This window comes from Serinus canaria, chromosome 22 (genome assembly GCF_022539315.1).
Source record: "Serinus canaria isolate serCan28SL12 chromosome 22, serCan2020, whole genome shotgun sequence".
Taxonomy (NCBI): domain Eukaryota; kingdom Metazoa; phylum Chordata; class Aves; order Passeriformes; family Fringillidae; genus Serinus; species Serinus canaria.
In genome coordinates this window covers 1,724,767-1,959,642 of record NC_066335.1, presented here as the reverse complement: position 1 = coordinate 1,959,642, position 234,876 = coordinate 1,724,767, and the positions used below count along the sequence as shown (strand labels likewise).

Here is a 234,876-nt window from a genome sequence, read left to right as displayed (position 1 = left end):
AATCTTATTCCCCTGCTAGACATCTGCCAGAATGCAGTCCTGCCTGGGGTGTCAGCCTCACGTGGAGTTTTACGACACTCTGAATACCAATTATTTCAGGTCTTCCTGCAGCAATCTCTGCCCCAAAGGATGCAATGAGGGAACTGGAGCTAAGCTGAGACCACATCTGGGTGATTGCTACAGGTCTGGTTTTATCATAAGCTTTTTGGTCAGTGTGCCACTTGGTCCCTACTGCTCTGGCTTGGAGTGGCACACTCTGCAATCCCTTCACCCAAGGCCAGATGCCTGGGACCAGATCTTGGAAAAAAATTGGCAAGGTCAGGGCTGCAGCCAGCAGCTCAAGTTTCTGACTGATTTGCAGTGCTTGGGGAAGCTCCCAGAGCTGCAGCCACACCCCTCATCAAAGGTGGGATGCTGGGATGTGCAGGGTTTGGAGCAACCTGCTGACCAGCTGGGGAAGGCATGAGGATGAGGGAGGAGAAGAGGATGGAGAGCTGCAGGAAGGCAGAATTCCCTGGTTGGGAAATCTGTCTTCCCTGCAGCTCTCTGAGCAGCCTGGGCTCCTCTATGATCCTCACCTGGAGCCAAACACCAGCAGCACCCGGGGAAAGGCAGGAAAACAAAGGGGGAGGTGGGAAATGAACGTGGCCCAAGGCTGAGCTCGCTGACCGAGCTGTGGCCAGGATGATGCAACCAGGGTCAATTAAGCTGCTACCACACAGCCTCACAGGGCACATTAAGTGCCAATTTTCTGCACTGCTGAAGAGGTAAAGAATGAAAATGAGAGCCAACAGGAAGTTCCAGCTGGAGAGAAAGAGCCCCTTGGGAGATGGGAGCTGAAGGCTAGACTGGGGCCAGCCATGAGACGAGCAGGCAAGTGCCACTGCTACAGCAGCCTCTGAGGCTGCAGCAGCTGGGAATGCTCTCCTGCCCCAAACCCTGGCCAGAACACGGGCTCTGGGGTGCCAGTACACGGGGCTGGCAGCACGCAGAGCCAAGCCTGGCTCCCGTGGGTGCTGGGACAGGTGGGACACAGCAGCCACCCCAGCAGGGTGGATCCTCTGCCTCCTGCTGGAGGCATCGAGAGAGAAAAAGAGAGAAAGAGACGGATGGGAAGGGCGAGCAGACAGGGAGCACCCGGCAAGGCTGCAGTAATTGGGGCTCCAGAGCTGCCACTCCCCACCCTGCTTGTCCATGGAAGGTGCAGCAGGGTCCTTTCCACTCACTGCCCTGCTTTTTGGGAGTGAAGAGGGCAGGTTCATTGCTCTGCACGGATGCCGTGGGTCCTGGGGGTTTGGGAAGGGAATTCCGGGCAGGACACTGCGGGAACAGACGGCACAATTGCTTTGCGAGGGGAAGTTTCCCATCTGAGCGGAGTTTTCTCCTCTCTTTGGGAAGCAACACCCCTGCTGACGCTTCCCGAGGACGAAATGGCTGCGCGGAGCCCGTGGCTTATTCCCGCTCCTGGCGCTCCCTCTGCAGGAGCGGGCGGCTGCTGGGGGTCGGGAGGGGCCGGGGGTCGCTGCCAGCCCCCGCTCGCAGCCCGCACCAGGCTGGCACCTCTGGCACGAACCCTTCGGGGTAAGGCCGGGGGGATTCAGCGGAATGGCTTGAGCCGATTTCCGTGTGCGTGTCGCGGGCTAAGCCCTGCCCGGAGGGATGCTCGGGGACCAGGCTGAACTTTGGGGTTAGGCAAACTGGGGGGTGTTGGGGAAAGGGGGCGGGGAGGGGGCCTGCCCCAAGGGGGAGCGGGAGCTGAATGGGGACGAGAAGCTGCGGAGATGCTCACCAGAGCAGTACCTCAGAGCCCCTCGCTGGGGTGGGGCTCAGAACAAAACCTTGGGACCCTCACAGCTCCTCTGCTCCAAAATATGTCCCCAGACAAACCTCCTGCTGTCCCCACGGCCCCAGGGCTGCTCCCCTGTGCTTCGGGCGCTGCTCCGCTGCTCTGGGGAGCTTCGTGGCTCCGTCTGTCCCTTCCATGTCCCGCAGGCACCCCTGGGCTCCAACCCGCGGGCACATCCACTGCCCCCAGATCTCCTTCCCCATCCTTGCACAGCTCCGAACAGCTCCCCATCACCTCTCCGTGCAGCCCCAGCTCCCGCTCCCTCTGTAAGCGGAGAGGTTCCCACCCTCTCATGGGCTAGGCTGCCAAATTCCAGCCGAGAGTGCATTTTTACGGCATGACACCAGTGGGGCCCCGGCATGAGCTCCAGGCGTTCACTCGCCAGGCGCCGGTACCGGCGGAGCTGCGGCCGGTGCGCGGCTCTCCCAGCGCCGTGCGCGCCCCCGCTTCCCTCGCTCTGCCCGTGCGAGCGCTCGCCAAATATTACAAAACGTCCTCCTTCCTTCCCCCCCGGCTACAGGGCGCAGAGACACCCTCCGCCCGGCCCTCCCCACCCCGTCCATCCCCTTCCTTCCTCCCCGCTCCTTCCCAGACAGCTGCTAGGCGAGCGGCTGGCCAAGGAGCCCCGGACAGGTAGCAGAGAGTGCCAGAGCTTGGGACAAGTCTGCAGCTGCAAAGGTAGGAAGGAGAAGAGAGCTGAGGGCTGGGACGCTCACCCAGAGCTTGCCTGCCCAGGCTGGAGGGAGGAGGAGAGCAGGGACCGAGTTGCAGAGCTGTCCCAGGCTCCACCAGCTCCGTGCCATGGCAAACTCTGGGAGAAACCTTGGACAGCACAAGCTCCTCTCGCTCTGCCCTGCCGGGAGCCGCTGTCACGGCGCTTTCCCGGGCAGAGCGGGGGCACCGGCACCTGCCGGGCCGTGTGGCCACGCCGGGCTCTCCTCCAGAGCCTCCGGAGCTGGCCGGGATGCGATCCGCCGCCAAGCCGCTGTTGTGGCTCTGTTTGGGTTGCTAAGGAGGCGCTGCCGGAGCCAGACGGGATGATGTGTGCGATGTGTGCTGGCACGCTGCTCACGCCGCCTGCCCTCCCTCGGCACCCTCGAGAGATGCCACCAGAGCTCCGGGCCAGGGGAGAGAGGGAGAGGGCTCAGGCACAGCGCTCCCGCCCCCAGGCGCTGTGCTGCTGCTCTGCCGGGCACAGCTCGGGTGCCCAGGTATGCCCAGGTGCACCTCGGAGCCCGGTGCTGCCAGCCCCAGGCGGGTTTGGAGCTGGTGGTGTTCAGATGGAAGGCTCCGAGAAGGCATTTAAACAGCAGCCATGTGACAGACTGGGCTCTCAGTCCCAGACCCTGGAAACCTCTGCAGACCTCTGCCCCGGGCAGCAGAAGGGCTTGGCTGCCTCTTTCCCAGGCACATGGAAATTTCCATGGAATTAGCACGAGGATAATGATTACCAGCTGCCCCTGGCGGACCACAGCCGTCCTGCTGGCCAGCTCCAGTGCTCCTCGGGGTACAGGAGCCCCACCTGAGCTGAGTTCTGCTGCCAAAGAGTAGGACCTCACAGCTGGGGCACATCTGGCTGCTCTGTGTGACTGGCAGCCAGCCCTGTGGGCACCTGCAGTGGCAGCTCTCTGGGCAGGGTGCTGTGGCACTGCCTGCTGGTGGCTGTTTAAGGTCCTGTGACACTTGGCCCAGCTGGGAAGCAAAGCCTCTCCTGCAGCTCTGCTCACCTCCCAGGTGGGACTGGGGGCTGCTCTGGGACTCCTGGGGGGTTTGAGCAGCACCTGGCACTGCTCTAAGGCCGAGGCTGTGGCTCAAAGGTGGTGACACTGATCCTCCTGCTGTCCTGAGGGGCTGGGAAAAGCTGAAACAGGTTTTTAACTGCTAGTTTGTCAGGTTGAGGGAACTCTGGGGAGCGTGGTGTAGGACGTCACCATGCCCCCTCAGGGTTCTTGGATTTGGAAACTGGTTTTCTCTGCTGGTGTGCTACATAATTGTCACTTAATTTTGGTGCCTTCCCCCTCCTGAGTTTCCCTCCAGGGCCTGCCCGGAAAGCCAGCAGTTTCCCAGCAATCCCAGTGTGTTTACTCCTCACAGGGTGGGACCCTGCCAAGGAGGGTGGGGACTGTGGCCGAAATTGCCGAGCCTGGAGCCACAGTGTCACATGTCCCCACTGCGTGTCTCCGGCTTGCTTGGCATCCGTGGGCCCTGCCCGGATTTTTTAATGCTGGTTTCTAATGTGTGTGTGCTGGAGCCTTGGCTCCTGGTCAGATTCACCCCTCCAGTTTAGATCTCTGCTCCGACAGGATGCACTTTTACAGAAATGCTGAATTCCTGCCGCTGGGGAGCGATCCTCAGCCCAGCAAAGCCTCGTGGAAGCATTTTTTCATTTCTGGGATTCATCTCTGCATGCAGCATGCCAGCCTGGAGTGCAGGCAGGGCCTGGCAGCTCTGTCCAACAGATGCAGGTGTGTGTGTGTGTCCCAGCCTGGCCCAGCCTGGCAGGGCAGCGTTTCCAAAGGCACCGCTCAGAAACGGCTGGAGGAAATTCCTTTGAAACCAAAGGCACAGCAATGGAAGGGCCAAGCTGGATTTGGAGCAGACCTGTCCCTGGGCCACGCTCAGAGCCATTTCCTGATGGGTTTTCCTTCACCCACGTGGTGCTGCTGCAGTGCCAGGAGGCTGCAGCATCCCAGGACAGGGTGGCACCAGTGGTACAGGTGCCACCAGTGGTGCAGGCAGGTGCCAGCAGTGCCCAGGCTGCTCGGTGGGGTGCAGGGTGTGCCTGCAGCGCTGCCAGGGATTAACTGGCCTCATGCAGCTGGCAGGGCCCCACGCCACGTCCCACATGGCTGTCACCTGACTCAGCCCTGGTGGCCAACCTGGTGACCGGCAGCAGCCTCCGAGCTCTCCCCCGGCTCGCCGACAGCACAGGTAACAGTGGCTCCTACCGGGGGCACCTCAGGGCTCTGGGGGGGTCGGGCTGTTGTGGGAGCCCCCCTGCACGCAGAGGGGTCCCCGTGGGTGGGCATGGCTGAGGGCACGCTGGGCACCGTCATAGGCAGGAGAGCAGTTGAGCCTGGCAGGGCATTTTTTCATCCAAGCAAAGTTTGGTTGGCTTTTTTTCTGTTTTTGTTTTTATTCTTATTTAGAAAAGTGAGAGCTTTCAAGGGCATTGACACTTTTCTTGCCAAGAAACACTGCAGCTCCAGCCAGAACACCCTGACTGACAGGGGGAAAAAAAGAGATTAATATTCCAGTTTTCAGTTTCTCAAAAGTAAAAAGGCTCAAATGTCAGAAATGGATGCATTCTCAGGCACTTTAATTAAAAGTACTCCAACCAGGACGTTTCCTTAGCAGGGTCACCTCTGAGCTTTTAAAGTGTGACCTTAAATCTTCCTCCCATGGAGGGGTCTGGCTGCCCCTGGCATCGGGACTGGCTCTTTGGCTTCCCTGCCAGGAGATTTGGGAAGAGTCCTCAGGGGAGAAATTACACCAGCACTTTGTCAGAGCTTCTGGACTGAGATCAGGTGCCCTGGATGAGGGGCTCAGACTCCAGTTTCTTGTTGAATGTGCAGCATGAGAGGCTGTGCTGGGGCTGCTGAGAGCGGGTAAATGAGCAGGTGAGAATTTCTTCATGGAAAGAGTCGTCCAGCCCTGGCACAGGCTGGGGTGAAGTCACCATTTTTGAAAGGATTTAACAGACCTGTGGATGTGACACCTGGGGACAGGGGGCAGGGGCAGCCTCAGCAGTGCTGGGTTGATGCTGGGATTTTTCGAGGGTTTTTTCCAACCCAAGCGATTCCGTGCATCTTACGAGCCTAAATGAGAGATTTGGGACTCTGGGGGCTCTTCAAAGTGCAGTTTATTGTATACAAAATGCAGTTTATTGTATACAGAATGCAGTTTATTGTATAGAAAATGCAGTTTATTCCATCCAAGAGGTCCCAGCAGCCCAGGGTCGTGGGTGGCAGAGCTGTGCCCACAGCTGTCAGCTCCAGCTGCAGGCAGGCCTGGACACCCTTTGGGTTTGGTTACAGTGCATTATTTACTTTTCTTCGCTGAGCATCTTCATGCAGCAGAACCAATCTATCCCTGAACTATTATCTACAGCCTATCATAGCTCCTGTAGTTACCATACTCATGTCACTGCTCTCCAATCACTAAAGTCAGTGCATTACAGTTGAAGCCAGAAGTTGTTTCTCAGTTTTCTTGCAGTGGAAAACTCTGAGACCTTTTTCCTACTTGCCACATTTGCTGCCTTGTTTGCCTGTGCTCTCTTCCTGCTTGGTACAAACATCTTCTTCTTTGGGGTGGGTTTATCTTTGCTCTGAGCCATAAAACCCCTTCTAACCAACACACCCTTTGCTCCTTGGTCAGCCACTCAGACTGGCTCAGCAATTCTTTTCTTCTCTGTCAAAACTTGCTTCCACCTCTATTCCTTCATCAGACTCTACATTCAAAAATCTTTCTGCCAAGCTCACACATCTGTGAGACTTTCTGGTCAAACTTTCATCCTTCCCAACACATCTCTTATTCCCACAGTCACTGCCCCATGCTGTCACTATAGGACACAAAACAACACGACATGAACTTGCTGCTTTTTCTAAAGTAAAAAAGTGACTTTTATTTTTCTGACTCCAACATTTATAGATTTCTGAAAGTGACAGTGGATTGGAGGGTGACAGTGCCACCTCTCCAATGACACGAAACAAACCAACAGTCCATCAAATTTCTCTTCTATAAAAGAAAACAAACCAATAAGTTATTTACATAAAACGTGTTGGAAAATTCGTTACAAAAACATAAACATCAGAAGGCTTAGAAAAATCTTAAAAAATCAGGGTAACACCGTGCCAACCCCACATCCACCTGGCTCCTGCTGGGGAGGGTTTGGGGCTTCGGTGTCTTCTAGGGAAGGCAGAAAAAGTTTCTCTTGGAATGGAGAAAACCCCTCCCTCTGAATTATTAGAATAGCGAAATCAAGGGGCTCTCAGGCAAAGATATGGGAATAGGAATAACATTCCTTTACTAGTATGTAGAGTAAAGCAAACAAACAACAACTCACCGCCGGTGCGAGCCCCCCCCAAGCCCGGCCGAGCCCCTGCCCTCCCTCTTCTCTCCCTCTCTCCTCTCTCCCTCTCTCTCTCTCCCTCCCTCCTCTCTCCCTCCCTCCCGCGGGGGAGGGACGCGCCGGGACCGGCGGAGAGGCGGCAGCGAGCCCGGCCATGGGGGCGGCGCAGAGCCGGGACCCCCGGACCCCCCGGGACCCCCGGGCCCCACCGCGCCGGTGAGTGGGGGGGAAGGGGCGGCTGGCCATCCGGGGGGGTCCCGTTCCCCCCTTGCCACGCGTGGCACCGGTCCGGGCTCGCTGCGGTGGAGCGGAGAAGCGGAGAGTAAGGTTTAATTCGCGGGGAGAAAGTTCCTTTCCCCTCTGTCCCTCCCCTTCTCCCCCAGCACATTTCGCTCCTGATCCCCCATCCCTGGGGTCAGCTCAGCCCAGGAGGGAGGCTGGGCTGCCTCGGGACCCCCGGGTGGGAGCTGGTGGGGGTCTGTGGGCTGGGGAGAGCTGGAGCTGTTCCCCACCAGGGAGCACTGGGAACTGAAGGGGCGACACTGGCTGGGATCAAAAGGAAAAGTGGAAACATCTTATCTGTGAATCAACCAGAACATTGCTTAGAACAGACGTGTTTTCTTTAAGCGGGGACCCTGCGAGGCTGTGTGTTTGCAAACAGTGAGCTCAGACAAGGGAAACAAGCGCGTTCTGCCCTTGTCACTGCTCGCTCCTGCCTTTATTTCCTGCAGTATGTCCTACCTGGACATTAGAGGTGTTTTCAGGTGGAAAAGCCATCCCAGTGTTCCCTGAGTGGCTGGAGCTGCTCCTTTCTGCCTCGTTGGACTCAGCTGTTTCTCCTTCCCACCTGTTTGCTCCACCTTGAGCAAACTTTGTTTTGTTCCTCCTGCCCTTTACCATCTTCCTGGTCCCCTCCCTGTCCTGGCTGTTGTCCTCACTCTTTGCTGTCCCCGTTCCTGCTGGTCTCCCAGGTTATGGGTTAGGGTGCTGCCTGCATTTCCCAAAATGACTGATTCTGGAGTAAACTCAGGGATCCAAGGCCTGACAAACACCTGATAAAAGCATTCCTGCCACATAGCACAGATATTTTTAGCAAAGAGAGCAAAGGAGCTGAAGGGGGAGTCAATAAGCTGCATGATGAAGGCAGCTGCTTGTGTTCATCCAGCATCAGTGTGGAAATGGGGCTGGAGCCTGCTCCTTTTGAAATGAGCTCGCACCCACACGAGTGCATCAGCAAGATTAAGCTGTGCTTGGCATTTTTAAAATGCAGGAATAGCAGAGCATTCATTATCCCATCGGTCCTTTTCAGTGCAGCCACAAATGTCTGTATTTATCCATTTGCTGGCAGTCTGCTGGGGAAAGGCAGCTGGAGCCCGGGGCTGGCTGCTGGTGTCCAGGCTCGTGTGTGACAGTTGTGTCCTTTATTTCTATTTCTGTAGCGTTCTTTTGATGGAATGTGTAGCGATGGGAACTGTCACATCCCAGGCTGGGGAGGGTCCCGGGGGAGCTGAGCTGCTCGGCAGAGCTGTCCCACTCTGGGCATGGCTTTGGAGCTCGGGGGCGCTGCCACAGCGGGTGACACCTGGCTCCCTGTGTCCCACCGCGGGTCCCGCTGTGCCACCCGGGCTCCCTCTGTCCCACCCCGGTACCCGCTGTGCCACCCGGGCTCCCTCTGTCCCACCCCGGTACCCGCTGTGCCACCCGGGCTCCCTCTGTCCCACCGCGGGTCCCGCTGTGCCACCCGAGCTCCCTCTGTCCCACCGCGGGTCCCGCTGTGCTCTCGGGCAGATGGCAGAGCCCGAGATGGGAGCAGCTTGGTTTTGTCCGCCTTGAATTCCAGGGCATTGGGTGTCTGTCGTTCTGCTCGGTCCGGGCTGTGCCCAGAGGTGTCCAGGCTGGGATTCTGCCGAGGTCAGGAGAAGCAAAAGGAGCGCTGCCCTCCGGGCCCGGAGAGCTCGGCAGCGCTCGAAACCCATCCTGGGGAGCCCTCTAGCGAGAGCAGAGCCCGCCGGGCTCCCGGGCTGCCGGTGTGCCCGGGGCGTGCTCCGGAGGGCTGGCACACCTGGGGCTACGTCGGGATGCTCCGGGATGCTCCCGCACCTGGGAGACACCCGGGATGCTCCAGGTGCTGCCGCACGCAGGAGATGCTGATCTCTGCTCGATAGAATAGGTTGGAATAAAATGCAGCCACAGAAAAATGCTCCTGAAACGCCTCGGACCTCCTCTGCTGCCGGAGATAAGTGCTCTGTGGATAAGGTGCTCATTACAAGCTGTGGGGAGATTTACACAGCAGTGAAATATGGATTTGTGTTTTTTGCCTGTGCTGATCTCTGGGTTGTCGCCACCTTCCCCTGCTGTCCTTGTGTCCCATCCTGGCGTTGCCTGCAGGGGGCCGGGCCCTGGTCCTGGTGCTCCCCTGCAGAGGAGCAGAGAAATGAAACCCCACAAAAGATCTGTTTCTGAGCTAGAAATGTCAGCGCTGGCTGCTGTGCCGTGCCCAGAAAAGCTTCAAAGCCAGAAATAGGTGTTCTCCTGCCTAATGAAAGGGCTGAGCAGGGAAATTCCAGGTGCACGCCTTCCTCTGGCCTGGGGCACTGCAGCTCCAAGCCAGGTGTGGCTTTGTGGTACCTGTTCCTCAGCGTTATTCCCTGTGCCCTTCCTGGGAACCGAGGTGTGGGGACACTGAGAGGAATTGTGCGCACTGTGTTTTTGCTGCCAGACTGCCAGCAGGAAGTTCATCCCCAGCGTGAAGGGAAGGTCCATCTGGATGAGGGCTGTTATCCCTGGATGCAGCTGGCTTCCTGCAAGGATAAACATGAAAAGCTGAGCAAGGTTTTGCTTCTTTTTGCAGCTTCTGTGATGACAGGGCTCTTCTAGTTCCAAAATATTTGGGGCTCCTCCTGTCCTCTGTGCAGCAGGGGCCGCTGGAGTTCCCCTCCTGGAAAGTGCAGGCAGTGTGAGAACCGTGGGTGGGGTTTTAGGCAGTTCAGCCCAGCCTCTCTGCCAGAGATGTCCGTGGGCTGCACATCCCTGTCCCTGAGCCCTGCGTGTGTGCAGGGCTGGGCACGGTGACAGCAGTGAGGGAGGTGGCAGCGGTGCCAAGGACAGCCCGTCCAGCTGCTGCCTGTGTGGGCTGCATCTCTCTGCCAGCTTGGAAACTGCTGGCAGGTGTTTTTAAGCAGGTCAGCATCCTCCCTGCTCTGCAGAAATGTGTTTGCTGATTGTGCCAAGCAGCGTTTGGCAAGCAGAGCCTCCGGGGTGACTGACAAAGTCAGGTTATCTCCTTGGTGGTGATTTGCAGCCAGTGCTGCTGCCAGGCTGGGTCAGGTGCCAAGCTGGAAAATGCCACTCGAGGCATTTCCTTAATTGCTCCCCGGGAACAGCAGGTGGAAGCAGGCTCTGCCCCTGCACTGCTCTGGGATCTTCCTGCCCCAGGGCTCTGCAGTCCTGCTGATCCTGTTCCTGCCGGCTCCTTCCTGGGGTGCTGGGTGGGATTGGGCTTCCTGGCTGGATGCAGTGTGTGTGCACTGCCTGCACAAGGACAGCTCCTGACGCTTTCCTGCTCTGCTGTGCCCCAGTTCCCTCATCCAGCAGGTCACACACAGCTCCTTCCCTCTGCAGCAGAAGTGGCTCGTCCCTGCTGCTGCTGCTGTGCCAGTGCTGCTGCTGCTCCCGCTGCACTCGGCTTTCTCCATCCCCTGTGAGGTCCCTGCAGAGCTTCTCATGGGCTCCTTGGGTTCAGGGAGGTGGGAAGGGGAAGCAGAGGCAGGAGCAGGATGAGGTCAGGCTGCAGCGTGTTGCTGCAGCGTGGCTCACGCTGAGGATCTGATGTAAAATTCATCTGCAGAAATCAGCTCTGCTGCTTTAGAGCAGGGAAGTGGGCTGAGCTCTGCTCACGGCAGCCATGGGCAACAGGATGTGGAGCTTCTGCTTTTGCTTCAGACTTGTGGTTTTTTGCTTCAGACTCATGTTTTTTGGCTAAGCTTCATTAAGAGTCACGTAGTCCCCTCTTGCTCGTGGTGTCCTCTACAGCAGCAGGGCAGTGTGCAGGGTCCCTTGTCCCCCTGGGGATGTGGGGGCCAACGTGGTGCAGGGGCTGAGGGGTTCCCTGGGGCCCACGTGCCTCTCCTGCCACTGACCTGTGCTGGGAACTGGCAGCACCTCAGCTTTGAGTCACCCAGAGAAGTCTTTGGGGAAGCTTAGGAGTGTTGTGGAAAGGGGTAAGAGATTTTCTTTTCAAGAGGATGGGGAGTGAAAGCACACAGGAATGACACATATACCTAATAAGGACACCAAGAGAGGGAAGCCTGGAGAAAGGATCCCTGCAGGGAGGTTATTTGAGATGCTCAACAGTGAGAACTGAGCCCTTTGAAGCTTCCACAGAGGCTGGTGTTGGAGGCAGCCAGACCAGATGGACAGGTCTGCTCTGGCCCAGGGGCCTCTCTGTCCATGCAGAGGCATTCCCAACCCCCAGAGATGCCTGATGACTCACGGGGAAGCCGTGGGCTCAGCCTGCCATGGGAGCTCTTGGTGTGGTCAGCGAGGGCCAGCAGCGTTCTCTGCAGTGGGCCAGGCTTGTTTCACAGCAGGACAGTTGTCTGCCACTCCCAAGGGACCAGGGTAAACCAGTCAGGGCTCCAGGGAGCTGCCAAATGTCACTGCCTGTGACAGATCTGCTGCAGAGCCGTGGACATTGCTCCCAGTGCTGCAGCACGGTGTCAGAAATGTTATCCTCCTCTCTCTAGCAAGCGTGTGGGAGGTGATGAATTTGGGAGTGGGAGCCCTCGTAAGGGGAAAAAGTTCCTGAGGGAAGTTCCCGAGGGAGGCCAGCAAGGTTGATTTCTGTGGGAACTGCTGGCTGTTATTTTTAAACAACAATAGTTTAATAAATAAATAAATAAACTTGCTGCCACGGAAGGATATAGCATCAGCCAGGGCTTTTGGGGCCTGCATTTCCTTGGAAAGTGGAAAGGACAGGTGTTTCCCTCCCCTCTGCCCCTGCCCGCTGTGTTTGGCTCCTCAGCTCTGGGAAGCCCCCTTCCTTGGGGGAACCGAGTCTTCCTGGGGGGAGTGAGGATTCCTGGGCGCTGCCCGCCCCCCAGGGCACTTCCCCACCCTCGTGGGGTCTTCTCGGGCACGTCCAGAGCGGAAAGAATCCGTGTCAGCACAGGTGCAACCAAATCGATGTGGGATAAACCGCCGGGGATCTGGTTTCACAGTTCCCTGCCCTCTCACGCGAGGGCTCCCTGTGGCGGGGGGGAAGGCAGGGCGTGCCCAGGGGTGACAGCGACGTGCCCCGGCCCCGCCTTTGGGTAGAAATTAGAGAATTTAGGAGCTCGCATAGGAGGGAAAAGCAGCGGCTGTCACCCTTAGCCGGGAGGGGCGGCGAGCCGGGGATCCCCGCGTCCATCCCCGCGTCCATCCCCGCGTCCATCCCCGCGGCGGGGGCTCCGGGAGGCGGCGGGGGGGCGCGGGGTCGGCCCCTCCCCGGGGCGGGCGCTCCCCGCCGCCAGTGGCGCGGTGCGGGGGCGGGCGGCCCGAGCGGAGCGGGGCGCGATGGGGGCGGCGGCGCGGCCGCAGTGAGCGCGGCGGGGAACGGAGCGGAGCGGGCACGGAGCGGGGCCGATGGCGTTCAGCGCCTGGCAGATCCTCTCGCCGGTGCAGTGGGCCCGCTGGACCTGGTCGGCGGTGCGGGGCGGGGGCAGCCCCGAGGAGGGGGACGGCGGGGTCGGTGCTGCCGAGGAGGATGATGATGATGATGAGGAGGAGCAGGACCCGCCGGCGGGGGGCTCGGCCCTCGGCTTCAGGCAAGTCACTCGCGGCCCCTTCCCTTCCCTGCCCGCCCTCCCATGCGGGGCTGCGGGCGCGTCCTCCCCGGCCCTGTCCCCATCCGCCCCTCGCTCGCTGCCTGGCTGCCGGGGATCCCGCACGGCTCCGGGGGCTGGGGGGCCGGAGGATGCCGGAGCAGCCGGGCTCGCTCCCCGCGGCCGTGGGGGGGTGATGCTGCTGGGGGCTGCGTGTCCTTGGAGGCCCGTGCTGTGTGCTCAGCCCTGGAAGGACCTGGCAGGAAGCCTCCCCTAGGGCTGGGGTGCACAGGGCGCTGCTGACGATGATATTTCACCTGCTCTCCCTTTTCCGTTTGCTAGCGTGTCCCGCTGGACAGGAGCGAGTGGCCGCCCCGGATGCCCGCGGCCAGCCTGGGGCCTGGCTGGACGTGTAGGCGCTGTGGAGGATGTCAGAGGTAGCCTTGAAAGCAGTAATTCCTCACTCTTTTCCCCCCCTTCGGCAGCTCGGACTCCACTGATAATTTTGAGACCCCTGAAGCAGAAACACCAGCCTGCTCGCCACTCAAGGAGTTCTGCGAGCCCCCGGGATCGCCAGAGTCTGAGGCCAGGAGCCCAGGTAAAGAGCCAGCTCTAAAGAGTGCACCTTCTGCTCTTGGTGCTCTGATCCGGGGGCAGAAAGGCAGGGTGGGGTCAAGGAGTAGAATTCTCTGACTTTGAGTAATGCCTGGCACACTTTTGGTGGTTAATGTCCTGGACAGTTCAAATGCCAGGGTTGGGCTGGACGCCCCACAAAGAGCTTTGATGGGCTGACTGGGAGGAGTCCGAGGGTGCTGTTGAATTACTTTATCAGTTAAACGTTCTCTGGCACTTCCTCTGCAGCCTGGGGGCTGCCCTGACTGCTGCTGGCTGGTGGGACCTTACTCATGTGTCACTCACCCCTGGCTCCTGCACAGGAGTGGCAGGATGCCAGGTCTGTGTCCCCCAGGCTGGTCAGTGGTAGGGATTTCATTGCACAGGCCATTTCTCCTTGGAGTTAGGTGCCAGGTGTCCTCACTCAGTAGCTGCTGTTAAAGATGCAAGGGCTCAATGCTGCCAAACCCCCTTTTTTGAGAAATTGCAGGGGATATGCTCTAACTGTGTGGGGTTTCCTTTGCTGCTGGGTCCTGAGCTGCTTTGCAGGTTTATCCCTGTGTCCCACACTGCTGCTGCTCTCCTGAGTGTGGCTCCCCATTAGCCCATGGCCTTCTGAGGAGCAGCTCCCCAGTGTCTCCATTCCCTCCTCTTCAGGGTTTGTGCTGGTGCCCGTGGCTGATCTTGGTGTTTATCTCTGGTTTTGTGCTGCTGGGAGGAAGCTTTGAAGCTCTGGCACTGCTGCAAGAGCCCACGGGGGGATTATCAGGGCAGGGCAGGGTGGCTGGGCAGTGCCAGGGTGTTTGTGAGCCCTGGGGTGCTCTGCAGGAGCCTCTCCAAGGCACAGGGCACTTTGTGGTGGCTCAGGCAGTCCTGGACAGGCCATCCTCAGCATTCCCTGCCCTCTCAGTGCTGCAGACCCTGCTATGTGATGTGCAACCTTGTGCTTTCCTTCACTGCTCGCAGCAGCGGCTGGGAACTTTTTGTGGGGCTGGTTTCAGAGCACGTGGGCTTGCTCCAGACCTTGGGTCCTTCTGTGCAGAAGCCCAGGCACTGGATGCTGTGGCTCTCCATCTCCTGTGGTATTGTTCTGCTTTAGGGTGGTCCTGGGTGCTCATCCATCCCCGTGGAAAACTCATGTTTGTCTGCTGTGATGGAGGGAGTGCTCTGTTCGTGCTTCCAATAATCACAGCTCTTGGAATAATCCTTTTAAGAAGGGTTTGGGCATCTTTACTTTGGGGATAATGCCTGGGAAGGTGGGGGGAGAGATAAAGGCTTTCCTAGCAGGTAGGAGGATCATTTCTGGCACAGCTTAGGGAAGCACATTGCTGCAGACTCCAGGGTGTCACTGTTCCCCTGTGTGCCTGTGCCCCTTGTCCTGGGATGAGCAGCTCCTGCTCAACAGTGAGGGAGTATCTGCTCCTGCACACAAAGCTCCCAGTGTTCTGGAGACGGGGGCATGATCTCCAGCAAAAGCTGTTTTTCTGTGCTGGCTGGCAGAGAGTGGCATGTTGGGGCCAGCAGAGCAAACTGGTGCCACCACACTTGGCTCCAGCCCTTCCCTGCCCCTGTCTCTGGCTGTGTCTGCTCAGTTTGTCTGGAATGGTGGAGAGAAAGGATTGCCTGGCTGTGGGTGGGTTTGCAGGGTGCAGAGGCACCCTGGGCTGTCACACCACCAGTGCCATCCCTGTGTTAAGGCTTCATCTTTGCATTCTGCTGCTGCACAGCAGCCTGAGCCCTTGGGTCTGGCTGCAGCTGGGTTGCAGCAGTGGCAGGGAGGCAATCCCTGAAATGGCTGCTTGGCAGCACCAGGAGCTGCTCCCTGCTGGCCCTGCTGGGCTGTGTGGGGGCAGTGCCAGGGCTGCACCTGGGGACAGGCACTGCACCCCTGGCCTTGAGGGACACCCTGTCTGCTGTGTAGTTGCAGTCTCACCCTGCCTTGGGAATAAATAGAGTGAGGGATGACACAAGCTGTGACTCCAGGGCTGGCTGCTCCATGCACAGCCAAGAGGTGACCTGGTGTGTTAAACCCTGTCCTTGGGGACAAAAATTCAGCCCAGGAGGGGGCTGCAGGGAGGGTTTGTGCCCACTCAGGATCACTTAGTTTCTTCTTCTGGGATGGTGGGATTAATTCTATCCCATTCTTGCTCGAGTTATCTCCAGTCATCTGCCAGCAGATATTTTGCACAAGGAAATGAGCAGAAGCAGCAGGTCTAGAGCCATCAGTGCTGGGAGCTGCCCTGATGCAGGGCACGTGTTTTCCGCTGCGTTAGCAGCATCCTCCCTCTGATGCTAATTCTTAACAGAATGGATTTAAAAATAGATCAACGGCTGGTAAACACCAACGGAAAGCTGTGCTTGGTGTAGGGCTGAGCTGGGTGTGTGGGGCAGATATCCTGTGCTGAGACAGGGAAGTGTGTGACTCACAGCTGAGTGCAGGCTCGGAGAGTGGAGGGGCTGTTCTGGCACAGGGATCGCTGCCTGTGGGATGGAAAGGGCTCTGAGCCTTTGCCTGGCAGCCCTGCCAAGTGCTCCTGGTTGCTTTGAGGGATGGCACGTTGGAAAGCTGTTTAAGTCGGTGTTTGTGTTTAATTTCAGCCCGAGGAAGATGAGCAGAGCAATTACAGTGCAGAGGCACAACGTGTCTGTCACTGCGGTGCCAGACTGCCCTGCCTGCTTTTCTTTAGAAAGTAAAAAATCTCTGTTTTCACTTTGTAGCATCCCCTGCAGGTACTCAGCTGGGTGGAGAGCAGGTTTGTAGCCTGAGCACAGCCAGGACAGCGGGTGTGGGTGAGATCCAGCGTGCCCTGGGCTGTGTTTGGGACAGAGCCTGGGGTCACTGTGTGCCATGCTCTGACAGTGCCCATGCTGGGACTGTCCCCTGTCCTCCTGCCAGAGGTGGGACAGGATTGTGTTTGGGTTTTCCTTAGACAAAGGAAGGAAACATGAATCTGACTCCATGTTTTTAGAAGGCTAATTTACTATTTTGTGATACTATATTAAAGAATTATTATACTAAACTATTATTAAAGAATATTATACTAAAGAATACAGAAAGGATACTTACAGAAGGCTAAAAAGATAATAATGAAAACTCGTGACTCTCGACAGAGCTTGGCACAGATTGGCCATTCAGTCAAAAGACTCACACTAGACATTTAATGAAAAAATTACTTGCTGGTAAACAATCTCTAAACACATTCTAAAGGAGTAAAACACAGGAGAAGCAAATCAGATAATTATTGTTTTCTTTTCTTTTTTTTTTTTTTTTTTTCTGTGGCTTCTTAGCTTCCCAGGAGAAAAATCCTGAGCAAAGGGGTTTTTCCAAAAAATGTGAATGCCACAGGATGGGCCACCTCAGGGTCACCTCTCTGGGATGTGCAGTGAGGCATCAGCTGGGATGCTCTGGAAAGGGCAGAGCTGTGTGTGGTCCATGGCTGCCAGCCTGCCTTCTCCTGGGCTGCTCAGCACAGATTTGGCCCAGAAGGAGGATTTGAGCAGTGAGAGGGCTGGGGGACAGCTGCAGGAGTGGGGGACAAGCTGGTTTCCCTGGCAGGAGCCACGAGCCCAGGGAGTACGTGCGGAGCCAGCAGGGCTGCTCACAACGTGACTGCCTGGGGCTGGGGCTGGGGGAGCACTCAGGAGGAGCAGGGAGAGCTGCAGGCAGAGTGCTGGGCTTGGGGAGGGCTCCCTGGGGAGAGCCAGGGCTGCACTGAGGTATTGTCAGGGCTGGGCAGCTGTGGGGGTTCGGGCAGAGAGCCCCCAAGGAAGGGGCTTCAGCTTTCTGCATCCTGTGTCATTGTTCCTGCAGGAACACGCTGCTGTTGGAGGCAGAAGAAATGTAGAGGGGGAGGAACTAGGGGAAACCACCCCTGAGCTTGCAGGAGGGACGTTTCTGCTGCAAAAGATTTCCAAAAGCAGCACCTGAGCCTGCGCCTCCTGCCTCCCAGTCTAGCCCAGTTCCTCAGCTCTCACCCTGGCTACGGGAGGGGCTGAGCAGCTGAGCACTCCTGGGTGCAGAAAATGAGGGAATCACAAAGCTGGAGAAGCTGGCTGGGTGCTTCTTCTGCTTTTTGTGGGAAAACCATTCTGAGCTGTGGCCACACACTCCTTTGCTCGCCAGCCTGGAGACACCACGGCATGGAGAGGCAGTTTGTGTGCTTGGCTGCTTGTTATTCAAGGAGTAATTACTCATTGCTTGGGTTAGAAACCAGGATGGGCTCATGTCTGTGAGAACAGCAGCTGCCAAACCTTCTGCTGGGAAGGCAGAATGCACTTAAATAGTCCTTTTGCCCTGACTTTGAAGTCTGTTCTTCTATTCAGGGCTGTCTCAGGAAGGCTTCAAACAGCTGAGCAGCACGGCAAGTGTAATAAAGTTTTCTTTGGGGTCTGTTAAGGAGGTTAGCCTGGTTCCTAATGATGGGAAGGCCTGCCAGGCGCTGCCTCAGACTGTTTCCTGGCTGCACTCCAAGTACTCATCCACTGGATTTGTGTTTACTGATGCATTTTCTGGGGCATCAAGGCAATGTCTACTTGGAGGGAGCTTTTTTTTTGCAGTCAGAGGAAGCATTTTTGCAGTCTCAGGGAGGACACAGACCCTCATGATTCATTTTCATGGCTTTTAGCATCAAGGGGATCAATTATGCTAACCACGAGCCATCAACTGACTCAGGATTGTTGGCTCCATGTCCTGCATCAGTCCTGGGACCAGATATTTGCCTGATTCCCTGTTCCTCTGCCAGCCTCACTCTGTTACCAGCACACATGAGCTGGTTGCAAATGCCTGGTGAGAGGAAAAAGCTCTCCTGGGTGCTCAGGGATGGGGGTTTGTGGGAGCAGGTGGTTGGTGTCCCCCTGCCAAACAGGGGGGATGCTGGAGGTGACTCCCCTGTGCAGCTGTCCCCTCTGTTCCAGGGCAGGGACAGGCAGATTTTCGTGGTACAAGCTCTTCATCAGCCAGGCTGCTCTTCCCAGCCAGGTTTTCAAACCAGTTTGGTCCTTGGGAGGAGAACATTGGTTCTGTTCTGCCCTTGGAGGACCTGGCTGTGTGTCCCCAGAGAGGTGCCTGTGAGGGCTGCAGGTCCCACGTGCTCCCTGATGGGTGCTGGGCATCCCATCCTGTCTCACCTTCTCCAGCAGTCTGTGCAGTTGTGCCTGCTTGAGGTGCAGGACAAACAGCTGCTGTTTGTCCTCTTGTGCCTTGGCACACCACAAGCCTGGCTCTGGGTGCTTGGTGGGTGCAGCTTTCAGGGTGCCCCAGTAGATAAAAGATCTTCTCCATCCCTTGATGTCAAAGAAAAGATTAAACAGTAAAAGGATTGAGGGGAAAGGATTGGAGTAATGGTGATTAAGTCATGGATCAGGATTTGTCATTAGGAGATGCTGGCAGCAGTGTGGAGAGCCTGGTGTGACTACAGCAGGGTTTCTGCAGGTAGTGAGGAGCTTGTGTGGGGCAGCTTCTCCAGGCAGGAGTGTCCAGCCCTGCAGCCCCAGATCCCTCCTGCAGCCAGATCCTGCTCCTTCACTGAGCACACCTTCCCATTTTCACACTTTGTGCTGTTGCCTTGTGCTGTGCATCCCTGAGCCCTTCTCACTGATTTTTAACTCTGCCCATGTCGTGTGGCAGGAGGGAAGCTGAGCTCTGAGTCAGTGGATCCCCCATAAAATCTGACCCTGGAGCAGCTGTGAGGAGGGAGCAGAAAGCCCTCTGGAGGGAAGTGCACTGCAGGTCAGGGTTTAACCATCTCCTTTTATCTTTCCAGAGCCAGGTGGCCATGGTGACCTGCTGGTAGGGGAAGCCCACTGGGACAGCTCGCCTGGGAAGCACCCCAAAGATGAGGCTCAAGCAGAGATTGGAGCCCCTAAAGCCAGTTTGGATGCTAAAGGGGAAACTGAGCCTGACAAGTCACCCCTGATGCAGCCCTTGGCCGGGCTGGGCTGCCAGGCTGACCCTGGGCACTCTGCTGTGGAGCCTGTGCCCCATGTGGGCACAGCCCCCTGGGAGCGGGCCATGCCAGGAGAGGACACTGGCACAGGGCTGGTGGAGCTGAGGGCTGATGCCCTGGGCCAGGAGCAGCTCGGGAAAGGGAAAACACCTTCCCTGGGGAGGAAAACAGATGAAGCCACAGAAGACACCCAGCTTGACCCCGAGCAGCACGACAGGAGTGTGAGCCCCTTTGTGGCAGGGGCCTGCCAGCTGCAGAGCTGTGCCCCAGCAGCCCCACAACGCCTCCCCCATCCCACTGAGCTGGGAGGGGACCCTGCTCTGGAGGCCCCAGGGCAGCTCCTGAAACCTGGGGCTGATTCTACAGAGGCCAGGGAGAGTGTGGAGGCCAAGCCAGCTTCACCCAGGAGGGGCAGCAGGATCCCAGCCAGCAAGCTGACACCGAAGAGACACAGAGAGTCCCCCAAGAGAGCAGCTGAGGATGCAGAGAGGGGTCCCACAGAGCCACCCCGGGGCTCCTCCCAGCTGGGTCCCACAGGCTGGGACAGCTCCAGCCTCAACTCTCTCAGTGGCAGCTCAGCGCTGCAAAATTCACCAGTTCTCCCCAAGGGCTCTTACCAGTTTGACCCCAATAACTTTGACTCCATGGATCCTTTCAAGCCCACCAAGACGCTTGCCAGCAGCGACGCTGACTCTTGCTCCACTGCAGACAACAGCCTCAATGAAATCCTGGAATCTCAGACTCTGGAGATGCAGGACGATGCCCTGAAAGGCAGAGACTCCCCCAAGAAGCCCAAGTCACGCCTGATAACGTGAGTGCCAGTGTGTCAGAGCTGGGGCTGCAGCCCCCCCGTGCTCCCCCTGGGCAGGCAGAGCTGCACTGGTGGTGGTGATGGTGGTGGCCGTGCTCCTGCCCTGGTGGTGCTCCTGCCCTGGTGCCTCCTGAGCCAGCCCCAGATCCTGCTGTGCACCTCAGGCTCTGCTGGTGGCTCAGTTTTATCCTCCTGTGCCTGTCAGTGCCCCTGTGGGAGCACAGGGACAGATGTTCTGGAGCAGGGCCAGTGTCCTGAGTGCCAAGGGAAGGCTGGATTGGGACCTGCTTGCAGGATCACCTCTTTGGAAGCCCCTTGGGGGTCCAGCTGGTGGCTCAGGGCGTAGATGTGGTGTCAGAGGAAACCTGCAGGGGAGGCTGGAGCTGAGGTGTGTGCTGGACTTGTGCAGCGATGTGCAGGAGCTGGTGGATGCAGGTGTGGTTGGTCAAATGCAGCTGAGACATTTTGTGAGCTGCCACCAAGTTTCTGTTTTATGTCAGAGAAAGAGAACAGGTTGGACAGGCAGTCTCTCACTCTTCTGAGGATTCTCCAGTGAGAAAATTAAATAGTGGATTTTAATAGTGAAAGAGAAAACCTCACAGGCAAAAATCAGGCTGTGTTGGATGGTTTTGTCCAGGAAATCCTTACAGAGAGCAGATAAAAAATTTGCAAGAGGTGGTGTTCCCGTGTGTGGCCTGTGGGTGAGCAGAGCCTGTGGGGAGGGGAAGCAGCACGGAATTCTCTTCTGTCTCTCAGAAGCAGCAGGGAATTCTTTGCTCTCTCTCTACCACCTTGGAGCAGCACAGGCAGCAGGGCATTGCCCTGGCAGTGAGGTTTGTGTTTGGATCTCACCCCACAGCAGGGCATTGCCCTGGCAGTGAGGTTTGTGTTTGGATCTCACCCCACAGCGGGGCATTGCCCTGGCAGTGAGGTTTGTGTTTGGATCTCACCCCACAGCAGGGCATTGCCCTGGCAGTGAGGTTTCTGTGTGGATCTCACCCTGCTGCTGTGGGCAGCACAGGCAGAATCAGTGTCCTCTGTGTGTGTGTGCCCAGACTGAGCCAGGCAGCTCACTGTGCTTCTCAGAGCAGAGTTAACATCCAGGTCTTTTCACACACTCTTCTTCAGGTCTTTTCACACACTCTTCTTCTCTCCATCTGTCTGTCTCTCTCCCTGTCCGTGCTTTGGTGCATCAGGACTACTGAGCAAGTGAAATTTCTCTGTTTTCTGTTGTAAGTACTCTCTCCTGTATTCCTTTTCTTTTCCTTTGCTGTTTTTGTCCTCTCTCTGGGTGCGTGCTGCCCCACTGTCTCCATGGCATGCCGGCTCCTTCTGCCCTTTGACTTGTGCTCTCTGCTGTCTGGTTTGTGTGGTGGGGTGCCCAGGCTGGCCTGACCTGGTGAGTGCCTGGCAGTGAGGGAGAAGAGCTGAGCTGAGCTGAGCTGCACTGGAGGCACACGCCTGTGCTTGTCCTTGCAGCATGCCGCCTTGCAGCGTCTTCTGATGGTGGACAAGTGCTCAAAGCCTTCAGCTCATGGAGGGGCAGCAGGTTTTTGTGCAATCCAGAGCTGTTTTCTGTTTTCTGTGCTGGGGGGGAGCTCAAAGCAGCTGCCAGGTGATGGGATAACCCTGGCACAGGAGAGGGTGCAGAAAAGAGGAGGGTGAGGATGTGATAAGTTTGTCTTGCTCGTGGCAGGGTGTGAGGGAGAAAACCAGTGCAGAGCAATTCTTCAGTGTGAGCCAGGTGTGCATGGACAGCTCTGTGTGCCCCACGTCCCTCCTCGTGCTCTGCAGCGCTTGTGTGGGGTGGGCTGGGGGGGCTGGACACTGCCAGAGGCTGGGGGCAGCTCCAGGAACCTGGGAGCAGCTCCCTGCAGTCCTGCTCGAGCCTTTGCCTGTGGCTGGAGGCTGGGATCCCTCCCCAGGTCCCCGCAGTGGCTGTCACACGAGCTGTTCCAGCTCAGCAAGCGTCTCCTGGGGGGTCAGACATGGCCACGAGGCTGGGAGGTCCCCGAGTGAGGAGTGTGAGGGGGTGAGATGCAGGAGAAGAGCTCGTGCTGTCCCACCCATGTTCCCACTGGGGCTGTGCCTGCACTGGGCTGACACCCGGTGCGTGGGGATGCGGCTGTGCCTGCAGCCTGCACAGATGGCCTCTGGATGGGTGTCTTCAGGAACATGGGATGAAGTTCCAGGGACAGCCTCCTCCCTGAAGGGTGAGAAGACCACCTGCAAGACCTCCTTGGGCTAAAGTTCCCACCCGAGGGGCTCCTCTCCTCAGGGCAGCGTTTGCGCCGGGCGGAGCGTTTGTTTGAGGCACAGCACCCTGCCCTGGCCCTGCTGGCCTGACTCACCTGGGAGATGTGGATGCTGTGGAGAAGTCCCAGACAAACTTCCAGCTGCAGGGAGAGGGCATGAGACAGCCTGGACATGGTTCTTTCTGCAGAAAGTCGACTTGCACCAAACCCTGGGGTGCCATGGCTCTGGACAAGCAGGGCGAGGGAGATCCTTCTGTGCCAGCTGCTTGGCAGTGCCTCTCTTGCCATCAGCCTCTTGGGGTCCTTGCTCTGCTCCTTACCTTCCTCAGGAATAAACACCTCACAGACAAACCCAACTTCTGTGTAGTCGTGTCTTTTGTTTGCCTGTTCCTTCTGTTCCTCCCAGAAGTTGCTCTGCCTCGGTGTTCACTGGTGAGTGGGGTGCTGGCACGTGGTGGGTGCAACGCTGGTGCTGGGACTGCCTCCCCCTGCTTGGGCTGTCTGGCACGCACCCCACATCCCCCTCCCTGCCCCTGAACCCCCCTCAGCTGCTGCTCCTCTCTCCTGCAGGAGCGGCTGCAAGGTGAAGCAGCACGAGGCGCAGCCCCTGGTCCTGGACATCAGTGCTCAGGTAGGGGGGGTGTCACCCCAGAGCTGCAGGCTGGGCACAGGGTGCTGGGCACAAGGTGCTGGGTAGGGCTGGGCTGGCTGAGCTTCAGGCTGGCATCTTCCCTGTGGGTAGTTCCTGATGGGAAGGGAGGGAGGAGCAGCTCACCTGTGGGTTTGAAGCCTTCCATGCTTTCCGTGCAGTATCAGCTGCTCCTCTGGTGGGCTGATCCCTGCAGATCTTGCCTAACTGCATGTTTTGGCCCTGCAGGATGAAGGAGTGTTGATCTCAGAAATCCCAGACCTTACAAACCGGGATGGACGTGCCACTGATGAGGAGAAGTTGGCCTCCACCACCTCCACGCAGAAACCAGCGGGGCTGGAGAAGAAGGCCGAGGCAGAAGATGACCTGGAGTACTTTGAGTGCTCCAACGTGCCTGTGTCTGCAGGGAAGCACAGACCAGAGGCAGGTGAGGAACGCCCTGCTTGCCTTCAGCTCTGGGAATGTGCTGTGACTGCCCCCAGGGAGCCTCTGGCAAGGAATTGGTGCTGCAGCCTCATCAGAGTTTATTTACACTGACAGGGCTAAAAGCTGCTGCAGGTTCTCATGGAATTCCCATTGCTTTCCTGCATTTTCCAGCATGGAAAACGATGCTCCAGGCTGTGTTTATTTAGACTTTGGGTACAGGGCACTCTCCCCACAATGCTGCAGTGGGATGTGGCTCAGGCACGAGGTTCCCTCCCCGTGGTGCTCCCTGGCAGTGCCCCCCTGCCCCCAGTGCTCTCTGCTGAGCAGAGCAATGTCCATTCTGAGCATCCTGCCCTGACTCCTGGGCTGCAGGGTCCCTGCTCAGAGCCTGTGCCTGCAGCAGAGCTGGCCCAGGGCTGTGGTTGATGGAGATCTCAATAATGCCCACGCAGACCCAATTATTGCTCCTGGTGGAATTCTGCTGTCAGTTTCCCACGTAATTAGCCTCTCTGACCAAGCCATTACAAAATAATTAAAAGCTAGGCAACATGACATTTAATCAATAGCCAAGTCCTAGGTGCAAGCAGGAGAAATCTCCACGGGGGGGTTGCAGCCTCCCCTTTGCAGGAACCCATTAATCATTTCTCCTGATGGCTGTGCTGGGCTGCCAGCTCTGTGGAGAATGGTCCTTTGTCCTCAGGGGAGGAAAATCTGACAGTCAGGGGAGAGGCTGGAGGGTTTATTTATTGCTGCTGCTCTCAGAGGGCCAGGCAGGTGCAGGGGCTCGGTGCTCTCTGCAGGGATGGGGTGGGAGCTGTGGGTGCAGCTGCTGGCACTGGGATAAATGGAGGGAAGCATGGGAAGTGTGCAGTGTCCCATTGCCTCCTTCCTCTCCGAGCTGAGCTCTCTGAACACGCTGTTCTCTGCCTGGGTAGCACGTGAATCGTGTCTGCAGTTGTGTGAGTGAGTGTGGCCCATAAATTACCCCTCAGGCTACTTGAGGCAGCACCTGCCTGCAGGTCAGGGTGTCCTGTGAGGCAGGGTGTCCCCAGTCAGGGTGTCCCCTAGGTCAGGGTGTCCCTCCTGTGAGGCAGAGTGTCCCCTAGGTCAGGGTGTCCCTCCTGTGAGGCAGAGTGTCCCCTAGGTCAGGGTGTCCCTCCTGTGAGGCAGAGTGTCCCCTAGGTCAGGGTGTCCCTCCTGTGAGGCAGAGTGTCCCCTAAGTCAGGGTGTCCCACGCCTTGCAGGTGAGGGAGATGATTTTTATCTCCTCTGCTGTTAAGAGCAGCAGGGGCCATGTGGCAGCTCCTTTGGAGGGTGTTGGGACTGGCTGGCATGGGCTGGTGCTGGTGCCAGCACCTGGGACTGAGCCTTGTCCCCAATTTGTCCCAGTGGCTGCAACAGGGGACAATGGGAGTACAACCACCCCAAGCCTTGTAGAGGCACCCAGAATGGCACCAGGAGGGCACCAGGATCTCTGTGTGAGCATCTCCTCTTTCAGAGCTCTCCTGGAGCACCAGGGATGAGGGGTGCTGGTGCTCTGGGCTGGTCTGAGCAGCTGCTCTGTCCCTGCACCAAGCTGAAGTGCAGAACATCCTGAGCCTTCTCCTTCCCTTCAGCCCTGGGGACATGGGCACAGGCTGAACTGCCACCACGTGGTGGTCCCAGCCTGGGGACATGGGCACAGGCTGAACTGCCACCACGTGGTGGTCCCAGCCCTGGGGACATGGGCACAGGCTGAACTGCCACCACAAGGTGATCCCAACCCTGGGGACATGGGTACAGGCTGAACTGCCACCACATGGTGATCCCAACCCTGGGGACATGGGCACAGGCTGAACTGCCACCACAAGGTGATCCCAACCCTGGGGACATGGGTACAGGCTGAACTGCCACCACATGGTGATCCCAACCCTGGGGACATGGGCACAGGCTGAACTGCCACCACATGGTGGTCCCAGCCTGGGGACATGGGTACAGGCTGAACTGCCACCACATGGTGGTCCCAACCCTGGGAACATGGGCACAGGCTGAACTGCCACCACATGGTGGTCCCAGCCTGGGGACATGGGTACAGGCTGAACTGCCACCACATGGTGATCCCAGCCCAGGGGACATGGGTACAGGCTGAACTGCCACCACATGGTGGTCCCAGCCTGGGAACATGGGCACAGGCTGAACTGCCACCAGAGGGGAGTGTTGGTTCCCACTCCAGGAGTGCTGGAAGGCTGGCAGGGTGCACGTTGTGGCACCTGGGGACAGGGTTTAATGGTGACCTGGGCACTGCTGGGGGGTCTTTGAGAGCTTTTCCAACCAAAATGATTCCAGCAAGGGCAGGAGCTGGGGGCAAAGGCGCCTTTGGGAGGGGAAGCTCAGGGGATGGGGAGGCTCAGAGGGACCCTCTCTGTCTCAGAAAATCTGTGTGTGCCCAGGGTGCTGTTTCCAAATCAACTAAAGGTTGTGTTTCATTGTCCTTAGGTTTTGAAAAGGAGGTTTGCAAGCAGATGGAAAAGGGAGGGCCTGGCATCTTCCCTGTGAGTGCCTCTCGCTTTCTCCTTTCTGAAATGAGTTTCTTTGGGAGGTAAAATTCTTGAGGAGCCCACGCAGGGACTTGATAAAAATAGCAGAGATTTCCCAGCAGGCCTGGAGGAGCCTGGCAGAGACAGATCCTCCTGGGTGGGCGCGGGGAGGGGGAGGTGGGGAGGGGGCAGGGAGGGAAGGGACAGACAGGAGCAGTGCTGGGGACAGGCAGGGAGGTGAGGGGACAGACAGGAGCAGTGCTGGGGACAGGTAGGGAGGGAAGGGACAGACAGGAGCAGTGCTGGGGACAGGCAGGGAGGGAAGGGACAGACAGGAGCAGTGCTAGGGACGGGCAGGGAGCAGTGCTGGGGACAGGAGCAGTGCTAGGGACAGGCAGGGAGCAGTGCTGGGGACAGGGGGGAGCAGTGCTGGGGACAGGCAGGGAGGGAGGGGACAGACAGGGAGCAGTGCTGGGGACAGGAGGGAGGGAGGGGACGGGGGGAGCAGTGTTGGGGACAGGAGCAGTGCTGGGGACAGAGGGGAGCAGTGCTGGGGACAGGCAGGGAGCAGTGCTGGGGACAGGGAGGGAGGGAGGGGACGGGGGGAGCAGTGCTGGGGACAGGGGGGAGCAGTGCTGGGGACAGGAGCAGTGCAGAGCCAGGGCTGCCCTGGAGGGTGGCTGAAGGACAGGGAGGGCACAGGAGACCCTGGGGAGGGGATGAGCTGCCAGCACGGGCTGTGTCTCACATGGAGTGTCCAGGGCTGGCTCTGGTGGCCCCTTGGTGCTGGTCCCTTCTGGGAGGGACCCTCAGGGCCCTGCCCTCTGACAGCAGAGGTGGGGAGAGCACAGAAGCCCTGCTCTGCAGCCACACTGCCCCTGGCAGCCCAGCTGCTGAACCACTGTGCTGGGACAGCCCTGACACGGCCTGAGGAGCCCCAAGGGACACCCTGTGCCAGCCCCTGGCCAAAGCTGCTTGAGTTGACAAGTAGATGACAATGAGATTAGCAACATCAGCAAAAGCAGCCCCTGTCAGACAGATTTAACTGTGCTGAGCCCCACAAGGACGTGGGCAAAGTGAGCTTTCATTTGGTGCCCAGGAGGGCCTGGGCAGGCTGCTGTCACCCCAGAGGTACCTGCAGAAGCTCAGGTGTGCACCTGCTCTTGGGAGATACTGTGGGAGGCTGAACCTCCTCAGTGATGGGGTGCCTGACCCCAAACCTGCCCCAGGGGTGGCTCCCACCTCTGCCATGGGCACAGCAGAGCTGTGGAGGGCTCGGGGAGCTCGAGCTGAGCAGCTGAAGCACCAGGGGGAGGAGAAGGGAGGGGAGAAGTGCTCCAGTGCTCTGGTTTCCAACCCGTGAGGAGCAGGCTGCCTCCTTCCTCCCAGCACTTCTCTATTTCTGGCAGCTCCTTCTCAGGGAGAGGCTGCACGGCTGTCACTGGTCTGGGTGGTGAAAGGAGGGGCAGTGCCAGCACCTGGGCTGAGCCTTGTCCCCAGTTTGTCCCTGTGGCTGCAGCACTGGTGCACAGGAGGGCACAGGAGTGGGGCTTTGGGAAAGGCAGGCAGGGGACAATGGGGGTACAAGGCCTTGTAGAGACACCCAGAATGGCACCAGGAGGGCACCAGGATCTCTGTGTGAGCATCTCCTCTTTCAGAGCTCTCCTGGAGCACCAGGGATGAGTGGGGCTGTCCCTTGGACCCCTGCTCTGCTGAGGGGTGAACTCTGCTTCCCCCACAGCTTCCTCAGGCGTTTGGGTGAGCAGCAAAGCCCAGGAAATGTCCCTGCAGCTGCCAGCAGCAATGTGAGCACGTCAGCTGCAGAGACTGGGAGGGGCTGGAGACAGACCCAGACCCTTGCAGAGCAGCCTTCCAGTGGCTCACAGCCAGCAGAGACCCTCCAGGCTGGGGGGATTTTTAAACCAGCCATGGGATAGGGGAGGTTGGATGTGCTTGGGGCTGGGTCTCCTCCTGCTGGAAGGGATCTCCCTTAGTGGGTCTCCCTTTTGGGATGTTGCCTCCCTGGAGCAGCTCGTGGCTCCTCTTGCCTGCTCCTGGCAGGGGAAGGTCCTGGCACCTCACAGCAGCTCTGCCAGGGGTCAGGTGCAGGCTCTGGGCTCTCTGTGGGCAGAAAGGGAAATGCAGAACCCCCCAACATCCCAGCTGGGTCATTCCCCCAGGACAATCCCGGCCTGTGCTCCATGGACAAGTGCCCCAGCGTGAGCAGGAGTGAGAGTCCCCTGGCTGGCATCTGCCTCAGCGAGTCCGAGAAGGCAGCTGTGCTCACACTCATCAGAGAGGAGGTAACAGCCCTGTCCCTGTCCCCTGGGGCTGCCCCTGGAGTCCCTGTCCCCTGGGCTGTCCCTCAGAGGTGACAGCCCTGTCCCTGTCCCTGGGATGCTCCTTGGAGGTGACAGCCCTGTCTTTGTCCCCTGGGGCTGCCCCTCATGTCCCTGTCCCCTGGACTGCCCCTCTCTCATCAGACAGGTAACAGCCCTGTCCCTGGGATGCTCCTTAGAGGTGACAGCCCTGTCCCTGTCCCCCGGGGCTGTCTCTCAGAGGTAACAGTCCTGTCCCTGGGATGCTCCTTGGAGGTGACAGCCCTGTCCCCTGGGGCTGCCCCTCGCTGGACCTCCCCCCAGGGCAGCAGGGGCAGCTCTGCCCTGCCCAGGAGGGGGGATCTGATCCCCTGTGTGGGACAGAGAAGGAAAAGAGAGCCCAGAGCCCCTCAGAGCCCATCCCAAGGGTTCTGTGTCTGCTGCCTCCCAGATAATCACCAAGGAGATCGAGGCCAACGAGTGGAAGAAGAAATACGAGGAGAGCCGGCAGGAGGTGCTGGAGATGAGGTGGGAGCTGTCCCTGGGCAGGAGGAGGCTGAGGGGGCATCAGGGGTGGCACAGGGCAGCCTCCCCAGGCTTGGCAGAGACTTCTTAGTGCTGGTGCTGTGTCAGTGTGTCACTGTCACATTTTCTGGAAAAATCCCTTGGCCGGGATTTCTTCTCCTGGGAAGCTGAGAGAGGAATGAAAACAATAATTATCTGATTGCTTCTCTTGTGGTTTGCTGCTTTGAAATGTGGTTGGAGATTGTTTACCAACAGGTGAATGTGTGATTGGTTCCATGTGAATTGTTTTTAATTAATGACCAATCACCATTGGAGGAGTCAGTCACAAGTTTTTCATTATCATTCCTGTTAAGCCTTCTGATGTATCCTTTCTCTTTCTTTAGTATAGTTTTAATTTAGCAATATAATATAATATATTACAATACAATACATAATTAATATAATATAATATAATATAATTAATGTAATTAATATATTATAATATAGCCTTCTGAGACCATGGAGTCAGATTCTCAATTCCTCCTTCACGTCAGTGTTCTCTTGCTGCTGGTGCTGTGTCCTGCTCCTTCTTTTGCTGCAGAAATAAAATAGAAATAAATAGAAATAAAAACAGAAATAAAATTAAAAAGAAGTAAAACCCCATGAGCTGTGCCAGGCCCAGTGGCAGAGGAGGGGTTTGGTCTGAAGCAGCACTGATGGGTGGTGCAGCCCCAACATCTGTGCTCCTATGGGGGTGCAGTGGTGGCAGGGCCAGCAGGGCCTCTCCTGGGTCAGATTGCTGCCAGCACAGCTGGAGGTGCATGGCCCCAAAATCAGTGGCCTCTCACCTGTTTGTTTTTTCTTTTCCTTGTAGGAAAATTGTGGCTGAGTATGAGAAGACCATTGCCCAGATGATAGGTGAGGTGCTGTCACCTGGCCAGGTGTGCAGGGCAGGGAGCTGGCTGTCACAGCTGTCCCCTCTCAATCACTGTGTCCTTGTTTGTTCTCCATCCCAGAGGATGAGCAGAGGACAAACATGACATCTCAGAAGAACCTGCAGCAGCTCACAATGGAAAAGGACCAGGCTCTGGCAGACCTGAACTCGGTGGAGAGGTCCCTGTCGGATCTGTTCAGGAGATATGAAAACCTGAAGGGCGTCCTGGAAGGATTTAAGAAGGTCCTTACCTTGCTTTGTCCTTTCTCCCTGCAGCTCTGGTCCCTGGGCAGTCACACTCCATGTTTCCATGCTGCTGAGTGGAAAGCAGAAGTTGGGTTTTTTTAAACCCTTTTTTGGTGCCCTCAGAACAGTATCTATCACCCTGTCAGAGCCCAGTGCCAATGCAGATGGATGTACTTTCTTTTCCAGAATGAAGAAGCCCTGAAGAAATGTGCTCAAGATTATCTAACCCGTGTCAAGCAGGAGGAGCAGCGGTATCAGGCCCTGAAAGTCCACGCAGAGGAAAAATTAGACAAGTAAGGTCATGCATGAGATTGCTGGGTGCTTCAAGACCTTGTAGGGAAGAGGCTTCATTTGCTTTCCAGAGGCTGGAAGGCAGGAGCTGAATGATGTGAAAAGCTGCATTTTACAGCCTCAGGCTCAAGTGTCTCTAAGCAAGGCAGAGCCAATCACTGAATGCACTCTCTGATCTCTGCTTATTTATTTTTTAATGCAGAACCTGAGGTTCATGGTCTATTTCTGGCCACTCAACCAAGTTCCCATCTTTCAGAGTGCTCGTTTGTGGTACACAAGGGGGCTGTGCAGCCCTGGGGCTCAGCTGATGAGCAGGAGCTCAGCAGCACGTGTAACCCCGAGTGAGGTGGGGGGTGAGGGGGTTTAGCTTGGCCCTGAAAGAGCAGAGTTTCATACAGGAGCTGAATTAACCCAGTTTCACCCAGGTTCCACGGGGCAAACCCCCTCTGTTGTACCCAGGGGAGCAGAGCCAGGCTCTGCAGTGGCTGCACAGCCTCAGGCTGTGCTGTGATGTCACTCTTGTGGAGAATGACACAGGAGCAGGTGGGAGGCAGGATTGTAAAAAGAGCCAAGAAGGTTTTATTTAAGAGAATCACACGGTTTTTAGAATGACACAGGAACAGGCAGGAGGCAGGGTTGTAGAAAGAGCCAAGAAGGTTTTATTCAGGAGAGCCATGTGGTTTTTATAGAGTGGATAGATTCTATTTGTTTGGCTAACAAAGTTCTTTCTAACTAACAAAAACACCTTCCTCACACACCATCCTTGTGAGAAGAACAGAAAGACCAAGTAGAAAAAACACCACCTGCAGATTGTGTATACTTAACAAGTTATCACATGCTTACAACTCCCCAAAAATTCTCACAAGCCACTGTGAGAAATGCTTGGCTGTTTCTCTCTCTCTGTGCCACAACATTCACACCGTGGTGTATTGGAATTTACCAATATTGTGGTTGGGAGGTGCCTGAGCTTGTCTGGCCCTTGGTACTGAACCAAAGTCTTCACCCCACAGACACTTTTGGCCATGGCTGGGTGGTGTTTCACCCCAGGGACACTTTTGGCCATGGCTGGGTGGTGTTTCACCCCAGGGACACTTTTGGCCATGGCTGGGTGGTGTTTCACCCCAGGGACACTTTTGGCCATGGCTGGGTGGTGTTTCACCCCAGGGACACTTTTGGCCATGACTGGGTGGTGTTTCACCCCAGGGACACTTTTGGCCATGGCTGGGTGGTGTTTCACCCAGGGACACTTTTGGCCATGGCTGGGTGGTTTTCCCCGGGACACTTTGGCTGGGGGCTGCAGTTGGGCACGTGGGGACAAGTCCAGGCCTGCAGGAGCTCTGGGGGTGCTGGGATGGAGCTTCCTCCCGTGCAGGGGCCGCTCCTCAGGTTTCCCTCTGTGGAGAAGCTTTAGGGCCATGGGGAAGGGAAGGAGTCGGTTCTGCTGGAGGGTTTGGATCCAGAGCTTTGTTCTGGCCCACAGCCTCTGAACCCAGCCCCAGCTCCAGCAGAACTCCTGAGCCCGTGGGTGCTGCTCCTTTTAACCCCGGGGAGAGGGCAGGGAAGGGGCAGGGAGCCACCAGCCAGGGACAGGAGGGGAGGTCTCAAGGGACAGAGGACACCTGGATGGCCCAGTGCCCCCGGGGGCAGAGGGCATCCTTTGGATCTGCCAATTCCCTTCTGGAATGCCAGGACTGACAGACAGTGCTGGGAGGGGTCAGGGATGGGAAGGGAGAGGTGACTGACACGCCTGGGAGGGAATTATCAGGGAGGGACCCGAGGTCCTGAGGTAAACCCTGAAATCACAAGGCAGCAGTGGTGCTCCTGCCTGCCCCCTGAGCTGGCCCCTGGCCCCCTCTGTCCCCAGAGCCAACGAGGAGATCGCCCAGGTGCGCACCAAGGCCAAGGCAGAGAGCGCGGCGCTGCACGCGGGGCTGCGCAAGGAGCAGATGAAGGTGGAGTCCCTGGAGAGAACCCTGCAGCAGAAGGTAACACACCTGCCCCTGCCTCTCTGCAGCCCTGCCAGCAGTTCCTGTTGCTGCCTTGAGCATCCTGTTGATGCCAGAAGTGTCCTTGAGATTTTTGGTCCAGAAGCTCTTTGGTTTTTGGGAATTTATTTTTGGTTTATTTTCTGTTTTGTGGGGTTGGTTTGGATTTTTTTGGGGGGGCAGAATGGGCATTGCTGGCTTATGTGTGCCTGTTTGCAGCAGTGTGGGCTGGGGCTGGAGATCTCTGCAGCACCAAGGTCTGACTGGGATGAGGAGGGGTGAGCACAGGGCTCCACACAGTGCCTGGATGCACAGAGGAGCTGCTGCAGGGGGGCACATAGAGGAGCTGGCTGCCCTTTCCCATGCATGTTGATGCCAGATGAGCCCTGGTGTTATTGCCCAGCTGTGCCACCACAGAGCTCCCCAAGATCTGCTTTTCTTCCAGAACCAGGAGATTGAGGAGCTGACCAAGATCTGCGACGAGCTGATAGCGAAGCTGGGAAAGTCAGACTGAGCCTCAGCCCCCCTCGCCCAGCACTCTGCACTTGGCTGCTTTTCTCGTGACGTTGAGCACCTTGCCTTAGCCCGGAGTCCCTGCAGGAAAGCTCACCTGTCCAGCTGCCCCTTGGCTGCCAGACCTGTGGCTCCTGAGCAGGGCTGCTCCCCCCACTGTCCCTGTCTGCTGCCCACAGCTCCGGGCTGGGATCCCTGCAGTCAGCCTGGGAATCCTGTGCTCAGCCTGGGCCTGTGTGTCCCTCCCAGGGCCTGCTGCCCTGTCCCTCTGCACCAGTGCCACCTCTCAGGTGGGAGGTGACACCCTGGGCTCTGTCCCTCTTGGTTGGGCTGGGTCTAGTCGTGTCCCCACTGCACTCTCTGTCACTGATTGTCCTCACATGCTCAGTAGAACAGGTCCAGCCACTGGTGGGTCCTGCCCTGGGGACGTGGGTGATGGCAGGGGGGGACCTGCTGGCTCTTGCACTGGGGAAGGGCACCTGGCACGGGGATGGCTGGTCTCTGGTTTGTGGGTGAAGCACAGCACAGCCTCTCCCTGTCCCTGGCTGTGCCAGCCTCAGAGGAAGGGAGCTGACATCTCTGCATTCGTGCACCTTATGAGCATTTATGGGCACTTGGGCTCTCTGCTCACTCCTTCCAGCCAGGCACGACACAAGGCACGACTTGTTCCCCCCAGAGCACTGAACAGTCCCATTCCTGCAGTACCTTCAGTCCTCTCCAGGAGAGTCTGGGTCAGGGGAGGCAGGAGGTTTCTGCACCAAGAGGTGTTTGAGAAGCAGGGGAGATGCTGGTTCTGGTGAGCTGGGACTGCCCATCCATCCTCCCCTGGCCATCCTGCCTGTGGTCCTGCAGGGCTGGGTGACCTCATGTCAGCCAGGGCCATGTCTGTGACTCCCTGTGCCATGGTGAGATCAGGGCTCCCTTTCAGAGGCTGCAGGAGGAAGGGGAGGTGAACCCTGATGTGCCTCGTGGGTGCTGCAGTAGCTGCAGTGGTGAAGGATTCTCTGCCTTGAATGGATAGGTGTGAAATAAGGGAAATATTTGCAGTTTGGACTGTTTCCTGCCCAGCGTGTTGAACACTTTCACAAACCTTTTTGCTGCTACCTTTTTGTAACAGAATTGAGCTCTTTTCCTTCTATTTTCTAATTCCCGTGTCGAGCGTGCAGAGCAAACACCCCTTTAAGCCAGAGCCATACACTTGATTATATTTTATTAGTTATATAATATATAGAGAGTTTATTCTACCCTTAAGCAAAGGTGTCAGCAGCCTGCCCCAGCACTCAGCTTCCCAGCCTGTTCTCCATGCCCCCAGTTATCCCAGTGACAGACTGGTCACAGAAGCCAGTGGCTGACACCACTCAAAGCAGTGCACCTGTTGCTTGTGCTGGATATTCACCCTTTGCACAGTTGACAGAAAAGAAAAACCCTTTTTTCCCTTTTCTTTTTAACCCCTTTGACCTCCCCACATGTCCCCTCCTGGGCTGGTGAAAAAGCTTCAATTCTATGATCCACAAGGACTATTTCTGTTCCCCTTTGGGAGTCTGTGCAGGTAAAGCAAACCCCTGAGACCCTGAGATTTCTGGGCCAGTTGGCTTTTTCTCTTGAGGAAGCAGAGTGTGCAGCATTGCATAACCCCTCTGAGCTGGTGACAGGCTGCTCCAGGGCTGCTTTCTGGTTGGGGCCCTGGGGCTCTGCCCTGCTCTGCCCTGCCCTGCCTGCAGCAGCACCCACGGTGTGGTGTGAGGCTGCTGGAGCCCAGCTGGGGACTGTGGCAGCCCTCAGCCTTGTGCTTTGCTCAGGGCTGGGATTCTCCTGTGCTGTCCTGGCTCAAGGTGAGGTCAGTCTCTCCTTGGGGTGTGGCTCTGGCCCTTGGAGCTGATGGATCATTGCAGAAGTTCAGATTTCACCCCTTCCCCAGAGCCCTGACCTGCACACAGCAGTCCCTGTGGGCTGTCTGCAAAGCAGGGCTGCACTGTGGTGCCCCACAGAACACAGCCCTCCACCCCTCCTGTCCCCAGTGCCACCCGGTCCTGCTGTGCCACCTCCCCTCCCCTGGTGCTGCCACGCTCCTGTGCCCGTCCTGTGCACCCCAGCCTGGGCAAAGAAGATTCCTAAGGAATGATTTATTAACTATAATATGGTTATAGTTCCAGATGTAGATAAATAAGTGCATAATGGCCATGGTGATGTACAACAGAAGGTGTGTTTGCCAGCGGGCAGGGTGGCTGCCCCTCGAGGTGATGGGGGTGGTGTCCCTGTGGCTGGCACAGGGAATGGCAGGTCCCTGTGTGTGGTGTCACAGCTGGGTGTGTGTTTGTCCTCTGTTCCCTGCAGTAGACTTTAAATGCCCTTTTGGCAGCAGCAGGCCCTGCCCCTGCTGCTGTGTTGCTGTTTGCAGTGTGTGTTTGCCAGCAGATCTGTCTGTAACCAAGTGCCAACCAGTAACCCCCAACTACTGATCTCCTCCCTGTCCCTCCAGTGTGGCCTCCCCCAGGCAGGAACTTCCTCTGCATTGGCTCCTACCCCTCTGCTTCCAGCCATGTGTGTAACTGCCATTGCCATTGGTTTTTCTATGTATGATAATTTCCCTTTTATATGTCAGGTAAATATTTGTAAGAGTTATACTCACACAAATGAAATTATTATAATGATTACTAATATATTTTTTTCCATGTTTCATTGCCTGAGTAAAAACTGTGTTTATCACTCTTGAAAGTTTTCTTGGTGTTTGTGAGGTGGGTGAAGAGTTTTGGGAGGAGTTGGCTTTACCAGTATGGGCTGTGTTCTGCCTTGTCTTTATTAATGTGGTTTACATGTTATTATTTGGTTTCAAATAAGTACAGTTACCATCTGTTCCTGAAATCTGTGTTTCTGAACTCTGAAATTCAGACCTGGGATGACTTTTCTGGTCCTGTGGCTCCCAGCACACTGTGATGGTGCTGTGCCATGGCAGTGAGCTGGTGCAGCAGGAAGAGCTGAGGCAGCAGCAGGATGCCAGGCAGGAGAATCCTTGCCCTAATCCCTGCACTGACCCTGACAACCCTCTGTGGCCTTGGCTAAATCCTGCTGGAGGCTGGGGGGTGCAGGAATGGTTCCACTGGGCTCCCAGCCCTGTTCAGTTTTTCTCTTGCACTTCTCCTTTGGTGGGTTGGAAAATCTGGAGGGGTTTTGCCCAATTTGCCCAACTTGGCTGCTCATGACAAGGAAGGGGCTGTTCTCTGATGGAGCAGCTGGGCTTGATCCAAGACCTTTGAAAGCCACCACAAGGTCCTGTGTGCAGAGCTGGTTTCCAAAGCAGGACATGGAGCAGAGCCCAGCCCATCCATGGCACCAGTGTGGTGCCATCACCCAGCCCATGTCCTTGGGGAGCTGTGTCCTGTCCCCCCAGCTAAGATGGCATTAGCCCAGCCCCGATGCTCTCACCCAAGCAGATTAGCTGTAAGAGCTTAAGACAAAACAGCAGCTCCACACCCCACACTGCACACTGCTGAGGATGCCTGCCATGAAGACCCTGCTGGCCCTGGCCCTGGTCACGTCCCTGGCTGGAGGAAGTAAGTGTCCCTTGGCTCTGGGCAGCACAAGGTGGGGGAAATCCCTGTAGCTGCTCCTGTGCTTGCTGCTGCCCTGTCCCTGTCCCCTGCCTCGGGCTGGCACGTGCCCACTGTGCCCCTGCCCCGTGCTGTTCCCACCCCTGCAGGAAAATGATGTTTTGGGGGGGAGGGAGGGTGGCTTTCTCCTCTGAGTGGCACCAAGAGAAGCCCCCTGTGCCACTGGCACAGAGCCTGGGCATGCTGTGTCCAGCAGGGACCACAGAGCCTCTGATGGAGGCTCCTGAGCCAAAACCCCTCAGCTTCTCTTGGCTGGAGCTGTGTTTGCCTGCTAAAACTTGGTTCCTCCAAGGCATAATCACAAAAAGCCGTGGTAAAAGAGGGGGTGGCTGCACTGCTCAGAGCAATGCCATGGAATTGGGGCAGCTCTGGGCTGTTTCAGGGTCTTTGGAGCAAGGCAAGATGAACACTGTTGTGTTGTGAGGTCCCCAGGACGAGGTGAGAGATGAGAATTTGACTCCATGTTCTCAGAAGGCTGATTTATTATTTTATGATATATTATATTAATTATATCATATTATATCATATGAAATTATATGAAATAATAAGAAATTATATGATATTATATTCTATGAAATTATATACTAAAACCATACTAAAGAAAGAGAAAGGATACATGAGAAGGCTAGAAAAAAATGATAATAAAAACCCGTGACAGACTCAGAGAGTTTAACACAGCTGGACTGGAATTGGTCATTAAATTAAAACAACTCACAGGGAACCAATCAAACCTGTTGGTAAGCAACCGCCAGACCACATTCCAAACAATCAGATAATTATTTACATTTCTTTTCTGAGGCTTCTTATCTTCTCAGGAGAAAAATTCTGGGCAAAGATTTTTCAAAAAATATCACAGTGACAGAACACGAGTGTACTTTTAGCTCAGGGTAGGTGAGAGGCTGTGAGGGGCAGCAAAGGAGACACAACACAACCCAGCAGCAGAGGCCGGGTCATTGTGGGCTAATGGAAGGTGCTCACTGGCCTCCGACCCCATGAAATCCCAATTTTGCCCATTCAATTCAGGCAGTTTTGACCCCACCGTTCACGGGTTTTCTCCCCGAGATGGAAGGGGAAGCTCTGGCCCCGCTGCCACGAGAGGGCTCTGCTCTGTCAGCAAGGCAGAGCCGAGTTCCTCCTCCAGCCCCATCCAATCCAGGATTCGTCATTTCGGGCACGAGCAGGATCTTCAGGTCCGGGTTTTTCTGAGGTGTGTGCATGCTTTGAGGGGTCACACAGCCCTGGCACCACTGTCGGCTCTGGTGCACAGCAGAGAGGGGCTGGCTGCTGTCTGACCTGCCTGTGGGGCTCCTTAAAGGGCGATCTGGAGATGGTTTGTCCCTCCTGCATCTGCCTGTCACCCTGCTTGTCCCCAGGCAGACCCTCGGGCTGAGCTTCCTGAGTACAGGGGAGAATGTGGGAGCTGCTCCCGCAGGTTGGATGGATTCTCCCTTCTCTCGCCCCCAAAATACTCATTAAAATGAAATCTGGCACAAGAAGACAAAGGTCCAGGATGGTTTTTAAATATTATGCCTACCTATTTTTACTGTAAAAGGAATTCCAGGACTCTCAGGGAGACTTTGCAGGGCAAGGACTCGGCAGAGCTCACCTGCCAGGTTTAGCTCCCTTCATTTTGAGTCACGCTTGGAGGAGTTTTGCATTAATTTTGTGGACAGGTGATGCCCCATCCTGCATCCTGCTGCATGCCATGGTAGCTCCTGCTCATGGCTCGACTCTGTCTGGTGCCAACCCTCACCTGTGACCCCCCCCCAGGTCCTTGGGCTGGGTGTCACCAGTGTTTGACTGTCGGGGCACTGGGGGCTCTGGGACGGTGCATTGCTGTCACTCTCACTCCTTCTCCTCATCTTCACCCAGGCAAAGCTCTGAAATGCCACAAATGTGTGGCATCCAACGAGAACGACTGCAACCAGCAGGGATCCCACAGCTGCCCCCAGTACGCCGATGCCTGCTCCACCATCACTGCACCCAGTGAGCGCCTTGGCTGGGGGGCCTGGGGGCTCCAGAGGGAAAGGGGGGAGGACCAGAGGGTCTTGGAGGGGACCAGAGGGGCTGAGGAGCAGAGGGCGAGGAGAATCAGGGGGACCTGAGGCGGAGCAGGAGGTGGCTTCTACTTGTGGGGAGGAGAGAGATGCTTTAATTCCGTCCAGGTGCCGCACTGAGAGGTTCTTCCTCTTGTGCCCGTGAAACCCGCGGATCCCGGCAGTGCCTGACCCTCTGTCGCCTTGCCTTTCCTTGCAGACAGCATCATTAAATCCTGCTCCTACAAGTCCTTCTGTGACCAGGCGCGCCGCGGCGGCTCCGGCGGGGCCACCGTGCGCTGCTGCTTCAGCGACGACTGCAACGGGCCGGCTCGGGGCTCCCGCAACGGCGGGGGGACCACCCTGCCACCCCCGGCCGGCCTGCTGGCCACGGTGCTGGCCGGGACACTGCTGCTGGGCTGGCTCTGAGCGGCCAGCCCGGCTGCTCGCTGCTCTAGCCTAGGGACGGGCGGGGATGCTCCGTGGGAGGGCTCCCAGCGCCGCCAGTCCAATAAACGCTGCCGCTGAGAACCGCGTCCGCAGCCTCTCCTTGCCAGGGAAGCCAAACCCGAGAGAGAAAGCAGCGAATGGAACCGGTTTGGCTTCTGGTGCCACCCCGGAGGGATTTGCTAGGCAGGGATTCCCTCCCTGCTGGTCCAACAGAGACGCTTTTGGGGCTGCTTTCTGCAGGGGAGAGAGACACGGGGGAGATGTGAGGCTGCTCTGTGGTCTGGGGCTGCAGGTGGTCCCACAGCTCAAAGCTCTGCTAGAAAGACCCCCAGGAGTGGTCGGTGAGGTTTCCTTTCGTGAGGGAGAATGGTAAAAATGAGTGAATGGAGTGAGGGGAACAGAAAGGGGAATGATGAAGGGAGTGAAGGATGGCTGGGACTGAGAATTGGACTGCAAGAACTGTAATGCAGGGTGAGCAGCAAACAGCAGCTGTCTGCTGGAGTCTGCTCCAGTCAGCACACGAGGAAAAGGGGAACAGGTATTGAAACTGAAAAGAGCAAGTTTGAATAGAAGAAAAGAAGTAATTCAGCACGTGTGGATCCAGCCGTGGAACTCACAGCTGGAGGATGCTGCTGGAGCAGAGACCTCGGTGAGTGCTGGAGGGTGAGGGGGTCAGAAGTCCTGCAGAACATGGACATAGTCTTGTGAAGGTCAACACATGCCTAGAGGGTCGCTGCCGCTGGAGGGGAGCATCTGGAAAGCAGATTATTCCCTGTCTGCTGTGGATCCTGCTCCTTCCCCGAAGGGTGTTCTGCACAGGGCTCTGGCTGCTGGTGGAATCTCCAAAGGTCCTGTGGCAAAAATGTGCCCTGCCCCGGGCCTCCCTCGTGCCCCCTCATCTGCCGATGGGGTGTCTCAGTGAGTGCCAGGGGCTTGCACCCCCCACAGGTTACAGCAGAAATACGCATTGGAAAGTCTGGGAGGGCTGCCAGGCTCTCGGAACGAAGGGAGAGCAGCGCTCTGAGTCGCTGCCGTGTGACCGAGCCCGAAACCCAGCGCTGCCCCGGGCACCGGAGGGTCACAAGGGCTGCGAGAGGAGCCTCGGTGTGAAAATTCTCCGTGGAACAGTTTAGTCTTTGCAAAGGGAAGGATGGGGAGAGAGGGAGGGCTCGGGACCTCCAGGATGCCGGGAGCAGGCAGGCAGCAGTGGGAAGGAGCGGACTGGCGGGGCTGCGGGTGTCCGTGAGAGAGATCCCTGCGCGCCCTCGGCGGCGGCAGCACCAGGATCGGTTTCACCCGCGCCGGGAGAAAGTGCATCGGGGCCAGATGGAGTTTCGGAGAGAAACTGGGGCTTCCCCGGGGCGGTACGGGGGAGGCAGAGGGTGTTTCCTGCTTCCAAATCCACCCTGAGCTCACTCCAGCAGCAGCTTCCCCAAGAGATGCTCCAGCAGGAATCGCGAACTGGGCGCTCATCTCTGTCAGTGCCAGCCTCAAGGACCGGAGCGAGAGGTTTTGTGCCGGGTCTGGGGGGATTCACCGGGAAGGCCCCGAGCCCGGGGGACACAGAGGACCCGCAACAGGCTGGCACTGGGAGCGCACCGGGCTGCCCCTACCCCTCCTGCCGGCTGAGCCCCCGGGGCCGCGGCAGGTGCGCGGGAGGGAGACGGACGAACGGCGATGGGACGGAAAGACGGACACCGACCCCCCGCCCCGCGGAGCCGCCCCGCACTCACATCCGGGGCCGGGTTTGCTAATGACAGACGTAATTAACCCGGAAAGAAGCGACGGCGGAGCCAGGGGCACACCCCCTCCACCGCCTGGCCGTCCGTCCTCCTCGCAGCGCTGCCCGGCGTGCGCAGCGCCCCCAGCCCCGGCCCCGCCGCCCCCCGCCCGCCCGGGGCGCGCAGCCCAGGGACGCCGCGGGGTAAGTGCCACCGGGGGACACGCGTGGCCGCCGAGCCGCCTCGAGAGACCCCGCGGGCCGGGCCGGAGCCCTCGCTCCCCCTGCTCCCGAGCCTCCGCGCCTCCCGGGCTGGAGGCGTCCGTGCCCCGCGGCTCCGGTGGGGAGGCGGCCCCAGGGCTGGTCCCCCTGTCCCTGGCGGAGACTCCGCTTCCTGCAGCTGGATCATCCGTGCCGGGGCTGGAGTGGAGCCCTCCCGGTGCGAGCGGCTTCTGCTGGACGGCTCGATGGGGGCAGGGGAGCGGGAGGCAGCGAGGGGGGCTCTGCCCCGGGGGAGCTCCGGTTACGCTGCAGGCACCGTCCCCGCCCAAAGTCTGTGGGCTTGGAGGCAAGCGTGTGGCGGGGATCAGGGGTTTGGGGCTGGTCTGTGTGTTCTCCTACTCTTTGTGGCCGATGAAGAGCTGTATCCAGCCTCCTCCCGACAGGCTGATAGTTTCATTAAAGCAAAGATCTGCAATTAGTAGGAGCGAGTTGCTGGGCGCTGCCTACCCCGTCTGTCTCGTGGGTCGGGACAGACGTCGCAGCGTGGGCTCCGGGAGCTCCTCTGCAACCGCAGGTGAGAGGAAGTGCTGCTGCAGCCGCTGCGGGGCACCGGGCAGGTCCCAGCCCTCTTGGAACGGAGGGAGGCTCATCCCGCACCCCAGGCAGCACCAGCACAGCTCGGGCGGACAGGTGGGAGAGAGGAGGAGGAGGAGGAGGACGCTGTGGCTGCCTACAGGTGCGATGGGAGCTGTGGAGGGAGGTGCCGAGGCGATGCCTCCCGGCAGCATAGTTGTGATGCTCCAAGTGCCGGGTCTCCCATCGCCTCGGGTTTTTCTGTTGCAGCGCTCCCGGGTTGCTCCTGTGGCTGTTGCTGTGCCGGGACAGAGCAGGGCACAGGCAGCCGTGACGGTGCAGGGCATCCTGCGGTGCTTCCTGGAAAGTCTGGCTGGGTGGCTGCACACGAGGCCTCTGAGCCACCCGTGGGTGCTGCATGGACAGTGCCCTGCACCTCCTGCCTCTCCCTGGGGAGCACTTCCCTTTGGCTCAGGCAGGCAAGGGGGTGCTTGTGCTGTAAATCTTCTGTAGCCCAATTGCCTGCCATGTCATTCACTGAGTCAGGAAAGGGGTGTCTTTTTTTTTGGTGGGATGCTGTGATTGAAAAAGCTGGCAAGTCAGTTGGTTCAGAGGTAGGAAAGAGTCCTGGAAATCTCTGATAGGCTTTTTCTGGCCCTCCTGGATTTCCTGAGCAGGGTGCCCCACATTAGCAGAGATGGAGTTGCTACTTTTATCATTTTCATATGGAAAAGTGCAGTTCTTGGTGGCTCCAAAGAGAGACCATTTGTGGTCTGTGGGCAGTGGGATGTGAGGGGACAGGAGCCTGGCTTGGTGCAGAGTGTGGGGCAATCCCAATCTCCTCTGCCCACAGGTTTGGGCATCTCCAAGTGCAGCCTGAGGTCAGTGTGCACAGAAGGGATGAGCTGGTTTGTGCTCTCCCAGATGAGCCCATTCTAATGAAGGATGGTGGTGGGGGGACATGGAGACCCCCAGATGTGTTCCATGGGGCTGGGGGCTCATCTCTGCTCATTCTGCTCCTTCCTTATCCATCTCCTAAGCAGGAATCTCTAGATCTTTGTTGTCAGCAGAAGGAAGGGTGCATGAGGTTTGGTCTGAACGTGTTGGTATGGTTGAAGGTACCTGGGGATTGGCTTTCCATGTGTTTCCCCACCACAAAAATAACCCCACAAAAAAAGCAGTGAAGTGCCCACAGAAACCCTTGTGCTGGGGCACTGTTGTTGGTCTAAAACAATCTCTCCTCCTGCAGCAGCATGGTCCCCATGGGCCAGGATACCCATCTCTGAAATGTTGGTGGTAGCAGCAGGTTGACTTGTTTTCTGCCTCCTCTACCTTTGCAGCTGCACCCCAGCTCTTGCACAACCCTCACCTCCCTGGGCCCCACTCCACTGCAGCTCAAAAATAGTATTTCCTCCTTTTCTGCATGAGTTCTTTTATTTGTGTAGCTCTGCTTCTGGCACCTGCGTGATCACCACTCTCCTGCCAGACAAACCACACTGGGTTCACTCACATCCTTTGGGTAACGGCTGCTCTCATCCCTGCCCTCCACCCTGTGCCGTGGGGAGAGGGCTCTGCCTGGGCAGGGGGACACATCCTGCCCCCCTGGGCCCCTTGGTGCTGGTTCTGCTCCCCACTCAGGGCTGGAAGTGATGATGGTGTTCCCACAGCAGCCCAGGGGCCTTGAAGGATCCCTCCTGGGTGGGGGGCAGTGCTGGGGAGGGTCCATGCCCGTGGCAGAGCTGGGGACACAGCGTGGCCCTGCTGGGATGGGTCATTGTTTTCCCTGCTGACTCGACATCCTGGCTGCATGGATTTTCTGCTGGAGTTGCAGATTGTTCCCTGTTTCCTGGGAGTGTGCTCAGGCTCTCTCCAGCACGCTGCTTTGGGACTGTTGTTCACCACGGTTGTCAGGGATCTGGTGTCTCCTGGCAGATCCTTTGTGGCTGCTCTGTCCTCGCTCATGAGGTTTGGTGGCTCTGGGGGCTGAGAGTGGTGGGTTGGATGTTGTCCCTCCCATCTCCCTCCAGAGAGCTCGGCTGTGCTGGCATCCCGGAACACCTGGGACAGGTTGGGTGCCACAGATGTGGGGGCAGCTCCCTGGGGAGCAGAGCACCCACCTCGCCCTGCCTGCCCCCTCTCATCACAGGGTGATGCCAGAAGGAGCCCGGCATGCCGTACCTGGACCGACAGAACCGTATCTGCGGCTTCCTGGACATCGAGGAAAATGAGACCTGTGGCAAGTTTCTGCGGAGGTATTTCATCCTGGACACCCAGGCCAACCACCTCCTGTGGTACATGGACAATCCTCAGGTGGGCACGTGTGCCAGGCATGTCCGTAAAGCTGGCAGTGAGTCTGTGGGCACATCCCACCTCTCTGGAGCAGGCATCTCCTCCGGGTCTCCCCAGGCCCCTGCCTGCTGTGTGTGTGTCTCTTATGAGCAGGCTCCAGCCCTTCTGTGACCTCTGTGGTTTCCAGGACTGTCCCAAGGAGCACAGCAGGGCTGGTCCCACTGCTGAGGGGTCTGGGCTGAAGCAAGTGCAGGACAGGGAAGTGGCTGAGGATGGCAGCTGCTGCCTGAGCCCAAGGGCACAAACGACAGGCTGGATTGCCCCTGCCACCTTCTCCCTGTCATTTACCTCCCACTGCTCCTCCTGTGTGTTGCAGAACCTGGCCATTGGAGCAGGTGCTGTCGGATCTCTGCAGCTGACCTATATCTCCAAGGTAATGTTGGGGTGGGGCAGAGGGAAGGTGAGTGCTCCCTGTTTTCCCCTTATCCCTGTGGCATTCCCAGGAGAGGCGATGGCTTGCCCTGGAAGCACCCAAGACCAGCTGCTGGTCCTGCCTGAGCTCGTGACCCTGGGATGAAGCCTGAGAGGGGCTGTGGGAAGCAGGGAGGGACCCACAGCACAAAGATCCTGGTGCTGGCACCGTGGAGTGGCACGGGACAGGGTGCAAGGCTGGGCTGCAGGAGGAAGAGGAACTGCTCTGCTGTGAGGAAGGACACAGGGCGGCCAGGACTGAGTGGGGACAGGAGCGTGGTGCCGGTGTGAGCTGGGCACAGAGCTGGCAATTGGCTGAGCAGTGCTTCAGCAGCTTTCCCCTGTGCTCAGAGGGCAGTGCCCTGAAGGATGAGACCTTCTGGAAAGTCACTTGTGTGTCTCAGGGGTGTTATCCAGTCTCCTCGGGAAGGCAGGAGCAGTGCAGTAAGGCAGAGCTGTGGCTGTGTGTGGAGAGTGGAGCTGCCACCATCCTCCTCCTGCAAGTGGCCCCTCAGCTGTTGGGGGGGGGAGTGGGGGGCTGGTGGCTGCTTTATCCTGGAGCTGGATATAGCCTTGGACAGATCTTCCTGTTCCTGCTGAATCATGATTTATAAATTAAGCGCAGATGAAGCAATGCTGGGAGGCTGAGCCTTCCCCATTTTGGAAAGAGCCTCACAAATTACATAGGTTTTAGTTTAAATGAAAATTGCTGCAGGACAGCATTTGGTCACAAACTGCGGGGTTGGGTTCTGTCAGTGGCTGGAACTACCAACAGTAAATACACCAGAAAAATGGGGGTTTGCTTGAGAAAACATATTTAAAGCATTATGGACTGGCTTTGAAGAAGGAGGACTGTCAGAATAAATACTCCACGAATGTTGTTTGTGGAGCCTCAAGGAATATTATTCTTATATAAATGATTCCTACTCTTCAGGGAAAAACCACCACTATTTTCCCTCAATTCTCTTAATTGCTGATGAGAGTGACTGTGTTAATCCAGGGGAATGGATGTTTTCAGGTCCTTTGAAAGCTTTCTGTCCTCTGCTGTGCAGCTCAGCCAGTGCCTGAGGGAATGCAGGGGATGAAAGTCCTGGCTCAGTGCTGACCTTCCCCTGGGACCCAGCACCCTGTGCTGCATGTGCTCTGACACGGGCCAGCTCCCTTCAGCTGGCACAGCTGTGCTGTAGCTCCAGCTGCCTTCATATCTGTGGGGTCCTGCTCAGGGGTCCTGGCTGGGCTGGCAGAGCCCAGGCAGGGAGCAGGGTGGGTGGGTGGAAACTTCCAGCTCTTCTGTCCACCATTGGCATGTGCTGTTATCTCTACTATCCCTGATTTGCCCTGTCACAGGTCAGCATTGCCACCCCGAAACAGAAGCCTAAAACTCCGTTCTGCTTTGGTGAGTGAGTGGGATCTTGGTGGGCTCAGTGGGGGGACAGCCTCCCACAGGAAGCTGCAGTGGGGGTGCCTGCCCCATGAATCCTGAATCCTTCTCTCCTTGTCCTTCCTCCTCTGGCAGTTATCAACGCTCTCTCCCAGCGCTATTTCTTGCAAGCCAGTGACCAAAAGGACCTGCAGGACTGGGTGGAGGCACTGAACAGGGCCAGTAAGATCACGGTAGGTTACTTCATGCTGTTCTCAGTTGTTCCCTCCACCATCCCCAGGGATCCTTATGGTTGAGGTTTATTTGTGTCTCTTCCTTTGCCCTCCCAGCCCAGCTGTGGGGGACAGCAGCTGTGCCCCAGGAAGGGCCAGTGGGAGCCATCCACATCCCCTCCTGCTCCAGGCCCTCCTCCTCCCGTTGCTCCTGCAAGCTGGGATCTGGCCTCACTGTGGCTGTCAAAGGGTGGCTTTATTGTGCTTCAGTAACTTATTTATTCAGTTTTATTCTCCCTGGAATGCCAGCTCTTGTGATGAGGCAGCGAATCACTGTGGGCCATGGCAAGGCAGGCTGTGCCTGCATCCAGAGGGGTTCATCTGCCATCTCCTGTGCTGTGCTGCTGTGCTCACGGGGCCGTGAGCTGATGGGCACTGACCCGCTGCCTGCTGCTCCTGGCAGCACAGAATGCACCCTGCTCCTTCCTGGGCACCACGAGGGCCTGGGCTGGGAGCTCCAGGGTGGCTTCTGCCTGCATGGGGGTCCCTGGGAAAGGGCTGGGGGGCTTCTGCTGACCTGCAGTGAGCAGTAGGGCCAATGCATAATGTGAGCAGAGTTTTATTAGGTCATGCACCGATGCGTGTTGTTTATGGTGTGTGAGCTAAATGTAAGGAAAAGTGATGTAAGCAGTTTGATTGGGGCCTATCCATGGGTTTTTTCTTTAAAATGCCTGGAGTGCCATGGTGTAGTCTCTGTGGGAAACTTGTCTGCAAGATCAGATCTAGCTTGTATTTTCTTTCTTTCTCTGCAAATACATTAAGTGTGACAGCCTTTGCACCTGCAGCTGCCACGCTGCTCTGGCTCTTGCCTTCTCCTTCTGGGCCCAGCTAATCTTGGCTACAGACTCCATCTCCAGAGCTGGCCAGAGCTGTAGCCAGAGCATGCCTGGGCTCTGTGTCTGGGTGTACTGTCAGCAGGGTCACTGCCTCTGGGGCAGGGGGATTCTGCCAGGCTGGCAGAGCTGGGGTGACAGGAGAGTAATGAGATGCACCTTCTGCTTCTGCAAGAAGCCCTGGTGCTTTCCATGGCCTGATTTCGGCCAGCCCTTCCCCACTCTGGCTGCGTCCCAGCTGGCCAACCGGCTCATCCAGCCCTTGGGGAGGAGCTGTCCCGGGCTGCCTGGGAAAGCCAGGGCTCCTTGGATGTGCTGCTGCTGCCACCCTGCCCTGCTCCGGGGGCAGGCAGTGGGGGGTGGCATTAGGGCAGCTGAAGCAGGGCTTGGAAACTTGGAAACTGCCTTTTCTGCCCAGAGCTAGGGGCCAAGGGAAGGAGCTGGGAGGAGAGAGGGGAGGATGGCAGTGCTGGGAGCTGTGTTGCTGCAGCCCAGCCTCTGCCCAGGGGAGTGGGGCCGCTCACGGGGGGCACAGCCAGCTCTGGGGTCACAGCAGTGCCCGTCTCAGCCTCATTAGCCAGCCCCAGCTCCTCATTAAGCCTGGCTGTAAATGGAGCGGGGACAATTAGAGGAGCAAGTGTCCCACAAACTCACTGAGCTGCAGAGGCGAATCACAGGCGCCTGTGAAGGGATGTTTAATCACTGAGCTCCTCTCATCTCTGCTCTGGGTGTCTCCTGCTGCCCAGGGGGTTCCACACCCTCCCTAACTGGGGTGCTTCACCAGGAGCTGTTTTCTAAAGGGATGTGGCTGCATTAGACAGAGATGGGGGTGCCCAATGCAGGTCACCCTGTGCCCCTCATCCCTTCCTTTCTGCCACAGGTGCCAAAGGGTGGTGGTGTCCCACCGGCTACGGAAATCACGAAGCCTCCAGTGGTGCCCCAGGCCCAGGAGAGAAAGCCCCAGGTGGCCTACAAAACTGAGATTGTTGGGGGGGTGGTGGTCCACACACCCATCTCCATCAACCAGGTGAGCTGGTTTGCACTTTCATTTCTAGAAGCAGTGTGCCTGCCAGCCCTTTCCTCTGCAGGTACAAGTGGCTGCTCTGAGCACCCTGAACACTTCTGCTTTTTCTCACTCTGAAGTGTGATGAGATGAGGGGGTGTGAGGAGGAGAAGGTCATGAATCTGCTCGGCTTCCTGGGCATCACCATCCACCCACATGTCTTGGGTGCAAATTCCCTTTAGGTACCCAGAGCAGAGGAGCCCTCTGTCTGGTGCCCCCACCACAGCAGCCACAGGGACTGTCCCAGAGCTGCTGGGCACCTCTTGCTGTGGCTCTGCCTCCCCTTCTCTGACACGCAGCTGGGTGTGCACGTGGCCATCAGCATCTCCCGTGTTTGGGCATTTGTCCAGCTCTGGGTCTCACTTCAGCTCTTATCAATGGCAACACTAAAAATAGAGTAGAGAATTAGATCATTGCAGCAGTTTCTGCTGGCAGATGCTTTTAACACTGCCCTGGCCACAGGGTTTGGCAGGATGCAGAGGTGTACGGAGGGTTGTGGGGTGCTGAGGGGTTTTTTGGAGGTGGTGCATCAGCTGCCAGAATATTTCCGTGCTCTTGCTGCTTGCCCCGTGTGAAATGGCCATTCCCCTGCTGCAGCTTCCTGGGCGTGTCCGTGGTTTCCTGGCTGTGCCCCAGCCGGTGCTGCTCCAGGACTGCAGAGGGGAGTCCCATGGGAGCATCATCCCAGCCCCGGGGCATGTGGCACTCCCGGCTGCAGGAGTGTCCTCACCTCTGCTCTGGACACCACCTGTGCAGTGCCCACAGAGCTGGCACAGCCCTGGGCCCAGGGTGGGGGTGGCATCCCCATCCTGGTGCTGCAGCTGTGCTGCACTGCTCTCCAGAGGGGCTGGGCAGACAAAAAGCTGCTGGTGTGTCCTGGGAACACGGAAGCAGCTGTGGAAGGTGCTGGGTGGGCAGGTTCACCCAAACCACAGTCCCCTGCTGTAGGGCCATATAAGGCTGGCAGTGGCCAGGGCCACCCCGCTGCCATGGCAATGTTCAAACCTCAGCCGAGGGAGGAAGGGCTCCGAGGGATGGGGAAGAAGCTGAGTGCAGAAGATGTTTCATCTCAGCCATCCTCTGCGCTGCTGGGGGGAAGGGAGGGCACTGCTGGGATGGGTCTGGCCTTTGGGGTGCACTGGGATGTGCTCAGGGGAGCCAGGGCTGGGTGCTGGGCATATGGTCATGACCACAGCCCCTTTGTGCTCACAGCACTGAGCACTGCACTTGGGAGGGACAGCTTGGGGCCAGAGGAGGCACAGCTTCCCTTCCTGAACTCCAAACACCCAAATGTCTTTGGGAGAACTTGGCTCTGAAAATGAGAATCAGAGACTTAATGGATTTTCTGAGCAACTTATTCCCATGGTATATTGCCTTCTCTAAAGCATTCCTTCCCAACTTGTGTTTGTCTGGTGGTTCTTGTTCTCCTCATACCTTCAGTGGTGCAGTTGAGTCACCTCTTCATGCAGGATGAGCCAGGCAGGTGGGCTCTGTTAACTCCCCTGCTGCAGGGGGTTATCTTCAGCCCTCAAATTGCTTCTCTGCAGCCCTTCTGATTCCTTGTTTTTAACACATGGTTGGAAAACGGGAATAGCACCAGGGCAGCCGCCAGGGAGCTGCACACAATGAGAGAACATCACTCTGGGCTCTGGCTCATTCCCTGCCCGTGTCCAGCACTGCCACGAGCCCTTGGCTCACACACTTTGCTCGGGGCTTGTGTCAGGTGGCTTCTCCCTGCAGCTGGCTGTCCAGAGCTACCTCCCTGCTGATGTGGCTGTGTTCTCTCCCTACAGGACGGGGAGGGCAGCGAGGTGGGCACACATCCTCTGCTGCGGCGCTCGCAGAGCTACATCCCCCCCTCGGCCACCAAGCCCCCCGCCGGGCCAGCCCCGCTCAAGAGCGGCTTCTGTGTCAAGCAGGGCAACGTGGTGAGTGCCAGGCAGGGCCAGGGCTGCTCTGGCTGCAGGACCTTCACAGAGAGTGGCAGGGCTGAGCACTGAATCTCCTGCTCTTTTCCAGAGGAAGAGCTGGAAGCGGCGGTACTTTGTCCTGGATGAGTTTTCCATCAGTTACTACAAGTGTGAGCAGGTGAGCAGCTCCCCTGGGACCCTGAGCAGGGCTCTGGCACCTCCTCCTCCTCTGGGGGGGGCACATGCCAGCCCCAGGGCCAGCCAAGCCCAGCACTGTCTCCTCTCACCTCTGCAGGACAAGGAGCCTTTGCGTTCGATTCTCTTGAAAGATGTTTGCAAGACCCACGAGTGCCTGGTCAAGTCTGGGTAATGCTTCCACCCTTGTTTCCCTGCCCTGGCCCCAGGCTGGCTCAGGCCAGAGCAGCCAGAGGGAGCTTGGGCTGCTCCAGCTGCTCCTGTGTGGTATTTTCAGGGTCCCCTGTTTGAGGAGGAAGGAAATGAATCTGACTCCATGTTCTTAGAAGGCTAATTTATTATTTTATGATATTATTTTGTATTATATTAAAGAATGCTATACTAAAACTATACTAAAGAATAGAGAAAGGATTACAGAAGGCTTAAAAAGATGCTAATGAAAAACTCGTGACTCCTTCCAGAGTCCTGACCCAGCCTGACCATGATTGGTCATTAAGTCAAAACAATTCGCATTTTGGATAAACAATCTCCAACCACATTGCAAAGCAGCAAAACACAGGAGAAGAAAATGAGATAATACTGTTTTCCTTTTTCTCTGAGGCTTCTCAGCTTCCCAGGGGAGTAATGCTGGCAAAGGGATTTTTCAGAAAATGTGACAGTGACACTTGTGGGAAGCAGTTCTTGAGGTGTTTGCCTTAAACTAGCCCAGGCGGCTGCAGCGTCTCAGGAACAAGTTATTGCAGCTAACACTGATAAAATCAAAGTAATGTAAAGGCTTGCAATGAAAAATCACCTAAGAAAACAATCTTCTTCAGCTAAAGTAAAAATATTGTGTATTAATATATCTCTGAAGTGTTTAGTCCTAATAAGTAATAGCAAGCTGATATTTAAAATGAGCTGGGAATGCAGTGGATTATGGTGAGAAAGGGCAGGGGTTTGTTGGGTGATGGTAGAGCTGGGGGTTTCTGGCTGAAGTTCTCTGGGGATCTGGACTCTTCTCAAAATCCCAATGAGATCCAAGGTTTGCCTTCAATATTTTCCTCCCTGGCTCACTCCAGATCTGAAGATGAATACAGGGTTTCTTCTGTCCACAATGGCTGCTGGGGTGTGACTGTCTCTTCCTCACTGTTTCTAGTGACCTCCTGATGCGAGACAACCTTTTTGAAATCATAACGAGCTCCAGGACCTTTTACATCCAGGTGAGCAGCTGAGGCCAGGATCATTTTTGGGGCAGAAAATTCAGCTCTCAAGAAACGGGCTGTTCCCCACAGCCCTTCACCAGTGAACATGAGCAGATGGGGCTGTAACACACAAGTGTGAGGGAGAACTGTGGGGATTCCCTTTTCCCTTGGATTGTTTATAATCGGGGCTGTTTGTGGGAGCAGGAGAAGGCAGAGCTGAGCCTTGGCAATGCCAGGACAGCTGAGCCTCACTGGGGCTGCTGTGTTTGCAGGCAGACAGCCCGGAGGAGATGCACAGCTGGATCCGCGCAATCACAGGCGCAGTGCAGGCCCTGAAAACCCGTCCCAGGGTAGGTGACAGACTTTCTGTTTCACATTTAGCATCAAAGATTATGCTGACATCCAAGGTATTGATTTAGCGGATTATCTAACCTGTTCCTGCAGGAGATGTCCTTTGTGAGATCCACCTCCGTGGCCAGGCCCGGCGGCTCCTCGGGCCCCTCACAGCCGCGGCCTTCGGCGGAGGAGCGGCGAGCCTCGTGCAGGGCGCCCTCCACGAGCTCCTGGCAGCCCTGGACGCCGGTGCCACAGGCCGAGGGGCAGCGGTCAGCGATGCCAGCCCCGCTCAGGGACTCGGTGTTCGTGCCGGCACTGACGGAGCGCCAGGCCGGGCCCGCGCCTGGCACACGCCTGCGGCACCGCTCCGAGCCGCAGCCCCTCAAGGAGAAGCCGTTCGCCTTCGACCTGGATGATGAAAGCATCCGGACCTCCGACGTCTAAACGGGCACCCAGCCTCCCTGGGGTCCCTGTGGGGCGGTTTGGGGCATGCAAAGTGGTCCCTTCCCTCCAGCACAGCCCTTCCCTGCGACGCAGGATCTGTCTGCACCCACGTCCTGGTGCCCTGCTCTGCAGGGTGCGGGGTCCCTGGCTGCTCCTGCCCAGGCCTGGCCCCGGTGGTTCCATGTCTTGGAAGGTGCTTTTGGGCACTGCTGGCGCTCACTGTGCAGGGCAGGAGATGCTGGGGACCTGTATGAGGGGACATCTTCTGCAGTTGCATTGTTTCCCCCACAAACCAGGTCTGGAGGAAGTGGCAGGAGGTCTTGAAGGCATGATGGGGAGTGTGGCCTTTCTTGTGTTTGTAAAATGTTTCTTTCCCCTTTTCTGCTGCTCGGATTCCCCAGGGCAGAGCTGGGAGCCACCAGCTTGCAGCTGCCCACACAGGGGACTCACTGCAGCTTCCCCTTACTGATTCCCTCAGAGGCCGGATCTTCCCACTGCCCACACAAGGGTTTATCAGCAATCTGCTGGCTTTTAATTATGGCTTTTTATACCTGTGGCTCCTGTTGAACTCCAGCCTGGGCAGGTGCTCATCCCCTCTAAAGGCTCTTGGTACTTCCTGAGCATGAGACAGGGCAGGCAACCGGAGCTACAGTGGCTCCCAGGTGGGAGCATCCTCAGGTGTGATGTTGGTTTTGCACTACTCACACCTGGGCACAGGTAGCTGTGCCAGATGGTGAAGGGCTTTTAGTACAAAGCAGTGAAAACCAGCCCTGATGGAGCTGGGGAGACTTGTCCGGCCAACTCCCCCACTGCCTGCCCGAGATGGAAAGCAGCAGCAGTTTCTAGAGCAATGTGAATTGTCATTTCCATAACCAAATGAGCTCCTGTAGGTGTGATAAATAGTGTGTAGAAAGTCCAGGTGTTCCCTCGGCAGAGATTGTCTGATACCTTCACCCTGCAAGTGTGTGCAATCCCTGCGTGCCGAGCGAGAACTCAGCTCTCCTTTCACTTCCCTGGCTGTGACACATCCTTTGCTCTGCAAGCTCAGCCCAATGTGTTCCCCGGGAGCAGAACATCTGGTTTGTCCCAGCCCTTTTGGAGCCTCCAGCTGTTTGACAGCTGTGCCTGAGCCTTGATTAGCCTGACTGACCTTAATGTGATGCCATTGTACCTTCCTGCCTCAGTCTCCGTGGGGCTGCTGCGGGATGGAGACAGCACAGGTACCTCTGTGCCACTGGGGGAGGCAGGAATAGGGTCCCTCAAGTTCAGGGGGAAGAGAGTCCCAAAGAAGATTGTGTGCTGAAGAACACAGACACCAAGAAAATAAGTGGGAATCGATGCAAACGGTACAGGGGCGAGTGTTAATATTATTTAATTGTAGCTACCTAGATCCTGCTGTTCCTTTTTCTGCTCCTTTTTGCTTTATTTGCACTAGAGTTTGAAACTTTCATTTTTTTAGGCTGACTTGCTGTTTGGCTCCTAACACTGTTTCAAGAATGTTTTGGCAAGCCCATCCATCAGAGAGTTGCAGCATTCTGATCTCAGTTTTGGAGAGCAGGGAATGCAGAGGGATAATGGTTCTTTTGTGTAAAGCTTTGGAACCACAGACTCCTGAGTATTCCTGGTGCTTGATAATTGCACAGTTTCCTCAGGCCTGGGAAGGTAAAGCAGAGGCTTGTTGCACAATTAAGGTAATTATCCAGGAGCAGAAACTACCAGTGGCTCCAGCACTATTGCAACATTCTTCTTGCTGGTTCCCGCCCTCCCGCATCCCCAGGACAGCAGAGAGGCTGAAGGTGAGGTTCAAACAAGTGTGGAGCTCTGCTGGGCTCCCACAACCCAGGTGGTGTTGGGAGGGAGGGATTTCCCTCCTGTTCCAGAGGGCTGGGTGGCTGCAGCCAGACCTCGATGGAGCTTTGTGGTTATTTTAAAGCAAACTGGTTTCCCCTCAGCTCTGCGTTTGCTCTTGGCATCCCCCCGGAGCTGCTCCCTCCTGAATCCTGTGCTGTGGGGCTTTGTGGGGGTGCTGCAGATTCGGGGTGCCTTGTGGGGGGCAGAGCAGTGGGAGAGAGGAGTTTGCTATTCACACGTGGTTCCAGATGTTTCTGGGATTCCAAGTGCTCTTAGGGCTGGGGCAGTGCTCCCTGCCTCCCACCCCTCGCCTGTACATGCTGCAATGCCCTTTCTCCCCTGTGTTTTTAAATAAAGAAGGAAATCCCAGTTACTTTCCCAAGCTGTCCATTTGCACTGTTTTGGGTAAGGGCTGCTGTGGGGGTTGGATGCAGTCCCCAGCAGGGTGGGGGGACAGTGAAGCAGCTGGGCAGAGCCCAGGAGCACTGGTGGCACTGGATGCTCACGGTGCTGCTGCCCTGCACAAGGGAGGGAACAGTGCATGGTGAGGGCAGGGACATCACAACTCCTTCTGGACCAAGGCTCCAGATGTTCCTTGGGGAGGAGGAAAGCTGCTGGACCAAGGTCCTGCCATGAGCTGGCAGTGGGGGGCTGGAGGCATGGGAGCTGTTAATGATAGTGGGCTTTTGCATGGGATTGGTTTTTGGTTTTCTTTCTGGGTCACTGCAGAACATTTTCCCCTCCATGGACTTTCCAGCCCTGTTGTTCTGCTGAGGAATGGCATTTTCAGGACAAAGCTGCCCCCTGCCCTGCCCCAGTTGAAGCTGTCAAACTGGGAGCATGTGTTTGCTGTTTTATCTCAAATAAGACTGGACATTTGCATACACAGATTTTGTGTCTGGCTTTGGCTGGGACTTGCTGCAGCTTCCTTTTCCCATTTTATTCAGCTTGGTAAGTTTTTAACCTGCAGCTGGTGGAGCTTCCTCTTTCGGGTGTGAGGTTCTTGCACCCTTTGGGGGCTGTAGGTGCCCTGTGCTGGGGCTGGAGCCAGAGGGGTGCCTGGCACACACTTAGGAGCTGCCCCATGGCACCTCTAGCCCTTTCCCAGCTCCCTGACTGCTCCCAGGTGTCAGGTGGTCCATGACCCCATGGCCTTCATCTCTGTGTGGCTGTGATCTACTAATCCCCAAAGTCCGTGGAATCAGCTTCTTCCAGATTTTATTGTTTGTTTGACCCCCTGTGTTTGCAAGCTCTGATTTCTGAAGCTGTCACTATTTACAGTGGGAAGCCAGATTATTTTAAACAAGCAAAATATATCCTGAACAACTTTGTGTCCAAGGTTGGTACAGAGTCATTTTCAAGAGTAACTGCTGTGCACCCTGAGTTACAGTTCTCTAAGTCCACGTTGTGCCAGGCTGGTGCTGGGAGCGGGCAGAGGCACCCAGGGGCTGCAGGGGGGGCAGCCCTGCCCCTCCTCAGTACACCGTGCACCAGTTGCTGCCATCACTGGGCATCAGCCCTCCGGTGATGAGCAGAATCAGATCCACAAACCACCAGATGCCCAGGCCCCCCAGGGTCAGCAGCTTCCCCACGGCGGTGCCGGTGTGGCCCAGGCAGAACCGATCCACTCCGAAGCAGCCCAGGAAGAAGGAGTAGAGCAGAGTGGTGATGAAGTAGTGTCCCGTGTACCTGCGAGAGAAGATGCGGCGGGGTCAGCGAGCGTCAGCGCTCCCCGCCGGACCAGCCGAGCTCCCGAGGGGGCTCGGTCCGGTGGCTGCGGGGGACAGGGACTCTCCTACTTGACGCAGGGCCGGCTGCCCCGCAGGAAGCTCCGCGGCTCGGCGCACTCGATGCCGTCCAGCGCCCGGCACTGCACCCGCGTGTGATCCACCTCGCCGTGGGCCTGGCCGCCGAACTGCGGCGGGGGCAGCGCTCAGCGCTCACCGGGGCTCGGGGGCCGCCGGCACCGGGGCCGCCCCCGCCCCGCCCTCACCTTCACGCAGCCGTGGCCCAGCTCCTGCTGGGCCGTGGCGTTCCCGCCGTGGTCCACCGGCTCCTCGCACTCCACGAACTCATCGGGGCTGCGGGGAAGGAGCGGCTGGTGAGGGCGGCCGGGAGGCCGCGTTCCCCCCCGCCCCGGCCCGGCGCTCACAGGTAGGTGCAGAGGACGAGCGGCGCCCGCGGATCGCTGTAAGCCCAGGCGGCGGCGGGCGGCCCCGGCGGCAGCTCCCGGGACTCGGTGTCGTTGCCCGGGAGGCCGCGGCCGTGCAGCAGCAGCAGGTTCCCGAGCAGGAGCACGGCCTGCCCGCACAGCAGCGCGTACCCCACGGGCGGCGCCATGGCGGCACCGCCGCCCCGCTCGGCCTCGGGCAGCACCGCCCGCAGCCAATGGGCGCCTGCCGCCGCACCGCCCGGCCGCCCGCAGCCAATGGGCGCCCGCCATCTCCCGCCCGCAGCCAATGGGCGCCCGCCGCTCTCAGCCGGTCAGAGTGAAGCGGAAAAAGCTACGGAAGCAGCCGCGAAGGGCGTGGCAGAGGGAGTGCGCGCCAGACGAGGAGCTGATTGGCTGTCGAGGGGGGCTGGCGGCCAATGGGCGAAGGTGAGGGGCGGGGCACTGTTGCGGCGCGTGTCGCCGGCCGCCGCGCGCGGCGCTCGGGACCGAATCCCGGGGCCGAACCGGCACAAACGGGGCCCGGCCAGGGCCCAACCGGGACTCGGGGACCCCGGGACCACTCCCTCGGGGGGCGCCCGCCGCGATCACCCGAAGAGCGGACACCCTTAGCACCGGAGAAGGGCTCTCAGGGGTCTGTGTTGCCGGTAACGGGCAGCGCGGCGGCTCAGCTACTGATTCCGTCCGAGCTGGCCGTTGTGCTGCGCGGCTCTCCCCAGTGCCACCCCGCCCTGTGGGAATGGGAGGCAGCCAGGTTCGGGTGCATTTGTACTCTTTTCCCCAGTAAATTGACTCCGCTTTGCCATTACTTGCTCCTAATATGATGGGTTTGTCAGGTGTTTGTTCCTGGTTTTTCTGGAGGATGATGCAGAACTCCGAAGTTGCCCTGGCGGGTTGTCCACGGGCCATTGGTGGAGCAGGGCAGTATGCCTGGTGCTTGTAGAGGAGGGCAAAGCCCGTGATGCCTTCTCATTCTGGGGAGTTTCTCGTGCTCACCTGTACCTGTGGTATTGCCCAGCCAGGAGCTGACATGGTGTGTTCTCATGTGCTTCCAACACATTATGAAAAGGTTATTTCCCTAGAGGGTTGGCAGGGCACTGAACAGGCTCCCGAGGGAAGGGTCACAGCCCCGAGGCTGCCAGAGCTCCTGAAGGGTTTGGACAACGCTCCCAAGGATGCACAGGGTGGGATTGCTGGGGTGTCTGTGCAGGGCCAGGAGTCGAACTTGACGATCGCTGTGGGCCCTTTCCAGCTCAGGATATTCCACGGTTCTGTGTTTCCAGTGTTCAGCGCAGCTTTTTGGCAGGAAAGGCCAGCAGAGCCGCGGTGGCCGCAGTCTGCGCTGACACCACCAGCTCCCTTTGCGGGCTGGACCCCGGCGCTTTTGGCTGCGGCTCTTCCCCGTCCGGGCCGTGCCGGGACTGTGCCGATGCCCAGGTCCGTGCAGGGTCCCGGGGCCGTGCCCATGCGGGGCTGATGCCCAGGTCTGTGCTGGGTTCCGGGGCGGTGCCAGGCCGTTCCGAGCCGTGGGGAGGGCGGTCGGTCGGGCCCGGGGCGGGCAGGCGGGCACACGGCTCCGCCCCGGGGCGGCGCAGCGCAGGCCCCGGCCCGGCTCCATAAGGCCGCGGGGCCGCCGGCCGGACCCAGCGCCCCACGGGAGGGGCGATGTGGGCAGGGGTTGTCATGGCCTGGGCCTGGAGCTGCCTCTGTCGCCTCCTCCTCTTCCTCATCTTCCTCCTGCCGCCGCCGGCCGCGCCCGGGCAGCCCGCGGGTGAGTGCGCGGGGCCGGGCCGGGCCTGCCGCCCGCACCCCGCTCGGCCCCATTCTCTTTCCCGGACAGCGCCGTGCCCCCTTCTCCGTCCCCTCCGGAGGATCGGGTCCCCCTTGTCACCCCTCCCCGGGGCAGCCGCTTTCCCTCCCCTGCCCTCCAAGGGGTTCGGTGGGGCAGAGCCCCCCAGAGCTCGGCCAGAGCGGGGGTGCTGCCCGCTGGCCCCGTGTGCCCCGCGGCGGTGCCCGGGGGTGGCCGCTGCCTCCGGGCGGGGTTGTGGGTGCCAGCACCACCTGTGCCCTGCCCAGCATCGCCGGTGCCAGCGCGCTTCTGATCGGAGATGCTGCGGAGGGCCTAGCGGGACAGCGGGGCTCTGGTGCCGGGCCCATGGAGCTCCAGACGGGGAGCTGATCACGGCAGTGGCCTCCGGTCCCGGCACAGCTGCCCGAGCTCGCAGGTGCCCCGCGGCTCTTTGCTCCTCCATCCCCCCGTGCGCTCCCGAGAGCTCCGTCCGGCTCTTGCAGCCCAGCAAAGCCCCAGGAATGCGGGGCTGCCCGGTCGGTTCGGGTGGCCTTGGCCATCCAGGAGCTCGGGTATGGGGCAGAGCCACGCAGGCTGCTGTCCCCAGGGAGGGAGGGAGGGCAGGACTCAGTGCCATCCTTCTGCGTGGCTCTTAAGGACTTGGTCCCGCGCTCTCCTTAGGGACTGGTTATGAATTGAGATGATTCTGTTGATGGGCTCTTATGGTGCTGATTCAAGGCTGTACATACATGACAGGCAGAAATGTCTCCTCTGTCGTTTTTTCTTCCTCCCGAAGGGACACCGTGTAAAACTTTTGTGTTTGCTATTAATGCATGTTTTTATAGTCGGGTCTTCCCAACTGAGGAATATACAACTTGATACTGATTCTTCGTGCTGAGGACGGTTCTTATGTGGTGTGTGCCTCTCCCTGAGGGATTCTGTGCTGGAATCTCTTCCTCTCACTTGCTGCGTTACTGCTGGAGGGTGTGTGTGAGCTGCGAGAGGTGAAAGTCAGTTTGAGAGGTGGTACATCACATTGCGAGCTGCCTGACTGGAGGCCCAGAGGTGATGTCTGGAATTATGCATCTCTGAGATGTCAGGTGCTTGTGCTTCCACTGGGGTGCTTGGTGTTTTAGGAAGAAGATTTTTGTTCCTATCTGTAGGAAAGAAACACTGGTGCCAGTTCCTGATAGTGGATGGTAGTGTTCCTCTTTGCCTTTGGAACTCTCTGTCCCAGCTATTAATGCCCAACCTTCCACAAAATATAATGAACCTTCCTTGCCTGAGTGTGAGCATGAAGGAGAGGGTAGAAACCTCTAGCTCTTGGGTTATAATGTAAGGGCTGTTGACACACATAGGGATGTAAGGCAGAAGTGGAGTGTTACCCAAAACTATTATCTGAAAATTCCTGAATGACCATAATCACATGGTGGTGTGTAGCCTTAAGGGGTTTGTGTGTATGGCTTTTCCTCTCCTCTTGGTGTCCACAGAAGCCTTCAGGATTTGACTATATGGATTCAAAAAAATTCACAGGCAGAGACTGCTTTGTGCTGCTCCATTTCTTCCTTGATACTTGGTGTCATACACACACGCCAGGATGTTCCAGCCAGGCTTGACCACAATTCTTGAAGTGTCTAAATGCTTGGGTTTAAATTTCTGGGGAGATAGGCTGTTTGGTTAAGATAATTCTTTTGTTCAGATCACAGAAAACACAGCATTACCTCACCCATATTGCAACAAATCTGGGACAATCATTCAGCAAAGAGTGGGTTTCTGGTTATTTCCTCCATGTGAAAAGGAAAGAGAGGAAAGACATTTCAGTGTAGCTAATGTTGCCTCTTGTAATGCCTCGCTTTTGGAAAAACAGAGTGAGGATCATGACTTTAGAGTTTCTGCATGTCTTGATCATTATTATTTCACAAGCTAAATATAAAAAAAAAAAGGTAAGAATGTGCATTTCATAGTTCCCTTTGGTGGCCAGATGTAAAGCCAGTGATGTCTCCAAAGAGAAGCTTCCCACGGAGTCAGCTGAGAAAGCAGAGCTGGTGTTCACAGCTGGTAAGATGGGGAGGAAGTGAGTGGGCTCAGCGTGCTCAGCCCCTGTCCGTGGGCACGCTGTGGTGGGTGGAAGGGAGTGACTCAGGGCCAGTGACCCCAGGAGGGTTCATTTTGCTGCTGATAGCTTAGCTTTACCCTGCCTCTCCTTGGGAGAGGGCTCCGAGGTGCAGAGCATGTTGTGACAGTACCAGTGGACACGTGTGACAGTCCCTTTTGTAGAACAAGGGGAGCTGTTGTCTTGCAGACAAGTTAGGCTTTAGGAAGGGCAGAAGGAATGGGGAGAGTCTAGACAGGAAACACTTACAGCATAGGTCTGGATTTCAGCAAGGGGTGTAAGAATTTTCTAGGAAATATTTCTGTGGAAGAGCTCCGTAACCTGATCAACATCCAACATCCCCAGTGAAATACCAAAAGAAACATCATGAACTGCTCTGGCCAGGTTTAATGTTATACAAATATTCCAGGTGAGCAATACATACAGAGGAATTTGCTTCTCTTGCCATGATAATTGCTCATCTCTTCCTGCACCAGCACAGCAGGAGACCCAGCAGGTCTGAAGACTGAGAGCAGGGGAGGGAGAGGTGGAAAGAAAAGTCCGAAGGAGTGGTGCCTGTGGAAGAACAGCTGTCCAGATGTTCCCAGGTGTTTTGAAGAGGAAGCACCACTGAGGTTGTATTTTAGTGTTTGAGGTTTGGGAGGAGCTGAAACTGCTGGCTCCACAGAAAACATTCCTACCTTTAGAAGAAGACTTGTTATCTTAGTGTTTTTTATAAACCTCTAAACATTTTAAAGTAGACTTGGATAATATTTGCATAGTGAAAGTGAAGGAGGTTTTTGCTTGCAGTAGTCCAAAAAATAAATCCTACTTCAGCTGTGACCTTAGTGCAAAAGTCAAGTGCACCAAAAAAAATGCTTTTCCTGGTGTGCCATTGCCTGGAGAAATGTACCAGCAGTGGTTCTGGTTGTTTTGAAGGACATATGTAAGTAAGCCAGGTCATGGAAGTTTCTCCTCAGACACTGCTTGGCAAACTCCTGTATGATTCTGAAAATAGGATCTGGAGAATGCAGATTGAGCTGGCAGCTGGTACCTCCCAGTCAGATGGGATTCAGGTTCCATGAAGGCTGGGATAGCAATCCCAGTGATCTGAGCACGAGAGAAGAATCTGTCAGGGATAAGTGGCTTTGAAAGGATGGTGCAAAGGGTTCTGCTGAGGTGGAAATCATTTCTGTACATGTATGAGAGGGTGAAAAATAGGGAGTGGGAGCATGTTGGCAGGAAAGGAAATGAGTGTCAGAGTGGGTTAAATGACAAGTGAATCAGATGTGTGCTGTCTGTTTTGAAGGGGAGTTTAACCTGTGGAGATCCATAAACACACACAACATGTGTGCCTTGGTATGTGTGAGGTCTCACTGGGCTGGTGTGTCCTGTTTTGGGGATTTTTGGGATAGGTTTATCTGACTGGAGAGTGGAGCCAGAACAGCCTGATGTGAACAGGCAGAGGTGTAAGGAGATACTGAATGTTGATGCTCCTTAGTTGCAGGAAGGGAGAGGCAAGGATGACAGCAGGAAATCTAAAGATGTGGAGCTTGAGGGAAGGGGGTGAATGGCTGCCCTGCTCTGGAGCTCAGAGGTGCAGCTTGAAGCACAAGGAGCTGAATGCTCACTGGAGATGCTCCATGTGGAACTGTCCTGGTGGGTTGGATGGCTGGGTAATGCCTTTGGCACTTCTGGTGAGCAATCCCCTGCCAAAGTGTGGAAGCTGACCTCAGCTATTAATTGTAATCAATTGTTGATAACCACAGTTAACTGAATGAGTTTTGGTATTAGCAGCTGACCTGCTCACACGCTGATGAGGTGTTTTTATCAAATTAGTTTGTTTTGTGGTGTAACAGGCCACAGTCTGAACTTTCCTCTGTTTAATTTTTTTTCTTCCGTTGAAGAGTGTATCTTTGACCTTCCTTGGGAAGGAGTCACAGCTCAGGAAGGAGTCACAGCTCAGGAAGGATGGTAATTGAGGGGAAGTGTGGGTGAGGAGGTGGATGTAGCTGTGTGCTCTGATTCTGTAACTGAGCCAATGGGCATGCCAAGGTCTAGCAGTCTGACCTTTGCTGAATGCAGATCTTACCTGGCAGGCACCCCCAGAACACCTGAACACCCCCAGAGGTTCCCTCAGTGTCTGGAGAGTCGTTATGGCTGTGATGTGTTCCTGTGGTTTTCAAGCTCCCACATGTAGTGGAGCATGCATGGAATTCCTCTGGTGGATTTGGGGTGGGGAGGGGAAGATGAATCACATCTTCCTAGTTGTCTCCAGTGCTTGGTAATTAATGGCAGCCTTTAATGAGATGAGATAACTATGGTCATGGATGCAGTTGTGTTCTTCTGATCAGAAATAAAATCTCAGCACGGAAATGGGTCATCAGCATGTCCTGTCCTCAGCAGTGACGTGGTGCAGCTCCAGCAGCTGCCAGAAAGCACCTGATGATTAGAAGTCCTGTGACTTGCTGAAAAATTGATCCCAAATTCTATCTGGCCTTTGTAGAAGGAAATGTGGCAGCGGGGTTGGATTTCTGCTCGGCTGCACTTGTCCCTTGGGTTGGATTTTTGTTGAACTGCTCTGTGCTCTCTCTGATGGGCTCTGTGCCCTCTCTGAGGGTTACTGGTGATGTGTGAAATGCTGCCCAGGGCACTTGGCATGGCAACAGCTGCTCTGGGAAGTGAGGGGCAGTGCCAGGGACATACCTCTGGAGACTCCCACCCCTACCACCTCCCAAACTGGGGTGGTGAAGGATGGGAAGGAGGGCAGAAAGTGGGGAGAGAACTCTCAGAGCATTCAGAGACTTGAAAGTTGGCCTCTTTTAGTGCTGTTGCTCTAAGAGGATCCTCTTGGAGTTGTACTCTTCCCAGAAATCCCTCCCAGTTGTGCTTCATATGATGATTCACTCACTTGTTGTCTGCGTCCAAGCTGCTCTTGGGCAAACGTGTCTGTTCCAGGCACTGCCAAGGCTGCCTGTGCCCTGCTCTTTGTGGAAGCTGTGCCTGGACAGCCTGCAGAGCCTGGCCCGAGGGTCCCAGCCCTCTGCTGAGGGTGGGGAGGGCACTGGGGAGGGGACAAGGGCAGAGCAGCCCCCTGCAGGAGCTCGGGGCTGGCTGGAGTGTGTGCTGGGAAATGACAAATGGACAGAAGTGATTGCTGCAGTCTGTGCTTTTGGTGGTTCATTCCAGGGAAGGAAGCAGCCCTTCCCTCCCTTGTTTTCAGGCCAGGGAGGTACTGACACTGTGTTCTGTACCAGTCAGGGGCTGTTTTCAGGAATTTTATCTCTGCTTTTTTAATAGCAGACAAATACTTTTGTACTATTGTAGTCTGTCTAATACTTTTAATGTAGTATTAGTTTAATACTTTTAATACTTTTTAATACTTTTAATGTCTACTTTTTTTTGAGTATTGTAGTATGTCTACTTTAATAGTAGACAAATACCTTTTGTCTACAAACACAAGCAATGAAAGTTCTGCTGCAGTGTGTGCCCTGTGTGAGAAGCAGTGGGGCTGTGCCTGTGCTCTGGTGACAGAAATGCTGTGTGGCAGAGCAGGACAGCACAGTGCATCTGAGGCCTCCTGCATGGCCATGTGAGCTGTGACAGGAGGGAAGCTGGCGGTGATCTGATGGCTTGTTCTTCAGGGATAGTGGTGGGGAGTATGGGAATCCATAAATCAGAAAGTTTTGGGAAAGCTGCAGAAGGCCTCAGAGACAGCAGAATTGTGATTAGAGCTGAGCAGGAGCCATGAGATTGGTCAGCAGAGAAATTATGTAAAATGTAGAAAAGCAAGGACAAACAGAACAATGGTCTGTGTATTAATGCTTGTCTAGAATAACTCCCTGAGCTGCAGAAAAGTTCATCTAGAGAGATATCAGGGAGTTCTAAGGTTAATACTGGAGCTCTGTGCATTGTGTTTGAGGTTCACAAGCAGGTGTTGGATTTGAAATGAGCAAAAATTGTTTTAACCAAAGGTACCTGTGCTTACAGTGGTTGGATGGAACCAGTGTCAGTATAGAATATATACCATACAGATATAAATACTGTCAGTGTGCTTCTGCTTGGTGTGATTGGTCAAAAAACTTTTAAAGTGAGTTGTAACATTGAGTTCTTTGGCTGCTGCCTGGGATGTGAGCTGCTGGCACCTTCCCATTGCCATAGCCATGGAATGAGAGTGATGCTGGACAATCAAACAGCTCAAGGCACGTTCCCAGCAGTCCTGTCCCACTGGTGATTTGTACACAGCCCCTGGCTGGCAGTAGGAAGAGTGTGCAAGGGACTGGCTTTTCCCTTGGGATGCCTTTTTGAGTGCTCCCCGAGGTGATGATGATTTGTGTCAGCTTGCCAGGGATGGGAAGAGGAGGGGAAGGTATCTGAAGGAGCCTGAATACCACTGCAGCCTGGTGCTTTTTGGGCAACCCCTGGCATTTCAAGCCTCCCCATTTTCCCAAGGATGCAGCAGGCCTCTCATGGAGGCTTTGAGCTCACAGTGCTGTCCTGCAACTTAGAGAAGCCAAAGGCCCTTTGGACATGGAGTGTGAGTTTTGGTGTGTTCAGAGGGGCTGGTTTGAACTGGATGCAGCATCTCAGTCCCACTTGAGAGATTTTGGAGGGTCTTGGACACCAAACACTCGCTCACCTGCCCCAGAGGTGGTGATGATTTCTGGAGACACTGAGGATGACTGTTCCCTTCCCCCTGCCCTTGTTGGGGAGCTCAGACTCCTCTGATGAGCTCATTGATTCCCTTGCCATGAGCCAGGAAAACTGTTTCTCTGGATGCTGCCTGATCTGGCTTGGCCAACCTCCTGCTTCCTGGGTGAGTGGCTGTGAGCCAGGCACCAGCAGATGCCACCACTGATGGGAAAAGTAATTTGCATGCACAGTTTATTGTTGTTTACATAGTTAATATCAAACAGCTTGCAAAAACCGATAAAGGGAGCTTGGACTGTGGACTTGTTCAGTTCGGGGGATCTGTCTGATGTTGCATATACAAATAAAATATAAAAGGATCTGTGACAGCTTCTTTGTTGTAGGGATTTGTCTCACCTCAGTTGTTTTGATGAGGCCCTTGAGAGCTCTCTAAAAGCACAATAAATAGTAGCAGCAGCCTCAGGGCAGGAGTTTGGCTGTGCTGTGCAGGGCCAGGGTGTGAGGCTGAGCTGTGCCATGGGCAGAGCAGGAGCTGCTGGAGCTCCTTGAGAGAGGCTGCACGGGGCAGTTGTGCAGCTTTGCATCACAGGACACTTGGTTTGACACTGGGTATCCCTTGCTGTGCTTAAGACCTGCCTTAAGAGCTGATTCTGCTGATGAAGAGTGGTGGTGCTGCTAAGACAGTATTTGGAATGTGAAGATTTCAATTTGAATTCTCTGGAAATTTTGGTGTCTCCTCTGCTGTTTGTGTGTTGTTTTCTCTGGCCCCTTGCAAGGCAATCCAAGTGTGCCTTGCTCTGTGCTCTTCTGTGTGTGCACTTTTCCTGAAGTAGTGTTTTCTTCCTTGTGTTTCATCCTCTTGGTTGCTTTGTTCCTTCAGCCAGTGTTTGTGTTCTGCTCTCCAGGTTTCCAGGAGATTTCCCTGCTCACTTCCTATGAAGTTGTAACTCCACAGAGATTGGGAAGAGAACGACGAGAGGCTTCCAACAGCTCCTCCATACAGGTACTGGGCACTCTGAGACACAGCTTCAGTTTAGTGTCTGCTTCCAAATAAATCTATCCAAAACTGACCTGAAATGCCTGTGGGATGCTGCTGGATGCACCTGGCAGCAGGGAAATGTCTGTCCTTGCAGAGAGCATCACCTCTGGCACTGCTGGCAGCTGAGGGACAGGAGTACCTCCCTCCCCCAGAGCTCATGAGTTGCTGCAGTGGATTTTTGGTCTGGGTGTAAAACTTGCATCATGTTCAGTAAAAAAAACTGTGTTGTCCTTTTCTGACTCTGACTTGGAACTTTTCTGTGGAAGTTTTAGAAGGACAGTATAAGAAAACCACATTTCTATTTTGAAACAATTTCCTTCATGGGATTTTTCCCCAGTCACACAGGAAGAGATGCTAAGCTCTTGAGGCAGGGATAATTATAAAATAAATTTCAGGCTCGTCCACTGTTGTTGGTTTCAAAGACTTTTTCATTCATTAACATGGTTAAAATGCACCTTTCTTTATATTCAGGACAAAGTGTCGTATGCTATTGAGATTGAGGGAAAAGAATACACCATTCATCTAGAAAAGAACAAGTAAGTGATGAATTTCTTTAAATTATTAAATTACCCAAACTGTTGTGTCCAGATGAGAAGCTGGCAGGTGGCGCATGAGTTTTGAATCCTGGGGGAAGTGCAGGTAGATCCCAGCTCTGCACAATGGGAAGAGATTGAGTCCCAGTGTCCTGGCCATCAGCCAGAGATGTTTTTTGATTCCTGCAGCCCTGGGGAACCCCCTTCAGAGCAGGAAGCTGCAGATTACTCCGAGGAGACCCAGGGAATCTACAACTCTTTCTATTCACAGCTAAAAATAAACAAGCTGAACTGTATTTCAAGTAAATATTTTCACTTTTGTCTGGATCTTGTTTATTGTTTTAGTTTTGTGGTTTTTCCTGTCTCAGTAGCACAAGGACAGTAATAAATGAGGAAACTGACTCTCTCCAAGGTCTGAATACTGACACCTCACAGCTGATACAGACTCTGTCTCTCTGGGGTTTAAGAGCCACCTGCAGCACCAGCACATGGTCATTACCAGGCCACTGCTGGCCAAACTGCCCAGTGATAGAGACACAACTGTGCAAGCCCTTGGGGAGCTCCAGCTGCCCCTTGCCAAGGCCCTGACCCTCAGAAATGTGGGAATTCAGCTGCACCACATCAATGGAATTACCAGGATGGTGCAGCAGTCTTAATCGTGGGAGACTTTCCAATGCACTTCCTCCTCAAACTGGGGAGGAAAAGGAACATGCAGCAGACTGAGGGCTAGAATTTATTTTTTTTTCTGCTTGGAAACAGGCTTTTAGCACAATTTAATGGGTTTTGCTGCTTGTTCTACTCTCTGAGGTGAGGTGGTTTGTTTGATTTCATTAGCAGTTCTACCATTCTGGTCTCTTGAATTTTGCTGTGAAAATATACTATTTCCTTGTTAATTTTAGAGCATTTTCCTTTTTAGTGTTTCCTTCTTTAATTTCAATTTACATATTTGTCACACTTTTGATTAGGGTCATCTTACTGCTCTGTTCCAATGTCACAATCATTCCATGAAATTCCTCTTGTGTTCCTTGTCCCCTGTCATTGCAGAGAACTGCTGCCCAAAGATTTCACAGTTTATACCTATGACAAGGAGGGAAAGTTGCAATTGGAATATCCAGATGTCCAGGTAGGACTTCCTTCTCTTCATACCCTCACTGAGGGGGACTGGAACAGAGCATCTGTGGGATGAAGGAGTTGGGATTACAAAAGGATGGTTGGATTTTCTGCTGAGTCCCCTTCAGTACCCACTGCCCTCTCTCTTCCTGGAGAGAGTCCTTAATTTTGGATGAGGCTCTAACCCTGTGAAATACCTGATTTTCTGCTGTGGAGGTGGTTGCTGTCTCATTAGAAGCAGCTCCTCTCTACAAGGCAGTGCTGCTCTCAGCTGTTGGTGTCTCATTATTGGGGTGCTGCTGTCCTTGTCCCACAGCCCAGTGCAGGGCTGGTGGCTCTGGGTGCTCTGGGGGCTGAACAGGCAGCACAGTGAGCTCCCAGATGGGTCCCTGAGGCACTGTGAGCTGGCCCATCCAAAAAAAGAACTCCTCAGGTGGGCTGCTCTGTGAGTCCTGCCAGGTGGGAGCTGCTGGAAGGGATGCACAAGTCTGAAGGACCTTTGGGAGGGATGGGATCTGTGCAGTGTTGGAGTTATTCCACAGAAAGAATTTGCTGCCTGACATGTTGTCTTTGGAAATGTAGAATTGAAAGCAGGTTGTGTGATACAAAATGCAAGAGAGATTTCCTGATGGCTTCACTCTCAGGGATCAGTGTTGTTCCTTTGAAAGGGAAGTGTTAGTCAGATTCATGATTCACAGGGTCTTGTTCTTGAAAATAAAGCACCTGAGTCAAATGACTGTTTGCTTCCTTGTTAAAAGGGATTGGTTAGAGGAAAAATGCTCTTTCAGCATGAGGTCACAGAAGTCACACTGGCCCTGAAGAGTTAGCACAAGCTCTCTGTGCTTTCTGCATTCCTTGCTGAGCACCAGGGGACAGAACCTGTACTATAGACCCCCATATCAGTGCCTAAAGATGAGACAGAAAATGGAGTGTATTTGCCCATGCTGCCCCTTGTCTGCTTTCCAGAATTTGTATGTCCAGAGTGTGTCAGGGCTGCACTGTGCAGCACAGCTCTGGCTGGGGGGCACAGCAGGTGCTGTCCCTCCTGCTACTGAGAGGTGCCAGACAAGCCAGAACTTTCTGCCAGAAGACTGAAGAGTAATTTGGCCCAAATCAGGAGGGAGGGGCTGGCCTGGAAATATTTGAGGCAGGGTGGAGGACAGAACAGGAGAGGGATAGCCTAGGTCAAGTTAAGAAATCCAGCTGTGATAAATTTAACTTACATTTAATGCAAGTTGTGTTGTTGAGTTGTGATCACTGCTGGTCAGTGGCAGCTCAGAGGTTGCCCTGGCTGTGCAGGGATGCCTGAAACATGTGTGTAATGCCACCCTTGTTTTCCTGCCAGGATCACTGCCACTATCAGGGCTTCATGGAGGGGACCCTGGATTCCCTGGTGGCTGTCAGCACCTGCTCAGGGCTCAGGTAGCACAACTCCTCCTTTGTGTCCCTGCTGTCACATGGTGGCTGCTGAAGCCAAACCCCAGATCTGCTGCTTTTCACTGTGCCTCAGCCAGCCAGGGAGTCACTGGCTGCACTGGGCTGCCTTGGTGCTGGTGTCCTTTTATTCAAGGAGTTCACAGATATTTGAAGGACAATTAAATAAGTTATTAATGCAGATTGCTACCAGAATGCAGTAAATTAGTTTTGATGCATATTTGGCTTATTTTTGAACTTGCACAGATAGTTATGACAGCTGTACCTATTGCAGAAGTGGAATGTTGAACACTAGTCTCCAAATTTCACAAAATTGGCCCTAAACCTTTTGCACCTCAAGTTTGATGGAATTGTTTTCTACTTTGGCCTAATTGCTATTTATTGTGGGCCATTGATTTTTTTGCAGGGCCATGTCAGGCACCAGAGTGGCAATAGTGTATTTGAACTAAAGCATTTCTGCTTAAGACCTGGGATGTAATTCCTGGGTATTGCAGAGCCTTACAGAGGTGTTTAATGTCCTGCATTTGTAAAGCCCTGCTCAGTGAAAGGCCTTTGGAAATGTAGAATTGTGAAGTGAGGGGAAGTGTGCTTCGTCACAAGAGCTGAGGTATAGGCAGGCTTTGGTTATCCAGTAAAATAAAATTCTGGGTAACTGTCCTCTGTACTCAGTGCCAGATTTCTTACACACTGCCTTATTTTAGGGGTTTGGTGACAGTAGGGAATGTCACTTATGGGATTGAGCCCATGGATCCCTCCTCTGGCTCTAAACACATTCTCTATCGACTGGACAATGTAAAGAAAGAGCCCACAGAGTGTGGAGTAACCACTGAAGGCCAGGAAGGGGAACATGAACATGCAGAGGGAGAGCTCCATCCCAGTATGACCCAGCTGCTGCGGGTAAGTCCTCCCCAGTCCCACACAAGGGGTTTTGTGAGTTCATTTAAGAGTGTGGAAGCAGCTTATCAGATTTCCTGGGACTTAGTGCATACCTAAAGGTTTATGATTTGGGGGGTTTGCACTAAGGGACAACTCAGTTTCTTCCCCAAAGCAGCCACAGTCTCCTCCTGCTTCTGCACTTGGCAGGGAGGGTGGAGCAGCTGATTAGAATATTTATGGGCTTTTTTGGGGGACTTCTAAGGGCAGGAGCATGACCCTCATGGAGAGGCTTGTTAACAAAGTACTGCATCAGGAGCCAGGAGAATATTGTCATGTTTATTCCCCCCTCCTCACCATCACAGCAGTTTGGTGTGAAGTCCCCCTTGTCCTTCAAGGACTGTCTGTACAGGAACAAGATGGAAGAAATGTTGTGTTTCACATCAAAGTCATTGGTATTTGCTGGTAGAATCTTTCTGCCCCTTTAGCAAAGTGTGTGGTGAGTTTCCAAAGCAATCTGTGCAGAGGTGCCTTGCTTTTGAAACAAGGGGAGTCTTTGTGCAGCTGAGTTTTAGTGTAAAACACAGAGACTCTCATTGCATTGGATTCCACTGCTTGGGTTTGGCACCGTGTGCTTTGGGTGTGTCTCAAACCACTGGTGGTATAAAGTGAAATATGACAATGTCATGAGGGTTTTTTTTTTTTTGTTTACACTTGAATTAATAAATCTGAAGTTGTCTAAAACATTTTCTTTTCCCCCCAGAGAAAGAGGGCAGTCCTGCACCAGACAAGATATGTGGAGCTGTTCATAGTTGTGGATAAAGAAAAGGTGTGGCTTTCCTTTTTCTTTCTCCTCAGGAGAGGGCCTGGAAAGCCCTCAGATTTCATTACTCCCAAATGGATTGTTGAAAAACACTTGACAATTTACCCAAGTTGTGCAAATATGCTACCCTGGAAGTGGATAAATACGTGCAATGCAATCTTCTCAGAAGAGAAGTCAGCCATCAGACAGGGACAGGTTCTGTAATGTAAGGAAAGCACTGGGTAAAAACTGCCTTTGCTGTTGTCTTTGGGATACTGAGCTGCTGAGCAGTACCAGTGAAGATGTTGCTGAATTGGTTTGCATCTTCTTGGAGATTTGGAGCCAGGCAAAACTGTTCTGTTCCTTTTTCTGACTGTTGTCTCTTCTCTTCATGAAGCTAAGTTTCTTTGTCTTGCAGTTTGAAGATTTTGGGAAGAGTGAAACAGAAGTAAGAGAGCATATGGTGCAGCTGGCAAACTTCCTTGACAGTGTGAGTAGGAGGGGTGCTGTGTGCTGCAGCCCTGCTGCCTTTTGGAAATGTCTACCCTGGGGTCTGTTCTGCTACCACTTTGGGGAATGCATCCCCATGGAAGCTTTTCCATCTCTAAATTCATCTGCACTTATCCACCTTGAGAATTTGTTTAGGAAATTCTTCCAACCTGTGCTACATCCAGGGAGTGACAGGACAGATTGTTGCAATTATTGCAATTCTTGTGTCTGTGTAAAGGTTAGAGAAAAAGCATGTCTGCAACTCCACTATTTCACATGATATTTGTCAGAATTGAGACTTTTTATTTCTGTTTGGTGTTGTCTTGCAATGGAGCCAGTGTGGCATTTAAGCATTGATCCTGTAGCTAATGAAGGTCTGAATCACAGGGAAAATGCATTTGGTGGTTCCAGGTGTGTACTAGCTGTGGAAAAAAACTCAAACCCACACAGAAAAGATGGATGCTTGCAATGAGATCTATAACACCAGTGTCACTGTTATATCTTCTGAAAGATCTCTTTGCCCAGGATTTTCTCCTGGAAAGCTGAGAAGCCTCAGAGAAAAAGTAAAACAATATTATCTCATTTACTTCTCCTGTGTTTTGCTGGTTTGGAATGTGGTTGGAGATTGTTTATCCAACAAGTGATTGTTTGATTGGTTTAATGTGAATTGTTTTAATGGCCAGTCCTGGTCAAGCTGTGTTGAGGCTCTGGAAAGAGTCACAAGTCTTCATTATTATCTTTTGAGCCTTCTGTCTGTATCCTTTCTGCATTCTTTAGTATAGCATTCTTTAATATAAATCATAAAATAATAAATTAGCCTTCTAAAACATGGAGTCAGATTCATCATTCCTCCTGCCAGGGGGCACCCCACAGCTACAAGACACCAGGCCACTTGTTTTTGTCTGAAGCTATAAATGACTGTTTCTCCTGTTTTTCTCCCCAGATGTACGTTATGCTGAACATCCGCATCGTGCTGGTTGGGCTGGAGATCTGGAAGCACGAGAACATCATCAGCACTGATGGGGGGGCTGGGGATGTGCTGGCCAATTTTGTGCAGTGGAGAGAGAAGAACCTTGTCCTGAGGAGGAGGCACGACAGTGCCCAGTTTGTCCTGTGAGTGCCAGCTCCTTCCCTCTGCTCCCAGTGACAGGAACGGGGGATTTGTGTTCCCAAACAGGCTGTGGGGCTGCTGGGGGATAAAACCAGCACTGGGAGAGAAGAGGAACCATGGGAAGGATTCCACTGATTGGGGAATGGAAAAAGAGATTTGCTTTTAGAAATAAACTTTAGGTTTGCTGAGAAATGAAATTGGACATTGAGAGATGGAAGAAACAATGAGGAAGAAAAACCCCTAAATTCCATAAGAATTAAAAATTAAAAGGGAGGGTTATGCATCAGAGGGGAATCTTTGGGATCAGGTGTTCTGGGAAGTCTGAACCTCTCAAGTGCCTCAGAAATGGGGAAAGAGAGAAGGGAAATGTGGCTGGAAATTGGGATAAAAAGGGAGGCTGCATCCTCCAAACCTTGGAGAGACCCCAGGGGATGCCCCATGGCCTCTGCCTGGGTTGGAATAAAGCCAAAGGGCTCCTCTGTCTCCTGTTTGGGCACAAACCTCTGCTGTTTGGGGGTTCATTTTCCTAACACCAGGAAGTTCATTCTGTCCCTGCCTGCTCAGCCCAGCTGTGTAGCAGGCACAGGGCCTGCAATGCCTCCATGGCATTCAGCTGCCTAAGATAGGAAATGCCAAGTCATGATGAGTGAACCTATGAAGCCTCTGTTCTGCCTTCAGACCCTTGCTTATCTCTCTGTAAGTCTATAAGTCACTTTCCCCTCACCATTGGACAGTTTCCAAAACTCCTGTACCTTATAAAAACCCCTACTTTTGCCCAGCTCTGCAGAAGAGCTGTCCCTGAGAGCCTTCCCAGAAATTACCAATAAAGACATCTCTGTGGACCCTCACACAGCCTTCTCCTCTCTCTCCCAGCTCTGCCAAAAGCACTTAGCAAGCTAAAGAGTTGAAATCACTAATGAGCTGCTAATCACTAAGAGCTGAACTGCTTGCTAAGTCTGGAGCCTGCCTGAGGGGCCAGGACAGGTCGTGCTTAATTGGACTTCTCTGTCTTGGGCACCAACGAGGAGACCCCAAAAACACCAGAATCACCTCACAGCTGTACTGCCTGTGCTCCTTATATGCAGAGGGATGATGTGAAAGAAGCTGACTTTCTCTCTAAACACTTGTTTTAGATGAAGAGAGCAAAGGAATCTTGAGCAGACAGCAAAAGCTTAACTGGTGCCATTTGTGCTTGCTGTCAGCAGCAGTGCTCCCCTTGTCAGCCTGGGAAAGCTGGAGCAGCAGGATTTGTGCCCCACAGGCAGGAGTGGTGTGCTGCTGTGGACTCTGTGTGTCTGTGCAGACAGATGATGGCCTTTCCTTTCTCTTCATGACTGCAGGAAGAAGGGTTTTGGTGGCACAGCTGGAATGGCCTATGTGGGAACAGTGTGCTCCAAGAGCCATGCAGGAGGCATTAACGTGGTGAGATTTCTTCAGTGATCTCTGAATGTGATTGAGGTCGGAGTTTACACCTGAAAGTCTCCCTGGAAGCACAGTGACTTTCATAACAAAGCTGAAGTGGCTTAGTGGGGCTCTTATGTTTGTCCCCAACAATTTCTGACACTTCCAGGGTATCTGGGTCACAACTTCTCTGTAGTCTTCTGCTCAGCTTCTCCTCTGCTCAGTGTGCAGTGCTCATGCAAAAGGATTTCTCTGTGTTGTTTTAAGCATCTCTGCCTTGAAAGTTTGTGGGAGCTATGGGTGTTGTCAAATCTGTGCTGTCTGACTGCAGCTGTGACCTCCCTGAGCAGTGCTGGTCCACTGCATGTTTTATATGGAACTGCAGAGCCTTAAAGAACCAAGCTGCTGGTCTCAGATAACTCACAATCCCAGAAATCTGCCTCCTTTGTTTGGACCAGTGACAGAAGTGCTGGAATTTGCACATTTCAGGAGAATTGGGCTGGCGTGGAGAGTTCTAGTTTTTGTGTTAATGCTGCAGCTGCTGTGGAAAGTGGAGGTTGTTGGGTAGTGTCCCAGAGAGGTTTCTCTGAGGGCTCTTACTGCTGAGCAAATTCCATGTACTTGGTTGGGAATCTGGCACTGTTGGTCTGAGAGTCCTGATAATGTCGAGCCAGAATGGCAAAAGGGTCTCGTTGGCACAGAAGCAAACATTGACTTTGTCAGGATAAGCTCTGTGCTGACTGCCTTCTGTGTCACTCCTATGCAGTTTGGAAGGATCAGTATCCAGATGTTTGCCTCCATCATGGCTCACGAGCTCGGCCACAACCTGGGGATGAACCACGATGATGAACGAGTCTGTCACTGTGGGGCAAGCAGCTGCATCATGAGCTCTGGAGCATCGTAAGTAACTGACCAAGGGAAGGCAAACAAAGCTCAAAGTGCCCCATCCCTGTGCTTTGTTTTTCTGGATTACTTTCACCTTCAAATTCCCCTTGCAAAGAGTCCTGTTGTGCTTGTAATGAGGGATGCAAATGTCCCCCTGTTCTGCAAACACTGGGGGTGCTGGCTTGGCTTAGTGTAAAACTCAGCTCATTTTCTCCATTGCAGGGGATCCAGGAACTTCAGCAGCTGCAGTGCAGAAGACTTTGAGAAGCTGACACTCAACAAAGGTGGGAGCTGCCTGCTCAATGTCCCAAAGCCTGATGAGACCTACAGTGTCCCTTACTGTGGGAACAAGCTGGTGGATGCTGGGGAGGAGTGTGACTGTGGCTCACCAAAGGTTTGTGGCTGTGTGTATAACTTATCCCAGAGGTGCCAGGGCAGCCTTCTGTCCCCGCTCAGAGGGGACTGTTTGTGACAGAGGGGGAGATTTTGTGACACTCACAGCCCTTGTGTCCTCAGGAATGTGAGAGAGATCCGTGCTGCGAGCCAGGAACTTGCAGGCTCCGATCTGGTGCTGCATGTGCTTATGGTGACTGCTGCAAGAACTGCCAGGTAGGAGACTGGGCTGGTGGTGGGAAGGTGAGAAAAGGAGAGCATTGGCTTGGTCAGTGCATCTGTGAGAGGGAGTTGTCCTGTGTTATAGATGGATAATGAGGTGATTGGCTCTCACAATTAAAAGATAACTATTGTGTGAATATCAATAAAAGCTTTGGTGATGCACAGTTATGTTATTGTAGTTTAGATGTCCTCTGTTCTCCCCACAGTTCCCCTTCCCCTCTGTGTTGTTGCCATCACAGCCTGGGCTGTCCAGGACAGGTACAAAGAGGCTGCACAGGTGTCCCTTACCTGGGGCAGGTGGGAATGGCAAAGCTCAGGGGGTGCTCAGGGGGTGGGCATGGCAACACCTGAGCTCCAATCCAGTGACAGAGCAGTCTGCACTGATAAATGGCAGAGAAGAGCTGAGTGACAGACTTTGGGAAGGGCCAGGGCTGGCTGATGCAGCCCCAGGGGTATAAAAGCCTGAGCATCCCTCTTGAGGATGAACCAGCCCCGTGGTGTGCACGAGGGGCAGCTCCCAGCCCTGCAGCTCTTTCCTCATGTAGCCCTTTGCTGTATTTTTGTCAAGGTTTAATAAACCTTTTTAAATTTTCAAATGAGCAGTTGTTTCTCACACCTGCCCCACAAGGAGACACAGATCAGAGTTCAGATCAGTCTCTGCTTTGGGGTGCAGCCCCACTCTCTGCTGTGAGGTTCCTCTTTTCTGACACAGTTTTCCCTCCCCTTTCTGCTCAGCTCCTCCCTGGAGGCACAGAGTGTCGTGCCAGTACCAACGAGTGTGACCTCCCAGAGTACTGCAATGGCACCTCCCAGTTCTGCCAGCCAGACTTCACTGTGCAGAACGGGCACCCCTGCCACAACCAGGAGGCTTACTGCTACAACGGCGTGTGCCAGTACTACGATGCTCAGTGCCAGGACATCTTTGGCTTCCGTAAGGAAGGGTTACAGTCTTTCTAAGAGATGTAACTAAAGAATGCATCAAGTATGGGTCTCCTCCAGCCAGGTCTCACAAGCTCTTGGAGGTCTATTTCTCACCCAAGATAGCTCAGCTACCTCAGAAGGCATCAAATCAGCAGGATGGCTTCTGTGGCAGTGTTGGAAACAAAAAGGTTTTGATAAAAGGCAGAGAAAAACCGAGCCAGGTGCGAGGTCCTACTGCCCCTGGTAAAACACCTCAGAAAAGCAATCAGTTTCTTTGTTCTCTCCTTTTTCTGGTAAATTGCCCAGCAAAACTTTTTGGCTCTTATCTAATTAGCTATCCTTAAGTTTGAAGTGAAGTCCCCTAAGTCTTATGAGATGCCTTTTCACCTCATTGAAGAGAAAAACTTCTAGGCTTATTTCCTTTTTAAAAAACCAGAAGACAGTTTTGTCACTCCATCAACAGGGGGCACATTCCTATAAATACACTAAGTTTATTTAAAATCCATTTATTTGCTTGTCACTAACAGAGACCAGCTGGCTTTGGCAGAGTATTTGGAGCAGTGGTAGTAATGGCTTAGCATCATGGTCATGCATTCTTCCTGTGTTACACTTAAGTTTTGAGCTTGGGATCCAAGTCATAATTTTGTTGCACTTATCATTTCTGGTACAGTGGGGTTTCTGCTCTATAGGTCTGTAAAGAAATATCAAATCCTAGAATTGACTCACATTGAGTAACTGTTTTTCTCTGTTTTTAAACTTGGAACCTTGTAATTCTGACATGGTGACCTCTTTAGTGTTTTGACCAAGTTCCTAAGCTTGCTGCTGCATTGGTGTAGCAGAGTAGTTGCCCTGGGTACAGGAGATCTGTGGGAGATGTTTCTGTGCCTGGGTAACGTGGCTCCTCTCTCTGGGGTTGTTGTTTGCAGAAGCCAAAGCAGCCCTCAACATTTGCTTTGCTGAAGTGAATTCCAAGGGGGACAGATTTGGCAACTGTGGTTTCCATGGCCATGACTACAAGAAATGTTCCAGCATGTGAGTTGAGCCCAGTGCATTGGGAAGCTCTGAAATGCATGGTTGGGAGTCTGTGTTTGGGTGCTGTGCTGCCAGTTTGGGATGTTGTAGGGGGTGCACACTGGAGGGATGCAGGGCTGTGCTGAGGACAGCATGTTCCACATCTCCTGACAAGGATTGTGCATTCCCTAAATGTTCACATATGGGAAGATGAGAAGCAAATCATCGTGTTTTCCTTAACGTAGAGATTCCAACAGCTTACAGAAAGAAGGGATAAACTACTCTTGCAGCACTGGAATGAAGCCCAGTTCAGTTTTATTTGTCAAGTTGCCTCAATTTTGTTTTCAAGTAGCATCTTCCAGTAGAAAGGAAAGATGGTATCAAGCACATGGTAGTCTGGTTCTCAGAATAAATTCAAGTGTCACTACAGTGTTCCTGTGTTGCTGTTGTAGGAATGCCATGTGTGGGAAGCTGCAGTGTGAAAATGTGAAAGCCATGCCTGTGTTTGGAATCAAGCCTGCTGTTATCCAAACTCCCATCAGAGGCACCAGCACCACGTGCTGGGGGGTGGATTTCCAGCTGGGCTCTGATGTCCCAGACCCAGGAATGGTGAATGAAGGCACCAAGTGTGGTAATGGAAAGGTAATAAAATTTTGGTTTAAATGATATCTCAATGTAATAATTTAGGGTATTCATGGGAATACCCTAATTATTTCAGCTGCACTGTTTCATAAATAGTTATGACCATTATTTTTGGATGCCTGTAGTTAATGTGAAACTAAATGAGTCCACTGCTTCTCCCCACTGCCCAGTACTGCACTGCATGTGCATCAAACCTTTAATGAGCCTTTCATTTGTAGGTGAAGTGAAAGAAATTGAGTTCATTGAGAGCCAGAAACTTTGCTCTGTCAATGAGCAGGAAGAGCCAGGCCCACACCAATGCCTCGAAGACAACTTTCAATTAAAATCCAACTAAACTAAAGAGTGCAGAAGCTTAGCCCTAGCAGAGGAATGTGCATTCCACATGTCCTTACTGGGCACAATTTAATTGCTGTTCCTTTACATTCAGACTCGAGACAAAAGGCTCCAGTGCCAGCTCAGCCCCATGCTGAGAGGCCTTTTGTGGAACAGAGTTTCTGCAGAGTTTGGAATTATCAGTGAGAGTGTGTGAGGCTTTGTGGCAGCAAGCACAGCGTGGCTGTGGGCTAGGGGCAGGGATCTGGGCAGGCAAGGGGGCACTGAAATGCCATCATCCCTCATCTGTGTGCATCTCTGCTCCCCAGATCTGCAGGCACTTCCAGTGTGTCAGTGCCTCTGTCCTGAACTACGACTGTGACGTGGAGAAGCAGTGCCACGGGCATGGGGTAAGCAGGGAAGAGAGGCAGCAGTTTTCAAATGGTGATCAGTAACTTTATTTTTCTGTTTTGTCAAACTGTAAAACTCTCTAAAATGCCTCTAGGCAAGAGAACCTGTAGCAGTGTCAAAAAAAATCTTAGACACAACTCTCTGCCAGGCAAGAATTCCCAATTCCAGTATTGCTAATGAAATTTGACTCTGCATCTCACAAAGAAAAAAAACAAACAAGTAAAAGCCATGGTGTGTAAGCTGTTGGGATAGCTAATCCTTGGAAGCTCTTCCTGAAGAGTGCTGTGTGTGCTCAGTCATGTGAAATCTTGGGATGCCTGGCCAAGGACTGTTTGGAATTGGCTGTGGAGTAACTGGGTGAAAGTCTCCAGGCTGAGCAGTACGAAGCACAGAACAGGTCGTGGCTGCTGCAAGCAGATTGAAATGCACAGAAATGGAGGTGACTGAGTGTTTGTGCTTTGGAATGCAGGTGTGCAACAACAACAGGAACTGCCACTGTGAAGCAGGCTGGGCCCCCCCTTTCTGTGACTCCAAAGGCTACGGGGGCAGCGTGGACAGTGGCCCTCCATACAATGGCAAGTGGCTGTGAGAGCTGGGCTGGGGCTGGGTGCTCCAGGGCAGCCCCACGTGTTGGTGAACTTTGGTGCATGGCTCTGCATGCACCAGACACCTCTGGGTTTCACTGGCAAAGAATTCTGGCAGAGGTTTTGTGCTCAAGGTGTTGCACTTCTGTGCTGGGATGCTGGGGTAGAGATCTGTAAGGATCTGAGCTGGTTTAGTTCAGGTGATTTCTGCCACCTCAGAACAAAGATCCTCTTGGACTTCTCTGTATCCAGGCTTGGAAGGGAAGCTCCAGTGAAAGGAAGCATGATTCCTGCACTAGAGAAAGCAAACTGACAGAGCTGGAAGCTTGCTTTGCTCACTGAGGGTTTGAAGGTGAAATAGGAAGCCAGAGCCAAGCTGTAATCTGGAGAAAACTTGCTGTGTCCATGTGGAGTATATAAAGATGGGATTGGTGTAACTTCTGTGGGCTGCAAGAATGATCTTGAAGACTGTTTTTCATAAGCTGGTGTGGGTTTGGGAAGGCTAGGGACTCTGATGCAGTAACAGGCTGGAGAAGTACACTGGAGCTCAGGCAGATCCCTCAAATCATCAGACAGAAAAAGGGAAAGGTTGTTTTAGTACAGCCTGCAGGGGAGAAATTGCTGCATATAAAAATGTCAAAATTAAGAACCCAAGTTCTTTGTCTAAGCAAACAGTGGCTGGAGAAGAGGTAGATTTAACACCAGACCAAAAGGCAGAAGCTCTGTTTTCCTCTCTCATAAAATCTTTAGTAATGAAACATTACAGTCATGAAAAATGAGGATTGATCTCCTAATTTAATGTGCTACTGCAGCCCAGGGTGTCAGCTCTAAAAGATAAACAGAAAGGATCTATTTGGGCATCTATCTTATTGGATTCTTTGGGGTTTTTTCTATGAAAAATGGAAAAGAAGTTACAGAATCATTCCTACCTCATAATCTCTGCTGTAAGGTTTATTTCTTCTGCATGGTTTTGTGCCCTCAGACAAAGACACCTCTCTGCGCAATGGGCTGCTGGTGTTCTTCTTCCTGGTGCTCCCCCTGCTCGTGGCTGCTGCTCTGGCCTTTGCCAAGAGGGACAGGCTGAAGAGGAGCTGCAGGAGGCTGATGTCCCGCTGCCACTTGTGAGTGCCTCCTCCTTTCTGCCTCTCCTCTGCCCTGGAACAGGGCAAAATCCATGGATGTTTGTTTACACCAGCCATGCCAAAGTGTGGAGGTATATCCCAGTCCCAGGATGTCAGGGGAAGGCCCCTGTATCCAATGGCACATGCAATTTGCCTCTGGCAATGACAGAAAAGATAAATCCAGCCCAAATCAAGAGAGCAGAGAGTTTTCTCTTTGCTGTTATGTTTGTTCTTGTGCATTGGTGATAGGGGTTTATGTTTTTGGGTCCCATCTTTTTATAGAGGGGCAAAGGGAAGCTGCCAGAGTCTTGAACAGAAAAAGGGTTGTTGTTGTTTATTAGATTTGTGGTAAATATTATCTTTCTCACACTTGATATGTTCTAAGATAGTATAAATCCAGCTCAGGTTCACAGTACCTGGGTTCACAGCCTGCACAGTGCTTGTGTCTGGGTCATGTGCTCACACAGCCCATATCCATTGGATTTCAGGTCCCTTCAGTCACCTCCTCCTCGACCAGACACTGAGCCCAGGGACTACCAGCAGAGAGGCTTCTCCCGTGGCCTGCCTTATCCTCCGAGAGCTGTGCCCATGGTAGGAATCAGCTACCTTCCCTTACTCTATTTGTTACTCTCAAGTAAAGAGATGAAGGCAGTTGCTCCAACTTTTGCCCTAATAAAAGCCTTAAGGTTACTTCTTCACTTCTGAAAATTATGTTTCTCCTCAATAAAAAGCAGAGAGAATATTTGTTTCCTAAGGGTTTTGTGGGGGGCTCCTCAGTTTCCCAGTTTAAGTGTTGTCCCAGGCTGTGCTGGGTCTACCTGCTCTGCTGCTCCCTTTTCCTCACGGCAGATACCCAGCCCACTCTCATTGTCAGAGCAGTTGTCCTCTGAAAGCCACAGCCAGCCAGAGCGCACTCCCGGAGCAAACCAAGTGCTGTTGTGATCAGCATTGCTGTGTTTTTCAAAATCCAGCAGTTTCCAGACTGCAGATTCTTCTTCCTGCTGAGTCTCTCAGAGGAGAGAGCACCTCTGACATTGCCAGGCTGCTTTGCAAGCGTTCTTGAGCATCACTTATTTAGCAACGCAAATATTTTGATTCCCTGACGTAAATATTTTGATTCCCTATGTGCAATTCCTTTGTGTTTTCTTTGTAGGATATGCATCCCAACTCCTTTCCTGTCCCAGCTTACCCAGTTAACCAGCACCCCCAGCAGGCTTTCCACCAGCCCTACTACTCCCCACCGCAGTACCCGGTGCAGCAGCCGCCAAGGGTGCCCAGCAGGTCAGTGCAGTTGCTGCAAGTCCCCCTGGCTGGGGCACTGATGGCATTTCTTGTCCTGGCCGTCACTCCTGGGAGCCCTGGGGTGTTCTATCATGTGTTGTGTGTGAGTGGGGCTGACTTTTCACTGGGAGAAGTTTCTCCTTCACTTCACCCTGGGAAGGCAGCGTATTCATCGTGGCTGTCACGGCTGTGTGGTGATGAACGAGGCTCAGAGCGCTGCTGTGAGGGCAGATTAGCCCAGCAGGTGGATGAAAGGCCTGTTAAAATAGTCAGTTTAAAAGCAACTTACTCACAAATCTGTCATTGTGCTGATTTGTGAATGCTATGGCCAAGTGCAAAACCATTTCTCTTAACTTTCAGTACAAAGTTTTCCTGTATGTTTCATCTCACTTTTGAATTGTGCTTGTGAGATGCAGTGCTGTGCTGTGCCACACACAGACCCAGCAAGTGCCAGTGGCTGAGTGGGAGCATCCTAATGTAGCTCATGTTGGGGGGGGGGGGGCTCTTGGGCTGGGGGGTGTTCAGAGAATGTTGGAGAAAAGGTTGAGTGTCACCACGTTTCTCTTCACAGAGAAAAGCAAGGCACAATTCTTCCCAAGAATATTTTTATCTCATTTGCTGTGCCTGTGTTTGTGCCAAAGCAGAATGCAATATGGAGAGTGTTTACCCAAAGTGATGGAGTTTTGGTTCCTTGGCCTACCAGGGCCAAGTGTGTCTGTGTGTGTGTGTGTGTCAGGACTGTGGGCTGACAGTCATGAGATGCTGTGCAGTTGAGTGCTTGGCAGATTCAGTTTAGATGTAATGTAATATAGTGTAATACAGTACAGAATAATATAATAGAGTAATTAATTAGCCTTCTGATAAGATGGAGTTAGATGCATCATTCTCTCCCCTTGTCAGGGGTTCCCTGTGAATACTAAAGGTGAGTTTTAACAGATGGGGGTTCCCAGAGGATTTCAGGCCAATCTGAGTGTGGCATGTTTGGACTGAGTCTCGGTGTGCTGGCCGGGCTGGGGCAGTGGCGGGGCAGGGTGGGGTGTGAGGGCTGTGCCACTGACTGCTCCTCCTGTGTCCCCTGCAGGCCCCCACCCCCACAGCAGAAGGTTGTACCTCAGGGAGCGCCGCCAGCCCAGCAGAAATGTTTACCTCAGGGACAGTACTTCCCTTCTCGACCGGCACCTTTGCCTCCCAAGTAGCTTTGCCGTGGCTGAAATTGCAGTTCCCCTTCTGGCATCCCGTGGCAGCCTCCCTCTGCAGCCTGGGACAGGGCAAACGAGAGATCCCAAGCAGGAATGTAGAACTTTACACTCAATAAATACCTCGACCAAAGCTCCAGGGACTGAAACAGCCAGCCCGTCCCTCGCTCTGTCCAAGCTTTGCCACTGCAGCCAGGCTGGCAGCAGGAGTGCAGCAGCCTGCAGGGAAATAGTCCTGAAATCCAGCACGTGGGTTTGGGTTTCCCCATTTCTGCCACGAGCCCTGGTAAGGAAATTGTCTGATTTGGTGTTGTCTCTCTGACTGTGCAGTGAGGAATTGGAGTAACCCGTTTGCAAAGCAAGGAGATCTGTCAGTTAATTTAGTTACTCTGCATGGACTGGAAAGTGTTTCCCATGTACACCTTAATGGCATAAATGGAATGAGGTCTCAGAGGACTTTTCAGGAAGAGAGATATATTTTAAACATGTTTATGCATGTATATATGTTTATAGATGCATAATAATGCACTTAAATTCTTAACTCCATGCTGACTGACACTAAGCTGTGCTATAGGAGCACTGAGTTTAATGCTTTTTTAATTAGAGAGTGGCTAAACGAGACTCCTGTACTAATTCCCACTAATCATGGATGGGCAGTGAAGATAAAGGTACGAGAAGACACGGCCATATTCTGGTTTTAAAAAATGGGCTGCTGCTAGGTTTTAATTCAGGTCTAAAGACAGCAGCAGTCCCTGCAGAACACTGGGAAGTGGGAAGTGTCTCTGCCTGGACCACCAGAGCTTCTCTGAGCACTTTAAAAGGGAGCCTGGTGGCTGATGCACCCCGTGTTTTAACAGGCAAGCCCTTGCAGTGTCAGTCAGGATGTTTCTGGGCTACTGTGTGTCAGACCAGGCTGCCCTCTGCTCCTGCACCATGGGCCAGACTGGATTTTGGAACTCCTCCTGAGCAGAGGTGCTCAGCATCCACTGTGCTAGGAGAGGGAGCTGTAGATCCTGATCCTGTGGTGCTGTGGGTAGAAGCTGGATGTCGTGGTCACAAATGGAAATCTATTGCACAACTTGCTAAAAGTGAGGTTCTGTTGCACAAACTTGCTAAAAGTGAGATAAGTGCTGAAGAGCCTGCTGGGCTGTTTTGCTCTGTGCTTGCCACAAGCACAGCTCAATCTGTAAAATCCCCCAATATTGCCAAAAAATAATCTTTTTCTCTGTATATACATACATAAATATATATATAGTGTGTGCAGTAATAAAATACTTGAACTCCTGTGGTTTCCCATAAACTTAGATTAAGATTTATAACACCATTAAAATCTGTAAACTGTCACCTAGAATTTCACCAACTGTACTGGTGGGGGTCTCCTTTTTGTTCCAAGATAATCAATTACTTCCTAATTGTGTTGCTGTGTCCTGCTCTGCCTGAGCGGGCTGTCTGTTTGTCTGTCACAGTGAGCTCTGCAGCTGGATGCAGCCCATCTCCAGCCCTGGTCAGAGGGTGGGGAAAGAGGAGGGGATCCAGGGAATGAAGTCATCCAGAGAGATGTACTTAACTGTGTGTGTGAACTAAACTATGCTGAACATGGTGCCTTCACTAGACAAAGAGTTCTTGTACTCCGGCGTGCCCGTTGGAATAGCCACAGGTGCAGGGACGTGTGGTGTGAGGAGCAATCCCAGGGACAGGAAATGGCTCCAGTTTTTGGTGGTGAATGCTGAAGATGACTACTGACTTTCTTTTGTAAAGTGTAGGGATACCTGTCCCGGGCAGCTGGGAGCCGTGTCCCCCTCTGCAGCCGGCCCCGCGCTGCTCTCTGGCCCAAGGGCTGTTCCCAACCCCTTTGTACAGCCCCAACAAGCAATAAAGAAGCCAGTTTTGTACAAATCTCTGCCTCAGCCTCTGCTTTAAGGGGTGGAGGGGCTGTTACTGGTGGGGCTGTTAGCTGTGGGGCAGTTACTGGTGGGTTGTGGGGCCGTTACTGGGGAGCAGTTACCGGCTGGCCATGGGGCCACTCTGTGCAATGCCACCGCTGCTGCTCCTGCTGCTCCTGGAGCTGCTGCAGCAGGCTGGGCAGGGCCCCCCCGAGCCCCCTGCCCGCCAGCACTGGGCTCAGCCATGGGGGTCTCTGTCCCCTGTGGGTGGGCAGGTTTGGTCCCAGATCACAATCCCGCAGCAGCTGGGGGCCAGCACAAAAGGAGTGGAGGGGCTGAAGCAGGCACGGTGCTGGGGGGGCTCGGGGAGGCTGGGGGAAGGGAGGGTGCAGCTGAAGAGGAGGGCTGGGGGAGTACAGATGTGGTGGCAGCTGGAACAATGGCACCACAGCAGAGCTGCCAGCACTGTGATGGCTGCACCCACGCTGTGCTCCCCCTCTGCTGTTCACAGCAGGCCTTGGATTGTGCTATTCCCAACTGCCTGTTCCCATTTTTCCCCTTCTCTGCTTTTCTGTGTGCACAAGGAGGCAGTGTCCTACACCTTGAAGATTGAGGGGAGGCCTTACACCATCCACCTGCAGCAGCAGTGAGTTGGCCCTGGCACTGCCCTGGCTGACAGTGGCTGCCCTGCTCCCTGGTGGCTGCAGGACCTGCAAGAAGCTTGAGAAGCTCTGGGTGATGAATGCTGCTGTAAGTACCTCACTTTGTGCCTCTTTTTTGCAGTGCCTTTTTATCTGATGATTTCCACACTTATGTGTCCAGTGAGCAGGGATCTTTGCACTCTGATTCTGCCCACACTGAGGTAACCTGGCCTTGCTTTGGCTTTGTTTGTCTCTGCCCAAGGCAGCTGCTCCAGCTGTCTGGATGGTGGGTAAGGGGATGTCCTGCCCAGCCATGGAAGGGCTCCCTGTCCTCTGTCATGTCACAGGGAGGCTGCCACTACTGGGGCTACATCGATGGCTTCCCCAGCTCAGCAGTGACCCTCAACACCTGCTCGGGGCTCAGGTAAAACATCAGCCCTGCCCCTGTGCTGCCCTCCCTGGCAGCCTGGCCTGCAGAACAAACAGCTGTGCCAGTGCCCAGGAGCAAGTGGGCAGTGCTGGCGCCCTGGCAGGGGTTTGCTGCAGTTTGAGAACGTGAGCTACGGGATCCAGCCCCTGGACTACTCCCCTGCCTTCCAGCACGTCCTGTACAGAGTGGGTGAGGAGCAGATGGCAGCAGCCCCCCCTGCCCACAGCCCCCCCAAGGCAGGGCAGGGTGGGCTGGCAGCCATGGACATGCTGGACGAGGCCCCCAGGGATGACAAGGTGAGTGGTGCCTGTTCTCACAGTGCTGCTGCTGTCCCTGTCCTGTGAGGAGGGACCTGATTGAGCTGGAAGCTTTGGCCAGACACTTGGACACAAGCTTTGAAGAAGCACAGCCAGCAGCAGCAGTGAGGCAACCAGAGAATGCAGGATCTGTACTTTGAAGCCCATTTTCTCTTTTAGCCCCTCTCGGCCGCTTTACAATCTCCCAAATTCCTCACAGTATACGTGCTTTTGGACAAGGCTTTGGTAAGTCCATGCCAGCCACTTCTTCCTTTTCTTTGCCTGACTTCTGTGAGCATGGAAATGGTAACATTTCCCAGCTTTTATGTGGATTTGTTTTCTGTTTTGAAAAGTTACATGTGCTGTGGATTTTGTAGGAAATAAGGAATGTGAATTTGTAGCTCATGTCTCCATGGCTCGGTGTTGGGAATCATTTCAGTTCCAACACTGACATGCTTCACCCTGGTAAGCACCTTGTCTGCCCTTGTGTTGTTTTTCAGTACACCTATATGGGATCAGACCCGAATGCTGCAACACAGAACATAATCCAGGCCTTCAATTTAATCAACAATGTGAGTTCTTAAGTCTGGTTTGTACTGCAGTGAGATGGGGGAGGAGGGGGATGTTGATGTTAGCAGTGGCCACCTCTTTTCTAGCTGCTTTTAGGTTTAGGAGGATGTTATGTAAAAAATTCCATGTCTCCTGAGAAGGTTTTTCCTCTGGACATGTCAGTCTGCCACAAAGGAACACCTTTCCAGGTGTGATGGCCATGTCACATGCAGATGTACAGATAAACAGGCAGTTTGCCTCAGGGCAGCCAAACCCTGCATTTTGAGGACTCCTGGGTTGCTTCCCTCTCTGGGCAGCAGATCCCTGATCTCACTGATCCAATTACCAGCTTACTCTCAGGTGCTTGTAACCAACTTCCAATCCTGTTCTTTACTTCACTGGTGATCTTATGCTTCACTTGTGTCATGAGAAGTTATTCCCAAAACCCCTAACACATGAAGTTATTGGACTTTGGCTCAGGCCTCTTGCTGTGTCTCTTTATTCTTTAGGTGTGTTCATTTTTTTTGGCTGCAGATGTCATTGAGGCACTGACAGCAGCAATTTACTTTTCCCCTGTGTTTACTGTGTGACTCTGCATGAAGGGAAGGTGTGAGAGCAGATGTTTCCTCTCTTATACTTTCAGATGTTTAAACCCCTTAATGTCACCATTGTGCTGTCCTCCCTGGAGCTGTGGGCAGAGGGGGATAAAATATCAACAGCAGGGGACACAGAGGACCTTCTACAGCGATTTTTACAGTGGAAACAGTTGTCTCTGGAGCCACAGGCACACAACATTGCTTCTCTCTTAGGGTAAGATAAAGGTTCATTAGTGTTAAAGGTTATGTGGTAGCAATCAGTCAAACCAATGTAAGTTGAAACTTTGACAACAAATGCTTTTTTAAAAAAATCCATATTTCCTAAATCCTTAATATTCTTAAAGTATTTCTTCCAAGCCATTCCTCCTAGCGATGCAGCAGCTGCAATGCTGCTGTCCATCCCTTGCCACCCCCCCAGTCTCTGCCAGCACCAGGCACCAGACCCTGCCCCAGCTCCCCTGGGGACAGCAAACAGTCAGGGCCACCAAGGGGACTTGGGCTGTACAGAGCCAGCATCCCCCACTGACCACAGCCAGAGGGGGTCCCTGGAACCAGCAGTGACCCCACCTCTGTTCCAGGTACAGGCACCAAGGAGCTCTCATGGGTGCAGCAGCTCCAGGAAAGGCATGTCAGAGAGATGCTGCTGCCACGGTGGCCCTGGTATGGTCCCCCCTGTCCTCTGCCTGTCCCTCAGCAGCCCACATGGCTGTGAACTCAGCCTGGGCAGCAGGAGCAGGGGTGCATGGAGCACGTGGGAGGATCTGTGTGCAGAGCAGGGATCTCTGCAAGGAATGCTCAGCTCTGGCAGCTCCCCTCTCTCCTCCCTCCAGTTCCACGGGAACGTGACCCTGGAGTCCTTCTCTGTGCTCCTGGCACAGGTGCTGGGCCACAGCCTGGGCATGAACCCTGACAGCCCCCGAGGCTGCAGCTGCCCCGGGCGAGTCTGCACCATGAGCCCTGAGGCCCTGTGAGTCTGCCCGAGGGGCTGGGGCATGCCAGGGGAGGGACAGGGGAGGCTGCACGGTGTCCCCTTGTCAGAAGTGTCCTCCACCACTGTCATTCCACTGCAAGAATGGAATCACTCAGGCTGGAAAAGGCCTCCAGGTCCATGGAGTCCAACCTTTGACCAATCACCACCTTGTCAACTGGACCAGAGCGCTGAGTGCTGTGTCAGTCATTTCTTGAACACCTCCAGGGGTGGGGACTCCACCACCTCCCTGGGCAGCAATTCCAGTGCCTGAATACCAGTTATTTCAGTTATTTCAATACCATTGTTTCAGTGAAGAAATACCTGCCTTTATTCCTCTAAGAAGAAAAAAAGAATTCATTAAATAGCAATTTAGTGCTTAATTTGACAAAAGAGACCTTTGCTCCCTAAAATGAAGGTACTTCAGGATGTTTTTCAATCTCTGTTAATGATGAGCTGTAGATCAGGTGATTTAATAGACCCCAGGGGCTGTTGTACCCTGTGCCAGTGTCTGGGCCAGCCCTTGACTTGCACAGAGCTTCGGAGAGAGAGAGGGGCGGTGAATGTGTAACTTATAACCTGATCATTGCTTTATTTTAGACATTTCAGCGGGTCAAAAGCCTTCAGTAACTGCAGCATCAGGGACTTTGAGAGCTTCCTGAAGCAGGGCAGAGGCGAGTGCCTTTTCAGCAGCCCCCGGCTGAGCCGCCTGCCCCGGCAGAGCAGCGCCGTCTGCGGCAACCGCGTGGTGGAGCCGGGCGAGCAGTGCGACTGCGGCACAGCCCAGGTGGGCACAGAGAGCCCAGGTGGGCACAGAGAGCCCAGGTGGGCACAGCCCTGCCTTGTGCTCCCAGTGCCTGTGGAGTCACCAGCCCTTGGGATCAGGAGCCCCAGTGCAGTGGGGTATTGCCAGCTGGGGGCTGTGTACAAATCACCAGTGGGACAGGACTGCTGGGAACGTGCCTTGAGCTGTTTGATTGTCCAGCATCACTCTCATTCCATGGTTATGGCAATGGGAAGGTGCCAGCAGCTCACATCCCAGGCAGCAGCCAAAGAACTCAATGTTACAACTCACTTTAAAAGGTTTTTGACCAATCACACCAAGCAGAAGCACACTGACAGTATTTATATCTGTATAGTATATATTCTATATTGACAGTGGTTCCATCCAACCACTGTGAGCACAGGTACCTTTGGTTAAAACAATTTTTGCTTATTTCAAATCCAACATCTGCTTGTGAGCCTCAAACACAATGCACAGAGCTCCAGTATTAAGCTTAGAACTCCCTAATATCTCTCTAGATGAACTTTTCTGCAGCTTAGGGGAGATAGTCTAGATAAGCCTTAATACACAGACCATTGTTCTATTTGTCCTTACTTTTCTACTTCTTACATAATTTTTCTGCTAACTTATTTTATGGCTCCTGCTTAGCTCTAATCCCAGTTCTGCTGTCTCTGAGGCCTTTTGCAGCTTTCCCAAAACCCTCTGATTTTATGGATTCCCACATGGGGAGCAGCCCAGGGCATATCACCCAAGTAATATGGGGAGAGGAGGAGGAGAAGCTTGGGGGTACAAAAAAATAAAATAACGTGGGTTTGCCATGTGTCCACAGGAATGCCAGAAGGACAGATGTTGCACTCCAACATGTACACTGAGGCCAAGAGCAAGATGTGCCTCTGGATTATGTTGTAGAAATTGCCAGGTAAGGCACATTTTTATAATTATGACAAAATAAAGATTTATTTTTGGCCAAATGGTATGTTCCCATGCTGGGGGAGGGAGCCAAACTTCCTGATGTGCAGTGGGAAAGGTTCCTGAGGTTGGAACTTTCCGGCTCAGCTCTTGGGAACCCCTGGGGGGAATATTACCTGGAGATTGTCCCAGGCAGTGTCACACATGTGTCACACCTGAGGGGACAGGGACACACTCCTCAGGGGGAGGCACCCTGAGGCAATGGGCAGAGGGGGCTGTGTGGGCTCAGGCTGGTGGGTGAAGGGGGCTGCAGAGCTCCTCCTGCCCAGACTGGCAGACATGGGGGGGCTGCAGAGCTCCTCCTGCCCAGGCTGGCAGACATGGGGGGGCTGCAGAGCTCCTCCTGCCCAGGCTGGCAGACATGGGGGGGCTGCAGAGCTCCTCCTGCCCAGGCTGGCAGACATGGGGGGGCTGCAGAGCTCCTCCTGCTCAGGCTGGCGGGTGAGGGAGGCTGCAGAGCTCCTCCTGCTCCCCAGTTCAAGTGGAGGAACACGCTGTGCCGCCCGATCGCCGATGCCCAGTGTGACCTGCCCGAGTTCTGCAGCGGCTCCTCCGCCTCCTGCCCACCCGACCTGTACGTGCAGGATGGGCAGGAGTGCGGCCGTGGCACCGGCTACTGCTACCAGGGACGCTGCCAGTCCCCAGACCTGCAGTGCAAGAGGCTCTATGGGCAAGGTAACAGGCTGTGCTGGTGGCACTGGCACTGCTCAGGGGCAGGGGTGGCCACAGCATCAAGTACCTGTGCTCTTCAATGCACTGAGTTTCCTGAAAACGGTCAATAATTCACTTTGTTAGAGGAAAGTCTCCTGCAATATACATTCTAGGAGACACATATTTATCTTATCCATGAATAAGATAATAATATCCATATCTTATGCATATGGAATGCATATTGCTGGGGTTTGGTCAGATGAATAATCCTCTAGAATCAACATTTCTGGAGACGAATATTCAGGCTAGGATTTTGGTGCTGTATCGCTGTAATCTCATCAGAGGGAATTTCCTGGAACCCTCCTTTGATATGGCAGGATTTTCATTCAGTGAGATTACTGTAGCCTCAGCATGAATTTCCACATATCATCTACTCCAGAAACAAACATTCTTGCTGAACCTGCAGACTCAAAGAACGCTCCCACGATGTGTTACGAGGAGATCAACGGGCAGCGGGACAGGTTTGGGCACTGCGGCTTCCAGTCTAGACACAAGTACCGGCGCTGTGTTTGGAGGTATGCTGGCCAGGGGGCACTGCCTCTGCCAAAATCCATGTTTCCCTGGGGTTGGACACTCCAGAGAAGTGGCAACACTCCAGTTTATGGTGAGGTTTGTGAAGCAATTATACCTCTGTGTGTTCTCCTCAGTACGATGTCTCTCCTTGTGTCACAGATCCTCCCTTGGACATCCCAGTCCTGCTGATGTTTTCTCAGCAGACTGTGCTGTTTAATGTCCCAGTGCTCATCAGGCAGTATCTGTGTGTCATATTTTCTAAAAAATCCCTTCGCCAGGATTTCTTCTCCTGGGAAGATGAGAAGCTCCAGAGAAAAAACAATATTATCTCATTTGCTTCTCCCTGTTTTGCTGCTTTGGAATGTGGCTGGAGATTGTTTACCAACAGGTGCATGTTTGATTGGTTCCATGTGAATTTTTTTTATTTAATGACCAATCACCAGCAGCTGAGGAGTCAGTCACGAGTTTTTCATTATCATTTTTGTTAAGCCTTCTGTCTGTATCCTTTCTGTATTCTTTAGTATAGTTTTAGTATAGCATTCTTTAATGCTATACTAAATAAATCATAAATTAATATCATACAATAATAAATTAATTAACAAATTGATAAATTATTAAAATAATAAACTAATACTATCATAACATAATAAATTAGCCTTCTAAGAACATGGAGTCAGATTCACTCATCTCTCACCTCGTCCTGGGGACCCCTGCAAATACCACAAATGGTGCCCTGAAGAACAGACCCACATGTCTGTGTTTGATACACATCCTGTGCAAATTGGCTTTCCAGGGATCTCAGGTGTGGGAAGTTAATCTGCACGTACCCATCCCACAAGCCCTTCTTAGCACCTGCCACTGCCGTGATGTATGCCCGGGTGAGACATCATATCTGTGTGACTCTGAACTACCTGAACGTGTCCATATGGCTGGATCCCCTTCTGGTTGCTCCAGGGACAAAGTGTGGCTCTGGAAGGGTAAGGAAATAGTCTGTAATCATGTGGAATGACAAATAGAAACTGTAAATATTAACAAGATCATGGAAACACTTGTTCCTTGATATTTAAAAACACTAAAAACTTGCAAACATTGCATTTAAGGTTCGGTGGGGTGTGAGCACTAAAATGACCTGGCCTCAGGGCAGAACTGTGGCTTGTCTTTTTCTTTTTCTTTTCTTTTCAAATAGTGTGTTTTCATTTCCCTTTGGGCCATAGCCTGATGTGCTGAGCGCTGTGTGGGTGAGGCAGTGCTGGGCTGGAGCTGCCATGGTTTTTCCCAGGTGTGTATGAACAACACATGCCACCCACTCTCGGTGCTGCGACAGACCTGTGACAGCAAAACAAAGTGCCACGACCACGGCGTGAGTCCCAGGGGTGCTGGGCAGGGGGGGCAGGCTGTACGAGTCCCCTGCACACCTGTACCCCTCCCTGGCCCTGCAGGTGTGCAACAACCTGGGCAACTGCCACTGCAACTTCGGCTGGCAGCCCCCCGACTGCCAGTGGAGGGGGTCACGCCGGGGGGGCATCAGGGGCAGCGGCCTGCAGCTGGCAGAGGGAGGTGAGTGGGGCAGCATGGGGAGGGCTGGGAGGGGCTGTGCCCGGCTGGGCTGGACAGGCTGGGCTGACAGTGCCTGTGCCCAGCTGGTAGTGCCTGTGCAGGGCTAGCAGTGCCTGTGCCTGTGCAGCGCTGGCAGTGCCAGAGCCGTGCAGGGCTGGCAGTGCCTGTGCCCGGCTGGGCTAGCAGTGCCTGTGCCTGGCTGGCAGTGCCTATGCAGGGCTGGAAGTGCCTGTGCCCAGCAGGGCTGGAAGTGCCTTGCAGGGCTGGCAGTGCCCGTGCCCATCCTGGCTGTCTCCCTCCAGGCCTGCAGCGAGTACTGGAGGATGGTGAGATGGCCTGGCTGGTGCTGGGCTCCAGCCTCGTCCTGCTGTTCCTCACGGCGGCCCTGGGGTTCGGCCTGTGGCGGCAGCAGGTGCCCGGCCAGCGCCATGGGGAGCAGGCGCCGGGCACCGAGGGGTGAGTGGGGTCCCACGGCTGCGGGGGCCTGGGGGAGGCAGGGTGTGAGAGGGGTGAGGGCATCCCTGCAGAGGGGAGGGGATAAGGTGAGTCCCATGGGGGCATAAGGACACTGCCTAGGGCTGAGGTGACCCTTGGACAAGGTGACCTCAGGCTGAGGCACCCCCTGAGACAAGTCAGGGCCAAGGCCCCACTGCAGATCCCCCACAGCAGCAGCCGGGACATGGGCAGGGAGCTGGAGCCAGACCTGGAGCGAAATCTGGAGCCAGGCCTGGAGGTAAAACGAGAACCAGACCTGGAGCTACATCAGGAGCCAGATGTGAAGATAAGTGGGGAGCCAGGCCTGGAGCTACATCAGGAGCCAGACCTGAAGGTAAAACGGGAGCTAGGCCTGGAGCTACATCGGGAGCCAGGCCTGGTGGTAAAACGGGAGCCAGGCCTGGTGGTAAAATGGGAGCCAGGCCTGGAGGTAAAACAGGAGCCAGGCCTGGAGATAAATCTGGAGCCAGACCTGGAGTTAAAATGGGAGCCAGACCTGGAGCTGAATCTGGAGCCAGACCTGGAGATGAATCTGGAGCCAGACCTGGAGCTACATCAGGAGCCAGACCCAGAGCTGGCCCCGGAGCTGCAGACAGACGTACAGCTTGATCCAGAGCTGGAGCTGAAGACAGACATGGACCCACCAGCAGAGCCAGCACTGGGGCAGCACCACGAGCACTAATTAAAGGTGTTGGACAAAGCTGCTGTCATGGCCAGTGCCCCGTGGTTTTATGCTTCCATAGTTTGTTTTTTGTCAGAGTTAACCCTGCTCTTAGGGCCTAGGGGCCACAGCTGCTGAGATTGTCCTCTTTTCTCTGTGGGCACACAGTGGTCGTTGGGATTTACCCATCTGTGAGGGCTGTGAAGCTGCCTGATGCTGGGGGCTGTTCAGCAGGGCTGACTCTGGTGCTGTGGCTGCCTCTGAAGATGGAGGAATCCGGGCGTGTCCGGCCTTTCTTCTTCTTGGCCTCCATGTTCTGCTGTGATGGTGGCACTTTTAGATTGGTTTAAGGTAGAAACTCACTAACATAGGTGATAGGTATTGGGAAGTTATGGTAAATAAAGTACAGGTAGTTTTTAGTATAAAAAGTTAACACCACCTCAAGGTTTGCCTCAACCTGACCTGCCACACAGACCACAGCAGGTCAGAGAAAGAATGACAGAGATAAGAAATAATAAAGAACCTTGAGAACGAGAACAGAGGAATCCTGACTCCTTCTTCGACTGCTGGGCTGGGAAAAGGAGACTTGTACATATCTCAGAGTCCCTGTGACCAGCAGAGATTCTGAGAACCTCCCACCCCATGGGAGCCTGGCAGCCCTTTGCGGCATTCCTGGGAGGAGTCAGCTTCCCCAGAGACAGGTGGCCCAAGGCTTTCCCATCCATGGGAACAGAGTTTAATGTTTGCTTCAGACAAAGCCTTATCAGCAACCTTTAGCCGTGTTTGCTCAGACCCTCTGGCCATTGGGCAGCCAGGCCTGATCTCCCAGGCCAAGGTGCTGGCTCAGCACATTCTGCCAGCGGGGTGGCCAGGCCAGAGCAGTCCTGGCAGCCAGGTCCAGCCATGGAGGGCAGCGCTGACATGGAGGAGCCCCCGCTGCTGCCTCTGGCACTGAGCAGGTTTCACATCTCTGAGGAGTTTGGCTTCCTGCTTCCCGATCCTCTGGTAGGAGCTGGCTGTGCCTCCCCATCCTTGTGCCACAGCAGGCAGACAGGGAAATAGAGGGGTTGGTGAGCAGCTTTCTGGTGGGGGAGCTTTGATTTAGCATTTTGCTGTAGGACTTTACAAAGAACTATGAGGAAGGCAGGTGCTATTCTGGCACAGGCAGTTTGGTAGGACAAACCCCTACCCTTTAAAATGATGAAAGCAGCTGCAGCAAGCAGCACAGAGGAGAGGTGGAGGAGCTCTGACTGGCCTTGGCTCTACAGGATTTTGGGGAGCACAAGAAGGGCAGATGTCCTGTGCCCAAAGTGGGGCTATTTATCACTGGCCTGGCTCCATAGTGGGAGTGGGTGGGGACAGACAGATCATGTTCACCATCCATTCATTTGTGACCACACAGGCTCACCTTACAGGAGGGGGAACCAGACACAAGCCATCAGCAGTGGTGTGTGGGGCTGGGTGGGTGCTGGGAGCCTGGGCATGTTCACAGCCCTCCCTCTGCCTCTCTCCACCAAGACAGAGCTGCCAGCACCCTACAGCCCCTGGATGGACATTGCCCGTGAGCTGCCCCAGCTGATCACCAGCCATCAGCTCCGCTCACGCGTGCACCAGGTATGGCCTTCTCCTTCCTGCCCTCAGAGCTCTCTGAAGCCTTGGTCTGACACAAGAGCAGTGTCTGTAAAACCTGCCAAAGCAGCCCAGATATGTGCTGAGCCAGGACTGACACCAGGTGACAGCAAAGTCTTAACTTTGGCACAGAAATAGCTCCTGCAGCAGATCCAAGTGCTCAGCAGGCAGCAAGGGCTGGAGCAGGGCCCCTCTAGGTGTCACAAGAGCCATGTCTCATCCCAGCCGTGCTCCCTGATGTCAGCTCCCAGTCAGGTTCGACCCTTTTGGGATCAGTTGCCCCATGGGCATCCCAGCACCAGGAGGAGGGACTGCTTTTTGAGGAAAACCCCTGGATTACTGTCCCTGCTCACAAAACAGTAACAATGCAGCAGGAGCAAATCCTGCAGAGTGGGTGGGAAGGGAGGCAGGGGAGAAGCACCAGGAGGGTTCCCCCCAGCTGGCAGCGCAGCCCCTCCACCCCAGGGGCCTTGGCATTGCTGGCTCAGCTCCCTCAGCTCCTTGCTCCCAAGGGTTTCCCTGGCAGATGCCGCAGCTGAGCCCCCAGCAGCTCCGAGGACGTGAGGAGCTGCACTTGGCACACCTGGTGCTCAGCTTCATCACCATGGGCTACGTCTGGCAGGAGGGCGAGGAGGGCACCGTGCAGGTAAAGGCAAGGTAAAGCAGGTTCTCCTGCTCCTTGGGTTCTGGGAGCTGGTGCTGCTCCCTTAGCACTTGCCCCTTGGGGACAAATCCCCCTTCCTGTGGCTGCAGCAGGAGCATGCCCCACCTGCCTGGCTGCTGCCTGCAGCCAGACACCTTCCTGCAGCCTGACCACATCCCCACCTTCCCCTGTGCTTTGTGACACGCAGGTACTGCCCCGAAACCTCGCTGTCCCCTTCTGGGAGGTCTCCCAGGCCCTGGGCCTCCCACCCATCCTCAGCCATGCAGACTTTGTGTTGGCCAACTGGAGGAGGAAGGACCCCAATGGGTAAACAGCAAATGCCAGCGGGCTGAGGGCGGTTCTTCCTGGGGCTGGGCAGCAGTGATCAGCAGGTGTTGGGGACAGACTGTTCCCAAACTGCTCCTGCTCTGCCAAAGCCCCTTGAATCCCACCTTTGCTGGGCTCAGCCCCATGGGTGTGGACACAGGAACTCTCTGGGGCTGTGGGTGTCTCTGGGAGCAGCCTCCTCCTCTATTCCCTGCAGGGCATGGGACCATTTCAGCTCCATCAAAAAGTCATTCCTCTGCTGGGTATTAAATCTACTTTCCACAGCAGACAAGTCTCAGAGCAATGGAAAACACCTTCTGTACCCAGCACAGATCCCAAGGTCCCCCCAAACCCTCCCTGCCCTGATTCTGCCCAGATTTGCTCTTTGCACACTTGAGTCACACGCTGAAGTCACCGAGCTCCTTCCATGCCCAGAGGGAGGAAAAGAGGGAAAGTGGATGAAGAGCTCTCCTGTGCAGAGCCAAGAACAATTGTTACTAGAAAAATTTATAATCTCTCTCCTTTTCTTGTGCATTTGTTGGCCATAACTGCAATGCCTTCAGGCCTCTGGAAATTGAGTAAGTAGTTACTGCTCATTTATTTTCTAACGGTGTTGGTTATTGTTTGGATTGGCTCAGCTCTGTAGCACTGCTTGGGCTGAGCCTCTCTTGATGTGTGTTGTACTTGTCACACAAGTGCCACTGTGACAACAGCAAAGGGAGTGCAGCAAAGCTGCTGGCTGCACAGAACCACTGGTCATGGGGAGGGCATGGGGAGGATGGCAGGACCCCTAAGGCAGAGCAGTCCTGCTCTACTGTCACTGTCACATTTTCTGGAAAAATCCCTTTGCCAGGATTTCTTCTCCTGGGAAGCTGAGAAGCCTCAGAGAAAGATGAAAACAATAATTATCTGATTGTTTCTCCTGTGTTTTGCTGCTTTGGAATGTGGTTTGGAGAGTGTTTATCCAACAGGTGCATGTTTGATTGGTTTAATGTGAATTGTTTTTGCTTAATGACCAATCATGGCCAAGCTGTGTCAGGACTCTGGACAGTCATGAGTTTTTAATTAGTATCTTGTTAAGCCTTCTGAAAGTATCCTTCTATATTCTTTAGTATAGTTTTAGTATAGCATTCTTTTATATAATATAATATAGATGATATAAGAATAAATTAGCTTTCTAAGAACATGGAGTCAGATTCTCACTTCCTCCTTTGTCCTGGGGACCCTGCAAATACCACACTCCCCTTTCACTCTGTGCCAGCTCCTCTAATAAGAGGCTCTGGAGTCTGGGATGGTTTTGTTCCAAGGGTCCCAAAGTGTGTAAGGAAATCCTGAGCCACCACCCCCCAATCCCTGTTCTTGGCCCTTTTGTGCAGGAACTTGGACACGATCATCACACTGCCTGGGGGAGAGAGCCTGCGGGGCTTCATCCTTGTCACCCTGCTTGTTGAGAAGGCAGCTGTTCCTGGCATCAAGGTGGGTACCACCCGTGTCAGGGCTCTTTGCTTACCTGCACTCTAAGTGCCTGAGGTGCACCCACAAGGTGTTCCTGCCCCCTGAACCCGGGCTGGGGAAGGGGCAGAGCTGCCATGGGTGGCAGCAAATGTCCAGAGCCACTGTCCACAGACATCCTCCCGCTTTGTGACCTGGTGCTGTCCCTCCTCCTCCCACAGGCAACCACCCAGGCCCTTGGTGCCACCCTGCAGGGGGATGAGGAGTCCCTGCACAGAGCCCTGGAGGAGCTGGCAGGGGCCATCGAGGCCATGAGGGAGGCACTGAGGAGGATGCACGGTGAGAGCAGCTGGTGCCTAGGCATGCTGCAGCTCATGACACCCTCTGCTGCAGCTGCCCATCACCTCTGATCTGATCTGATCTGATCTGATCTGACTGACTTCCTCCTAGACTATGTGGATCCAGAAATATTCTACTCTGTGATCCGGATCTTTCTCTCTGGGTGAGTGGGGCCTGTTTCCCTTCAGAGCTACTGTGCTGGCAGCTCCCAGGGCTGGGGGGAGCTGGAGATGTGCAGGGAAGGGGCAGCCTAGGTGGGATAGGGAGTTCCCCAGGGCAGGGTGGGGACCAGCATTGTGTCTGGCAGTGATGCTCCCTAGAGCATTGTGATCCTGGCCCTCAGCAGTTCCTAGGCACTGGATCAGCTGGGAATGGACTGTGGCCAAGGGCTGGGGTCTGCCTCCCTCCAGCTTCTCTCCATCCCTCGCTTTAGCTCAGCCCTGACAGCCCCAACAGCCAGAATTGTGCACAAACGAATCTTTCCTGCTCTTGTTGAACAGTTTTGACAGAAGAGGAATTTCTCTTTCCTTCCACACTGTATACACAAAGCTGCAAAGCTGAGCAGAGGCTCTTCCCACTGCGTGTTAAGCAAACATCTGTAACAATCCTCTTGCTGCTGCTCTGTTACAATTCTGTCAGTTCAAAAAATGAAAATCCCCCCCCCCAAATACTGAAAATGCTCTTTGGGCAAGGCAGAACCACAGCCCAGGAGCCCAGCACGGTGCCTTCACCATCCCCCAGCACCCCTGGGGGCTGCAGCATCTGCAGACACTAGGTCCCAGGCTTCTCAGGGGGATTCTATTTTTATTTCTCTCCATGGTATCTCAGCATTCCCAAGTAAAAGACTCCGTGCATCGTGATTAAGTTTCTCTCATTTTTTATCCAAGCTGACCTTGTCTCGATGGTCATCAGCTTGGGAAAACATGCCTTTTAAATTCCCTTCTGCTTCTAACAACTTCCCACTAGTAGAGGTTACTATAAATACAATCCTGGGAGAACTAAAAATATTCTGGTATTTGATAATGAATCTATTTTCTCGGCAGTTTGTGTAAAATCTGTTCCTGTAGCCCAACAGGCACTGCAGCCAGCACCCAAAGCCTCATAGAATGGTGCATTCTGCTAAAGGCCAACAGATATTTTTGTGCCAGGCACTTTACCTCCCTGAAATCCTACCTCCTGTCTCCATTTGGGTGTGAGCACTTCTCCAGCACAAGGGGGGCTGACAGGGTCTGAGTTCAGGGTGTGTGTGGGAGGCACCAGCAGTGCTGGCTCCCCACCTGCCCAGGACCAGCAGCTTCAGAAGGAGAAAATCCCATCCTTGTCTTATCTGTAGAGATAGATAGAGGCAGGCTGGCCTGGCCTCTATTTTTCTTCCAAATGCCTTTAAAAAAGACATCACCTTCAGTAACAAGAACAAAGGAAAATCTAGAGTTCAGGGGCTCAAAGGAGTGTTTGGGTGACAACCTGCTTCTTCAAATGACCACTGACATTCAAGGAGATGTAAAGTGCCACTGTTGCCCAGGGAAGTGCCCCCTCCCCTCTCTGCTTGCAGAAACCTTCCTGAGCTGGAGCAGGAGGTGCAGCCAGGCAGGGCAGTGTGTCCCAGCACCATGCCACAGGGTGTGGAGATCCCAGAGAATGCTCTTCTGGCAAAGAAAAATTAAGGATTTCTCCTTACCCCCCTGGCCTCGTTGTGTGCTGTGGCAGACAATCTGATTTGGCACAGAATCTGATTTCCAAGTTTATCTCCTGTTTGAGGAAGGCGGACATGGTTGTGTTCTGGAGGAGATCTATGGGCTGGGCTGGGCTGGGGAAGTTTTGCTCAATCTTGCCAGCCCAAGGTCCCTTCACACAGGGCCCTGAAAAAAATTAAGGATTTCTCCTTAGCCCCATGGTCTCATTGTGTGCTTTGGCACGGAATCTGATTTGGCACAGAATCTGATTTGGCACAGAATCTGATTTCCAAGTTTATCTCCTGTTTGAGGAAGGCTGACCATGGCTGTGTTGGAGGAGGAGATCCACGGGCTGGGCTGGGGAAGTTTTGCTCAATCTTGCCAGCCCAAGGTCCCTTCTCACAGGGCCCAGAAAAAAATTAAGGATTTCTCCTTAGCCCCAAGGTCTCATTGTGTGCTTTGGCACAGAATCTGATTTGGCACAGAATCTGATTTCCAAGTTTATCTCCTGTTTGAGGAAGGCTGACATTGCTGTGTTGGAGGAGGAGATCCATGGGCTGGGCTGGGTTTGGGCTCAATCTTGCCAGCCCAAGGTCCCTTCTCACAGGCCCCTGTCCCCAGCCCCTGGCTGCTGCCTGACTGCCGTGTCTCCTGCCCAGCTGGAAGGACAACCCTGCCATGGCCCATGGGCTGATCTACGAGGGGGTGTCCCCGGAGCCGCTGGCGTTCTCGGGGGGCAGCGCGGCGCAGAGCACGGTGCTGCACGCCTTCGATGAGCTCCTGGGCATCTGCCACCGCCAGGACTGCGGTGAGCCACCAGCTTTCCTGTCCAATCTGCAGACAACCACAATGAGAGGAGAGATGAGTGAATCTGACTCCATGTTCTTAGAAGGCTAATTTGTTATTTTATGATATTATATTATATTATGTCACTGACATATTTTATGAAAAATCAAAAATCGATTCATTAGAATCTCTTCTCCTGAGAAGCTGGGAAGTTTCAGCTTCTCCATGTTTTGCTGCTTTGGAATGGGATCTGGAGAATTGTTTACCCAGCATATGAAATTATTTTTACTTGATGACCAATGACAGCCACCTGTGTCGAGGCTGTGAGCAGTTACAAAATTTTATTATCATTCAATTCCTTTCATTGTAACCTTCTGATGAAATCCTTTCTTCTTTTCTTTTAGTATAGTTTTAATATATAATTTTCTTTTAATATAATATATATAATAAAATAATAAATCAGCCTTCTGAAACATGAAGTCAAGATGCTCATCTCTTCTCTCATCCTGGGACCCCTGCAAACACCACCACAATATTGTATTAAAGAATGCTATAGTATAACTCTATTAAAGAATAGAGAAAGGATACAGACAGAAGGCTTACCAAGAATGATAATGAGAACTCATGACTCCTTCCAGAGTCCTGACACAGCTGGATGGTGACTGGTCATTAAATAAAAACAATAGATGTGAAACCAATCAAACAACCACCTGTTGGATAAACAATCTCCAGCCACATTCCAAAGCAGCCAAACACAGGAGAAGCAAATGAGATAATATTGTCTTTTCTCTGAGGCTTCTCATCTTCCCAGGAAAAGAAATCCTGGTGAAGGGATTGTTCAGAAAATATGATGGTGACACTTTTCCTTCTCCAAAGCAGATGAGAGACTGGGGAAGAGATAAGCCAGAGTGATTCCCGTGAGTGTGCCAGCTCTGGCAGGCAGGAGGACATGTGCCCATCTCATCCTGGCTGGCACCAGGCTCTGCCCAGTCCAGGGAGGAAGGTTATAAATGTGCCTCTGGCAGGTGTTTCCTCACCATGACAAATTCACAAAAGCATGCATTTGGCTTCTTGTATGTCAGCTTTTTGCTGAGGTTCTCTATGGGCCCAGAGATGAGGGAGCAGAGCATGCAGGCATCCTGCCAGTGAGAGGCCATTCATGAAGCTCCACTTTAGTCCAGCCCATAACAGAAATATTTACCAGAAATTAGCAAAAAAAAAAAAAAAAAAAAAAAGAAAAAAGAAAACCAGAAGGCTGGGAGCAGGCTAAACCCTGCCTTTTAGGGTTAGCACCAGCCCTACTGGAGCGCTGACCTAATATGGGTTTTCTTTGTCACTTCATTGGAGGCAGGGCAGAGGAGGCTGTGCAGGCTGTCAGGGTCCCTCAAACAACAGCTTCTCTCCTAGAGCCTCGGGGCCTTTAATCAGCTTACCCACAACTTATTCCTGCCTTTTCTGGTGTCTCACAGCCGCCTTCCTGCGCAGGATGAGGGAGTACATGCCGCCACCACACCGAGCCTTCGTGGAGCAGATCCGCAGCGCGGTGTCCCCGCGGCACCTGGTGCTCTCCTCGGGGGACTCGCGGCTCCGCGCCGCCTTCAACCGCTGCGTGTCGGCGCTGGCAGAATTCAGGTCCTACCACATCACCATCGTCACCAAGTACATCGCCGTGGCGGCCGCCAAAGCCAAGGCCAGGCGGGCAGAGCCGAGCGCCAGGGCCGGCCCCGCTGCGGGAAAGCCGCCCTCGGCTCTGGAGGATAAAGGAACCGGCGGCTCGCACATCTTCAGCTTCTTGAAGAGCATCAGGGACACCACCAGGGAGGGGATGATAAGTGCCTGACTGTGGTGGGATTTGTGGGTGTGATGAGAATCTTGACTCCATGTTTTCATGGTATATATTATATTAAAAATGCTATACTAAAACTATACTAAAGAAAGAGAAAGGAGACATCAGAAGGCTAGCAAAGAATGGTAATAAAATCTTGTGACATACTCAGAGCCTTGACATAGCTGGACCATGATTGAGCATCAAGTAAAAACAATCTACATGAGACCAATCAAAGATGCACCTGTTGGAAAATCATTTCTAGACCAAATTCCACAGCCATCAGATAGTTCTTGTTTACATTTCATTTCTGAGGCCTTCCAGCTTCTCAGGAGAAAATCCTAGAGAAAGGTATTTTTCAGAAAATATGTCAGTGACACGTGACCCACACTGAGAGCTGTCCAAAGTGGGCTCAGGAGGCCAAGGGGCTCTGTCTGCAACAAGCCAAGATGCAAAACTTGCCATCAGCAGCACCTTCCCACCTGTGCAGGTCTGGGACACAAGGGACACGCTCAGGGCTGGTGACAGAGAGCAGTGCTGCTGCTGCTGCTGCGAGCTCAGCATCCTCCCCTGTTGGAATTCAGGACATCCCTCTGGCTGTCCCCTGCCAGGGGGCTCAGAGATCCTGTGGTTTTGATTATGACCCATGGAGAAAATTACCAACCTGATATGAAGACCTGCAAGCCACGACAGTTTAAGTAGAATGACAGTGAATTTATCACAGGGTGAAAAATAGATTTTTGGGGTTTTTAGAATGGGGGCTCAGATGGAGGAATCTGGGTGTGTCCAGCCTTTCTCCTTCTTCTTCTTGGCCTCCACCTTCTGCTGGGATGGTGACACTTTTGGGTGGGTTTAGAGTAGAAGCTCACTGTCTAACAGAGGTGATGGGCATTGGGAAGTAATTGTAAATATTGTACACATAGTTTTTAGTATAAAAAGATAATACCACCCCAGGGACAGGCAGTGCCTCTGTCTGTCCTGCTGAGCGACCTCGGCTGGACAGGAGAAAAAAAATTATAGACAAAGAACAATAAACAACCTTGAGACCGAGAACTGAAGAGCTCTGACTCCTTCTTCGAGTGCCGGGCTGGAAAAGAGACTTTGTGACACATCTCGGGGTCACTCTGACCAGCTAAAGTCCCAAGACTCCCCTGGCAGGGGCACAGGGCTCTCCTGTAACACTGACACCAGCCGATCACCCCGGGCCCCAGGAAGGAGCTGTGTCCCTCCAAGCCCTGCTTGTTCCCCGCTCCACCCCGGCGTGGGGGCCGCAGCTCGGATGGACACGGGTGGGTCACACGGACGAATAAAGCAGCGATTGCCGAGGCAGCCGTGAGGCCGGGCCCTGGGATGTCACAGCCCTTTTGCGTCCATCACCAGGTGGCGGCAGAAAGCCGCGTTTGGCACCAGGGGAGCCGAGCGGGGCAGGGACGGGAGGAGAGCACGGGCGGGGATCGGGGGGTGCAGGGCGGAGGGGAACAAGGAGCTCCCCACGGTGACCCCCAGCCGCTGGCACCCGGACACGGCTCCTGTCCCCCCACAGCTGCAAAGGAACCGTGATTACTCCACAGGGGGAGCCCAATAAACACCAACTTTCCCGCTGTGGGAGTGATGCTGAAGCTGCTCAAACCCAAACTCCCGAGGGGAGAGTGGCTGAGAGAAGGGAGCCAAGAGCTGGGACAAACGCGGGGCGTCCAGGAGGCTGGACCGAGGCACAGGGGTACAGGGGTTGCCCTCCATGCCCCAAATCCATCACCCCTCCTGGTTCATGAAGGGCTCAGGATGTCACAGGGGCAAAGCTGCAGTGCTGGGGGCACAGGGGCTTCACTTTAGGTCTCGGTGATAACACAGTGCTGTAGCAGGGACATGGGGACACACGGCTTCCCCAAGGGGCCAGCATGGGAAGAAGACTTGTGACAAAGCCCTGATCCTCTCAGAATCACAAGGATAGGATAGGATAGGATGGAATAGGATAAGATAAGATAGGATAGGATAGAATAGAAATAGAAACAATAGAATAGAAATAATAGAATAGAAATAAGAATAGAATAGAATAGAATAGAATAGAATAGAATAGAATAGAATAGAATAGAATAGAATAGAATAGAATAGAATAGAATAGAATAGAATAGAATAGAATAGAATAGAATAGACACACAGCCTGGTGCCAGGGCCAGCCCCATAGAAAGGCTCCTCTGACACCTCTGCAGGTGAAGTGAGACCCTGGAGCAGCCTCTGTGCTGGGTGTGGCTGCTCCCAGGTGTCCCTGCCCAGCCCAGGGCTGTGGGAATGGGCTCACCTCACTCCACTGAGCTGGGCTGAGTGGGCAGAGCCTGTGCCAAGAGCCAAAAGCTAAAGCTTTTTTTATAATGCCAGGTGCCTATGTTGCCCTTTTCTAGCAAGTCAGCACACCCAGATTCCTTGGAATTTGCATCTTTAGGGAAAAGGGCCATATGGCTCTGTTTTGCCTCCCCAGGTTTTGCTGGCACCAGCACCAGAGGCAGGATTCACACCCAATCAGTGTCTTGGTGCAAAAATAGCCCTGGCAGTGCCCCTTCTGCACGACCAGAAGAGACTCAAGGTCCTTTGAAATGAGATTATGTTCCCATAAGGGCAAAAACAAGCTCAGCACGCTGTAGCTTGAATTATTAAACTCTTGCTAAATTGTATTTTGTGCTCTTTTTTTGAATATAGCCCTGAAACTGGGGCTTTGGAGATGACTTCAGTAAACAACCCACGGGAACGTGTCAGCACCTTTAAATCTCTGCCTGGCAGCACTCCTTCCTCTTGATCTTCATTTCTGAATAGCTGCTGCATATTTCATGGAGGAAATATTTCATCCCAATGATTGTCTTGGCCTATTCCATTTCAGACCATTTCAGGAAAACAGCAAACTTGGACGAGGGGAAAAATCACTCCATCTAAATGAGAAACACAGCCAGGACTGGAGGGAGGCTGGCCCTGCAGGGATGGGGGCCTTGCACATGCTGGAAATGCCCAAACCCTGCTGGGAGCAGCAATGCTGGTGCCAGGCAGGGCCACAGGACCCCCAGCAGGGGGATTTGGTTCCTCCTGCAAACTCCCTTCCCCAAACATGCTGCCCTGTGCCACCAGACAGGAGCAGGTCTTTAGGAGCAAGGATTTGTGTCACCTCAGAAGAGAAGAGGGGAGATGGGGAATCAGAGAGGCTGATTATCACCAGCTGGGGGTTTATACACAAATCTCAATCAGGACAGGACTGCTGGGAACGTGCCTTGAGCTGTTTGATTGTCCAGCATCACTCTCATTCCATGGCTATGGCAATGGGAAGGTGCCAGCAGCTCACATCCCAGGCAGCAGCCAAAGAACTCCATGTTACAACTCACTTTAAAAGGTTTTTGACCAATCACACAAAGTCAAAGCACACTGACAGTATTTATATCTGTATGGGATATATTCCATATTGACAGAGGTTCCATCCAACCACTGTAAGCACAGATACCTTTGGTTAAAACAATTTTTGCTTATTTCAACTCCAACACCCTTGTGAGCCTCAAACACAATGCACAGAGCTCCAGTATTAAGCTTAGAACTCCCTGATATCTCTCTAGATGAACTTTTCTGCAGCTCAGGGAGTTATTCTAGCCAAGCATTAATACCCAGACCATGGTTCTGATTGTCCTTGCTTTTCTACTTTTTACATAATTTTTCTTCTGACCAATCCCTTGGCTGCTGCTCAGCTCCAGTCCCAGTTCTGCTGTCTCTGAGGCCTTCTGCAGCTTTCCCAAACCTCTCTGATTTGATGGATTCCCACACTGATCATGTCAGAGGGCTCTGGCGACCACACTGCCCTTCTTTTGGTGGACAAGGAAGGTGCTGAAAAACCTGCAGAGACAGAGTCAGCCAGCAAAGTGCACAGCACAGGCTCTGTGGTTACCAAGTGCTCTGTCAGAGCCAGCCCCCAACAATCAGCAGCTCCTTTGGAATGGGGCTCAGTAAGGATCCTGCCACTCTGGAACTGATCCTGCTCACCCAGAACTGAGCCACAGCAAGGCACAGCCTTCTCCTGTGTACTCTCCTGGGACAGCTGCTCCAAGAGAGCTTTGATTCCTCTCTGTTTTCAAACCATTGCTGTCTAACATTGCTCACAAGACACAGACATCCAAGGTGCATTCTGACTGGAGCACGTGGCTTTTCAATAATTTATGGCTGTGCCTAAAAATGGCACGAGGTGTTTGAGGATAACCATGTGCTTGGCATCCATGCTGCATCCCACCAGTGGGAAGTGTGCTGCCACAGGCTGCCCACCTGAGGCCCTGCTCTGTCCCCAAGGGTTTGTTTTGGCAGGACTGCACAGCCCAGAATGTGTGGGGTGAGTCCAGCCCCAGGAGCCATCCTGAGCAGCAATGTCCAGGCTCTGCTGCTCTCAGCTGGGACAGCCTGAGCCCTGGAACAGGCAGGGTTAAGGCCATTTCTGCAGCTTGGTAATAGAATTAATGGTATTTCAGCAAGGGAAAAGCAGCAAAAGAGCTGCTCCCCTCCCTCCTTCAGAGGTGCTGCCCCCAGACCTCAGCTCCCAGAGGTACAGTCAGGCTGGGAGGTGCAGGCTGCCCACATGACTGAGAAGGGGATTTTGCACCACCTCCCTGAGCCCAGCAGTATCTGCTGGGTCAGCTGGGACTGACTCCTGCCAGGGAGTGGATGGAAAAACAGGAGAGATGTCCCAGCCCTTGTCCACATCCAGAGCAGCAGCTCCAGACCCAAATCAGTGCCACCCACACAGAAATCTCCCTTATCTCTGGAGCCAGCCCTGTCCCTGCAGCACTGAGGCACATGGTTCCACTGTGGAGCTGCCACTCAGAGCTGCCCAGCAGCCCAACAGCTCTTCCAGCCACAAACTGGAGTGCCCACCTGACTCCTTGCTTTTGTTAAGCAGAGATTTCCCCTGTGATATCCATGGTCAGGCCTGTGTGATGGAGAAGGAAGCCTGGGTGGCAGGAGGAGGCCTCACCTGGGCACACCTTTGATGCACCACACCTCAGAGAGCCTCACCAGCCCTAGGACCAACCCAGAGGAGATGGCCAGCCCTGCCTGCCAGGCTCCCTGTGCTCCCTGGGCCATGCCCAGTCTGTCATCCCACCCACACTGGTGGCTCAGACTTTCCATCATTCCCAATCTCTTTGGCCTCTGGGTCCCTCCTTGCCATGCCCAGGTCTCACCCAAGTCACCACTGAGACAAATCTGTGCAAAAGTTCCTGAGCACCTTTCCTGCTGCTGGGCTGCCAGCCCCCTCCCCAGGAATTCCCACAGCCCCCAGGCAGCTCCAGCCAAGTGCTTTGCTGCTTTTGTCCCATGAATATTTGAAATTGAACAGGAATACAAACATTTGGATTCCAGACACTTCCCAATTCCAGCCTTATTTATCATACTTGGCTCTGCTCCTGGAGCTGGGGCCAGAAGAGGCTCTGAATGATTTAAGTGATTTAGCATGCTGTGCATAGATCAATCTCACTCTCCCCTCCAGCCATAGGTTTCCCTTTGTGGTTTGCTGCACACTTATTATAGCCATCAATATCTAAGTAATTAAAATCCCCCATTATCTGGGTCCTGGCTCCCTTACAAACCCCTCATAAGCCATAAACTCATTCATGATCAACCTCCCTAAAGTGTCTGGGAGTTTGCAGCCCCATCTCAGGGTCCCCAGGCTGCTGTTAGATCATGAAGGTCCCACTGGAGCCACGGCCAATTCCAGCCTGAGCCATGGCTGCTGTTCCTCTCCCTGTGTTCCTGTCTGTGCCAGGATTGCTCATTTCCATCCTCATCTTTCTCCACTCTCTGCTGAGTTTATCTCAGAGCAACTCCCCCAGTTCCTGCCTCACTTGTGCTGCTGGAGCAGAGCTCTGGACCTGCTGCACTCCTGGGAGCACCCAGGGGCTGCTGGGCTCCAAATGCTGCATCCCAAACCTTCCCCTGCTGCAACACCTTGGAAAGGCAGCAAGTCCCCAGTGCTGTCACACCTGGGGCCCAAATGTCCCTGCTCTGTGATCAGGGACCACCCCAGGGCTCTGCTGGGGGGACACCTCATCCTCACCTGGCCTGGCTCCGTTCCTGCACACCTTAACCACAGGTCTCTAAGGAATTTATTAACAACAACCAAGTTTGCCTTGTGATTTCCCCTTGGGAGGGATCTGAGAGCACAGAAAACAGCTGCCTCCCCCTCCTTTCTGTGCTGCCACTTGCCCCAGAGCTCAGGCTGTGCCTGCAGCACCGTGTCCCATGCAGCCTGGCACCAGCAGAGGCTTATCTGCACCTGGGGAAGGGCTCACCTCTGCAGAGCTGCTGCAGGCCAGATATGATTACAGGCCATGACTCAAGCCAACAAAGGGGAGGAGAGAGGAGCTGCTAAAACACACCTAATATGGAGAGAGATTGGGGAAAAATTGAGAAGCCACCACTGCTAAAAGGATGACACTGGGCTAGGAGATGGTAAAGTCTTCATTATCAGATAAAGGATGCCCAGAGGGACCTTTGGGAAGGGAATTTATTTCCCTAAAATCCTTGGTGTCTGGCCACTGTTTGTGAAACATTGCACTATTACAGCTGTGGGTAAATAAAGGAACCAGAGACCCAAACATTGGCACTGCAATAAAAACAGCTTAATGTGGGGTAGAGGGTGGGAATGAGACACAGGCAGGTCCTGACCAGGTCTGATCATTTCTCTGCTGCCCAGGGTGCCCAGTCAGGCTGGGAGCAGGGTTTGACCAGTGCCCGCAGGGTGGCACAGAGGATGTGCCACCTTGGCCTATTTGCCAAGTTAGTCAGCACAGCCCACAGTGCCAGCCCTGGTAAACAAGGGCACCTCTCCCTGTGTTCCTGGTGCCAGAATTGCTCATTCCTATCCCCATCTTTCTTCACTCTCTGCTGAGTTTATCTCAGGGTAAACAAGGGCAAACACAGATCCTGGTGTCCAGGAGGAGCAAGGAGCCCGTGAGGCAATCACTGCCCGGCATCCTCGCAGCTCCAGTCAGCCCCATTTCTTAGAAAAGTGGAAAAAAAAGGAAAAGAGACAGGCACTGCTATTATTGCAGTAAGAGGCTGTGTCATGCTGGGCTCTGCAGCTAAATATATTCAGTGTTTACTGTAAGCAAGGACAGTGGGAAGCCTTCCGAAACGGCACGGGGGCTGCTCCCATTTTTTTTCAGCTATCAATCATGCCTGGCTTGAGCCATTTTTATCCTGACACAAATGGAAAATATTTCCCTGGTTTAATTTCTACAGATCAAAGATACTTCCTCAAGAGAGAGGAGCCCCACAGCCCCAGGAGTGAGGGGGGGGAAGTCCCCAAGGAAACTATTTGCCTGAGGGGACGTGGGACAGAGCTCAGAGCAGATGGGGCACATCAGGACACCACCCATGAGAGTCAGGACACCATCCCACCAGCCCAGGGGCACTTGGCCAGGCTGGTATTCCTTTCTCTTCCCCAATTAATGTGTCAAACAAGCAGTTTGGTGTTCACCACCAACACAGCACCAGGAGAACCCTGGCACTGTCCCAAGGGGTGAGGATCCCCTTTGCTGCCCCAGCACCCCCTTCCCCAGCTGCTGCCATGACCACAGAGGCCTGCAGAGGGGCAGGGGTCAGAGATGTGTTTACTTTCTCTGTAAGATTTCCCTAAACAGCTCTGGAAAATGCTCCTTCCACAGAGCTCATCGTGGCAGGAACTGACTCAGCTCTCTGCACAGAGGGTGCTGGACATGAGCTCATGGCCTCAGAGACCTGACGTCACACTCAGCACTGTTTACTGACAGACCACATCTTTTATTTCAGTTTTTTTGTCCCCATCAGAGTGGTGAGGGCTCCCCATGTGTCCCCTGACCCACAACCTCCCTCGGTCTCACACAGACCCTTGTGATGGGCAGATTCTCTCCACGAGGCAGACACCAAGTCAAACAGGATTTACTCCTCCCAGGAAGATGCCAACAACTCCAGAACACAAACTGCTGGCTGGGCTTCTGGTTCGACCCTGAGCCACTGAGGGCTCAGAGCCACAGTGGGAGCTGTCAGAGCCCAGCCTCACCATCAGCACTTTTCTGCTCAGCCAGACCCTGCCAGAGGGACTGCACTGCTTGCTATACACACAGCATCACCCCTCTCCCCTTCCCTCCCCTCCCTCCCAGAACTAAAATCTACTGGCAGCTCTCAACTGGTTCTTTTTTGTCTGAACTGCTGCATAAATAACCCGACAGACAGCCTGAAGCCCCTGCACACTGACACCTGACAGCGAGTCAAGGGCAGATCTGGAGAACAAAGACAAGGCTCCATGTAAACAAGGCATCACTCACTGAGACTGTGACTGGGACTGTGGGGAAACATCTAGAAGGCTTTGCTGTGAGAGTTAAACATGTCTGAGAGCAGGGGCTGTCAGCAGGCTGCTGCTCCGCGGCACCACTGGGGCTGGTGGCTCTGCCTGGGGCCAGGACACAAAGGGGAGCACTCAGAGCTGTCCTGAGCAGGTCTGTGCCCCACAGATGATTCAGGGCTCTTGGGAGCCTCCCTGCTCCAGTTGTGCCCAGCTCAGACCTGTGGCAGACAGCTCTGCTCTGGTGCCTGGAGCTGCCAGCCCTGCCTGTCCCAGAGATAGGCTTTACAGCCCTGCTGCTGCTCTTTGAGCAGGGCTGACGTGGGCAGCTGAGGCAGCTTCCTGAGGAAAACAACCACTGGCAAAAGTTCACTTACCTGCCCTGACAGCTGCAGTGGCCTTGGGGACAAACCAGAATGACAGCCCTGGAGCAGCTCCCATCCTCCTGCAGCAGCAGGGGTCCCAGCTGAACCAGAGGCTGGGGAGGATCTGCAGCAGGGCCTCAGCGTGCAAAAAATGTCCCCAAAATACCCCAGTACAGCCAGCAGCCCCTGTGGCACAGGCACTACCTCAGGGGTGGGAAGGAGATCACAGAAATTGCTTTTCTAGCAGCTTCAAAGCAAAGTTGCTGGGCCACCAGAGATGGTGGTAGGAGCCAAACACCATCTGCTCTCTCCCAGAAACTCTTTTGTTAGTGGAGAAATGAGCTACAAGGCTGATAACTCTGCAGTGCCAAGCTCATCTCCCAGACCATCAGCACGGCGTTGACTCCCTGATAAATCCCCACAGAGGCAGCTTTGCTCTTCCCCTCCTTCCCTTCCCTTCCCTTCCTGGCATTCTTCTCCCAGTGTTGCTGATACCCAAACCTCAGCCATTCCTCTCCAAAACACAGCCAGGTCAGGAGCTCCCTCTGCCCCATCCCCCTTTGCTTTAACACAGAATTAAGGAACTGAAAACTAAACACTGCTCAACAATGACCTTGGACCTGCCTTAGCTCTCTCAACACGAAGCCAGTGTGTCCCAGCCCGGGCTGCTTACAGGCTTTCAAACACTGCACAGAGGTCACCCAGGCTTTCCCTTGTGCCTGGCCCCAGACAGAGCCACCAGCCTGAGCCTTGGGTGTCCCCTGACTAGCCCAGGATCTCCTCTGCATGGCCACAGCCCTCCCTGGGTTATAGATGGATAACCTTAGACCAGACCACCCTTAATGATGGATAATGAGGTGATTGGCTCTCACAATTTAAAGATAACTGTTGTGTGAATATCAATAAAAGCTTTAGTGATGCACAGTTATGTTGTTGTGGTTTAGATGTCCTCTGTTCTCCCCACAGTTCCCTTTCCCCCCTGTGTTGTTGCCATCACAGCCTGGGCTGTCCAGGACAGGTACAAAGAGGCTGCACAGGTGTCCCTTACCTGGGGCAGGTGGGAATGGCAAAGCTCAGGGGGTGCTCAGGGGGTGGGCATGGCAACACCTGAGCTCCAATCCAGTTACAGAGCAGTCTGCACTGATAAATGGCAAAGAGGAGCTGAGTGACAGACTTTGGGAAGGGCCAGGGCTGGCTGATGCAGCCCCAGGGGTATAAAAGCCTGAGCATCCCTCTTGAGGATGAACCAGCCCCGTGGTGAGCACGAGGGGCAGCTCCCAGCCCTGCAGCTCTTTCCTCATGTAGCCCTTTGCTGTATTTTTGTTAAGGTTTCATAAACCTTTTTAGATTTTCAAAGTGAGCAGCTGTTTCTCACCCTTAACACACCCCCAGCCCCCAGGGTTGCCCCAGTGCCACCATCCTGCCCCACCCTCGGCTCCCTCCACCCGGCTCTGGGGGCAGCCACGTGTGGCATTCACGTGCCCTCTGGACAGAGAGAAGCTGTGAGACCAGCAGAGAAGAAGGAAAACACAATTCTTATCTCGCTTGCTGTGCCAAAGTAGAATGCAATTTGGAGGTTGTTTACCCAAAGTGAGGATGGTTTGTTCCCTTGGCCTGTCAGGGCCAGGTGTGTGTGTGGGACTGTCAGGACAGTCAGAGAGAATCAGAGACGAGTGCAGCTCTGAGTGTGAGCAAGAGTGCATGGCAGACTCAGTTTAGATACAGTGTACATAGTATAGAATAATAAAGTAATTAATTAGCCTCTGATAATGGAGTCAGATACATCATTCTCTCCCCTTGGTCGGAGTCACCTTTGATTTACAATAGCCACGGGGGCTTTGGGGGGCACCGCAGACCCCCAGAAGGTGGAGCAGCACAAAGGCACAAAGGCACATCCTGTCTGCCACCTCTCCTGCAGCAGAGGAAGCGGCTGGGCAGAGATTAGAGCCCGAGGAGCGGGCACTGCGGCGCCGAGCGTGTGCGGGGCGCTGCGACAATGACCCGGGCCAGCCCCGGGCCAGCCCCCGGCCCTGCCCCACGGCAGGATTTCCGCGGGCCCGTCCCCGAGGCAGAGACAATGAACTGTCTGACAGCTGGAGACGGCTCTGCCTGAGCCCCTCTCCAGCCACGGCTCCTCCAGACCTTCAGGAAGATCAAACAGGAAATTGGGCAGAGAAAGAAAAGGTTGTTCGTGCTCCAAAGTCCGAACTTTCATTCCTGACCCGGCAGGAAGATGCTGAAGTCGGGATATTCAAATGCTTTCCGTGGCTCCCAGGGGAATAGCAGGATGTGAAGGGCTGGTGCCATCCCAGGGGGTTGGTGCCATTCTAGGGGACTGGTGCCATCCCAGGGGGTTGGTGCCATTCTAGGGCACTGGTGCCATTCTAGGAGACTGGTGCCATCCCAGGGGGTTGGTGCCATCCCATGGTGCTGGTGCCATCCCAGGGGGTTGGTGCCATCCCATGGTGCTGGCGCCATCCCAGGGGGTTGGTGCCATCCCAGGGTGTTGGTGCCATTCTAGGGCACTGGTGCCATCCCAGGGGGTTGGTGGCATCCCAGGGTGTTGGTGCCATCCCAGGGGTTGGTCCTGCTGGCACATGCTCACACCTGATGGAGTTTTCCCACTCAATTGCCCCGGGGTGTTGCCCACCTGCATCCCCACAGACAAGGCTGTTCTTTTTGTGCCAATGCTCTGATACCAACCCACCACTGTATTTCAGGAATGATCTCCCACGACATGAGGGGAGCACCACAGCCAGAGTTTCTCTTTGCAAGATGGATTTCAGGAGTCTCAAGCACTGAGAGAATCACCTGTGGCTTCCTTACATAGCAAGCCCTTGTCTCCCCAGACCCTGTGGGACTGCAGCATCCACACCAGGTGTGTCCTCAGCTCTGCTTTGCTGCATGCAGGGCTCCTTCCAAGGGGTCCTGCCTGGTAAAAGTGCCAGAAGTTTCTGTTTCTCTTCTGTTTCTTACCAGACATTATTTACTCCCTGGAACTGCCTATCTGTCATGCCCTGCACTGCATTATTAACTTGGTGATCGTACATTTAGCAGAGAATTTATGAGAAATGAGGAGACATTCATTATCAGCAACACCACAGGCTTTACTCTTATATGGTCTCCCTGCACAGAGCAATGCTTGGCTCAGCCAGCTCCAGCCATTCCCTGGCCCAGAGCAGGACAGGGCTGCTCTGCACACTCCTGGGGCTGCATTCCCCTCACTTAGAAAAAATTCTCCTTATTTTTTCCCCTATTAAAATATTTTCTGATGGAATTTAACTGGCTTAATTGTGCCATCATGCCTTCTGTTGTTTGAAAACCAGTATGTTTTTTCCTGTTTTCAGGCCAGGGAGCTGTGTGAGGATTGTCTGAGACATATCTGTGATTCCCAGCAATTGCACTGCAGCAGAAGTGCCCTTAAAAGACCCTCCTTATCCCGAACCTCTGACCTGGGGACAAACATCCCCTCCTTCCTGTACCTCTGAACTGGGGACAAGTACCTGCCCTGTCCCATATCTCAGAGATGGGGACCACAGGAGGAGTCACAAGGAGCACAGATGGCCAAGTTAAACTCTTGGGGTTTCTGTGAGCAAAGGGTATCGTGTCCTGCCGTGAGATTTGGACAAGTGTTCCCAGATGTTCTATTAAAGAAAGAACAACCACAGAAAAACCCAAGCAACAGCCAAACAAACAGAGATCTCAGGTGGAGTCCCAGAGGCACACAATCCCAGTGGAGAGAGGCTGGAGACAGGTTGGAGCCAGGGCAGGCCCTGGATGTCTGACAACCTCCCAGGAATTTGGATTCCAAGAGCAACACAATGAACCAGTTCCTCCTTGACCTTAGAGCCATCCCACAGATGTCTGCAGAGCTCTCCATCTCAGAAACCTTTCCCAGAAGCCAGTGGCATTTCTGGCTCTTGAGAAGGGCTGGGCTTCCCCAGCTGCAGGCTGGTGGCAGCTGTGAAGGAGCCAGAGCTCCAGACCATGTGAGCAGGGAAGGGATGGCAAGAGCAGAGATGGCTGGAGGCCCCTGGACATTTCCCATTCTTAGGTTTTCACTGAATAGCCTGAAGACAAAACAAATATCTACCTATCCATCTATATCATCTATATCTGTATCTATATCATCTATATCTATCTATATCTATCTATATCATCTATCTATATCATCTATCTATATCTAGATCTATATCTAGATCTATATCTAGATCTAGATCTATCTATATCATCTATATTTATATCTATATAATCTATATCTACTTATATTATCCATCTCTTTCTGTTGCATCTCTGAGGTATCACTGGATATTCTGAATTTCAGTTTCTCAATGCCCCTTGCCTGGCTGGGAAGGGCTGGGCAGCACGGATGCTCCATGGGGGCTGCTGCATCCTCTGACCCCAAATGGGTTCTCCGGACCGTGCAGGCTTTGGCAGCAGCCAGTGGAGGGAAAACTATGCAAAACATGCCCCAGGCATCCCGGATTACCTTCTTTGGAGTGGTTTTGGAGGTTACATGAAGGCAAAGCCGGTTCTCTGCAGGAGTTTGTGGCTGCCCCAGCAGCCCGGCAGCCCCAGCCTCCCTCCAGCTCCTACTCTGGGGCTGCCAGCTCCCTGCCCGGGCCCGGGGCTTTCCTGGCAGCAGAACCGCCCCCACCCTGAGCACCCCGAGCCCGTCACGCCGGGAGAAGCAGAGCACAATTAGAGATGTGGCTGTGCCTCTCTGCAGACGGTGGGGATGGGAATTAATCCTCCCATTAACGGGTGAAATGGAGCGTTTGCCTCGCACAAAGCAATTACACAAGAATAGCAGGAGGACGATGATAGAAATCACATCTTCTCTGAAGTTGCTCTCCAATCCAACACATGAATAATTCCTCCTAGGCATTACTGGGAGAGCAGTATTAAAACACCCATATAAACAAGAATTACTGGAAAAAAACAGACGAGGCATGCTTCATCGCTCTGTCAGAGCCAAGCACAACTAAATTTATACAAAGTGGGCAGAGGAGCTTGAAGGGGCAAAGACATTTGTTACTGCTCTGTGCGAGATGAGCTCACAAGGAACGCGTGCTTGATCTTGGCAGCTTTTTGATGTCTTACTCCTCAAGCATCAGCTTTAGTCTCGGTTTCCATGGCAGATACTTTTCTGAGCTTGTATCTTCCACAGAGACTGCTAATTTATGCTGTCAGCCACATCTCTGCAAATACCTGCAGAGTGATTCCATGTGCAGTGGGAGTGGTGAAAACAAGGCGCACGTGAACCTGCCTCAGCTCTTGTTTTTGACCAGAGGATGAAAAAAAACCAGGGTTTGTTTTCTTCAGCCCACAAGATCTTGGCTGATCTTCTGGCATTGAATTTTGCCCCAAGTACCCTGACACTGTGTTATCTGTCCTGTGAAGCAAAGCACTTTCAGCATTTCATCCAGGCACGTGTTTTGGGCAGATTTATTCCCCCGGTGCTCGGGCAGCTCTGAGCAGGAAGGACTGGGCAGCACATGTGGCCCTGCTTCCTTCTGCTCCCCCATCACATTTCATGTTAGCACAGTCTATAAACCATGAGATCTTTCCTGGGCAGAGATCCAGCCACACCAAAACTGTTCTATTTTCAGGGTGGATTTATCAGCCCTGCAAATGTTGAACAAGCAGCTGACGAATTGGTCTCACCAATTTGGCAAGACCATGGCAAGGTGAGATGCTGCACGTCTGGCTGGTGGAAGAAGAATCCCAGGGATTTGCAAAGCTGTTGTTTACACTCTGAAGCACGGAACATCCAGCACATACAAAAGAAATGGTGAAAAACTTGTAAAAAGTAACTCACACAATGACAGAACCACAGGAAGCGATGGCACGTGCAGGGAGAGCTCATGCCAGAGCAAAGTCCTGGCAGCAGTGGGGAAACCCATGTCCTGGCAGGATATGGGCACTGCAGGGTTCAGGGCTGTTTCAGGATGTGCCCAGCAGCAGCAACGGGTGAGTCCCAAGTCCCAGGTGGAAAGGGGCCAGACACTGAAATGAGGCCACTCCCTCTCCTAAGGATAGAAGCCTGGCAAGTCCAGGCCAGCTGGAGGTTGATCTGAGCCTGGCTGGAGCTGGGCTTGCCAGTCATTCTGGGGCTCAGGAGCAACCTGTTCACCTGGTGACCAACAAGTCCCAGGTAATCCCCTTCTCCATTCTGAGCCAGCACAAACATCTGCACGGGGCCTTCAGGTGTGCTCACCTCTTCACTGCTCCTGCTGACTGCTAGAGAGGCGTGTGTGGCTCAGACAAATCCCCTCCCTCCACCCAAAGGAGCTGAAGTTTTAAAGGGAATGTGGAATAAAAAGCATCTGGGTGATGTTTCCTTGGATCTGTTCTTCAGTGTGGTCAGAGGTAATTTCTGCAGCCCTCTGGTAAGAAAGGGAAACCCCTGGTTTGAGTGGGATGGGGACAGAGGCTGTTCCTAGAGCCTTTCAGCAAGGATGAGTAACAGGCAACAGTAAACAAGCTTCTAGTTTACCAAACAGAGCCTCTGCAGCATCCGGCTGCTTTAAAACATTAACCAAAATACACTTATCTCTGGCTCCTGGCCTTAAGTGACTTTTGAACCCACAGCTATTCTGGGCCAGATTGGATTGTGCTCAGTGCAGTCCAGGTGTGTGAGGCCAGCAGGAGCACTGGTGGGCAGAGCCAGCCCCTTGCTGGCAGCTGTGCCCTGCCCACAGTGCCCCTGGAGTGAGGAGGGACCCAAAGGGTCATTGACTGCAGCTCCCTGCTCCTCACAGGAGCCAAAACTGACCCCTATGACTAAGAGAGAGTCCTCCCAGCCCAAGGGCTTGTCATTGACCAAGGGTGGTATGGAAAGCACAGACTCTTGTGGAGCAGAGGTGAGTTTTCTTTCCAGCACTAATGAGCATGAAATTTAAGCAGAAGGACACTGGAGGCAGGAGCAGGGCAGCAAATTGAGTTTTCTTGCTCCCCCTGAGACCATTGCCATGTGCAGCTGAGGGTTTAACATCTCAGAGGATGTCATGGATCACCTGCCTCTGGGACAACACTTGTCAGTCAGAAACTGCAGCTCTGTGTGCCCTAAAGATGAGTTGCATCTGCTGGGAAGCAGCAGAAAGGAACCCATGTCCAGACAGGAGCAGGTTTGCAGTGTTAGCAGTGGAGACAGAGCCAAGTTCTTGGTTGTTTGCACAGGCTCCAGCCTCTCGCTAGCATTGCAGCAGTTCTCACTGGAGTTTCACTCGTTTGTGATATGATGCATTGTGCAGGCAGTGCTGTTCTCATGCAGCAAGGGCAGGAGTGGAGTTTGGGCTGTACTGGCTCAGCCCCACAGCCGTGCTTGAAGCCCGTTCTGTGGCGGGTCAAAAAACCCCAACATTTCCAGAAGAAGCAGAGAGGACTTCTCATCTCGTCCGCACGACAGGAAAGTTGGCAACTTAAATGTTAAACTTGCCTGCGACTGTTGGGTGTTGACATCATCGTGATCTCACCGCTGAAACCGGAGCCCTCCAGCTTTTCCTTTAAATACCAGTCCTGGAGGCAGCACAGCACGAGTTCCTCGGGCAGAGCCCACGTCGATGAAAGCAAAGAGGAGCTCCAGCCCCGCAGCCATGTCCACGTCCCTGCGGGTGAGCCCCTCGGTGCACGGCTACCGCTTCGACACGGCGCTGCGCAAGAAAGCCGCGGCCAACATCTTCGAGAGCATCAACGAGGCGTCCCTGCAGAAACTCTTCAAAAACTCCGGGGACAAGAAGGCGGAGGAGAGAGCCAAGATAATCCTCGCCACCGACCAGGACATGGAGGAAAAAACGAGAGCGCTGATGGCACTAAAGCAGAGGAGAAAAGACAAACTGCTGCAGTTCCTGACGTTTCGGAAATACTCCATCAAAGTTCACTGAGCTGGCGGAGGGAGCAGGAATGGAGAACGTTTTGTGATGGGACAGTTTGAGACCTCCTAGCACGCTCAGCATGCTCGGCTGCCCCGTGGGCTTGGGGAGCTGAGAGACCACGCAGGGGCTTCAGCCCCACTGCAAACCACGAGCCAACAGTGGCAGCAGCATCGGTGCCCATGGCACATTGGTGTGGCCAGCAGGATCAGTGCCCGTGGCACGCTGGTGTGGCCAGCAGGATCGGTGCCCATGGCACAGTGGTGCCCATGGCAGCACTGATGTGACCAGCAGCACTGGTGTGGCCAGCAGCATCAGTGCCCATGGCACACTGGTGTGGCCAGCATCAGTGCCCACAGCAGCATCAGTGCCCATGGCACACTGGTGTGGTCAGCATCAGTGCCCACAGCTCATCAGTGTGGACAGCAGCCTGGTGGCCAGAGGCTCGCAGAGAGAGAGTGCAGCTCCCAGCTGGAGGCAGACGAGCTCCTCTGGGCAGCCATGGGACTGAGCTGGGGGGAAGCCCCCACACCCAGGACCTCCTGATGGACTTGGTGCTCACAGACTTGAGCCGGGTGCTTTGCCTCTTCAGCCTGAGCCTGTGCAGAGCCCCGGTGCTGTGGTGGTGGTGGGGGGCTCTGGAGACCTCCCAGCTGCTGGTCAGGGTGACTTTGCATCTGTGAAATGCACCCAAAGGCAGCGTGTGGTGCAGTGAGTTCAGCTGTCCGGGAATGCTCCAGAGACACTCTGCACAGCTGTGCCTTTCCTTGCCAAGCTCTCTGTGTGCAGGAAAAGTCGTTTGCACAGAAGCAATAATAATGACAGATTTCCCTGAATTTACTGTGAAGTTCCCTAATATTATGTTCACTTACCACTAACACTAAAAATCTAAATATAATAACTACAGTTCTTCTCTGTGTAGGTGACAGTCACTATTAGATGAGTACTTACTTCATGGCAATATTTTATTACAATGTTAATATTATATTGGCTATAATTTATTGCATACGGTGATGTGAAAACTAATAAATTATGAAGTAAATCTAAATTATCTTGTCTGAAATGCTCAGTTCTCCTGGAGTGGTGGGGTTAGACTTTTTTTTGTCATTTCATAGAGACCTGGTTTAGGAGCAGACTACCTGCACCTCTCCCTCATTCCCCAGACATGGCTTTGGCAGCCCATTCTCAGGATGTGGAGCAGCCCCTGGCTCCTCCATCCCACCTGCCAGCACCAGGTTGGCCCACGGTTGCTATGGCAACCATGTCATTTCCCCAGAAAGGCCTCACCAAATTTATTTCTAATCAACTCCAGTGCCAGTTTCCCCTCTGTAACAAAGCAGAATAACATCTTCTGCACTGAGGAAAGAAAGGTGCAGAAAATGATGGTTCAGGAGCAGGGTGGGCAGCGTGGCTCGTCAGCCTTTGGCATTTCTGCAGAGCAGAGAAGGAGCCTGGGCTTGGCTCCTCATCACCCAAAGAAACAGCAGTAAGTGACAAAGCTTTGGCAGCAGAACTGGGCTGTTTTTCTGCAGGTTGTGTTGTACTATCATGATAGACGATGCTGAAAGTACTTAAAAATAGCAAAGACCGGTTATTTATAAGACTGTCCTCTAATAACCTGATGGTTTAGATAAAAACATTCCCATGGCTCTGCTTAGAGCAACAAAGATAAAGCAGCTTGCAAGAGCAATAGCCCAGCTACAGGGTTTTTTTTCCTGCCTACAGTTCGAACTCCAAATTGCCAATAAGTCAGGGAGACTGGAAATAATCTTTTAAGTCACCTAATAGAATGGGCAATAATAATTATTTATAGCTGGACCATGATGCATGGTGATTTCCCCTCCCAGGAAGACCAGATAGTAAACTGTTTTGGGATGAATATGTTTGAAAGAGCTTCCAAAGGCTTTCCAGAACTGTCCTTGCTCAGAAAAATCTCTCTCAGAGCAGGTTTGCTGCAGAGGAGTTGCCAGTTTTCCAGCATTCAACCAGAGCTATGGCCCACACTCACTGCAGCTGCTGCACTGTTGGTGACACAGCCCCACAAACCATCCACAGCCACAAAAACTGCCTCAAACGAGGCCAAACGGGGCCATCCAGTGCCTGCTCCCAGCCCAGCCCTGCTCCACCCAGCCTGGGGATGCCACAGCTCCTCCCACAGCAGCATCTTGTGACAAACCTCACCACAGAAGCCAGCAGGACAGCGAGCCCCCAGGCCCCCCTGCCTCTGGGGGTGTTACCTGCCAGGACCCAACCAGCCTGCTGCTGAGGATGCTCTGGGAACACCCTGCAGGGACCAGATCAGCTCTTCACCCTCCTGCTCTTCCCTGGCCCTGCTGCTGGGGCTTTGTTCTCTGCTCCCCTGGGCCACTGAGGTGTCCACAATGCACCCCCTGTGCTGGATTTGGCAGAGCCTTGTCCCTCTCTGGGCCCCAAAACAAACCCAGACAGGACCAATGCTGGATTTGGGAGAACCTTGGCACTCTCTGAGCCCATAAAACCAAACCCAGCCATGGCCAGTGCTGATTTGGGAGAACCTTGTAACTCTCTGGGACCCAAAACCAAGCACAGCCATGGCCAGTGCTGGATTTGGGAGAACCTTGTCCCTCTCTGGGCCCCAAAACAAACCCAGACAGGACCAATGCTGGATTTGGGAGAACCTTGTCACTCTCTGGGCCCCCAAAACCAAACCCATCTCCCTGGTGCTACCAATGACCTGGGCAGCATTTGCCTCCAGCTTTTCCTTGATGAAAGAAGGAAGCAAATCTGGCTGAAGCCATGTCTGTGGCAGACTGAAATCCACACCCTCTGAAGTGGTTGCTGCTGGCACGTCCTGGGATTGCCCAGACAGTCCTGTTCACAAGATTTGCATAACATGATTCATAACATCTGCTGACTTGGGGATTTTATAGTCCCTCTTGTCTCATTACATTGAAATCCTTAGCCCGAGTGGAATCCCTGATAAATAAAGGCCACTTACTAAGAAGTTATGTGATTATTGGATATTTACAGTGACAAAAGGCACTTTTCCTTGCTTGTAGCCTGTCTGCTGCTTTGGCAGGTTTGTGCTCCAGCAATGTGCCTTACTCAAAAGGCTCAACAAAACCTGCAATGAATTCTCATGGGCTAAAGAGAGTTTCAGGTACAAATGTCCAACCATCCCAGGGCCCTTGCCCACACTGTGCTGCTGCTCTGCTAATGCCCAGGGCTGTCTCTGGATGGCTCAGAGCAGCTGGACCCATCCCTGGTGTTTGGTTACATAAATAGCCAAGGTCTGAATACTAATGGAAAAGATTCTTTTTTTAAAGAATGTAAATCCATTGCCTTACAGCAGTGGCTGGTACACACTGCAGCTCTTTTCCAACAAGAACCACTCTTGCTTGCACTGCACACATCTCCCTGCCCGTGGGTCTGCTCTGAACTGCACAGGGCTGTTCATCAATACCCCAAACCAACACTGCAATGCAAATATGAAGCAGTCTGGATGCCAGTCTGAGCACTGGCATCTCTCTAAACATGCTGTCCAAGTTGAACTGGTTTATAAAGAATTAATACCTCCATTTTTATTGCAAGATTTCTGTCATGGCTTAACCTACTGCAGCAAAAGGTGCTTTTTGGGGAGACACTGAACCCAACAGCATCTAACTGCTGCAAAAGTAAGCCTGAAATTAAATCCTGATGGCACCAAAAAAACCCAAACCCACAAACAGCACAGAATAGGAGGGCACTGCCAGGAGGGCACTGCCAGGAGGGGTGCCCAGGCTGTGCTGCCACAGTCTGCAGAGTTTATAATGAATTTTCATTCTCAGAAGGAGGTCAGGCTTTCTGTTCCTGAGTAAATGTAGATTGTTATGGGGATTAAACTGATTAGCAAGGAAGTTTGGACTGTGCTTGTGATGGTGTTGGGGGTATTCTTGAGATTGTCAGGTAGGAGTGGGAATAGGATGGGGGTGGAGAGGGTTATTAGGATTAGGATATGAATGTGTTTAGGACTAAGGAAAGGTCCATTCTTTCACTTGGGTTTGCTCCTATGACCATTGGATTGCTGTTATCCTTTGTAAGTAAGGGGACTGAGGTTTTATACTCAGATACAAGAATTAGCAGTCCTGGGTGGTTTAACCTCCCCCTGGCAGGTAAGAAGGGTTTAACTTCTATTTTTAGAATCACAGTCTAATGTTTTGGTTGAAACTGTACTTGCACATGGGGATACCAGAGATTAGTTCAGGTTTGAGAGGTGTGGGAGTCTCGGGGTCTCTGCTGCTCACAGTGACCCCCAGATGTGTCAAAAAATCTCTTTTCCCACCCTGGCAGTCAAAGAAGGAGTCAGAGCTCTTCTATTCTCATTCTCAAGGTTCTTTATTGTTTCTTATCTATAAAACTCTTTCTCCTGACCTGCCAAGGTCGCTCAGCAGGACAGACAGAGGCACTCTGCCTGCCCCAGGGTGGTGTTATCTTTTTATACTAAAAACTAATATTTACAATTACTTCCCAATCCCCATCACCTATGTTAGACACTGAGCTTCTACTCTAAACCAATCTAAAAATGCCAACATCACCCGGAAGATGGAGGCCAAGAAGAAGAAGGAGAAAGGACAGGGCATGCCCAAATTCCTCCATCTTGGGATCCCGAGCCCCATTCTAAAACCCTCAAAAATCTATTTTTCACCCTGTGATAAATTCACTGTCATTCTACTTAAACTTTAATGGCTTATAAATCCTCATATAATGTTGGTAATTTTTTCTATGGGCTAAAATCAAATCACAGGGGTCTGGGGCTCTGTGCCAGGGTCTCTGAGCCCCCTGGGCACGGGCTGGAGTCCTCCAGGGCAGCCAGAGGAATAGCAGAGATTAGCTGGGGTTTGAGAGGAGTGGGAGGGCAGGTCCCCGGGCGGGGCTGTCACTGTCCCCGGGCGGTACCGGCCCTTCCTGCGTGCCCGGTGCCGCAGTCCCGGCGCCTGCGGGGCGCACGCCGCGCTCGGGGCCAGCCCCGGGGCCATTGTCATCCTCCCGCACAACAAACGGAGGAAAAAGCTGTTCAAGGAATTTCCTCCCTGCAGGAGCCGGGCGTTTCCATTAATTCTTCTCCATGAGTCAGGCTGGCTGTACTGGGTGTCCCCTGTCCCAGCATCCTGAGGAACGTGCAGCTGAACTGCTAATTTTATCCAGCTGGTCTAACGCACTGCTTAGAGCCGTGCAGGGAGGGTGCTGCGGGTTCCCCACCAGGAGAAGCCACAGAAAGGCAGGACACAAACTAAGGAGAAGACTTTTGGCAGAAGCTCTGCCTTAACAGACTGGGGAAGGTGGGGAGCAACTCAAGGTGCTGTATTGAATTTGCAGGCAATCCCAGTGAGGAGAGAGAGAGAATGATTCATCTGACTCCATCTTATCAGAAGGCTAATTAATTATTTTATGTTACTATATTATTCTATAGATCTAAAACTAAATCTGCCAAGCACTCAACTGCACTCCACTGCACAGAATCTTGTGACTGTCCTGACAAAAACACACACACTTGGCCCTGACAGGTCAAGGAAACAAAACACCATCACTGTGGGTAAACAATCTCCTTATTGCATTCTACTTTTGCACAGCAAATGGTAAGAATTGTGTTTCCTTTCTCTGCGGTTCAGAGAATGTGAAACCCGGAAATATTTTTGGGAAGAATTGTGCCTTGCTTTTCTCTGTGAGGAGAAATGTGGGGCTGCAGTGCTGGAAAGAGAAAGCCCAGAGCAAAGGGGGTGTCAGTGACAGCAGACCATGCAGGGGTCCCACCCTCTGTCCCCTCATCAAACACCCATCCCCACCTCTCCAAAGCAAGTCCATGAAAAGGTGGGGGTAGAATAAATCAGCAGCCCAGCTCAACCTGAGCAGAGTGTTCAGGAGGAGAGGAGGATGTTCCCAGTGCCTGAACACCCAGTACTGTGACCTTCAGTGCCTGCTGAAATGCAGCACACAGGGCGGGAGCAGAGTCCAAAGCAGAGCTGGGCCAGCCGTGGCTGTGTGTGGGGGACAGGGTGCTCCAGTCAACAGCAACACCTCCCTGGCAGCTTCCCTTACACCGTGGGGCAACAGGCAAGTTAAAAATTAACTGCTGAGCTGAGCTCCTGCCCTGCTGCACCCAGAGGGACAGACTCTGCTTGGCAAAGCAGGAGAGCAGCAGCCTGGGTGCCCCTGGCATAGGGGTGCCTCGTGCTTGTGAGAACAGACACAGATGAAGCATATTTCATCTGCAGCTGCCGAGGGAAACCTCTGCTCTAGAGCAGGTTAAGTGTGAGTGACAAGCTGTAAAGAGGGAGATTTGTGGATGTGTTGGTGTGGTTTTCACAGAAAAGAGCTGGGCTGGGGTTTTAAAGCTCAAATGCCTCACATGCAGCAAAATGATGTCCCAGTGTCAAGACAAGGCTATTTATGAGAAGAAAAGCCTCTAAAATACTGCAGGCAACAGGAGATGGCACAGTTGCCATTTATTTCTGCTAAAAACCAAAAGCTGGGCCATGATCAGAATCTTAATACACAACCCTGAAAAAGCCCCTTATTCCCAGGGAGCTGCACCCTGCATTGGTGCCCATGGCACTGAGAGGAACGGGGGATTTGTCTTTCTAAACCAGCTGGGAGATAAAACCAGCCCTGGGAGAGAAAAGAAACCATGGGAGGGATTCCACTGATTGGTGAATGGAAAAAGAGATTTGCTTTTACAAATAAACTTTAGGGTTGCTGAGAAATGAAATTAGACATTCAAAGATGAAAGAAACAATGGAGAAGAAAAACCCCTAAATTCAGTAAGAATTCAAAATGCAAAGGGAGGGTTGTGCATTAGAGGGGAATCCTTGGAATCAGGGGTTTTGGGGAGTTTGAACCTCTCAAGTACCTCAGAAATGGGGAAAACCCCCTAAATTCAGTAAGAATTAAAAGTGAAAAGGGAGGGTTGTACATCAGAGGGGAATCTTTGGGATCAGGGGTTCTGGGAAGTCTGAACCTCTCAGGTACCTCAGAAATGGGGAAGGAGGGAAGGGAAATGTGGCTGGAAATTGGGATAAAAAGGGAGGCTGCATCCTCCAAACCTTGGAGAGACCCCAGGGGATGCCCCATGGCCTCTGCCTGGGTTGGAATAAAGCCAAAGGGCTCCTCTGTCTCCTGTTTGGGCTCAAACCTTTGGTGTTTGGGGGTTAATTTTCCTAAGAGCACGGCCCGAGCCCACTGTGCCGTGGGAAGCTGGGACATTTTCTGCTTCAGGGCTCCCAGCTGGGGGCCCGGGCAGTGAATCAGAGCTGGGGCAGCGGAACCTCCCGGGCTGCGGCTCCTCCGAGCGCCCACGCCGAGGGAGCATCACCGGCACAATCACCGCGCATCATCGGGGCCATCACCCGGGCAGCTGCTGCGGCTCCCGCTGCCTCCTCCGCGGAAAAAACCGCTTATCCCAGCGCTGAGCACTGCCCCTGAGTCACTGATTCATCTGCAGGATTGTAGTCTGTGATGTAAAATGGGTGGGAAATGTATAAAATAAAAATGGTCAAGTAAATTAAAGTTAGAACGAAAATCCAAGGAGCCTCAGACCGCGGCCAGCTCAGAGACAGATTGGCACACAGAAGTTGGGAAACTCCTGGTGGCAGCAGGAGAGAAATCCTCGTTAGCAAGCAAAAGGACGTGGCTGGTGCAGAGATGGGCTTCTCACACACAGCACTGCTCTCAAGGTGAAGAAAAAAGTTTAATTTCTGACTCCAACGTTTATAGATTTCCAAAAGTGGCAGTGGGTTGGAGGGTGACAGTGCCACCTCTCCAATGACACTGGACAAACCAACAGCCCATCAAATTTCTCCTCCTCCATAAAGGAATGCAAACCAATAAGAAAGTGTGTGAGAAAGTTTGTTACAAGAATGGAAACATCAGAAGGCTTAGAAAATCTTAAACAAAATCAGGGTGACACCCTGCCATCCTCCCAAACCCTCCTGGAACTGGCCCTGGGGTCCAGGACCCATCACTGCAGGAGAAGGAATTCCCAGGGGGAGCTGTGTGAAAGCTGCTGCTCTCCCACATCAACAGAAAATTCAGTTTTTAAAACATTCATGCACATAAAAAAGTGGATTTCCATTGTTTTTGTGATGTAGAGATGCTTTAATGCCTCAAGGAATTAGGGAAAATCTGACTGAAAGTACTTTCTCCACCTGCTGTTGTTTCTGCCTGGACCATGATGGAAAGGGAAGAGAAAACTGCCACACTGTGCTCCCCAGACTGGCTGTATTCCAGCTGGGCTCTGTTTAAAATTCACCTGCCTTCCCAAAGGCTGAAAATATTCCAATCCAGACACGGTTTTTTCTCCCCCTCTTCCTGAACAGTGAAGTACAAGACACAATTTTTCATTGGAAATCTGCGTGGGAGCCATCAGACCCTTTCTTCCCCCAGACCTTTTGGGAGGCTCTGATTTGCACCCTCACCCTGGTACCATTTTCTGAGGCAGTTTGCAGGAAGGCAGCACAGGCTGCCAGAGAGGACAAGGACAAATGCACAACTCTAAGGCAAATTGAAACCTTGAGCAGAGTGCAGTCCATGGAAAAATTCCAGGTGACTTGAAGGATTTTTTACAGAAATAAAAAACCTTTCATATATTATGCAGAACGTGCTGCCAAACACATGCTGGGTTTATCCTGATTCAAACAATAAACTCCTTCCTAAACACTGAATGTTTTAGCCACAATAAAAGCATGCAAAAACATCTTATGAGGTTGGAGAGGCATTTACCAAAGTCAGGGAGCAGGCAGAGCTGTTCCAAGGTCTCTGTGCCTGGGACACCCCAGATTTACAGGGGTCACTCCCTGCCTGTCCCTGTGCTCAGCAAACCCCCCAAATGCACTGCCAGGCACATCCCCTGACTCCCAGGAGAGCCTGTGACATAAAGCCTAACACACTTGATTGCAGAGCTTCCTGTTTGCCATAAGCAAATAAATTAGGTATAATTTAATATTTGATTGTAAGATTTACTGTTCTAGCCTTTACAGCTTCACAGGTGGATACCCAGTAATGGAGCAAGAGGAAGAGCCCCATTAATTCTCAGCAGCATGGACAGGCTGGGAGAAATAGGAATCTCCTCCAGCCAGGTCTCCCAAGCTCTTGGAGGTCTATTTCTCACCCAAGATAGCTCAGCTACCTTTGGAGGCATAAAATCAGCTGGTTGGCTTCTGTGGTAGTGTTGGAAACAAAAAGGTTTAATAAAAGGCAAAATAACAAACTCTTTGCAGATAAAAACTGAGCCAGGTGCAAGAGGTCCTTGCTCTTGGTAAAACACCTCACAAAAGCAATCAGTTTCTTTGTTCTCTTCTTTTTCTAGTGAATTGGTCAGATAAGAATTTTTGGCTCCTGTCCAATTGGCCATCCTTAAGTTTGAGGTGAAGTCCCCCAAACCTATGAAATAAGTGCCCCTAAACCTATGAAATAAGTGCCCCAAACCTATGAAATAAGTGCCCCAAACCTGTGAAATAAGTGCCCCAAACCTATGAAATAAGTGCCCCTAAACCTATGAAATAAGTGCCCCTAAACCTATGAAATAAGTGCCCCTAAACCTATGAAATAAGTGCCCCAAACCTATGAAATAAGTGCCCCAAACCTATGAAATGCCTTTTCCACCTAATCAAAGAGAGAAACTTCTGAGCTTCTTTCCTTTTTAAGAGGACAAAGGACAGTTTTGTCACTCCATTAACAAAGAGCACATTCCTACGACTGGGGAAACCTCCCACCACCTCCAGTCCCTGCTGAGGAAGATGAGGAAGCTCCTCCTGGTTTAGGGGGACAATTTTTGCTGATGCCCAGAGCCACACACCCATCACAGGGCAGAGTTCAGAGTCTCCTCACAGCACCCGGCGTGCTTTGGCACAGAGCTCAGCAATGACCTGAGGCTGCTGTTTACAGAGTGAAATTCAGCTTTGAAACCCTTCCATTCTGAATAATGTAACCTAATTTTTAAAGGATATTAAAGCTCAGTCAGAACCTGAACTTGAAGCCCCAATATTTTAGCAACTTCCCAATGCTAGCTTGTGGAAGCTGGGGTTCACCTCCCTTCTTCTTTTCAGCTGTGTAGAGAAGGTTTTCCCTGCTATAACATTAAAAAATCAGACTTTTGTGGAGTGTCTGAGATCAAGTGGTCCTCAAAGTTCTCTAATCACGCTGTCTGGTGGAACACTACTCTCTGCAGTCTGTTGTTTAGTCAGCATGTCTGGGTCCTTCTCCAGGAGGGGTTCAAACACAGTCTGATTCCTCAAAGTCCCATCCTGTGGGAATCAGGTTTGCAGTGGGAGCTCTTCCCACACAGCTGCAGATAAAAATCTGCAGGTGCCAGTGCCAGGGGAAAGCCAATCAAAGAATTCCATTTTGGACTCTTAGTTCAGGTGTTGATTCCCAAATGCTGTCCCTTGTCACCGTGTGCCAATTCTTAGTTTAACCTGGAGTGGATAAACCTTTCTCAGAAATATCTCACTTCAACCAACCAAACAAACCTCTTGCCCTGCTGCAGACTGAGCTCTGGCCAAGAAATTATCTTTATCTGCAGAAAACATCAGCAGGGCTGGCCTGGCCTGGCCTGGCCTTAGCCTCCCACACCCCTCAGACAGGCAAATCCCATCACCTGAGCGGGTTTCAGGTTAAACATCAGCCCAGTGCTGAAAGCTGCAGAGCACTGCCAGCAATTCTGCATTTCAACATCATTTATATAACTTTTCCCTTATTTAGTGAAGCAGGAGATTGAGCAGGAGCTTTAAGTTCACCCTTGGGGGCTTCTCTGTGGCTCCAGGCACCCTTGAGCCTCCTGACCCCACAAAAGCTGTAGCCAGAGAGTTCCACTGCTCAGACCCTGGGACCTCAGACCCTGGGACCTCAGCACCCACTTTCCACTCATTTTCTCTTTTAATTATTTCCAAGCCACTGTAAACACAACCAAAACAGCCACCAAAATAAATCTTTACCTTTATGAAAGAGATATTTGAAATGGTAAATGATTTGTGAATGAACAGTGCATTATGTCACTGTCCAAGTCTGTTGCAGCACATTTAGAAAATTGGAAAAGTGCCACAAAAGTCCTGCTGGCTTTCTGGCCTCCCCAGCTCTTGGAGGAAACAGGTTGCTGCTGCTAGATCACTGGATGGGGGCTTAACCTCCTTTTGTTAGTTCAAAATAATTTAGGGATAAATCTTGCTTTGAAAAGTAAACACTCTTTCCCCCTGGATTTGCACAAGGGCTCAGCGGGGCTGGGTGATGGTTGAGGGTTCCCTCCTTCCTTCCTGGTAAAGTTTTATCTTTTATTTCGCAATATACACACAAACAAATGCTAATTTGGTTTCTGATTTTGTTTTCTTTTTCTAACAAAGCCAGGCTGTAAGCAGCACTTTGGCAGTTTGTGCTGGTGCCGCCCTCCTGTGGCTGGAGAGCCTCTCAAGGTGGAACAAAACCAGCTTAAAATTCTGATGAAATGTCACCGAACAGGTACCACCAGACCAAGGTGGGCTTGAGCAGCCTGGACACACTAACAGGTCCCAGTAACTCCCAGCAAGGGCTTGTTGGCTCTGTAAAGTTCATCCATGCTGTGACAGATGGGTAATGCCATGACTGACTCTCACAATTAACAGATAAATCTCATTTAGGTTAAAAAAAGTTTTATAGATTTATAGTTGTGTTGTAGCCCTGGTGTGGCTATCAAGGGACAGCTGGCAGGGCTGGCTGTCCCTGTGGAACACCTGAGCTCCAGTCAGCATTTGAGGAAGAAATCTCCACCACTGGACAGCCAAGAAGGGGCTGATGGACAGAACTTTGGGAGGGGTTAAAGGGTTAAAAAGGGAAATCCTCCATGGTGAGGGGGCTGAGCACATGGTGGGGAAAATGCCACAACCTTTTCTCTTTACTCAGTCTCTGTTGTATTTTTGATAATAAACCTTCCCAAACTATGAAAAGTGAGGAGCTGTTTCTCACAATGTGACAAACTTTCCAGGGCAGGAGGTTTGGGATAAATGCTTCACCCCAGTGACTCACCAGCTTCCACCCCGTGTTCCAGCTTGTGCTATGGCAACAGCAAATGCAACACAGCATTTTGTGGGGTGTTTCATGTGCTGATCCCCCTTTGTTGGGGCAGCAGCACTCAGGAACAGTGTGGAACAGCCTCAGCCCTGGTGCCAGCTGCAGGCAGAGCCCACCCAGCTCTGGCAAGGTTGGCAGTGATGCCCAGCCCCAGCACACACAGCAGGGACAGTGCTGGCATGACAGGACCCAGGACATTCCTCTGGCTGCCCTGGAGGACTCCAGACCCTGGCAGGGGGCTCAGAGACCTTGGCACGGAGTCAAAACCACCTGTGCCTGTGATTTTAGCCATGGAAACAATTCCCAACCTTGTGTGAGGAGTTACAGGCCACAAGAGTTTGAGTAGAATGGCAGTGAATTTGTCACAGGGGGAAAAAGTAGAATTTGGGGATTTAGAATGGGGGTTCAAGAGGCAAGATGGAGGAACATGGGTGTGTCCTGTCCTTCTTCTTCTTGTCCTCCATCTCCTGCTGGGATGGTGACACTTTGGATTGGTTTAGAGCACACACAGACTGTCTGACACAGGTGATGGCATTGGGAAATTATTGTCAATAAAGCCCAGGCAGTTCTTGGTATGAAAAGCCAACAGCAGCCCAAGGGCAGGGGCTGTGCCACAACCCGACCTGCTGGGCAGAGCTCAGCAGGGCAGAGAGAGAATGGAATAGATAAGAGAAAATAAACAACCTTGGAAAGCAGAGCTGAGGAATTTCAACTTCTTTGGTTGCAGGGCTGGGAAAAAAGAGACTTTGGAATACCTCAGGGGTCATCTCAACCACAGAAACCCGAGACTGGCACCTGGGTCTGGGAGGCATCTGGCAGATCCAGCCAGGTGCCAGCACTGCTGCCACACCTGGGCAGGGGACCAAGGCCAAGTGCAGCTCTGGCTGCAGAACAGGAACTGCAGGTGGAGGCCATGGGGAGAATCAGGCACAGCAGGGCCAGGGCAGGAGGAGACTGAGGGACCAGGGTGGGGAGCATGGCTGGCAGCCCACCTCCACCTGCCCCTCACCGTGCCAGGGCCCTGCCAGCACTGCACCAGCACCTGTGGAGCAAAATCTGTGTGCCACAGAACCTGTGTGAGACAGAACTTGTGTGAGACAGAACCTGTGTAAGACAGAACCACTGAGCCATGGAACCCCTGAGCCATGGAACCCCTGTATGGATTCAGCTCCTCTGTGTCTCGTGTGACAGCCAAATTCTCACAGCAGGAAAGAGGTGACTGACGGGGGCAGTGACGCAGGTGCATTGTGACTCAAAATCCCAAACACAGAGGAAACAGCTCAGTCAGTCAACAACCCAGCACAAGAGTCCTCTCTCTGCATTCCTCAGGAATGTTCAGGGCCAACATTCTGACAATGAGCCACTCCTTGTCAACCTTGGCAGCCCACACTGCCAGGAGCAGCAAAATCACACCAACAACTGCCCAAAAATGTGCATGCTTCTGATGTTCTGAGCTGCAGGGAACTCCCACTGCACCAACAAAGCCCTGGGCAAATTCAGAATTCGAGCACCCTTAATTCACTTAAAGGGATATGTCAAAGCCTCCTTTAATTGTGATAAATCCCATTCCTTCATCTGAGAAGGTGACATTTCACAGCAAATAGTCCCAGGAAATTGAGTGGAACAAGGAAGAGTTTCCTGTTTTGTAAGTGATTTCCTGTGATGACAAAGCCCAGCATGGGAGCAGTTGGTTGCATGGCTGGTGCTCAGGTTTTTTAGGTCTTTGTTGTTCCCAGGCAGACAGATGGAATTTGTCACAAGAAACTAATCAGGGACACTGAGACCTAGTTGCATTTGCAGGGATAAAATCTCAGTTTGAGGAGTCATTAGAAAGTTGCCTGCTAAGTCACAGCCCATTTCCCAGGCAGAACATTTCTGGCAGGGGGAGTGGGGGGAGCCACCACCAACCCGGGTGTGCCCCTGCTCCCAGAGCCAAGAGCAGCCCATGGCCCCAGCAGCCAGAGGGCTCTGCCCCTTGGGAGAGGGCCAGAAGGAGTCACTTGACCTCTAAACCATGCAGTGGTGGCCCTCTGGGGCAGACACATCCATTTTGGAGGTGAGAGGAACAAGGGATTTGTGTTCCCAACCCAGCTGTGGGGCTGCTGGGGGATAAAACCAGCACTGGGAGAGAAAAGGAACCATGGGAAGGATTCCACTGAGTGATGAATGGAAAAAGAGATTTGCTTTTACAAATAAACGTTAGGGTTGCTGAGAAATGAAATTAGACATTGAGAGATGGAAGAAACAATGGTAGGAAACCCCTAAATTCAGTAAGAATTAAAAATGAAAAGGGAGGGTTGTACATCAGAGGGGAATCTTTGGGATCAGGTGTTCTGGGGAGTCTGAACCTCTCAAGTACCTCAGAAATGGGGAAAGAGAGAAGGGAAATGTGGCTGGAAATTGGGATAAAAAGGGAGGCTGCATCCTCCAAACCTTGGAGATACCCCAGGGGATGCCCCATGGCCCCTGCCTGGGTTGGAATAAAGCCAAAGGGCTCCTCTGTCTCCTGTTTGGGCACAAACCTCTGCTGTTTGGGGGTTCATTTTCCTAACAGAGGTCAGGTTGAAAATCCCCCTTCTTCCCTAGAGAGAGGACAAAGCCTCCAGGACCCCACAACACCCAGCAGCCAAAATGAACTTCCAAGCCAGCACAGCCTTCTGGTGCCTCTGTTCCAGTGCTGCTCCCTTGGGATACATGCTGGAGCCCTTCCCAAGGCCCAGGGAGCTGCCCCTGCCCTGCTGCAGCTGAGGGGTGCTGGGCACAGGGGCTGTTGTCACTGTGATATTTTCTGAAAAATCTCTTCACCAGGATTTCTTCTGCTGGGAAGTTGAGAAGCCTCAGAGAAAAAAATGTAAATAATAATTACCTGATTGTTTCTCCTGTGTTTGGCTGCTTTGGAATGTGGTCTGGAGATTGGAGGTGCATGTTTAATTGGTTTCTTGTGAATTGTTCTGACTTTATGACCAGTCACTGTCCAGCTGTGTCGGGACTCTGGAAGATGAGTTTTATAATTCATTTTTGTTTAACCTTCTGTCTGTATCCTTCTCTTTCTTTAGTATAGTTTTAGTATAGCATTCTTTCATATAATACAATATCACAAAATAATAAATCAGCTTTCTGAGAACATGGAGTCAAATTTTCATCTCTCCCCTCATCCTGGGGACCTCACAAACACCCCAGGGGCTGTGGCTACCCAGGGTTGTGTGGGGCTGCCAACCCAGCACCCGGTTGCCTTCAGGGAGCACTTTTTGAGCTCTGAGAGGTGGAACTGCAAACAGGGAAGTGCTGAGCCAGCTGGGAACAAGCTGTTCGCCTGCCCCTGAGTGTCTCTCTCCCAGCAATGTTTTAATTCCAGCTCAAAGTGCCAAGAAAAGGAGCTCCTTAATCAGCAAAGCCGTGAGGAAGGGCAGCTCCTGTTCCTGCAGGGTGTCCCTGTGGCTGCACTGTCTCTGGCCACCACCCTTCCTTCCCCTGCAGCCGTCCTGCTCGTGCCCATGCTTGTGCCAGCCATGCAAAAATCCCTCCCCACATCCTCCCAAAGGCCAGCACACACCCAATCTGCCAGATCCTGCTGCAGCTCTCGGTCTGCCCAGAAAGAAGGGTTGCTCTGGTGGGCCTGTGAATGTCCCACAAGAGGTGCAAATTTCCCTGACTTCTGCTCTTGCAGAAAACTTGGCCTTTGTGCATTCCAGTGCATTCCAGACAGGGGGTTGATCTCCCCCAGTTGGGCTTTGCTATTTCTCTGATGTTTCCATTATCCCCACTGTGGCACCCAGCAAATTCTGCCTTGTACCAAAAGCCATTTCTGTCAAATTGAGTTAAAAGGAAGTAGTGAAAAACTAAAAACTCTGTATCAAATCCTACCACCTGGAAAATCAGCAGAGAAATATAATTTTGTGGTCTTTCAAATTAAATCAGATTCTGGGCACTCTGCTGTTGGGTTTATCCAGTGCTGAGTGGAATTGCTCTGCTCAAGCATGACTAGGTTTAGGCACGTTCAGTTCATGGCAAAGCAGTTCCAGTTCAGAGATGCTGCTTTTAATTGTATCCTCACACCATTTTAAAAATTTTATGATTTGTCCATTAATGAGGCCTCAGCAGGAGGTGGCCTTTAGTGGCAGAGCAGCTTGAGTGGAGTCAGGAACCTGCACGTGGGTCACAATGTCTGTGCCTTGTGTAGCCTTCTATCCAGCACCCCCAGCTCCATCCTGGGGGCTCCCACCTCAGCTGCAGCTCTGCTCCCTGCCCTGCTCAGTTTCTCCCTCACTCTGAGGACAGGGGAATGCTGCTGCTGCTTTTGCAGGTTTCCCTGGCTGGCTGTGCTCTGAACTCTCTCCTGGCTGCTGCTTTCCCCTGCCAGCCATGCCCAGGAGCAGTCACTCCCACCTTCTTTGATCTTTTGGATAAAAGTGACCTGCACTGATTTTGTGTCTCCCTATTCTCCTCTCAGCACACCAAGTACAACCACGAGTCTCTCTGCACTTTGTATTATTCTATTTTTTTCCCCTGCTTTCTTCTCACAGGCAAAGTCCAGAATGTCACATCTCATCTCTCATTTTCCTACAGGTTTTCTGAGGAAGCTTAGAGCAGGTGCAACAGAAGCAGCAAGAGTGATTGAAAGTGTGATGGTGCTGAGCCATCACCCAGGGCTGCTCCTCCCTCAGTCCTTGAAGTCAGAGGTTTTTGGGAGCCCTGCAGCCAGGGACAGAACTGTGTCACCACACCTGGGCTGGCTGCACCTCCCAGCCTTGGTGCTGCCAACACTCACCTCCTCCTTTTCAGGCCTTCTTGGCATATTCCCCTGTAACAGTTCCAAAAGGGCAAACACCTGCAATTCTCTCCTTTCAGTGTGAGCCTGAGTGCTCTCCAGTGAACTGCTGCTGTTTCCTGAAGGAATTAGAGACTGGAACTCAGTAATTATGGGCTGTAGTCATACCTCCTTAACTAGCAGAGAAATAACAAAGCTGGCTGAAAAAACTAACCTGGGGCTGCTGAGATCTCAGTGTGAGACTTTTCAAGTTTTACATTTAACAAGTTAAAGGATCATGAAATGTTTCTCTTCCTGGCCTTGGAAGGAGCAGGGCTGCTCACATTCCAGCAGGGCTCCAGCTCTGCTGACCTCTGCAGGCAGTGAAGCAAGGTGAGGTGACATCGATGACAACAGCTATTTTTACAGAAAACCAGAAATGACATCTTTTTCATTTCTTCAAATGAAAAACCCCAAACAAACAAGAGTAAACATGAACGAGGTGGTTCATTCTGAGAAGCTTTTCTGGTATCAAGAGATGTGATCTTACACAATATGGTGTTTTGCTTTGGTTTCTCTCTTGTTTTCCTAATTTTCAATGTGTTTTAGCATCTCTGAAAAATATCCCTGAGGCTGCCAATGGCAACAGGACCTAGAGTGGTGATTTAACACGAGAGAATATGTTCTCTTACCCCATTTTCTCCCACTCTTCCCTCTGTGCTGTGATGTCATTAAACCACTTAAAGCCACGTGCAGAGGCTGGATCTCCATCCTCTGCCCTGGTGGTGGCCCTGGGGTTGTCCTGTCAGGGAGCAGTGCTGTCATCCAGCAGCATCTGCCTCTTCTGGCACCTCACTGAGATCCAGCCCCTCCTGGGCACCAGCTGGGAGTGATCCTGGGAGCTGGCTCTGCCAAGAGGAGGAGGAGAAGGAAGAGAAGGAAGAGAAGGAGGAGGAGGAGGAGGAGGTCTGTCTGGGAAGAGTTGCCCTGGACAGAGCACAGGTCCTGGGATTACCTGAAGGCATTTTGAGGACAGGGACACTCACAGAGTCAGGCTGTCACTGGCACGTTTTCTGAAAAATCCCTTTGCCCAGGATTCTTCTCCTGGGAAGCTGAGAAACCTCAGAGAGAAATGAAAACAATAATGATCTGATTGCTTCTCCCTGATTTTCTCCTTTGGGATGTGGTTGGAGATTGTTTACCAACAGGTGATTGTTTCATTGGTTTCTGTGAATTGTTTTAACTTAATGACCCATCACGTCCATCTGTGTCAGACTCTGGAGATTCACTAGTTTTCATTATCATTCCTGTTAAACCTTCTGTCTGTATCCTTTCTCTATTCTTTAGTATAGTTTAGTATAGCATTCTTTAATATAATGAAATATAATATCATAAAATAATAAATCAGCCTTCTAAGAACATGGAGTCAGATTCATTCATCACTCACCTGGTCCTGGGGATTCCTGCAAAGACCACATCAGGCTGCAGGTGATATCACCCCAGTGGACACTCACTGTGCTCCAGAGATTTAACAGCCATCCTCATCAAGAGCCTAAAGCCAAGGCTGTGAAAAAGCCAGCAGCAATTCCTGCCAGCAGCACAGCTGTCTGGGCATGGGGGAGCAGAGCTGCTGGGAGAGCAGCTGGGCTCACATGGGTCACAGTGGGCAGGGAAGGAGAAGCTGAAAGCTGCTCCTTTGACCCAAATCTGGCACTTTTCCATGTGCAGGGAAGGCAGTTTGCACTGCTGCTCCAGAAGAAGATGAATCTATTGCTCCTCTCTGGGCAGCTGTTGATGGATTGTTTGTGGAACTGCAGAATCTCCCCAGAGCTGAGATGAAATCAAATCTCCAGGAAATGTTTCACTCCTCATATTCAGGGCTGTCTAGAAAAGGCAGGTCCACAGGTGTATGGCTCTGCCTGCAATCATCTGCAGCAGTTCTGTTTCCTTTAAGGAGACCCAAGAGTGCAGTGAGAGACCATTTCAAGGATCCAAAGCAGAGGGCAGGATCTGAACTCTCTCCATGGCCTTGTGTGCAAGCACTGGCAGGAGGGAAGGAGGCAATACAGGTAAAAGACTCAGAGAGGTTACCAGAAGTTATCCAGAGCCAGCAGACAAACCCATCTCTGCCTGGATTTGGGGGAGGTTGGGGACTGCCCTGGAGGAGGCAGGACCTGGGCCACCCTCCAGCCAGGCACTGCTGGGACACCTTCCCTTGGGCTCATGCATGGACTGAGAGGAGGAGCAATCCCTGCCTCCAGTGAGCTCAGGATCAGCTCCATCCATGACCTGCTTTGGATTTCCTCCATTCCTCTCCCAGCCCAGGGCAGACAGCTGGGCACTGGGCAGCTCTGGCCAATATCAGGCTCATGTGTCTTTAACTCCACAGTTTGAAAGCCAGCACTGCCACTTGAGAATTTCTTACATGTCATCTAGTTTTAGTGCTATTCTATTTCATTTGTTACCTTACCTTAGTAATTTTTTAGCACCTATTCAGTTTGCATTTCTCTCTCTTTTCATTTTCATCTGTTCCTGATATTTTATTTTTCCAATAAATTAAGTAATTTAATGGCCTTAATCCCAAGCCTCCTATTCAGAGCATGGATGTGGAGGCTGCAGAAGGAAGCCCCAATTTAAATCTGTCAGTCAAACATAACTTAATCTATCATCTTCTTTATATCTAAGTCTGATTCACATGTTCTCCATTTCAGTGGCACCAGGACCTGTACACACAAACCCTCATGTCTTCTTCCAGGGATGGGATCAGAGGCTGGGGAGAAGCTCTGGGTGTGAGCACTCCCTGTCCTGAATCATCAAGGACTAAACAACTGTGCTCCCCCAGCGTCATGGGAATTGTGATTGTGTTGGTTTGATGCCATTCCTCATGAATCATTGAGGAAAATCCATTCTCAGCACCAGTTCAATGCTGAGATGGTGGCTGAGGGTCCCTGGAGCTCCAGAGCTGCAGCAGAGCAGGGCAGGACACATTCAGAGACCCTGCAGAGCTCCAGAGCTGGGCAGGACACATTCACAGACCCTGCAGAGCTCCAGAGCAGGGCTGGGCACGTTCACAGACCCTGCAGAGCTCCAGAGCAGGGCTGGGCACATTCACAGACCCTGCAGAGCTCCAGAGCAGGGCTGGGCACATTCACAGACCCTGCAGAGCTCCAGAGCAGGGCTGGGCACGTTCACAGACCCTGCAGAGCTCCAGAGCAGGGCTGGGCACATTCACAGACCCTGCAGAGCTCCAGAGCAGGGCTGGGCACATTCACAGACCCTGCAGAGCTCCAGAGCAGGGGTGGGCACATTCACAGACCCTGCAGAGCCCCAGAGCAGGGCAGGGCACGTTCACAGACCCTGCAGAGCTCCAGAGCCTCAGAGCTGGGCACGTTCACAGACCCTGCAGAGCTCCAGAGCCTCAGAGCTGGGCACATCTCTCACACACCTCTGCTCATCTGGGTGCATCTTGGGGTAAACCTGCCACACTGAACCAAGCCATTTCTCCTCCTGAGTGTTCCCATGGGCTCTTTGCTCATTTGAGGCTGATCCATCACTGATGGCTCTGTGGCAGGAGCTCAGCCCCAGCTCTGTCAAAGCCCAGAGAAATCACTGCACAATTCTGCCCTGAGCTGGAGCATCCAAAACTCCACAGTCAATATATTCAGGGCTGCAGCAAACAGCCTGACAGCTGGGTGCAGCAGCCATTTAGCAGATAACCACATTTTATTCTGACCCTTATTTCATCCTGCAGCAATTAGCCAAGAAAAAAGGGCTGCATCCCACTGTCATTTCAGCCTCGTGTTCCAGCATGTTTAGTGAGGCAGAACCCAGACATACCTTCTGGATCCTGAGTAAAAACACCATTGTCTGCTAATTCACAGCAGTTTTCACAACTCCAGCAGGAGGGAAAAGCTGCTGCTGGGTTTAGCCACCTTAGAGAATGATTTTGAACAAATCTGAAGCACTCCAGTGAGCCCTGTGAGGAGGCAGCTGCACGCTTGGTGGGGCAGTGCAGGCACCCTGGCCTGGGGATGAGCCCCCCACCAGCACTCAAGACATTTATTGCATGTTAGGTCCTTCACTTTGATCCACCTTAAAATAAAAACATAAATTTGCTGTCCATATTCTAGTTTTCTGAAATGATATCTTCCCCATAAATATCTTCTCAATAGTCCCAACCCCAAGCCCAGCTCTACTAAAAGTGCTCTTTATGGTTATTAGACAAGTGAGATGTCCCTGGACTGAATAATTACCTTCAAATTTCTGTCCAGAACAGGCTGGGAGTGGAAATCAGCTTCTTCCTCCCCAGGTACAAATCCATAATGAGGATTTATTTCTGAGGCAGTGGAAATGAGGTAATCCCTCTCCTTCTTGAGGTGAGATAAGGAGAAAGAGGGGGGAAAAAAAAGGCAAGAAATAGTACAAGTTAATAGTGAAGCATCTGGAAAAGCAAATGATTTGCAGGAGGTCAATGGCATAGAACAGCTTTGAGTAAGAAGGGAAAAATGATGGATTTGCCTAATGCTGACCTGGGTGGGGGCATGGGCAGGAGCACAGGGCACAGGGCCCCTCCTGTGCTCAGCCTGCCCAGGGGTCCTGCAGCCCTGGGAGCACACCCAGCCCTTGGCACAGCCAGCACCCAGGCACTGTCAGCCTCTCAGTTATCCTTGGATGCTCTAACACCCACCAAAAGCAAACCAAATACTGAAACCAAATACTGAAGTCCTGGAGAAGCCTTGAGGAGCCATGTGCTGTTCCTGGCAGCTGACAGGCAATGCTCAGGACAGACAGACACCAACAGGCCTGGAATGAGCTGGGGTGACTCTGGCACAGGATTAATCTGCATTTCTGGGGATGGCCCCTTTCTGCCTGTTTTGTTTCAGCAAATTCTTTACGATAATAACCCTATTTTTGTAAATAACAGAAAATTGCCATGAAATGAAGCAGATGAGGAGAAATTGTATCATTGTGGAGCCCAAACTGATGCCCAGCCTCTGCCTCAGCAAAGCCACAGCAGATCTGTATCGCCCTGTGCAAATGTAGTGACTTGAGAAGCTGTGCAAATGATGATAAAGGTGTGTATTTATGGAAGAAATTGAGGAAAAGCACCTTGGCTCTCTCCTGGGATTCTTACTCCAGGTTTGCTATTGGCTTTGCTCTTTGCCAAGCCCCAGCAGCTCAGAGGCAGAATCTGTTGATGCTACAGAAAGCAAATTCATGCAGAGCAGTCAATGGGAAATAATGGATATCAATTACCCAGCTTGAAGTGCCGACTGGATCAGGTTTTATAACTCCTTACTCTTGTGGTCTTCTTAATAAATCCATTGGGAGAGATGTCATATCCTTTATAGCAAGGTTTCAATGTTTTATTTCCTATGGAGATGGAGGAGCAAGTGGCCACGTTACAAAATGCTCCTTGGAGTCTCCCACAGCCTCATGAAGGAATCAAACTGGTGTGAGATGAGCATGAGCTCTTTGTTCTCTAAGACAGGGACCAGTTTGCCATGAGGTTCAGATATTGCTGCTGGAAATCAGATGCAGTCCTTCCCTTCTGCTTCAATGCTGTTTATAACACAGGGGCAGCTTCTGGAGAATGTGGGAGCCTTACAGTGAGGTGCTCAAAGCTCAGGTCACCTAAAAGAAAATCACACCCTGAGGAGAACCTACATTTTTGTGGCAGGCAGAAAACAGCATCAGTCTGCGGGGGTGTGAGATTTTCCAGCCCTGCAAGTGCAGGGAAAGAGCAGACGCATCACTCAAATGAAGGTAAAAAATTACATTGAACAGGGGTACAAAACCCCCTTATCTTTATCTATCACTTGCAGTCTTTTATCTGCATTTTTATTTCAACCAGCACTAGAAGCAGAAATGCAGAATTCTTCCGTGGCACCTTCCCTATGGTAAATCTAATTAAACAGCCATTAAAATGTGTCTTAGCTTGATTATATCAAGGTGACCTGGAGCTCCTGCTAAATGTTAGCAGCAGCATTCCCCAAAACTGGCATCCAAGAGGGAACAGGCAGTACTGTTTCTCCTGATGTGGCCTTTAGATGAATGTGGTTATTAAAGTGCTTTGTGTACAACAGATTTCCAAATAAATGAGTCTAATTTTCTGGCAGCTGAAGTGCTCTGTGTGCCCCTTCAGTGCTCCCAGCCAAGGCTGGCATCCCAGTGAGCATCCCAGCTGGACTCTGGCTCTGCAGCACTCTAGCAGGATGCCAGCAGCCATGGGAGCTGGCACATGTGGACAAAAAGGCACAGGCAGAGCAAAAGTGCTAAAATGTCAGAAAGGAGAGGAGAGAGGGCAAAGTTTCACCTGCAACAGCCAGAGCAGCTTCCACCTCCCTGGAAGGACCTGCAGACAACAAGGCTGATTGTTTCCTAGCCCAAGCAAACACCTGGCTAGGAGTTTAAATATCTTTAAATCCCTAGGTCTCAATTCAGATTAACGTCTAGAAACATTTCCTTGATTTACACTGGCCTGACCTGCAGTGTCAGGACCACACACAGTTCATATTCATGATGCAAAACTCCAAATTCCACATCTCTCCTCACAACTAGACCTGCTAACACCCAACAAAGAAATACCTGTTTTATAAGCAATTTATCATGCTCAGGTTAATGAGAGCAAAATGCTAATGATGAGACTGAAAACTGAGAACAGTGTCTGTTGATTACTGCAGGTTTTTATCATGCACCCTAAGAAATATCATTATGCTAAAGAAAATGTTCACCAGGTACTGAATCAGAGAGATCTGCAGCTAAAAAACGACTTCCCTTGGTTGTTACCTTATGTTTGACTTCACAAATTTATTCCTTTAACTGCAGCTACAGTTAAAAATAGGAAATATCCCACCAAGCTGCAAACTAGCTGAACAGGTGGAAAATGTCTCACTTCCCCCTTGCACATGTCAGCAGCCACAGTTTGGGCACTGGGGCTCCTTGAGTGTAGAAATCTCCCCCCACGCTGTGTGCAGGGGGCTGGAGAAGCTGGAGGCACAGGAATGATGAATTCCCAGGTGCAGTGAGAAAGGAATAAACTGGTTTTAAAAACAAAATGAGAGATGGAGCCAGGCAGTGGCACAGAGCTCTGGTTCCCTGGGTTTGGGAGCCCTGGGAAGCCTTGGAAACACAAACAGCCTTTGTGTGCAGCCCACACAGGTCTGCTCAGGGCACCTTGACAGTGGTCACAGCTTAAACTCTGCCTCAGCCCCAGGTGTGACAAACAGGCTTCAGTATAGGAATGTGCCCTTTGTTGACAGAGTGACAATACTGAACTTTGTGCCCTTTAAAAGGAAACGAGTCCAGAAGTTTCTGTTCTCAATCAGGTGAAAAGACATCTCATAGGACATGGGGGACTTCACCTCAAACTTAAAGATTTCCAACTGGACAGGAGTCAAAAAGTCCCACCTGAGTAATTTACTAGAAAAAGAAGAGAACAAAGAAAATAATTGCTTTTGTGAGATGTTTTACCAGGAGCAAGAACGTCTTGCACCTGGCTTGGTTTTCCTCTGTAAAGAATTTTGTTATTTTGCCTTTTATTAAAACCTTTTAGTTTCCAACACTGCCACAGAAGCCATCCTGCTGATTTGATGCCTTCTGAGGTAGCTGAGCTATCTTGGGTGTGAAATAGATCTCCAAGAGCTTATGAGACCTGGCTGGAGGAGACCCCTATTTCTCTTCAGGAAATGACAACGTGCACCAAGTCCACCCTGATGTGGGACCAGCTTTACACAGTCACTGTGAGCCTTTGGAGAAGCCTGGCCAATGCCCTTCCCAGCATCTCCAGAGGGTTAACCCTGCCATCCAGCATTAGCTGGGGCTTCTGGCTGATGAGAGCAGCTCCCTGGCTTGCTGCTAACAGCAGCACCATGTGCCTGTGGCACTGAGTTTCATCAGTTTTTAAAAAATTAAAAAATTACTTGCCAAGTTTTAAAATTCTGGTTTTGTTTTCAGATCTTTGTTGTTCTGTCTTGGTTTGCATTTGAATTTCTGATTAAACCATGGTTTTTTATGAATCTTTCAGCTATTCTGACACATCTCTGCCGAGTAGGGAAGGCACAGCAAAACTAATTAAATGCCACCCAAGAACTTCACTCTGCCATTTACAGAAACACATTGAACTGTGAGGAGCAGCTCTCTCAGGATCATGGCAAGGGCTGCACAACCAGCTGGATTTTCCCATGATGGGCAGTCTGGTACCAGGGCAGGCAGGAGGGAGCAGGGCAAAGAGCAGCAGAGCATGGTACCCTGCTTGGCAGGTGGGAGAGGACACAGATCTGCAAGTGCTGGTTTTAAACAGGATTCAGAGAGGGAAGGGGATGATGAACCCAGCAGGGAAAGGGGTGATGTACAGGGGGAAGGGGATGAGGTGCACAGCAGGGAAAGGGGTGATGAACACAAGGGAAGGGGTGATGAACACAGGAGGGAAAGGGGTGATGAACACAGGAGGGAAAGGGGTGATGAACACAATCCAGGGTCACCACCTGCTCAGCCCCAGCACATGGCACACACAGTGTGGGGTTCACAGCCTGTCCCTGCACGGTGAGAACCCGATGCTGAGCTGGGCACAGCACTGCTCCACCCTCCCCCTCTGCCCCTGGGGCAGAGCATGTCTCAGGCTGCTCCCACCTGCTCCCACCCAACCCCTCTGTGCCCCCCAGCAGGAACACTGAGAGGAAGAGGAGCAAGAAAAGGGCCAGCGTGGAGGATTGTGCTTGGGAGGGACCTGGGGGATAAAGGAGCAGTTCTGTGCAGAAATCTACTGTCACAGGGGGTAATGAATTAAATGAAGTGGAAAGCATGGCATGAACGGGAGATTTGCTGTAGTGGCTAATGTAATTAACCTCTATTGAAATAATTAAGCCTCCTGATTTGTGCTGCATGAGCAGCACAACTGCAAGGGCAGGTGTGGGCAGCCCCTCACGGGCTGTGGGCAGCACCCACCACACCAAGGGCCTTGGGATCTCCTCTGCTCTGTGCAGCTGCTTGGCTTCTCCTGCAAATAAACCCCACAGGTTTAGGAAGAAAAAGTCATGATCACAAATATCCCACAAAATGCTATGGCTCATTCCTCCTGGACTTGACCTGCCTCCTCATAAACTGTGACATTTTTTCTTCCTTCAGCACAGGAATGCTTTATGCCAGTCAGAGAAGCAGGGTTTGTTGTCTCTAGTTATTAATTTACTTTTATTGACTGCAGTGCCTTTCCTGGTTTTATTACCCAATAGCTCACACCAGCAGAACAGCTTTTCTTTTAGGTTACACATAAACATTTGACTTTCCCAAGCGGGCACCAAGGAGAGGCAAAACCACTGCAGCTCCTGCTGGGTGCATCTGCTGCCCTGGCTCCTGCTGACCCCAGGAACACTTTCCATCAGACCATGTCTCTCACAGAGAGACCCATCCAACCAGCAAAAATGCTGATCCCTTTCCCCTTCTTTTCACTGCTCAAGGCACATGATGAAAAAGCATAAGGTTTAGATTGATTTTTTTTTTGTATGTCCTAAAAATATGCTCTGAAACGCTTCCATTGTCCATGTGCTGCTCCCTGTGATAAGGCATATTTTCCCTCCATAGCAATTATTTTGAACACCACTATTAGGCTGACTGTGAAAACCCAAGAGCATCACAGAAGGTTCTGGGGATGTTAAACCATCAGGTTCCCTGCTGCTGCTGGACACATCCTGCTGTGGCCAGGACAGCAGGGAGCTGCAGAGATTCTTTTTTTTCTTTTTTTTTTGAGAGAACAGACAGCTGAAATGAGTCCTCCATTTAAACAACTATTTGTGCTAAAGCTAAAAAAAAATAAAATAAAAGCAGCTCAAGTGCTTGGCTGATTTTGAAGCCCAACAGAGGAAATTCCCTGGAGCTGTCAGGAATGGGCAATGCAAGGTGGTGGCTGAGAAGGGCATGGCAGCCCAGCAGGGACACGAGCCTGGAGCTCTGTCCCACTTCCCAGCACATTTAGGGATGTGCAGGAGCCACCTAGGAGCAGAGGATTAGCAGTGGGCCAGGGTGAGGGGCAGAGCAGGCTGGTGGTGCCCAGTGCTGCTGGTGGTGTGTGCCAAGGCTGGGTGAGCACATCCCCACTGGGGCCATCGTGCTGCTGCTGGATGAGTGAGAGGCAGCATCAATTCTAACTCACTGCATCCCTGTCAGCAGTGCTGAGCAACACAGCTGCTCTCTAAATTTGATTATAGCTGTTTCACTGCTGAAGATAACTGGGGGACGTGTCATCAGTCTTACATCAAGTACAGCATGTATTTATTTTGTCTTTCAGTCATATTTACTTTAACTTCACAAAAGGATTAAATGAAGTTTACAGTGATATGCAACAACTGTTGTGAGAAGGTGAGAATTCAACTGAGAAAGATAAAAAACCCCCCACAAACAGGAAAAAATTAGCTCAGCACTGTCTTATCCTTTCTCACTCTGCTGTAGATGATTTTCCCAATTCTACTCATGAGCACAGAGGAATTCTGAGAAGCTTAAGAGAAACACCTCCAGAAGTGTCCAGGTGCAGGTGTAGGAAGCAGCAGATGCCCTGCAGCCCTGGGCACACGTGGCAGGGAGACACAGGGCACTGAGCTGACAGAATCCCCCCTGCCCACCCCCCTGAGGTGCAAGAGCTGGCCAGGCCCAGGTGGGCTCCTCCATGCCTCAGTGCCATCTACACATTCCTACCTTCCAACACTTACTGGTAGTGAGGTGCAACCTGTAGGAGGTTTCCTCTGCAGCTTTTCAAAAGTTCAGGTGCTTTTAATCTCCAGAATATGGTTTCATCTGTCTGCAGCAGCTGCCTTTTGCACAAACCTCCACTGGTGGGGGGGATGCTCACCTTTGAGACAGCCATCCATGGCTCAGTTGTGCATGCAGCATCTTCCCCCTCCACTTTTTGGCTTTTTTCAGATTTTGAAGCTGGGACAAGCATTTTCCATCAGGCAGTCTGTGTTTTGACAGGTGAAGGAGCAGAGCAGAGATCCAGGTAGAGCAAAGCCAGCAGCTCTTGGTCCTGTAGCTCCAGCAGCTGCTGAAGGACAGGGCAGGGGCATCAGGAGTTGCTGGTGGGTGTAGCTGAGTGCCAAGACCAGCATCTCCATCTGCTGGCATCCAGAGCCAGGCCACATTCTGATCAGTAGATCTGGGGTCTGTGCTGCAGCACGAAGGTGGGTACAGCAGAAGGTGTGAGGAGCTGTCCCTCAGCCCTCCAGACACAGCATCTCTCCTGGAAATATGCCCTTGGATCCTTCTCCAGAGCCCCCAGCTCTGCTCTTGAGAGAGGCAGAGCTGAAGATATTAAAGGTTTGTTCATTTGTTTGGGGGTTCACTTCCCTGGAAGATTGACAGGCTCCCACAGAGTGTTTATATGAATCCATTGAGTCTCTACATTTAATTACACTTGACAGAGTGCATTAACACAACCATGAAATTTTTAAAGCTATCAGTTTTATTCTGTTTGACTCCAAACCTGACAGTGAGTTGCTTTCCAGCATATCCTTTCCTCCAAGCCCTTTTCCCAGGTGTCTGCAGCTGAGCTCTGGCAGCTTCTGAACCTGAGGAGACATCCCCCACACCTCCCTCCAGCAGGAAAACACCAATCCCAGCCCACAGGCCCTGTGGGGGATAATGCATGTGCCCTGAGTCATGGCAGGAAAGGCTAATTACAGGGAAGAAATACATTAACAAGACTGAAGTGGCTGAAAGATGAGCCCCATGCACTGGGTCAGCAGCACTATTAGAAATGGCTCCATTAGAAATGGCCTTCATTCAGGAATAGATGAATTTAATTCCCAGCTGCTCAAGCATGGGACAACAGCCAGCTCCCCCCAGAGAGCCCAGATCACCTGCAGGGTACCCAGGGGGAAGCACCCACCTCCCACAAGCACAGAGATACAGGAACTGAGCTCAGAGCAGGGTCTCACTCCCCAGTTTGTATCCCAGCCAAGGCCTTGGACAACGATGCTGGAGACATTTCCCATCTTGGTTGTGCCTGTGTAATCTGCTCCTCTCTGGCTTACACACACATTTTCCTACATTTTGTTTTCCTGTCATTTTCCCACAGTTTGTTACCAATAAGAACTCACATATTTTGTTTCTGTAAATAAAAAATACCCTCCTAATAACACACACACACACAACCCTGGCTGTAGAGCTGCTTGCTCTACACATCTCACAAGGAGGCTGTAGAGCACAGTGCTGGGAGCATTTATTTTTAAAAACTCCTCCTGTGTATTCAGGAGGGCACACAGGAAATGCCAGGGATAAATACAAATTTTTCTGATGGTGAACAACAGACTGGCAGCCCACAATAAGCAGTCTGCAGGAGAAACTGCTCTGCCTGTTATAGTCTGTATTTTTTATTCCTCCATCTTGCAGGGTAAGTGTGGGTCCCTTAAGGTTTTAATTTAGGTCTTAAAGACACCCCACTCCCCCACAGAAGGCATCAGACTTCCAACTCAAATGTATCTCTTTTGAGATAATTTTGTTTACCATACAAAAATATAAACTATCCCAGAAAGCTGCTCTGGATGACTTTTAAGAATTTTTCACCTGTAAAGCAGGTTTCTTGGAAGGATTTCACTGTGTGGATGAAAGACTCTTTCATCCACCTATTATTTGGAATTTATCCCTGTGCTTGCCCCGTGGAGAGCCAACAGATTTCCAAAAAGTGAACAGCTTAAATGCTACTGACAACACACACAAACACAATCATTTCATTTCAATAAGCTGCCAATTTAAAAAATGAAGTGGCATGAAGTACAGCAGGAGGGGAGTCTGGCATCAGCAGGATGGACAGGGAGATTTTCCTGTTGGCTGGAGTCTTTCCCACAGCCTGGAGAGAGGTGGCATCTTGTGCTATTTTTAATCTGCTCAAACACGTTATTTAAATGCTGTGAACTTTAAATAAAACAGGAACATCTTATAAACATTAGAAAAACATGCAAAAGGCAGCTGCTGCAGACAGATGAAACCATATCCTGGAGATGAACAGCACCTGAACTTTTGAAAAGCTGCAGTTGGAGTGGCCATTGAGCAGTTGTACTGCTTTGTACCTTGTTTTCTGCTGCCTGAGCGGCCAAGTCAGCCTTTAAATAGGTGTTTAATCGGTTGGGAAATGGGGCAGTTTATTACCTTCCTGCAATTCTGCCTCTCACCTGCACTGCAGCACAGCAGCACGACTGCTGCAGCACAAAACCCTCTGCACCTGCACTTGCAGACACCTCCTGGAGCAATTCCCAGCAGAACGGGGCAGGTGAGGACCCTGGACAGCTTCAGAAAGAGCTGCACTGGATGGTGGCTAGAATGGTTCAAGGTCTTACAGGTATAAAAGTATTTATGACTATAAAAGCTCTCAGGAGCTGCCTCTCAAGCTTTTCACAGCTTAATGGCATTAGAAGGTGGCTGAATTCATCAGAGAATCTGAAATGGCTTGGGTTGGAAGGGACCTTAAAGCTCATCTCATCATTCCACCTCCCTGCCATGGGCAGGGCTATAGTGGATATTTTTGCCCCGATGAAGGAGAGGAGTGATGCATCTGACTCCATCTTATCAGAAGGCTAATTATTAATTACTTTATTATACTATATTATTCTATATTTCATTACATCTAAGCTGAATCTGCCAAGCACTCATCTCTGCACTCCACTGCACAGAATCTCATGAATTTTAGCTGACAGTCCTAACACACACATGCAGAAACACACACTTGGCCCTGACAGGCCAAGGAAACAAAACACCATCACTCTGGGGAAACACTCTCCATATTGCATTCTACTTTGCCACAAACACAGGCACAGCAAGTGAGATAAGAATATTCTGGGGAAGAATTGTGCCTTGCTTTTCTCTGTGAAGAGAAATGTGGGGCTGCACACTTGGCCCTGACAGGCCAAGGAAACAAAACACTATCACTGTGGGGAAACAATCTCCATATTGCATTCTACTTTAGCACAACACAGGCACAGCAAATAAGAACTGTTTTTCCTTTCTCTGAGGTTCAGAGAATGGGAAACCCAGAAATATTCTGGGGAAGAACTGTGCCTTGCTTTTCTCTGTGAAGAGAAATGTGGCTACAGATGAGTGATAACAGCGGCAGGGCATCGATTCCAGCGTGAGGAGCAAATGGAGAAGGATGGCACCTTTCACCTCTCTGATCCTGTCTGTTAGCCAGAATGGCAGCTCACTCCATCTCCCCCAGCTGCCTCCTTGCCCGTGGCACAGGGGCTGAACAGGAAGGGATCAGCAGCCTCAGCATGTGACAGCAACACGCCTTTGGCCACAAGGGACATTTGAGGTGGTGAAAACACATTTGCCTTTAAACTCTCTGTGCAAGGGGAGCAGCCCCACTCACACACAGCTCCTCCTCCTCAAAACAGCCCATGACACCAGGAGTGATCCTGAGTGCTGCCTTGACATCCAGTTCCAGCCCTGGGGTAACTGGATCTCCTTCTTTATCACACTCAATTCATTTCACTCCAAATTCTCTGTGATCCTGCCTCCCCTGGTCTGATCACAAGAACTGAAACCTGGACTTGGAGCCCAGAGTAGAAAGCCAGTCCTCTGCGAGTGACAAGGTGATGTTTGGGTTTTTTTAAAAAATCTATTTCAAGTTACAGTTCATGCACTGTGGTTTAATTGCATTTGCCCTCCAGCCTTTCCATTAAAAATAGAACAGAAACCAGCACTTCCAGGATGGAAATGAGAATGAGAAAAAGCCCTTTTAAAGAGGAAAATGCTGTGTTTGGAGAGGAAGAATAATTATTGCCACAGGTATAATAAAGAGGGAAGGAGTTGGATTCTGTGTCATATCCAGGGGCCAAATGCAAGTTATTCAGACCTTTCAAAATGAGGTCACATTGTCACTGGAGGCAAAATGAGAACTGCAGGTTATGGCAGAGCTCACAGATGGATCTGTTTTACCTGAAATTCTGAGATGAAATGCTAAAAACCCTGAGCTGGAAAGAATTCAATCTATGATTTTAGAGAACTTCCCCTGAAATTCTGCTCCATGGCACTAAACAAGGGGAGTCAGCAGGTGCACTCAGGGAAAGCTGGGCCCCAAGGGAGCCCCAAAAGAGCCACAGGGGGACTTCAGGAGGACACAGCAGGGACACTTCCACCCCAGAAGGTTTCAGGAGGAGGAGGAACAAGGGAGACTCTGCTGAGCACATGAGAGGGAGCTGCAGTGCTGAGCAGCCTCAGACCTGGCCAGAGGCTCTGCAGCTCAGAGGGTCGAGCCCCACCACCTCCATCAGGAAGCTCAGGGCAGGAGGACACTTCCAAGCCCAGCTGGGGTGCCTTGGGGCAGTCAGGAGCTGTGCCTGCCACTCTTCACTCAGGGCTACTTCTCTTGCCTCATACACTAAGAAATAGTGGTGACTCAAAACCTTGGAGGCTTGTGGCCCTGAATATTAACCACCAAAGTCCCTGCTGACTACAGCTCTGGAATATTAAAAAAAAATCTGATTGTACCTTCAGATAAATCATATCACACTTTCTGCAGTGCTCTGAATAGAAGATATTTTCATAAGAAAACCAGGAGGGAAGACACCCATTCCTGCTATATGAATAATATATGTCATCCCAAACCAGACCTTGGAGAGAAGTCAGTCACCCTGCACAGACTCAGAATAGCCTCACAAAATGACTTTCTCATCACTCTCAGTGTCTTGCTCCATATCCAGCTGTTCTTTCTTTAGCTTGGCACTTCCCCACATTGTGCAGCCATCACCCAGAGGGATGTCCTGTCCCACCACGGGGTTTTGCCACACTCCAGTTTGGCTGATCCACACTCCCAGCTCCTCTGCGAGAAGCTCTCCAAAGCAAAGGGAAACCAAACTGTCCTGGTTTAGGGCAAATTTGGGAGAAAACCTCCAAAGGGGGCCCCTCCAGAAAGCAAACCCACATGGCCCCTCCTCTTAACTGCTTCGGGAAGTATTTTTTAAAGAGAAGTGGAAAGAACCTGTTTATTTAACAGGCACAGCACCTCCCAGCACACAAATAAACAATATTGCATGATAGCACTCTGTCACCTCTCTGAAAAAGAAGACAAACTCAGAAAGTCTCTCTGGGAATGCTCGCTCTGCTGTCAGTCCCTTGGCTGCTGCCCAGAGCAGGCCCCGCTAGGCCGCAAAGGGGCCCAGGCCGGAGCAGGCTCCAGTGGTTCCAAGGAAGGGAAGGAAAAACAGTTAAGGGACAATTCAGACTGCCTGGCTAAACTAACTAATGAGCAGGAGCAAAAGCAAGAGCAAAGCAGGACTAAGAGTGGCCCAGCCTCAGATCACGGAGTCACCCTCAGAACAGCCCAGCCTCAGGTCACAGAGTCACCCTCAGAACTGACCAGCCTCAGGTCACAGAGTCACCCTCAGAAGAGCCCAGCCTCAGGTCACAGAGTCACCCTCAGAACTGACCAGCCTCAGGTCACAGAGTCACCCTCAGAACCAATCAGCCTCAGGTCACAGAGTCACCCTCAGAAGAGCCCAGCCTCAGGTCACAGAGTCACCCTCAGAACTGACCAGCCTCAGGTCACAGAGTCACCCTCAGAACAGCCCAGCCTGCAGGAGCCGGGCCAGCCCAGAGGAGACCTGCTCTTCGGCTGCAGTAGGATTTCTCCAGCCACTCCCTAATTCCTCCCTAATTAACTCCAGGGCTGTCCCCAAGGCTCTCCTGACAGAGCCAGTCCCAGCCTGCAGCTCTGTGGCAGTGACTTCTGGTGAGGACAGACAAGAAATCCTCCATCCAGGAGCTTCCAGAGGGCAGATTCTCTGTCTCTCTAGCAAAAGCCCAGCAGAATTGCCTGTGCCAACTGGAGCCTCCAAGTGCCTGGCAGGCACTCTGAGCTGCCCTTTCAGGGGGATAAGCCAGTTAATGAGCAATGCTTTGTCCTTCCCTGACCAGCGTGGCAGCTCCTGGGAGCGCTGTGTTCTCACCCCTGAGTGAAAGCAGAGAGTGACTTCACAAGGCCACCACACACAACAGCTCTGGCAGAGATTTTGGCTGATTGGAATTGTAAATACCATCACAGCTATTACAGCAGTGTTAAACACGCAAAATAATTTTCACAGTTTTAGAGCAGAAGCTGCTGGGGCGGCTCCTATGAGTGGTTTGTGCATGGATAAATGCCATCCCATGATTGCACCCTGAACCCTTTGTGTTTTGCCATGCCACTGGCCCAGTTTGGGGCACTCACACAGATGGGGCACCCTCAGCCAGCTCTGCAGGGCAAGGAAAGCCCCCAAGAGCAGGGAGAGCACCCCTGTTACTAGAGGAAACAAAATAACACCATGTGCAAACACTGCTTTTTTCAAGGTAAAAAGGGATTATTTAATTTCTGCTTCTACCATTTATAGATTTTTAAATGTGACAGTGGGTTGGCGGGTGACAGTGCCACCTCTCCAACCACACTGGACAAACCAACAGCCCATCAAATTTTTCTTCTTCTATAAAAGAATGCAAAACAATAAGTTATTTACGTAAAGTGTGTGAGAAAGTTCGTTACAAGAATATAAACATGAGAAGGCTTAGAAAATCTTAAAAAAACCAAAGCAACACACCCCTGCTCTGCCCGTGCATCTATTGCAGCTGGCAGGAACTGCTCTGCAGCCCAGACAGCCTCTGCCAGACAGCAGCAACAGGAATGGAACGAGCTGATGAGCAGGAGACTACTGAGTTCCCCAAAGCTTGCTATTTTTGGCTGAGGCATGGTTAAACACTAGCACAGACAGCACAAAAAACCCAGCACATTTTGCACTCTGGATTCATTGGCTAATGTTTTATCTACACAAGTCACTCAAGCTAGTATGCAGGAGGCCAAGAAAAATGAGGTGAAGTTTGTGGGGAGAGGAGCCAGGAGATATTTAATGCCCCAGACTGATAGTCTGACCAGCACCAGAGACAAGAGCACCTCCAGCCCTCAGGGCTGCCCTGCTGTGAGGCTCAGCCCTGGCACAGGCACAACCACAGCCACGTCACCCCTGCTCTGTCACAGCAATAAATCTCCCCAAGGGGCCAAATGACTTAATAAACCTTGGGTCAGCAGGAAAGGGGAGGGACTCGCTCTGGGGACCAGCACTATCCCCAAGGGCACTGCTGAAGCTGCTGGCAGCTCATTGCTCAGCAAGGAGGAGACAGCAGTGCCCTGGTGACACACTGAGGGGCAGGGGAGCACAGAGCATCCCTCTGCAAGCTGCAGATATTCTTTAACTGAGTGTTTAATTAAATAGAACGCTCGTGTTTTATATTAAACTCGCACAGCAGCTGACTGTTTAAAACATGCACACTGAAGCCAGCCAGCAGGGAATGGCTCCAGAGCTGTTCTCTAGATTGACTTCCAAGAGAAAATTCTGTTAAATGTCTCTGAGGCCTTTCTAAATTCCCCTCCTGGGACAGGAGCCTGGTGTTGCTATGCAGAGAAATGGGTCTGAACCATTGGGCCTGAATTTAAAATATTACTTTATTACTCATCACCATGAATATACTGAGGCAACTGGCACAGAGGGGAGGCAGGGCAGGGTGGGCTGTCAGCACACTTGCACGGTGTTGAGAGGGTGATGGATGATTTCCTGAGCTCCATTTGCTGTTCCCAGCACTGCTGTCCCCTGTCCCCAAGCGGTGGCACACTGCCCTGGGTCCTGCTGCTGCTCCCACTGCCCAGAGTGGCAGAGATGCAGAGGATCTGGGCTCCTGCTCTGAGAGGAAACCTCAGAGAGGAGCAGGTGGGACAGGGAGAGACTGGTGTGACCCAAACAAGCATGCTGCTGTGCCAAAACCTCTCTGAGATGAACAGGGTTTGGCTGGGCAAAGAGAGATTCAACTGAAATAAATCCTCAAAAACCCAAAACGAATCCAACCATACAGCATGGTTTGAAATAATTCATTTTTAACATTCCTTTTGCAATGCACCTCTGTGTTTGTGCTTGCTTTAGAACTGGCACAGACACAAATATCCTGTTCTCAGAACAGAAATCACCACGATGGGCATTCTCACACACAAGTGCATGATGCTGAATGGCAACAGAGGGCTGGACAAGCCCCCAAACACAACCCTCAACATGTGCAATCACAGCTGGCAACTGGCACTTCCAACTTGCTGTCCAATGCAAAACAACAAATTCATTTCAACTCCTGTGAAATTAGGTGATGATTGTAATACTATTTAAACCTCCCAAATCTGAAATAATGAGTTAGTTTTATACTGCTTAATTTTACAGGGACTTACTGCCTTTTGCCCCACACTAATTTGTTGCCATAATTACATTAAATTGAAGCTGATTTTTTTCTAGTCTAGATCTAGCTGGAAGCTTGTTGTTCCTACTCCTGATCCAAAGAAGAATCTGTTGTTGACCTAAAGCCTGTCTGGTCTCTGAATCTACTGGATACTCTAATTTCACTATAAACCTTATTATCCTACAGCCTTAGATCCTCACTGCTACAGCACTGATAGTAAATTACATAGAATTAATTATAAGGGTGAAATAAGTACCTGAGCTGTGCCAGGGAGAGGCTGCAGACGGGGTGTTTGGAGAGGAAAACAACCCTTGGGCACAAGAGCAGAGACTGATTTTGCCTTTCTGTTTCCAGAGCCTGTGGGCACTCACTGGTCAGTGGCCAAAGATGCTCAGGACAAGAGGGAGAGGGGAAATTGTTTGGGTCTTGTGTAATTAGCTCTGCCTTTTTATTGAGATCCATTTTAATGCATTGCTGCACTACTGAACTAAATATCTGCATTAGAAAGTGAGTCATGGTGGGAGCAATCGAGACAGCACTCCCTGGCTTAGAGGTGCATGCTGTGAGCTGGACTCTGGCCAGACCTTTCCAAATTTCAACTGCAGGAACAGCCAAAGGCATTGCCTGAGCAGCCTGTGCCACTTCAGAGGGCAGGCTGAGGGACGAGCCCACAGTGGCTCCTGTTCCAACCACAGCCCTGCTCCTGGCCACCCCAGCCCAGTGGCTCAAACCTCTCCATCTCTGTGCTCCCCGAGGCCAAGCACAAAGGCAGCATCCTCACAGCACCCATCCAAGGGTGCCACTCACTCCTGACATTGCACCACCACGTTTTTGGCACTAGCAAAGATGCTTTTCTCTTATTTAATCCTGTGCACCTGCTGGGTTCCACATTCCCTAGCACAGATAACAATTTCCTCATTAGGAGAAGCTGTTGAATTGGCAGCAGTGGGTGAACTGAGGTTGTCTGTCTGTTCTGACCAGCACTGCTCTCAACAAATGTGTGTGTGCAGGGCTTGCTCTTCCTCCAGCTCATTTCCTGGAGCTGGGCTGCAGGGCAGTGCTTTTTCTCTGCATTTTCAATTTCCATAGTTCTCCCTTTATCATGGTTTGCTCTGAGCCATCCCAGGAGCTCTCCCTCATCCCACTCCTCCTGTGCATCCTCTGAGGAGCAGCAGCCATGCTCCATCTGCCTCCTGTGCCATCAGCACCACCACAGCCCAGCCTTGCACTGGGATGGATGGGGAAGCAACACTGTGGAGCTGTGCAAGGCTGGAGCCTGGAGAGCCATAATGTTAATTATTCTTCTGGGTCAGCTGCAAAAAATGGCTCCCAGAGCGGGGCCACCTTTTGCCATTTTACAAAAGTCAGAACAGAACAAGACTGTTGTATTTAGCTTGGAGCTGTCACAACAGGCACAAAATCCTGTCCCAGTCTCTGGTTAAATGATCCTTGTTCTAAAGGGAAAAAAGAAGCTTAATGAATGCATCTATATGAGCCATTAAGAGCAAAATAAAGGCAGAGATAAAGGAAGATAGAGACAAAGAATGGACGATCCTCAGACATGTTTTCTGCCAAAGTCATTCTTTACATAATAAATGCAGTTTCTTTCTTTCCTCAGATTGGAAGATGGGCTTGACACCATCCCATCAACAGCAGCTGTAATAACAGCTCCTTGCTATTAATATGCAAATTGAAAGGCACACACTGATTAAAAACGTGTTAGACAAAGGCTTTTGTCAGAGACCTGCAAGGGTTCAATGAGGGAGCAGTGCCCCACTACAGAATTTCCTCTGCAGTCTCACCCTTGAGCCCAGGGCAGGAACTTCTGCAGGAGCACACTGCAGGGTTAATGGACATTTGCTCTCTCTCTGGAGCTCTCATTCAACCCCCCAAAGTGGGTCCTCCTTGTCCCCAGCCCCACTCCAGCCCTGGGGACTCCCCACAGGGAGTGGGAGCAGGCTGGCAGCTGCTCAGGTCCATGACCTCAGGCAGGTGCAGCCCAGAGGAAGAACCAGACTTCCACATACTTAATTTGAAGATTATGGAAGGTGATTTTAAAGGTCAGGACTTGCTAATTAAGTTGATGCAATAGGAACTTAACAAAGGAAGCACCACTTACGTAGCAGGAGCATTCTTCTGCCATGATTAATCTCTGGATGAAGCTGCTGCCTCAGGGCTGCCTCAGGTTACACCCTGTTGCCATAGAGCTCCATTGCCACCACATAAGGAGCCAGATAAAACCACATATTATTTATGTTGAGCTGTGACTGAGCATAAAACACCACTGGAAGTCAGTGTGCTGCCCCTGAAACACAACCTGAGTCACCCACCAGGCTCTGGAGAGCTGCCTCAGTATGGCTGCATTAATGAAACACTTCTAAAACATTGCATTGCCTTGCTGGCAGCCACATTTGCAGCTGTCTCCCAGTGCCAGCTGTATTCCAGTTAGCACTGACTGTAAAGTGAGTCTGGGGAGCGACCCAACCAGACTGAAGATGTATTATTGAGATTTACTTTCTTTACAGACTATTTTGCACAGAATTTTAAACCAGTAAAACATTTGGTCAGAACAGACAAAATCAAATTGTTACCTATAGATGTTCTGCATGAAAATTATTGAGTGTGTTCATGGTTTTTTTTTTTTTTTATGAAGAAAATATACTCAAATGAAGGGTAGCATTTTCAAAGCTCTCTAATACATCCTCTCACACATTTCAGCCTGGGGCCATTGGACCAGGCTTGACATCAGAGATCTGGCATCACTTCTACAAGGATCACTGACTTACCATGAGGAGATTTGTCTTTTTATGTCTTGCCTCGAAAGCCTAATGAACTTAGGAAAAGCAAAGATAGATTAAAAGGATTTAGGGACCAAAGCCTGATTGACTGGACCTGGACAATATTGGCAACAAATGGAAATATTGTGCTGCTCTGTCCCTCCTGGCAGGGGAGGGGCAGGGGTGTGAAGGGGCAGCTCACCTGCCTCCCACTCACCTGGGCCAGGTGCTGGGGGGTGGGAATCCCATCAGCAGTGCTAAACCTCCTGCTCTGCAGTGCCACAAGACACACCAGAGTGACACCAGCTCCAGGCCAGGCTGGGCACCCCAGGGAGAACAGCCAGCCTAGCACAGGCTGGGAGCAGAGGCTGGGTTCAACCCAGCTCACTGCAGAGCTGTCTCCATGCCTGCCTGGGGAAAGAAATTGTGTTTGTGCTGTAATTAATTTGCTGCAATTAGCTTGTAGTGATTACTAGAGCACACAGATTTTTGGACTTGTCTCCTGACAAAAACGCCTCTGCAGCACCCTGGATGCTGCTTGGGGGAGGGCTCCTTTGGGGAAAGAAGGCTTGGAAGAGTCAGGCTTGAACCCACATGACTGATGTGCCCTATTTCTGTAAATCATTCTCTCTGTAAAGAGGCAGTTTAGCTTCAGGAACACTGGCAGCTCGTGTTATTACCCAAAACACAATAAATGAAACCACCCCACAGCTATGAAACCCAAGGAGATGTTTACTCATCTGTGAAAAACCCATTCTCCTCCACACATGAAAGGCATCGATGCAAGAGCACAAATTAATCACACAGAGCTTCTGCAGTGCCTCTGAGTGTCCCCTCAGAGGGAAGGAGGTGATGCTGCAGTGCACCTGAACTGTCCCTCCACAGCTCTGGAGGCTCAGGTACAGCTTAGGGCTCAGGTAGAGCCCAGGGCTCAGGCACTGCCCAGGTGATCAGAGACAGCCCAGGGGCTCAGGCACTGCCCAGGTAATCAGAAACAGCCCAGGGGCAGCTCAGGCACAGCCCAGGGGCTCAGGCACAGCCCAGGTGATCAGGTAGAGCCCAGGGAGAGCTCAGGGACAGCCCAGGGCAGAGGCTCCTGGCCAGCAGAGCTCTGGGCAGGCCGGGGTGCAGAGCACTGCAGGGTTCTCCTCCCTCTTGGCTCCTTCTCTGCTCAGGTGCCCAAAGCAGGCAGGGGAAGGAGCTGCTGCTGGCTGTGCAGGGCAGAGCTGGGTCAGTACAGGGTGCCCCTGTGTCCCTGCAGGTGCACAAGGCACCAGCCTTACCTGGGAGGGCCTGGCCAGCCCAGCCTGTGCCAAGGCTCGGGTGCCACCGGGCTCCTGCAGCTCTCGGGTGGGCACGGCAGCGTTGGCCTCGCAGCAAAGTCAATAAAGCAAACAGCTTCTGCTGAGCCTGCAGGAATCCTACCACCAGGGAAAAGAATTCACACTTTCTTTTTAGTGTTCTTTACTCATGGAACCATTTGTTTCTTTAGAGACAAAGAGGGAAGGAAGAAACTTATCCATTACACAATCCCCACGATTCACTGCTGTTGCTCTGTATGTGTTGACACAAACCATGCTGGAGAAGGTGAAGAAAGTGTGTTTATTTCTGATTGAAGACTGATTACATCACTATCATGGATAATGCAGTAGAATAATCTTATACTCTTGGGAGAAATCTAGGAATAAATATGAAAAAGTAAAATAGTTTGTTTCCACTGTCCCTGAAGATGATGACTGATGAGTAAGTGATGTATTTACAGGATAGTTATCATACTCTAGACTCTGTGCTGAATAAATATTGTCTTGAAAGGGTAAAAAAATCCATCAAAATATTTTAACTCACCACAAAATAAAAAAAAATCCATGTACTTGTCCAAAGCAAAGGTTAGTTACATGTTAATTATTGAATCCACATAGGATCACTGTCCAAGAAAGCTTCCTCTCCTGCTGACCTGCTCCCCTCCACAGAAGCAGCATTAGTGCTTATCCTCTTCTCCACTGATGAGCCACTATTGGTTCTTCAGGCTGCAAGAGAGAAGAGAAGCCCAGGTCACGCTCCATCCTGGTGTGTTTTCTGAAAGAAAACCACCACAGCAAATTGGAAAAAGTCTCCTTTCTTTAGGTGTTAAATTTGAACTTAAGAGCCTCACAAATCCTGCCCAGCTGGCTCCTCCATGGCCCAGCACAGCTCAGCTGATGAGGAATTCCTCATTGGAATTGGCATTGGCAAGCTCAGGTTTGTGCTTTGAGCAATTAACCCAGTGTTTGGGTTTTACATGAAAATGATTAATCTGCACACCCAGCACCACAACACAGAGCTGTACAGGCTGTTCTGGGGCTTTCAAATTATGATCAAAACAGAAGATATCAGAGATATCTTCATTTTCACTTACATTAAAAGGGAAGGGAGACAAGTCAGATCTATAATGAGGGGAAGTATTACATTCTCTTTCTTCACAGGCAGTGTAATTATTCAGCTGCTCCCTGGAACTGAAACTATGACAAATTAAAATGCCTATCAATTCCATCTACCTTTTGTAACTATTCATATTCTGGAGTTGTTACTGCTCTAAAGGTTCCTTTACCATAACCCCCTCTATACAGCAAAAAGTGCATAGAAATGCTCCTATTTCCAAATGTTACTGTAGAACAAAATCATTTGGCTTGGGTGTGAAGTGCACAACACAACTCATTTACTCTAATTTCCAGAAATTTACAGAAAATCTTCTGTCAGAGAACACCTTCCTGTCTTGGGTTTCTGTGGCTGAGATGACCCCCAAGGTATTAGAAAGTCCTTTTTCTCCCAGCCCCACGACCAAAGAAGCCAAGAATGGTTGGTTCTACTTCTCAAGGTTGTTTATTTTCTCTCATCCATTCCATTCTCTCTCTGCCCTGCTGAGCTCTGCCCAGCAGGTTGGGTTGTGGCACAGCCCCTGCCCTTGGGGTAGTGTTAAATTTTTATACTATGAACTGCCTGGGCTTTATTTACAATAATTTCCCAATCCCATCACCTGTGTTAGACAGTTTGTGTCTGCTCTAAACCAATCTAGAAGGGTCACCATCCCAGCAGGAGGAGGAAGAGAAGGAGAAGGAGAAGGAGAAGGAGAAGGAGAAGGAGAAGGAGAAGGAGAAGGAGAAGGAGAAGGAGAAGGAGAAGGAGAAGGAGAAGGAGAAGGAGAAGGAGAAGGAGAAGGAGAAGGAGAAGGAGAAGGAGAAGGAGAAGGAGGACAGAACACACCCAGATTCCTCCATCTTGCCTCTTGAACCCCCATTCTAAATCCCCCAAATTCTACTTTTTCCCCCTGTGACAAATTCACTGCCATTCTACTCAAACCCCTGTGGTCTGTAGCTCCTCACACAAAGTTGGGAATTGTTTCCATGGCTAAAATCAAAAGCCCAGGTGGTTTTGACTCTGTGCCAAGGTCTCTGAGCCCCCTGCCAGGGTCTGGAGTCCTCCAGGGCAGCCAGAGGAATGTCCTGGGTTCTGACAAGGATGTGCAGAAGGAGCTCAACCTGCTGGCACCAGGGACAGGGCTGGAAGCATCCAGGAGAAACAGAAACACCATTTGGCACTAAATCTGACCCAGGTGGAGCTGGGCCAGGCAGCCCCAGAGCTCCCCTCGTGTTGGCTGTGCCAGACACACAGACCCTGGGACAAGCTTCAGCCACAACAGGCTGTCAGTGTTTGTTCACACCTTCTTAAATAGATGGGAAAAGTGATGTAAATGCAACCATGGGAAAGGGTGACATTTCTCCAGGCATGATATTAACAATATTTTGATTAGCTCTTTCCTGAATAGCCAAGCAGCTTATGTTGATAAATACCCTGCTCCAATTAGACATCTGTGTTCTGAGCCTGAAAATAAAAAAGGAAAGGAAAGAGGAAAGAGCCTGCCCAGGCCCAAGCCTGCTGCCTCTGCTCCTCAGCAGGACATCAGCCATCTGGGCTTCCCCAGGGTGCAACCCAAAGGCAAGGCTGAGAGCTGTGCAGGAAAGGCTGCAGAGCCACTTCCCCTACTGGACATGAGGACTCTTAACCCTCAGAATTCATTCTGACCATTTAATTGGTTTTACCCCAGTGGTGGCTGCAGGATTGGGTCCTCTCCCTGCAAAAATCCTGTAATCAACCAGGAAGCCTGAGTCTGAAAGGGAAACCCTTCCATGTATTAGCATCTATGAAAGTGCAAATGAGTGATTATAAAAGCCTGGATTACATTTGTGAGCTCTAGATGTGGCAGAGAGGTCTGGCTGATCAAAGAGACAAAATGAAGGCGAGAAGACAAAGTTCTTCTTCATGGGAGTGGGAATGGTTATCCCCACACAGTCAGACTGTTAATTACCAGGGCTGGATCTCAGCCCTCCGTGGCTGCCAGCCCAAGAGAGGAGCTCAGCTCTCACTCTGGCACACGTGACAGACCCACAGCTGGCCCAGGGCTGACACCCACCCCAAACCTGAGCCCGGGCTCTCTGCTCTGCCAAAAGCACCTCTGCTCCTTGCACCCACATGCCCACAGGAGGTACCTCACACCCAACCCAGGCTCTCTGGAGCCTCTTCCCTGAAGGCAGCTGCTTTCTCCAGGCCATGGGGATGACCCAGCCTGTTCCCAGCCCCTCTCCAGGAAGGGCTTTTTGCCAAGCCCCAGGATAACATTCTGCACAAGCACTGTTTTGACCCCAGACACTGAATATCCTCTGTGTCCTTTCACAACTATCTGGACTTTAATCCCTGTTGTTTGTTGCCAGTCACTTTGAGCAGTGAATTTTCATCTTCACAGTTTGCATAAAGCAGCCAAGAGAGAGGTTTTGTTTCTGCCAGCCCATGGGGAGCAGTGAGGAGCGAGGCTGGCATGTGCCTCCCTCCCAGCCTCTCAGCAGTAACATTCCCAACTGAGATTCTGCTGCTGTGCCCACAGGAAGGAGCTGCTGGTGCCCCCCATGGCTCAGCCAAAGTGGGCACTGGCCCTGCCTGGCCCCTGCCCAGCACTGCTGCTGCATGGGGGGAGGAGGGAAGACAAGAGGAGAGCAAAACCAACCCCATCTATTTCTGGAGAGCAAGTGAAACAATGCCTCAATCATCTCTACACAGTTCATAAATCCCTAATTAAAGGTTTAGCTCTCCACCCCACTGCAGATGTTCCAGAGTCCATCCACATCCCAACACTTGCTCTGTGCCAGCACGTGCCCACAGCCAGCAGCATCACCCATGGGAGCCTGAGCTGAGCCCTGCACTCCCCACACCTCCCGTGTGGCATTTAACCTTAATTTTCAAATTGGGCTCAAGTACCTGCACCCTGGAGAAAAACCAGGGGCTGGCAGATACATCTGCTTTGTGCATGCACAGCCGGAGGGATAAGGACCAGTATCAGCTCCCTCTTCCTGCATCTTTTATTCAACACCAAAATACTAGCCAAGAAACCTCCAGATTTCTTTCCTAAGCCCCACTCCCCCCCTCTTTTGGTCAAACAAATGCAGTCAGAAGCACTTGGGGTAGCACCTCAAGTTCCTATAAATGGTTCATTTCTCCTGGCCACATCACTCAAGGAAGAGCAGCTCAGCTGCTGGGTACAAGCCTCAAATTGTGCTGCCCATGGAGCCCCAGGACCCCCAGCCCTCAAACTGTGCTGCCCAAGGAGCCCCAGGACCCCCAGCCCTCAAACTGTGCTGCCCATGGAGCCCCAGGACCCCCAGCCCTCAAACTGTGCTGCCCATGGAGCCCCAGGACCCCCAGCCCTCAAACTGTGCTGCCCATGGAGCCCCAGGACCCCCAGCCCTGCACGGGGCAGTGCCAGGCTCCTGGTTACCACAGCTGCCAAGCTCCTGGGGTGTGTGCTGGGTTATTTAAGGCAGCTCTAACTGGGGCTCTCAGCATGCTGCTCTCTGCAGAGCTCTCAGGAGCAGTAATAAATAACCACAATGCAGCTCATGCCTCGTAAAAGTTGTGAACTCCTGAAGCAGCTTTCCAGGAAACTCGTCTGCCTGGTATTTTTTGGGTGGTATCAGCTTCCATTCTGCAGTCACTGTTCCCTGTTTTGCCCTTTGTCCCAGAGCAAAATCCCTGTATGCCTTCAGCCCAGTCCTTCACTAACTGCCCCTTTCTTCAGGTTTGTTTAGTCTTTAACTATATGAAGTAGGACAGCTACAAAAAATGTTTTGTTGCCTTGGCAACTGCAGTCCAGTGGCTTCAGCCTGAGTTAGGAGGCAGAGGACAGCCTTGATATTAAGAAGCAATAATGAGAACAGCAGAAAGCAGGGGGGAACACTGGCTGAGGAGTGAGCAGGGGACAATCCTCACCTGCCCCCAGCACAGAGCACACCTGGGAGTCACAGTGCTGCCACGGGACACCACAGCTCTGGGAACTCAGCCAAGGACCAGCTCTGCATTCCTAAAATCCCTTTCTTTGTATGGAAGAGGCAATTGCTTGGAAAAGCTACTGAGACATAGATGCAGCCCAGAATCTGCTGTTTGTGCTGCCCAGCACATTCCTTTGCTGGACCAGGAGTTCAGAGTTCATCTGGTGTGGAGAATTGGCGAACATCTTCCTGCACATCTCTGTCTCCCATCCATGAGGCTGCCCTGGTTTGAGATAAACTTTATCTGAGAACGGGCTGAGCCTGGGGCATGTGTGTCACCTGTCACTCCTACCACAGTCAAAGCACAAATAACTTCCCAAGGTGTTCATTCACAGCACTAGAAATTAAGATTTCTTAATCTCTGCTAATTGCAGGAGACTGCACAACAGAGCAAGAAGGTGTGGGGATAACCCAGAGGACCAGGCACCCTCTGGTGTGGGGGATTGGTGACACATCTTCCTGCACATCTCTGTCTCCCATCCATAAGGCTGCTCTGGTTTGAGACAAACTTCTTTATCCTTCACAATAATACCAAGAGCAACCACAGCAATAATCATACAGACTTGGAAGGACTGGAAAGGGAAGGATAAATGACAGCTCTGGGCCAGAGCAGCGTGGCACTGATGCTGTCATTCCAGGTTTCCAAGAGAGCTCTCAGCAGTGGGAATTTGTTGCACTGGGTGTGGATCCTGAGCCTGTCCCAGCTGTTCCCACATAACCTGGCTGGGCAGGGATCTCCCAGCAGGGAGCTGTGCTGAAGAGCAGCAGATAGAGGCAGCCAAGGTCACAGATTGCTGTGGCACAGCCCAAAACCACACCTGGCTCACTCACCTGGCCCAGCCCCCTGCTCCACAACACACTGCACTGCCAGGGGTGCTGCATCACTGCATTTGGAAGGCATTCAAATGCTCCCTGAATAAACAGAGTAAGTCTAATATGAATAATACCAGGAACCTGGGAAGGTCTGACATCAGCTGGGGAAGGGCTGGCTCCATCCTTTGCTGGATTAAGCAAAATGAGCCATTAGCAGCCATTGCTAGTTCTGCTCATGCTGCTCCCTTTTCAGAGCACCCTCAAAGCTACCTGAAGCACTTCAGGTACATCCCTTTATATTCCTCTCCTAATCTGGGCAGTTCCAAGTGATTCAGCCCGAAATGGTTCCCAAAGCTCACATATAAGTGCATTAAGAGCAATTAGTTCATTAATCTAGTCTCTGGTATCATGTTTCTCCATCACTTCATTTTAATAATTTGTGGTAATTGACAGAGCAGACTCCCCCCAGTTCTCATAGCTGGGTAATGCATAATTAGTCTAAATCACAGCAAAAACTGTTTCACTGGGAAACACCTAATCCCCTTGGGCTCATGGTGCCTCTTCTGAGGTTTCACACATGAAAGGAGTTGCAAACTCAGGATCATTATCCACAAGTCACTGGGATTCCTGCAAGCCCGTGGGGGTTCAGCCCTGCCTTCCTGCACCTGGAGGTGCCTCTGGTGCAGGAAGGCAGGGTGCTCCTCTGCTGGGGGGGCTGGAGGGCAAAGCACTGTCCCAGAGCATCCCCCCCTGGCAGACAGACAGACAGACTGCAGCCCCCTGGGAGGGAGAGGCCCAGTGACACTCACTTGGTCTGGTGTTTGGAGCCCTTCAGGTGTGCATGGTACTGCTCTATGGAGTTCAGGGTGACGTTGCAGATGTTGCAGGTGTAGCTGCGCTTCAGGCCTGTGAAGAAAAGCAGGTGTTAATTAATTCATTAACCCTTGGCTCCACCTGGGCCACGTGGAGATGCACAGGGGAGGAAAGGCTGCACCACAGGGAAACACCCTAGGCTACAGACTGTTCAAAATGGCTGCTAGGAAATACAACTAAGTGAAAATGACTGAAGAAAGGGGGAGAAATAGAAAAAGAAGCAGTAACCTGTGCTCTAAGCAAACTTCTAGTTAATTAGAAGGTACTTGGACCCCACATTTCATTTCCATTTTCACAGACATTTGTCTTTACAGTGACCCATCTATTGACTTTTCCAGGCCAGGCTACCCAAGCATTAGAGAAACCTAAAGGAGTATTTTTAGAAGTGAGCAGAAGAAAGCCAGGTTCAAAGGCTCATCCCTCCTGAGAGTGTGGTGAACCTCTCCTGTGCCCTCCTCAGGGCATCATCACTGTGCTCACACTAACAAGCACTCCAGGCACCATTTATCCCTCTGGTTTTTGGTAGTGATCATAATTCAGAGCAATTCTCTGGTAGCCCATTCAGCATTAGGAGCTCTCTTTTCCCCAGAGGGACCCACTCTGATTTATCCACCAAAGTGAAGCAGCCAAGCAAAGATGCTGCTCCCCCACAGCCCACACTGGCAGCCTCAAGGCTGGCAGACTGCAGGGGCACCAGGCAGCCCCCCAAAAAGCCAAAGCAGGAGCTCTCTCACCTGCTGGGTTCTCTCTTGGCTGCAGTACAGACAAGGGCTCTGCTTGAAAACACTGGAGGTTCCCAGCAGGGATTGCTGTGCTCCTCAGGAACAGTTCTAATGTTCCTTGTAATAGTCTCTTCTGGCTTTCTACAATGTTATTTCTTTGCCAAAACTGTTAGAACCACTCATTTAGAACAAATAACGTGTGGCATTGTCAAATTTGAGCAGTCCATGCTCACCATAATTAACTGCACAGGTAATAAACACACTGACTCCTCCCCAGCTGGACCTGCCTTTTTGGCTCTCAAAAAATCCCTTGTCTTGCTACACCAATAGCCCCACTCTTCTCAAACACTTCATAATATCTCTCACCCAGGAATTTGGCACAACATGAAAATCATCTTTAAATAATATTCCAAAATCATTCAGATGAGTGCTTGAAAACAACAAGCCAGCAACTGCAGAGGTATTTAAGTAGTTTCTGTATTTCTGTGTCACGACGTGGCACAGAACAAAAATCAATTTGCAAATGTGCATATGGATTTTCTCCTTACAGAATTTATTCTTGATGAAGAAGTGATGATTTTACAGTCATGCCCTTTGTCCTGTTAGCAGCTCCTCTTTCCTTTATTCAACCAACAGGCATCAGGAGCCACATGAATTTCCCAGAATGCAGGAGCAGGAATGGGAAGAGCAGGAATGGGAATGGTGTGTCAGCAGCAGCCTGAGAACTTGGACCCCTCCAGGATCTCCACATCAGAGTGGGACTGGAGAACTAAGAAACAGGTAATTCTTTAATTTAAGGTAATAAGGTTCTGCTGCTCAGCCAATTTAGCAGCACGTTAAGAGCAGCCTCAGTGAATCTTAATTACTGGTGTAGGTGGAAACGCCTTCAGCAAAGCAGCTCCTCACTGGGGATGATGATTTTCTCCCTCAGCATGTCAAGGCTACTCACAGTGATGAACCAGGGGGAACCCTGCTCCCCCTCCCTGTGTTCAGTGCTGTTCCCAGCTCTTCCCACAGGCTGGAACAGGCAGCCCCAGACTGGGCAGATTCCATGAACTGGGATGGAGATGGAGGAAGAAACCAGCCTCAAATGAACAGCAGGATGAGACCACAGGCAACAATCACTTCCAGAATATAAAAATCACCACAATTTGACCTCACTGAAGCTCATCAAAGCTGCTACTTGGCTGAAACTGGTTTCATAAACTCCCCAAGCAGTGCTCTGGGGCTGAGCTCAGCCCTGCAATCCATAAGGGGGTCCCACCCTGAGCAGTCCATTCTGGCAGCTGCTGGGCTCTGGCTGTGTTCACATCCCCCTCTGCATCCTCAAGACACATCAGCACTGCCTCCCCTGCAGCGTGACATGCATTCATGTAAAATTGAATGTCCTCCTATCCCCATTAAATAAAATATTAACAAGTCGAGTTATTAATGTCATCCTGCATAAAATGAATTAAAACCCATTCCAGGGGAGCTCTTGTTAAACTGCTTCTTACTAACCACAAGTGACAGCACAGAATGAGAAGTATTTATAAGGCATACAAAGAAATTATGAGCTGGGATGGAAAAGGAGACCCAGCTCATTGCCTGATGCTGGTGCATCTGCAGCACCCCCAATTTACCTGAGAATACAAGGGCTCCAAGTGGCATCCTGTCTGTGCCCTTGTCCATCTGTCCTGCAGAGGCTGCTGTGCTTTTAGGGATTTATTTTAGGGATTCAGAGCACCTGTTGCAGGGTTTGGCTGCGGGGTTTTTTAGGGATTCAGATTTATTTTAGGGATTCAGAGCACCTGTTGCAGGATTTGGCTGGCCCCAGCACCTTACAAACCTTACAAACTACCCTCCTAACCTTTCAAACCAGCTGCCACTGCAGAGCCCGCCTGCCTGGGAGAGGGAACAGGAGAGCTGGGCCATGGGGGACACCAGCCATGAACTACAACTGGTGAGATGTGACTTGACTTGAAACTTGACATTCCTCCTGTACCTGGGACAGGCTGGGGAGGGTGAGAGCTGTCAGATGGAGCCCAGGGCTGCCTCCAACTGAGCCATGGCCACTCTGAGCTGCTGAGCAGGCACAAATTGTCAGAGCAGAGCCTGGAATCTGGAACTTGGTACCCACCAGGTTTTGTCTTCCTGTGACAAAAGGTGCAGGGGAGGCAGCTCTGCAGGAAGAAAACTCCCAATTCCTTCCTCTTTCCAGCAGGAGCAGCAGGGGTTCCAGGTCAGCCACACAGCAGGGTGAGCCTCACAGAACTGCTCTGAGGGTGGGCTGGACCCTGCACCCCATCCAGCCAAGGAGAAGGGATCTCTGTGCCCTGTGCTGCAGCTTTAACTCAACACAGACTGCAGAAACAATGCTCATTTCTCCTTTTTTTCCCCCTCTCCTCATTCTTATTTCTGAGAAGAAAATAAGACTTCAAAAAATTGCAGGATGAGCACTTAGTGAGAAGAATCAATGTTTTTGTTTCCTATAAATATCAATTGTCCAAAAATACATCTCTATTCTTATTTCTCCAAATATACATTCATATTTATCAATAAATATTTTATTACAGCCATTATCAAAACATCAAAGGCTGCTGAAATGTTGTACTTCAACTGACACTGCCTATTCCAGGCTCACACAATGCATCAAATGTTCATCTCCCACACTAGTCAAAATAGAATTAATATTTAAGCTGTGATGGGAGAAGCCACCGGGGATGCAGAGGAAGGAGATGACTTTGCAATCCAGGGAAAACTGAGGCAGCAAAGACAGTGAGGAGCAGGGAGAGGATGGGGATGGTGTCCCCAGCACGTGTCCTGCTGCCACTGTTGCCCTGTAGGCAGACATGATGTCACCTGGCAAGGTGAGGCTGGGGATCATTGTGTGGTGACTGCAGAGACTGCTTTCCACACATGTCAAGATCTGCTCTGATCTTGCAGCTAAATGCAGCCAGGAGAGCATCTCTGGATGGATACAGACAGATGTTCACAACCTGGTTAGAAAAACTGAAGGGTTTCCCCTCCTTGGCTGCCTGTGCACCTGGCTGGTGCTGTGGAGCACGGGGCACTGCAGGCTGAGCCCCTGGAGCAGCTCCCTGAAGTGCCCAACCAGGGGGCCACCCCTGTTCCCCTGCACCAGGCACACACACAGCCTGGACACAGCTCTGCTGTCCCCTCTCCTGTCATCCACAGCCACTGGCAGGACCACACTGGATCCAGTGCAAACCCCAGCCATGCCCAGCACCACTGTGGAGGTAAAAACCTGCAGCTGATGAGGCTGTGAAGGTCTCCAATTTCAACTCTCCCAGGAGCTAAATGAATAAAACACTTCCATTTGATTTATTTACAGTTAATGACATCCTCAGCCACTCCTGAGCTTGGCACAGCTCAAAGTACTGAGCACTTCCATGTTATTGTCCCAGGTTTTATTCCCAGATATTTCCAGCAGCGGGCAGTGACTCAGCCAACATGAATCATTGATGGCACTGTGAGTCACACTAGGTAGCACAGGAGGATCAAGATAACCATTACAAGGTTTATGGGAGACCAAGAAACCCACAATATACTGTACAGTCATTAGAACCTAAAGAAAAATTATTTCATTTAGCAAGGAGGAAGACCCAGGTGTATCAAAATGTTATTGCAAAGCCAAAGCTCTCACACATGGCTCTGAATCAACCTTGTCCTTCTTCCTCAGCTGCCTGAGTCAGTCCCTGTGTGCACAGGGGACTGTGACCCAGACCAAAGGCTCGTGCCTCTCCTGTGCCTACAGCCCAGAGTTAAGCAGGGACTTGTCAAGATTCAGACCTGGACTGAATCAAACTGCACCTCTCCATCACTCTGTGCCTCTCCTGTGCCTACAGCCCAGAGTTAAGCAGGGACTTGTCAAGATTCAGACCTGAACTGAATCAAACTGCTCCTCTCCATCACTCTGTGCCTCTCCTGTGCCTACAGCCCAGAGTTAAGCAGGGACTTGTCAAGATTCAGACCTGAACTGAATCAAACTGCTCCTCTCCATCACTCTGTGCCTCTCCTGTGCCTACAGCCCAGAGTTGAGGGACTTGTCAAGATTCAGACCTGAACTGAATCAAACTGCACCTCTCCATCACTCTGTGCCTCTCCTGTGCCTACAGCCCGGAGTTAAGCAGGGACTTGTCAAGATTCAGACCTGGACTGAATCAAACTGCACCTCTTCATCACCAGCTCAGGAGGGCTCAGGGATGCTGGGATGGGGGGCAGCTGCTGGGATCACTGGCCTGGCTGTGCTCTGCTCTGCTTGAGGGTGGCTGCCTTTCTAGAAAACATGACAGTGACAGTGCCTCACCTCGCAGCTCCCCCAGGTCCAGGGTCTTCCCCAGCTGCTCCAGGAGGTCGGCCCTGGCCGCGTTCTTCTTGTGCTTTTTGCCCTCGTAGTGCTGCTGTGCCATCAGGGGGTTGTTGAACCAGGCTGTGCAGAGCTGGCAGTACCTGTCCGAGTCGCGGCGCTGCGGCGGCGGCGGCACGGCCGCGGCGCTCTCCGTGTGCGCCGGCTTCAGCGGGCCCAGAGCAGCCTCTGCAAAAGGCAACGGGCACACGTCAGCTCTGCTGGGCTCCTGAGGAGTGCCAGAGCCTGGGCAGATCCCACAGCAGACACAGGGAATAGTTAGCTGCAGTTACAGGGTCCCAGTGGATATTTTGGATGGTGCTGTGCTCCAGGTTTCAAGGCAAGATGTATTTATCACCATCTGTATGGCAGCTGTCTTTGTCAAGTGGGCAGTTCTCCTTATCTCTCTCTGAGTGATCACAATCACTCCTCCCTCGGGGCACACCTGCTGATAAGAGGCCATTGAATGTCCCTGCATGGCTGATAAGAACTGCAGCATCCCACTGGGAGATGTGAGCCCAGGGGGAGGAGCCAAGCATTCCTACCCGGATAGAATCTGGAGATCCTGGAACACCAGCACGGCTTCTGCACTGGATTCCCAGAGGAGCAGCAGCTGCCTCTGGCCCTGGATCTCCAGAGGCAGAGTGCACCCTTCTCCAGGATCCCTGCTCCAGCAGAACCAGCCCTGGCACTGCAGGAGGGCTGAGCCACAATTCCAGTGGCACTGCTGCCAGCCCCTGACCCACAGGGTGTCAGGCTGTGCTCTGCCTCTGCCAGGGGTGGTTTAGTTCACTGCAGTGTTCACTTTATCCTTTTATTTTCTTCCCTAATAAAGAACTATTATTCCTGCTCCCATATTTTTTGTTGCATGAGAACCCCTTAATTAAAAAATTGTAGCAATTTGGAGGGGGGGGTTAATTTTCTCCATTTCAGGGGAGGCTCCTGCCTTCCTTAGCAGGCACCTGGCTTTCCAAACCAAGACAGGCTGCTTGGAAAGCTACCATTTCTCATTAAAAAAAGCATCATGAAAGGACAGCCCAGGACTGTTCCTCAGATTTCTGTGTTTCACTAACTGGGAAGGAGGATGCTCTCAGTGCAATTACACATCTTATCACTGTTCTGACTAAATTTGCTAAACTTATCCTGCTTGAATTGCTACTCCCAGGAAAAATCATCAGTGGAGAACAAATACACCATGCAGAGCCATCTCCTTCTCAGGATAGAGAGACATATTTATCATTATCTCAGGATTCTTATTTTTCAATTTACTTGGTCTCAGAAAGAATGGGAAAGCCACAGTCATTGCAAACTGTCACAGAGGGAAAAAAATTACTCAACAGTCAGTCCCATCCTTCAAAGACCTTCACATTGTGAATTGTCAGGTACCAGCAACACACAACCTTAATTTAATTCTGTTTTCCTTCAGATTCATCAAAAGCCCATCCAGGAACACAAAGATGACCCCCAAATCATGCCAAAGAAAAGTGAGTGATTACTCTTTATATAATGGAATGCACTTTGTTCAACAGAGTTTCCCAACTTTGTACAATACAAGCCACAAACCCATGGAAAAAAAGAGTTTGAAGTAAAATGAAGTTCAGGTAACACTGGGATACAAAAATATACAATGACTAGCACTTAATTATCACACTTCATTCAAAAATTCCCTTTCATGTGGCTTTCCTTTTCCTTTCTTTTCCAGATGAAATGTCTGCTCTTTAAATAATTAACAACCTGCTCTCTCCATGGTACTGGAATAGGCACATTTGGTGGCTGTCTTTGATCAGGAGATGATCCAGCTGAGCCCTGATGAGCACACAGGGCACCAAATGCCAAACCCACCTCAGTGTCTGACACCAGGAACAGCAACACAGGGATATATTTAGACATATAATTATGCCTGGAGCCTACTGTGATTGACTCCTTGGCTTGAGAAAGTTAATATTGTTATAAATCTTCTGCTGACCTGCTCAGTAAGGGACACCTTCAAGGAAATTCTATCTTACATATAACATTACTTACAACCTTATCAATTTCCAGGGGTTTATAACCTTCTATTGTTTTTGATGATGATTGCCAAGGTATCAGAGTTTCAGCAGTGATGATGCTGCCTCTGAAGAGCTGCTCCAGGCAGGGCCAGGTAGGGTCTGGCTGGATTTTGCTCCTAAAAAAAAGTCTTTTCTATGGTTCCAGCAGGAGAGACACGGCCCAGCCCCTCCAAGGTGCATGCAGCAGAACTGCCAGGGTGAGCAAAGAGCAAAGCCAGCGGTCAGCACAGTCATTAGGAAGAAAATTAGGGGATTGCAGTATTACCTGCTCAGCCTGGGATTACACAGACTTTGCACCTGCTTGACTCATGAGAAGCAAGCACGGCTGGCTTCTTGCAGATGTTCCTGCAGGAAGGGGTCCATGCCCAGAGCCCAGTGATGCCACAGGGACTTGGACAGCCCTGGTGAGGCCAGGGGATGCAGCCCTCTGCAGCAGGGCTGAGTCCAGGGAACCAGACTGAGCTGCAGAGAACTTTGGAGCATTATAAACAACCAGCAATTTCAGCAGCCCTGGAGCTCTGTGACAGACCTGACTTGCTGCTCCACAAGCCCCAGGCTATAAAGTTAAATCTATCCAATCTTTTGGCCAGCTCTCTCCTTGTTTCTCTGCATGCTGCTGCCAGAGGGGGACCAGGCAGACTGAAGCTCACGGAGCTGGTGATGTCCACAGGAGTTACATCTCCTGCTCACTAAGGAAACCTGACAGAAGCATCTCTGCCTCCAGCCCCTGGCTGTGCCTTTGAGCCCCTCTCCCTGAGGCTGGTGGCTTCTGCTCCCCCAAACTCCATGCAGGAGGGAACTGGCACTCCTGCTGCAGGGGATGGCACCCCAGCCCTGCTCCCAGCCCACATCCACAGCTGGCTCCCATGGGACCATGGGCTACAGCTCCACAGCAGAGACCCTGCCTCACATGGGAGCTGCACGGGCAAGGATTTCCTCTTAGCTCTCACACTACAAATATTTTCTTTAAAGTCACATTCCTCAGGTCCTACTGACAACCCCCACCAGTCCTAAGGTGTGCTGAGCCCAGGCTGGCAATTAATGAAAGCATCCCAAGTCTACCAAATTCTCCCAAAGAGAAACAGATGAAAGTTGACTTCTCCACAAATGTGAATTTATCATTTTGATATGCTCTACATAACTGCTGCAGAACAGCAAATGCCATCATTCCCTGAGCAGCGACATGAAAATTAATAATAAACACTCACGAAACGTCAAAAGTTAAAAATGTTTCTCCATCTAAAACACAAACATAAAAGCTGCGAGTTTGACTATTTCAAGTATTTCAAAATGCTAAATAGCTCATGACAGTCTGCCTTACGTTCCCTTTCGCTGTGGGAGGGAAGTGAGAAAGTCTTACTTTGCTGCAAGAGGCAAAATACAAAGTTAGAAACACTTTAGCACTCCGGCAATGAACTAATGTTTGACTTCTTTCTCACATCCAAAGCTTTTTATTCCAAGCTGGATTTAAATGGTACCCAACTTCTTCCCTTGGCACACTTCAGAAACTCAGCATGAGGACAAGAAACTAAGTGAGCCACAACAAGGAGGCACTGGGAAACTCAGGTTTTTTCCAGAAGAAATCCCAGAAATCCAGGACTAAGAATCCAGGCACTGCTGGACAGATCCTAGCACCCAAATCAAAAAGCCATTTGCTCAGTCCCTTTTGATGTCCCAAAGTCTCTACCCTCCGTAATTTACGAAAAGTTGGATAGTTTTGGAATGGAGAAGAGTTCCCTTTTATCTCCACATCTGACCCTTTTTAATATCTTCCATGTCATTCAAGTTCTCCTCTCAAAATGGCCTTGATTTAAAGCCTACTGAGAACAATGGAATTCCACTTAAAATGTGTGCCTGTGTCTTGATTATCACAAAGTGACTTTCCAAGAGGCAGCTGAAAAGAATAGACAGGGCCACCACCACTTTCCTGGAATGATGCCTGCAGGTCCTCACACTTGGGTTGATGAAGGACAGCAGCTCTTCCCCACAATCCTCTGGTTTATAATTCGTGGTGATGATGGGATGTAAACTGACAGGGGATGCTGGAAATGACTGGAGGAATTCCTCTGCAAGAGTGCTGACATGAAGCCTCTGAGGGCTACAGCCTTGCGCAGCAGAGAACAGGAAAGATCACAACTCTTTGGCTGTCAGGATGAGACATGGTTTTTGTGAGAAACCCAACTGTTGGGCCACTTCTTCTCCTGAAAGCACCAGCAGAGAACAGGACATCTGTGCTCCATCTGGATGGTAACTGTGAAGGAGAACGTGGATCTCCGTGAGGGGTCTAAGAATAGATGTGATTTTCTTTGGGATTGATGAGACAGAAACCCCAGAATATCCAGCAGCAGAATCTCCTCCCCAGGAGCATCCAGCACGCTCAGGGCTGTGCCTGGCTGGCTCTCAGGACTCATGAGCAGTGGAGTCTCTGCTCTGAGAGTGCCAGCCACAGAGGACTGGGACAAAAATCCAGTGGAAATTGCTGGGTAGGACGCCCAGAAAAATGCTCTGTCCAAAGGGCATATTTCTGAGAACTCCTGGAGAGCAAGGAGGTGCTTGTTAATGTATTCCTGAGCTCAGCTTCATCTTCCAGATCAAGTGTCTGTAAGAGCTGAGGAGTCCTTGAGCTGCTCCTTCCCAGTGATTAGGATGGCTGGAGAGCCCATTACCCCAGAGCACGCAGCATGGCTCCCTCAGAGCCTTGTCAGGCTGATCTAGATGATTAAAAAGTGAGACAAAAGCCACAATGCAAGGCTGCAGCTCTTAGCAAGCCCTGCCTTGGCCAGGCCCTGCAGCTGAAGGGTGAATCCAAGTTGTCAGCATAACACAGAGATCAGCACTGCTGTGAACATCAGCTCACCTGGAGCTCCCTGGGAGTGCCAGGGCTTGGGGAAGGTCCTTTGGTGCCAGGGGAGGAGCTGCTGGCAGGCTGCACTCCAGGAATGGGCTCAACAAGCCCTGCCACACAAACACCAAGCCTGAGTCCGTACCAGCTGTGTGCCAGCTGTGTGCCAGCCCACATGAGCCAGGTGAGGATGACCATGACAGCTCAGTGAGAGCCTTCCTCCTGGCTGACCCAGGGGTGCTTCCCCAGGCTGCCATGGCTTTACCTTCTCCTCCACAGGACACCCTGGTGCCCCAGCACGGCCAGTTAAACCAAGCCTAGCACAAAGAGCCTAACCTAAACCACCACCTAACACAATTCCCCACATTCCTCAGGCAAAGGGGTCAACAGCTCCCAAGCCCACCCTGGCAAAGGACAAATCACACTCTCTGCATCAGCATCTACAGTCTGTGAAGTTAAAAAGGCAACAAAACCACACAGACAGAGTGTCAATCCCGTTATCTAGTCACATCTAGGATTTATGTGCCAGTGCACACAGCTCCATTTGTATCTTGTGCTGAAGGAAGTGCCACTGGCAGCAATTCTGGGTCACATCTGTCTGCAGGACCTCAGCCCAGCAATTCTTCCTGGAGAAAGGTGAGTGCTTTGTTCAAGCATTTTCTGCTCCCACAACCACAGAGGAATTTTTTTTTTCACAGATTATTAGTGGTTTTCAGGGACTTTATGGTTAAGCAAACAATAAGATGGTTAAATTGTCCAATTTCAACATTTGACTTTTTAAATGTGAGAGTTAATAGGCTGCATTACTAGAATCACTGTGGAGGAAAGCACAAAACCCATCTGGGCAAAAACCAAGACGCAATCAATCCAAGGGTTTTTAAAGCCTGTGGTAAGAGCAGAAGATGCTCTGTACTGTACAGTAACACCAAAGATTTATTAAACATATTAGCTGAGCTGATAATTAAACTGCTGATAATTAAAGCCAGGCTTGGCTATCTGCACCCAGTGGAGACACTGTCCTCCACTGAGAAAACACTTTGGAACTGTGGAGCTGGAGATAGGGCTCTGGCACCAGGGCCAGTCCCAGCTGATAAACCCTAATCTACATAAACAAAGCAGCCAGTAATGAGCATCAGGAGTTTTTAAAGGTTGTTATGACAGCAATAGAAATGAATAGCTGCTTCTGCCAGCCCAGCTTTCCACACTGTTCCCATTTTCTGCCTGCACACACTGAGCCAGCCCCTTGGCCAAGCCCCCACACCCCTCTGCACCTACCTGTGGTCTTCAGTGCTGGTTGCTCCCCTAGCAACAGTTTTAACCTTTTGGCATGGATTTTCCCTTGGTAATGCGATTCTGCCACCACTGCTGAGGTAAAGGACATGTTACATAGTGTGCAGCATTTGTTCTTATCCACTGAGTCACCATCACTGCCCTGCGTGGAGACAAAAGCACAGACAAAACAAAGAGGTGTGTAAGCACAGCCAAGGAGAGAAGAGGCAAGGGGAGGGAGGAATCTACCCAACAATCTAGGTTGTCATGCCAAGGCCAAAGGGTTTCCCTTCCTCATCTCTCCCAGCCTTGCTCCTGCCTCGTCCCAGCTGTGTCCAGCTTGGGGACACGTCCAGCTCCCCAGCACCTCCACTCTGGTGTGCACTGGGAGCTCAGCCTGTCCCTGTGTCCCTCAGCCTGTCCCTGTGTCCCTCAGCCTGTCCCTCAACCCATCCATGTGTCCCTCACCCTGTCCCTGTGTCCCTCACTCTGTCCCTGTGTCCCTCACCCTGTCCCTGTGTCCCTCAGCCTGTCCCTCAGCCTGTCCCTGTGTCCCTCACCCTGTCCCCCAGCCTGTCCCTGTGTCCCTCACCCTGTCCCTCAGCCCATCCCTGTGTCCCTCAGCCCATCCCTGTGTCCCTCAGCCTGTCCCTGTGTCCCTCAGCCTGTCCCTGTGTCCCTCAGCCTGTCCCTCAGCCTGTCCCTGTGTCCCACATGGCCGTGGAGCTCCTGGCACACCCCAAGCCTCCCTTCCCTCAGCCTCTGCTCCTCCTCTCTGGCTCAGGGAGTCACACAGACCCAGAGCTTTCCCTGCCATCCAACACTGGTGCTTCCTCCTGATGCACTTTTTGAAGAGACCCCAAAACATCTGGGGGGACACAGCTGGGGGGCACAACCCACTCTGCAGGGGAGAGAAAGAAATGAACTGTCTGAAACCTCTCAGGTCCCTCCAGCAGGACCCAATACCAGCCTTAGGTGAACCCAACACAGAGTGGACACCTGACCCATCACTGAAGGTCATTTTTCCCCCTCCCAAAATATCCACTTTTAGAAAACGACCGATTTTCATCACTTTTTTGTTGTTGATAACTGTAAATCAAATCTTAGGGAGGAATCTCAAGAGGTGATTAGTACTGTTCTGAGTGTAATTTGCACTTCTTTTAAATAGCTTTCTCTCAAGATATTTTATGCCTTCAAAGGGAAATCACTTGAAAGTTAAGAGCAGAGTAGAAAATTTCCAGTATCTATTGATCATCAGTGGCAACACATAAAGAGCCTCCAACAGAGCTCGTTTGAAAAGCTGATACACTTCAGTGTTAATGCACCAGGGTCTCTTCCTCTGCCAGGGCTGCTCTTCAGTGACATTTCTTCCTTTTCAACCTACTTTCTCAGCTAGACTGCAATTAAAAATAAAAAATTAAAGCCCCCTCCAAGAGCCCTCCAATACCTCATGCAGAGCTCGGGGTCCCATTTACACTGACCCACAGCTGGCTGTGCAGCTCATCTGGGTTCACCCAGGTCTCTGGGCCAGCACCTCCATGTGTGGCAGGAGAGGGGTGTCCCCAAACCCTTGGTGGGCCCCTCTGCTCCCCAGCAGAGGTTTTATTTTTAGAGCAGTTTTATACACCAACACCAGGTATTTGGGCTCTGCTGTGTTAAGAATTTCCCCAGGTCTGGATCATCCCTCAGCAGCATCCCTGCCCTTCCCTCCTCCACCAACCAAAGCCCTGCACAGAGCCAGAGGTGCTCCAGGTGATCCAGCCCTGAAGGGTAATTATGCCTTCTCATTTGTCAGGGGCTGTTTTACCTGAAACCCAAGAGGGCAGGGGAAGCTGATCCAGGTGTCTTTTGTCACCTGCTGAATGACACGGTGACAGGGCTGTGCAGGTGCTGCAAGCACACAGCTCCACAAGGGGCAACTGGCTGCTCCCTGGGGGTGTTCTGCACCACAGTCCACTCCTGTGGCTTTCACATTCCATGAAAAATCCCTTCACCCAGGATTTTTCTCCTGGGAAGCTGAGAAGCCTCAGAGAAAAAGGAAAACTATTCTTATCTCATTTGCTTCTGTGTTTTGCTCATCTAGAATGTGTTTGGAGATTGTTTTTGTTGGTTTTTTATTTTGTTGTTTTTACTCTTTGGCCAATCAGTGCCAAGCTGTGTCAGGACTCTGGAAATAGTCATGAGTTTTCATTATCAGCTTTTTAGCATTGTGTAAGTATCCTCTCTGTATTCTTTAATATAATACACTATCATAAAGTAATAAATCAGCCTTCTGAGAACATGGAGTCAGATTCATCATTCCTCCCTGCCACGGGGTCCCTGCAAATACAAAACACTCCCAGGGCTGAAACAGTGAGCAGGCACTGACAGCTCTGGTCTGTAAATCCAGCAGCAGCTCCTTAACCCCCTGCTTCCAGACCCAGCCTAGGGATATTTCTACATTCTGCTTCTGCAGCTTCCTCCAGCCCATCCCACCTCCCAAACCTTCACTACAATGCAGCACAGAAGCCACTGGCTTCATCCAAACTGAAGCACAACAGAACACATCAGTGGATGTTGGGGAAGATGGAACAGGAAAGCCTTATCAATATGATTGCCTGGCAAAAGATGTAGAGAGTATGGAAACTGTGAGTGAGATGGAAATGAAAGCAGCTCTGAGATCCCTCAGTCACTGCACAGCTGGCAAACCATGGTGTGGCTGGCTGAAGGCAATCCCCTTGGGATGGAGCAGCACCCTCTGCTTGCAGGCAGCTCCAAGGGGCAGAGCAGACCCTGCTGGCCTGGCAGGAGGGCCCAGAGAGGAGATTTTAGGGTTTAAAATGGAACACAGCGTGGTGATGGAATGGTTCTTACAGGCTGTGTGTAAATGCTGTAGGATTTGTATCTTGCACTGGATTGGTCAGTGAGAATCAGAATATTCAACACAGAAGAAGATTTATGGGATTGGAATGGGAACTTCGTTTTTTTCCCCTCTCACTTTCAGGCTCCTCTTTCAGGCCTGCTCTGAGCTGTGTTTGGCAGCTCCCAGCAGGTCCCTGTCCCCAGGCCCTTTCCAATAAACCATAAATTCCACGACCTGGCTCCAGAGATCTCTCATCTCCATCCATCCTGACCATCCTACCCCTGTCGCTCCTACCCCTGGAGCAGCATCCATCTCCCAGCACTGACATCCCCACTCTTCCCCCACTCCAGGCTCATTTACAGAGCTGCTTTTTGTAATATTAGAAACTTCAGTCTCATATATCCAAGAGAATTAACCTCAGTTATTTGGCTGCCTGTTAACAAGCTGCTAAAAGGCATAATCCTCACACAGGTCTTTCCTTAAGCAATCCACAGGAAAAGAAAGGATTTTCATTCCACAGATACAAATCTGCTGTCTTCATTCCCCAAGTTTTACTAAGAAGAAAAGATTATAGAAACCCTAGAACACAGCAGTATAAAACACAGCATTAAAGTGCTGCAGAGTAACTTGGAAATTTGAATTTTTGGTGCAAGAAGGTGCTGCTGTAAAGAGCTGCTTTCTATGCTGCTCCATAGGAAATTCAGGCCATTTCTGTTCTGGAGCCTGCAAAAAGCAAGTACCAGTTCATGGAAGGTCAACACATGAGGGTTTCCCCCTCCTCCACATCAAATCAAACCAATAATGAAGAGCACAACCATTTAGTAATCCATGGGAAGACCACCTCTATAAAGCTTCTACTTCTCACTCCAAAGGGCTAAGGGGTGTTTTGGAATTGCAGTTTTTTTGCAGTCCTCAAACAGCAGCCACCCCCTCCCTTGGCCTCACAGAAAGGTCAGGAAGCAAATTCTGTTTCCAATCCCATTGCACTGAGTATCCACAGCTGCAGCCACCTCACCCTCCTGCTGCCACCTGGCAGAAGGACAAGGTGTTAGTTCTGTGGTCAGCAGAACACAAACCCAATGGCACTCAGCCATGGAACAGTTTGGATGAAAAAAAAAGGCTAATATTCCCTTTTTAGCTGCAGCCACTTCTACACAAATTTAATTGGTTTCCATGGATTGTTTCTAATGCTCATTAAAGTCGCTGTGCCATGGCCTGAGTGACACTGCCAGGATTGGGCACTGCACTGCATGTGCACATGGCAGGGATGCCATTGTGCAGCATTAGAGACATCCTAAATAGTCCTGCTCTCTCTAAATGCAAAGCCTTGTATAATATCTGATCAGCAACAGGCCTACTCTGAGCTGGAAACGTTGGCAGATTTTCCCTGCTATATTTTTACAACAGAAATAATTTTAGCATTTAGGTCTGGCCTAGCCTAGCGTTCACCTAGAACATGAGGACACGTTAATCCACCCCCACTAGGGCTGCCCTTGGGAAAAGCATCAGCAAACACAGAATTACATTCCTTCTCCACACTGCCTTTCACAAAAGCAGAGGGAAATAAGTCAAAGTTGAACTCTTTGAGGTCTGATTGGTTTTCTGCCCTCCACATCCCATGCTGAGGTGCCCATGTAGTTTGGGGCTCCTTGTCAGATGTAATCAAACCCCTCAGAGGACCCTGTATGCACCTGTCCATTGTAGTGCCCACACTGTCATTAATAACTCAATAAAATCACTGCAAGGTCCTGCTGTGGAGGGGCAGATTGCATCTGCAACTGTGTGCAACAAAAGTTCACTGGTGCTTCAATTTTCTGTGTGCAACAGAAAAGTTCAGTAGGGTTTCAATTACTTCGTAAATGAGATTTCAGATTCCTTGGGCAAAACTTGTGTGCTTCTCCCTTTAATTACAGGATATCACAGTGAATATCAACAGCACTCAGCCCCAGTCACACTGAACTGGTGTGGGAACCTCTCTGCAGCTCTCAGAACGTGGGAAGAAGTCAAATGAATAATTCCCCATGAAGCCATCTCTTAACAATTCAGCCTCCTTCTATCTATTGCCTGACAATGGCTCTGAGCTCCAATTCCTCACCTTCCTGTGTTTATCAGAACACAGCTGAGGAAGCCAATGGCCAATCCTTACCTTGCAGACTGAGAGCAAAGGTGAGGGAGGAGCCTTTGGATAAAGCACATCAGCTCCCAGCAGAAGGAGTCCCCAGAGCCCTGGGGAGGTGGCACTGCTCTTGCTCCCCTCCAGGGGTTTTCAGCCCTGACACTGCAGTGGCACCACTGGCATCCCCTCATCTCCTGCTAGCATGGCACTGCATGGCAGGTGTACCTACAGGTGTACCTACAGGTGTACCTACAGGTGTACCTACAGGTGTACCTCCACACCCACCACTGCTCCCAGACACTCTCCACGTGTGAATCCTCCTGTCTGCCCAGTGACCCTCATCCTTGACAGGGCTGTCACATGCTGGAAGTTGGGTGAGGGGTCTGCAGTGACCCCAGTGCTGCTCCAGTGCCAGCAGCACCCCAGAGCGGCTGTCACCCCACCAGCCTCCCACAGGCATTGCCCCTGTCACCTGCCCAGCTGCTCACCAGCAGCCTCAGCCTGGTCTGGAAGAAATGGAGCAAGCCCTGAGTGTTTGCCATCAGCACATTTTTTCCTATGAAAGAACACTGAAATAACTAAAACCACAATTACTGCTGCTGATGTGCATAATAATTCTTGTGTAGTTTATTGAAAATCCTTCCCAGTTACTTTGCATTTCAGCTAATCTAAATGTTACCTCTGGGCACCTGATCAGCTGTGGCTGTAAGAGAGAATGTTGTAGGTCAGAGTCAATGATGCAAAAGCAGGTGGATGAACAGGGGCTGGGACTGTACCCACATTTTCTGAGCGCAGCTTTTTGGCCGGGCAGCCTCCATCCACGGGGTGAAGCATGTAGTACAGGCGGACTTTGCTGGCATGCTTCCGACTCTGGAATGCAAAAAAAACCAAAACTGAAGTTACAAGGAGCAAGAGGCACTGCTGCTGTGCTCACTACACCAACCCACAGTCAGATTTCCCATCCCCCTGGAGGAGAAAAGGCAGAGGGATCCAGGTGAGGAGCACTTGCACTTCTCAGAATTGTCACAGAGCTCTGCACCCAGCTGAAATGAGCTGTGGGATGGAACCTGCCTTTAGCAGAAGAAATGGCCCATCCTGGCCCCTCTCCAGGACACAGAGGGAGCAGCCAGCCAGGGAAGGACAGCATTTGCCACCAGACCATTTCCATGGGGGGCAGACTGAAAAGTGGGGGTAACTGAGCTTCAGCCAGAGACACAGCAGCACCCTGCACACACACACACACACCAAACCCACAGCTCCTACACCTCCAGAGTGATAAAACATTAGAGGAGCAAAAAATCTCCCACGAGGGAGACACGAGCAGGTTTCACAGCTGGAGCTCAGAGGCAGGTGAGGGTCAGAAGAGACAGGAGCTCCCCTGGTGACCCCAGCAGCAGCAGCCAAAGCAAATCCTTGGGACTGGCAAGACTTAAAGGAAGATTTTAAAGCTTCTACAGCAGGAGCACAGACATAAGGCTTCAAAACCCTGACTTACATCAGGTCTTGTCTTCCACCAGATGCAGGGGGGGAAAGCCTGCAGCCACAAAATAACTGCACCCAGCATATGGGCAGCAGACACATGGGGAGCTGTTAGCATGTAAATGTTTCCTTTGAATCACCCTTTCCAACTGCCCCAGAGAACAACAGCACCGTAATGTTATAATTCCACATCACAGAGCTGCAATTGAAAAATATTAAATTAGCATTAGCATGTTCTGGAACATTCTTTTTCCTGTGGTATAAACTTGGAGCTAAATTTGCAGGGAGCTATATTTGTATTCGCATGCAGAAATGTGACTGTGCAATAATTTTTTCCACAGAGCAAATCAGTCAAGATAAATAATGTCAAATATCTGTCCCCAGCTTGTCTTGCTGCTGCATTTATCAAATGTGACCTTCCATGGTCAGAGCAAAGTGGTGGAAACCCCAAAGCTCCTGCTATCAGATGAGCAGCCCAGACAGCGACTGCGTGATTAGAAAATGACAAAATAAATGTTTGAAATGCACAGGACAGAGGTGCAAAGCCACTCCTGGTGCTTGGCTGCACTCCCAAGCTCCTGCCTGAAGTGATGCTTAGCCTTGCAGCACACAGGGCCACTCAAACCCTCTGTAAAGGCAACGTGGCCAGAGTTTTTCAGTCGGATTCCTTGCACTGATACCCTGCAGAGCAGTCAGCCTCCCTCGAGTCATCCTCCCCAGAGTCACGAGGCTCTTCCCTCGCTTGGCTTCATCCAGCACGTCACCAGCCCACGCTCACACAGCCACAGCCTGCTCTCTTCAGAGGGCAAAACAATCTGGGAGGGGCTGCTGGGTGTGTGTAAGATGCCAAGATGCCAAGAGGAATCATTCTCATGGTTCTGCTCCATGGCACTCAGCTGGACCATACATGGTGCCCAGATGTCAGAGTTAAAAGGCAGAAAAGCTTCAGCCTTCTGTAAAACACCTCTCACCTTTCTTGGGGCAGTTGTTTGGATTTGTGAAAGCCCAACAGGCTTTGCAGAGGTAAAGGAATGACTTATGTTTGGCATAATTTAAAACTACACAGCTCCTTATGCAACCTTATTATCTTATGATCATAAAAGTGGAGCTTAAAATCATCCCTGGCCTCCACGTGTATGTGGTGAGCATCTCCTTCCCTCTGCAGAGCAGAGGAAGCACAGCCCATTTGTCATCCACTTTATCTCTGGCATTTTCTACATTTACATGTGTATTTATCATCCCAACACCCCAGCAGGAGCACGGCAGGAGCACAGTGATTATTCTTAGCGTGCTGCTCGCTAACAGCGCTGCGGGTTATCCTCTCCCTGCTGAAAACCTGCAGCTCCAAGGCACAAGGAGGACAAGTGCCAGACACATGGGGGGGGGCAGAGGAAGAACCACAAACGGGAAACTGGGATGAACTGGGATTAGGGCACCTCCAGCTCCCATTCTGACCCATCTCACCGCATCCACGAGGTTTAGGAAAGACAAAACCTTGCCACATCTGTAAATCCACAGGATTTATATGGAATGAGCACTCATGGAATGAGCACAGTGCCTTTTGCTCCAATAGCCACCACAACCTCATTTTGGGTGCAATAGGGGGGTTTCTGTGCCCCTGAATGTTTCTTTTGTAGCTGTTATGCCAAAAGCATTCTCACTTTCCTGTCTCCAGTGGGAACTGCACCTTTTAAAGGCACCAAGTCTGGTTTAATACTGCAGGCTTGAAAACCAGCCCTGGCTATGCAGGGAGCTCAGTCTGTTTTCACACAGCTGCTGCAGAGTTCTGCATTGCAAGCTCATTTGCTACTGTAAGGCTCATCAATAAAAGTAAATAAATGGATCATTTCTATCTCTATCAAATCTACTCCAGTACAGAAGATCGTGGCAGAGACAGCAAAGTTCTGGCAATTCAACCCTAAAACATAAAAGGGCAGAGCAGAGCTAAATTGTGCTATGAAATGCAATTTGATTTTGCATAAATTGGGTTTTGCAGCACGCTGTGCCTGGAGCAGGCAGCGAGGTCCCTGTGGGAGCATTGGCAGCTGGCAGGACCTGGAGCTGGGGCTGGTTTGGGACACAGCCCTGATCCCCCTGTTTGATGGAGGGGCTTCTCCTCCCACCCTGAGCAAGAACAAAACACATTGTTAAAAATCTTTTTTGTTATTTGCATTAATGCCTTGAGGAAGCAAAGCATCCCTTCATGGAAATACAGAATTTTTGATGTTGGAATGGACTTTAATGACAATCCAATTCCAGCCCCCCATGCTGCCCAGCCAGCCTGGCCTTGGATGGAACCAGCTCCCTCTTGCAGGACAAGCAGGGTACATTCAGATTTTCTGGCATTTGGCTGCATGGCTGGAAAAGGACAAAAATGCTGAAATTAAAGATGGGGAGGACTGACCCATCTCCCTTCACAGCCAGAAGCTGCAGCTGAGGTGTTACAGCCAGGCTACACAGACACACACAGCTCTTCCCTTCTGCCTTTGCCCAGGGTCTGGGAGAGGAGCCCCCCACCAGCTGAGGAGCTCAGACCCCACCACAGCCCCAGAACTGCTCCCACTTTTCACCATGATTCAAGCTGATCCAGCAGTCCAAAACACTTGGCTTGTGAGAGCCCTCTTCCTGTCTCCTGTCATTAGGCTCAAATCAACCATCTCTGCAGCTTCCCTCAGGCTGTGCTAGCACATAATCTCATTTCCCTATTCCCCATATATCCCTTCATCAATCCTTGCTCCCTCCTGTGCTGGCAGCTTTATGGTTTTGGGCAGTTTAACTTTCCTCTCCTGCTCCTCTTCTCCAGCCAAAGGCCAGGGACCCCCACACTGAGGAGCACAAGCACCAGCAGAGACACAGGTGAGAGATGAAGGAAGGAGCTGTGGGCAGCCCAAATGGCTGCAGCTTCTCTTAAGTCTGTATTAAACTCTTTTCAGAAGGCCATTGGTTGGGTTTTAATCCTTTTAGTGTACACTGTGTTGGGTTTTTTTTTTTTTTTGTGTGCTGGCAGTTTCTTAATTAAATTGCCACGCAACACGCAGCCACATGATTATACCAATTTTATTATCTGTATTGGCCCTACTTGTAATCTCATCAAAAGAGAGAAAGTTATTTTGGCTGGCCCAGTTGTCCAAACCTTGTGCAGAAACCCAGCTCCATGGTCCTGCAGCCCTTTTCCTGAGCAGGCTGTGCCCAGGAGCTGTGCCAAGCTGGACTCCCTGCACGGGACCCCTGGCACTGCCCTGCCTGGCCCTGTGCTTGCTTGTTTTGGAAACTTCCTCCCCTTTCCCATGGCCCCAGGGTCAGCAGGGACAGTGCACAGCACGTGGCCAGCACACTTCAAGCACCCACTTGTGAATTACTGGACCTGCTGACCTAAACTACATCATTCTGCAATTTGTAATCGCTGCCTAACAACCTTCCAAATTTCTACTGGAATGGAACCAATCTATTTCTTCCTCTATGATATAACAACATCCTCTGCGTTTTTTAAATAGACAGGAGAAGTATTTTCAGCAAATGCCTTCCCTTTTCTGCCTCTACTACCCACACAACAAACATTGTCAAGATCCCTGTGGTTCGCTGCAGAGCTGAACTCCCCGGCTGTTATTCCAGACACTGCTGGATGCCAATGTCCTTTTTCTCCCTTTGTAATTTTTGAAAAGCCTCATTTATAATTTATGGTCATTTCTATCAACTTCCCCTTTTTCCTCCATGACTTAATTTTTTAAGAAGTGTCTACTCATGCTTTTGCCTTCCTGGGCACACAGAGATGTGTCTGCAATTCCCGAGTGCTCAGCTGAATTTGCACCCCCCTCAAACCAGCTGCTCCAAGGCAAAGACAGGCACATTACTCCTTTGGACATTGATTTGTTTACACATTAAGGCAACTACTGAGGATCTATTCAGCCAAGCAATCACCAGCTCCACTTCCTTATATCTGCTTATTCCTTATAGCATTCCACCTGGACGGCCAGGCTGACTCCAGGGGAATCCTACAGATGAATTTTCTGTCTCAGGAATCACCATTTCTGCTGTTATCTTCAGCTTTACTGCTTCCTATATTGGTTTTGACTGTAGTCAAAGTATCTCTTGTCCAGCACTGCTGGGTATCCTGTGGAGAGGAAATAACTCTCCTTAGAGGCTGCTGCCAGAGCAGCGTGGCAGGAGCAGCCGGGCTCAGCACCTGGGGCCACCATGGGCACCTGCTCCTCCCTAAACCCACTGCCAGTCCCTTCTGAGTCCCTCACAATCCTTCTGCAGGTGGATCTTACCTCTACACTAATGCAACCATGCATTTAATCCGTTGGTATTATGGGATTTTTCCAGGCACTGTACCTCCCTAAGCAACCTGACTGAGCTGAAGGTGTCCCTGCTCTTGGCAGAGGTTGGACCAGACCTTTAAAGGTTCCTTCCAACCCAACCCATTCCAGGATTGTGTCAAGGGAAAGGGGATGCAGGGATAGAGTGAGCAGGCTGGGAACTTCTGATATTGTAAATCAAAGGCGACTCCCACGAAGGGGAGAGTGAATGAAGCATCTGACTCCATGGATATCAGAAGGTTAATTAATTACTTTATTATACTATACTATATACATTTCATCTAAACTGAATCTGCCAAGCACTCAATTCTGCTCACACTGCACAGAATCTTGTGACTGTCAGCCCACAGTCCCAACACACACAAACACACACCTGGCCCTGACAGGCCAAGGAAACAAAGCACCATCACTCTGGGGAAACAATCTCCACATTGCATTCTACTTTGGCACAGCAAGTGATGAGAATTGTGTTTTCCCTTTCTCTGAGGTTCAGAGAATGTGAATCTCAGAAATCCTTGGGAAGAACTGTGCCTTGCTTTTCTCTGTGAAGAGAAATGTGGCAACACTTCTGACATGTGCTCCACACAGCAAACCAAATTCTTGCAGCTCACCTGCAGCTCAAGTCCCTCATCCTGGGTCACTCTTGGGGACTGATATTCGAGGCGTGGGTGGACTTCACCATGGGTACAGCCCCCATCCCAGTTCCAGCAGGCAACAGAAGAGTTAACACACACAGTGCCTGCTGTGCACATGAGCTGCCCCCATTCCATCCCCATTTGATTTGTGTGGAACAAATCCCCGCAGCAGTGCCAGTCACTCCTGAGCGCCCGAGCGCACGGGGGCGGGTCTGTCACAACACACACAGAGCTCCAGACTGCTTCCAAACACCCAGAACCCCCATCCAAACATGGGCTGGGAGCTTCTATGCTGAAGACAGGCAGGAGTGAATACCTGGAACAAAGAGGTGCCTCCGGTGCAGCAGGATCAGCAGGGAATGCTGCAGAAGGGCAAGAGCTGCAGGAACTCATCTCCCAGGGATGCTGGCCAGTGCAACCTTTCTTTGCTTTCATTCCATGTAGTTTTAATGTGACATCCCTTATGCCTCCCCACTACTGCCAACCCTGGGGTCCCATTTTCCCAGTGTGTTTTACTGCTGCTCTGAAGGACCTTTTAACTTCAGCTATTTTTAGACAGCAATAGGCCTCTCTGTGCAGAGGTACCTGGGAAGGGAGCTGTGCACAGGGCTTCATCTGCTCTGCTCTCGCTGCTGTCTAGCAATAGATTTTGACACTGGGAGTGCATTAAAAATAATGCTCAGCCATTAATGCTGACAACAGAGCAGTAACGTAGAGCCTTGTAAAGTCCCATCCCATCTCCACTGGCTCCTACCGTGATGCAGCAGCTGCTGCTGCCCTGCATGCAGAGAGAAGCACGAGCCTTGTGCCCTAAAACCCTGGCACCCACCTATCTCCCTCATCCACAATGGGTGGCCACGTTTTCCTCAGCATACTTTAACTGGGGCTGTCACCACGACAGAAACTGCCAAGGAATATCCACAGCAGGCCTGTGTGTGCACACAAAAAGAACAGAGCAGCACCTTTGTCATCTCTGCAACACAAATATGCCCTCTTTAGCTTTTTCTCCTCCAGCCAAGGTTCTTCTATCCAACACCAGCATGATCTGCAGGGTAACAATCATGTCTGAGCAGTCACCAAAACCTGTGGTCACCACGGCAGAGCAGATTCCAGCAGTGGTAGGGAAGGACATGGCAACAGCAGCTAGGGTGTTCCCTCCTCCTTCATCCTCTGAAGGATTTACATGTCACTGCCACCAAAGCAAGAAAATATGGCAGGTGTGAGCAACATACAACAGAGACCATGGACAGCAAATGTCACATCCCCTTCCATGATCACTGACACACAACAGCCCTGTGCAGCCTTTACCTTCAGCTAAAGCACATCCTTTCCACTCCTCCACCCTGGAAATGCTTGCAGCATCTCACACAGGGAGCTGGGAGCAGAAACACAACATTCCAGCTCCTGGCTTTCTAGCAGAGCATTTATTTTGTTAAATAGAGTATGCGCTCTTGCAGCACATTAATATTTCAGACACAGGATTGCCCTTCCGAGCACACACATCTTGATCCTTAAGGCACTAATGTGCCAATAGTAAACAATGTTTATTATTCCTTCAGACAAGCCATTGCTTTACACGTTTCCAGCCAAGGGCAGCCCAACTGGAGGCAGATTAACCCCAGCACCAGCCCAGCCCTGCAGACAAGGAGCACTGATGAGGCTGTCGATACCGCTCGCCTGCTCTGCTCCAGAGACAGAGTGAGAAATTCCACAGTGCACAGCTCCAGAGAGGAGCCAAGGGCCATGCCACTTGATTTGTTCTCCCCAGTTCCTTCTGCATTTGAATTTTAATATGCTTTGCCTCTGCCCTCCCCTGCTGCTCCGCCACAAGCATTCCAGCAGCATTCCCGCATCCCATGAGGTGACACTTGCATGGGCCCCTCCTGGGCTGCTCTTCCTCCAGACCTGGCATCTTCCTTCATTTTAAATGGAAAAATACTCTCTGAACACCTGAAGCAATAAAGATTATGGAGGAAATGGAGAAGAGCATTACAGCAGCTTGAGGAGCAAATGTGGTGATGAATGTGCAGCTCAGGGTGAAATCTGAGAGCAAATTTGTATATGAGGTAATTTTCCTGCAGGATTTTCAAGGGGAAACATGAAAATAAATGGTAACATCTTCCTAATGGCTGTGAACACTTCTACATAGAGATGAGAACTCGGAGCTAACTAAGAAACCTCAGCTCTCTTTGTTTTAGCTTTTTAATTTACAGAGCAGCTCTCTCAAAGACAGAGCTGGAAGGAAGTGTTAAATTACAGGTAATCCACAGGGAATCCAGCACCCAAGAGGCTTCCGGCTCCAGAGGAAGGAAAGATGCAGAGATACAGAAAAGAAAAACCTCATTTCTGCAGCACAGACTTTCAATGGCATTGCAGCAAGCACAGCACATTGTCACCTCTTGGACCATAAGGTGTGAAATACTCTCAGGTGTGAAATACCCTCCCTAAACTGTGCCTGGCCACCTCCTGCCCCACACAGCCAGCCATCACCTGCAGCACACGGATTCCTCACCAAACAGCCACCCTGGTCCCTTTTTGTTCCTCCCAAGGAGGAAAGGGGAGCCAGGGTAGCTCAGGGACACTTGGCATCCAGGGATTGTCTCAGGCATCCGTACTTTGCTGCTTTATTCCAGAAGCAGAAGTGGGAAGAGAGCTTTCTGATACTTCAGAGGACAAATTAAGGCAGTAATTTGCTTGCAGAATTAAAATATGCAAATGCACACTCCTTGGGGCACCCACACCAACAGTAAGGATTGCCTCATCCCTCACTCATGCCTGCCCAGCACCAGCCCCTGGAGATGCTCAGCACTGCAGAGTGAGCTGGGCTCTTTAATTTGGGAGCCAAATCAACACCCCAAGGCTCAGCTCTGTCCTGGGGTGAACCCTCTAGAGAAGGGCAGGACCTGGCACCTTCACCAGCATGGGAAGGAGAGCCAGGGTGCATCAGACACATCAGACAAAGCCAGAAACACAGTTGCATGAAGCACATGTAATAATGGCAGTATTTGCTGTATGTCAAGCTGGAAGCACAAAGTGCTGCAAACGCTCTGGTCCTTTTGTCATTTTTCCACTACACTTGCCCTTGGAAATAATATCACTTAATATTGCGTGACTGACATAAAATCCTTTTTTATTCCTGGCAAAGCAGCACAGAAGAAAAGTTACTGGTTGGTGATTTGGAGAAGGAGATGAGACAGCGATTGGAACTGACTATTCCTGTTTGGCAAGATAAAAACGTCCCCCTTTCATAGGCTGCTTCCCTCTATTTTCTTACAGAGAAATGTCTTATTTTGCATGCACAGAGAGCCAAGATTCCAGTCCCTGGCACAAGGGCTGCAGAGCTCACTTGACTGCGCTAGTGAGGCAGTGGATCAATTCCCTTTCTCTCCAGGCTCTCTCAGGAAGGATGAGGGCACTGCTGACCAAAACAAACCCAGACAGAGCCCTAGCACTCAGCACCCCTGGCTGCACCACCACCAAGGGTCCTCTGCACCCATGGGTACCCAGGGTGGCCACCCCAGGGCTCCTGGAAAAGGATTTGTAGAAAATTCAACCTTCTGAAGTTGGTATTTCCCCCATGAAAATAATCAGTTTTTAACTATACAGCACTTTCTAAAAGTAAGAAGAAAAAAAAAAAGAAAGGTGTGAAAATTGTGACCAGCTACTTTATAATTAGAAAGAAACAGTGAATCTTACACTCCTGCTATTAACTACTGGCCTGCAGCAGGATGGAGCCCCCAACTCTACCTCCCTGGAAAACCTCAGGGCAGGTTTTCAGCCTCTCACGTGCCTGTGGGTTCTTGGCACCAGGCTGCCAAAAGGTTAACACGAGAATGAGCGTCACACTCGGGAGTGGTGACCAGAAGGGGACACAGAGCAGCAAAGTGTGGCACAGCCACAGGGCAGAGGCATTCCCAGCCTCTGGGCCACCAGAGGGGATCCTAACTACTCTTTACAGCTCACTCACTCCCAGCCTCTGCTCTGTGTTATGCAACCCAGCAGCGAGGTTTGGGAATGACATTATTGTGCCCAACATCTCCAGCGTCTGCTGGGATTTCACAGCGGATGACAAACGAGCTCGACACCTCGCACTGAAACATACAACAGAAAACCGTGTTGTTTTCCACATTTCAAAAACATCTGCTATGAATTAATGATTCAGCTCATACCTACAGTGACAGGCGCAGAGGAGATGAGAGTGGCTGAGCACCCTGAGGCTCGCCAGGCGCTGCTCCTGTTTCTGCAGCACTGCTCCTGCCTCCTGCAGGCAAAATCTGCAATCCACACTGACCACTAGCAAGATCTGGAAGGTGTCCCTAAAACTGCAGCCTTCAACTTCACAGAGTTGCCAGGGATCTGTGCTGCACAGAGGGCAGCCAGAGGAGCAGTTACAGAAGAGCTCCCAAGAAATTCACCAAAACAGACATGTAAAGTGCCCTACAAGCACACGTACATCCTTGTTCCCATTGTTAATTAATGCAGCACAGCAGCCTCAGATCGTGTACATTAAACTTCCTGCACATCCTCCACTGGCCACACAATTGTCTCCCTCATATATCAACTGCAAAACACTCGAGTCAAGCCTGGGGTAACTTCATCTTCCAGGTCCCTGTGCACAAACTCTGCATCTGCTGGAACTCTGCAGACTCTGGGAGTCTCCATGTAACCAAAAACAGAAGCAAAGCAAAGCTCACCTCCCCTGAGTGCAGAAATCCCTCATCCCCCAGCTCATCACAGAGAATCACAGAACCATTTAGGTTGAAGACCAGAACCATTTTGGTTGGACCTCCATGACCACCAAAATCAAACCAAATTATTCCATATTATCCAAATATCTGTATTATCTCTATTTTATATATTATGAATATACAGAGTTAATATAGTTTGTTCTCTATATACAAACTATATTTTATAGTTAATGCAGACAAGCTTCACTTCTGGAGTCCTCCAGGACAGGCTGGAGCATCTCACATGACCCCAGGGGAGGACAGTCCCTTGTGCACAGCCACCACACAGGGATCCTGCACCTCCTCTGCATTTGAACCTGAGAATCTGTTCAAAAGCCCCTCACCCCAGCAGGATCTACACCCAGGCAGGGGGTTTTCTTCCCTGAAGGATTTTACAGCTTCATATCCCTCCATAATTTCCTCCTTGTTTAATAGGAATGTATTTAAGTTTGTTTTGAAGATATGCAGTGCTGTTAATTGCTGTTCTAACATGTCTCTAATAATCCATCCTTTCTAATTATTCATTGCTCGCTACCTCTTAAGTGCTTAAATACATTCACAAATTCTAATCTATTCTCTGCACAATCAGTGATTCCTACTCACCAAACCACAGTGCAGCACATTTAATACAACCTGAGCTTGTTTTGCTGCACTCTTAATTGCTCTCCTTGCTAACTGTGTTTCCTTCAGCCCTGATCAAATTGCAGGCTGACTTGGCAAAAACAGAAGGAAAAAAAGCCAGACAGGCAGCAGACACCGCTGCAGTGACATCACTGACAGAGTTAAGTGTAAAAACAGTAAAAAATAAAACCAGTAAAAGCAGTTCTTCAAATGCTGAGTCTTCCAAGCAGAACTGAAACAGAGGAGTGACAAACCTAGAGCACCCTACCTCGTAGTGGGCCACACGCTGGGACTCGGAGATCAGCTGGGCACTGCACACCTTGCAGTAACTTTCAGTGAACAATTCTTGGTCGATGTCAGAGGATTTCATCTGTGCACAACAGAGAAGGGACAAGGAGCAGGATCAGTCACAGAAAGCAGGCAGATGTGTCTGACATGGCTCCTACAGAGCCAAGGGCAAGGCAGCACTTGAGCCAAGCAGTTCTTGTCACCGTGAGGGAGTGAAACCAATGTTGTACAGGTGTAAATGTGACACACACACATTCCCCTGTCACTGTCACATCTTCTGGAAAAATCCTTTCGCCCAGGATTTTGCTCCTGGGAAGCTGAGAAGCCTCACAAGAAAAAGGAAAACAGTAATAATCTCATTTGCTTCTCCTGTGTTTTGCTGTTTTGGAATGTGTTTGGAGATTGTTTATCCAACAGGAGATTGTTTCATTGGTTTCATGTGAATTGTTTTGACTTACAGGCCAATCAAGGTCAAGCTCTGTCAAGGCTCTGGAAAGAGTCAGGAGTTTTCATTATTATCTTTTTAGCCTTCTGTCTGTATCCTTTCTGTATTCTTTAGTATAGTTTAGTATAGTATTCTTTAATATAATATAGATCATAAAATAATAAATCAGCCTTCTGAGAACATGGAGTCAGATCCATCACTCCTCCCTGCCATGAGGGACCCCACAATTACAACAGTCCCCCCACATCCCCAGTCCCTCCCATTTGGAGTCCCCAGGTTTATGCAGTGTGGTTTTAACCCATGTCAAGTGCTCATTCCTCACCCCAGGCAGTTCCCAGGACCAGAGCAGGGCCCCTTTGCTGCTGCAGAGGGACACACAAGGACCAGGTGTGCCCAAGCCCAGCCATGCTCTGAATGCCACAGACACAGCACAGGTTCCACAGCAGGGCTGTGCTGCCCTGACACCCCCTTGGGAAGGGCTGCTCTTCATCATCTTTCCTGTCCAGGAGCACCAGGCACAGAACCTGCTCTGACAGAGATCCCTCATGGCTCAAAACACGCTTGACCATTTGTTATACAACAGGAAAAGAACTCATAAAGGCTTTTATAGAGAAGGCAAACAGCATCACAACCTGCAGGAAGGCGGTTTTAAGCTGGAAGAGCACTCTGTTGTACTTCTCCATTTAGATGTGGAAGAGAATTGTTTGGATGATTTACTGGGCTGTGCTGTTCTCCAGCAGCTGTTTAAATATTTATGTGTTGCCCAGAACTTTCCACGAGGACACTTGCACCTTTAAAACCTGCTTGCTGAGTGCTCTGGTTCACAGGAACACAACACTCCTCTGTTCACAGCCTCCTCCTTGTGCCACTGCAGGTACACAGATCTGAACTCACAACCAAGGGCTGCATCAGGAAGGTTCAGGCTTAAAACAAACTGAACCCAAGTTGAGACAGAAAGCAACAGAGGCAGCTCCACAGAGAGAATATTTAAAACCAACCCCTATGCAAAGTAAGAGGGAAAAGAGAGGCTGGTGCCTTCTCATTAATGCCAAGATAAAATCTATTAATTCACAATCATAACAAACCTGAGCATAATGAAGACTGATAATACAGGTTTTATAGAGCTCATTCCACTGTCTGGGAAGAAAAATAACATGGGAATGAAGAGGCAATGAGATCTCATTAGCAGACAAAGGTGCAGAAGGGCCAGGCACTGTTGGGCTGTGCAGCAGAGCTGGAGGTGCTGATGCCAAACCCCAGTGTCCTGCCATGCCACAGTTATTGAGGATCCTGCATATTTTATGAAAATAAGCAGCTGAGCTGATAGAGACTGCCAGCCTGGAGAGATCAGCCAGCCCTGAGCTCCAGGAGAAGGTTTGCCCAGGTGTTCTGGTTTACCAGACAAAACCACTGATCTCAGAGCTCCTCTGCTGCTGTGCTTGCTCTTTGTTTGATTCTGTAAAGACATTTGCTTGTTTTCTCTTGCTATCTGCCTAGTTTCAATCCTCATTTCCTCTGTCCAGAGAGATGTTGCATTGAGAAACTTTCAAAGACACCAAAAGACCCTTTTAGGAATATGAGAAGTGTTGCAAAATTGCATCAAAGGCAAAACAAAGTGGGAGGAAGAAATCTCACTTAACTCCAAGAGATTGACACAAAGCAAACCAAAGAATCTCATTAAACCTCAATCCAGCAACCAAGCCAGAGACAGGTACCACCACCTTCATTTGCATGCAGCCTGCAATGCTAGGACAAACCCTCATTGCAAAAATCAGAGTAAATCAAAAGCTTCTCAGCATTAGCTCAGCATTCTGGGCTCTGATAACAGAGCCAAACTCTGTTTTTCTCAAATGGAATCCTCTGTCCTCCTTTGCAGCAGCAGGGGCTGAACAGGCTTATCCAGGAACTGGATCTCAGGCATTTTCTCTAAGCAGCAGGTTCTGACACAGGTGTGGGATGTGTTCCCCTCACATCACAGGGTCAGCACCAGGAGAACACGGTGGTTCTGCTGATGGTGTGACTGCTGTGCACCACAATTCCCGTGTAAATATTCAAGTTACCTAATAAAAGTCTCTCTGGAATGGGAGACCCTCACAAAACACACTCAGAACACAGCTACAGGTGACAGAAGCTCCCACTCTCCTGCCCTGCTCCCAAATCCTGGTGTATCCACCAGCAGAACCCGCCTGGCACCACTTGAACACCTGAGTGAGGCACAGCTCCTGGCTGCCTCTGCAGCTTTGACCTCCCCAAGCAGCTCCTGGGATCCCAGGGCTGTCCCCAAAGTGCCACACTCCCATGGAACCACCAAGGATGGGGGGACCCTTCTCTCCCAGGGATCCCAGCTCTCTTTGTCTGGATGCCCAGGTGAGCAGCAGCAGCTCCTGCTCACCCAAAAGCTCCCTGTGCCCCCAGGAAGCACAGCCAGCCTGCAGGAGGGCAGGGTCCTCTTGTCCAGGCACAGAAATGGAACTGGGATTCTGGCAGAGGGTTTCACTGCTGCTTTTTCATGGTGATGAAAAGGACAGCAAGGCAGAGCAGAGAGGGATGGGGATTAGGAAGAACAAAAGAACAAATGGAAGCAATACCTCCTTCATGCTTTTGCATGAATATATTAGGCTAAACTGCTATGAGGATTCAAGCATAGGTAAGCTTGGCTACTTAAAATAATTAGAAAGCTCTGTAACAATAACTGCTCTAGACAAAATTAAATTTTAACAAAAAATAATAGATTCACCTTAGCAAGAAAGATTTCCACACAAGCAATCCACTACCAGCACCCACTTACAGAAATCACCCTTGCAAAGTTGCCACTGAAACCAAGACAGCCCCAGAACAGGTTTAAATTCAAGCACCAGTCATTGACTTGAGAAAATGGACAATTACCTGTCACCATTTTTCTGGAAAAATCCCTTTGCCCAGGATTCTTCTCCTGAGAAGCTGAGAAGCCTCAGAGAAAAGGGAAAACAATATTATCTGATTGCTGCTCCTGTGTTTTGCTGTGATTGGTCATTAAGTGAAAACAATTCACATGAAATCAATGAAACAATCACCAACCACGTTCCAAAGCAGCAAAACACAGGAGAAGCAAATCAGATAATTATTGTTTTCCTTGTTCTCTGAGGCTTCTCAGCTTCCCAGGAGAAGAATCCTGGGCGAGGGGATCTTTCAGAAAATGTGATGGTGACAAACACGCAGTGAAATGAATGCTCCCCTCCACCATGCAGGTTTTAAACTGCCACCATCCCCAGGGTGGCACAGGCTGGTCCTGCACACAGAGCCCAGGAAGGTCCAGGGCTGGCATTTCCCTGGGGATCTGCCCAGGGAAGAACAAGATGCAAGACCCAAACACCTGCTCCCTCCAAAGGGTGGTGCAGAGATGGCACAGCAAGGCTGGGTGATGGCTTCTCTCCCTGCAGAGCTCCAAGGGCTCCCCTCTGCAGCACCAGGCACACTCCAGACAGGAAACCCTGAAACAGAACACAGCTCTGTGCTGTGGGTGCCCAGCCTGAAACCAGCACCTCCTCCTCTTCAGAAAAGCTCCCTTCCCCATTTCTGTCTTGTCTCAGACACACTTGGCATTACCCTCCTGTGGGTTAATCCAAGCAGTGATTTATTAACTTCTTCTGCCTGCAAGTGTGATAAAGGGAGTTCATCAGCAATTAATATTTATGTATTTCTAATCACTTAATACCACTGTGACTCTCTCCCTGCCCACACATGCCTGACTAGTCCAGGACTGACCAGCCCTCAGCTGGTCTCACCTCACAGCCCATCTCTCAAAATGCAGCATGGAGAGAAGGGGTTTCTCTGCCATCAGCATGTCCTCAGCTGTGAGGGACATTCAAGGGCAGCCACGGGTGCTGAGCAGGGTGGGACACGTCCCTGAACACCCTCAGAGACTTTTCCTGCTGAGAATTGAAGAAGTAACACGGGGTTCATAACCTTGTCACAGACACAAACTGTCATGCTAAACAGAAGCACTTGGTCTGCACATGGTGGTGTAAATACCTGAAATTCCTAGTGTCCTCCTCCTCAGGTGGGGACAGGAGGGGTCTCTCCCAAAAAGGACAATGGCTTTGTGGGGTTTATTGTGGCCTCCTGTGCCACACTCCAGAGCCAAGTCCCCTCCTGCTCCAGATCCATGGCCTCTGCACACAGAGCATCTCCAGGAATGGCTCAGTGTGACACAGGAGACCTCATCTGCAGCACCTTGTGCCATATGGTTGCAATTCTTCTCAGCAGGTTCAGTGACTGGAACAGCTCAATGAAAAATCAATTCCATCCCACTGACGCCAGGTTTTGGCAATGTCCAGACAGGTGCTCACTCAGCTGCGCTGAATTTTAGAGGATGGCAACTCACAACTGACCTCAGAGACATCTGCAAAGCCAAATTCCTTTCCAAGGCAATGCTTTGCACCAGCTGAATCCCTCCAGGTGGGGTCATGCTAAATGTGTCCCTGTCACAGAGGAGAGGGGTGGAAGTGCCCTGGAATTCCTGCACACATTCATTTCTTCTATTGCCCCATCGAGGACAAGGAGTGCCATGGGAAACACAGGGTTCAGCAACTTGGTTTTCTCCAGTCGAGAGGAGAGAAGAAAAATGTGGTCTCTTATCTGATTTACTCCTGAAGGCCTAGAGTCACTTTTTTCCAAAATTAACAGCCTCTGAAATCTCCACACCAGAGCACAAGAGAAGCAGCAACTGAGCATGTGCACGAATGCCAAACACAAACAACAAGCCAAAAATTAAATGTCCTGATTTTCATGTTATGAATTATTTGTGGCTTTTGCTGCTGCCACTCTCCCATGGATTAACATCTCATGTAACACCTCCTGTTTTTGTCTGTTGTTTAATTTGTCTTGCAATAAAAAGAAAAAAAGCCTTTACTAATAATTAATGTGCTTTGAGCAACTCTGTCACTGCACTTACACTGAGGCATCTGAAGAAATGCAAAACTGCCTTTTGAAGTGCCTGATTTCCCAGCACGACAAGACAATGGCTGAGCCTGTTCCATGAGTGCAATTCTCCTCCTGCTTTTATTGCCTTGGGTGCAGGAGGCCACAGCAGAGGGCTGGGCTGGGGCAGCCCAGGCCAAGTCTGTGCTGCTGGCTCTGCCTGGCAGCCACAGACAGGACAGGACAGGAGAGCCCATCCCATGGTGATGGCAGGACTCTGCAGCCCACCCTGAGCTGGTGCAAGAGCCCAAATTCACAGCCATGGGATCTCCAGCCTCAGCCTGTTCCAGCACCTGAATTTCCTTGCAGTCCCTCCACCATCCCAGAGAGGCAGGGCTGGGCAATAACAGAGCCCAGATCATCCTGTGTCCCACAGGTCACGGCAGTGTGTCCCCACCCACAAAGAGCTCCCTAGGAGCCACATCTCCAGAGGATCTGTGTGCTATTTTCAGTTTTTCCCACTCTCCTGCCAAACCAAAGATGTTCCACGTCCCTCCAGCTGTGCTGAACATCTGCCGTCTCTACCGCGCTTCACCTTCCCTGCAGTTCTTGTTTGGTTTGGGGTTTATCCCAACTCCCTCCATTCCCTAAATCCTCCACAGAGTCAATTTGCTTCACTTCTGCTCTGAGCCTTTGATGCATTTGGACACGCTTTATTGGAGCCCTGAAAATCAGAACAAGATTGTGTGTGGCACGAGCTGGGGAGCAGGAGAGATCCTGCACGTGGCTGCTGCATGTGTCAGCACAGAGAGGAGAGGTTGTGGAGAACAACAAGAGGGAGACACAGCCTCAGTGCAGACCAGGCTCAGCCTCAGCACCCCAAATGTGCCTCACCTCACATGATTTCCCACAGTGCTGCTCATTTCCTGGGTTTCTTGATAGAAGTGCCCAAGGGGGCCTGGCTGGATGGGCCCTGGAGAAACCTGGGCTAGTGGAAGGTGTCCCTGCCCACGGAGGGGAATTGGAACAAAGTGATTTTTAAGGTCTTTTCTAACCCAAACCATTGTGGGATTCTGTGTTTGCCAGGACTAAGAAAAGTACTGTCACACAACAACAGTGCCCTCTCAGTGGACAGAGATGGTGGTTTTGAAAAGAGCCTCTCAGCTTTCATGCCACTTTTGGAGGGAAATTGCCACAGATGTCTCACTGAATTCCCAAAACTCATGAGCTCTGGGCTAGGGGGAAAGCTGCCAGATGTGCCCATCTCCTCACCCAACCATCAAGGTCCCATTTATATAAACTGAACCAAGCAAGAAAACAGCCTGATGAACACATCAGGAGGAGTGCTCTGAGCAGAGGGAAGCCAGGAGAGACAGGCAATACCCTCCAGGCAGAACAACAGCAGGACAACGTCCCCAGGTGTGCCTCTGCAGCCCCCACCTTCCCCAGAGCCCCCACCTGATGGGGGAGCAGAAGCAGGAGACTCGAGCTTATGAGTGGCACTGAAATCCAGCTGGTGACTTCTTGACCCAGTGCCTGTTTGAAGGGGAACAAAAGGCAAGCAATGGAAACTACAGAAGCAGAGAGCAAAGGACAGATCTGGGTGTGCAGGGGAGACAAGCCCAGCATGCCCCAAATGCCTCAGGGGACAGGAGGGAAGGCCACTGCCAAGGTTAGAGGGAGCCACGCTGTTAATTCTGGAAGTAGCATCATTCCCACCCTACAAATTCATTAAGGACATGAATTTTCCTAGTTATTCACACTACATCATGTAGCAGGGTTTAATTGCAAACATGTGCTGATTTGAATAAAAATACACTTTAAAAAAAAGAGATTGATATATTGTGACTGTTTTAAGCCAGTCTGCAGGAACTCGAGGGAGAGCAATCAAGATTTCGTGCTGCAGGGAACCCACTCTGTGTCCAGCACGCTTCAAGGACAGGGCTCTGTCACTCCCTCCAGCATGGCCAGGTGGCACAGCTCAACCCTTAGCAGAGGGGACAGCCCAGAAACCTCCTGAAATAAGCATTAAAACAGACCTGTGCAGGCTTTGCAGAGCCTACAGTTGAGATAGAGGGGCTGCTACAGTCAGAGGGGAAGGACTCACCTGCACTAGGATGGTAACAAAACAGGGACCTTGACCCGGGCCCCACCTCCCCTTGACTGAGCCCAGGCCTCCCCAGCCTGGGGATGATGCCTGGTCCAGCACAACCTGGTCCAAAACTCTCAGGTTTCTGTGGTTGAGATGACCCCCAAGGTATTAAAAAGTCTCTTTTTCCCAGCCCTGTGACCAAAGAAGAATTTGAGATTCGTCAGCTCTGCTTTCCAAGGTTGTTTATTTTCTCTTATCTATTCCATTCTCTCTCTGCCCTGCTGAGCTCTGCCCAGCAGGTCTGGTTGTGGCACAGCCCCTGCCCTTGGGGTAGTGTTAAATTTTTATACCAAGAACTGCCTGTGCTTTATTGACAATAATTTCCCAATCACCTGTGTTAGACAGTTTGTGTGTGCTCTAAACCAATCCAGGAGTGTCACCATCACAGCAGGAGATGGAGGACCAGAAGAAGGAGAGGACATGCCCAGATTCCTCCATCTTGCCTCTTGAACCCCCATTCTAAATCCCCCAAATTCTACTTTTTCACCCTGTGACAAATTCACTGTCATTCTACTCAAACTCTTGTGGCTTGTAACTCCTCACACAGAGTTGGGAATTGTTTCCATGGGCTAAAATCAAAAAGGCACAGGTGGGTTTTGACTCCGTGCCAAGGTCTCTGAGCCCCCTGCCAGGGTCTTGAATCACTCAGGGCAGCCAGAGGAATGTCCTGGGTCCCAACACAAACTCCTGGTGCCTCCTCCCACATCCTGGTGCTCTCCCATCACTCTTGCTCCCATCCCAGCACCAGGGGTGGTTTTGGCAGCTCTGGGTGAGCAGGGCTGCTGCAGCCCCTGGGCTGCCCAGGGACCCTGGTGGGTGTCAGGGCATCGGGGCACAACTGAGGCTCACACACCACAGCCAGGGTTACCATGTGATGCTCGCCGTTGCCATGGAAACGGTGGCTTCTCACAAAAAGACACATAAATAGCCTCAGCACTGGCTGAGCGTGGGCACAGCCAGGCTGGGGCACCCTGGCAGCCAGGTCACAGGTGTCCAGCCAGGGCTCCTGCACAGCCCTGCCTTGCCCAGCCAGGACCACACTCTCATTTTTGGATAAGCAGGACCTACTTTTTCCAGTGGCTCCCTAATAACACACAAAATGGCAGGAAGCAAGGCAAGCCATGCTGGCAGCCCGTTGCCTCTGGTACTTTGCATAATCAGGGCTTGTCAGTCCCCATCAGCTTCAGCTCAGAAAACCAAGAGGAAAAGCCATGTAAGGTGGCAACAGACTTAGAAGAAGCCTCCAGAGAACAAATCTGTCCATCGCTGATGTGGGATTATTTTAATTCTGGATCCCTGATAAAGGCTGCATGCTTGGCTGGCTGGCTGAGCTAAAGCACCTCATCCCAAAACCACAATCAGGCTCAGCAGCACTAACCCCAGATCAGTTTACTGTCACTGCTGACAGCACTAAATGCTCCCTGCTCAGCAGACATGAGCCAAGTTAGAGAGAGCAGAGGCAGAGATGCTCCAGGTCACCCATGAGTTTTGGTGCAGCAGGTGGGCTGAGCTCCTCTCCCCTCCCCAGGATGGCTCCTCTCCCACCCTGTGCTGCCAGCCAGAGATGACTCACTGACTGCCACCTGGTGAGGATTTACAGGAGCTCGGGTGCCACCAAGGCAGCTGGGAAACTCCAGCCAGGAACCCTCCCTGCCTGCGATGAGCGATGGACTCTGCTCCCTCCAGCCACAGCTCCCTGCTACAGCAGAGCTTCTTGTCACCAATGAAATGATTTAGAAACAAGACACCAGGAATGCAAGTGTTTCCAGAGTCTCACAGTTAGCACAGAGTAGCTAAACCTCTGGCCTCATTAAACTGCACATCCAAATTCCACATCCTCTAAAGGGTATCAGCAGATTTCATTAAACTCCTTCTTATTATCATGTAATCTGTCAATTAGCTTTGTGAGCACCAGCAAACAAAGAGCTTTATCTTAAGTAAAACATAAAACATTTACATCCTTCCTACTGCACTTTCTTTATCTTTGCCCATCTTTGATTTAAAAAAAAGAAAAAACAAACCCCTCCTTTTGTTTGCATTTGCCTTCTTCTAAGAAACAGGAGGATCTCCCACTCTCAGCCACACTAAACAAAAGCATGCTGGAATTTTAAGTTTTATGTCAGACCTGTCTTCCTTGGGCTTGGGAGCATCTCAGCAAGGCACTCAGATAACTCATGTTTCATCTTCTCCTCTGGAAAAAAACACCATTCTGTCCCTTACCATAGATGAGCAATGGCTCATCAATGCCCCCTGCAGTGCTCCAGCCCCACGCACCAAAGGGTCCCCAGAAATGCAAATTGTTCTATTTCTGTGAGAAATGAAACTGCCACTGCAGAAAGGCTGGAGCTGGGCACTGGCTGCTCCTTTCAGAGACCAGCTCTGACTCATAGGTTTGGAAAGGTCTCCCTTTCCCTGCATAGTCTGGGGATCCAACTCCTACAGTATTTATCAGGCACCCCCTGTGCTAAAGAAGCAACAGAAAGGCATTCCAACAAGTTAATGTGTTTCATAAACCATCCGTTTTCCAAGTGGAGTTTGTAGATTATCCTGCACCCGTGGCTGTCAGCCTTACAGTCTGGCTAGGAGGAAAAAGGGCTCAAGAAATGCTCCTTGTACGTTCTGCAAAGCCAAAACCAGCCCAGCTGCAAACCCACAGTCAGAGCAGAGCACAGTGAACTGGCTCCTCACATCCCTCTGCTCCCAGATGTGGGGATCTGCTGGGCTGTCCCTGTGCCTGTGTGAGCAGCCCAGCACCTCCTCAAAAGGCACAGCAAGCTGAAAGTGCACTGAAGGCCTGCTAATTAAACAGAGAAAATAATGGGTCCCCACACTCTGTGTGACTCCTGCCCCCGCCAGACTACCACGAACTACAGCTGCGTGCTTGGAAATTAGACAGATTAATTATTGCTACAATTAGGAGCATTGTGAATCATCTCTGGTGGCAGGAAATAATATTGTCATAAACTTGTCTAATTGCTCAGGATTTCCAAATGAGCAGTTGAATCCACAGTTATCATCTTGATGCTTTCACTAGTGACACTGTAGGGTGGAAAACACGGAATTGATTAATTAGTTTTCATTTTAAGTCAAACTAAACTCTGGCTTCAGCGCTGTCACTGAAGCCAAGACTGAAGCTCAGAGGTGGCAAGCACAGATGTGGAAGGCATCCCCAGTGTCCTTAGATCCAGGGTTACAGCTGAGAGCAGGGAACTGCCAGCCTGAGCACCCTGCTCACACTCCCAGGCCACAACAGCTTCTGCCTCTGACACAATCAGCTCATATGTGCTCATTGTATATCAAATAATAGAGGGGCTTGCACTGCATTCTGCACAGCAGCAGGTTTAACCCACTAATTTATGGTTTCAGATGCTGTGGGTGTTCAGTTCCATCCCTGACAAGCCTCTCTAGGTGCTGCAGATCCAGCACTCCAAGCTTTTCCCGTTTTCTGGGGGAATTTTGAAACCAGAGCATGTCTCACCTTCACAGCTCACTGCTGGGTGGCATGTCTCTGGCTGCATCCTCCAAGCTTTAAATACCAACGTCTCACTTCACCACCAGGTCCACCCACTGTTTTTAAGTGGCTGGATCAAATTTAGGAGCAGTTTTGAGTTCACAGTGCAGCTCCCTGTGTCTCCTCATGGTTCCTGTCACTTTCTGAGAGCTGTGGGTGCAGCTCCACCCCACCCAGCTCAGGGGCAGTGGGCTCAGGTGCCCTTTGTGACACACACAAATAACATGGATGGGATCTATAAGCAAGTAGCTCAAAGCAGGAGACAAGATACACCTCTAGGGTGTCATAAACTGAAAAGGTTTATTTATACTCTGCCACCCTCAGGATTTGTTTCACCAACAAAGATGCGTTGCCAAAAAGCAGGTCTAAGCTAAACCATACCTTCTACACCATTTCCCCTTAAACAAGGCCAAGCAAATACATTTCTGCTTCAGAATTAAGAGCAGCAATATCCTTCTCCCCTATTGCTTTCTAAATGAAGCTCCTGCAAACCCTTTTTGAAGCTTCCCAAATTCATTTCCAGACCTGCTCCCCGCTGTGCTCAGGAGAAATGGATTAAACAAGCCTTTTGAAGAGCAGCTGCCCCTAAGCTGCTCTGGGGACAGCTCAGCTCAGCTTTTTCCATGTCTCCTGGAAGCAGGACAGACACCAAAACTCCCAGGACCAAACCTGCATGTGCAGGCAAAATGCTGCCATTGGGTGAGGTTTGAGTCCCAGACAAAGTCACCCAGGCCCCTGACAGCACAATAAAGGCCCAAAACCTGTCAAACATTGCACAACAGGCAAGTTTTGATATTGCAAATATTCATCTCCAGCCATTTCTAGTTAATGAAACAGAGCAAACTGTCGAGGAAAATGGGAACATTACAGTAAAAACAACAACAAATTAAACTCTAACGCAATTAGAGAGTAATTAGGGATCTGTCCTCTGGGAGCATTTTGGAACTCTGGGTCTTTCTCAAAATCTGATCCCTCTGCAACTTTATTCCTTTCTAGTTAATAAGGAAGAAGTGAGTGGCACGGCTCCCCCTGGCTCCCTGCAAAAAGCCATCTTCTGCTCTGCAGGAGCAGGAGGTGCTGGCAGGTAAAGCATTCACACCTCCAGGCCCAGGAAAACGCAGGTGTCAGCAGAACAGGGTGCAAAGGGAGAACAGAAACCACAGCAGCCTGTGCCTGCTGCAAGGTGACCAGCAACACAAAGACCCAAAGGCTCTTGTGCACGAGCCAGGCTGAGCAGGCACAAGCCACCTTGGAAAACCCTTTGTTTTCCTGCACAGAGCTCAGGAAAATATGTATTTAACACTTCTTAACTTTTTAAATGTACTCACAAAGCTACTCCTATATATACCTTAACTAAACCTACCTTAACTATATATATATATGGTGTGTATATATATATATATATATATATATATATATATATACACACACCTTAACTAAACCTCTCAAGCTTGCTGCAGGACAGAGCAGGGCAGCCTTTGGGCATCAGTCCCTGCAGTGCCCTGGGCACCCAGAGGTGCCCCAAACCTGCACACTGCCTGGACTGCCTCCCTGACACCCTGGAGGGCAGGGGATGTGGAGTGAGGCATGCAGGAAATCACAGGAGAAGTGAAAAGAAGAGGCAAGGAAGCACTGTCCCATTCAGCCATTTCTCCATCCAGGCTCATCCACACGGTGCCTGAGGGTTACAGCAAAGCCTGGTGCTGTTAAATCTTCCTCTGGGGGATGCAGACACAGGGCATGCTCTCTCCAGAGGGTGAGGTGGTAGGGCATGAAGAAAAGCTTTCTCTCCATTCCCTGAGGCTGCTGCTATTGCTGGGGGCAGCCCCATCTGCATTTCTCAGCTCCAGTACTTCTCAGCAAGGGGTGTTTTCCATGCTTTGAAAGGAGTAATAAAGCTGTGTCCTGCCATGTGTGCTGCTACCTGCCCAGCAGATGTCAGGGACATCACCCCCTCTGTGTTCAGCAGAGGAAGGCATCTGTGCAAGGAAGGGAGGTGGGAACCTTGACCTTCAACTGTTTCTGTACCTAAATCTGCCCTTGGGACACCCAGAGCCCCATTCTGGCCTAGAAATTGGCCCAGTTCTGATCTCTCAATCCAGTTCTGGATCTCAAGTCACACTTCTTTCCTTGGGAGCTTAACCCAGATAAAGTGAGAACCCCAGATCTGAAAGTGCCCAGGGCAGCAGTGCAAGGACCAGCCTGGACCAGCCCCAGGACCCACAGCCATTTCCAGGATGGTTTGAAGAGCCTGCCTAAATGTGAAAGAACACCTTGCAATGGAAAAGGACATGATTAGAGACTCACAGGTCCCAAAACCATGCCAACTTTTGGTGAAAAGTTGCTTCTTGCAAAGGAATAGTTCTCAGTAAACCCCCACTGTTGTTGTCTGCCCTTAAACACTGACATGAGGGATATCTGCTGGGGGGCTTGGGGATCTTCCCTCCCTCCCTGCAGGGAGGAATTACAAATCCACCACCAGACATCAGCATTCCCAGGAAAATCCCCAGCAAAGGAGGAGAGGTGGTGCAGGAGCCATAAATCCCCAGAGAGAGCAAGGGGCTCAGTCAGCAAGGACCAAGTGGCTGCACCAATTCCTCTGCAAACTGGAAGCAGCAAATACAACAAATCCAGGCAAAAATCAGTTAAAAAAACCTCCTTGTACAGACACTTTTCAAGTGGTGGCAGTCAGCAATGCTGCCCATAGCTGGAGAGGCCTCTCAGGGTGCAGCACACCTGGAAAAGTGAAAGGCAGCAGCACTGCACCTCCTCTGTGCTGTCCAGGGCAGGAGAAGGCAGAAAAGCCTGAGGGAGGAAGGCTGGATGAAGAAGAAAAGTCAAGACTGAGCAACTCAGAGGTGAGGGAAATGACTTCTGAAACACCCCAGCCAGGCAGGCACGTGCAGAACCACGGTGCAATGTATAGACTAGGATCAATTATTCAGAGAGACTCAGAAGTTAATAAAAATGGTCAGATAAAATCAATTGTGAGGACTGGAAATCACCTCAAATTTTGAAACTGTCCCACCCCTGGATGTGACCCAACAGCAGGATCCTCCCCAGGGACAGGGATGCAGGAGGTGCTGGTACAGGGAGAGTTGCATCAGGAGGTTTATAACCTACAGGTCTACACTATTCTGAGAGTAATAAAGGATTCCCAACCTCCTGCTTCTGATAAAATCAGCGGGAAGACCACACTATTCTGAGAGTAATAAAGGATTCCCAACCTCCTGCTTCTGATAAAATCAGCGGGAAAGACCCATTTGTACTCTAGAAAGCTCCTGTGCTGCCTTCTCCTTCCTGTCCCTTCCTACAGCAGATGAGTCACTGTCTAGAACCTTTAGCAAAACACCTCTCATTGTTTATCAGGTCCCTGCTACTCGCTGCCCCACAGCACAGGGCAGTCAGTGTCAGTGCTCCAGGTCACTATCCCTTTCCTGGGGAATGATGAGGAAGCCAAGCCTGAAGCCCCTCTGTCCGGCACAGCCCTCTCTTAGCTGCTCCTGCCCAAGAGCATCCCCTGCTCACCTCTCACCTCCCTGGCTGTGTTTTGCAGAGGGACTGCACGTGCAAACAGCACAACCTCACGCAGAAAACACAAACTGATGGTTTTTTAATCAACGCTCTGCACATCTTCTTCTTCACCAAATACCACACATTCAGGCCACTTCAGCGTCACGGGAGGTTAAGAGGAGTGTGTGGCCGTCCCAAGGACAGCCACCCAAGCACGAACAGCGCCAGGAGCCAGGGGGGCACTGCCCGAGCCCGGTGTCACTCACTGAGGAACACGAACCGCTGGCAATCCGCTCAGGGGGCAGTACTAGAGACCCTTCCCACAGCCCGAACCAGGTGTCATTTCACTCTCCCTGTGCCAGGGACAGCTTTTGGCCGGGCTCTGACCTCCGGACACCCCCAGTGCAACACGTGGGGCCCGGCAGCCCCCCGGCCCGATGCCCTGGGCCGGCCGAGCGCTGTCCCCGGGGACGGCAGCCCCAGCCCGGCTCAGCGGCCTCCCTGCAGCCGCGCTTCTGCTCTCCAAACCCTGCTGCCTTGGGAAGTTCTCCCAACTTCCCAAACAACGCAGGGAACAGCCTTGTTTTCCCGCATCTGCGGACATCCCCGCTCGCAGCCCAAGAGCCCCGGGAGCTCCCGTTCCGCCGCCGGGCCGTGGGGCCGCCGGTGCGGGGCTCATCCCGGCGGAGCACCCGAGCCGCACCCGCAGCAGCAGCACAGGGGCTGCTTCCCCAGGGTCCTGCACCCACAGGCCTGGCTGCTCCGCCCGCCGCCTCACAGGTGGATGCAGCATTGCCTAAAAACTCCGCCGGGAAAACAGCCCGGGGCTTGGCGCGGGGCTGGACCGCTGGCAGGGCGAGCGCCGGTCACCGCCGGTCACCGCGGGGCTGCGGGGTGGCACGGGGGCACAGCCGCCCGCTCCCTGACGGGGCGAACCCGCATCCCGGCTCCATCCGCAGCAGCGCTGGCATCGCCCGACCCGCGCCGGCAGTCAGCCCCAGCCGGCACCGGCCCGCCGACCCCCGCACCGACACCGCTGTTCACAGCCTCCGCTCCCTCTGCAAACTTTCCTGCAACTCCCATCAACAGATCCCCGCAGCCACCCCCGCGGAGCCGACGGGTCGGTGCCCGGTACCTTCGGGTCCGGCCGCTGCCTCCGGGGCCGATGGCCAGCGCCTCCAGGGCCGGTGCCTCGGGCGCGGCGGGGCCGCTCCAGCCGGGCGCCCGCGCCGCTACCCCGCGCTCCGGGGCCGCCACAGCCGCAGCTCCAGCCGCTCCGCCGAGCCCAGGCCGAGTGCGGCGGGGGGCGGCGGGCGGGGCCGGGCCGGGGCCGCGGCTCCTCCCCGGCAGCGCCATTGGCTCCGCCGCGCTCCGCAGGGCCGCCCGCCCCGCAGCCCCCGGCCCCGCCGCCCGGGAGCCCCTCGGTCCGGCCGCCCCGCGGGGGACGGGTCTGACACCGGCAGGGAGCGATGGGATGCGAGGAATCGTCTGTGAACGGGAAGAGGGGAGATTTGAATCAGAGGTGTGAAGAGATTCCTCCCTGTGAGGATGGGGAGGCCCTGGAGGACCTGTGGCTGCCTCTGGATCCCTGGAGGTGCTCAAGGATGGGTTAGCTGGGACTTGGAACAGTCTGGTCCGTGCCCACGTCTGGGGGTTGGGACTGGATGATCTCTGCTGTCCCTTCCAACCCAAGTCGTTCTGTGAGTCTGTAGTTTTCCCCGCTGTGAAAATAAAGGATGTGCGTGTCTGATTTGCAGGGGCTGCGAAGGGTATCACAGTCCCCGGGGAGAACACACTCCCTGACTCTTACTTCTGCAGATGACACATTCATTTTAATCCCGTGGATTTATGGAAGGAGCACGCCTGGCACTGCAGGCGCCCCCCACACACAGCACATGGGGACAGTGGGAGGCAAGGCAAGATCCTGCACGGGCAGGAACGGCTTGGGGGAGAGCAAATGCCAAAGGGAACTGGGTTCATCTCCAGTCAAGAGCTGGTCACTGCCCCAGGGGAGGCAGCAGGCACTGAACAAGTGCCCCAGGCCAGGGTCAGAGCAGAGGAGCAAGGCAAGGACCAAGAAGGCAATAAACAGGGCAAGGAGACATCAGGGGGACACAGACCCCTGCAAACGACATGATGGGAAGATGATCCCTAATACAGCATGAGACACACATGCCTGGGAGTCTGTGATGCAAAGTCAAACCAAGCTCTCTCCCCACTCTGAAATCCTGTAATGCCTGAATCTGGAAAGAAGATGGATTTCCCTTATCTTTTCCCAGGCAAAGCCACTTCACTGACAGTCCTGGAAGCCCAGGCTGTAGGTGAGCACAGCCCTTGCACCATCCCTCTGCCAACGCACACCTGCAGTGGCAATGCCACCTTGCTGCCCTCCTTTCTGCCTGTGGTGGAGAGGAGGGTGAGGACTAGCTGCTGTCAGGGAGATTTTCTGTCCCAGCTCTGCTGAATTGGCTGGTTCCTTATTTGCCAGCAGATGAGGTAAGAGGAGGGGGATGTGATGGAGCAGAGAGATGTCCTGCCTGAAGCCCTGTCCTTCCAGGTGTGAGGCTGTGCAAACAGCCAGGACAAAGCTGGTTAATCTGGCTCTGCTCCACCTCCCTCAGTCCCCATAATATCCCTCAGCAGGGATGAGGTGTCTCCAGAGGGGAGGGGAGATGGCGTAAAGGCTTTGCAGCTCAAGGCAGTTGGTGGTTGCACCCCAGAGGAGCTGTGGCATCCTTGTCTTGCATGTCAAGATATGGAAAGGCTCCTTTGTACCTTCACTCCCAAAGCCAGGTGAAACTAAGCTTGCTTCATTCCCCTCCTGAACATTTGGCTCATCAGGGTGGTTACATGCCTCCCCTTTTCTCATCAAACTGCTCTGCTGCCCAGGTGCCAGCTTTGCCAGGGTCTGACAGAAATGCTGCGCCCTCAGCAATCCCTGTTTGTGGGAAGCAGATGTGACACACATCAGAGCCATGGCAGAATGGCCCTGGGGCCTGAGAGAGCTCTGCAGGCACCCACAGCCCAGTCAGAGCCGAGGGGCACTAATGGGATGTTGTCAGGATCTCCAAGAGCTGAGTCTGTGTAGTTTAATTTGTTTCTAATAAATTTACTTTGCAGACAGTCTCAAGGATTTTGTCTGTGCTATGCAGCAGGCTGAGCCATCCCACTGTCCTTTTGCTACCAGCTACCTGGGGCCTCACCTCAGTGGTGAAATGCACTTTAAATCACCCTCTATCACACAAACATTAGAAAGAAAACACTTCACCAGCAGATTTTCCATTTCCAGCTTAATCTGCTTGACAGCAGTTTTACAAACTATCTGAGCTTCATGATCCTGCTTGGCTCTTTAGCTGTAAAAAAATAAGTGTTAAGGAGACTTTAAGCCATGCAACTAAGCCTCCAAAATTGACACAAACTCTTTAGAGGTGCCACCTGGAGTCTCAGATACTTCAGTGCTAAGAAGGGCAGATCAGACAGACAATGTTTGCAATGATGCAGCGACCATGCAGGGAAGAGCTGGTTCCTAAATCCTTTCCTCACATTTCTTTGGGGATTGTGTAATTCCCAGGAGCATCCCATGCTCACTGGCAAGAAATGGCAGCATAGGCACAAGAAATGATGGAAATTATGTTGAAAACTCAGCTTTTGCTCTATCCCAGAGCCCTGCAGGGCTCAGGAATATATTTCCTGGCCCTGCGCTGGGCTAACTTTGGAACAACCCAAAACACATCAAAACAAGGAGCTGTAAAGCAGCAGCTGTGATTGATTAATCACAGTAGTGAAGCTGAAGGGTTTGATCATTTTCATAAGCTCTTCAACATCTTATTCTCCAAAGAAGGAGGGGTTACCAAGACATGGAACAAAGCAGATCACAAACTGGAGCTGATTCCTTCCTGGAAAGGCTCTGGGGCTGCCGTGTGCCCAGCTCCTGGGTACACTCCCAGCTCAGTGCCTGCACATCAGAGCCCACCAAAGGACACTGCAAAACCTGCCCAAGCACATCAGCACCAGGAGGGGAGCAGGTCACCTGGTTTGACAGAGGGGGTTGCTGCAAGGAGCAGCAATTTGCACTTTGAAAATCCTACTTTCTGTCTCATTTACATGGCAGTAAAACAAATGACATGTGGTGTGCCACATACTCCAGGGGACACCATTCCAGGCCTTTTTCTGGAACAATCTGATGTCAGCCTGTGGATTCAGAGTGAATTTTGAGGAGAGAAGAAATGATGCTTCACCGTGCCATGCAGCAGCATCTGCTGTTCCTGATGGCATTTTCTATTTCCCTTCCTCCTTGGTGACAGCCACCTTGCAGATTCCCTCCTGCTCCACGAGGCCCTTTGGACTTCTCCTTTCCTGAAATCAGAGCAGGCAGCAGCAGGTTCTTTGCAGAACAAAGTTTTCTGAGCGTGTTTGAAACCTGTGCCTCTTCAGCGAGCTTTGTGGGTCCTCCTGCCTGCTGGTGCTGCTTGAAACAGCCTGAAGGAGTGGCTGACCCTGGCTCCACCACACTGCTAAATATGCCCGCGGGATATCTCTAGATAAGTTACTTTGATTTCTTCAGCTCATCCCCAAGTGTAGTTTTTAATCCTCGGGATAAAAAAGGGCTGATCTGCAGCCGCCTCCCAGGATCCCAGGCTCTGGCAGAGCATCCTCTGCTAGGATTGCAGCACCCAGAGAGTTTGAACAAAGAGCCCCAGGCAGTCCCAGCCTGAAACACTGGGAACAATGCCATCCTTCCCAGAGAGGGGAAGATGTTTGGAAATGCAATTTCCGAGGTCACCTTTGATGATCCAGGCGCACCACAGAGCCTGAGTGCTCCTTCTGACAGCCAAAGCCAGCGCTGGCACTTCCCACAGTGCTGAAACAGTGGGTCTCCAGCTGTTAACAGCCCCATTCCCAACAGGACCTCTCTCCCTCCCTGTCCCACCACAGCACTTGCCCACCAGGCCTCTCTCAGAGGGATTTCAGTTCCCAAGGAGAGCAAGGCTTGGTCCACTAATCTCAGAGGCTAAAACAATTTTATGCTTTCTTTGAGAAATGGTTCCAGCAAAGCCTGGGAGATGCAGCGAGCCCAGACAGAAACATATTTCCCTTGTGGTTCTGCTGCTGCCCGACTGCCAGCACACAGACAGGCTGTTTGTGCCTCACTAGGCAGAGCCCAGTGAGTGTTTAACTTGACAACGGGAGCGTTTCTCTGAACGATGCCACCTCGGCTGACCCCAGCACAGCTCCACAGCTCCCCCAGCACCTCAGCAGCACCCACTCCCTCAGCTGCCTGCAGCTCTCCTCTTCCAGGCTGTGGTTGTCTCTGCACCAGCTCCCTGGGCTCCTTGCTGTCCAGCACCCAGCAGTTCTCCACATTTCTCTTCCCAGAGAAAAGCAAGGCACAATTCTTCCCCAGAATATTTCTGGGTTTCACATTCTCTGAAACTCAGAGAAAGGAAAGACAATTCTTACCTCATTTGCTGTGCCTGTGTTGTGCCAAAGGAGAATGCAATGTGGAGATTGTTTCCCCAGAATGATGGTGTTTTGTTTCCTTGGTGTGTTTTGGGACTGTTGGGACAGTCATGAGATTCTGTGCAGTGTGTGCAGAGCTGAGTGCTTGGCAGATTCAGTTTAGATGTAATGTAATATAGTACAGAATAATATAATAAAGTAATTATTTAGCCTTCTGATAAGATGGAGTCAGATGCATCATTCTCTCCCCTCAGTGGGGGCAAAAATATCATCAATGCTCCACTGCAGCCTCTTTGGCTGCTTCAGAGAGTCCTGAGATCCTCCCAGCCCTCACCAAGAGCAGGCACCAAGGCAAAGTTCAGGCACAGGGAGATGACTGAACCCCTCAAGCAGAAATATTGACTGTTTCACAGGAAAACCATGGACTTCAGCCCAAGCTGAGCTGTGTCCTGGAAGGCTGTAAACAGCAGCTTTCCTCACCTGTGACTCACTGAGCATCACCAGTGCCCCAGTTTCTCAGAGACCCAGGGAGCAACCTCTGCCCGTGCTGGCAGCACCAGGCTGGGGGCAGAGAGCAGTGCCACACAGAATGAACAGGTACAGCTGCTGCTGCTGCTGGAGCCCCCAGGTGGGCAGAGAGTTGAGCCAAGGGCTCTTACCAGCCAAATCAGCTCCAAAGCTCCCTGGTGGCTGAGCCCAGGTGTGAGGAGCGGGTGCAATCTGCCAGCCCTGACACTGCAGACACAAAGGTGTGCTCCCAGTCTGCTCCAGCTGCCCTCTGCTGCTGCCAGCACAGGGAAGGGCTGGGCCAATCAGCCCAGTGGCTGTCAGGGGTCTGCCAGGACAGCCCACAGCAGTGGGAGATGCAGACCAGCTCCCCCCAGGACCCCCAAGCCTGTGATGGTGACAGCCTGCAGGGCATGTCAGAAGGGATTCCCCACATCTCAGACAGCTTGCTCTGTCTCCACAGGGTCAGAAAGGGAAGTTCCCTCCTGGAAGCAAATCACTGCCCTCTTCATTTGGGCCCCACAACACTCATGGCATCAGAAGCAATTTCCATACCCACCCTAGCCTCATGTGCAGGGCTTTCTACCTTGCTATAAATAGTTTCTAGCACTGCTGAGCAAGGATTAATGACTTTTCTAATTATACCACCATTAGCTGGTGACAGAGGAATGATACTGTGCAGATGTCTGAGCCCACTCACCCAGCACGGCTGGATTGCTCTGTGCAGAACATACCTGCATGTCACCTCATAATTTCTGAGAGCACCAAGTCACAACTGCAAGGAAAATAAAAGGAAAAAAAAAAAAAGGGTCATTCTCAGTATTAAATAAGAGATGTCTGGAAACCATAAGTGCTCCAAGTTCCTCAAAGGAATCCCATCAGCCTTGGGTGGTAACTCACAGAGCTGCATTTCCATGTAAACATCCCCTGTGATTTGTAGCCTCTCACAGCACCACTCTGGAGTGTGCTGACCTGCTTCATATTGGCTCCCTGACTGACCCTTGATTTTAAATTGGATTGCCTTTTTTACCAGGCAACTGCTTGCTCTGTCCTACTGAAAAGGGGCATTTTTCACATGGCCTACCTGCACTCATCATTCAGCCACTTGTGGCAGACCCAAGCTGGAAACCAGCTTTGTCCAAACAGCTCTTTTCCATATGACCTGCTAATAATGCACTCAAGAATTTCTGTAGAAGGCTTCAGAAAATGCTAATGACAGGAAAGCACCTCTTGCAACACCCTGGGGAGGTTTCAGCCCACCTTCTGTGATTTCAGTTTTACCATTTATAACAGCAAGAACAAGGTGCAGGTTTGGAGGGGAGTACAGTATTTCAGTGCCAAAATAACTCTGTTTTTCTGAACAGTGGATGGATATGGCAATAAACATTTTCTCCCGAGGCTATGGCAGGTGCATCGTTTGCCTGGGAAAATTACTGGAAAACTTAACAGCCAAGGAGCACTTAGCTCAGCAATGCAGCACTGCAGGTTCCATCTGCAGGACCCCAGCAACGAGGCAGCTCCTCTCTGCAGCCCAGGCTCCAAGATCTGGATTTTCCATCCACTCTACAGAGGCTGAGCCCCTCTCAGCAGACTCTGCTGGGTTTCTGACTGAGATGTTCTTTGCAAGGGCTGTCAGAAGGGGAGGGATCAAGCAGGTTCTTTTGCCCAATCATTTGGGAACAATCAAAGTCACTCCTTGCAGCAGACATCTGCCTGTGTGGGGTCCCATCTGTGACAATAACAATTCTATTGGTTCCACGAGGCAATCCCTGTGTTCTGCAGAGCAGGTGGAAGGAGCTGTCCTGGGTTTCTGACACGGCCACAGGAAGCATTCCCTGAGGTGTGTGTGCCCCGTGTCACTGTCACATTTTCTGAAAAATCCCTTTGCCCAGGATTCTTCTCTTGGGAAGCTGAGAAGCCTCAGAGAGAAAGGAAAACAATAATTATCTGATTTGCTTCTCCTGTGTTTTGCTGCTTTGGAATGTGGTTGGAGATTGTTTACCAACATGGGAATTGTTTCATTGGTTTCATGTGAATTGTTTTGACTTTTTGGCCAATCATGGCCAAGCTGTGTTGAGACTCTGGAAGGAATCAGGAGTTTTCATTGTTATCCTTTTAGCCTTCTGTCTTTATCCTTTCTGTATTCTTTAGAGTAGTTTAGTACAGCATTCTTTAATATAATATAGATCCAAAAACAATAAATAATTAGCCTTCTGAGAACATGGAGTCAGATTCATCACCCCCCCTTTGGCTGGGCACCCCACAAATACAATAGCCTGGCTCCCTCAGGGATTGTCCCCAGCACCCTCAGGGTGACCCCAGGACAGGGTGACTGCTCTGCCCTGGAGCCAGGCAGGTGCAGGGAGCCATCCCTGTCCCTCTCCCCTGCCTGCCATCCCTGCCCATCTCCCCAGGAAGCAGAGCCCAGGCCCCCAGGACAGGGTGACTGCTCTGCCCTGGAGCCAGGCAGGTGCAGGGAGCCATCCCTGCCTGCCATCCCTGCCCCTCTCCCCAGGAAGCACAGCCCAGGCCCCCATGGCCATATGGCAGCTCCTGTCCTCTCCCTTCCTTTCTGTTCCTCTGCCAGCCCTGTCAGAGTGCCCCAGAAACCACTGCTGCTATTTTTAGAGGGTTAACAAATACCTCTAGGAAAAAAATAATCCGCTGGTACGTGACTCCCTTTCAGCCCAACACTCAGCAAAGGGCCACAGCATCAGGAGCTGTGAGGATGAAACGAGACTGATGAACTCTGGCTACCCTCACCCACCTGCCCACAGAGAAGGAGCACGAGAAAACAGCCAACCTTCTCTCTGGTTGCCAAGGTTTCTCATTTTTATGTATAGTTACATATATTTATAGTGCCCCTTGCTATCAAAAATGAGCAAAGGGAACAGCAGATAAGACAGCCTAGCAGGATTGTTTCTCAACAGAATGTTTTTCACTTTTCCATGAGGCGTCAGCAGCTCTTTAAAGTCTTTTTATTACATCCTGCATTAGATGCAAGACCATATTTCAAAGACACTTTAACTTTGAAAAAGAAAAATGCAGATTCTGTGCTGTGCCACCTGCAAACACAGAGGCATGACCCACATTAGAGAAACTGGGGAGGGAGGAAAGCAGAGAAGGAGAGAGGGAGGGAGCTCTGTGGAGGAGACCAGGCCATTTAAAACACTTCAAAAATGAAAACCCATGGGGAAATCGCTGCCTTTCTAATTACAGCTTTCAGGGGAGCTCCTCACCCTCTCCCTGCTGAGACTGGGGAGGTCTCAGGTACCCCACATTCTGCATTAAATCCATGTAGCAAAAATTAACCAGCTTGGATTTTCTGTTAAATGAAATCAACAAAGCTTCTGTTGTGTTTTGTTCTTTCTTAATTAGTTAGACCACAAATTACAAATCAAAAGTCTTCTCACCTCCGCTCCATCCAGCACAGAGACTGTTATCATTCCCTGAATTTTCTGGGCATTGACTTTCAATTTTTTTTAAAGCATGAAAAGCTTTTAACAGCCACAAGCAATTAGTGAAAGGAATAAAGCAGCAGCTCGGATGTCCAGATTAGTTATGGCACAGAGAGGCACCGACCTCATTAGGCCAGACTGGGAACTCTGACAGCTGTGCTCAATCCCAGAAACCAGGACAGGTGCAGAATTCAGCAGCTCTTCCTCACTGGCACAAATTGTGTTATTGGTTATTACCTGGGCAGAGGAGAAGCAAAGCACTGGCTTATCCTTTAAAAAATGCAGGCTTATCCTTTAAAAAATGCAGCATTTAGGGCAAAGGGAGCTTGCCAAGATTCATTCCAGAGTGGCAATTAAAAATAATGAAATTTATTATACAGATAGTGTATATGTATGCATGTGAAAAATGCCAATCATTTGGTTTTGGAATTTTTAAAGTTTAATAGTAATAAAATGGTTAAAAATAGTAATATGATTAGACTAGATATGTCATAATGTAATATCTTATAATATATACTCTAATCGAATCCATAATAGAATCGACTCTCCTACGCTCCCTCAGCTACGCTATATTACTCGCCTCCCTCGAATCCCTACTGCATACTCTATTCTTATCACTTATCTTTGGACAATTAGGCTTTAGGACAAAGAGTTCCAAAAATAAAGAGTTACAGACAGTCTGGGTACCTTTTCTGGCCCAAAATAAGCCTAAAAAAGGACACAGGTGAACAGAGGATTAACCCTTAAAAGCAACACCCTGTTGCATATTCATGCACATCATGCATGATTCATCAATTCCATTCCAACAAAGGATTCTGTCTGGGCAGTGTCAGCTTCTTCCTCTGAATCCTGACAGCATCTCCAGGGCTGAGCAAGGACGGAAAAAGTTCATTTCTTCTGATAAGGGAGCAATAAATTCTTTTTCTCTATAAGATTTCAGTGTCCTGTGGCTGCTATCTCAGAGTCCTTTCTTTAAAGAAAGTATCTTACACAGCATAGTAAGATAATATTCTATTCTAACTATTCAATTATTCTATTCTATTCTATTCTATTCCTGTAAGACACTATTTCTATTTTAACCATTCTGTTATAACCTAAAACTCTATTTAACACACTTAAGAAAATTATTAGAGCATCACTTTCTAACATAATACATATAATACTTAATATTTGCGAAAAGCCAATCATAAAATACGCAATACAGATGATTTCTGACTGCATGACAAACAACAGGAGCAATAAAGTTGGGCAAGGACAGGGAGGGGAGGCGGGCGGCTCCAGGATCCCGGAGCGCTCCGAGCGCCGTTCCCGGGACAAACGCGCCACCGCGCGGCTTTGGGGACAAACCCCGCATCCCGCAGCCCTGCGGGGGACAGGGACCCCGCGGCCCGGCAGCAGGAGGCACCACAACCCAAGGAAGGTGGAAACCCGGAGAGTCCCGCTCCTCCTCCGGAGGGGGGAATGGGGAGGGTTTTCCCCTGAGCTCGGCGCTGGTGGGAGCGCACCGTGAGGGCTGGGTCCGGTTCTGGCCCCTCCGGTTGGGAGGGATGTTGAGATGCTTGAGCAGAGACTCAGGAGGATCCTTAGGAGGATGTTGAGATGCTGAGCAGAGACTCAGGAGGATCCTTAGGAGGATGTTGGTGCTGAGAGAGATCAGAGGTCCTAGGAGGAGTTGAGTGCTGAGCAGAGACTCGGAGGATCGGAGGATCCTTAGGAGGATGTTGAGATGCTGGAGCAGAGACTCAGGAGGATCCTTAGGAGGATGTTGAGATGCTTGAGCAGAGACTCAGGAGGATCCCTAGGAGGATCCTTAGGAGGATGTTGAGCTGAGGCTGTTTATCCTGGAGAAGAGGAGGCTCAGAGGTGCCCTTATTGCTCTCTAAACTCCCTGAAGAGAGCATGGAGACAGGTGGGGTCAGTTTCTCTGACAGAACCAGAGGACACAGCCTCCAGCCACGTCAGGGAAGGTACAGGTTGGATATTAGGAAAAATATTTTTCACCCAAAGAATAATAAAGCACTGGAATTCTCTTCCCAGGGAGGTGCAGAATCACCATCTCTAGATGGGTTTAACAAAGCCTGGACATGGCACTGGGTGCTGTGGTCTGGGTGAGGTGTTGGGGCACAGGTTGGACTCGATGATCTCAGAGGTCTCTTCCAACCTCATCATTCTGGGGTTCTGTGTTTCAGTGACTCACCCCAGAAGCAGCTTTGGGAACACAAAAAGCCTCTGGCACCAGCACTGGGGCTTTGTCACTGCCTGGAACAGGGTGCCCTACAGTCCTGTGAGACCTGGAATCACAGCAACAGCATCACAGCATCATGGAATGAGAGAAGCATTTGGGCTGGAAAAGACCATTAAGACCAGCAAGTCCAAGCACTACCCCAGCACTGCTGAGCTCACCCTGTCCCCAGGCAGGACAAATGGCACACCAAGGTTCAGACTCTGTGATCCATCCCCACAAAGCTCCCAAGGATCTGAGAGCTGGGATGCTGGCCAGGCTGGTGAGCACCAATGTCCCAGCCCTAAAGGGATCCAGTTCAAAAGCTGAGCTGTAATCACAGGCAAACCGCATCTGACAGCTCATACACTTCCCTGCTCTTAGACAATTCCTCCTCCTCTACATGCCTTAAAGAGGGAAAAATGTATTTTGGAGGGTCAAGTGTAAACCAGCAGGCTTGGGGCATTCTGCTTTGGGCAGTGCCAGCTGCATGCTGCCCCTTCCCCTGGCAGCTCACTCTGCTCACCAGGCTGGAGAGGGATCTGTGAGCCCTGGGATTGCTCCTGTTCCCAGTGTGCAGCTCCAGCAGCATTCACAGCTGGCTCTTCCCTGCACAGGTACTGCAGGAGGAGCTCCTCTTGTTCATAAAGTAAGGTGATCTGCAGGGAATTAATTTTGGACCCCATCCCAAAGCTGAAAGAAAGAGCAGATCAAATTCTGTGCCACTCTGGAAAACACAACAGTGCTTTTCTGAGAGTGAACTGAAGAAATTTCAGTATCTGCAGGCAAACAATGAACCTCTTTCACATTCTACAGGATTATGTCTGTCTTCCTATTAATTCAGTCATCTAATTGCAGACAATCAGGTTTCTGTGCTGTAATCTGATATTTGCACAGAAGTGATACAAGTATCTTGCCATTGAATCCTTTTTACTCGGAGGAAACAGTTCAGGTATTGAGAGATGCTTATCAAAGAGCAGGAGCTCTGTGTTTCCAGCTGGAGCTGAGCTATCCTGCTTCAAGGAGAAGGAGAAAGGCATGTGTGCCCACCTGGATGAGCTGAGGATGCCCTTCTCCTCCCCAAAAGTACCAGCCTGTACCACACAGATGCAGCAGGAGCCAAGTGACCAGTACAAGGGTGTTGCTCTGATTTTTTAAGATTTTTTTTAAGCCTTCTGATGTTTACATTCTTGTAGCAAACTTTCTCACCCACTTTATGCAAATAACTTATTGTTCTGCGTTCTTTTATAGAAGAGAAATTTGGACTGTTGGTTTGTCCAGTGTCATTGGAGAGGTGGCACTGTCACCCTCCAATCCACTGCCACTTTTGGAAATCCATAAATGTTGGAGTCAGAAAATAAACTTCTCTTTTCTTCACCCTGAGAGCAGCAGTGTGTGCTCGTGTTGTTTCCTGTCCTACAGTGACACAAGGGCACTTAGAAGGAGCCCCAGGGAAGACAGGATGACTAAAGACAACAGAGAAGGTGTATTCACAGAAAACTAGGAGCTTCCAAGGATCAGATGTGGCCTGTGAAATATTGTACAGGGATTTTGGAAGTGACTCAAGTTCTCAGAGCAATCTGTTTGCTCCTGCTAGATAACTGCAGCAGTTCCATCTCAGAGTGAACAGAAGGGCAACTGAAGAAAAACAGGGTGGGAAAATGTTTCAGTTCTCCCACTGTACAGACTTCTCCACATCGAAGATTTTCCAAGGCAGAGAGCCCTAGTTTCACAAGAAAGGGGAAGTGTTTGGGACACAGAGGTCAGCAGAAACAATGCAAAACGTTAGAGCCATCAACAGAGCAAGAGTCCCTGGCCCCGCTGTGCTGGGACTCTCCCAGCCACTCTGCCAAGAGAGAAACAATGGCTTGTACCTCGCCAGCACAGCACAAATTCCAGACTGCCATCTGGGAATTCCAGACTGCCATTCCCTGTGCTGCCAACTGCTGAGCACCGAGCCAGGCTGGTCTGCTGGGAGCACAGGATCCCTGCAGGAAAAGGAGCCCAGACTGACCCTTTGGGAGCACAGGATCCCTGCAGGAAAAGGAGCCCAGACTGACCCTTTGGGAGCACAGGATCCCTGCAGGAAAAGAGCCCAGACTGACCCTTTGGGAGCACAGGATCCCTGCAGGAGAATGAGCCCAGACTGACCCTTTGGGAGCACAGGATCCCTGCAGGAAAAGAGCCCAGACTGACCCTTTGGGAGCACAGGATCCCTGCAGGAGAATGAGCCCAGACTGACCCTTTGGGAGCACAGGATCCCTGCAGGAGAATGAGCCCAGACTGACCCTTTGGGAGCACAGGATCCCTGCAGGAAAAGGAGCCCAGACTGACCCTTTGGGAGCACAGGATCCCTGCAGGAGAAGGAGCCCAGACTGACCCTTTGGGAGCACAGGATCCCTGCAGGAGAAGGAGCCCAAGCTGATCTGCTGGGAGCCCAGGATCCATGCAGGAAAAGAAGCCAGGATCCCTGCAGGAGAAGGAGCCCAGGCTGATTTGCTGGGAGCCCAGGATCCCTGCAGGAAAAGGAGCCCAGGCTGATCTGCTGGGAGCCCAGGATCCCTGCAGGAGAAGGAGCCCAGGATCCCTGCAGGAGAAGGAGCCCAGGACTGTTTCACAGCAAGCAAAAGGGATCCAGGAAAATGTTTTGGTTTTTTTTCTGTGAGTAAATGACTGTGAGGAGCTGCTGTAAACACTGCACTCAGAGTCCAAGAAACACAGAGCTGAACATTACCTGTCACAACACACTGCCAGCCTCATCCTGCCCCTTTGCCAGGACCAGGCACCTGGCTGCTGCTGTTTGGGCAGCTCCAGCACAGGAATGCTCCAAAGGAGGAGAGAGAGCACAGCCCTCTGCTATTTGGGAAAAAAAAAACCATGCAGACAAATCACAGAGCTTTTCTTAATGCTGCCATGATACACAAATAAGAGGCTTAAATATAATTATAGGTTGTTTAATCAGTGAGAATAAAGAAATATGTAGTAATTGATGCCATATTTTATAAATATCCTAACTGTTTAAGAAACGGAAAATGTTTTCAAAAGAAATACTTTAGCATAATGATTATAAAGCCCTTTAATGTGAGAGAGCTGCTTTCTGAAGCCAGTTTTAGATTCAGGCTCATGAACATAAATAGAGTTAATTGCCCTTCTGTGTGAGCTGGATGTTAGCACATTCCAGCAGAGCGTGCATTTTCCAAAGTGCCAATTCCAACACATTCCACCCTGTGCAATCTTTGCCTTTCTGCACAGCACAGAGAACAGGCACATCTGGGCAAGGGTAAAGGGAAGAGCTTGTAGATGGATTGGAGATGGATTGAGACATCAACTGCTGGCCCAGATGTTAGCTGGGTATTCAAGTGAAAATGTGTTTTTTTCTGATTTCACCCCATAAAGGAGAGCACAGTGATGTGCAAATGGTGATGGGGGAGAAGGGATGCTGGTGGCTCCTTCCCTCTTCCTTCTCAAAAACTGCAGCTGCACCGTGTGGCAGTGCTGTGAAAAAGGGGAAATCCTTCTGCAGAGGCAGCTCAGCTGGCAGCCCACAGGGGCAGGATGGACACACAGCCATGGCAAACTGCCAGAGTGTGCTCTGCTCTCCCTGGAGTGGGCAGCAGGACAGGTGCCATGCACCAGCCACCCCTCAGCCCCCCCAGCTGTTCCCTGAGCTCCCAGTGCTGCTGTGATCCCACTGAGGCCACAGGAACAGGGCTGAGGGATGTTCCCCCCCCCAGGCCAGGCACACTCTCGAGCACAAAACTCTTTTATCAAGTTATACATGAGGAAAGCCAATGAAAATACAGCACAACTGCACCCAAAGATCCTACAGAACCAAAACATCAACATCCCCAAGAGTGAACACCACCTTGGGTTTGGTCCTGTGGCATGAAAACAGGGAGCACTTTGTAAGTGATGCTAAAAATACCAGAACCATCCCCGTTTGGACATTTGGCATTCCCAGCTGCCAGATCCCAGCGTGGGACAGCCCATGCCAGTGACCCGTGTCAGGGGCTGCCTCAGGGCACCTCCTTCCCCGGGGTTTTGGGTTTCTGCCTTAATGAGCTGGTGATGAGTGACCCTTCTTCACTCCCGGGAGTCAGGAAGAGCCGTTTTAAATCCAATTTCCTCCTAGGGATTTCCCGAGGCTGGGGGCAAAGCACTCAGTGGAGACAGCACAAATCCCAGCTCCCTGCTGCAGCCTTGCTGCCTGTTCCAAGTGTCTGTCACCACATCAGATGGCCCTGCCCAAGCGTGAGTGGCACTTCTGCTGCCAGCCCAAATTCCAGCCTGTGGTGCTTGTGAGGCTCCCCAGGACAAGGGAAGAGATGAATCTGACTCCAAGTCTCAGAAGGCTGATTTATATATTAATTATATATTATATTATATTATATTATATTATATTATATTATATTATATTATATTATATTATATTATATTATCTTATATTATCTTATATTATATTATATTATATTATCTTATATTATATTATATTATATTATATTATATTCATTATTACATTATATTATATGACATTACATTATATTATATTATGACATTACATTATTTATATTATATGACATTACATTATATTACATTTTAGATTATATTACATTTTATACTATATTATACTATATTATATTATATATTATATTTAAATGCTATACTATATTATGATATATAAATGCTATATATCATATATATGATATATAGCATTTATGATATATATGATAGAGCATATAATATATACAATATAATATATATTATATCTAGCATTTTTATGATATATAGATGATATATATATAAATGTTATACTAAAAATATGCTAAAGAGAAGGGTTCCATCAGAAGGCTAGACAAGAATGAATAATAAAATCCCATGACTGACTCAGAGAGCCTGGACTGGGATTGGTCCATAATTAAAAGCAATTTACATGGAACAAATCAAACATTCACCTGTTGGTAAACAATGTCCAAGCCACATTCCAAAGCAGCAAACACAGGAGCAGCAATTAGAGAATTCTTGTTTGCATTCCTCCCTGAGGCTTCTCAGCTTCCCAGGAGAAAATCCTGTCCTTTGGGTGAGAAATTGAGGTTTTGGGATTTTTAGGATGTTGTGGATGGAAGCAGGATGGAGGGCACAGGGTGTCATCCTGGGCTTCTTCTTCATGCTTCTTCTTCCTCCTTCTCCATGGGTTTGGGTGGCATTTTGTAATTGGGCAGAAAAATCCACACTGGGATCAGTTATAGGGTGAAAAGGGAAAATAATCTAGGTGTCAGTTCTTCATTGGATGGTTTAGCCTCTCCACAGTGATCACAGCCAGGATTCCTCTGTGTCCCCACAACAGCTCCAGCATCTGCCTGGGGGAAAAGCAGAGCTCTGGGCTCACTCCTGAACCCAGGACAGCTCCAGCATCTGCCTGGGGGATGCTGAAAATGCAGAAAAATCCCCATTGTGGGCTCTTTGGGATCAGTTATTGGGTTAAAAGGGAAATAATCTAAGTGTCAGCTCTTAATTGGATGGTTTAGCTTTAAAAGACCTTGTAATGGAAGATTGTTGGCCATTTTTGCAGTGCTTTTCCTGGTGAGGACAGCATACAAAACTCTAGATAAGATAACAATAAACCAGACAGAAAAAAATCCAGTGTGTCTCCCTTCCCTGACACAAGACCACTCCAGGAGGGTCTCCTCTGACAGGGGAGCCCCCTGGGAGGGCCCAGCCTGAGTCCCAGAAGTCTGGGGATCTGCTGAAATGCTGGGATGCAGCATGAGCTCCAGCTAGGTCAGCTCTGTCAGGCTCTTCTGGACCCTTCCAAGGCTCTGTGCTCTTGGTCATCAGCAGCCCCAGAGTTTGGGAAGGACAGCAGTGCATTTGGCTCCGTGCCTGAGCTAAACACAGCCTCATCCATCAGCACTTTGGCTTCTCATTCACATGATGGGCTCGATCTTGAAACCATCTGTTTTCCCTCAGCTTGCATCCAGCTTTCACTTGGACAGCAGGGCCCTTTTCAGCTACAGCCCCGGGGCATGGGGGTGGGAAGGCTGCTTCACTGCCTGCTCTCTGCGGCCAGAAAAAAGGAGTTTGGTTGGAGACACACACCAATGACCCTTTTCTTGCAGGTAGAGGTAAGACTGGCAGGACTTGCTAGTGAGAACAGGCAGAGCAGGAGCCCTGGGACAGAGCTCAGAGGGTGTCATGGGGGCTGCTCATGGAAGATCCTTGGAAATGTTCAGGTGATCAGACCCTGCAGCACAGCAAAAACTCCTTTCCCAGTGTAGGACTCCAAGGCAGAAGAGTGCTCTCAGCAGTGTAAAGAAACCCTCAGCAGTCTGAGAGTCTGTGATGAGCAGTTTCATTCTGGCAATACTTTTTTGAACCTCTCAGTAGGTTTTCAACTCCAAAAGAAATGTGATCTGGAGTCTGTCACCAAGAGCCTCTGAGTGCCCTGCTTGTGGCTTGGGGCTTTGTTTCTTTTCCAGGGAGTAGAACCAACCTGCTCACTGAACGGGTTCTTTTCTTCTCTCCTTGGGATTGCTTTTGCTTTATCTCAAAAGGCTGTGATTCACTGACAGGTTGCTGTAAACACACATTCTGAAAAGTGCAAGCAGACAGCAGTGCCTGTGTCCTGCACATGCAGCTCTTGAGCCTCTCCACAGTGATCACAGCCAGGATTCCTCTGGGTCCCCACAACAGCCCCAGAATCTGCCTGGGGGAAAAGCAGAGCTCTGGACTGCACTCCTGTCCCCAAAACACCTCCAACTTCTGCCTGGGGGGAAAGCAGAGCTCTGGACTGCACTCCTGTCCCCACAACTCCTCCTGAATCTGCCTGGGGAAAAGCAGAGCTCTGAAAAGCAGAGCTCTGGACTTCAGACATCCCTCCATTGCTGTAGGGCACATCTCCACCCTCACTCGTGGATGCCCCATCCTTGCAAGTGTTCCAGGTAAGGATTATGAGCAACCTGACCTAGCAGACGGTGTGATGGTCTTTAGGGCCCCTTTCAGCCCAAACTCCTCTGGGATTCTGTGGCCATTTGCTTCTCTTGGGAAGCCACAGCGAGTTCGAGTTGGGGGAGCATCGAAGGTGGCTGCAGAGGTGGGGCAGGGCAGCACCTAGGGCGGGGGCAGCGCGGGGATCCCGCGGGAGCGCTCGGGGTCCGTCCCCGCTCCCAGCCCACTCCTCTCTGCCACCGTGAGGTGGCACCCGCCGCGCGGGCATCCCCCGGGCATCCCCCCGGGCATCATCCCCTGGCATCCCCCCGGCATCTCCCCGGGCATCCCCATCACCTCCCGGGCATCATCCCCGGGCATCTCCCCTGGCATCCCCCGGACATCATCACCGGGCATCCACCTGGGCATCGGCATCACCCCCCGGGCATTCCCCGCTCCCCTCGGAGCCCACCCTGCTGCTCCACATCCGCCGGTGCTGTCGGTGCTGTGGCAGCCGAGCCTCCCCTGGCAGCCCCCGGCTGCTCCCACGCGGAGCCCCCCGTGCCTTTGTTCATTGTTCCTCTGGTTGCAGCCAGCGGGAGCTGCGTGTTCTGGCTGCTGGATGTGCTCTTCACACAAAGCTCTGCTCAAAGCTCCTCTCTGCTCTGCTGGAGTCTCCATTGACACCCAGCCCTCAAACTGAATCTGTCTCTACATCTTTGTCTGAACACAGAAATGCCCTGCATGCACAGCCCAGCATCCCCATGCCCCTGAAAGGAGGACCTGCCACCCTGATTGTGCAGGGAGCATCCCAGCATCTGCTGAGGGGTGGAAGAGCCATCAGAGCTCACCATGACATGAGAGGCTGGGCTTGACAGGAACTATGCCCTCCTCACTCATTGCACCTCATAAGAACAACCCCTTGGTCAGCACAAATTCTTTCATGTTCACTTACAACATCTATTTATAATATCAACAAGGACAAAACAGCTTCAGCAAGCTCGGGAGTTCCCAAGAGCTGGAGACAGAAGAGGGTTTCCATCAGCAGCAATTCCCCAGCAATGGCAAGAGATCTTTGTGGCTGAGGCTGCGGGTGGAGGCACAGCAGACCTGGCTCAGCCCTGCCACCACAGTGGCCCCAGCTGTGCTGTGAGGACTCCCAGGGCATGGCCCTGGCACAGGGGCACGGCTCTGGCGCTGCAGAGCTGGCCAGGAGGAAACCAGGGCCGTGCCCAGGTGAAACACAGCCCAGCTCACTCCTCACCAGGGCCTCCTGGGTCTGTTTCTACTGCATGCTGCACCAACAGCTTTTCCCTGTCTCCCTCCCCCACCACTTTCCTTCTTTACAAATCAAGTGGAAATAATTTAAAAATATCTCTTTCTCCCTGCAACCAGAGGTCCCTGACTGATGTCTGGCTTGGAAGCAGCTCCTGTAACTGCCAGACCCTGTGGAGCACCCAAATCTCTTCCAGAGTCCTACCAAAACCAGGACACATAAAAGCCAGTTCAGTCACAGAAATGAATGTTTCCTTGGGATCCCTGAGCCCAGACACAACCAAGTTCCTTGAGGGCTTTAGGCCTGGCAGGACTCCTTCCTGCAGTTCACATTTTTGAGTAACCATATCCCATTGTTTTGATATATCCACAGATTTTCAGTGTCTGCTGGAGCCACGAGTGCTCCCTGCCATTTCTCCTCCAGCTTTGCAGCACTCAGTGACTTTCCAAGCCCAGCAGCCTGAATCCCCATCTCAGCTGGGCTTTGTCTTGCCCACAAAGCAAGCACAGCCCTGCTGGCTGAGGAGTGAGGAGCACAACTCCAGGGCTGGAAGCCCAGCCCTTCTCTCGTGTCTGGCACTCCCAGCCCAAGCTGGGGCAGCTGCCCTTGACCCTGGGCACATCTCAGTCTGCACTGCAGGGCAGCAGAGCTGAGCTTGCCCAGAAACATTTCTTAGCCCCCAAATGCATTTGGGATCATCCAGGGGCTGCTGCTGGCACAGAGCTGGGTGGTTTGGCAGACATGGCTCTAAAGAAAAAGAGGGGGGAAAAAAACTGGAGGAAAAATGTCCCCTCTAGCCCTCTTGTTGAATTAAACCACATGTATATTTTTAAAATCCAGCGGAAAGGAACAACTCTCCAGCACATGTTCAAGAGCAGAGTCTTATTTCAGAGATTTCAAAAAATTAGTGGCTGAAAGCTGAAACAATATCGCCCTTAGATGGGGACATTTGGAAGTGATTAACGAGCCTGAACTCATGCCTTCAAAATAAAAAGTTAGTACCTCACGCTGGTAACAACTGTCAGCTACTAAAAAACTGGGGAGAGGGAAAGAGATCCAACTCCATCCTGCACAGTCCAATGCTCCAAATCTGCGGGAGATGAGTAGCAAGCCCACCAGTCTGCATCTTCCCTGGGTGCATCTCCTGCAGAGCTCAGATCACCTGCAGCCCAGGGCACAGGGAGCCCGGAGCACCCTGGGGGCTCTAGAAGATTCTCCTGTGCCTCTGTGACCAGCAGCATCCCCAGAATTGCAACAAGATGCAAAGTCCAGAGCTCTTGGGATGTTTTCCCACTGTGTGACAGAGACAGAATTCCCAGCAGAGCAGTGCTGCAGGTGACAGGGCAGTGCCACACCAGTGCCCTCCCACAGGGCTTCTCCTCCCACTCCTGGAGGACAGCTGATGGACAGAGATGATGGGGAGACCCTGCAGCCTGGGAACACCTCCAGATACATCCAGACCCTGCTTGCAAGCCAAGCTCCAGGCTGCAGGTCCCCAGCCGTGGGGGTATCTGGGGAGCTGCACACCAGGGGAGCACAGACATGGCTGTCTGTCTCTTCTCCACTGAGAGAGAAGGCTGCAGAGAAAAGAGCCAGCCCACCCACCAGAATGGGCTACCCAAATGGAGGGGGCTGTGGGCATCATGAGTCACCAACCCACCTGGATGTGGAGACCCTGCAGATGCTCCAGGAGAGGTGGTCTGCCCTCAGTGGGATGCCACAGCACATCTCACGAGGCCAGGCCTTAGCTGGGAGCTGTAGAGAAACAAACCCCCCCCCATGTCTCATGTCTGAGAACTTAAAGATTAATTTAGTTCGGATTTACTTCAGTAAAAAGAAATGCTGGTAATGCATCAAACATCTGGGAGCCAAAAATTAAACCAGACTGTCTCTCCTCTGCCAGGAACAAGCACGTCCTCAGGCTGGGTAGCCAGCAGCCCCTGGCACACCCAGTTGAGCCCAGGGCTGCTCAGACAACAGGAGCCCAAACAGAACTCCTGCTGTGGGACACAGCTTTGGACACTGCTTCCCTGGCCAGATGTTTCCTCCTTGCCCTAACAAAGATTTGGCCATTCAAGCTGCCCCCAGAAATTCATGGCATTTTAGAAATTAGCCCAGAATTTTCTCCACCCTTCTTATTTCTTTGTTTTGTTCTCAAGTCTGTCTGAATCCCATGCTGCTTCTCTGGATTTCCCTGGGCTGGAGGATGGTCAGGGGCTGGTGGCAGCATGTGCACACTTCACACACTCCTGTACAGGCAGTGCCATTAGCCCAGGAGCCCAGGATATTTCCCATCCCCAGAGCAGATCAGTTGTGGTGGTAGAACAATGCCAGACCTCTGTGATCTTGTGACAAGGGACAGCATCTCCATAGCACAAGGAGACCAGGTGGCAGAACCTGGACCTCTCTGAACAATGGACATCTGTCCACCTTCACTGGGGAAATGTCTGTCTCTGCACTTCTCAGCCTCTCCCCAGAGGGGAAGCTCCACATCCAAGCACAGAAGTGTACAGCAGGGAACAGGAATGGGACAGGAGTGTACGGCAAGGGACAGAAATGGGACAGGAATTGGACAGGAATTGGACAGCAAGGAACAGGAATTGGACAAGAGTTGGAATTGGAGAGGAGTGTACAGCAGGGAACAGAATGGGACAGGAGTTGGACAGCAGGGAACAGGAATGGGACAGGAGTTGGAATTGGACAGAAGTGTACAGCAAGGGACAGGAATTGGACAGGAATTGGGCAGCAGGGAAGAGGAATTGGACAGAAGTGTACAGCAAGGGACAGGAATTGGACAGGAATTAGACAGCAGAGAACAGGAATTGGACAGGAATTGGACAGAAGTGTACAGCAAGGGACAGGAATTGGACAGGAATTGCTGCTGGACAAAAGAGCACAGAAAGTTCCCAGAGCCAGGGATGGTCCCTGTGAATCTGCCAATGCTGAAGTGTGAGGAGCTTTCTTAGCTGAAAGGCACTGAATGCAATACCAACAACTCCTGGGAGTATTCCTGAGCACAGATCATTATTGTTATTATTTTCTTGTTTCTTTAATGATGTTGAACATGCTCTAAGACCCTTGATCCCAGAGGAAATGACAAATGGGACTGAGCACAGCCCAGAACAGCCACACTGACAGAATGTCCTGCCAGGAGCAGGACAAGGGCAAATGGAGGGGCTGGGGCAGGGAGCAGCCCCCTCTCCATGCTCCAGGCAGGAGGCTCCCACCCAGCTGCAAGGAGCAGGGTGCAGGGGGAGCCTCCCCCAGCCCACTGGGCTGCCCTTGCTGTGAGCACAAACCTTCCCAGGGTTTCCACAAGCTGCACTCCCTGGGCACAGCTCCACTGCTGTGTGCCCCTGCTCCAGGCACTGCCAACAGCACTGGTTATTCTGGGCTGGCAGAACATGAGAACAGAGGGGTTTGGACCCAAGGCTATTCCTGCAGCCACTGGGAATGTTCTGGAATGTGCTGCTTCTGCAGCCACAGGGGCTCCCCACCAGCTTAGCATGTGCACAGCAGCTCCTCTGCAGCCACTTGCCCCATCCAAGAGATTCCAATGCTTTGGGCACAATTTTCCTGTTTCAGATCATGCTGCAAAGCCAACAGCAAATAATTTCCAGAATGATTTGCCTCTGTGGGCAGGGTAGCCAAGGACCAGCAGCAGAGCCCACTCACTCCCCAGCCTGGCCCTTCTGCATGGAAAGCCCAGGACTCACTCTTCATGTGCAGAGAGCACATGGATTCTCCCCCTGATATCAATCTCATGTTTTATCCTCTGAGTCTCTAAAATAAAAAGTGAAAAATTTAAATGAAACATATTCCTTTCTTTGACACTGGGAATTATGAATTGATAAAGATTTCCTATTACCTTTTAAAATCTACCAGGCCAATCCTTCAGCAAGGCCATGCCCATAATTGCAAGCAGATGTCTTTCTCTGCTGACACATTAAATGGAAGCAGAAAGACCTGCTGCTATCTCCCATCAACAATTTGCACTTAAGCAGAGAACAGATTTTCACAGAGCAGGGCTGCTGGAGGAGGAGGAGGGGGATTAGGTTCCTGCAGCCCAGGCATCTCAGCATTACAGCAAAACAAGGCAGCTCAGGAAAACAATGAACTCTAAACAGTCCCTAATTCCAAAGGAATCAAAAGCTTTTGTGCAGGAAAATGAATTTGTGAAACTAATACTGCCAGGGCCCACGGAGAGCACAGGGGCTGAGTAATGCAGGGGGAGAGGATCCAGCTGACAAACACCCACTGTGGTGGTGTTCACAGGGGTCCCAGGATGAGGGAAGAGAGCAGAATCTTGTCTCCATGTTTCAGAAGGTTGATTTATTACTTTATGATATATATTGTATTAAAATGATATATTAGAACTATACTAAGGAACAGAAGAAAGGATTTCATCAGAAGGCTTGCAAGGAATAGAAAGAAATGATGATAAAATCTTGTGACTGACCAGAGTCCGAGACAGCCAGACTGTGATTGGCCATTAATTAGAAAAAAACACATGAAACCAATCACAGATCCACCTGTAGCATTCCACAGCAGCAGAGAATTATTGGTTTTATTTTCCTCTGAGGCTTCTCAGCTTCTCAGGAGAAAAATCCTGGCAAAGGGGTTTTCAGAAAATCTCATGGTGGCACAGCCACCTCAGCTCCCAGGGACCCTGCTGGGCTGCACTGGCTGTGTTAGCCCAGAGCTGCCCTGTCCTGCAGAGCACAGGGGCTGGAATTATCAATACAAGTGGAAGTGACAGGCTGTTTAGCAAACATTAAAGCCAGGAAGCTTAAAAGGTCTTCCAGGATTATTAAATAAACATTTAGGATGAATGAAAGACTATGAAATGGTGAAGAAATTGCAAACACTCTGGAGCAGGCAGGTGGGGCTGCAGGGATTCAGCTGTGCAGGATAATGTTTAACCATTTCTGTAGTGTCACACACAGCCATGCCTCAACTCTTGGCAAGTGTTAATCCAGGAGTGGGACTTTGATAAAACTTCAGCCTGATATTAACATTTTATTAAAGATTTAACAGCCAAATCTGAACATGGTGCCAGGCAGCACCATCAGCTGGGCCAGGCCAATGCCACCACCACTGTTCCACAAGCCCTGCAAGAAGACACACGGCCTCACACATGTTAAATTACCTCAGAGCTTCCACAAATAGCTCAATCTTCTCCAAATCCATATTTCCCCTTGCTGTACAGTAACTGGGGAGGTTCTCTGGGCTGGGTGTGCTCACCCCCAGTTGAGGATGACCAATCTAAAGATGTCACATCAGTCTCAAGGGGTTGCAGTTTGTTATTTTCAGGGTTTAATGTACATCATACAGGAGAGGCTGCACACATGCTGGTAGGTAAATGCCCTGATCTCCTCATTTCTTTCCAAGTAACAGCAGAGATACTCACACTCCACCATCCTCCTGGGGCCATCATTTATTCACTTACAACACCACACCTCCCAATGAGCCTCTCTGCCACACCAGTAACTCAAGAGTTTGGAGAAAGTCAGATGGAGGCAGTGAAGTGCCAATAGCAAAGGTTACCAATAGCACAGTGAGCTAAAGAAAAAATCCTGGAGCTGTTCCTGCACCCCAGAGCAAGAGCAGAGAGCTGGATCCCAAAGGATTCTGAAGTGACTGCACCAGGTGTGGATCCCTCCAGCCACATCCTGGCTTCCCTCCTCCTCTCCATGGAAATGCCTCCTGCTTGTCTCTAAAGGAAAAACCTTTCAGACAGCAGTGAATTCCCCACCCTAGCACACTTCTTCAGAAAAGAGGGACTGTTTGCTGCCTGCTCGTGGCTCTTGGGATCTTGGCAGGCTGCGAGAGGAGCCTGCTGTGCTGCAGCATGCCCGTGCCCTCACACTGGCAAGTGGAGACAGATTCATCACTCTGATGTGCCTGGAGGAGACAGAGCCAGGGCTCCCCTGGTGCTGCCAGCCTCTCTGCAGCCCCTGCTCCTGCCAGGCAGGCAACATTCTCGTGGCAGACTGCTGCCCCAGAGGAGATTCCAGCCTCTGGTGGGAAGCTCTTGCAACAAAGCCCTCGTTTGTTTCAAGGCTCTGAGGCCACCCTGACAGGTTGACCCGCACTCCCTCCCTCAAGGCTCTCCAGGATGGGGCTCTGCTTTGGGAATCCGTGTGCTGCACAGCTCCTGCACCCTGCACGTGGCTCTGACTGCTCCAAGAGGCTCCCAAGAGCAGAGGAGCTGCCAGCTTGCCCCACTCCCCTTCCAAGGAAGACATTCAAGCATGGCTTGGACCCCTACAGACTGCCCAAAGGGAGAAGCTTTTCCAACAGCTCAGAGGCTCAGATGGGATCACTGAGGAAGAAACAGCAATTAAAAAAGTCTGTTCCTTTGGAAAGCAGGGATTTTAAAAGCATTTGCTAAAGACCCTGGAAGATGCTTTTCCTCGCTAGGTCTGAGGGAGCTCTTTCTCCTTGGTGGTGCCACTGCAGCACACAGAGCCTGGCTGGGATGGAAAAAAGAGCCTCTGAGCCAGGGAACAGCAGTTTCCAAACACAGCTCTGGCCCTGAGGTGGAGGGTGGCTGTAGTTAGGGCTGGATGTGTGTCCTTTTCAGGGGTCATCCAGCATGATGCAGGGAGAAAGCAGGAGCAGCCTCTGAAACACTGGAGCATTTTCTCTGCAAGACTTCCAGTGTTGGGGGGGATAGGAGAGTTTCACTGTGCCTTTAGAGAATGTTTCAGCTGAGACCTTGCATGTTCAGCAAGCAGCCTCTCACTGCTGGGCCCATCTAGAGCCCCAGGGAGCTCAGGGGTCCCTCCCTGCTTCCCCTGGCCCTGCACAGAGCAGTGAGCTCAGTCAAGACAGCTCCATCTGCCCACAGAGGGAAGGAGCTGCTTATTTCCATTCTTCCTCCGTTATTTTTCAGTTATTTGTGCTACACTCACAGCACAACTACACCAGGGCTGCCTGTTTGTGGAACAGCTGATTAAAGCAGGACCCAGCTGCAGATGTTTAGCTGATGACCCCAGACCTGCTGGCTGTGATGAGCCAGCTTCAGGCTGGCACAGCTGCAGGGCATCACCCCTCATCCTGCACAGCATCCAGAGA

At 51.7% G+C, this 234,876-nt stretch overlaps 8 protein-coding genes and 1 long non-coding RNA gene across 18 annotated transcripts; 7 read left to right on the top strand and 2 right to left on the bottom strand.

Annotated features, from left to right (window-relative positions):
* The first annotated feature begins 2,275 nt into the window (after positions 1–2,275).
* TACC1 (transforming acidic coiled-coil containing protein 1) lies at positions 2,276–35,441 on the top strand. 2 transcript variants are annotated; one of them, XM_050982867.1, is made up of 13 exons: positions 12,476–12,724; positions 13,207–13,319; positions 19,096–20,089; positions 22,915–22,975; positions 23,222–23,420; positions 25,895–25,950; positions 28,116–28,238; positions 28,705–28,781; positions 29,632–29,675; positions 29,774–29,934; positions 30,124–30,230; positions 32,093–32,213; positions 32,659–35,441. In XM_050982867.1, exons 1-13 carry the CDS (start codon positions 12,543–12,545, stop codon positions 32,725–32,727), a joined length of 2,307 nt encoding a protein of 768 aa, XP_050838824.1. In that variant the 5' UTR covers positions 12,476–12,542; the 3' UTR covers positions 32,728–35,441. The 2 variants fall into 2 exon arrangements, with proteins under 2 accessions (XP_050838826.1, XP_050838824.1); XM_050982869.1 differs by lacking the exons at positions 12,476–12,724; positions 13,207–13,319 and adding an exon at positions 2,276–2,524.
* A 1,450-nt stretch (positions 35,442–36,891) lies between these two features.
* On the top strand, positions 36,892–38,686 carry LOC127060370 (uncharacterized). Its single transcript, XR_007779359.1, has 3 exons — positions 36,892–37,541; positions 38,207–38,320; positions 38,591–38,686. It is a non-coding gene; the product is annotated as an uncharacterized LOC127060370 (long non-coding RNA).
* Positions 38,687–38,937: 251 nt separating this feature from the next.
* Positions 38,938–53,939, top strand: PLEKHA2 (pleckstrin homology domain containing A2). 4 transcript variants are annotated; one of them, XM_018922677.3, is made up of 12 exons: positions 38,938–39,469; positions 43,482–43,645; positions 44,001–44,057; positions 45,443–45,491; positions 45,612–45,709; positions 47,462–47,608; positions 49,438–49,572; positions 49,664–49,732; positions 49,850–49,920; positions 50,885–50,948; positions 51,203–51,280; positions 51,375–53,939. In XM_018922677.3, exons 2-12 carry the CDS (start codon positions 43,505–43,507, stop codon positions 51,708–51,710), a joined length of 1,245 nt encoding a protein of 414 aa, XP_018778222.1. In that variant the 5' UTR covers positions 38,938–39,469; positions 43,482–43,504; the 3' UTR covers positions 51,711–53,939. The 4 variants fall into 4 exon arrangements, with proteins under 4 accessions (XP_018778222.1, XP_030088712.1, XP_050838975.1 ...); XM_030232852.2 differs by lacking the exon at positions 38,938–39,469 and adding an exon at positions 40,670–40,744; XM_050983018.1 differs by lacking the exon at positions 38,938–39,469 and adding an exon at positions 40,967–41,336.
* Positions 53,940–54,762: 823 nt separating this feature from the next.
* On the bottom strand, positions 54,763–55,933 carry TM2D2 (TM2 domain containing 2). Its single transcript, XM_050982806.1, has 4 exons — positions 55,714–55,933; positions 55,555–55,642; positions 55,361–55,476; positions 54,763–55,250 (listed from the first exon to the last, which is right to left on the bottom strand). Exons 1-4 carry the CDS (start codon positions 55,899–55,901, stop codon positions 55,037–55,039), a joined length of 606 nt encoding a protein of 201 aa, XP_050838763.1. The 5' UTR covers positions 55,902–55,933; the 3' UTR covers positions 54,763–55,036.
* A 1,384-nt stretch (positions 55,934–57,317) lies between these two features.
* On the top strand, positions 57,318–83,929 carry LOC103822739 (disintegrin and metalloproteinase domain-containing protein 9). The gene is made up of 22 exons (XM_009097748.4): positions 57,318–57,502; positions 65,168–65,265; positions 65,773–65,837; positions 66,879–66,957; positions 68,290–68,366; positions 69,080–69,275; positions 70,015–70,080; positions 70,472–70,543; positions 71,486–71,655; positions 72,994–73,075; positions 73,821–73,954; positions 74,162–74,333; positions 74,456–74,548; positions 75,290–75,485; positions 76,402–76,507; positions 76,939–77,128; positions 77,770–77,850; positions 78,321–78,426; positions 79,418–79,556; positions 80,045–80,147; positions 80,710–80,837; positions 81,919–83,929. The coding sequence occupies exons 1-22, from the start codon at positions 57,397–57,399 to the stop codon at positions 82,031–82,033; spliced, it is 2,574 nt and encodes an 857-aa protein (XP_009095996.2). The 5' UTR covers positions 57,318–57,396; the 3' UTR covers positions 82,034–83,929.
* LOC103822738 (disintegrin and metalloproteinase domain-containing protein 2-like) lies at positions 83,630–93,818 on the top strand. Its single transcript, XM_050982756.1, has 17 exons — positions 83,630–83,707; positions 84,501–84,562; positions 84,700–84,778; positions 84,905–84,981; positions 85,091–85,283; positions 85,464–85,529; positions 85,784–85,855; positions 86,476–86,642; positions 87,996–88,182; positions 89,009–89,098; positions 89,625–89,823; positions 90,266–90,374; positions 91,166–91,349; positions 91,652–91,732; positions 91,812–91,929; positions 92,232–92,385; positions 92,596–93,818. Exons 1-17 carry the CDS (start codon positions 83,630–83,632, stop codon positions 93,104–93,106), a joined length of 2,427 nt encoding a protein of 808 aa, XP_050838713.1. The 3' UTR covers positions 93,107–93,818.
* A 164-nt stretch (positions 93,819–93,982) lies between these two features.
* On the top strand, positions 93,983–101,932 carry LOC103822691 (indoleamine 2,3-dioxygenase 2). 4 transcript variants are annotated; one of them, XM_009097684.4, is made up of 10 exons: positions 93,983–94,090; positions 94,604–94,699; positions 95,241–95,360; positions 95,566–95,684; positions 96,248–96,262; positions 97,061–97,160; positions 97,358–97,475; positions 97,587–97,638; positions 99,808–99,956; positions 101,404–101,932. In XM_009097684.4, the coding sequence occupies exons 1-10, from the start codon at positions 93,989–93,991 to the stop codon at positions 101,772–101,774; spliced, it is 1,242 nt and encodes a 413-aa protein (XP_009095932.2). In that variant the 5' UTR covers positions 93,983–93,988; the 3' UTR covers positions 101,775–101,932. The 4 variants fall into 4 exon arrangements, with proteins under 4 accessions (XP_009095932.2, XP_018778220.2, XP_018778218.1 ...); XM_018922673.3 differs by having other exon boundaries at positions 93,995–94,090; positions 94,608–94,699; XM_018922675.3 differs by lacking the exon at positions 99,808–99,956.
* Positions 101,933–117,728: 15,796 nt separating this feature from the next.
* TCIM (transcriptional and immune response regulator) lies at positions 117,729–119,378 on the top strand. The gene has a single exon (XM_018922672.3). It carries the CDS (start codon positions 118,028–118,030, stop codon positions 118,346–118,348), a length of 321 nt encoding a protein of 106 aa, XP_018778217.1. The 5' UTR covers positions 117,729–118,027; the 3' UTR covers positions 118,349–119,378.
* Positions 119,379–158,714: 39,336 nt separating this feature from the next.
* On the bottom strand, positions 158,715–209,167 carry ZMAT4 (zinc finger matrin-type 4). Of its 3 annotated transcripts, none has more exons than XM_050982944.1 (7): positions 209,086–209,167; positions 193,411–193,512; positions 182,142–182,231; positions 176,410–176,566; positions 170,206–170,433; positions 165,111–165,207; positions 158,715–159,162 (listed from the first exon to the last, which is right to left on the bottom strand). In XM_050982944.1, the coding sequence occupies exons 2-7, from the start codon at positions 193,510–193,512 to the stop codon at positions 159,147–159,149; spliced, it is 690 nt and encodes a 229-aa protein (XP_050838901.1). In that variant the 5' UTR covers positions 209,086–209,167; the 3' UTR covers positions 158,715–159,146. The 3 variants fall into 3 exon arrangements, with proteins under 3 accessions (XP_050838901.1, XP_030089650.2, XP_050838902.1); XM_030233790.2 differs by lacking the exon at positions 209,086–209,167 and adding an exon at positions 182,857–183,039 and having other exon boundaries at positions 193,411–193,506; XM_050982945.1 differs by lacking the exon at positions 170,206–170,433.
* Between the last annotated feature and the right edge of the window lie 25,709 nt (positions 209,168–234,876).

Bases quoted from the DNA above. Each gene is read 5' to 3' on its own strand.
- TACC1 (XM_050982867.1), top strand. From the start codon at position 12,543: ATGGCGTTCAGCGCCTGGCAGATCCTCTCGCCGGTGCAGTGGGCCCGC. The intron at 20,090-22,914 runs GTGAGTGCCAGT...TCTCTCCTGCAG, and splicing joins CCCAAGTCACGCCTGATAAC to GAGCGGCTGCAAGGTGAAGC. The intron at 28,782-29,631 runs GTGGGAGCTGTC...TTTTCCTTGTAG, and splicing joins CAGGAGGTGCTGGAGATGAG to GAAAATTGTGGCTGAGTATG.
- PLEKHA2 (XM_018922677.3), top strand. From the start codon at position 43,505: ATGCCGTACCTGGACCGACAGAACCGTATCTGCGGCTTCCTGGACATC. The intron at 44,058-45,442 runs GTAATGTTGGGG...GCCCTGTCACAG, and splicing joins AGCTGACCTATATCTCCAAG to GTCAGCATTGCCACCCCGAA. The intron at 45,710-47,461 runs GTAGGTTACTTC...TTTCTGCCACAG, and splicing joins ACAGGGCCAGTAAGATCACG to GTGCCAAAGGGTGGTGGTGT.
- TM2D2 (XM_050982806.1), bottom strand. From the start codon at position 55,901: ATGGCGCCGCCCGTGGGGTACGCGCTGCTGTGCGGGCAGGCCGTGCTC. The intron at 55,643-55,713 runs GTGAGCGCCGGG...CCTTCCCCGCAG, and splicing joins CTCGTCCTCTGCACCTACCT to CCCCGATGAGTTCGTGGAGT. The intron at 55,477-55,554 runs GTGAGGGCGGGG...CCCCCGCCGCAG, and splicing joins TGGGCCACGGCTGCGTGAAG to TTCGGCGGCCAGGCCCACGG.
- LOC103822739 (XM_009097748.4), top strand. From the start codon at position 57,397: ATGTGGGCAGGGGTTGTCATGGCCTGGGCCTGGAGCTGCCTCTGTCGC. The intron at 69,276-70,014 runs GTAAGTCCTCCC...TTTTCCCCCCAG, and splicing joins GTATGACCCAGCTGCTGCGG to AGAAAGAGGGCAGTCCTGCA. The intron at 73,076-73,820 runs GTGAGATTTCTT...ACTCCTATGCAG, and splicing joins ATGCAGGAGGCATTAACGTG to TTTGGAAGGATCAGTATCCA.
- LOC103822738 (XM_050982756.1), top strand. From the start codon at position 83,630: ATGGTGCCTTCACTAGACAAAGAGTTCTTGTACTCCGGCGTGCCCGTT. The intron at 89,099-89,624 runs GTAAGGCACATT...CCTGCTCCCCAG, and splicing joins TATGTTGTAGAAATTGCCAG to TTCAAGTGGAGGAACACGCT. The intron at 91,733-91,811 runs GTGAGTCCCAGG...CTGGCCCTGCAG, and splicing joins CAAAGTGCCACGACCACGGC to GTGTGCAACAACCTGGGCAA.
- LOC103822691 (XM_009097684.4), top strand. From the start codon at position 93,989: ATGGAGGGCAGCGCTGACATGGAGGAGCCCCCGCTGCTGCCTCTGGCA. The intron at 94,091-94,603 runs GTAGGAGCTGGC...CTCTCCACCAAG, and splicing joins TCCTGCTTCCCGATCCTCTG to ACAGAGCTGCCAGCACCCTA. The intron at 94,700-95,240 runs GTATGGCCTTCT...TTTCCCTGGCAG, and splicing joins TCCGCTCACGCGTGCACCAG to ATGCCGCAGCTGAGCCCCCA.
- TCIM (XM_018922672.3), top strand. From the start codon at position 118,028: ATGAAAGCAAAGAGGAGCTCCAGCCCCGCAGCCATGTCCACGTCCCTG.
- ZMAT4 (XM_050982944.1), bottom strand. From the start codon at position 193,512: ATGAAATCCTCTGACATCGACCAAGAATTGTTCACTGAAAGTTACTGC. The intron at 170,434-176,409 runs GTAGGTGCAGAG...TGCCTTTTGCAG, and splicing joins ACCAGCACTGAAGACCACAG to AGGCTGCTCTGGGCCCGCTG. The intron at 165,208-170,205 runs GTGAGGCACTGT...TTTTCTTCACAG, and splicing joins GGACCTGGGGGAGCTGCGAG to GCCTGAAGCGCAGCTACACC.